The sequence below is a fragment of the Abramis brama genome (assembly GCF_963993115.1).
Source record: "Abramis brama genome assembly, chromosome: 8".
In the NCBI taxonomy this organism is placed as follows: domain Eukaryota; kingdom Metazoa; phylum Chordata; class Actinopteri; order Cypriniformes; family Leuciscidae; genus Abramis; species Abramis brama.
In genome coordinates this window covers 25,466,488-25,754,845 of record NC_139970.1, presented here as the reverse complement: position 1 = coordinate 25,754,845, position 288,358 = coordinate 25,466,488, and the positions used below count along the sequence as shown (strand labels likewise).

General features: G+C 36.9%; 13 protein-coding genes across 27 annotated transcripts; 8 read left to right on the top strand and 5 right to left on the bottom strand.

Annotated features, from left to right (window-relative positions):
• The first annotated feature begins 37,417 nt into the window (after nucleotides 1–37,417).
• On the top strand, nucleotides 37,418–54,290 carry sh3bp4 (SH3-domain binding protein 4). 2 transcript variants are annotated; one of them, XM_084122952.1, is made up of 5 exons: nucleotides 37,418–37,559; nucleotides 40,259–40,419; nucleotides 40,516–42,845; nucleotides 48,717–48,905; nucleotides 51,538–54,290. In XM_084122952.1, the coding sequence occupies exons 2-5, from the start codon at nucleotides 40,308–40,310 to the stop codon at nucleotides 51,760–51,762; spliced, it is 2,856 nt and encodes a 951-aa protein (XP_083979078.1). In that variant the 5' UTR covers nucleotides 37,418–37,559; nucleotides 40,259–40,307; the 3' UTR covers nucleotides 51,763–54,290. The 2 variants fall into 2 exon arrangements, with proteins under 2 accessions (XP_083979078.1, XP_083979079.1); XM_084122953.1 differs by having other exon boundaries at nucleotides 37,491–37,559; nucleotides 40,240–40,419; nucleotides 51,538–53,120.
• A 5,652-nt stretch (nucleotides 54,291–59,942) lies between these two features.
• Nucleotides 59,943–61,521, top strand: arl4cb (ADP-ribosylation factor-like 4Cb). Its single transcript, XM_084121863.1, has one exon. It carries the CDS (start codon nucleotides 60,315–60,317, stop codon nucleotides 60,891–60,893), a length of 579 nt encoding a protein of 192 aa, XP_083977989.1. The 5' UTR covers nucleotides 59,943–60,314; the 3' UTR covers nucleotides 60,894–61,521.
• A 30,722-nt stretch (nucleotides 61,522–92,243) lies between these two features.
• tmem163a (transmembrane protein 163a) lies at nucleotides 92,244–136,243 on the bottom strand. Of its 4 annotated transcripts, none has more exons than XM_084123098.1 (8): nucleotides 136,086–136,243; nucleotides 123,084–123,203; nucleotides 102,934–102,977; nucleotides 102,489–102,580; nucleotides 101,120–101,216; nucleotides 96,876–96,987; nucleotides 96,276–96,417; nucleotides 92,244–96,142 (listed from the first exon to the last, which is right to left on the bottom strand). In XM_084123098.1, exons 2-8 carry the CDS (start codon nucleotides 123,184–123,186, stop codon nucleotides 96,082–96,084), a joined length of 651 nt encoding a protein of 216 aa, XP_083979224.1. In that variant the 5' UTR covers nucleotides 123,187–123,203; nucleotides 136,086–136,243; the 3' UTR covers nucleotides 92,244–96,081. The 4 variants fall into 4 exon arrangements, with proteins under 4 accessions (XP_083979224.1, XP_083979223.1, XP_083979225.1 ...); XM_084123097.1 differs by lacking the exon at nucleotides 136,086–136,243 and adding an exon at nucleotides 126,769–127,141; XM_084123099.1 differs by lacking the exon at nucleotides 136,086–136,243 and adding an exon at nucleotides 135,247–135,330 and having other exon boundaries at nucleotides 94,698–96,142.
• Nucleotides 128,262–133,875, top strand: acmsd (aminocarboxymuconate semialdehyde decarboxylase). Its single transcript, XM_084123096.1, has 11 exons — nucleotides 128,262–128,389; nucleotides 128,772–128,991; nucleotides 129,565–129,609; nucleotides 130,715–130,811; nucleotides 131,052–131,101; nucleotides 131,261–131,497; nucleotides 131,632–131,725; nucleotides 131,864–131,959; nucleotides 132,082–132,254; nucleotides 132,401–132,499; nucleotides 132,704–133,875. Exons 2-11 carry the CDS (start codon nucleotides 128,935–128,937, stop codon nucleotides 132,764–132,766), a joined length of 1,011 nt encoding a protein of 336 aa, XP_083979222.1. The 5' UTR covers nucleotides 128,262–128,389; nucleotides 128,772–128,934; the 3' UTR covers nucleotides 132,767–133,875.
• A 546-nt stretch (nucleotides 136,244–136,789) lies between the features above and the next one.
• ccnt2a (cyclin T2a) lies at nucleotides 136,790–146,270 on the top strand. 3 transcript variants are annotated; one of them, XR_014607466.1, is made up of 10 exons: nucleotides 136,790–136,986; nucleotides 137,599–137,680; nucleotides 138,499–138,627; nucleotides 140,268–140,328; nucleotides 140,711–140,773; nucleotides 140,997–141,412; nucleotides 143,278–143,441; nucleotides 143,535–143,605; nucleotides 143,693–144,773; nucleotides 144,869–146,270. XR_014607466.1 is itself a non-coding variant. In XM_084121956.1 (10 exons), the coding sequence occupies exons 1-10, from the start codon at nucleotides 136,823–136,825 to the stop codon at nucleotides 144,934–144,936; spliced, it is 1,929 nt and encodes a 642-aa protein (XP_083978082.1). In that variant the 5' UTR covers nucleotides 136,796–136,822; the 3' UTR covers nucleotides 144,937–146,270. The 3 variants fall into 3 exon arrangements, 2 of the variants coding, with proteins under 2 accessions (XP_083978081.1, XP_083978082.1); XM_084121956.1 differs by having other exon boundaries at nucleotides 136,796–136,986; nucleotides 140,997–141,042; XM_084121955.1 differs by having other exon boundaries at nucleotides 136,795–136,986; nucleotides 140,997–141,042; nucleotides 143,693–146,270.
• A 146-nt stretch (nucleotides 146,271–146,416) lies between these two features.
• Nucleotides 146,417–155,618, bottom strand: map3k19 (mitogen-activated protein kinase kinase kinase 19). Of its 3 annotated transcripts, XM_084121954.1 has the most exons (10): nucleotides 155,513–155,618; nucleotides 154,517–154,571; nucleotides 153,321–153,399; nucleotides 152,580–152,788; nucleotides 149,845–149,888; nucleotides 147,882–149,762; nucleotides 147,508–147,609; nucleotides 147,193–147,375; nucleotides 146,675–147,090; nucleotides 146,417–146,540 (listed from the first exon to the last, which is right to left on the bottom strand). In XM_084121954.1, exons 1-10 carry the CDS (start codon nucleotides 155,516–155,518, stop codon nucleotides 146,450–146,452), a joined length of 3,066 nt encoding a protein of 1,021 aa, XP_083978080.1. In that variant the 5' UTR covers nucleotides 155,519–155,618; the 3' UTR covers nucleotides 146,417–146,449. The 3 variants fall into 3 exon arrangements, with proteins under 3 accessions (XP_083978080.1, XP_083978078.1, XP_083978079.1); XM_084121952.1 differs by having other exon boundaries at nucleotides 146,675–147,375; XM_084121953.1 differs by lacking the exons at nucleotides 154,517–154,571; nucleotides 155,513–155,618 and having other exon boundaries at nucleotides 146,675–147,375; nucleotides 153,321–153,702.
• Nucleotides 155,619–161,042: 5,424 nt separating this feature from the next.
• kif5c (kinesin family member 5C) lies at nucleotides 161,043–183,292 on the top strand. The gene is made up of 26 exons (XM_084121612.1): nucleotides 161,043–161,503; nucleotides 167,188–167,275; nucleotides 167,382–167,455; nucleotides 168,684–168,788; nucleotides 169,510–169,558; nucleotides 169,646–169,701; nucleotides 169,797–169,884; nucleotides 170,017–170,141; nucleotides 170,618–170,722; nucleotides 170,908–171,056; nucleotides 171,184–171,332; nucleotides 172,457–172,623; nucleotides 172,720–172,788; nucleotides 173,822–174,028; nucleotides 174,128–174,271; nucleotides 176,515–176,703; nucleotides 176,920–177,037; nucleotides 177,173–177,249; nucleotides 177,601–177,710; nucleotides 177,905–178,006; nucleotides 178,932–178,992; nucleotides 179,128–179,199; nucleotides 179,881–179,985; nucleotides 180,065–180,281; nucleotides 180,503–180,666; nucleotides 181,269–183,292. Exons 1-25 carry the CDS (start codon nucleotides 161,378–161,380, stop codon nucleotides 180,652–180,654), a joined length of 2,904 nt encoding a protein of 967 aa, XP_083977738.1. The 5' UTR covers nucleotides 161,043–161,377; the 3' UTR covers nucleotides 180,655–180,666; nucleotides 181,269–183,292.
• Nucleotides 183,293–183,585: 293 nt separating this feature from the next.
• lypd6b (LY6/PLAUR domain containing 6B) lies at nucleotides 183,586–206,688 on the top strand. 6 transcript variants are annotated; one of them, XM_084122749.1, is made up of 8 exons: nucleotides 183,621–183,766; nucleotides 198,368–198,444; nucleotides 202,209–202,304; nucleotides 202,833–202,931; nucleotides 204,352–204,477; nucleotides 205,062–205,160; nucleotides 205,251–205,378; nucleotides 205,497–206,687. In XM_084122749.1, the coding sequence occupies exons 5-8, from the start codon at nucleotides 204,375–204,377 to the stop codon at nucleotides 205,665–205,667; spliced, it is 501 nt and encodes a 166-aa protein (XP_083978875.1). In that variant the 5' UTR covers nucleotides 183,621–183,766; nucleotides 198,368–198,444; nucleotides 202,209–202,304; nucleotides 202,833–202,931; nucleotides 204,352–204,374; the 3' UTR covers nucleotides 205,668–206,687. The 6 variants fall into 6 exon arrangements, with proteins under 6 accessions (XP_083978871.1, XP_083978873.1, XP_083978872.1 ...); XM_084122747.1 differs by lacking the exon at nucleotides 198,368–198,444 and having other exon boundaries at nucleotides 183,593–183,766; nucleotides 205,497–206,688; XM_084122746.1 differs by lacking the exon at nucleotides 202,833–202,931 and having other exon boundaries at nucleotides 183,596–183,766.
• A 7,930-nt stretch (nucleotides 206,689–214,618) lies between these two features.
• On the top strand, nucleotides 214,619–242,592 carry lypd6 (LY6/PLAUR domain containing 6). The gene is made up of 5 exons (XM_084121784.1): nucleotides 214,619–214,855; nucleotides 231,646–231,811; nucleotides 234,818–234,916; nucleotides 236,202–236,332; nucleotides 240,392–242,592. Exons 2-5 carry the CDS (start codon nucleotides 231,694–231,696, stop codon nucleotides 240,563–240,565), a joined length of 522 nt encoding a protein of 173 aa, XP_083977910.1. The 5' UTR covers nucleotides 214,619–214,855; nucleotides 231,646–231,693; the 3' UTR covers nucleotides 240,566–242,592.
• Nucleotides 242,593–250,745: 8,153 nt separating this feature from the next.
• Nucleotides 250,746–255,365, bottom strand: mmadhcb (metabolism of cobalamin associated Db). Of its 2 annotated transcripts, none has more exons than XM_084123465.1 (8): nucleotides 255,238–255,365; nucleotides 254,574–254,612; nucleotides 254,287–254,425; nucleotides 253,852–254,069; nucleotides 252,896–253,004; nucleotides 252,447–252,577; nucleotides 251,514–251,600; nucleotides 250,746–251,431 (listed from the first exon to the last, which is right to left on the bottom strand). In XM_084123465.1, exons 2-8 carry the CDS (start codon nucleotides 254,580–254,582, stop codon nucleotides 251,231–251,233), a joined length of 894 nt encoding a protein of 297 aa, XP_083979591.1. In that variant the 5' UTR covers nucleotides 254,583–254,612; nucleotides 255,238–255,365; the 3' UTR covers nucleotides 250,746–251,230. The 2 variants fall into 2 exon arrangements, with proteins under 2 accessions (XP_083979591.1, XP_083979590.1); XM_084123464.1 differs by lacking the exon at nucleotides 255,238–255,365 and adding an exon at nucleotides 254,977–255,047.
• Nucleotides 255,366–263,662: 8,297 nt separating this feature from the next.
• rnd3b (Rho family GTPase 3b) lies at nucleotides 263,663–268,894 on the top strand. The gene is made up of 5 exons (XM_084122284.1): nucleotides 263,663–264,051; nucleotides 264,201–264,288; nucleotides 266,076–266,185; nucleotides 267,190–267,318; nucleotides 267,731–268,894. Exons 1-5 carry the CDS (start codon nucleotides 263,944–263,946, stop codon nucleotides 267,971–267,973), a joined length of 678 nt encoding a protein of 225 aa, XP_083978410.1. The 5' UTR covers nucleotides 263,663–263,943; the 3' UTR covers nucleotides 267,974–268,894.
• A 4,458-nt stretch (nucleotides 268,895–273,352) lies between these two features.
• Nucleotides 273,353–281,643, bottom strand: cyp27a3 (cytochrome P450 family 27 subfamily A member 3). Its single transcript, XM_084122141.1, has 11 exons — nucleotides 281,305–281,643; nucleotides 280,337–280,527; nucleotides 279,301–279,500; nucleotides 277,783–277,980; nucleotides 276,692–276,855; nucleotides 276,395–276,561; nucleotides 275,979–276,060; nucleotides 275,687–275,890; nucleotides 274,974–275,083; nucleotides 274,231–274,268; nucleotides 273,353–273,969 (listed from the first exon to the last, which is right to left on the bottom strand). Exons 1-11 carry the CDS (start codon nucleotides 281,530–281,532, stop codon nucleotides 273,965–273,967), a joined length of 1,587 nt encoding a protein of 528 aa, XP_083978267.1. The 5' UTR covers nucleotides 281,533–281,643; the 3' UTR covers nucleotides 273,353–273,964.
• Nucleotides 281,644–283,349: 1,706 nt separating this feature from the next.
• Nucleotides 283,350–287,507, bottom strand: eaf2 (ELL associated factor 2). Its single transcript, XM_084121951.1, has 6 exons — nucleotides 287,288–287,507; nucleotides 286,748–286,842; nucleotides 286,520–286,656; nucleotides 286,245–286,408; nucleotides 284,365–284,592; nucleotides 283,350–284,279 (listed from the first exon to the last, which is right to left on the bottom strand). Exons 1-6 carry the CDS (start codon nucleotides 287,388–287,390, stop codon nucleotides 284,230–284,232), a joined length of 777 nt encoding a protein of 258 aa, XP_083978077.1. The 5' UTR covers nucleotides 287,391–287,507; the 3' UTR covers nucleotides 283,350–284,229.
• Between the last annotated feature and the right edge of the window lie 851 nt (nucleotides 287,508–288,358).

Sequence of the window (288,358 nt, the reverse complement as noted above, 5' to 3'; positions counted from 1 at the left end):
CTTCTTCTCTGATGTATTGCACAGTTGGCTCCCATTCCCCAGGAGATTTGTCATAATACCCAGCCAGAGCCGGATTTATTTCCATTTTGTCGGTGGCCTTTTGTCTTGATTCTACACAACATCCCTTCATTAACATAACTGATCCTCACATGGGGCGTTTTCCATACACGACTGAATGTCTTACTCACGAGCAGTTTAAACCAGAAGACAAGTTCGGAGAATGCCTGAGACTATCCAAAATGTCTTGATAGACGATCAGATCAAATTATGTTTAAAACAGTGGTAGAAACAATATGGATAATGATTTAATATTATGCAAAAAATATTGTCTTTCTTCTAATTATGTCTTTAAATGAAACTAATAATGTCAGATTATTGTAATGTGTGCAGTACAAAAACAGACAGAAGTTATTTTCAGTAATCAACCTAATTCTGATACCTAAAAACTAATCGTCTTTGCATCAATAAACTGTATCCTTTATTAATAAGTTGCGACATTATTGCATGGTGGCAAAAAAAAAAAAATGCTGAGAGCCCAGGACAGCTCATAAACATGTGAGTGCCTGCCAAAGACACTAAATATCCACTGACTGCTCTCATATCAGAGGCAGCAGCTAATGTCTCAGCGGTCTAGAGCACAATGTGCAGATGTAAGCAGGTTTCGGTCTTTACTAGCCAAGTGAAGAATCTGACACTTCCATCCCAGAAGAACAGAATCATTAAGTTTAGAACTGTTTAATGGGCAGATTGTACATAGCTCTGTGTTTGTGTTCATTATACTTAAACTTGAGGAAATACGTCTGAATAATTCAATCTGACTGACTGCGTTTTTATAGCATTTTTATCATTTAAGATTGAAAAATGAGGTTTGATATGCAATGTAGATGTTCAATTGGCTGTTGTCATGGGGTTCAGCATTCTCTTTCCATGCAAAGTGAGGAGAAAGATCATGGTCTTTTTCACTGGCGTTATGCTAAAAGGAAATCTGGTATGAAAGGCCATTTCTTTTTAGAGAATCGCTCTTCTCCTTTGCTGGCCGAAGAAATTTACTCAAACCATTTATTATCTATTTTCATGCAAGCTGAACTCTGTTGACCTTTGCAATGATTAAGATGCAAAGGCACATTTTCTGAAAGGAGTTTTCATAAAAATACACTTGCTTAGAGCATATATTTGCAGTAATGTTCATGTAACTCAATTTCCTTGCATATAGTCTTAAAGAAGTTTGCACTGACCTAGTTGCTAAATGTCAGCATGTGACATATACTGTATAGGTTTTACTCAAATATAACATAAAGTACCACAAATAAGGCACTTTCGAATTGGAATTATGCCATGAACCAATGGCATAAAAAATGCATTGCTGGTGTGTAATTAAATATGATTTTAAAATCATATTTAACTATACACACCAGCACAGATGGATGAGTATCATTAATCTTGTTGACAAAATATATTATACTAATTAATACATTTGATTGATAATCATTATATTGTGACTAAATCTAATATAGTCTCTGACTACACTGGCAACACAACAGTCAACAGTACCACAGCAACACCAAACTTCTGAATAAAGGACGCTAATGAAAATGATAGTGATTCTGTGCAGAGAGTCAGAAGTACCTTGGCAGAAGAAGACTGAATACACAGTGAGTCATGGCCAAGCAGGGGGATTAATTATTCACTAGAGCAATGCATCAATGGTTTATTAAATTAAATAATGTCCGATGTTCCAGAGCATTCCAGTAATCACCTCCGTTTCTGATCAATACCTCAACCAACTGCCATTAAAATGATGCTCATTCATTAGAGAAAATAGCCCTTCCTTTGAAGTGCCCTGAAAAAGAGCTGAGTTTTAGCTTAATTGGTAGTATGTTCAAGGGTGTGAGTATTCACTGGATAATACAAGTGCACAGAAATAACTTACAGTACATAACACTAGTTAGATTTCACTTGTTATTGTATAGGCTCAATTATTTTCCAGCTGCGTTAATGGTACAGAAAATCATGAATGCTTAATATAAATTAAGTCAAGAAACCTTTACAGAAATAATTTTTGGCAAACAAAACATTGTGCTAAACATTGAGCTAAACACCTATTATTATTTGAATTATTTTCAGTTTACAACAGCATTACCACTGCTTTTTTGTTGTTTGTTTGTTTGTTTGATCGTTTTTTTACTACTTGTTAGCTATAAGCTAATTTGTAAAAATGCGACCTTGTTGGAATATTGAAGATGTCTGCCATAATGTTATGAAAAGTGCAATCATTTGAAAAACAGCATCGAAAAGGAAGATATATTAGAGAATATAACCAGCAGTTCAGTCCAAATAAAATACAAGGTGACATGTCACAACAAACAAATGCAGGGCAAAAATAATTAATTGGGAAAAAAGAGTACCAAAAGGGAAAGAAATAAAGAAACCTATAAAGTTTTAAAGTTTTCCGTTTTTAAAGTATCACATAATAAAGTACCAGTTCACTACCCAGTATCTTCAACAGCTCCAACAACTGTCGCTTAAGGACACCGTGCCCTTCTCTTCCGTAAGTGTCATCTCCTAAATAAAAGCCCTGACCACCTTCCCACAACACTTTCACTCTTCTGTTTCCGACCACAGAGTTCAATTAACAGAGAATTTCACGATCCTTCGCTTGGCTTGTCAGGCCTGGAGCAGAGTGACTCTGAATGACTTTGAGAGGCCACAGAAGGATCAATAAGTCACAGACACCTTTCTCAACAGAGCTGTCAGGCCTGCTAGACACTTTTAAAGCAACAAAACGTGTTCCAGCGTGTGGAGTGATTAAGCTTGAGCCTATTAATTCAAAGAAAATGAATATATTCTGTGACATTACATTTGTCCTTTTCTGAATATGGATGTCCAACACAGAACTCTTCCAATTTAGAGGATATTCTGAGATATTTGTGGTTCATTGACAGCTAAAGTGTAAACCAACAGACTCAAATTCAAATACATATCATTAAGTGTATAAACACCAAATTGTTGTATTATGTTCAAAATAAATTCTGCCTTCAGTCTAAAAAGCCCATTTGAAATGGCTGGTTTGTCCAAAAAAACATGTACAACTCACTTTCTTCTTTGGAACTCAAAAGAACATAAAAAAAAAAGTTTTTTTTTAGGCCACACAATGAAAGTCAATGGGGTCCAATGCTGTTCTGGACCACACTGAAAAAAATGTCCACTATAACCGTGTGCTGCAAAAGAGAAAGTCTTACAGGTTTGGAACGGCATAAGTAAATGATGACAGACTACTTTTAAGTATAATCGGTTACTCACTACACGCTATTCTCTGCATTTTCACTGTGTCTGTTTTTCCTATTGTTCCTGTCTAAAGCCCACCTCAGTGAGTCATTAATAAACCCAGAGACCGCAGGCTTTGCTCTAGACCTACCACAGCTCAGAGCGGGATATGATGGACATCTTGTCAACAGAATCCATAGATGGATTAGATGAGAAACTGGATAATTGTGGTATGCAGTCTGAGCCCATCTGTTCATGTATAAGATTCATTAAACCTAATTAACTTCCCACATGCTTTGTGAAGGTTTCACATGTAGCTGATTGACGTTGTTCACTTAAGAGATTAAGAGCACTTAAGAGCACACTCGATTCATTTTGTCTTACTGTGTTGGCTGTAAAAAGAAGGGGAAACAACTTCTGTTATAAAAGGTGATTTCACATTAAATACCACGTTATATATTTCTGAGGGTAAGTGTGGTAGAGATTGAGCGTGTTTGATCCTGCTGTAAAGGGAGTCTTGTAACCGGAGGGGGCAAAGAGCCTGGCAATCATCACTAAAACTGCTGAGACTGGACAATAACCAGGGCGCATCAAACATGCAGATACTCACCAGAGGTGTCTACTCCTATTATACGAAAATGACTATGCATTCATAATGATTTTTTACTTTCAATTTAATACATAATGACAAATAAAACCTGTAATTGAAACCTTAGTCATGCATTTATTGTCTTCATTTGTCAAAGAATTCACACAGAATTGAGTTTTTGTTATTTTTTACCAGATCCAGAAGTTTAATGAAGATTTTGATGAGCATTACTTGACCTTGAGTACTTCAGAAAAGCAACGAAAACAGTAAAACTCAAAGGTGCCCCTGCATCAATGTAGAGGTGGTTGAACTCTGAGTTCCTGTAATTAACTTTGTCTTGCTTTGTGAGGTCACCCCACTCAGAGTGACTGTACAATGCAGTGCACGAATTTCACCATTAATTTAGCAATATGTGAACAACACATACTGTTAGGGCTCGAAGTGTCTTGTCTTGGCATATGCACCCCCCTGGGCAAAACAACAGCCCGTTAAGCTGCTCTGTCCTTGTGTATGGAATATAAATGCTTTTTTTCCTGCCCTGAGGCTTCAAGTCACCCTGGGAGAAATTTGTGAATAAGCAAAGGTTATTTAAGAGGGGGTAAAATCACCAGATGTCTCTCTGTCACCGCCATTATCTTGTTTTATTTATTTATTTAAAAATAAACCGGACTCAACAGTAAGGTTTATGATATGCATTTACTATTATTCTTTATTCTTTATTTTCAAGGATAGCCCCTTGAGATGAACCAACTCATTTTCGAGGGGGTCCTTACAGTACAAAGAAACCAACATCATAATAGAAAATCATAATTAAAGTAAATACAACACAGGACTATAACAAACATTTAGATACATTCACATTCACATTCATACACATGCACACTCTAACAATGCTCCCACAAACCTAGTCCCTTCCCTTTTGGCCCATTCCATAATCAAAGACAATCGGTGAACCATCTGCGAAAATGCAAATACAAAATCAAGGTGTAAATATGCTTACAATTACATTTTTACTTGGAATCTAAAATACTCTGTTGGATCAGTGTCCAGTTATATTCACCCACTGTTGTAGTCTACCATTATTGCAACTAAGTTTAAAAATCTTAAAGACAGACACAAGACAGAACTGTTAGATGTTTAAAATAAATAAATAAATAAAAACTCTAGACGAAGCACAGTGAAATAGAAAAGAACGCTGGGTCTAAATGCTAAAGAATATCTTTCAATTTATCTTAAGCAAAAATTAAATCAAATAGCTTAGTAAAAGGTCGGATCACACAGAACCTCGTTTTTGCAGTTAAACTTGAATGATGCAGGTCATTGGAACAAAAAAAGAGAGAGTACTACATCCGCCATGTTTTACTGTCACGTGACCAACTGTTGCGTCGCTTCACTGCCATTAATAAATCCTCTCCTGTGGCCTCATGGGATAGTAAAGTGTCCATTGAATGCGCACTTCAGAATCTCGCCGGAAGTATTAGGTCATCCGGGGTCTTTTCACCTACTTTTTTTCTAATACTATGCATTTGGACATAGTACATGTTGGCCAACTGTTTTTCACATACTATATAATAGGGTTGTATTCGATTTCGGACGTAGCACATGTCACATGCGAGACGCTGATAAAGACACGAGCGCAACGGTCAAACACGTTCATTTAGCACATGTTTACATACAAAAACTATGGAAAAGTAGTGTAGTGGAATGTAAAAATGCATTCTGTGTGAACAGCCCCACATGAAGTTCAACTTTTAAAAAACCCATCTCTAGACCTTGCGCTTTTTCTGTTCTACTGATCTGCGTCTCGCGTTTTTAAATGATATTTTATTATACGTTCGGGAGGAGCACGTTCAGATAATCTAATCAATCAATGTGAGAGGAAGCATCACCTCACCTCAGCCGACTCCCTCCTCCACCCAAATTCCTCACTCTCGATTATTCCTATCCCAGCCAGGGTTGGGGGGAGTAGCCTATGGGTTCAGGCCAAATTCCGAGCTCAGAGCCCTCTCCCCGGACAGCACACCACACCAAATACGCATATTTCATACCCTATCTGATTAGATGTAAGTGCAAATTAGTGAATAGCAAAAATGTGTTCTGTGTGAACTGGCCCTAATTGTCTATATTTGTATGCAGCAGACTGCTAATGGTTGTTCTCTTGTGTCCATTTAAGCGCCGTGAGGTGAGAGTTCTGCTGTGTTCTCTGCTCTGAATGGATGGAAACAGCTGTGATTAAGGTTGGCCCTTGGAAACACTAAACGTAATGGGGCTCCCCGGACCATCTCCCAGCTGCAGCACACATCTGCCTGCTGCCTTGATGACAGGGAACACAGGGAGAAGTTTGGGCAAAACAAAGGCTGAGCTGTCTCTTGTGAGTTCACAGCATGTTCAGTGGTTTTGTTTTCATTTTTTTTTTTTTTTTAATGCTATTTTCTCATGCTGGTGTAAAGTACAGATGTTGTTGGTCACCAAACATCTGTGACAGTGGAAAACAGTATGTTATAAATTACCACAAACAGGAGAACATGCCAAGACACTAAACATTAACTCAATTTATAAAGTTCACACGCATGAAAAAGTTTCAGTGATATCCTTGCTAACGTCAGTACTTCAATAGCAGTAAAGATCTCCTCTAGCAATAAACCATCTTTGAACATCATGACACTTCAAAGGAAGCCATCATACAGATCAGACTAATTCAACAGTATGAGCATCATACAACACTCTGATAATAGCAGCATTAGGATCCATGAGATAGTCCATTAGCAGATGAGAGGGTCTCCAGTGCTATTACTGCTCATTTGCTCAGCACAGTAATACCTCAAATGTCTGTTCAGATCCACAGAAAATGAGATGTAACATTTGAAAGCGTGCCATCAGAAAGACAGCGCTAATGTTATGGTTAATTACCATATTTAGTTCTGCGTAAGAGGAAATGGAGGAAAATGACCTTTAGGAGATGAATCAATCAATTTGTTTACCTGTTGTTAAGCACAGCCACATAGAAATGCAGGGGCATTTGTGATGTCTTCTACGGTGAAAGTAGTGTTTACCCAAAATGGTGGAATATAAAGTAATTAATTCTTCATAATGCAGACCACATAGAGAGGTCAGTGGGGTGCTGCATCCGGATGTCTCATTTGTGTTTGATATTAGCAGACTGAAATGGTTTTGTTTGTCACTTTTTTTTCCCCCTGCAAAATTCTTTCCATTAGGCTAATTTGTTTATCATCATTTATTTTCTATGAGCTACAAAAATCATCTGATGCAGTCTCATAAAAAGTAAAGAAAATACTTACAAATGAACTCGGCTTTTAACCTATAAACAGGCCTGCGGACATTTCCACATTGCCTAATTTAATGACTTTAAATTCGAGAAGTACTGTAGAATTAACACACTTTATTTATTTATATGCCTTATATTTTCAGATAATGCCTAAAAGGGAAAGTGTGTAATTTCTACACTGCTAGCCCTGCCATTAACACTGAAAGCAAACACATCTGAAAAACATTCTCACAAAGTAACACGTCTGAAATCTCATTTCAGTATTCAATATTTTGACAAACAGATGTGAATGATCGCTGTAATACACAGGACTTAAATACTAAAACAAAGAGCAGCAGTTCACTTGAATTCACTTGAATCTGTAACAAACATTTAATTGGCCTCCCCTCACACATATACTCGGCTATATATCTCAAGCCCAAGGACAATGTTCCTGGTTGCACCAAACAAACAGCTAATGCTGGTTCCGAACAGTCCCTCAGGTTTATGCTCTTCTGCTTTTCTTATCTCAACTGATTTTCTTTAAATCAGTTCAGTGGTTTAGTCCATAGAGAGGAGAAAGTGAACAGTTCCAGCAGTGTCACCACTGTGCACCACGCAGCATCTGGACAACAAGTTCCCTCATGATTAAAAGCAACAGCAACCACATGTGCAGAGAGAACAAGGACAAACCTCAACAACTGAGGAGAGAGAATGAGTCATCAGGGTTTTGTTTGGTGAAGTACAGTTTCAAAACTAGATACAAATCTAAAAGCCTTTTTTTTTGCAAAGCACCATTATCTCGGGTAATCTGGAATTATAATGTTTGCTATTATTAGTTTAAGTGATAATGTAATTAAAATACATATTAGTTTTCCTATCCACTGTTTTTGCAGAACTTCCTTTATAATGGCTATAAAATTTTGACAGTCAACTTTCCCGTCAATTTCGTGCGGGTTACAAATTTTCACACGTCAGTTTTCTGCTCTGCTATGCTGTACTTCTGTAGCAGACAAATAGGATACTGTAAGTAGAATCAGTTGTAAATGGTATTCCAGAGCCTTGGAAAGAGATGAATAACTGACAGCGTTTTAAAGCTCTTTAAAGCGGGTCATGACTTCCGTGGTCTTTGCAGGCTGAGAGTCTCCAGCTAATGGATGAAAATAGAGGCAATATTCAAGGTAAATGTTAAAAACCCACTTAGTATGCATTCGCCATGACTTTCAGCAAAACAAAACATTAAAATGTAAGAAGTGAGAGTCATGCTAAAAGTGTGTAAATGTCAGCGAGATTGAGGCGACCAAGAAACGGTCAGTCATGAGCTCGGCAGATCTTGAGCACCCTAAGGAAGTGAAAACACCAAACGTCACTGGTGGAGGAATGTTTGCTACAATCTTTTAGTGGTATCATCAATATTTCCCAGTGGACTGTTGAATACAGTGAATTTAGGGCATGTCTATTATCTGACCTTACATTGAATCAGGTCAGCCGGTTCCAAGCTGTGAAAACCCGCTTCCAGAGCGCGTACTGTTCTTTCCGATTGCCTTATCAACATGTTTGGTTCTGTGCGGCAATAATCTGTGTGTGTGACACAGAAAAAAAAAAAGCAACAATAAATGGTGTTCAAACACAGCTGTGAAAGTTCCAAGTGCCAGAGAGGACAGCTGTTCATGCATCATTTATCCCACTGGCACCTGAACCAGAAACTGCTCTCATCTCTCTCAGAATCACTTTGGGGCCTGTAGAAGTTGCCATGTAGTTTGTGAAATCAGTTTTGGTCTTATACTTCACTCTATATTTTGACATTGGAGGGCTGTTTTAGATCAATTTATGGGTAAAATAGACCATTTTAGCTTGAGGCTGAACCATTGAGTCACTTTGAGTCAGGCAAACAATTCAAGGCAATTTTCTAAAGGTTAAATGTCTAAATGTAAAGACTAGTCTAAAAGAAAGAAAAAAAAGATTGTTTTCACTGTGCAAAAATATTGTATATCTCACTGAGATCACCCTCATGGACCTACAGCCAGTGAGTGATATAGAATAATTGTGCTTTTAGGATTTTTATAGATAGACTGACTGACTGACTGCACAACACAACACAACACAATAATAGAACAACCGGAAGGAGTAACAATAATCTGAAAGGTCACTTGGCACGACTGCATCAAAGTATGTGACGAATATCCATTAATTTGAACACTGGCCATGATAGTGTGTCTTCTGGCTACCTGGTACAATAACACACCTTACACAAGAATGGAAAGTGACAACCGTTCATTATTTGTTCTTTAATTACAAATCACAGCAACAGCGAATAACGATATTTCAAGTGGTCAGGAGAAAGCAAAAACTCATTTAGACTGAGACAAGGAATGAAAAGGAATGAAGGGAAGGGAAGGGAAATATGAAAAATAGCACTTTACACTTATCCACAATTCAATTTCCATTTATTGAGTGAACTATCACTTTAACGAAAAAGTAAATTAATAGTGAACAATGACCAATACATTCACAGCATTTATTAATATTATTTAATGTAAATTTCTACACATACTAATACATTTCAGCACTTCTTTTCATACTTTTTTATGACAACATGTTTCATAACTTACCTAGAAATCTCTCGCTGGTCTTAACACACATACACACACACACACACACACACACACACACATTCTGATCAGATGGAAATGATGTATGACTTCATCTCTCTGTCATTGCAGCATGAAGAAACCCTGCTAGTTTGGAGTGAAATTACACAGACAGTTCATTGCACCATTTCAGTGAGATGGATTGTGCCTCTTGGGCTTAGTTTATTTTGGATGAAGTGTTGTCAGACAAGTGGCCCAATACATTATGAGGCCATCACGTTATGACAACTGCGTTCAGAAGCAGGAACATGCTGATGTGTTGAGACATAACCTGCCCTGCCTATTGATACGCCATTTCTATTTACTCATTAATTTGTTGTTTGTTGTCTACACTTTTGAAGGACTCCATTCTGAATGCATTTTATTCCTCTGATGTTCACCTTACACCAATCAGTCAACAAAGAATATGAGGATAACAAGTCGAATTCTGTCTCCCCATTGTCATCAAATGATGCAGTCAATGCAGTCAGCGAGAGAGAGAGAGAGAGAGAGAGAGAGAGAGAGAGAGAGAGAGAGAGAGAGAGAGAGAGAGAGAGAGAGAGAGAGAGAGAGAGAGAGAGAGAGAGAGAGAGAGAGAGCGAGAGCGAGAGCGAGAGAGAGAGTGTGTGTAGTATATATATATATAGTGGTGGTGTGGCCAAGAACAGGCATGACAGGTAGTGTACAGATGAGAAGATTTATTTCTTCCAAAAATGATATACAGGGGCAGATGTAATGAAAATAATTTCTAAAATAAAGTCCATATAAAAATCAAAGACTTAAGATGGAAGTTAAACTGAAACTAACAAAAATTAGCTTAGAAAATAAATAAACCTCCCCTGTTAACAAAATAACAACAAACCAAAAACCACTAAGGTCAGCAGATTATGACATTACTATGGCTGGGCAAATCTGACTCCCCTCTGATATTCACCACTGCTAGATATACTCCTTTAGCCTCTACCAAACAAAAATAAAGGTAAATATCAAATAAAACTTTCCCCAATTAACAATAATATTTACAACAAAATATCCACTGTATCGTACCTAACATAATACAATCAAATTCTTTAAGCACAATACAAAAACTACTCCAAACAAACAAACCAAAAATGAAACTGAATGAAATGAAATAAAAGATCCCCCTCCGATCGGCTCATGATGGTACAGTCCAACTTCCTCTGGAACAGCATAAGTTTGGAGGCTGAATCCCCACCTCTCCCTTTGTTTGCTGACACATGGAATGCGGCCGTTCACTCCATGGACCAGAGATATCTAGGACTCAGGTAGAGTTAAACAGCAAAGAAGAATCTAAGAAGTGTGCACCCTTCTGTACATTCAAACTTTAATAAACTAAACTTGTTAACATATCCTGTGTTTGTTTCTTATACTAAGGGGATTTAAATAAAGTAACAAACCATGTTAAAATTAAACTTCAAAAAAAACAATTTAAATCATGGTAGAGTTAAATATGTGAGGTCAGCTACGCACCATACGTATGTATGGTATGTATGTGGCGGGTGCGTAGCTGACCTCACATATTTAACTCTACCATGATTTAAATTGGTTATTTTGTTGTGTGTGCACTCAGGATTCCTAATGTGACTGTTTTGAGTTGGACTTCCCTAAGTGACTGCATAAATTTAAAAAGCTGAATGAATGGCACTCGCTTGACAATTAATTGCCAACACTCGAATGTGTTAAAGTAGAAAGTGTGCATCACTTTGATGAGATTTTTAGAAGATGAGATGATGATAGATAAGATATATTGAAAGTGTTGATGATAATCTTGTCTGTCTCTTTGTAGATGAAAGATTTTTACGTGAAAAGCCAAAACAAATCAATTAAAGATCACAAGGAAGGATCTCAAAGTGTGCAGTTTCAAGATTTATATTTCTAAGCACTCACATCCATCTCAAATACTGTTAGTCAAATATACACAACATCAAATTGCCCAAACTCGGAGTAAAATATATAGCCTATACATAAAGACGGCTTCAAAAATGTAAATTGTCATTAACTATTATGAATATTTACTAATTATGTTTGTGCATATTTCTAGACATGTTTTGATGGATGTCTTTTTCATACATTGTCCACTCTAGGTAAGATGTAAAGGAACTTTCTTTATGAACTGTTGAGAAGGCTCCTAAATATCTCTACTTCAGCCCCACACACTATTTCCAGAGCACTTAATCGCACGTCTTTCCTCATACTGTCATTTTGGATGGACAAAGACCACAAAGGAAGCCTAAATGAATTGTGTCAGGATGATTGGATTTGCTCAGTGGACCAAGTGAGAACGGAATGATGATTATCTATTAAATCCAGTTAAATACAAATCCAGGTCATAATAACTATTTTAAATCCCATTGCAAATTACTTTAGTGGTCCTTCAACTGGAACTGTAAATACTGTATTTTTGTCACAAGTTACAATGAAAAATTTAGTGTATGGCCTCATCAGGTTGTGTTGGTCTCATATAATGTTCATGAACAGCTGTCCCAGATGATCGAAAATGCTGAAAACTTTCATTTTAAAACTGAACAAACATCAATATTACACAAACACATACCGTTCAAACATTTGGTGTCAGTAAGATTTAATAATTGTAATACTTTTATTCAGCAAAGATGCATTAAATTGATCAAAATTAATAGCAAGTGTTTTTATTGATGCAAATATATATATTTTTTCTTTTAAAACATGTTTTGTTGAAAGTTCATTATTTTCATTATTATATGTTTATTATTATTATTATTATTATTATTATTATTATTATCAGGGGCGTAGCACAAGATCCCGGGCCCTATGCATAGGCAGTCCTGATGGGCCCCCATGTTCCTCAAAAAAATAAATAATAATAATAATAATATGGCCTCTGCACACATGAATCTGTAGACCTAGATATTTATAGCGTAATAACTATTAACTGTAATGCTTAGAGTAGCCTGATAATTTGTCATGTGTGCACACACATTTCTAGCCTACTTTACTGGTTACTAAGTTTAAGGTAAATGATATTACAATATTTTTTTGCATATAACACTCAACGTAGGCTATATAATTGCTAATTATTGCTAATTTTAGATATTATAGCCTATTAATTTAAAGTTAAACAGGTTTCAGTTTAGGCTATTATAATGGTGTGTTGTATGCAAACAGCATTGTTAGTGTACAGTTTTTTATTTAGCCTTTACCTCAGATTACATGTATAACCAAATTATCATCTGAAAGTGTATGTTCTGCTCTTTCAGTGGGTCGTCTCAGTTCATTTTTAGTACTAACAATCGCGGAGATATTCAAGCAGTTTAGCACTATATATGTCATGTTCTAGATTGTGCTCACCTTTCTTTGAAAATAAGTCAGTTACCATTATTGTTTCCCCTCATTTTGTTTTCTTTCCTTCTAATGTCATTCCTTTAATTTTGGGGGGCCTGATTTGGCTTTCTTTGAGAAAGACATTTCTACAGCAGAAGTTTGCGCTCCTCCCGATGCTCAACTAACTAACATAAAATGCGTGCAGATGGACTAAACCATTTGGCGCATTAGCAAGGGGAAGTTATTCAGCCAATACAGCAACTTTACATTTCATCTGACATTCATTATGAAATTTGGAAATGAAAATATCCAGGTAACATAAAATATATTCCAGACTTTTCAAGGGCCCTCTCTCCCTTTGGGGCCCTGGTAATCAGTACTGGTTTTACCCCCAGTCCGACCCCCTGATTATTATTATTATTTTGGGACACGTGACCTACCGCCAGATTCACAATACTGTGTGAGCATGCCTGTTTCATTTCAACGCCCTAACTCCACTGGCACAGAGGAGAGCGAATGTTTTCAATTAATTCCAATGGAAGTTGAGCTTTAAGCTCGTGTGTGAGCATGAAGCTAATCTTCTAAATGAACTGAAAACTGCTCCGCGCTAGGCTAGTGGAAACGCACCATACAGAAACTGCCTCGCAACGCTCATGTAGCATAATGTGTGAATCCACTATAGAGCATCAGCCTTGCACTTTCACGTTATGATGTTTTATTAACAAAGTTCAGGAGGAGCATGTTCAGATAATTAAACACCTGTGGAGCACATTCAGATAATCAATACATTTAATTAAACACGAGTGGAGCAGATTCAGTTAATCAACCCAATCAACAAGTTAAGAGGTATATAGCAGACTTACCTCCGTTCGTTGACAGTTTAACAGCATCCCTCCACCACACCATCTCCTCACTTCTAGTCCTAACTACTCTTACTACAACCGGGGGAGTACTCTGGGTTCAGGCAAAAATTTCGAGCTCGGAGCCCCCGGACAGCACGGCAAATACACATAATCTTTACTCTGTTTAATTTGATGTGAGTGTGAACTCGTGAAGTAGCCTACTTTGCAAAAAAAGTTGCAGAAAGAGGCAGAGTGTAAACGAGTTTTTACATTTTATTTTCAGTTCAAAACCTCACAAAACCATGTAGCTATAGAGATTTTTCATTTATTTTTCAATTGTCGGTGAGCTCGATGATGTAGACAAACTTGAGTGAGGCTGACCACAGAACAAGGTCTGGTCACTAGTTGGTAGCTGCGATCTCAGCTGGGAAGCCGAGTTTCTTGTCCAAGTCTGCCAGCAGCTTCCAGTCCCGTGCTCTGCCCAGCTGCCCAGTGTCTGGTCTTGTGGTGGTGAGGCTGGCTTGCCCCCCGCCCTCCCGAACAAATGGTGTCGGCTGCCACCGGGATGACGGGAGAGGAAGGGCATTCACACTTGTCCGTCGACTTTCCAGCACTGCTGCAAGATACTTTAGCACCTGGTTGTGCTGCCAGGTATAATGGCCTTGGGTGAGGCTGGTCTTGCATCCCACTAAGATGTGCTTCAGTGTTGCTGGACTTGGACATAGAGGGCACGTGGGGTCTTCGGCATACCACAGGCTTAGGTTTGCGTGGAAAGGCAGGACATCGTAGGCAGCCCTGATGGTAAAACTTGCCCTGAATGCCTCCATCTCCCACAACTCATTCCAGGAGATCTTCCTTTTCTCCACACCTTTCCATGCCATCCACTGCCCTTACTTTGCCTGCACCACAGCTTGGGCGCACCTTCCTGCTTCCTCCTCCCGACGTATCTCCTGGACCACCAACTTGCGTCTCTGAGATATAGAGGCCTTGCTCCACGCTGGTGTACAGGCCCCAAGGCCAAGACCACTCCTCCCCTCCTGCACTCGGCCCACGATGTCCTTGTGTCTGAGTGCTGCCTTTGCCTGCTCAGTTGCTGCCAATGAGTTCCACTTCCTCCTGGTGGCCAGGATGGGGGCAGCTTGGGCTACAAATGGATCACTCGAATCCAGCAGCATCATCTCCAGTCTGACTTTGGCCCACTTATACTCCTCTGTCAGACTGGAAATGGGCAGGTGTAACATCCCTTTGCCGTAGAGCCCAATTCTGCTGAGGCACCTGGGAAGGCCAAGCCACTTCCTTATATATGAGCTGACCAGTCTCTCCAGCTTCTCCACCTTTGAGAGCGGGATTTCATAGAGGGTTAGCGGCCACAGGAGATGTGGAAGTAGTCCATACTGCATGCACCAGAGCTTCAGCTTGCCAGGAAGCATGGTTCTGTCGATGTTCTCCAGGCAGCTGGCTACCTCCTTCCTGGGCTGCTCTACTTGCTCTTTGTCTTTGAGGGAGGCATCGTACCAACGACCTAGGCTCTTCACTGGCTTCTCGGAAACCGTTGGAATGGGTTCCTCGCCAATGTGGAAGCAGTGGTCTGACAGCTTCCCCTTGATAATGGAGATGCTTCTGGACTGGCTTGATCTTCAATGTTTTCCTGGAGCTTTCTTAGTAGCCGCACAGTGCAAACCTTAGTCGTGGTCAGGTCATCCATAAAGGCTCTGAGCGGTGGCAGCCTCAGCCCTGGTCTTATTCGCTGTCCGCCAACCGTCCATCGAGAGGCCGGATGATGTTCTCCATGGCCAGGGTGAAGGCCAGTGGGGAGATGGTGCAGCCGGCCATGTTTTACTTATGAATTATGAATTTATGAATTACTTTTGTGAATAATAATAATAATAATAATAATTGAATGCAAATTTTCACATGAAACACATTTATTTATTCTTAGCGGTTATTGGGTGTCACTCTAGGTGTCAGTGCCAAAAGTTGGGTTGACGTCAGAACCCAACATCATATTGACGTCAACATCCGATGTCATACAGACATTGGACATTGGTTGGAAATGAAAGTTGTAATAATAATAATAATAGTAATAATACACTGAACAAAATTATAAACACAACACTATTGTTTTTGCCCCCATTTTTCATGAGCTGAACTCAAAGATCTAAGACTTTTTCTATGTACACAAAAGGCCTATTTCTCTCAAATATTGTTCACAAATCTGTGTTAGTGAACACTTCTCCTTTGCCGAGATAATCCATCCCTCCTCACAGGTGTGGCATATCAAGATGCTGATTAGACAGCATGATTATTGCACAGGTGTGCCTTAGGCTGGCCACAATAAAAGGCCACTCTAAAATGTGCACATCAAAAAAGGGGAAAAGAAAGATTTGAATAGGCCAAGACATTTTGCAAAATTACATATGTGCTTCCCCCTCCTGAAAAGCACCAGCCGCAACTGATTTGAGTAATGTGTATATCAGTTCAATGATCTATAAAAGGTCATTTGCCCCAGCTCTGGAATATCATCCACTAATGCTGCTCTGAAGCAGATTTTCTCAGTAGTCTGAGTAAATTGGAGATAACTTTGTGCGTAAACACTGTGGTTATGTATGCTGCTCACTGTCCCTCAGTTATTAGCTGTATCCTCCATCTCAGCACTTCTTTGGATGACAGATCTGCCAGGTGGTGTTGTTCTCAGTCTGGACAGGCTTATTTCTGCTGATTTAGATTTCACTGACCTTCAACATTACACACTCACTGACTGAGAGTTAAACAGCTCTGTTTAATTAATAAACCCATATGCCATTATCAAAATATATTATAATTATATTAGATTTCTTTATTATTGTTTTTAAGCAATATACTCGACTGCTTCATAACTATAAAGAATATGATGCTATTGTGCAGGTATGAATATCACATATGTTTCCCTTACTTTCCATGTTGTCAATAACCCCATTAACCATAAATAACATTCAAACATTGTGTCATGCACAAGAAATTAAGTCATATGTCTGGAAATAATTAAACAATAATTAAAAGGCAATAATTAGATCTCAATGTGACCAGACATCTGTGAGAGGAGCTGAGGCATTAAATGTGAAGTTTCCATCTCTCTTCCTTATACCACTGGCTTTCTATCTTGAATAATGTTTTAACACTGCTATGATTGCTATGATGAAATTAGAATAGAATAGAATAGAATAGAATAGAATAGAATAGAATAGAATAGAATAGAATAGAATAGAATAGAATAGAATAGAATAGAATAGAATAGAATAGGCCTTCTTAAAGGCTAATTCCTTTTTTTTAAATCATATCCAAATAATATTATTCACTGGGTTTGTTTGGCACAATTTATGACTGAATATCAACACAATGGTGTGAAAGAGAATTAATTAAAATTAAATACCAAGCATTTTTACAACCCCAATTCCAGAAAAGTTGGGACATTTAGTAAAATACAATAAAATCAAGAATCACATGTTAATTCTCTTTAATTAATCTTTATTCAACAGAAAAAAGTCCAAAGAAAAGAATGTCCAATGTTTTCACTGGCCAAATTAATTGTATTTTGTATATATATATATATATATATATATATATATATATTTTTTTTTTTTTTTTTTTTTTTTTTTTTTTTTTTTTTTTTTTTGATGGTTGCAACATGGTCCAAAAAAGTTGTCCTAACGTTCTTGCAGTGTGTTGTAGCCATCAAAATCTAAATTTGTTTGCATTTCTTTGTATTTTTGTCAGTTAAATAAAGGTTAAAGAGAATTAACAAATCACAGATTCTTGATTTTATTGCATTTTACAACATGTTTCCGGAAATGGGGTTGTAAAAGCAAAAGAATAGTAAACCAATTGCAGCATGGGATTGACTGCGTTAAATTTTTAATGCCAAGAAAGCTGTGAGACAGATTGTTATTAACAGGCCTACTTTAGTTTTAATATTGACAACATACACATTTGAACAAAGACAGTTGCACTTTTGTCATCATAATATTTCCCTCTGTTTTACCCTGTTTCCCCATTAGGCTATATCTTTTCTGCTTTGCCTTGTTTTGGGTAATGTTTGGGTAATAAATGCAGTAGATATGTTTTGCGTGTGATGTAGTGATGTAGAACTAAAGCAGACTGACTGACCCCATGGGCCAAAACAATGGAGATAAAATGGATGGATTAGAAATGGTATCTGAATCTGTCATGGCTTCCTTGGGAATAGACTGAAATGACTCGATTGTCCTCTTCATATAACAGGTCAGACATGGCTTTCCCTGGCTTCATTTTTAGCTGACTTAATTCCAGCAGACACATTTTATCTTTCTGTAGCATTTCTCCCTGTGAGACAGACACATGCACACATGATTTCTGTGGAAGACACTTCTGCCGAAAAATAATGATTCCATTTCACAATATGATCTCATGTAATAAAGTAAGGATGCCACCATAAACATTCAAACAAAAACTTGAAGCCAAATCTAAAAGCCATTTTTGATTTACAATGCTTTGGATGTGTATAACATTAAATCTTATATAAAAAAAAAATATATATATATATATATTTTTGAAATAAGTCTCTTATGCTCACCACGGCTGCATTTGATATATACAGTAAAAAGAATATTGTGAAACATTACAATTTAAAATAACAAACAAAACTAGACACCAGACAATGGTAACATGAGGGCTATTTACACACAAAGACTAATGAATTAACAAGACACACCTGAAAGCAATGAACAATGAACCAATGACATAACAAAACAGAGAACCACATGACTAGAAAAAACAATGAAAACAACACATGAGGAGCAAAGGAAACAAAATCAAAAACATCCATGACAACATGAATAACTTACATTTTTAAATATATTAAAATAGAAAACTGTTATTTTAACATGTAATAATAATATTTTTACAATATGACAGTTTTTACTGGATATTTTTGATCAAATAAATGCAGCCGTGGTGAGCACACGATGTAAAATATCTGACCAACCCAAAATAAGTGCAGTACAGTAGTGTATGTATACTTCTGTCAAGGTTATGGACTCTAATTTTGATGTTCTGTTTTATTTCCCTTTCCCTGTTCTGTTTAGTTTTGGTTTCCTTGGTTTCTGATTATGTCCCTGATTGTTTCTATGGTTACTTATAATTATCTGCTGTGTCTTATTTAGTTCATTGTTATCTCCTGCATAGCCTACTCCCTGTTCAGTTCAGTCATCTGTCGGTTATTGTCTGTATGTAATTGTTTGTTTCCTTGTGTTCTTCTAATGCTTTCCTTAAAGATAAAATATTATCTTTAAAATATTCCTAGTCTGTGCGTGTTGCTTACGACAATTCCTGTCCTCACAAATTTAAACGCCTTGCATGATGTGCATGAATAATCCCCAATTAGCACACTGAGACAACTGATTTTTGTAAAATCTAATTATTTTTCAACAAAATGATGTAGGAATAATTCAAATGTCATCTCAGGTAGAATACAGAATCGTTGTTGCTGCTATGCAGGCCTGTCAACTGGCTATTTATATTAATCTAAATACTTCCTGTTTTATTCAACCATACAATTTAAACACAATAGACAATTAGATCTTACATTACTTAGCAGGATTATGTCAGATATTAAGAACAGAATGGATCTACATGGTGTCAATTGCACACTCTTGGTGTAAACTATCATTTTGAAGGATATATTGCTTGGTGTCTGTGAATACTGACACTTTGGTGTGTTTGATTTTGTCCCAGCAGCTGTCTGGTCTAAAAATAACCCCCATTTGCCCAGTAGAATGAATATGGGGTTTTCATGCATCTGCTGCCTCTCATAACAATTAATCAAGGAGATCATGCCAGAGCTTTAAATTAATTCTCCCTTCCTTGGAGAGTCAGAATGCTTTAACTAATTGTTAGGAAATGTGTGACTGAAAAATAGGCACAGTCCCTGGGTAAAAGCATTCTACACAGAATTCAGCCTGTTACTAATGTGCTGTCTTGCTGGATTTTAAAGAATTACCACCATGTTAAATGAGAAGACCATTAAGAAATAAAACATCCCTTCACAAAGCAAACAAAGCCCTGTGCTACAAAAAGGTTTCATTTTTGTCAATGGAGTACTTAACAGAACGGATTGTAATCTGGCTTTATAAATATGTCCTGAATCATGATCAGGGCAGCACTGCAGACTGGGTATCCTCCAACACAGAGGCCCATTAACATCCATTCTTAAAAAACATCCTTTTTCACCCTTGACTGAAATACAAAAGACCAAATCATGTGATGAGTGCTTGGTGACTATGAGAAAATTATCTATGTTGTCTATTATTTTCCATATTTATGTTTATCTTTTCCAGCATCCTTACAAGCCTACATAGGAAAAGCAGTTTGGAGAATGGGTGGACGGATGAATGGATAGTTTATCAACTACTGTTTTTAATTTAATTTTACTGTAGTTGTCATGATCCTTTGGTTTGCCCTGTGTTGGGGATTAAAGACCAAAGACCGGATGTGATGAATGAAGACCAGAAGTCAGAAGTGCAGTCAGTTTAATAATTTTTTTACTGAAGATAGTTTGCAGTTTCATCAGCAGAAGTCAGCTTCACAAGTCCTTCTCACAAGGACGTCATAGGCCACTCTGCTTAGTGCTTACATTACATTTTCACACCACAATTATACCCTTCACCAAGGGCTCAGTGCTTAGACCACTTCTCTTCTCCATCTACATGACATCACTAGGATATGTGATTCAGAAACATGGCTTTTCCTATCACTGCAACTCTACCTCTCATTCCAGCCTGATGATCTGACAGTAGCCGCTCGCATCTCAGCCTGCCTGACAGACATTTCTGGCTGGATGAAGGACCACCACCTTCACTAAACCTTGTGAAGACAGAGCTGCTTGTGGTCCCGGCCAACCCAACACTACACCACAACTTCTCCATTCAGCTAAGTTTCGTCATCCATAACTCCATCAGTTCCTCCGTCAGCCATGAACCTTGGAGTTGTGATTGATGATCAATTGAACTTCACAGACCACATTGTTAGATCCTGCAGACTTGCCTTATACAACATTAGGAGGATCAGGCCCTTCCTATCAGAGCATGCTACACAACTCCTTGTCCAAGCACTTGTTCTATCCAGACTGGACTATTATAATGCTATCTTGGCAGGTCTTCCAGCTTGCACTATCAAACCTCTGCAAAAGTTGTCTTTAATGAGCCGAAGAGAACACACATCACTCCTCTCCTCACAAAATTGCACAGGTTGCCAGTTGCCGCTCGCATCAAATTCAAGACACTGACGTTTGCCCACAGAACAACCACTGGCTCTGCTCCCTTTTACCTAAACTCATTACTTCAGACTTACGTGCCATCCAGAACTTGTGCTCTGCAAGTGAAAGTCATCTTGTGGTGCCATCTCAAAGAGGCACAAAATCTCTTTATCTGACCTTTTCCTGGAAGAAATATTATGTTTAAGATGTGTGTGACCATCATATGACAGTAAAAGAGCACACACAAACCTTACTCTAATATGGAATTGTATTGGAATGGTAAAGAGTGTTGGTAGGTGACAGGAGGGCCTCCACTCAAGGATAAAATATAATGAACAAGTCTAAGATTGTTCCACATATGGTTGAAATACCATCATTGGCCTATAAAGATAACATCCTGGGAGACAAATCTATAAAGGAGGAAGGATGCCCTTCCTTCACTGTCACACTCTGCAGCCACTCTGTGTGACTGTACGACTGCTGACCTTTTCTTGCAAGAAAATAAACCTCATCAAAGACAATTGGAAATGTTTGTCTCTTATTCAGTGATATAATTTAGTTTGCCACCACAATTTGGCGTTGTCGGCAGGATTCCTTGTATGTGCCTCTTGGACCAGAGAGCGGACGGCGTTTGGCCACCTGGACTGATCAGTTCCAGCCCTACCTCGTAAACTTGAGAGACGAGGGGCCAACTGCCAGGGTCCAGGAGAGACACCACTAGAATCACAAAAATAAATGAAGTGGTGTAAGCTGAGACTGGTAAGAGACAAAGTCTAAATTATAAAAGGTACCAGAGGGGAATTGACTCATGATGGTCAAAGGAACACTGTGGTGACTAGTACGGGGATACTAGTCTAGATTAGTACAGGGATACTAGTCTGGTGGGTTTATTAAATGGATTCATGACATTAGATGTCTAAAGAACTTAAATTTATATGATAAGGATTGAAGGAGCAAGCAGCTATAAGGCTGTCTGTGCGACTTGGGGATTGAGATATGAGTAATATAATATTTTGGTTTCTGCAAAACAGTAGAGATAAGTGGGACCGAGGCAATAATTATAATACTTCTTGTATCTGCATACTAACAATTTGATAAATGAGAAGAAATATAGTAGAGAAGAAATAATGTAATAATGTTATGAAAATAATTTTTTTGATAGACTTTATGGAACTATTTATGAAAACCTGTGCTTTACAAAAAAAGCAAGTAAAGGAAATTATGGGTCGCGGATAATTTCCCTGGACAAGTGTGACTAAAGTTAAACAGAAACTTTGTGAAAACCTCTTAGAATATGTTGAGCGTTTCCATGCAGCTTGTGAAAATGAATGTGCTGCCAATGACAATGATGAAGATTATGATTCGGCTATTGTGATTGAATCCGCCACTGGTGGACTGTAAAAGAATACAGAGAACTTCTTATCAGTGGCTCTGTTTACATTCCTGATTGGGACACACTGCTTCAATGGTGTGCAATAAGTTGGAGCCGTTTGCAAGCTCACAATGACCAAAATGTAGGCAAGGTGTGTGCTAGAGTAGTTGAGGCTGACACACAGCCACCAGATGACAGAGAGTGTTTTACTGTAAATGGCACTCAGAAGGTGAGAAAATGTGAAAGTGACAGACATTTCTGGTGTTAATGTGGGTTTGAAAGTAGATCAGTGTTTAATATAACGATATTAACGTTTCCATCTGAGAAAGAATAAGTGATAAAAACAAGGTCAAAAGATTGAAGTCTTAAGGGATTCCTTTTGAAGGAAAGATCTATAATAATATTTTTATAAGTGAATGGATAAAATTATGTTTATTTGAAAATGCATGTAATTTCTGGCAAAGATGCCTTAAGCTGGGCTAGAATTAAAATATGGTAGATAAAGTCTGATATTAGTTTATGCCTGAATGCCTCAGAGTCTCTCTCATTCAAAGTCAGCTAAAAGCTGTTATCTGAGCCTGTGTCAAGTGATAATAAGCTATTTGTAGTAAAGCACAGTGTTTCAGTTGAAAATCATAGACATGGAGATGTTAAAAGAAATCATGCTACAGGCAGTTCAGATTTTATACATTTAGAGGGCAATTTGTAAATGTTTTAAAAGTAAAACTGAATGACTTTAAAGAAGTCTTTAAAATAATAATACAGACCTTAAATGATAGAAGTGACGTTTTTGAAGTGAAGTTTATTTTAGGACCAGTAACCTCTGTCTAGTCTTAGTCTCCACCATGATACAGGGCTGATGGCTCCAGTTACAGATGTAACAGTACATTGAATGGACGGTTGTGATAACTAAATTCACTGAGTATAATCTCAGCACTGAGATTTTGCTGATTTGGAGATGTTTAATGGATTTTAGTGATTAAACAAGTGTCTGCAACTATGCCAGGGGACAACACCCTGAAGAAAAGGAGATTACAGATAAAAAGCTAATGGGAAGGGGCTTTCAAAAGCCAGCTGAGACCATGAGGTGATTGTCATTATTTGTTGTGTAGACAGTAACAAAACTTAATTTATATGAGGAACATGATGTTGGTTGCCTTATGGGCAAGAAGAAAAATTTATAGAAGTGTTGATATTGAACTAATATGTCTACATCATAGTTTTACTCCTGCAGGTCATTAGACATGGCATAGGATAATGACCAAGACATGGTGATGGCTAAAGATGAAGACTGTTTTTAAAGATTAAAGAGGAAAAATCTTAGAGAAAATCTTAGAACTTCTGTGAGAAAAAAATAGGGAGAAAATCTGGATAACAAAGATTAAGTGAATCCAGCATTTAAACTAAAGATAACCTTAGAAATGTTACTTGAATAACGTATTTTAGATTGTCGTAAGGGTTTTAATTTGAAAGTTCTATATTGTAGGGAATTTAATATTACATTGTGTCTAAGTTAGAGTCTTACGAAGTTGTTGAAAAGATAATTTCTGTGTAAAGTGAGAGAGACTGTTTGAGTGGAGGCAGGGATGCTGCTATGTCTGACTATTATCTGCTAAAGCTTGAACAAAACAAAAGGCCTGAATTGGGCAAGATAGGCAGTGACAACTGAATTTGAAGTGTTAGTCTTAGGGCCGTTTGCATTAATTATTCTGCTTATCTAGTGGCTTTAACTGAAGCCTATAAATTAATGAAGGGAAAATGTGTGATGATTTACACAGATTATCGTAATTCGTTTGCAGTTGCTTATGATTTTGGGGCTGTGGTCAGATGGTCGACCTATCTTTCATGCAGGGTTAATATCAAATTTGCTGGATGCTATTTTGTTGCCTGATCGAATTTCTATTTGTAAATGCGCAGCGCATACTAACAAAAAAGATTTTATTTCAATAGGAAATGGCATGGCAGATGCAGCTGAAAAACTGCTGCCACCGAACCGAAGGAGATTATGTGTAACGTTATCTGAAAGTAACCTTGATTTTTCTGACTCCTTACAGAGCATGCAGTCTTTTAATTAAAGCTACACTGTGTGATATTTTCCCCCATCTAGCGGTGCAATTGTATATGACTACCCAGTGAATAGTTTCTGTTCCTTTCAATTCCGAGGGCGTTTTAACTCCTACGAATTTTGCAGGTATGTCCCTCTTTGGCGAATGTATTTTCAAGATGGAGGCACAACATGGCTGCCGCCATTCGAGTCTGTTTGGAGGAAATTTGGCTGCTGTATTAAAGAAGCGTTTGGTTTAGTGTTGATGGCAACCCTTGTTTACTGAAACGTTTCTTCAACCACTATGATAAATGATGCACGGGTTGGGCCATGCATCAAAAGGGGGGATGATAACTTTTGTTACAAAAAAAAAAAAGGTTTGCTTTGAACATTGTTTGGGAAACCCATTTATGGGAATGGAAGGGGTCATCAACCGAGTGTAAAGAAATGTCTTCTCTCCTATCTAACATTTATGGTTAGGTGAAAGCAGCTCAAGGAAAAGCAGCTGATACACCACTGCATGACATCAAACCAGGAGATTTGTGAAGTTATTAGGGGATTATGAAAATCTGACAGTTCTTGTTCAAATTATAACAATTTTGGTGTAGTAACAAGGCTAATGAGTATTTTACAAAGCTTAGGTTTATGTTCATTTATGTTTTATTTTATGTTCTATTATTTTATTTTTCATGTGGGCTATACTGTGTTGGAAATAGCAAACAGCACTGAGAATGATTTGACAATGGTTAATGATGAAATGAAACAAATCAGAGATGCTGTTATACAGAATAGATAACTTTTAGACATGTTAACTGCTGAGAAAGGAGGAGTGTGTAAAATGTTGGGATACATCATGTTGTTTTTACATTTCAGACTATAATGACAACATAACCAATATTATTGAGAACATGATAATGGCTGTAAAATAACCACTCAGAAGTGATAACTTATTGGTTTGAATGGTTCACCAACCACTGGGGAGGGTTGGAATATTGGATATAACATACAGTGCTGATAGTGATAGGAGTTTTGGTGTTGATGTGCCTGCCATGTGTAATACTATGTTTTTCCAGCTTTAGTGGAGAGAATTGTGAAAAGTACAGTCTCATATCAAATGCTTCGAATGTCTAATTATGAGAATCAATTTGATGATGTATGTCGAAAACCAAAGAAATTTAATGATGATACGACCAGCGGAGGTTACACTGAAAATAATGAATTGAGAATTAATATTCCCATTCTGAACATCTATACTATTTCTTGTTTTTACTGAGGTGACTGAGGGTCTGACTATAGTGTCAGGAGTGCAATAACAGTGTTTATTCATTCAGCCCGGCTTCAGATAAAAATATTTACTTGCTTGCTTACACTAAACGGACTATCCCCCCAAAACCAGCCTGAACTTTCTTCTTTTTAAATCTTCTTTCACAAATTTAAGAGAGTGATCATTTTTATGAAAATCAGGGAATCTGAAATATGAAATCAATCTGAAAAGTATAAATGTGATGTAATGACTTAAAATTGCTGCATTATAGTTATCAATTAATGATAAAAAGGGGGGAATTGTGGAAGAAATGTTTTGTTTAAGATGTGTGTGACCATCATATGACAGTAAAAGAACCTTATTCTAATATGGAATTGTATTGGAATGGTAAAGAGTGTTGGTAGGTGACAGGAGGGCCTCCACTCAAGGATAAAATATAATGAACAAGTCTAAGATTGTTCCACATATGGTTGAAATACCATCATTGGCCTATAAAGATAACATCCTGGGAGTCAAATCTATAAAGGAGGAAGGATGCCCTCCCTTCACTGTCACACTCTGTAGCCACTCTGTGTGACTGTACGACTGCTTACCTTTTCTTGCAAGAAAATAAACCTCATCAAAGACAGTTGGAAATGTTAATGTTATGTCATTTATTCAGTGATATAATTAAATTTTGTTTGCCACCACAGTTCCATCTTTTTCAGCAACACTTGATCCATTAATACTAATTTTAATTTTAATAAAGAGATTAATACTTTCTCTTATATTCTATTTACAAAAATAGAATTTGCGTTAGATTAAACTGGGAAGGGTCATAGCACTTGCATATTGTTGTCCTATTGTTAGTTTAACTGCTTCTATTTTTCTCATTTGTAAGTCGCTTTGGATAAAAGTGTCTGCTAAATGAATAAATGTAAATGTAAAACATGGACATGTATATACCACAGGCTGAAGAGACCCCTGTGACCTCAGCTGTCTTGGTCAGATACAGATATGTGACCCTGGATCACAAAACCAGTCACAAGTCGCACGGGTATATTTGTGGCAGTAGCCAAAAATACATTGTATGGGTCAAAATGATGATTTTTCTTTTATGCCAAAAATCATTAGGATATTAAGTAAGCATCATGTTCCATTAAGATATTTTGTAAATTTGTGAGTGGTTTGTTTTTATTAATAACCACATGTCATGATTTTTTATTTTATTTTAAAAAAATTAAAAATACCATAAGACATATATTTAACACTTCAAAATAACCACTTTTGAAGCAACTTTCAGTTTATTTAATCATTTTAATTATTTATTTATTTATTAAGCACCTCTAAATTATTAAGCTTTTAGTAAATGATATGTTAGTTCAGGCATATTTCACAAATAAATCTCCATATTTGATTTGAATAATTAATGTGCGTCCACTTTGCACATACCTCACAACATTAAATTGCACCAATCTCTATACCTAATTATGTCAAGGATGACCATACTATAAAATGCTTGAGACAAATGAATATGAGACTTGAAAGAAGTGTCATAAATCTCTTACTTTATAGCGTTGGATAAATAAATTAATAAATAACACAGGAGCCTGTTTGAAAAAAGTGATATTTCACCACTTATCTCAATAGGCCTGTACTCTCCTGACAGAAAAGTTCCACACCTTTAGTTCTATACTTCATAAGCAATGACTGCATCCGAGGACATGGCCTCTGACTGCAAGTCCTCCAGGGTTCACAGTTTGTAGCAGAAAATACCTTGTAAATTTGACAAGCTGCACTTTAACGTTAATGCAGCATTGATTTATTTCAAATCCACTCTGCTGGAGTTCAGAGCCAAAAACAGCAGCACTGTCCAAATACATCAACACCGCAAAAAGAGTGTGCAAAAAGGAGATTTTAATTTTCATCGAAAGATATAAGGGGTGGATTGCAGTGCTTGTGTGGGAGGATGTATTGCCGAGCTGAAACAGGAATCATGACTGTCATATTACATTCAACTGTTTAGCCATAAAACTCACTTATGGAACAGCAGGGATATCTTTATATCATTACATGCGCAAATCTCACAAATGCTTCCTGCATGCATTTTGCTGCTAAAGAAAGTGGTTTTACAGTTTCTTGTGCAAAAATGTATGAAGATTCCAGCCCCCTCATTCTTCCGGCACCTGAGTTATGGTGTAAAACAGGTCTGGCGGAGAGCTTTATTACTCAGCTTCTGAAGGCTGCAGATGAGAGCTAAATATCAAGCTGAGATCTCCAGCTCAGAGGAAGCAACATTTACCCAGACGCCCCCAGGGACAGGAATCATTCTGTTTGCTACAGACTCCTCACACAGCGGAGGTCAACGTCTAAAAATAAGGCAGGCTTGAGTTACAGTTGAGTTCAGTTCCGAGGAGAAATTACTGGGATATGGGTAGAAATTATAGGGCTTTATGCAGCTGTGAGACAAACAATAAATGATGAACTGTCAGCTTTGAATACCATTAAGTATCTAAGGGTTTCATTAAAAGCAGGTGATATAAGCAGCTGTTGATATACAGTAAGCATCACTCAACGTGCATCAGTAAAAATCTAGTTTAGCACAATAATAAGCAAACAAGCAAAAAAATTACAATAGCAAAAATACAGGGGTGCTTTATATTTATATAACAACATGCCCTGAACTTATAAAAGTTATGTACTAACAGGTAATGGATACATCTAGGCCTATTTAATATGAAAACTAGACTTATAACTGAGAACCAAGTTATGATAAATAAAAAAAATAAAAAAATCCCAGAACCTGTTAACATTCGTTTCCGTGAACGGTTTGCGCACGTAGCCTACATTTTTCTGAGGTTGTTCATGTGAAAACATGCAGTTAAAGATGTCAGTTTATTAAAAAAAAAATATAAAGAAGACATTACATATATTAATACAATATTGATTAGTTTTAGTAATGTTTACTGTAAATATGATTGTAATTTTAACAGTAAAAGTAAAATTGCGACAGTAAATATTGGTTAGCAGTAAGTTCCTGTACTAGGCCTATACAATGTAATTTTACCGTAAAATACAGTATACAGTAAAACATTTTTTAAGTAAAAAGAACAAATCATATTATAATTTACAGTGAAAAGTCGTAAACTGATATTTCTAGAATTCCCTGTGTGATACTTCACATTTGATGGTTTTTGATAACAAAAAAATAAGAAGCATTCTTCTCCTGTTTTTGTTATCAGTTATGTACATTGGGTTTTATGTTACATCCTATGTTGTTAATTGGATGTTTATGCATTATTTTAGTGTCATGTGATGTGTGTTACCATAATGGTGTTTTGTATTACCCTGCATAATCTGCTAGTATTTACTTCAGCTTGTGAAAAAGCTACTTATGATGAATTTTGATTTGTGTTAGATGGTTGATGTCAATATGTTAAAAGTACAAAAGCAACATGGCCTTGCTAATTCAGCAGAAAAATGCTGTTGGATTTACCAGTTTAAAATGTTTTATTTATTTATTTATTTATTTTTATTACAGTTTGTTCGGTAATTATGTTTACATTTTTACTATATATTTACTGAATTATTCTGGCAACTACAGCTGTCCTTATTTCTGTAAAAACTACAGATTTGTTTTACAGTGTTCTATAATAATGGTTGTATAATCAAAATGATCTTTGTCTTTTTTTTCTTTTCTTTTTTTCTTCATTGAAGTGGAATTGGAACTGCACCACTAAATTATTTAAGTTTGCTTACTTTCTTCAGTATTTCTCTCACTGTAGTATATCCACAAATATCATAAAAAAATTATCACAGACTAGAATTCTGAGAGACATTTAGGTTTTATGTGCAAAGTATGAAGCAGTAGTTTATGCCGTGTTGTTGCCGACGAACTGGCCAAACCGCTGGTGACACCAAGTGAAAGGCGGAGGAAGTGCACTTGAAAAGCATTGTCTTTGCATGTCTTAGGTGTTTCTTTCCCTTTCCCCTCTGTATATGTGAAATGGGACAGCCACTAAGCCTATTCTGCTTTTGAAGTTGCCTTTATACATCCAGCTGCTCACAGAACCCATAGTGTGTAATGATCAATCTCTATGCGTTCCTCACTGAGCGGTTTCTCTATAGCAGTTTGTCCACAGGTGTTTTTTCCAACTAAGCAGGACACTTGATTTATCTAATTAACTGGTCCTAGTGGGCTGAATCAGATGGTGCAGTTTATGGTTGCTGCAAACATCTGAGAACAATAGAACCCCAGAGATGAACGACACTGGAGCAAGTGGGATTAGATTCATTTCTAGCAGCTGGTAAGGAAAATCATTTCCTTTCTAAACCCATAGGAGAGGAGAGGCACATGCAATCTAATCCTGCGAGTATTACTGACACCAGATATACGTTAATGCATCAAGTTAATAAGCTTTATGATTATTAAACCATAGGCAGACCCAACTGGCCCTTCTTCTTGGCTCTAGTTCAACTACAAACAACATCGGATGCTCTGACATACAGTAATATACCCTGACCTGAATGTTAACAGTAAAATGCAATATTAATTTTATCCACCTCACTATGTCATTAGTAATTTCACTACCGTCTCTGTAAATAGCTGATAAATGTCCAGGCAGTAAATATTTAAAATCTTTCTTTCATTACTTTGACAAAATTCTCTTTTCAACCGATGTTATCAGAAAGGGAGCACATTTTTCTGAAGTTATGATTATGTTTTTGTTCCTCTGAATGTCAAGCTTTTTTTCTTTTTTGTCTTTTTTTTCTGTCACAGTTGATGTGCTTTTCAAGATTTTGGTTCAGAATTCCATATAATCGCACAATCGTTGTTGTTCATCAAAAGACTTTCTCTCATAGAGCACTTCTAAAAACACTTGTCAGGGGGTATAAGAACCAAACCCGCATTTGATTTTTGATGGCTTCAGCGATCGCTCATTGAGATCAATAAATTTCTACTTTAGAGAAAGAAAGAAATGTGGCTTGTTTTCATGCTAGACCCAGTGGTTTATCACATCTGTGAAGCTTTTTTATATGCAACCCCCTTTTTGAAAGACTAAGATAGCAATGATTTGAAATTTCATAATTTATATTCAATGAGCATCGATCTGTTTTCTTCTATACTCTGTCTTGCAGGGCAACACCAAGTGCTTGACAAGGTAAGCATGTGAAATAAAGGCTTCACAGAGTGTGTTTCAAATTATCAGAGCAGCTGCACAAAATCAATGCTGTTTAATTATAAATGGGCTCATTAATTGATCTCTTAAAAAGAAGTCTGTTGTCAGCCGAGAGATGTCAGTGCTCAGGACACCTTCAGGTCCCAAACTTTTCAAGTTTTACTGGCTAAATAAACACACCGCGAATTTGTTTGTTAGTTTACATTTTAAATAAATGAATTATTTACAGTAATTAAATTGTTGGTTTACTGTTCTCATTTAAACCTAGCACAAAATCATCCAATTCAGTAACATGAATTGAAACATTTACATAATAATAATAATATCATTATTAACCCATTTGTTGTTTTTGATATTTATCAGTCAACAATAAAAAAAAAGAAAAGCCAAAAATGTGATTTTATTTCAACAATTTCACCTGAAATGCTTGTGTGCCTTTATGGTCTGGTGTTATAACTTGTGTCAGAATGGTTCTGGGTTCTAATCCACCCTTTTTCTTCATTAAAACCAAAGATGTTCATCAGTGATTGTATGTCAAGAGCATGGACACGTCTGTGTGCATTTTCTTTTGTGATTTCACCAGTCTCTGCAACGGCGTTCAGTGATAGATTGAATCGCTCATCTGTGTCAAGTGCATGAGCACCAAGAGAACAACGCTGTCTTCAGCCACTGATAACAGTGGCAATGAACGCTCAGCATGAATTAAAAAACAACACATTCCAGCATCAGATCGCCTCTTATCTTAACAAAAGAACATTATGAATGCTCTGCTAGTTAACTGAAGATGTTTCATTTGAATTAGGTACATTCATGCAGACAAACTGTGGTATAAGGACAATATCACCCCTGGCAAAAAGTGCTGGGGACATCCCACATGTCCCACCCGCAAATTATGCCTATGAGTGTAATGCGTGGGACGTCATTATGTATAGAAGGAAGACGAGTAAAGACACAAGTTAACCTCACAAACAGTCTGTCTCAACTCTGATTCAATTCGACGTGGTTTGTGCGAAGACAAAACAATGGCGACGAGGACAGTTAGTAGATTATAAAATAAAGTTAAATCGGATCGTTAGTTTAAACTCAAAAGATGGATCCTACTACATCAGTACCGGAATTCGACTGCTATTGAACCCGCTATGCTAGGACCAAGCTGGACGAGATGGCTGTCGGCCCTGTTCGCAGATGGAAAAGGACTGCTTTTGGGACAAAATGCAAGTGATGCAACTAAACAACGAACAACAATGCACAACAATTTGTCACACGGCTTAGACAAGCTGCTAAAGACTGTGACTTTGGATTTGACTGAGATAATCAGTTATGTGATGCCGTTTTGAGCAAATGTAGTTATGTCTGCCATGCATGTCAGTCAGCCGGAGAGAGAAACAGGAATTGTGTATCATGTTATGAAAACGGGAAAAATGTGACTGCACAAACGGCTAAATATGTCAGCAGAGGAATTGAGAGAAATTACAATAATCAATATTATGCATTCATGGTGAAAGACTGTGACTCATACAGATATTGGTGGAGTCGATTTAGACATGTTGATTGATTCTGGTGCCACAAGCAACATCATAGACAAAGCTACATGGTACTAAAAAGCAAAAGAATTGTGTGCCACTCATTCAAGTCTGATAAGAAGCTGTATGCTTCTAAAGAGCCCCTGCCCATAAAAGGAGCTTTCATGTGTGAAATAGAATGTGTAAAATGGAGCACCCAGGCCAAATTCACTGTAATCAGAGGAAAAGGAGACAGCTACTAAACTAGGATAATGAAAGTCAGAGTCAACTAGCTGCAATCAGAAACGTGGCAAGCCGAATTCAGGAACCGTATCCAGTTCTGGATCCAGTATCCAGCAAGCAATATCAACATGAAGTTGCATCAGCACTTGCAGGTATTGAGGGAGTGGAGAATATCTCTGACTACATAATTATACATGCCCCAAACCAAGAGACACATGATCAGAGACTGCATGCAGTTTTACGGTGGCTTGTAGAACGTGGGTTGACACTCAACAAGGAAAATACAATACAATATAAACAAGTTAGTGTTTAAGGGAATGCTGCTTTCAGAAAATGGGATCAACAGCTGAAATAGTTTGTGCTGTGGTCGAGGCCAGAGAACCGGAGAACTCATCAGAAGTACAAAGCTTCTTGGGATTAGTGGGATATAGTAGCCTGTTCATTTCACAATTTGCATCAGTCACTGAACCACTAAGGAGACTGACAAAGAAAGATACTCCATTCACATTTGGTCCCGAACAAAGACGGGTGTTTCAAGCTTTAAAGAAGAAGTTAGCTGAAGCCAGAACCCTTGCTTACTTTAACAAGCGAGCACCAACCAAGGTCATTGTGTAGGCATAGGGGCTGTGCTGATTCAAGAACAAAATGGAGAACTGTCCCGTATGTTATATCAGTCGCAGCCTGACTGAATGTGAGCAAAGATATTCCCAGACTGAACACGAAACATTGCCTTTAGTATGGGCATGTGAGAGACTCCATCCATATATATATATATATATATATATATATACGAAGACTTCAGATGCAAAAGCCTCTAAGTGCCATCTGAAATTTTCTTCTAAAATGAGCATTTTTATCAAGCTCATATATTTAGGTTCAGTAAATACACTTTAATGACAATTAATAGGTAATTTTCATTGCCATTAAAGTGAAATAACTGAACATAAACATACAAGCTTGATAAAAAATTATCATTCTAGAAGAAAATTTCAGATGGCACTTAGAGGCTTTTGCATCTGAAGTCTTCATGGGCAAAGATTCCACTTAGTCACGGACCATAAATCAAACCATCTATGGCCTGCGGTCAAAATCATCGAGAGGCGGATGTCCACATTCTCACCAAGCAAAATATATCAGACCCACTTTCACATCTTGTCTGTGGAAAGCATGGAGCTGTTAATGCCACTCCAGGCACACTTACAACAAGAACTAAATCAAAAGATGATGAAGTCAGACAGGCCATACAAACTGGTTGTTTTGATGAATGCAAGTCGTATGCTCACATTTCCAATTAGTTAAATGGGATTGGACAATTCGTTTTGATGGGTACGCACATTGTATTACCACAGTCACTGTCTCCGGGTGAGAGCTTTAAATTTAGCTCATGAAGGACATTTGGGCATAGTAGGCACCAAACAGAACCTTAGTAAAGTGTGATGGCCTGTCATGGATAAGGACGCAGAAAGGCATTTCAGATCATGCTGTGAAAGCCACTTGGTGATGAGACCTGATAAACCAGAGCCACTGAGAATGACACATCTACCCGAAAGCCCTTGGCAAAATCTAGCCAGTGGCATATTAGGTCCTCTGCCAATGGGACGGTCCATACAGCTGGTAGGCCTAGTTGATTATTACAGCCGCTATTATAAGTATGCAATGTTAAAGTCTGCTACGGCTGATAAAGTCATTGACTGTTTGGAGGGAGTTTTCAGGCTTCATGGTTTAGCTTGCACCATCAGATCAGATTGTGTTCCACAGTTTATGTCTGCTCAATTTCAATGATTCTGTGAGACAAATGGTATTCAGCTTGTGAAGATAACGCCAAAACGGGCACAGGCAAACAGCGAGGTGGAGAGGCAGAATGTATCTTGAAATGCATATGGATTGTTCAGGAAGAGGGCTAGACTGGAAACAGGAGCTCTGCAGGTATGTGGCCATATTGACCACAGTTAGTGACCACAACACTACTGGGAAGAGCTCTGCAAAATTGCTTTTCAATAGGAAAATCAGGGGTAAACTGTCAGATTGTACCATGCCATAAAATAACCAGAAGATAAGGGATCATGATACTGAACGAAAAGGTAGAACAAAGCTTTGTGCCTATCACCACCGCGGGTCAAAATATTGACAGCTGGAAGTGAGAGATCAAGAAAAGATAGAAAAAATTGACAACTGCGTACAACCAAGTTCCATCTAGGGAAATTCTGTGACCATTGAAGATTCAGGTGGAACACAATATAAAAGAAACACCACATTTGTGAAGAAATTCTTCAGTAAGAAGAATGCAAATGACAATCCAGTTGAACAGCAAAACCAATCAGAGACAAAACCAGCTAAATCAGGAACAGAGAAAACAGAGCAAACAGTTTCTGACAAAATGCCAACACAGAGTTTGCCAGCAGGTGGTATGATGGCTCCACAAATGAGACCACAGACACAAATCAGACTGCTTTTTATTGTTGTTGAGTGGTCCTGTTGAGGAAATAACATGTGCTGAGATGTTGTTCTATTCATATTTTCACTGTTTTCATAAGATATGTTAAAAAGGTTTAGGTTAAAGGGAAACCTAAACCTTTTTTAGGTTAAAGGGAAATGTAAGAGGAAGTTGTTTATCTAGCAGTAGGGAAAAAACACAAAAGAAAGTCTATATTCTGAGTTATCACTTGTATGCTGGTGACACTTTTAAAAATGTCACACTGAAAATGACAGTTGAATATGTTCAGCTTCTCCGTGTTTCTGTATGACAGCGTGCTACGTGACATCTTTTTATCTTTCTTTTACGCATACGGGTCAGTCCCTATCCCTAACTATACAAAAAATAATTATAATAATCAGATCTGAGCAGTAGCCTAATCGCAGTTGAGCACTAAGGCTCGTAGTGTGAACGTAACCTGATACCCATATGTATGTTAATATCATTAATTAAATTACCCTGCTAATAACCATAATGTAAAAGGCTGTTCAATCACACAACTATGATTTTAAAATAATTTTACAGTTTGCTAACAACAACAAAAGCAAAAACTTCCTATCAGCTGTTTTTGGATGACATCTAGTGGTTGTGCCCTATCTGTGCAACTATAAATTCTTCATAGCTGATAGCTAAGGTACAGATCCACAATCCTGAAGCCTTTAGGTGGGTCTCTGGAAGCAGGACTACACTGCTCTAGTTTTGGTGACTATGGCCCACCATACAGCATATACAGAGATAAACATATCCATAGAAGAAAATCTTGTCTGAGAACAGAAACAACAGTCTCAGCTTTATTGCAAAATAGGGGGGCAAAACACTTTTTCTTTGAGCATCAGTAACTCAGTGGTTGATTGTTGTAGATCTCTCAAACTTTGATACATGGTAGCCACATTTGTCTACTACAAATATAAAACTCACTTGGATGTGTACAATCACAGATTATGTGAGTAATGTCAAATACAACCTACTCCACTTCTGGGGTGAATTATAACACTAGATGGGGATAGCAATGAGAGGTAATTTGCTGAAATAAGATTTGTGCACAAACTGGTTTCACGTAAAAAATAAAATAAAAAAAAAGACGCGCATAAACTGCCACATAAATTCCTTGATGCACAATAAAAAACTTTGCCTTAACAGAACATGGGATAACTGGATCCTCATAAGGGGTTGGTTGTAACATTTTAAATGAACCATTACAACTATCCAAACAGCCATAACATGACTAACTATTTTAGCATGTGGGTTTGAGAGGAAGAGAAACGGCTACTTTAGGTTATAAGTCAAATACAACAATTTGCTAGGCAAAAAAAAAAAAAAAAATGTATCTTGATAAAAATGTTTGTTTCCTGAAAATATTTTGTTGGTCTTAAAATCTACAATGTTGCTGAAAATCACATGCCACTTCTCATGTGAGCTCGAAAGGGAGATGGGAGTGTATAATGACATCACCACAGCTCTTTTCTGACTTGTTAAACTGACATAACATATCTGTGGAAATTAAGATCTACGTTCTCTACGTTCACAAATTTAGGTTAGGTTACATTTGAAATAAGACTACAAGGCACAAACCGCTTTGCTATATGCTACATGTCCACCAGGTGATGCCAGACATGTATTATTTAGACACATTCCCCAAAAGGGTTGAACTTGATGAGCTGATTAGAGGTAATTTCTATGTCGCAACTTTTTTTGTGACTCACAGTTTATTAGAAATGAGGTGGAAATTTATCTAGGGCACTAGGCTACATGAGGCTTTCTTAAAATCAAATCAGATTAATTATCTAATGAGCAAGATTTTCAGTGTAATTTAATCCAAAAAATGGAACTTCATCCTCAAGAGTGAAATAGCCTAAAGCACATAAAACTACAATAAAACATTTACATTTAGGCTACAATATGGAGTAGGCCTAGGCTAATAAGGCATATAGGCTACCTTAGCTCAATAAAACTTGTATCAGTTAGAAAGCTGTATGGCAGTTAAAGTGTAGCCTAAAGGGTTTTAGGTGAAGCCATAGTGCCAAATTCGGACCCCCGCCACCGCCAGGTGTATTAGGCTACCCCTCCAAGTCCCCAGTATAGGTAGGTTTAGGATTAGGTATGGAGGTGGGGTTAGGGTTAGGCAATCAGTTAGCGTCTTAAACAAGGGGGGTAATAATTTGTCAGGGAGTCGAAATTAGGCACAACAGAGGGACTCCTCCTGGCTAATGACGTCACGCAGCTTCTCCACTAAACAGCGAAGCGCTTGGGATTGAGACGCGCGCTCACGACAGCCTCACATAACGGTCCACACACTCAAGAGACTGGACTGCGTCTGCAATAAAGTAAGTAGGCTATAATTCATATACATTGCCTTTATTTCTTCATCGGGGTTTCATAGATTAGTGTTGCATTGCTTTTTCCGTTACAACAAGTTACAACTTTCCTAGCTGAACTTCGGTTTCTGACAACTCAGTTTAAATCGAGTTTATGATTTTTGTTTTCGTCGTGTTAGACACTGAAGTGGATTAAAGTGGATCCCGTGTGAGTGTGTAGGTCTAATTACTGAATGTCCTCGTCCGTTGAGATTTCACAATCCGTCTCAACTTGTCTGAGATACACCCACCAACCGTCTTTTATCTTACATAAAGAATCTGAACTTAGAGTTTAAACTTGCATGTAGTTATAAAAACCTGGAAAATGTCAGAAAAAATTATTTTGCGCCATATCTTTCGCCTGTAACTGTAGCCTATCGGATGCAAATTTGATTAGTAGGCTATTAGAACTCAAACCTTCAGGAATCCTCTCATGTCAAACTAGAAGCTCCTCTTAAATAATATATACTTTCTCTGCAGCATTAATGTTTAATTTAACAGTCTGAACATGATTTTCCACCCATTTCTCCTCAAAAGTTATCTGTAGCCTAGATATTGAGATAAATGGGAACATATTAAACATGGTCCAGACACTGTTTTGAGCTCTGCCTGGAATGTATTGTCAAAAATGTTTTTAATTCATTTAATCTTCACAGGATAAAACATTACAAATTCATGTTTAAATATTGCCCTGTACAAGGCTGGTACGCAGAGGAGAAATAGCCTTTTCGGTGGTTGGACCTATCACAACTTAGGGCTGCTTCCATATCAGTTTTTAAATCTTGAAAACTTATTTGTTTTCTTTCGCTTTTAAATTTAAAATTCTTTTTGTTTTGATTACTTGACTTTGTACACCACTTCGGTCAGTCCTGGAACTGTTTTTAAATGTGCTTTATAAATAATAGAACTAGAACTAGAACTAGCCTAGACTGTTTATTGCAATGTCACCAAAAGCAGTGGCCATGTATGCTTCAAAACTCTGCAGGCTTGTAAAACAAGTTCAGTTTGGAAAAAAAGCCAATGATATAAATGTCCATGACAGTAACAATTAATTCAACAAGCACAGAGATAGTTAAATTGGGTATGACTGGTATGTCCTACCATGTTGACTCGCTAAAATATGTTATATGTGATAAGTTGTACAATGTAAGTTTTAGGAATTGCAGCAGATCTTTATTTCACAGGCATTTCCTCTGTTTTTCTGAAACAAAAGGTGGAACAATCAAACAGTCTTTCACAGAACAGATCCTAAACACACACACACACACACGTTTTCAGGAACATTTTGACCCAATTCTAAAGAAACTAATCTCTAAATAAGCAGTTTACCACAGATACATTTGTAGTCATGTCTCATACAATATGCAACTTAACACAGCTGCTCTCCATTTGCTGATACTTAATTTGCTGCTTATGTTATCTATTTACGAATGGTCTTACTGTATAACATTGCCATTTGAATTTTACAAAACTGTAACCCTCACTGAGTGAATTTGCTTTCACTAACGGTGAGGCTTTATGGAGACCTTCTAGTTTTAAACATATTGAAAAATATTGAGTCCAGCCACATAGTGATTGCTTTGTTGGAGTGATAATCTGAGTGCAAAACAGTTAGTTTCATAATATGTCAGACTGATGTGTGTGAGACATTCCTAGTAGCCTACAGCTGGGCATTTTCTCTAAAGGCGCTTCACTGTGTGTGCTTTCTTCCCCAAGGTGGTAGCCATGGAAACCACTGATGTGTACAGCTGGAGAGCCTTTATAGTTCATGATCAGACTTAAGAGGATGCCGAGTTCCACTCAAACACTATCCTACTTTTGATTACTAAAAGCAAGCGTTGTTTGATCCTAACACTTGCAGATTGCGCACTTAAAGCAGCTCAGATGGAACTTCTATTTTTTTTATGAATAATTCAATCACTTTGCGCAATATTTTAAGCAATCAACATAAGTCATTGCACAAAAATAAAACTAAGTATAATAAAATAAAAAAGGAAAGGATTTCAGGATATAGAAGCAATTGACTGTGTGAACTTTCATAGAGAACAGGGCTTTTTATTCTCAGTTTGTTTTCAGGAGGATGTCATGAATAAGGTAGACATGTCTGGACAAGAACAAATATTTCTGCCTATATTAGCCGTATCTGCAAGACATGTAGTAGCAAAGTGTGGCATCTCTTAGGTTTAGGATAATAAATGGAACAAGGAAATGAAACTAAAATTTCCCATATATATACACACAAGCCTGATAGACCAATATGAAAATAGTTGTAGGATTTTCTCTACAATGACTAATTAAATACATTGAAGAAATCACAGTTAACAGCGTTTTTTTTTTATTTATATATATATATATATATATATATATATATTCTCTTTGTAGATTCATTTTTCTGATTGCACTTCTTAATCAGAAAATAACTGTCAGAAAATAACTGTCACACAATCAATATAAGAAAATCATTGTTCTTTAGAAAATATTTGAGAAATAAAGATTTTTTAAAGAATTCCACATGACATTCTTATGAAATTCTTCATTTTCATGAATTCCTAGTTTATCTCTGGTGGTGTTATTGTGCAAATAACATCAAATTTCCTTAAAGAAAAAATCTCATAATGCATATATATATATATATATTGCTTTGTAACAGATCTCTCAATCTGAAACAGAAACATGGGAAGAAAAACTTGAGACAAGAGGTGGAGTTAGATACTCACCATGGCTGCCCATCGCATTCGATCAGCGAACAACAACACTGTGCTCCCTCGCTGCAGATCTGAGGGCGCACTTATCGATCACAGTGAAGGAGTGTCAGAGGCCACCCTTACAGGTGTCAAAGGTTTCTTTTCTTATTCTTACCTTGAAATCAACGTATTGTTAACTTTTATGTTTAATCTCATGCACCATTTCTTTTTCTTTTTTCCAGCGCCTTCTCCTAGCGCCTTACGACTGGATGTTACCTCATTTGGAGCAGTCAAGGAAGTCATTGCCATTAAGGATTACTGTCCGTCCAGCTTTACCACTCTTAAGTTCTCAAAGGGAGACTGTCTCTATGTTATAGACACATCGGGGGGAGAGTGGTGGTATGCACACAACAGTAAAGAAATGGGATACATCCCAGCAGCCTATGTCCACCCAATCAATTATCGAGACTCCTCGTTCAGTGATAGTGGTATGATTGACAGCCTAGGTGATATTTCTGAGGGAGTGAAAGAAATGGACATCTCAGGGGAGTGGCCGGGGGCCTCTAAAACCACAGAATCTAGAAATGAAAATCCTTTTGTTAATAAACGGATGTCAACTAACCCTTTCCTAAATGGCACGGTGCAAGGCTCCTCTGATCAAAACAGTAAGCATAATTCAGCAAATGCTTTGTGTTTTGATGATCTCTCACTTCCCATCTCTAACACCAGCAGCACTGTTAACATTAATGGCTTTGAAAGTGGGCTCTTTCCCGGCTCAGGGATCGGTCCAAATCTTCGCCGAAACAATTCGTTTTTTAGGGGCAAGCGCTGCTACAGCATGTCAGAGCTGTCTGTCCTACAGTCCTTGTCTGATGGGAATCAAGGTTCCTTGAGTTTTTTTGGTGGCATGAAGTCACCTAAACCTGAGCATTATCAAAGTAGAGAGGATTTCAAAACGGCATGGCTAAATCATCGTAAACTTACGCGATCCTGCCACGACCTGGACTCCATTGGACAAAACCCAGGTTGGGGGCAAACCCAGCCAATAGAGACCAACATTGTTTGCAATCTGGACAGTGCAGGCGGTGCCGTGCAGCTACCAGATTCCAGTATCAGCATACATATCCCTGAGGGCCATATTGCACCTGGTGAGACTCAACAGATATCGCTGAGGGCCATTCTGGACCCACCATTGGAGCTCAACAATGATAGATGTACTACTGTAAGTCCAGTGGTAGAAGTAAAACTCAGTAACATGGAAACCAAGACCCCAGTCACTTTAGAGATGAAGGTGTCTGTTGTAGTGAAGATAGAGAGCCGCAAAACCACAGAGGTGGTGTGCGTAAGAAGCGACTTCAAAGAAGGCCCATATGTCTCGATTCCACATGTATACATGTATGGAGACACAGTTCAATTGACTCTGGACAATTTAGAACCTTGCATGTATGTCTCTGTGGTTGCCCAAGCACAAACTGTGGCCCCATACAACACGGTGTGGGAACATGTCGTAAAAAAGGTCACTCTTGGGGTATACGGGCCGAAACACATCCACCCATCCTTCAAGACAGTGGTGGCCATTTTTGGGCACGACTGCGCCCCGAAGACGTTGCTAGTGAGCGACGTAAAAAAGTACTCACACTCTACTCCACCTGTCGTCCTCCAGCTCTGGGGAAAGCATCAGTTTGTACTAACAAAACCTCAAGACCTTCAAGTTGGCGTGTATTCGAATATGTCTAATTTTGAAGTAAAAGCCAATGAACAGGCAAGAACAGTGAGGGGATTCCAGATCAAACTCGGCAAAGTTGCCCGTCTCGTCTACATGATTGCAGCCCGGGATTCTACTGACATTTTAGATTTTACTTTGCGAATTCAAGTCAAGGATGATAAGGACTGTATCCTGGCCCAGTTTTGCGTTCAGACCCCAACCCCACCACCAAAAACAAGCACAAGCTCCGCTCAAAGGCGCTTCCTAAAGAAAAAGGAAGTGAACAAAATTGTACTGTCTCCTCTTGCAGTGACCACAAAGTACCCAGTGTTTCAGGACAGACTAGTCAAAAACATGAAATTTGCTAAGTTGCTAAAAACTGTTATACGACAGTCCAAAAGCCTGTATTTGCTAGAGTATCTTAAAGGAGATGTGATGGCTCTTTTGAGTGAGGAAAAAATTAAATTTAAAGGACATCTATGGACCAAAGAGTGGTACATCGGATATTACCATGGAAGAATTGGGTTGGTGCATGCAAAAAACATTCTAATCATGGGAAAAGTGAAACCTGTTCATTTCAAAGGGCCTGATCTTATGACTACAGTCCTTTTAGAACAGATCCTGAAGCCCTGCATGTGCCTGACATACATCTACGCATCAGTGCGAACGATATTGATGGAGAACGTGGCGAGTTGGAGAGCATTTGCTGATGCTTTGGGCTACGTCAATCTGCCTCTGGCACATTTCTGTCGGACAGAGCCGGACAGCGAGCCTGAAAAAGTGGCTTGTGTTCTCGAGAAGCTTAAGGAAGACTGCAACGCAGCTGAGGGCAAGGAGAGGAAGTCTTTCCAGAAGGAACTCATGAAGGTAAGCGTTGATATGGATGTAGATCTTTCAGCTAAACTTGAGTGTGTACTGAGAGCACCTTCGTAGAAACTAAACATAATAATTGTATAAAATTATATCAATTATGGTCAAAATAAATAAAAAAAATTATCAATTTATTTTTTCTTTAGTCATACATTAATTTATTATTTATAAGATTAGCAACTGCAAAGAGAATCGGGAGAAGAGTGACGTTTTTGAAAGTTAACAAGTCAAAAGTCTGAAAGTCAACTATGATAGCAATAGATCCAGCCTGAAATCGAAAAATGTCATTAAAAACGACCTCACAGATGTGATTGAAGGATTTATTCTACACTTTTCGGTTTTGCAAATGAATAGATTTGTATTAATTAAACTATGAATAATAGATTATTTCTGTAGTTCATACCAGAGCCAGTCAAATAAATATTTCATAACATACTCGGAGCACTCTTCATATAACTGTGTCAATAAAGCTTGATGTGAAAACTTATGTCAACAGGAACCTGAAGCAGGATGTTTCCTAAGGAAATATCAAGTTGCATTTTAGCTTGTATTACAAACACACTTTTAAATATAAATCTGCTCTATAATGCATCAGTCAATCTGCAGTAATGACCTAAAACAAACCTCTCTATGTCAGTTCACTGAAGACTCTCTAAATAAAAATATTTTAATACATATTTTAATGTCAAATTAAAAAAAGCAATTGTGATTAAATTAAATATATCAATATAAAAACTTGCCTTGCCTACAACAGTCCACCAGTGGCCTTCTCATTAATGCAGTGTTTTGCTCAAATATTTCATTTCATATGAGCTTCAATGAAAATTCCAATGCTTATTCTGACAAGTCTTTACAAAGCAGCACAGAATGAAACCATTTTAATGTTAAATATTCAAGGTCAATGTGTTAAATATCTGTAGGTTGACTTCCTGAAAAGTGTAAACACTGTCAGAAATTACACACTTTTTCCTTTAACGTTTATTTTTGGCTGTGATAATGTATGCAATTTTGTGTGTGTGTGTGTGTGTGTGTGTGTGTGTGTGTGTGTGTGTGTGTGTGTGATTCAATTACTCAAACCAATTTTGAAAAGTCAGAAACACACCAAATCACCTAAAAATAATTTAGCAAAATATGGGTTTAAAACTTTCAACTTATGTGCAACTGTAAAAGTAAACAACCACCCAGATGAAAAAAAGCATATAGTCGAAATGTACAAGACTTAAAAAGATTATCTTCAGTATCTGATATCAACACAGAGACATATCATATAAAGGGCATGCGCAGACACGCTTAAGTTTAGTTAATGCTGGGTCTCACCTGAAATAACAATGAGCTGAAACAGCATCTGCTCAAAACACCACATTTGTAGTGAGATTAAAATGATATTGACAATATACATTGTCACATAGCACACCCCTTTGACAAAGTCAGTTTAAGAGCTTGATATCACTGAAGTGAAGCTAGCAGATACTGTCAGATACATAGAAATGTTCTTCATGTCCTAAAATTAGGAAGGGTCATCTGTGACCATCTCAAACGTGACAACAGACCCGTGAGTGAAAATGCCGGAAGATGTGAACGTGTTGAAGAGTCTTAGTTGTACAGATGTTTCCTTTCTTATTGTTAACATTTACACAGAAGCATCAAATATGGACAGAGAGGCGCCTTAAACTACACAATCCCCCCACACCCACACCTACAAATCTATTGCCAAGATATTGCTAACAGATATGCAACTGTAATTCTCTGCACGTTTTAATAAACTACTTGCATATTCTGAATAGAGAAGACTTTGCATTTTAGAGCAATGAATTCCCTCTTGAATTCCCTCTGGCTTTTTGATTTATGAATAAAATGAGGTCTGCAGTTAATATTACACAAAGAGACTTTACTGTTTTGTTTTACAAAATAAATTACACACAGTCAAATGTGAATTTTGAAACCCATTAGAAATTCCCAAGGGAAGCCGTAGTGAATTAGTCTTTCGGGTTACCTAAAAAAAAAAGGACATTCTGACTGAACAGCTTTATAGAACTTTGCAATTCCATTTTTAATCAGTAAAAGTTCCAGTTGTAAAACTTTTTCCTGGCATATTCTCCAGTCTGGGCTTTATTTAGGGTCAGATGAATTTACAGACATGCTTCAGAAGAACGAGTGAATGTCTCCAAACTTTGAGTCTTTGATTCCCCACGGTCTCCTCCCATTTCCCTTAGCCTATTGTTCCAGCAGAAGAGTGGTTCTGTAAAATGGTCAGAGATTTCTGACAATAGTTTATAAACAGAAAAAAGAAGACAGAACGGTCAGCTTATATAACAGGAAATCAAAAGAGACAGGCAAGAGGAAATATAATGAAGTATGAGTAATATCATAAAATCAGATGTTAAAGAAGATGAATTTAAGAGAGAAACGTACTGAAAGCATTCAAGTAATCGTGTGTTCAGCTGTCTTATTAATGAAAGCTGCATTGTCTAGTGCACATGCAGTGTTAAATCAAGGCTAAGCAAATGTACGAGCATGCTAACTAATTCACGTGTTATGTAATCACGTTTTCACGTGTTGAAAACATCTCGATTTGCTCAGACAGGCTTTGTGTGTAATATAATTAAATTCCTGTAGTAGGTCAACTGGTAGATCATGACGCTAACAATACCGGTCAACTGGATTCCGACTGAACATACTGATTCACTTTTTTTTATAGCTTGATTTCACTCCAAGTCACTTTACTGAGTAAAAATACTCCGATGCGCTACTCAATTCTCAATGTGTGTATTTACAGACTTTTTATAGGTCAAATTAACAACACTTCTTTTGGAACTGTTTACATTTTCCAGAATATTAAACTTTTTCAAAAAGATTAGCCAGCTAGGTTCACTGGGTATACTTTGAATCAATGTATCATCAGTAAGAAAGAATCTGCACACCAAAAAATAAACAAATAAATCATGGAGATAAGAGGCTCAGAGTTCTTATGGGAAAGTCCAATGGACTGAAACATTTTTTACTTTTCTTTTTTTGTGCACCACAAAAGCCTCTTGTCTGCCATTAATTGCTTGTTTATTGTTTTATTATTATTATTATTTTATGTGTGGATTCCAGCATATTAAGAGAAATTTAGGAGAGAACAAGATAACAAAACAATGAAACCAGCTTTGGTATATTTGTGTGCAAAACAGTGAAATTATTAGGAATTAAAATCATTATAAAAACAATTTGCCCTGGATAATTTTCTCAATATATTGTTTAAATGATAACACATATGGATATTCTGTTTTCTAGTTACGTTTACTTGACATTCTTGTCATTTCTGAGGAATTAACATCTGGTTCTGGATTCTGTGACAGTCAAAATCCTGAGCAGCAGATTTTGTTTTACTTTCTGTTACTACTGTGTCTCTGGAGGGTTTACTTAATAAGTTCCTGACTGTGACAGGGGTCAGAGGTGAGACACCTCAGGAAACAGGTGCACATGAAAGGCCTTATCTCTCTTTAGCTAATACACACAATCAATGTGTACAGAGTGTGATACTTTCACACACAATATGCTTTCTATTTCACTTGCATCCAGACAGTGAGTGGCAAATTCACTGCTTGTGCTACAGGAGAGGAGTGAAGATTGTACCGAACACAAAAATGTATCTTCCTTTTAGCACTGACTGAATGTACAAGTCAAAAACATACCGTCCTGTGTGTTTGTAGAACTAACATCTTTGATAAGATGGAAAGCATCCAAGACTCCTGCTATCTCATTGCTCTGTTTGGAACCAAACAGGTCTTCTGGGGCATCAGCGCTGTGTTCCTCCCCCTCTGAGCAGACTTCCTGTCATTCCAAACATTCCAAGACACGGAATTGGAATCAGAGATTAGAGGGTTCAGGGCGTGTAACTTTTAAACACTTGCTGCTGTTGTGAGACCATATTTGAGTGCATGAAGAACACCTGCACTTTTGACAAATGCTGAATTGCATTCACTGATGGCACTAGTAGAAAGACTGATTCTTTTCTATATTGTATAAAAAAGCACTAACAAAGAATAAATGTCACATGGCATCATCACCAGATAACAGTTTTGTAGATCGGTGAATGTCATATATTCAAAAGGCACAGTGGAATATAAGTCCTTATTCAGTTTTTTAAATGTCAGAACAAACTCTAAGGGAGAAAAGAAGGTCACATTAATAAGACAGAACACTTGGCAAAAGAACGGCCGGATATTCCACCCTAACATTTCCCTTGTCCAAGGGGCCCGGAGTCACTCTCATTATATTGTGCTCACAGGAGCATGCACGTCGCTTCCTGCATATCGCCACATTTATCAAAGGACCCCTGGATGATGACTTGAGCTCTTGATTGGTCCAGATCTTCTGAGGCGGTGCTTAGAAAGCCACTAACACTATCTCAGTTTTGTAGTTTGTGTTGCTGTGTACTTTTGGTGAAGGTTACTTATTAGAACAGGCTTTATTTAGCAACAACTAGGGGAAAAAGAAAACACTTTTTTAAATAGCAGATGACATGGTGTGAGATTATGAAAGCAGATAAACAATAGTACACAACTACACAAACTATAAATTTCAGTTTGATTTGAACTATTTTACTGTCTCAAATATTTGCAAATAGATTCAACGTCATTTACAATTTTGGGCATGATATTTTAAGATTGGGGTAATGCATTGTAAGGGATGCACTGGTAATAAAATTATGGCCTTTACTGACCTACCATTATTTTTTATATGTTAAAGCTGATAACCAATAAATGGTCAATGTTAAAATTTGTTAAAATGAAAACTAAAATAAACCATTTTAAATGTTACAATAGTGTTTAGGCATACAATATTAAAATGTACTGTTCCTTTGCTAAAGATTGCATCTAGATGGACAGTTACATTTTGGTTATCATTTACCCTCATGTCGTTCCAAACCAGTATGACTAAAAGAACATATTTTGAAAAAAATATCAATCTTTTTTGGCATGCAGGGAAAGTCAAGGGGTGCAGTTTTGGACCCCACTGACTTTAAAGTCGGCATGAAATCAAATTTGACAAATCTTCTTTTTATATGTAATATTGTAGTGTTTATTATAAATGATTTATCAGTGCACTTCATTATTTTTTTTAAAATTCATGTACCCTTATAATCTTTAATCAAATACATTACCCTTCCCTCCCCCCTCGAAACGACCTCTCTTCTCTTTCGGTCACGTGCCATGGCGAAAGGGTGCGGCCAGAGCTGATGAGGGTGCGGCTATCGAGATGCTCTCGAGGGTGAACTTGACTGATAACAGAGAATGTCTAATAAGGATGATAACTTGACTTGACTCATCTTGGTTCGTGGGAATAATAAAATAAAATAAAAAATCCTTCATGGGAGGGTAACGGTGGGGAGTCCGGTGGAGAGAAATCCTCCACAACTTAATGTAAACTGGCATTCAAATCTGCCTCCATTTTGTATGCAACGCCCAACCTCCAACGATCCAATCAATTCCCAAAGGACGAAATCAAGCCCCGCCCTACATTTTTTTTCTAATTTCAGAAGCCGTTTCACTCGGATATACGTCACAACAAGGAAAAAATGACAATCTCAACTTCCGTTTCATGCCGACTTTAACTGTATAGATAAAAACAGTTCTTCAAAATAACTTATTTTGTGTTCCACAGAAGAAAAAACTCATACAGGTTTAGAACAACATGAGGGTGAATAAATTATGACAGTATATTCATTTTTGAGTGATCCCCCTAACACCTTTATGAAATTATAACTCTAAGCAAGTGATAGACAATTGAAAAAGAATTGCACAATTAAATTTCCATTATATGCCAATATATACCAATAGAGAAAAAAAAAAATTGGTATGCATTTCTGTATCTTTCTTTCAGGCTCTTCTGAAGATGGACTGTCAGGGCCTGGTGGCACGACTGGTCATGGACTTTGTGCTGTTGACCACAGCGGTGGAGGTTGCGGGACGCTGGAGGGAGCTTGCTGAGAGACTGGCTAAAGTGTCCCGGCAGCAGATGGAAGCATATGAAGCTCCACACAGGGACACCAGAGGACAACTGGACAGCGAGGTAAAACAAACTCACAACGCACCCAAACCTGAACATTCTGTCATCATTTACTCACCATCATTTACTTTAGTTAGTGTGTAATGTTGATGTTTGAGCATAAGCAACATCTGCAAAGTTACAACGCTCAAAGTTCAAAGCAAGGAGGATGTTTGCTTTTAAAGAAATAGTTTTTTAAGGACTGATACAAACGGCTGGTAGGGACTACACGACATTCCTAAAATTGACATAAACCCCGCCCCCGGGAACACACAAGCAGTGCTGAGGATAGGAGTTGTTGTAGTACAGCACATGTGTGAGTCTGCATCCGTCTTTTCACCTGCAGTACAGTACGTAACACAAATGCAATAGCATGTCACTCTGTAGGCATCTTACAACAGTTTCCACACGAGCGATTTTATAGATTATCATGACAGAATATGCTAATCAAAGACTTGAAGATAGTTAACTCCACATCAGCAACATAAATTCATCAACTAACCATTCAGAAATGTCCTGTTGCATTCTACATTTTGTCACTTATTCTTGAGTCTCTCCATCATTGTCCGACTCCAGTTTCAACATATAGGCAGAACGGTTTCTGACATTTTAGTGCTTGTCTGTGTGAGGTAATCGGAGCTGTTAATACACACAACTTGAAGCTCCGCCCTCTGTGCCGGTAGCAGCAGCTCATTTGCATTTAAAGGGACACACACGCAACTATGCGTTTTTACTGACCCTGAAAAAGGGACAACTTTTACATGCTGTAAACAATTATCTGTGGGGTATTTTGAGCTAAAACTTCACATACACACTCTGGGGACAACAGATACTTATTTTTCATATTGTAAAAAGGGGCATTATACCACCCTTTTAAGCTTTACATGAGGACGAGTACATTTTTGGGTGAAATATTCTTTTAAAACTGACTGGCTATATATCAACTAAAAGACAAGGCTATACTCCTCCAGGAATTTAACTTAAGAGCATGTTTGATTAATGACAAGTCATGAATGATGATTTTGGAATGTGGAAGCTCTGTTATTCTGTGCTGGTGCTGATAGACTCTCAGCCTCTCAGCCTGCCAAATCACCACCTTGTAAAATGCATATATATTCTTATGAGATTGGATTGTAAAAAAGAGTTTGTTTGCACAGTTTACACAGAAATGCTAAGGACGTGGCTCAGATTGTATAATATTGACATTACAGACAACTGTGCAAACAAAACATAGACATAGATTATGTAAACACAAAGTTAAGAAAAAATAATAATATCTGAAGTACACTGCAACAAGACAGCATTTTTTTTTTACATTGCTTTAACTCATCAAAATAAGTTAAGCAATTTTAACTTTTTTAATTATGCAAGTTATACTAGATTCAACTATTTTTTTTAAGTCGGTTTAATGTAATTTAAGTTGAAATGACTTCCAAGCTGATTGTACTTAAAAAATTAAGGCAGCAACTTTTTTTTTACAGTGTATAGAATGTTGAATATTCTAAATTGTCACAAATGGATAAAGAACAATGTCCTAATGAGATTGGTGCGAGAGACAGTAGCTGATATGAAAAGTATAAAAATCAAGCAGAGCGTCAGTTCTGGCAGGTCACGTTATTCAAGCTCGCATCAGCTGACTCTCAGCTGATCCACGTCTACCATTAGGAATACGACACCCAGCACAGCATTCTTATATAAGCTTCTTCAGTATTATCAGCAGCTGTCGCACTTCTCAGGAGCTAATTACCCTCCTCCATTCCCAGCTCCTCCTCTCGTCCAGTCAGGATTGGCATTCTGATTCCCCTTTGAATAGAACTAAATTCTCGAATTATGTTGTACATTAAGGGTACGTTTACACGACAATGATGTGCTTAAAACGGAGAAGTTTTTCATTTCAGTTTTCCGCGTACAGACAACAACATTGCAAAAACGATTCCCATTCACACGGATCCGCGAAAACGACCAAAAACGCTGTATTCTGCTGCCAGCCCATTAGATGGTGATGAAACACGTAATATGCTTTTGCATGACGTCATCATCTTCAGAGATTCACGTTTTTGCTGTTTACACAGAGACCGTTTTCAAAAACTTGCACTTTGAAACCCTTTGCGTTTTCAGGCACCCAAAACGCCATTGTCATGTAAACGAAGAGCCAAAGCGCATAAAAAGTTTTACGTTTTTAGTTGAAAATAGTGTCGTGTAAACAGCCCCTACATTTTTTTATTAATGATTATCTGCAATACAACCATGTTGGTTCTGTTCTGTTTACCCTAAGGGGGGCTTATCCATGCTAGGCTGCATGGATGCGCAGGGAGTTCTTGCCCAGAACGGAACCATACCACCAATCCAAACTGTATGCTAATTGTCAATCATATTTGACGACAGTGGTCCTGACAGAACTGGGTTTGAGCAGCGATTGCAGGAAACCTGATTAAAGTGTTTGCATCTAGCTCAGAAAAGGAACCAAAATGTTCTACCAACAATTGATGAGATTATGAGCTTCCTCTTACTCTTTGTTTCACTGGCTTGGGGAATTTGCACACATTCACTTTAATGGAGAGTATACAGATTGGGTATAGACCCCTGGATATCATGTGCATGCAGGTTTACATGTCAAATTAAAATGAATATTTACATTTTTTTTCCTCTCACTAAGGCTATGTGGAAACCTGCATATGACTTCCTGGTCACATGGGCAGCCCAGATTGGAGACAGTTACAGGGATGTGATTCAGGAACTTCACACTGGATTGGACAAAATGAAGAACCCCATCACCAAGCGCTGGAGACACATCACTGGCTCCCTCGTCCTTGTCAACTGTCTGGATCTCCTACGGAGCTCCGCCTTTAGCCCCTCCCCTCAAGATGACTGTGCCATATAAGGACTGCCTACACCAACTGGCTTTTACGAGACCCAGATACACCTGATTTCAATTTATATTCCTAAAGGGCCCCTATTATGCTCATTTACAGGTTCAAATTTTGTTTAGGGGTCTAGAAGAAAATTACATGATTAAATGTTCAAAAAACTAATTTTTCTTTTACATTGTTACGGCACCTGTTTTCACCCTCTGTCTGAACGCTCTCTTTTAGTTTAGTTTTTTTAGTTTTTTAGTTTTTTTTAACCAGCCTTCCGGAAAGCCCAGTCTGCTGTGATTGGTCTACCGCTTGGAGCGTGTGTCACAAATATAATGCCCCTTACCATAACCGGTGCGTTTTAGCTTCCGGTGCTGTGTGCAGGCACTGTAAAGACTACTGTAACTACACTATGGCGTCAGTTTTGCTGTATCAGTTCGAGCCTGCGTCTGATAATGACAGTCAAGAACAACAATCTGATCGACCCGAACCACCATTGCAAGCATAACTTGTGCAGGTCGTTTTTTAAAAACCTCTCTTCCATTTCAGATATGATACAACTTTCTCCATTAAGATATTAACTGCATAGTTCAGGAAGGAGTCGTTAAAAAAATGATGAGAACACAACAAAAGTTTGTGGTTATACTGCTGAGAAATAGTGTTTAAATACTGATTCTTTCCATTTTTATGCTTTTGTAAGTCCATGTAATGATGTTTTTCCCTCGCACGCAGTAAAAAAAAAAAAAGATAAACTCCAGTTTACATGCACACACATTTATAATGGGTAATAGGTCCCCCTTAAAGACCCTTTTGTTTGTACAATAAAAAATTGTACATTGGACCAAATGTGTATTTCTGATGTTTTAATACAAAACAAAGGCCTCTATCTCATGGATATGTAAAACTTCAAATGTAAAATAAGATATGATTGTTCAGATTCATGATTTTATACTTGTAAATTTTTTACAAAAGATATGCTTTTACATACTTGTAAATTTAATACTGTAATATAGGGCTGTGCGATTAATTGTAATTGATTTTCAATTTTGGCTTCCAACTATTATGAAAACAACATAATCGAGGTAAAACAATTATTGTGCCGCTGCCACATTCAGTCCAGGGCACCTTCCTTTCCTTCACAGAACACTTTTGTTCCTCCCTAATCAACCCAAACTTAACATCCAAAACAGCCATATCCGCAAGTATTGTAAACTGCAGTCTACTGTTGCTAAACTACGGGAAGTGTTTGATAATAAACTGTGTTATTAAAAGCACAGTATGCCGCTGTTCCCCAAGTGGCTTTCTGTGTGCACAAACAAATATAAAAAAAAATGGGCTTCAGATACGCACCTTAAACGCGTACACACACACACACACACACACACACACAAAAAAAAAAGTCAAAATGCCTTTTTGGAGAGTATTTACGTAAACACAGTGGGTTATGTCTTAAGTAAACGTACAGAGTTGAGGAAGGAAATGTGTGTGTAACAGTATATTGGATTTGTGCATTATCTTTTAAAGTGACAGCAGCCTAATAAACATGCTGCAGTCTGTCATTAATGATAATCAAACAACAAATGATAAAGGCAAATCACACGCTGATCTTGACTGAATAACTTAAGTAGCTTTAATAGGGATTAATCTATATTTAATGTGTACAGCAGTGTCATATCATATGCAGTGTCATTTTACATTTCATAATTATTATTTTTTGTAGAATATTACGTATCTGAATACAACTGTTAGTAGGCTACATCTTTCTGAAAATGTAAAACACTGTTTATTTAATTTGTATTTTCGTTCTGTTGTATTTATTTGTCCGTTTCGTTTGTAATGGTTTCGTTGTTCTTATTGTATTGTTGACTCTTTACTTGTCTTATGTGATTGTTTTGAGGCCTTTTTCTTATATTAGTTAGTAGGCTATTAGTTTTTCCTGAAGTATCGATAATTGTGACATTTCACTAGCCGCGTTTCCACTACCCTTCAAATTGCGCAAATTGATATTGCGAATTGAAAATACGGAATATGTCAATATCACAGAAAAAGTTTACACGCTCGAATGCGGTGGTTTTTGCAGCCAATTCAAAAAAGGAATATTTCGCAAAACTGCAATGATAGGAGTTTTTGCGCATTTACAGGTCACCTGACGTAGATGGTGCGGTATGTTTGGACAGAAGACGAGACAGAGTTCGCAAAAGTTTTGCGTAAATCTGTAATGGAAACGCAGCTACTGATGTTTAAAATTACTCGATCGTGAAATAAGACTTTGATCATATCGCCCAGCAATAATCTTCAGTATTGACCAAAAATAATCGAACAGCCCTGTAACAATTTTTCTCTTTTGTTTTGTGTTCTTTTATAATACTAACTGCATTGTATGCTAAACTGCCTGTTTCACTTTGCTATATTGTTTATGAAGGCCTACTTCAATTTTAAGTAATGTTATAAGGGAAAGTAAATATAAACTTAAACACACATCAGCACATGTAAAAAAAAAAAAGAAAGAAAAAAGCTTCTGATCATCAACTGACAAATAAAAATGTTTACTTACCATTGGTGCGCTGAAGGTGATGAGAACTTTTCCTTTGCAATTTTTTGTGCTGTTATGCCTACTTTATTTCAGCGTGTTTTCCTTTTGTTAATAGTTTCCTCTGATAAACGAAATTAATCTTAAAGGGTTCTGGCTGGAGGCAATCATTTGTACTGCAATTGTAATGTAATTTTCATTTATTCCGCTGAATCTGCTCAAACTGAAATTCACAGCTCACGAAATTTCAACTTTGGTGCGTAGCGGAAGTCGAAACTTTTTCGCCTGAGAGAAGCTTGCGTTCAAGAGGTGAGTATAGCTACGAATTAAATTGTGTGGAGCTAGAAGTATATGTCTAGCTCTAAGTAAAATGTCCCTAATGAGAAAGTTCAAAATTTTCTAACAAAATGACCAGTTATCATTGTTTGATGTCAATGTAGCCAGTAGCCTAGCATATTAGCCTATTTATTATGCGGCCTCTGTATTTCGTTCCAGTCCAATGGACGGTTTATGCTGTCATTCCAAACAGCACATATAGATTTTTAATAATATAGTAGTTTTATTAATTATTTTATCAATGTAAAAAATGATCACTTTGTTCATTCAAAGTTTAAATGCATTAATAAAATAAAATTGTATTAAATGATTTATTTCTTTATTCTGTGGAAAATAAATGCTAGCATCTACACATGATGACTGCTAATCTACATCTCTGTATCCAGTTTGCATATTTTTACCATGCCTTGTACAACATGTCACAGTAGATTTGGTTACACATTTACTGTGCACATTCTGAGAGGATACTGTTCTGATGTAAATTATATTATACATTAACCAGCATCTGACATGCTGAAAATAATGTTTCTTTCGTTTTCGGTCGACCTGTTCTCCAAAGAGCTTATGTGGCATCAAGTTGGCTTGAATAGCCTCATTTGTAAAGGTTAAATGTTTAATGTTAAACTGATATGTCTGTATTTGCAGGTCCTTCATATAATGGCTTTGTGAGCCACAAAGCCATATATATATATATATATATATATTCACTCAAATATATTCATTAAGTGTTAACTTGAACAGCATTCAAAGTTCTTACTTACTGTTCTTACTTCTTACTGTGGCTACTGAGAGTTTTACAAACATCAAGTATTATGTGCAAATTAAAGTCTTATCACTCCAGCATAATTTTTCTCTCTGCTTGACAGGCTCTCCCTAGAGAAATTTTGACAAATGTAAACAGTCATCACTGTGGGTCTAACAAAAATGTGCGTACATCTGCCCATTCAGTAGACACAGGCATGCAGACAGCATAGTTCACGTCACAAGCCTTTCATCTGGGCCCTCTCTCACTCTCTGGGGGGGAACCATGCTTCTGACAAAAATCTGACAGACACACTGTGTGTGTGTGTGTGTGTGTGTGTGTGTGTGTGTGTGTGTGTGTGTGTGTGTGTGTGCGTGCGTGCGTGCGTGCGTGTGTGTGTGTGTGTGTAGCTGGGGTATCAGGGGCCCCGGTGCAGGTTGTTGCTGTGGGCCCCCTTGAAATCGGCTTTCCGGAGCGTTCGGGGTCCCCTCCATTGAAATCGCGGGGCCTAAAGCCGGGGTCCCCTATAATCACCACCTTTTGCCCTGCTTGCGACAGCTCTGTGTGTGTAATGTACATGTAGAATCAACTGTGAAGATTTTATACAGTTGTACCTGCTATTCCAAAAATACAGTCAAGCAAGTTGTCTGTTTTTGAATGTGTCTGCATTTGCTGGGATATGCCATAAATAAACTGTGTTCCTCCTTGGGTCAGTGCGCACTTGAGTTTTTTTTTTTTTTTTCTCCTCGTTTCAGGAAGACAAAGACAAATTACTTTCCTCTGTACATTGCTTCATTTTTCTTTCTCTTTATGCTAATGCTAAAAAAGAATGGTGTTTTGAAATAGTCCATGATTGAATGTTACATCCTGAGTAATTTTCTTACTGCAAATGGGTAATTACAAAATAAGGCCAGTTCTCATTCCCAATAATTTCTCCTACATTTCCATCACATATCTACCATCTAGTGGACAAACAGTTGTAAGCCTAAGGTTTACTCAGTAAAGACAATCTCTTGACACCCAGATTGTTGCCCAGTAAACCGTATCTGAGTTGTGTTCAATGAGCAATAATTGTATGATACCCTAATTAAACTGATGACATTAATGATTATCATATGTAAAATAAACTTTTGTCATTGTTGTGTTGTTGATGCTGGTTCCTTTGGGTTATTAGACACTGGCGGAGCTAGGGGGTGGCCATGTGGCCGCGGCCACCCTTGGTCTAAGCTTGGCCACCCCTTTGACAACTGCTGTTTCTGTCTCTTTTTTTATTGACAAAAAATTCGTTTTTTTAAAACGCTGAACCGTCTCTTTAAGACCACAAAAAACGTGAGACTTTTCAAGACGCACGCTCCAACTTCACCTCAGCGCAAGTCAAACGAGTGCGGGTACCCGATCACACTAAATGCGTCTCTATAGCACGCATTGTGTTTATCGTGCAATTTATACGCCAAAATGAGTTTTTACGTGCATATTATACGCATGGGTAGGATTAGTCGTGTGTGGGGTGCGTGTGCATTACACGCAATAAAGTGCGTATCAAATGCACGCGAAAACTGCGTATCATATGCACGTAAAAACTCATTTTCGCGTATAAATTGCACGATAAACACAATGCGTGCAATAGAGACGCATTTTCATGAGATCAGGCTGAGTGCGGAAATGTGCAAGTGCCGAATGAGCTTCAGCAGAACATCAGACAGTGTGATATGCACATAGTATAGAGTCAATCTTTCTCAACTGGTGGTTTGTAAGACCGTTTTGAGTAAGTCGAATAGAGTGCAGTGTGTGAAAGCTTGTGACACTTCTGTCAGATGCTGAGAAAAGGGCGTTGTCCTTATTCAGTTGGCTGTCTTCGGTAAGATGAGATGTCAGGCCAAATGTCAGTAAAACTAACCAACTTTCCTGTCATACGGCTGACAGCCGTTGTGCTTGCGGTACACACATCACGTGCAAACGCGGCGTGCTGTAGCCGTAGTTCTGTCGTCAATTAACTCATGCAAGAATCAAAAAGGCGATTAAAGCTGTCAAAACTGCATGCATGTATTTGTTATATATGCGTCACATGTGTCTGGATTAAAATATTCTGCTATGTGAGATCACAATATAAGGCACAAAATTTTAATGTTCAAATAAATGTGAGCACTGTGCATTTGTACTAGACGATAGGCATTCATTTTGCGTTAATTTGTAAAGGACAAACAAAAATGGATAATTTTTAAATCCATAAAATAACTAATTTTACATTCTGGCAACATTACATTATGAAAAACATAACATTTTACATTATGTGCTGTTGACTTCCGCCTTGTTCACATTCTTGCACATGGGGATTCAAAAGAGAACTTTTGTTTTCCTTTTTAATTTAGGTATGATAGAACTGTTGCAATTATTTATTTTGACAACTAGAAAGTTAAACTTTTTTTTGACATACTCAGAATTGGTTGAAGAGTTCATATAACATATATCATGATTATATAAAACGCATTGAAGGTTGAATAATCTTTGGACTACAGTATTATCTGCATGTTATCTCATCATGAAGATGCAACAATGTAGAACAAGCTATTGGAGATTTTGAGAACCAGAACCAAGCTAACAGAGCAAGTTGAACTTTAGCTATAGTGTGTGCCCTTTTATTACTATTTAATTAATTTTAATATGAGGTGGTGGGTAATAATAAAAAAATATAAAGTTCACTCAGTATTCCATGATTCCTAATTCACTACTATCTCAATTACAATTAAGTACAAATGAACTTTATTCAGTTTTGTAGGCACTAAAACAGTCCAATACATTAGTCAAATTATTTTTATGATAAAATAATTAAGATTTCTGTGCCACCCCAGACTGGTTGCTGGCCCTTGCCTGGCCACCCCTATGAAAAAATCCTGGCTCCGCCACTGTTATTAGATCTTTCTTAGTAAGTCTGATTAAAATTCTGAAAGTGCTTTTAACTTTTCAGTCTATGATAGTTTGCCAATTCAGTGCTCCTTTTCTTAATAGCCTATTGCACCAATCTGTTGATAAATACTTTGGCCTATGGATTTGTCAACAATTTTAATTACCCGCCTCTTTTCTTAATTTTATGAGGACTGGTTTTAGACAAAATTTTTATTTGATAGCATGCCACAACACTCATCCATGAAAAGTGTTACATCATTGCTTACGTTTTTGGTCTCAGAGGCCACAGCTACAGTGTTACCAAATGCAATGAAGTTTAACAACCAGTCTCTGACCGGTGCACACATAGAGATACACTTTTCTGGGGTCAATTTGAAAGGCTGGGTTTTTACAAAAACCCTGTACCTACTATGAACGGCAGGTGGCGCTACATACCAACAATAACAATATCCGCAATGTAACTTTTATGTAACTGAAATAAGACCGTGAGATAATGCTCGTTTTAGGAAAAGATTTTGGTCAGACGAATTACAAATTGAATCACTTTGAAGAGGTAGTAGGTTATATACTAATGATTTGTTGTGAAATATAGGCCTGAGTAGACGGCATCTTATTTAAATTATTTCAGGGAATGTTGAAATACGTGTCTAAAATGTAGCATTTGTTCCTAATGTGTTTCTGAACAAATCGGTACAACCCTGTTGACGCACCCTGGTTTCGAATGCAATACATCTTCCATGAAAACTAGGTATAACCTGTGTCCTGTGCACATAGCCTACTGCTGAGGAAGGTTGTGTGGAAAACCGTTTTAACATTTAATCCTTAGAACCAACTAGTAGTGAACTATTTTTGTTCCTATAACTTATTTACTTAAATTTTATTACTGGCCATACACTCTTAAAAATGAAGGTTCTTTATTGGCATCGATGGTTCCATGAAGAAACGGAACCTTTCCATTGCACAAAAGGTTCTTTATAGAGTAAGGGTTATTTAGATTAGGCTATTAAAATGTTTTTCCACAATAAGAAGAACATTGTTCTTTTAAGAACTTTTTACTAAAAGGTTCTTTGGGTAACCCAAAATTGTTATTCTATGGCATCGCTGTGAAAAACAACGTGGAACCTTTATTTTTCAGAGTGTATTTTCGAAATCACTAACTAGCCTATTATTCATTAGATATGGACGTAATTAATAATTAATGAGGGACCATTGAATATTGAAAAATAATGTACATTCTGGGTGTGCATTGTTTTTAAATAATTCATTGACCCCCCTCGTCAATTAGCCTATTCCATAATTATTTAAGCACAAAATGTTTTACATGGCAAAATACATTTAGGTTGCAGTTTATAAGTAACATCACACATTTTAAAATGATAGCTAATAAAAATAATAATAATAAAGCAAAAATTAGGCTTTCTTTATGTAGACTCAAATTGTCCATGTAATGTGTTTTAGCCTACTATAAAAACAAAGAAGGCTACCGATTAAATAGACTAAGTCCTATCTAAAAGTCTAATATTTATTAGTGAAAAAGATAGTCATTCGTGGACTACCAAGTGTTTAAAAAAATAATTGCTAGTAACAAAAACGTATACTAATTAGTTTAAAGGAATAAATGGCTTGCCATAAAAGGGGTTTGTTTTTCAGTTTCCACATGAAATGCGGGCGGAGTTTCTCCAGTGTGAGGAGCAGCTGCTGCAGGGCCACTGCTGGCTTTCATTCATTATCATACATTCGCTTGTGTCCATCATCTCGTGAGTAGACACGTTCGTGTTATGTCTAAAACACATTTCTGATCACATTCATTCATCGCTAATGTGGACGACCACCGGCAGAGACTGAACGCCGAGACGTCTGGAGGAATTTGAAGCAGTTTGTGGGGGGAATGTTGATGTGAGCTGTTACTGCGGAGACTCTCCGCTCACAGAGGAGTGTTTACCGAGCACGAGATGATCTCACGCGCACTGCAATGATCACTCCATCACATCCAGTCTGAATTTAGTCGAATCGCTGGTGCCGAGGGTGTCTGCTTTGGTTTTACCCCTGCTAACGAGGAGATCAAAATGGGGAACAGTTTCTCCAATATATCAGCGTTTCAGTCCCTCCATATAGTGATGCTTGGCTTGGATTCCGCAGGGAAAACCACGGTCCTTTACAGACTGAAATTCAACGAGTTTGTCAACACTGTACCCACAATAGGGTTCAACACGGAAAAGATCAAGCTTAGTAATGGCACGGCCAAAGGAATAAGCTGTCATTTTTGGGATGTTGGTGGGCAGGAGAAACTCCGGCCCTTGTGGAAATCTTACAGTAGGTGCACTGATGGCATTATTTATGTGGTGGACTCAGTAGACGTGGATCGACTGGAGGAGGCCAAGACAGAGCTCCATAAAGTGACCAAATTTGCTGAAAACCAAGGAACACCGCTTTTAGTCATAGCTAATAAACAGGATCTGCCGAAATCTCTGTCTGTGGCTGACATAGAGAAGCAGCTCGCGCTCCAGGAGCTCACGCCTGCCACTACATACCACATCCAACCGGCCTGTGCCATCATCGGTGAGGGACTTCACGAAGGCATGGACAAACTGTATGAAATGATAGTCAAACGACGAAAAAGCCTCAAACAGAAAAAGAAGCGATAACTCTGTTAGCCTGAACCTGCCTTTTTTCCATTGCTGATGGCCTGAGTCATTGGGTTTGCCATTACAACATTGCACTGTTGACATTCATCTGAATGGTTGGTTGTTCTCGAGCTGGATTTATGTTGCATGTGATTGTGATGGCGCAGGTGAACCAAAAAAATGGAAATGATTTGTTAAGGGCTGGTCCTGATTAAGCTGCCATTTATTTGCATAGCCTGGTCATCAATTTGAAGGAGTTCTCTGAAGCACTGTGAAAAACGCTGTAACATTTCATGGAATGCTTGATATTTGACTCTTATGGAAGAGAGTGAACTTCTTAGAACATTATCGAGAACTTTAGCTTCAAAATCCCAGAAGGAAATTGGGGTTTGAGGACCTTGTAATTCACAAAATTACTGTAACTTCACAGAGCCTGCAGTGAGTATATGAGACCTCATGAAGATACAGGAACTCTGAAGAACTCAAGTGATGGACAGGGCATTGCCTGCAACACGGTCCACCTCTAAGCACTTTTTTTCTTACCAAGATAGTAGTGTACAACACTGTAGATCAGATATTAGACTGTCAGTGTATTACAGAGTCTAAATGAAACCTGAAGTATTTTTCAATTAAAATGTGTTAAAGCAAACATCTTCTCTCATGTTCTTTATCATGTCGATCTGAGGGTAAAAGGTGAGGTCAGTTCAGATGTATGGATGAATCGCACCTCAGATTTTATGTTGTTCAAAGAAATAGTGATTAGATTGTTTTTTGTACCAATATGTTAGATATTAAATAGCCTATATTCATTGGAAATTTCACTAGTATGAAACTTTTGGGCTTTTTCAGTCTCTTAAAGTGGAGTTATAAGAGCTACCAAGCTGTAGAAACATTTAAAGAAGCCACACTGATAACTTCAATGCAGAAATGATAGCTTAGCCTATTACCTAAACTTATCTATGGACGGCTAAGTTTGAAATCACAATTCCACTCTCAGGACTCTGAGCTTGGAAAATATTTAACTTCATCACACTTGAATTGAACAAAATTCACAAAACTTTTATTGATAGGTGAATTGTTATCCTTCGATATTATATTTGACAGTTTTCTACAAACACACACACACATTGAATTTAATATGTCTTTCACAAATAGTGTGTATTTGGATACCCATGCTCTTTGTTATATTAGCTCAAGAGAATAAGCCCCCTTTCCAGTCATGCCATGCTGACAATGGTGTCTTTCTATCCCATATAACTCTAAGGTTTCATCCCAAGAGGGAAGAGATGGTCAGTCTATACAGAAATCCCATTTAAGAAAACTGGCTGGTCACGTACAGCCACAGTTATACCGAAATACCACGGTCTTACCTAAAAACTCAGGATTAGATTACATTTTAAATAGTCTACTAGTAATTATGCAATAATGTGTGTTTTCTTTTTGAGCGTGGTCTTCACTCATCAAATTTCCCATAAATGCACACTAAATAAACATACAAGTATAATAAAGCATTTTTGTGGTTACACTGTAAAAACGAACTTTTTGGTATAGTAATATATATTAAATTAACCATCATAATTTTTACTTTATAAAATTAAAATTCAATGAGAACTAGAATTTTCTAAGTAAAATTTTAAATATCTACACATTTAATTCATGTAATAAATTAACTGGTTGGAAAGAGTAAATCTTATTATATATTTGCTTGTAATATTTAAACATTTTATAGTCACTTCACATAAACATAGTAATTTTAAGTAAATTTTAATCGAAAAGTATAGCGCGTTTGAATCCGCACATGCGTGTTTGGACAAGACAGTCTAACTGCCACTTTGGGTCAGACGGATTGGTGAGCTGCTGCGTGGCTGCTTTTTGTCGTGTTTGAGGTAAGTTTGTCTTTCTGTTTTACATTTAATAAAACATGGGTCTGTATGGATTTTGATTGATGATTCTTGTTTACGTGACTCAATAAACATTAATGCTCATCTTATAACATGACCTCATATTAGTGTAACGGGTCTGGGTTATCCACAGTACATTAACGTTATAGCTAACCCTTACATTTCACTTCCTAAGTTAACGTTACATTAGTTAACGTATATTTAATCGGAAAAGTTTTCAATAGTTTTATAGATAAAACACTGTTTTTCGTGTAAAAATTTCAAACTGATTGGATACCGTTGTAACTGCTAGTAGCTTGCTAACATGATTAACGTTAGGCCTTAGAATTTTAACCGCTTTCCTGCTGAAGTAGGCCTAACGTTACGTTAAGTTAATGTTATAAGTTACCGTTGACTGTTGTATGGAAAAGTTTGAATTTTCTTACTGAATACGGTGAAGTGGGAGAAAAAAAGAGAGTAAACTTTATAGTTACCTACACAATGTGTGTGGTAACTATACTTAGGTGTATTTAAATGCCTGAAATGCACTATATAATCACACCGGTTTAATCGTACGCATCAAAGGGTTAACATACTAAAAAAGACCATATGGTTTCGATTATGTATGTGTTCATTCTGTTATGATAATGAAGTCACTTTATATTTTTGTTTCTCAAAATAATTATATTTTTTCTTTTTCTAAACTGTATGCAGGAGGACAGCTGCAGTGACATCACTCAGCACATCATTAAAATACTGGTTGTCCATGGTGCTGATGGGGAAAATCCAATCGATGTATCCAGCCTTCTTAAAGGACAAGTTCGGTATTTTACACTTAAAGAGTTAGTTCACCCAAAAATGAAAATTCTGTCAGTAATTACTCACCCTCATGTTGTTCCAACCCCATAAGACATTCGCTCATCTTCGGAACACAAATTAAGATATTTTTGATTAAATCTGAGAGCTGGATCACTCCTCCATAGGCTTCTAAGACACTATAACTTGCTGGCCCAGAAAATGTATTAAAGACATCGTTAATATAGTCCAAGTGACTACAGTGGCTCAATCTTAAGTTTATAAAGCGACAAGAATACTTTTTTCGTCACCACGTATCACACACATGACCAGCGTCGCCCAATAGTGAGCCTACGTGTGACGTACAACACAGACGCACTGCGCTTAAACACTACGTGAAAAGACCCGAGGCCCAGAGAGAAGGAAATGAAAAGTGGAATAAAGTCTTTATTTTTGTTTGTTTTTGCGCACAAAAAGTATTCTCGTCGCTTTATAAACTTAAGATTGAGCCACTGTAGTCACTTGGACTATATTAACGATGTCTTTAATACATTTTCTGGGCCAGCAAGTTATAGTGTCTTAGAAGCCTATGGAGGAGTGATCCAGCACTCAGATTTAATCAAAAATATCTTAATTTGTGTTCCGAAGATGAATGCATAGGTGCACTGGAACAATCCTTCCTAAAACGCATTAAACTTTTGTTTACAAAGACGTGAAACTCACCGAGTGGTCAGGGGTGTTCACTGATGTGCTCACACAAAAATTGCTGTAAAATATGCTTTCCAACAGGTTTTATCATAGTTTTTGTCTAACTCCATTGACTTGTATTGGATGTGCTGTGAGGTACAGTATTACTCCGCCAACGGAAATGTTAATCAGAAACGATCTGAAAACAGGGCTTTATGTGTAAAATATCAAACTCGTCCTTTAAACTCTCCCCAAAAGTTCAAAGATTGAAGATGAAGTTGTATTAAATGCTATGGTATGATAGAACTGTTTAAACTTTCATTTGTTGATGTTTTAATACATTAAAGTTGTAATGGTATTCTTTAAAGTTCACTATTTCAGAGTGCTGTTTTGAATGTTGAATGTTTTGCGTGAATTTTTTTAAAATACATTTTTATGTTTAAAACAAGGGTTACAGTATAATTCTGAAGTTTTACTGAATGCACCTGTGTCAAGAGATGACTGTGAATGTCCATTTTTGTATGAAGAATTTTTTGATGACTGAAAAATAAATAAACTGTTTAATTGTATTTTAATTGTGTGATTTGTGAAAAATATAGAGAAAATGTTAATTTATGTTCATGATTATTTATAAAAAAGAAATTAGCAATGTTTACATAATTGTAGGGAGTATTATAATTTCATAAAACTAAGTAAATGAAAACAAAAAAACTTAAATAAAATCTACTTATTTACTTCATTAAATGGTAAGATTTACTTCATAATTTCATAAAAGCAAGCTTCCTAATTATAAAACAATAAATAAACTTTACTTAATTACTTTAAATAAATATAGCTTCTAAATGAAATGTAAATAGGTAATTTTTACTTAATTTCTTCATGAGCGTTACGTTCAATACTAAGTAGATTTTACTTGATAATGACACGTAAGTTGTACTTGATATTATGGCAGTAAAATTTACTTAAAATATACTTGTGCAAATTGTTACGAGGATTTTATTAAGTAAATCTTACAAGTAGTTTTTTTCAGTGTACAAACTGAAAAAATAAGACATTTTTTTTCCTTTTAAGGGTTTAAGATTTGTCTTGATTTGATAGGCGATATGATAAGAGACTCACTATACATGAAACTTTTATGAAGATCAGGTTTCACATGAGGCTTTTGTGGAGACAGAAGGCAATTCCCTGTGCTCCTCCAAATGGACAGCAGAAGATGATGCCATAATGAGGTCATGAAGGCGATCTTTACATTTTGTCTTGTCTTATGAAGACTATATATTTAACTGTACCATGTTATAGAGCAATAGTTGTTTTACTAGCCCAGTATCCAGCAACAGAATGCATGATGTGGACGTGAGGAATACTGACTCGAAAATATAAAATCTTGAATTTATAATTGTTTACATTCAAGTCAATTCAACACACCTTCGTAAAGATGGACAGGTCAGCAAAAACTCCAGAAATCTCTCTCAATCTTCTGTCAGTAACTGTTTCAGCCGAGATGTCTCACATGATTAAACCGCAGAGGAATTTCCTCTTACAATGATAGAAATGGTGACAAAAATAAGCAACTGTTGAGTCAGAAAAAAAACTTGTTAAAAACTGCAACAGAGCATTTTAATGTTTCCACTCTGCAGTCCTCACATTATTGCATTGCTATTAAAACTAAAACTGTTGACAGAAAAGTTAATTGTTGGTTATGATTTGAGGCAAAAAAAAATTGATAATATGAATGTCAAACTCTGTCCAAATCAGAAGAAACCTAAAGATTGTTTAAGAACATTTAAGATGTTGTGAATGTGTGTATGTTTTAAATTGTGTGTGTTCCTTCTCTTGTGGAACATGCGATGGTCTGTTTTCTCCGCTGCGTTTTGGGCTGTTGGCTTTTATTGTTTTGAAGTCTTACTAGGTTAGTATGTGCATATAAATCCATGAAGCTATTAGGCGGCCCATCTTGGAACCAAATGTTGCCCTCCTGTCAATCAAATGCACACCTCTGGCCTTATATGTGTAAATTGTGCAAGAGACTGAAGGTGCCTGAAAGAAAGATGTGAGATGTGAGTGAGAAATCTACGGAGGAGGGGAAAGCTGTTTACATTTCCCTTGAGAGGGGGATGGGGACTGAGACACATAATGGGTGTGTGTCTGTTTCGGGGGCAAGGGTGGGTGGGTGGATATCTCCAGGTTCCTTGAGGGAATAGCACAACAGAAAGAAGAAACCTTCAGTAAATGGCTGCAAATCAATGCCTGTGACCTCGCTCTCTCAGGAGAGAGAAGTACAGCATGAGACCCACAACCCCCCTCTATGACCATCAGGCTATTCTGCCACAAAACAAGTATCAAAAAGCATTTAGCATTTACATTCCCAATGCATAAACTTGCATGTATGTGCAAATACACTCTAACAGTCTCATAATGACGTTTTACCATGGTTTTTCCTGAATGTAAGTGTAGTGTCAGTAGAGAAAACAGTATCAACAAGTAATCCAAGTAAAACAACAGCAGATTTCAAACCTCTTATTTTGCCTATTAGGCCTACCTGATCCAGCCCTGTGGATTGGACTCTCCCATTGGATCTAGAGTCAGGTCACCCTCCTTTCCCAGCATTCTTGGCTGCACATGCAGACTTTGCTTTGGGCAGTTGTGCTTATTTATGATCAAACAGCTTGATAGAGACATTTATCAGAATATCTGAAGTGAAAAACCTGAGTGCTATGACTCCTCTCATCTTGATCAAAAGTAAAGAGAGTAAAGACATGTATAATGTTACAAAAGTAAATCTCAAATTTCAAGTAAATGCTTTTCTTTTACATCAAAGAATCAGTTGTTTTCAACAAATCAGCAAATCAGCATACAGCAACATAATGATTTATGAAGGATCTTGATGCTAAAGACTAATGATGCTGAAAATTCAGTTTAGGATACAGGAATGAATTACATTTTAAAATATAGGCTATTAAAATTGAAAATATTAATTATGTTAAATTGTAGATTTCCTTTTCTGATTTTACTGTATTTTTGATGATCTAATAAATGCAGCTTTGATGAGCATGAGACTTCTTTCAAAAACTATATATAGGCTACTTGCTATTATGCTTACTGTAGGCTTCAGAGAAAGAGACCTCTGGAACACCCCAGCACAAAATACAGCATAATTACTCTATGAGAAACAAAGTGTGAAAACAATCTAAAACACATTGCACCAGCAGTCATGAGGAGACAAATTAATTAGGTCTTTAATCTAAGGGTGCCTGTCAGACTCAGAATAAACAAACAGGCGTTTGACATCACCAGTCCACTGCACTCATGAGCAGAACTGAACTACTGAAGATCCACACGGCCTTCAGGAAAATAGAGCAATGAAGAAAAGATCCATGATACATGACTTTATTCTTTATTCAGAGAGCTGGAAATTAAATATTAGCTTATACCTTCAGGCATAAAAGGCTTTTGAAAGGTTTCCCTCTCTTAAGCCTTGACTTTGTATCATCGTAACAGAAACCACAAATGGATGTTTGATAAGTGTGAAACAGCAGCTACACCCAACAGACTTTTTGTTCTGGGGAGAAATCTGGGTCACATCTCACACCCACCTCTTCTACTATTTTATGTTTTTAGGTCATTATACAATCATTGAATTGTTTGTGCTTAGAAGGATGTCTAAACTATAACTTTGGGACATTAGAGAATCAGATGATTAAGCTGAAATGATATATTCATTTGATAACATTGCGTATCAAACACTTGTGATAATGACATTGGAAATTGTAAAAGGAAAATTTCAGCTTCAAGCTAAATCGGCATTACTTGTGACATAATGTTGATTACTGCAAAACTAATTTTTGATATGTCTCCCCTTTTCTTTAAAAGAAAAATAGCAAAAATCTGGGTTACTGTGAAGCACTTACAATGGAAGTCAATGGGGCCAATCAGTCAACATTAAAATACTGTAGTATAGCCATAAGATATAGACAATATACTGGTTAATATATATCAGTGTGAAAAAATACACTTTCTAACATTTTCTGTCTACAGCTTTACCCAAAATTTTGATGCTACGATTTTGCCATGAAGTATAATGGCTAAAACCATAAATTGAGCAAAAAAATTATGAAACCAAAAAAAAAAACATCATCATAAACGAACTGATCGCCGGTAGATTTACACTGAATGCAGACATGCAACAGACACTTGTTTTGTGCTGCTACTTTATGCAGATATTTCAATGCCACCTCTACTTTCCTTGAGGACGTGAGACGGCCGCTGAAGTGAAAATTATTTCCGTCTTCAATTCTCAGCGGCCCAAGCTGGGGAAATCCTTTCAGATGGAAATGGAGTGACTTTTTGTTGCCCTGCTCTCTATTGTTCCCTCTTTCTCTTTCTCTGTCCCACCCTATCTGATTCTTGTTCCTCATGTGCCCCTGTTCTAATGAATCAAACTCAGCAACACAATGTTTTACAATGCTTTCCAGAATAGTGTTCATATTTTTGAAGCACACTTGCTGAATATTTCCTACACTGAAACTAAAATAGATGTCTGTATTTCTCAGTTTTTTCTGAACTCATATAGGCTACACAAATGTGTATATATGTTCCTGAATTGAATTGTCATTGTGCAACAAGAACTTCCTGTCTTTTACCTCTCTTTTATTCAACAATATAAACTAATTTATTTATTTTACACAATAACCGTGGAAAGCCCCAGACACATAAGGTCCTGCTTTTCCTTATGTTTACCCTGTTATATTTTACTGTATTGTACTGTTTTAGTTATTAAATGCCTTGCATATAAATAAAATGTCACTAATCACTAACTTCCACTTACTCAAATAATATATTTAGCATATTTCTCTTTAACAGCTAGATCTTTAACAGCATACACTACCGTTCAAAGGTTTGGTGCCATCATTTTTTAAATGTTTTTTGAAAGAAGTATTATGCTCACTAAAGCTGCATTTATTTTATAAAAAAAAAAAAACAAATACAGTAAAAACTGTAATATTGTGGAATATTATAATGTAATCAACTGTTTTCTATTCAAATACATTTTAAAATGTAATGTATTTTTGTCATGAAAAAAATGTCACATGATCCTCAGAAATCATTCTAATGCTGATTTGGTGCTCAAGAAACATTTCTTATTATTATCAATATTAAAACAGTTGTGCTGCTTAATATTTTTGTGCAAACATTTTTTTTTTTTTAAGGATTATTTGATAAATGGAGAGTTGAAATAAAAGCATTGATTTTAATTTATTAACAATGTAAAAGTCTTTAATGACACTTTTGATCAATTTAATGCATCCGTGCTGAATAAAAATATTAATTTATAAAAAAAAAATATATATATCTTAACCCAGACTTTTTAACAGTAAAGTGTATATTTGAATTGCTTGCTTAAAAGGTGTTAAATATTATATAGTCACAGATCATTCAAAATCTCAGGTATAATGTTACTAGTTCATTCATTCTGTCTGTTTTATTGAAATGCAAAGGAAATTGCAAAATTGGTAATGATGACACATACAATAACGTGTTGCAACCAAATTCTCTGTACATGACTGTGTTTGAAATAGGGAAACAGACTTGACCTAACATACACCATTTGACAGACTTGATGTGAGAACATTAGAAAGTTATTTTAGAGGTTGTGCCTCAAGAAGTGTGGGTTATTGTAACATCTCTCTAACACGTCAGCACTACATTTTGCACCGGAAAATCTCTCAACTGAAGGTTTTCTATATATATATATATATATATATATATATATATATATAGCCTATATATAATAATAATAATAATAGCCTATAAATAAGTTCAACTTTGCCAATTTATTCTGGCTCACCTCCAATATGACAGGCAGTCAAACCCCTACTGTGAGGTTCATGCAGCTTCGCAAACACCACTGTTACATTTTTTAAGGTTTTTTTTTTTACGTTTAGGTGGGGCACACCTGTTTGCCTGCCTGTTAAATCTCCTTGACGTGTACAAGATTCTTTCATATATTTAAAATAAAAACCTGTCTTTCTCTGGTTTATAGCTGAGGCTGTATATGGTATCATATTTTGAGTAGACCAGTTTAACATGTTAAACTCACCGCAGCCATTCAGAGCAACATGCCTAGTGATGTACAAAGTGTTCAGTGCCAGTTTTTAACTTCTTCTAGGAACTATAAAATGTGGATTTGGATTGGAGAGGGGGGTGGTCAGAGATCTGCACAAAAATGCCACTTACTTGGGGGTTGTAGGCCAAGCAGCTCTATTTGCTCGGAGGAGGCTTTTTGTGAGAAGTGTCACAGGTCAAAGGTTAAAGTTCTACGACTCCATGCATGGCTGAGTAAACAAACCGGCTTTGGGTGCAGCAGTCACACTAATGCTTGAGAGAAAGATAGAGCCATGGCATTCCGGGGGGACAAAAATAATGATTTGTTAAGCTTAAGCTTTAAAGAAATACAAAAACGAAAGACAAATTAGAGAGTCAGTCAGGGAAAATACATTTATTTTGTAATGAGTGGTTAAAAGGTTTGACATTAAGTTTTAATTTAAGACAGAATAAAAAAACAGTAGTACTGTATATTTTTCTTGGTCTGTTTTCACAACAGAAATGGAATGTATGTTTGCATTCAGCTATATATTTTAAAACTTCAGGGTTCAATACTGACTAAAGGCCAATTCACAGACACTTTTGTCGGATCAGTGTGTAGGAGTCTGTTGGCCTTCTGTCAGAGCTTGTTTTTGCCAACTGAATCAGAATTAGAATGTCTGAGAAGTGACGTGCTATAATCTGGTGACTGTCGGCGTTGGTCTGCAGTGTGAATAAGCATATACCAGCACATACTGGAGATCTACCTTCCTGCCAAGTTCAAACAGATGAGCATCTCAGTCAGCTCCCTAGCTTTCGAGGTTGTGAACCAGTATATCGTGTGCACGAATTCGGGCACTGGTAAGGACAGTAAGGACCCTGGCTCACTACACATTGTGTCACTGATGATGACTCTATTTCAACATCCTCATTGAACAACATCACTACTATTTATGAACAACAGAACTGATATCTTTCTGATGTTATTTTTTATGTTATTTAAAGTGCATTATGATAAATACTTTGCTTACATATGAGCAACATTTCAGCCTTAAATAAATTATAAATGTTAGCTAGATTATGTTCATTACCTGAAAGGTTATAATGGTTTTTATTTTTAAAAACATTGTGTGTCATTATATGAGGCGAGTTGGCTCACTTGATTTATATTTCTCACTTCAGAACTTCCGTTAAGTGAGCAGAGAGCATCAGTGCTCCCTGGTTTCACGGTGCATTGAGAGACTATTTAAGGAGTGAACGTTTCAGTGCACTGGAAGGATTTTGCGATTGAGACAGCCCCCAAAATGGCCGACTCCCTGATCAGTGGTCACCAGGGGGGTAATCAAGCTCTCGAATAGCGTACCACCCCCGGGGGCCGCCATTGGCTAACAAGCCATCACCTGCTGTTAGCATTCCATTGACTCCCATTCATTTTGGCGTCACTTTGACAGCGAATAACTTTACATCTGAGGCGTTTAAAGACTCCATTTGTCCATTGTTTATTTCTAAAGAAACACGACAATGTATAAAAGGCTCCATTACCTTGTATCTTACGTTATGGCCCCATAGAAGCAGTTTTTGTAAAAGTAGGCTAACGATTGCGTCATAACCACGCGACTCTCTGGAAATTACCGTATAGACAGGAGGAGAAGCTCGCAGTCAATCGGGGGGACGTGGAGGCATAAAGTCCGATAAAGTCAAGGGAGAAGCCCATAGAGAGTAATAAAGTTGCTCCTTCTCCTAGCTCATGGACAGCTCACGCTCTCCGTCTCTGCAAGATTCGGAAGGGAATGATTCAGATTTCTCTTGGCACAGCTACTAGAAGACTTACAACGGTCAAACGGGTTGCTCACGTCACATCCACGTCGTCAAGCTCAGTTTGAGTCTGCGCACTACGCTAAGCCATCAGGAAGTGAGTGCTTCTAATTTGCTTCACTTTTCTCCGTTGAAACCTATGGGGTCGCTGTGTCCAGTTTATATACCGTCTATGGTGGTCACTGAACTAGAGCTGATTGAGATTTTGCTCTCTGTCGCCATCTGTGGCTAAAACAGAAAATTGCAGGGTTTTTTGGCTAGCTAAACAAAGATCACTGATAGTATGAAATAGATAGAAAAAAACATATATATATAAAAAATATATCTAAAAGGGGGAAAAAGTATAACTGCCTCCATAGTAGCCAGGAGTTAATTTCTTCGTTTACGGACATGATGTGAACACACAAGAATGAATGATAGAAGCTGAAATTTTCCTGCAAAAACAAACTCAACAACTATAAATATTAATAATTGCTGCAGATTTACCATAGTTACTCGGGTAAGGCAAGAACACAGTTTTAAACACAGTTTATTATCGGTCCTTACCAAGCAGAAATCAAGATGAAATCAGAGAGTGACTATTTATTAGAAAAGAGTAATACAAACGTCATAAATGACCATAAGCATTATAGGCAGAGGTGGACAGTAATAAAGTACATTTACTTGAGTGCTGTACTTAAGTAATTTTTTTGAGTATCTGTACTTTACTTTTTTAGTAGTATTTTTTTCTGGAAACTTTTTACTTATCTTCACTACACTTGAAAGGCAAATATCGTACTTTTTACTCCACTACATTTCTACCCGACTGATGTTGGTTTCTGACGTCAACACGATTTTCATGTTCAACCACAATACAACGTCTGTCCAACATTGGAGACTGACGTCAATCTGGCATTGGATTCTGACATCAACCTGATTTTCATTTTCAGTGTTGGGTTTGGTCTTCTAAATGCGAATTTTGTCATTGTTTTGGAGCACACTGGCTTATAGATAACAGTAAGGCTAACATATTCATAAAAGCCAAAAAACTTTTCATAGAGACTTTAAATAGGGCACTATTTGAGGGAACAGCCATTTGGATGTCCGAAACCATTGTGGATGTTATTGAGTGCACTTATTCAATCTCACATTCAATCCCACTACTGGAACTTTGTTCTAGAAATAAATTTGATATTGATATAAAGGGTATGGGGACGATTTCAGACACAATATCTGATTAATGTGAATATTAGTATTATTATTAGTCTTCTCGACTGTAGATGTCATCCTTTTTTTTTTTCTTTTTTTTTTACCTTGTAGGATGTTACAACGGCGTCCCTATTATAGTCACTGCTTTTTCTCCTACAAAAGTGCTGACTCCATGCTTGATAGTGTGTGGGCTGAACTGCTGAGCACAGTGTCCTTCTGAGAAGAGCTTGTGTTAGACTAACACTATCTGCTCACAGTTCTGTCTCCCTTTTCTTAACAGGCGCGATGCAAAAGATTTTAAAACCTGTTCACTATCACACCAAATAAATGTAAATCCCAGTAAACAGGGACTGTTCTCAGAACTTTGGCTAACATTCTGGCAAGGTTCTCTCATATGAACAAACATTTTCCCAGTAACTTTAACAGAACAGTAACTTAAAACTTTAACAGTAACTTAAACTTTTTTTTAAACTGGACGTTTTGAATGTTTAGTGTACATTCAGTAATGCCATTTTCATAACTTAACAAGAACATTAGCAAAATGTTCTTAGAACATTTTTTTTTTTTTTTTTTTTTTTTTTTTTGCATTAGCTGACTGATGCTTATACTATGATCCATAATATATATATATATATATATATATATATGTGGGCGTTTCTTCAACTAGGGGCACTTTTAGGCTTGTGAAGTTGAATAAAAAAAACTTGTTCAAAAATCACGTAACACAGTCTCATAAGTTTAAATAATTTGTCTAGTTTTAAGGTCTATAAGAGGACAAACTTAGATTACAAGAGAAATTGTTAATATTTTACATTTTTTCCGACCTGCAATGAACAAATGTCATTTCCACCACATCTCTATATACAGCTGTTATTTAAAAACAGAATAACTTATGCCACTCAAGAATTGTCTAAGATAATTTTTGTAACTAGTTTTATCAGTTTTTCCACAATGTACAATAATTATACATTTGTCAATGAGATAAATTAACTGCCCTAAGGACCAAATGGTGAACTGTACACCTGTCACACTCTGAAATTTAATATTGGTTTGGGCAAGAGCTTATTAGAAAATAAATAACTTGAATTTTTATATTAAGTAGAGCATGATCTCGTAAATTGTGGATACATTTTTAATGTGTGATGAGAACTTTTTAAATGTTTTTAAAAAATGTGTGTGGTGATGGAAATGACAGGGTGGTGGTGGAAATGACAATGAATTAACGTGAATGTAGAGAAACAGTAATATTTAGAGAAATATTTATTTGAAAAACTCTTAAACTCATCACACTCAGTAAACTCAATTCACAAAGTCAATCTACTCTTGCGATCTATATCAATTGTACTTTGTAATCATAAATGTCATTTCCACCACATGCTGTCATTTCCACCACAGAGGGCAGTGTGGTGGAAATGACATTTCTCTAGTTTTTTGTGAAAAAAATGGAAGATAGCTTCACTGATCAGCTTTGAATTAATACTCAGCATTTCACGCATGCAAAATAATCTTATTTAACTTTTTTTTTTTTTTACTTTTTAAAAACACCCTTGAAGGTACAGCATGTTTCCACCACATGCTGTCATTTCCACCACAGAGGGCAGTGTGGTGGAAATGACTGTGGTGGAAATGACATTTCTGTAGTTTTTTGTGAAAAAATGGAAGATAGCTTCACTGATTAGCTTTGAATTAATACTTAGCATTTCATGTATGTAAAATACTCTTATTTAACTTAAAATTTTTAACTTTTTAAAAACACCCTTGAAGGTACAGCATGTTTGGAAATGATGTAGAATACATATATTAACTGATCAAGCAATATTTACCTTGATTTTTCTTATTTTGTTCTTGATGAAAATTTAAAATTGCCTCCATGTCCAACATGTGCTCTGATGTCTCTGAACATTTCCATAGAAACCACCTAAACAATCTTTCACACAAACTTTTTAAAGGGACATTACAGTGTTGTGGTGGAAATGACACCAATACTGTGTGACAGCTATATTTTGTATAAAAAGTAATATTGATGGTGGTCTCACATTAAATACTATAATGTATTTTAATGATTTTACTAGTGCTTAATTTAGGTATATTAATAGTTACCAGATAAGTCATACTTTTAAACTGTATTTTCATTGTTGAAGTTAAAAAGTCTGGGTGTGCGACAAGGATAAAACAGTGATTTTGACACCTATTAGGAGGTTGAAAAGTATGAAAAAATCATAATAGAAAGGTTGTAAAAAGTTTTTAAGTAGGTTTTATTGTTAGTTTGAAAAAGAAAGAGGATTTTGTCCAAAATTGTATGTATTTTTAAAAATATGACCAAAGTACATAAAAGTGCCCATAGTCTAAGAATCACCCATATATATATAGGCTATATATATATATATATATATATATATATATATATATATATATATATATATAGCAATTAACTAATTGATGATGATGATGATGATGATGATGATGATGATGATGATGATGATGATTATTCCTGGTTAAAACTTAAACACGACTGGTTTGGTGACCAGTCCTAGACTGGCATTGAGCCATAAAGCATCACATCTCCATAAACTCAGTTATAATAAATACATGATTAATGACTGCGCTGGATCAGTCTCATTATCTCTTCCACATGACCCCACAGCATGGTGACAACTGAGTGAAAAGCAGAGCAAGGCATTTTGATACAGAAACCTTTGATTGTTTTAAAGGGGATGGGAGATGTTGTAAGTATAAAGATGATCTGATGATTTCTTCATCCACTAGAACATAAGAACACTATCTGTGGAAATTGTATCCTCCACATAACTCTCACCTCTTTCTTTGTAACACCATTCAAAATAAATGATCAGCTCATTGCACCTACAGGATGTGCTAACATTTCTCAATATGAGTGACTTGCGTGTGAAGGTGTGAAGTCAGCACTCACACCTTTAAAAGCTGCTCCTGGCTACGAATTCTTAGCTGAAACATACTGTTTACATACAAATACTACAAATGTTTTTTAAAGACTTAAATGCTAACCAATGCTGCATTTATCACCGATGCTTTGTGCTGGCAAAACTGGATTTTCAGCATTATTACTCCAGTCTTCAGTGTCACATGATCCTTCTAAAATGATCATTTACTTAAGAAACATTTCTTATTATCAATGTTGAAAACAGTTGTGTTGCTTAATATTTTGTGGAAGCTGTGTGATAAAAATAAAATAAATCAGGATTCAGAAAGTTTAAAAGCATTTATTTGAAATGGAACATTTTTTAACATTATGAATGTTGACTAATGCATCCTTGCTGAATAAAAGTATTAATTTCAATCTTACTGACCCCAAACTTTTAAACGGTATAAATGATTATTTAAAAAAATAATCAGTTTTCAAATATGTGTCCCATGCAAGTGATTGATCCATGAGTGGCACTCATTCATATTGCCCAACATGATTCCCATCTACTGAAATGTGAGAGAGAGGCAGAAGGATCTCGTAATGACATTCAGCTTTGTTTATGATCAGCCCACTTTCACAAGAGTGAGAGGGAATCAAGAGGTTGACATGGCAACCGGTCCATCTGGTCACACTCCAGCTGTCTTGAGAGAATCGTAGGGTTTCAGTGGGGGAAACTATTCACAAGAACGCCTTGAATGCGAAACTCTGTACTTCCTCTGAAGCCACAGATAACACTTTGTCCATGTACAACTTTAGAAAAAAAATCTATTTCACTGTAATCTTGTTACAAAAATAACTTTGTATTACAAACTAAATAACAGCTTACAATAAATAACATTTCCATTGTCTTTCATGTGACTCAATGGCTTCTTTGGACATCTTTGTGTGATGTCAACATTAAATTCCTATTTGAATCTTTCAGGCTCGCTTCATACAGAACTTTTTTTGTATAATACAACACCATATGCTTCTGTTAACACTGACTACTTTCTTCTCCAAAAATGTTTGCTACCGTTGTCTGCCATGCTTCTGGTGACTATCCTGCCAGGAAAGGTCTTCTGTGGTCAACATCTGCCATGCCATCTTGCTTCCATGAGCACATGCAGATTATATCTTTACAGGGATCTATTGGCTCTCTTGTGGTTTCCCCTGTTTTTGTTGGTCACAGTCTGCAGTTGGTCCTCTGCTTCAAGCTGGACAGATTGCATTTTTTCACTGTAAAGATTAACAATGTATCATTCTGCATCAAAGATTATGTTTCAGACCAATAAAGACACAGTTTATACAACATCACAATCATATAGCAGACTGACAATTTACAGTGTGTTAAGATCCAAACATGTTAGAACAAGCATATTTTACATACATTGTACCTTTGACCTTGAATGAACAATATTTTTGTAGGTGGTTCATTTAAATAACGAATTTGGCTCAAAAACAATGATTTCTAAAGGCTTTTCCAACATTTGAGCATTGAACATCATTTGTTATATTTAGCTGTGACAGAATTGTGGGTGGGAATGTGATTCATTTGGCACCATAAATGCCATTAGTCAAATGCTGACCATTCATCCACACTTTTTGATGACTCTGAAATCTATTTAGCAAATTCTGTGGAAAATCGTGAGAGCGCTATAGGCGGCTAGCATTGCTAAATCAATAGCATGAGTCACTGGTTCATCACTGGAGCAAGTATTGTGACTCATCTTTGTACTTTAAAGATTTGGACATGTAAGTGTTAAATTGTTTAACAGTGAATTTATACATATTCAGACAGATGATATACAAAAATGAATGAAAATTAATATTATGGAAGAACATTTAAATTCAATGCATGATCAAATGGCTGAAAAACATTTATCCAGCATCATAAATCTAAATCTAAAGCTGCTGACTAAGTAGCCTACTGAAGCCTTAAATTTAAGTTACCTTTACTGGCCCTTACGGGCAAACATTCCTCATGGAGGAAGAGACCAAGTCATTCATTGTTCCTACGAAAGCAGGTAGAATGGTCTTTCTTTGCACTACAAAAACAAGAAGAGTAGCCAGAGACTCCTTGTACAAAGGTTGATTCATGGCTGAGACATTATTAGTCAGTAATAGAAGAACAACTTCACCCTGATGAAAGCTGGGAGGTGGTGGGGGTGGAAGCAATGAGGAAGACGGGACATTATGCCAGGTAATGCAACAGGAACTCATCTTTATGTCCTTTTTATAAAGTCTCACAACTGTAGTATAGTAGAAAGCTTGTATGAACAACCTAATAACTTGAAGACTGAAGAGTTATGTAATATTTTTGTCCTTATAATGATAGGGAGCACTTGTAATGACTAAGCTAGGAAAAATCAGGAAATGCTCATCCTATAAACTAAAATCTACACCATTACTCCTGAAAAAAAAAACACATTAGACATCGGAGAAACATTATCTTGCTACATTAGATTAAATGATGGGCAGTTTTGGGAACTACAACAAAGAGTTCTTTGTTCTTCTCTTTGTTCTCTTCTTTTTTTCAACCACTCCCTCTAAGGAAGCAATTCCCACACATGGACAGCCTAACTGAGACTACAGCCTCGGTCTTTGTGGGACAGGAGGGTCAGAGGTGGTCATAAAGGGGTCCCCAGCTGGAGAACGTAAATCCAGACAAGCTTTGACTGCCAGTCTTCATGGGCTGCTTGGTTAATTAGCTTTTCTCTGTTTTGGTTTGCATTGGGCTACATTTTCTCAATGAAACGGCACTAAATATAGCTTAAATTGCAGGCTATATAGAGCACATTACATACTTTAACCACATGAAATATTATTTGTGGGGTATTGTGTCCTCAGTATACAGAGATAGGGAGAGCACTCAGACATGTCTGTGCTTGCTCATGTAGTGTTTGTGTTCTGAGTCAAACATTATCCAGTCTGAACAAGCACTCTGGGTGTTTCTCAATTACAGGGTGTAGCAATAATAAGAGCTTGACTTTCACGAACACATGTGTTGTTTACATTCGACAAACAAACCTGCAAGGTAAACACACCTGCAGTTGGCATTTCATTTATAGCAAAAAACAGTAACTAAGCGCATTATCGGGATTTATGATGTCCGTTATCTTGCCGGTGTGATCTCTGAAAAGATAACAGCTTATCAACCATTTTAAATCAGATAACAGCTTATCAACTAACAAGAATGTTTATTTTACAGTTATTTTCAATGTAATTTTAAGTTACAGAAATGAGGTTTGCTAATAAGATATATAGTCAACATAAATGGATAACTGATTGTTACACATAAGAGGGACAGAAAAATTAAGATTTTTGTTAGGGAACATGTTTATATACAAAGGATTCACAGATTGAGGGTAAAACTGAACAATTAACAGAAAAGTGTCAAAAACCAAACATTTAACTGTTGAACATTTGTGCTTGGCTCATTGCTTTAACTAAAACAACATTCGGATGCATATTATGTAATTTTGTCAAGTGACACCACATTTATTTGCATTAAAGTATTTTTTCTTGACAAAAAAAAAAAAATCATTAAACTTAGAGAGACAAAGTTGATGTGTAGCAGCATTGACTGTGAACGGAGTCACTCTGAGATGCTGGAAGAAACACGTAAACCTGCACGCATGTGAATAATCAAAGCATCGTGCTTCACTCTGAAACTCGCAGCACATACATTTATTTAATCAAATCAAATAAAAAAAATAAAAAAAAAATAAAAAATATTAGATGGAAACTTGCCTATTGTAACATTGCACTGCTTCTACTACACCATTATTGCTGTCTTTAGAAATATGTATGCATATTTATTAGAAATCGCAACGTCTTCTTTTGTTAAAAATATGTATTCATTAAAAAATATGGCTTTATATTTTAAATATGTAGTCAGATTTACATGAAAGATAAGTATAGGGATTTGTAAATCACATGTTTATGAGAATGTGGTTTATGAGATCACGTTGCAGCAGGAGATCCAACCATAATCACATCAACCCCGCAGCTTCTCTTTTACTGCAAACCGCTCTAAAGCAAAGGATGAAAGACAATGTCTGATTTACCACAACCTGCTGACTATCCAAAAATAGCAGGTATATTTACAGATAAGCTTATCTGATAAACCTGAAAAGCCCAACATTGCATTTTAAAGTCAACAATGTTTTGAAGGAGATGGAAAAGATTACAGACAAACTTTAAAGTTAAACTGAGTAATACTAACTAATAGATCCACACAAGCTGTTCTACAAATCCCCAGCAGAGTTGATAAACTATTATTTGACCTCTTTGTATTCCTCCATTCCAGATATGTTATTGTTAGCTTGAACTCATAGAACTTAAATTCTCATGAGTGAACTGAACAGAAAACATGGTTATATGGAAGGCATGGCTGGACTGGCCATTGGGAGTACCGGGCATTTTCCCGGTGGGCCGACGTGCTTTTTGGGCCGATACATCATACTTTTACATAATTATTTTTTTTATTTTTTTTTACGGCCCATAAAATTTGTACATCGGCGGCCCATTCGTTTGGTTTCGTTTTGCTTAATTGGCGGCGCTGGGTTTGTGCGGTGTAATGCATTGGTCCAAAAAAGTCAGTGTTTTTTTTCTGACAGACCAGCCCATGAAACACGTAGATCAGCGGCCCATTGGTTCTTTTCTTGATTGACACTGGGCTGGCCCAATCACAACTTTAAACGAGTGAGCGAGCGCGCAGCAGCGTCAGTGTGTATCTGTCAAAATAGTCAGCGAGATGGAGAAGAAACGCAAGGAATGTGCAGAGAAATAGCGTGAAAAAATAGAACCAGGCCCTTAAAGCAGACGCTTTATGTGTCAAAATATATGTTTTCTGACCTTCATCAGCTCCTGTGGCAGATGATGATAGTGAGGAGGATCAGGAGAGAGATGAGAAAGTGTAGAGCCTGCGGTAAGCAGAACTACTTTCAAAACACTTAGGCTATGTCATGAGTGTAGGAAGGAACCCATAACCGAGTTACAGATCATTTCCACATCTGCATAGTTGACGATTACCGCAATTCACTAGAAATCTAATGAGAGGCGTTTGTAAACCATGTTTTCCGCCAAAATAAAAGCTTGATGCAGTTTGCGTCAAAATAAAAGATCATGTGCTTATCTCTTTCAAGTATAGAAATTGGTACAAAACTAATTATGAAAGTTTCCTTTATTTTTTAGTGCATTTGTTTTACAAAATATGGCAATTACTGTCATTGGATTAATATTATTAACTATTATTATGTAGTAGGTGTAATGTAAATAGACACTGTAACTAAAAGTTTGAATTTTTCTTTGTTTAATTTGCACACTGAATATGGGTTGGAGCTTTTAATTTTGAACTCTCAAAGTGCACCAGATTGATGAATTTAACATTAAAATGCACACAATTTTCTCACGGGGGGGCATGCCCCCGAACCCCCCTAGAAGGACCGAGGTCCACCCACCACAGTTTTACCAAAAATCCGGTAAGAAACACTTGTATTGCTATGCCAATGCAGATTATAGCTTGTTTTAGGATTCACCACTGTGAAGTATAGTTCGACTGTATTAATAAATGTCAAATTTTTACTTATTTCATGTGTTAAAGGGTTAGTTCACCCAAAAATGAAAATTATGTCATTAATTACTCACCCTCATGTCACTCCAAACCCGTAAGACCTCCGTTTCTCTTCTGAAGACATCTTAAGATATTTTAGATTTATTCCGAGAGCTTTCTGTTCCTCCATTGTAAGTCAATGGACGTGTCACTGTTCACGTCCATAAAGGTAATAAAGACATCATCAAAGTAGTCCATTTGACATCAGTGGGTTATTTAGAATGTTTTGAAGCATCGAAAATACATTTTGGTCCAAAATTAACAAAAACTACGACTTTATTCAACATTGTATTCTCTTCCGGTCTGTTTTCCATCCGTGTTCACGAGTCCACATTGACGCTCCATCCGTGTTCACGAGTCCACATTGACGCTGCTGACGTAAGACGCTGCTGACGTGTTATCTGGTGCGTCAATGTGGACCTATGATGTGGACTCGTGAACGCGGATGGAAAACAGACCGGAAGAGAATACGTTGAATAAAGTCGTAGTTTTTGTTAATTTTGGACCAAAATGTATTTTCGATGCTTCAAAACATTCTAAATAACCCACTGATGTCAAATGGACTACTTTGATGATGTCTTTATTACCTTTATGGACGTGAACATTGACACGTCCATTGACTTACAATGGAGGAACAGAAAGCTCTCGGAATAAATCTAAAATATCTTAAGATGTCTTCAGAAGAGAAACTGAGGTCTTACGGGTTTGGAGTGACATGAGGGTGAGTCATTAATGACATAATTTTCATTTTTGGGTGAACTAACCCTTTAACTCTCACTCGTTCCTATACTCACTCATTACATGGCATTAGTGGTTTTAATGAATAGGAGCTGGTATGCATATAATTAAGGGCGTGCAAAGATGGATGGTGTTTATGATCATATAGTGGGCCGGTCTGGGCCAAAATGCCCGGGCTGATTTTTTGTCCCAGTCCAGCCCTGATGGAAAGATGGTGCCAACTGGTTGGTCTAATATAAATATGAAAACGTTTGCAGAGCTAATCCTTTCTAGTCAATTATTTTCTCTGTCAATAGCACCATTGACGTAGTTATTTCAATGGCATGTCGTAACACACATAAGTGTGTTGTGTAATTATTGCGTATAATCTAGGCACAAATCCAGACCTACCACTCCTGTTCTCTGTTCATTCATTATGTTCAAGGAATTATGTCTGTTGAGGTCAGACTGGAATCTTTAGGTGTTTGCCATAGATTTAATAGCTTGAATCTCTTTTGTTTGTAAACAGTGCTTTGGAAACCAAACACTCTAAGGTCCATTCACAAAGAATGCGTTTTTGTATTCCACAGCGCTGCTTTTCCATAGTTTTTTATGTAAACGTGCTAGACTGGCGTGTTTCACCATTGCCCTCGCATCTTGCCTCTTTCAGCGTCTTGCTCTGAAACATTTACTCAATGATAAATTTTACACATTAAAGTGCCCTTATTATGGATTTTTGAAAATGACCTTTCATGTAGTGTGTAACATAACTCTAAGTTTTAAATCTGAAATTGCACCGTATATAAAATTACTGTCTTTCAAAAGTAAGAGTCGACTATGAGTCAATGAAATTAATCGTTTTTCAAATGAGCCAAAAGCCATTTCGTTGTGACGTCAAGACGAAACATTAGCATATTGCCCGCCCACTTATTGCGCTCGCAGACACCAGGGAAAACTTGAACCTCAAATACTGCTGCTGATTCCTGTGGATACTGGATAGAATCATGTCGAGAAGACGCTGTGCTCTATAATGTGAAGGTAAAGCCAGTTTTTTCCCACTGCCCAAGGACGAGCATGTGAAGAATCAGTGGTAAAAATTAATCTTTACCACGATATCACAGCAGTATAATCCTAAACTTTTGCTGTGTTCCCTTTATTTTACTGACGACTGCTTCTCAAATCTCGGAGTTCAATGCAGGATTCGTAAACCTCTTGCTCTTGAAAGATGGTGTTCAAAATACTTTGTTTTGAGTTTTATATTGTGTAGGTCTCCTGCTAACTGGTTAACTCACATTATTACTGTCTTACTGAAATACTTCTGCTAATCAGTTGTGGGCCACTATTACCTAAAACTGTGTCTATTAATGCAGATTGTCTGTCATTCTCACTACTTTGAGGAAAGATTAAGCATGGAGCAAGATTTGTTTTACCAACGTTTATGTTTCATCAGTCATTCACGCTTGAGCTCGGCTAATGTATGCACTGTTATTGATACAGTTTCCACACGTTCACCGCAATAAATTAGAAACATACTCTGTAAATAAATAAGTAACTTATAAGTAAAATAATCGGTTTGTTGATGGACATGCACTTGTTAATGCTGATGGTGAGGAATTACAGTTGCAACATCTCATAATGTACCTCAAACTGAGTAGCGTATCACTGAGAAACGTCCTGCTCAAGCCATCCTTGCGATGGAGGTTCGGGTTGAATAACTAGTTTTCCAATGTCTCATCATCGGACTCACGCTCGGATTGATATGATAAAATCTACGTCATTGTTCGTTACTGTGTTTCGTTTACAGTGTAGGAACTTAGGAAGCCTCAGGACAAGCTAGCAGAGCTGACGTTGTTATGGTAATGGGCGTTTTTGTTTTTGACGCGCGCTGTACGTGGTAAACCAATCATAACAGACTGAGCTGTCTGGCCAATCAGAGCAGAGCAGCTTGCGGAAAGGAGGGATTTAGAGAGACTGATTCATCTGACGAGTCGTTTGAGAATCATTGAAAATGTGGTGATGTGCAAATGTATGATAAAATTAAACCTGTTGTAGGAGACTCCAAAACAACATTAGGAAACTTTAAAATAGCATAATAGGGGCACTTTAACATTCCCAGAGGTGCTGTGTGCGTACGGTGAGGTCTGTAGACCTATGTTCATGACCACCCCATCTCTCGTGCCTTTATTCCAGTTCGAATTAATCATTCGCAAAGAATCAAAAGATTCAATGACCACCTTGTCACCACAGACTGGTGGAACATTATACCCTGCAGAATGAGTCATTGAAAAATCCCTGCCACTGGAACTAATGTTGAATAATAGAATATCCATCTTATTTTGAAAAGCAGATGTAAGCTATTTTCTGTGAATGTGCAAGACTTCCGATTCATTAGCAGCTATGTAAATAACTAGAAGAATATCAGAGTGAAGTGAACGGTAAAACTATTTCGACTATGTGTTTATAATTATGACAATATATTAAAATAATATGGTAGGAAATTCTAGTTTGCATAACTTTGCAATATCAAGCAGAATAACAAGCTGTTTTGTACAGCTAAAAATAACCGGAAGCAGATGACATCAGAAGCCAGGCACATTCAATTGACTAATTATGTTAAAAAATAAGGTTGCAAATAAGGTGAAAAGGGCTCTGAGTAGGTTCTTCCATTAAAAAAGTAATTGCTTCATAAAAATGATGTTTTACATATTATGAATGTGTTCCGTATGAATGTGACACTTTTATTTGCGTCATTTCACTGCCATTCACAACTCCTCTCCCATGGCCTCATGGGATAGTAAAGTGTCCATTAGATGCATTCAGAATCTTGTCAGATGTATTAGGTCATCCCTTTTGGCAACTGTTTTATAAATACAGTGAATTCAGACATTCTATTCTTTTTACATACTGTATAGTGTATAGTATGGAAGTATGCATATTCGGATGCAACTGATGTTTTTTTTATGTTGTTTTTTTAACATCAGTAGTGGTTTCCCCTGCTTTCAGGTTAATTTATTTGTCAGTAAAGTTGAACAGAAATCTCCAAAAACAATTCTGATAATTCTGAAAAAAGCTTTTAATATCTTCTAGTCAAATAATTTCACAAGTTTATATATGTGAATGTTCCCTATGGTAAATTGAGTCCATCTGCCAACATGTTGCAGACGTCTCCATCCACCACTCATTGGAATTTATTAGATGCCTGTTTTCACCCTCCCCCTCCATATGTCAAGCTTATGGCTGTTGTCATGGCAACAGACCCCCCCTCCCCATTGGCTGATACAGACATTGCATAAGCAGCAAATCCTGAGGTCTCAATCAGTCAGTGTCAGTTTGTGTGTGCTGATGGAAACATTTGTGGGGTTTTTTTTGTTTTTTTTTCATGTGTTTGACCCACTGTATACATTCAAATGTATAAATCTGGTACAGTGCAACATCAGTTTCCATTAGTGTTGATCCTCTGGGCCTTTGAAGCAATACAATGCTGTCTTTTGTCTGGGGTCTAGCCCCATGATACCTGACTTTCATCAAGGAAACTGCATCATTTGATTGTTTGGTGGAAGATGGACAAGTTGACCTACTTCTGACAAAGTACACAACACCTAATAACAGAGCATGTGGCTGCAAAGAATCTATGCATGTCACTATGGTAAAACAGAAACACAAATGCTTACTGAATATTCTTCCAAAACACAAGAAGCTGTGAAGACCTGCAAATGTAATGTACAATCATATTGACCAATTAAATATTATTTTTCACTCTATGGCCTAGTTTCACAGACAGGGCTTAGATTAAGCCAGGATTATGGCCTTAGTTCAATTAGGACATTTAAGTAGCTGTTATAAACATCCAAAACATTAGGCTACTGGTGTGGTCTTGAGAGAAAAAAAATTATGTCAGTGCAAGTTGCTTTCCGTTAAAACAGCTCAAACATGCATTTTAGTCAGGGACTAGCTTAAGCCTTGCCTGTGAAACAGGGGGAATATTTATTATAATCAAATAATCTGACAAGTTTCAGAACTGTTGGGTCGGGTTCAACATCAGTCGGGTTCTGACGTCAACCCGATTTTCATTTCCAACCAAAATGCAACCCCTGCAACCAAAATCCTCCCCTGACTGACGTTACTACTTTCTACTCAAGGACCTTGACAGAATTGTAGTGGAGTAAAAAGTACGATGTTTGTCTTTCAAATGTAGTGAAGTTAAAGTAAAAAGTTTCCACCAAAAATAATACTCAAGTAAAGTACAGAGTTGTAATTCATAAAAGACCCTGCATTTAGAAGTTAACACTCATGTGGCTCTCTGGCCATGGAGGCCAAACCAAGGCCAGAGAAGATGAAGGTCTGCAGCTGTGAGCTGTAGCTCACATGATCGTGTGTTGTGGTATGCTCACATCACCTCTGGAATGCTGTTCCATTCAGTGAACAAAGCTTCACCCCTGCTTTCAGGTTCATCCACCTCAGAGGGGAGGAGAGTATTGAACATGTTCTGAGTTACTGGAGCACCCTGACCAGCCTGGGAACATGTTGGACTGAGAAATGTGAACTGCCTTCTCATTAGTCAGATCCTAAGGCATGTACTGTAAAAAAGATTTAATGCATTTAACACACCCGCCCCGAACTTACGTAGGTCATCTTACATATGTACAGTTGGTGACGAACATCCCACCTAACAAAAATATGCTCTTTGAATGTTTTTCTAACATTCCTGTCAAGTTATGAAAACGTTATTATTGAATGTTTTTTAAACGTTCAAAATGGCCAGATTTTTTATGTATTAATAAAGTTTTTTTTTTCTTAGTTTATGTGAAAATGTTATGAAAACGTTATTTCTGAAAGTTTTCTGAACGTTAAAACATTCGGGGTTTTTTTACGTATTAAGAACGTTTTTCTAGTGAACGTATTTATATTTAATGAGTCTAACATAAAATCTTTAAATAGTGTCATCTATGAAATTTATTTAAAGCTGTAGTCCATAACTTTTTTTGTGTTAAAAAATGTATAAAAAATTATATAATGAGCGAGAACATCATGAATCCATTTTCCAAACAATACATTTTGTTTGTGTCTTATCCTAAAGAGTCTTATTAGTAGTCTTATTCACTACGGTACACCTATAATAAGTGTTCTAACAAGCAATCTGATTGGTTCAAAGCACGTTTTATGGGTAATCGCTTGAGTGCCTGGTTACAAATAAGACAAAATCACTTTATTATATGTTGTTTGATTTTTTAGTTACCTTACATAGTAGCATAGCATACAGCTATCCGATAATGTAGCAAGCCGAATCCTATTCCACAAGACCCTTACTATACCAATCCTTTTAAGAGATAGAGAGATCTTTCTGATTTATATGTGTAACTGATTTACCTGGATATTGGATATATGGATGAAAGAAAAAGACAAACACCAGTGAATATTGTTCAGTGATATAATAATATATATAATAATAAATTAAAAAAGCCTTGGCATGTCAAATTAAATTATATTTTGCTTGTATCAAAATAAAACATTCAACAACTTGAGATTTGAAATATTAGTACAATACAATTCAATACAATAGCTGTCTGTCTTTCTGTAAAGCTGTGTGTACCTACTGTGAAAAGCGCTATACAAATACATGTATTACTTGATGGCATGAAAACTGCTATACCTGCTTAAAATGTTTTTACAAACTGCATTCTACAAAAAGCTACCACATAGAGCTAAAACAGCTCACGTTAGCTACAACAAGGTATTGCGAGAACAGCTTTAGATCAGGCTCATCTCTTCGCTGGGACTCATCTCTTCACCACACCTGCTACAATGTTCTTCTGCAAGACACATGCAGTTCTGTTTATTAAACGCTAGAGCGCCAAAAGTTACGGACTGCAGCTTTAAGTTTGATCAACTCAAGTTAGATTTAGGAAAGAGGAGCGCCTTCTGTGCATTCACTCAAAAAAATATTGTCTTGTTCAGTTTAAGTAATTATAATGAGCTAAAGTAACACGATTTTTTAACATTTTGTCACAACTTAAATTAATTGTCTTCAATTAACCTAATCTATTTAACTGCATAGTTACTAGAAATGTTTACCTTGGATATTATGCAATTTGCATGACTACAAAATAAGTCCTCGCATTTTTTACTTATGCAGTTCATTGTCTTCTCAGGTGTGAACCACAGCATTATTCATGATCATTCACGCCCCCATGCATAATTGCCTTTCCAAACAAAACGTGTCTTACAAAGTTTAAATCAATGTATTGTTTTATGTGAATGATTAGGCAGGATGATTTTCAGATCATTTTGAAGCAAAAACTCCAGGCGACAACATCCATTAGTCAAAAGTCTTGTGGACACATATTTAGTATGTGTTTTGTAGCCTTATTTCAGAAACTTTAATTTTTATTTTTTTCAATAACCATGCATAAACATTATATACCTGTGCCATTAATATGTTTATAAGCAACTGAAAAAAGCACAAATATCAGGGCATGTCAAAACATCTCAAGGACCCCAAAAACACCTTAGACCCCAGAAGGTTAAAACTGAAGTATACTTAATTAATTTGTGTGAAAACTATTTTGTTTTGACATAATTAACTGGGCAGTGGATCTGTATTTTCCAGCATGCTTTGCAAGGGACTGCATTAGAGTAAATTTAGGGATTAAAGTGTTTTTGTATGTGTTTTTCAGTAAAGGGAAAGATGTTGTTAGTTAATGTTAGTGTTTAATGCCCAGTTATGTTCAGGCTGTGGGCAATATGTGATCTATGCTAATGTCAGGAGTGACACCAGTCTTTTCTTATTTGTTCATTATATACATTGTGTATAATGATGAATGAAACAATTGATTTTCCAATTAAATGTTTTAATTTAAGTTTGACAAGCATAAAAAGTAATTCTATAAATATATCAGTTTCATTTAAACTCAGATTGATCAAATTGAGTTGGACCAATTTATTTTTTATTTTTAAAATTGAGTTGGACTGTCTTAAAAAAAAAATGAGATGGGCCAATTCATTTTTTATTAATTTTGGCCAATTTAATTGAGTTGATCCAACTTAATTTATCTAAATTGATCCAATTTATTTAAGTTGGTCCAACTCACTTTTTTTAAGTTGGACAAACCCAATTCACAAATATTGATCTAATAACGTTTTCTCTAAATGTTATGAACATTCATCAAGTAAAAGCAACATCATAAGGATGTTGCATGAATGTTGTACTTTTTATGAAAATAGTTCTGAGAATGTTATTTTAAGAACGTTTTTTTCTTTTTACGTTTTAAAAAATTCAAGATTTTGGCTCATATTGAAGAGCAATATCAATATATTATAGTCACAATATTATGTTTTTTGTTTTTTTTTGTCACAGACATTAAAAATGTCTATCTATCTATCTATCTATCTATCTATCTATCTATCTATCTAAACTTTAGATTCTAAAGTAAGTGTATACGTGTCTTTGACATGTGAGAGTGATGGAATCTGCTAGTCCAACTCGATTTTGCATATATAGACCCAGAGTCCAAAAACAACACTGAACAGCTGTAACCGTCATCTCAAACATGTCAGTCTGGGATTTACACTTGAGGCGGGTCTTGTGGGGGTGGAATGGATCAGGAGATTCCAAACATTCCCTCTGGCTTTGGGGCAACATTTGAAAGCTCGACTCCTCTCTGAACACAACTTCCAATTGCCCATGAGATTCGGCTGTTGTGGACTGTCTGTCACCATGGCTCCAAGCTTGAGTTTGACTCTACGCCTGCATCCAGTGTGAAATCTGTTCATTCAGCACAGTCTGACACAGATTTCAGTGTCTCACAGTCAAGAATTTCTTGTGGAAGTGCTCTGAAATCCAAGAGTCTTATGGTAGTTTCCACAAGTTCTGATTATTAGATAAAGCTGAAATTACACAGATTCTGTAATTAAAGCATTACTAAGAAATGAAAGCTTTAGCGTAAGTTCTGCCGGGAAGACTCAATACTTACACACGTCTGAGTTCGCAGATGCTGACGCTTTCATTCACCTCCATCCTCCCCACCACCACCAGGATGGTCCCTTCCCATACCTCCCAGGGGGTCGGCTGCGCCCCTGCCTTCGTCTTCAGGCAGGAAATGCAGATTCCGTCCCCTCGGATTACGAGCTACGGACGGGGCCTACGCCAAATAACTTTATATCATAATATTTGCTTGCTGGGCTGTTAATAAATGTATACTTGTAACGGTATTTTGCCTCCCGAGTCTTTCTGGTAGAACTGCTTATAGGCCTACATGTGACTGACATAAACAACAGATCCACCAGTGAAGTATTATTGATAGATGTAATGTTAAGCAACTTAATGTAGTTACAGTGCAAACTTACATGAACAGTCAAGCTTTTGTAAACATCCCTGCTTCACCTGACTATCTTTCACCATCAAAAATGTACCATGGTATTACCATTGTTTTCCTGCAGAGGTCACATGTGAGAAACAAATCTGTCATCTTTCTAGTTCTGCCTCCTACTGGTTGTATGAAGTATTACACACATTCACTTCACCAGCACGTATAATACAACTTAAAAGATGCCTACTAAACATCAAATCGCCACAAACAAGTCCTTATTTACAAAACCTACAATGTGTAGGTACTTCTTACTTCATTCAAAATAGAGTTGTGCAATTACCTGTGCCATTTGTAATTGGTAAGCTAGGCCTACATGTAGCTTTTGTTTAAGTGAAAGAACAACGTTTATAACAACGTTTTATTTTTTTGGAAATCTTTAAGATATGTTTGTCTGTATAAAATCTGGTCAGAAAACCGGACACAAATAAGAGTTGTGTGTTGTGTCCTGACTCCTGTTGAATTGTCATGTAGGCTATGTAACTACGTGTTAACATCTCCCCATCTAGTGGTCATAAATGAAAAGTGCAAAACACCTCATACTGAAATAAATCAAGACTGCATTCATAGAAAGAGAGAAATAAACATTTCAGCATTGATTGCGTTGTTGTGATAGGGGAAACACGGGCTTGTCACTTTCTTTTTTACTCCAGTTTACTCCATTTTATTTCAGCAAATATAGCCTACATTAAAACAGTAATATTGTGAAATATTATCAGGCTACAATTTATAAGAACGGCTTTCTATTTTAAAATTTAATTTATTGCTGTGATGTCATCATGTCAAAGCTGAATTTTCAGCATCATTACACCAGTCTTCAGTGTCACATGATCATTCAGAAATCATTCTAATATGATGATTTCAAAAGTTTGGGCAAAGAATACTTCACAGGAAAGCTGCCACAGGACCAAGAAAAACAAAACAACAACAAAGGCCTATTAAAACAGTTATTTTAAATTGTAATAATATTTCACAATTATAGGCCTTCTGTTTTCACTGTATATTTGGTCATACAAATGCAGCTTGGTGAGGAAAAAACACTTTCAAAAACATAAAAAAATCTTAATTATTCAAAAAGTTTGACTGGTAATCTGTATGTATACTGTAACTTTAAGCATGTCTTTGCTTCATCATACGTGTCTATAAGATTGAATTCATGAAGGTTTTCCATACAGGCTACACATTAACGTTTTTGAAAGCACAACAGTTAGCCTACTACTCTGAGTTTGAGTCGATTTGTCATGTAGCCTATTTGTAACGAGTGACATTAATCAGTAGTACACAATCCAAAAACTGAATACACAAAATCTGGTTGGTAAGTTTTTATTTTTGTACAACATAATAGGTCAAGCTATTTCACATCTTCTCCAGAAATATAGATCAGTATTACTATTGGAATAAATACATTCAGAACCTCTCATCTATGTGCAGACATTATAAATGTGTTGTGTGTGCGTTTGCTTGTGCATGCGTGTGCTTGTGTGTCAGTGTGAGTTTGTGCAGCATTTTGTGGGTGTGTGGTGTTTTTTCATGCAAAGCGTTGCAGTATTAACTGAGCAGTGAGCCTATTGCTTAAGACTAAACTACAGCATTAGTACAAAGAAGGCCTCAGCCAAACTAAAACAGGGTCTAGCTGTCAGTTTGTCTTTGGAATATAGACTGATTTATGATTTGAACAACCATCACAACCTATACTAAGCAAATGTAATAATTGATGCATTGTGTGACCCTGATGATATTTATAGTGATGCACAAGCGACTACAGCCACTGAAGTCTATGAACAGACAGCGCTGTTCTCCTATATGTGTCAGCTGATGGTACGTTACAGCCTAACACATGCTTAGATTTACAAACTAGCACAATATACCTGATGAGAATGAACGAATAAAGCAAATGACTCATAATAAACGGCCTGCCTATTCTGGCAGTTGTGACCTGACATCTGAATATTATAAATACTCAATACCAAATTTTGTAAACATAATACAGCATTAATTTGGCACATTGAAAAATCGGTTACCATGGGCAGTTTATACACATATACAGTCAAGTCAGTACAGTTTATATAGGATTATGGAGAAGAAAAAAATTCAAGTTGTAACACAAGGATTTCCATCGATACGTATATGGAATGAGCATAATGCTATTGCATTATGGCACAAACATGCCACTTGAGTAAAAATCAGTAATAAATAAAAACAATAACTTTGTCATGATGATAAAAAGAACACAAATATGAGACGTTCTGCTTTAAAGTTTCCCTCTTCAGATGAGATCACATTGAGCAGTACACAAAAGGCTTTTGGAGTCTGTGCTTCAGTTATTTGTTGACTCGTGATTGTCTGGTAATATTGGTACGATACATCAGTTAGGTGTGCAGTAGGTGAGCTGTGAACCGAACCAACCGATCAGTCATTTACATTCAGTTACATTTACATCCCAACTATATGAGACAAAAAAATTATAAAAGCAAAAAAATGCTGATGCTCAATATTAATTAAGTAAAAGTCAAAACATCTCCCACAGAAGCTCATTTGCTTAAACATGTCAAATACTTTGTTCATCTGTAACATGAATTTGAGTTACTTGGGATGGTCAGTGACAAACTGCATTGTAACATTAGATTTAAAAAAAACAAAAACAATTGCTGTGCTTAGAAAGCAGGTCATGTAAAATGTGTGAATGAAAAAAATGATGTTAATTCAGATTAGTGGGCATTTTTATATTTGCTGATGTGTTTATATATGAATAAAATAAAAAGACTTTAAAATACACTAACATTCAAATAGTTGAGGTTTGATAAACGTTTTTATGGTTTTGAAAGAAGTCTCTTATGCTCACCAAGGCTGCATTTGTTTGATCAAACTACAATAAAAACAGTAATGTTGTGAAATTTTATTGCAAGTTAAAATAACTTTTTTATATATTTAAATACGTTTAAAAATATCACTTATACGTGTGATCACTCCAGTCTTCAGAGTGACATGATCCTTCAGAAATCATTCTAATGCAGATTTGCTGCTCAAGAAACATTTCTTATCAATGTTGTAAACAGTTATGCTGTTTGTACAGAATTTTTTTGTAACATTATAACAGTCTTTACTGTCACTGTTGATTAATTTAATGCATTCTTGCTGAATAAAAATGTAGCCTACTAAAAATTGTTACTGAGCCCAAACTTTTGAATGGTATTGTAGTAGATCACACATAACAAACATTTGTATTTATGCTTCAGTCTCTGTGGAGAAAAAATAAATGAAAGGTGAAAACCCATTATATTATACATTAGTATTGTCAAACAGTGCAGTAAGAAACTAAAATGTGCTTTGTTTTTCCAATGATTTGCTCTCCATTGCAGAATAAGCCCTCCCTCACAAACCCTCCATAATTCAACAATCATTCATTCTGTCTACCGGAGTCCAAATCAATCATTTCTACATCAGACGATACTTCAGGCCATTCTAATCTAATTCTGTCTTGGCAAAAAAGGAACATCTGATGAATTCTATTGTAAGTGGCAAACAGACACAGCAGTGCAAGCCAAGAAAATCACTGGTTAAACTTAGTGTGAATCGTCACACAGCAAAGGTCAGATTAATTGATTTAATTATAATGAGAGAAGTGTTGCTAAATACATGAACGAAGATTTTTTTTTGCACTGAATTGCAAAGCACGCAATATCAAGCGAAAAAGTTACAGTAAGACAAGTAGATTGATTTAGGAATATTTTTGTAATTTAGTCTGTCTTTTTTATTGTTTTTAGCGGTAGAAATGGTTCAACGGTCAGGATGTTCAAGCTGCTACAACCTTGACTGTTGACTCATAAGGATTCGATGTCTGTGAAAGATCACTAATGCATTGTGACTTTTCCTGTTAACATTGAAGCTATTTTTTCCAATATCAATATTTCATATAATTATCTTGCTGACCCTGAACTGTGGTTCTGAGAGGTTTTTAGCCTACAGTATATTTGTGCGTACCATTGGAAATTCCTGTGTGCTTTCTTCACTGAAATGTGTTTTACCTCTACACTGGAAATGTGGCTGATCTCTAGCCTGAGATGTTATTTACAAAAGTGTACAGTAAAATATAAACACACCTAACAAAGTGTGACTCATAATTAAATAGTTTCGGGGTAACAGGTGGGATGATGAGATGTAACAGAAAGATGACATCTAAAACGGAGCTAAAATGCATTATAAGAGTTGCGTGGTTTCAAATACACATTCACAATTTTTAGTATAAATGAATATTTTTCCTTCATAATTTAAAAACTAATGGTTATAGAAAGAAACGAAGAACATAAAATGTGACATAAAAGAATTTCATGGATGTGATCAAAGCATGATGATACTATAAATGCTGATCTCTGTTTAAAACCAAGTGTGTCCTGAAACCAACCAAGTGAAAACCAAGTGTGCAAGTCCTGAAAAGTGAAGCCAAAGCATTTCGATCGCCCCCTGGTGGCTGGCTGCAGTATAGGTCTTAATCTAACCTAATCTAATGGGACGCAAACCAAATTTAAAAATCCAATTACATTTAAAATATGTTTTTTTTTGCAAAGATGGTCTCTGTCATTTTAGAAAGTTGTCATCACGCAGACGTATGTCCAAGTGTTTGTTTTCCCAATAAGTTTGATTTTAGTTCGTTTTTGAAATCAGGGTGTACCATTGCGATTGAGTCTGCGGGAGTGGGAGTGTTGGCGGGACCTTGATGCCGCGGCTCCACCTCAGGATCACTAGATCCTGCGCAGACTCGGGCACCGAACGACGTAATCGGCAACGACCATTACTGGGATATTTTGGCTTCATTTTTCTACTGTGGAAGGAAGCGGAGACACGCTGTCCTTTTGTTTTTTACAGTCTATATTTAAAACCAATGACTATCCAGGATGATATCTTGGAGTGCCTGGAGTGCACATTGACCAGCTCGTTGTCCTCCCTCTTTCCTTCTTAAATGTTGTGCTGAGTGAAAGAGGACATCAGGAGCTGGTCGGAGTGATGGCTCTACAAGTACGTGATGCTGAAATGGCTGCCAGCAGACTTTATTCCTGGATGTATTTGAGTATTGTGTGTGTTGAGAGAGCAGCAGGAGCAGAGAGGAATGGATGGATCCATACAATGCCTTTTTCTCTCTGAACCAGCTTTACTCAAAGCGCTCATAGTTTCGAGTTTGTCTTACTCGTGGTACCATGTCAATCAACAGCCTGCAGGAGAAAGGAACAATGGAAATATCCTCATTAGAGACATTATAGTGTGGATGACTAATGTCTTAAAGTTATGGAGAAAACTATCGGTATGTTCTGTATATAAATAGATGATCGCAATAAATACACTTACTTTACTCCATAAGCTAGAATGATGAGTCCAATCAGGACCCCAATGGTCCCATCGAGGTACCAAATGTTGGGATAATGCCTAAACACCTCAGCACTAATGAGGATGGAAAAGCCCATGACACCTCCAACCATGGAATTGAAGCCTTCAGAAAAAAATAGAAAGAAGAAACAATTTATGTTATTATGAATGTTATCTTCATGACACATTCATATAAAAAAATAAGCAAATTAGAAATGTTACCTTGCCAACTAACCAAAATAAATAAGTTTATGTACTAAAATTATTAATACTAAAACTGAAATAAAAATAAAGTTAACCATAATCGAATAAAAATGACAAAAACGCATAACAAAATGACTAAAACTTAAAAGAAAATGAAATCTGAAAATATAAAACTAAAAGCTAATCAGTTCAAAGTAGTGTAATTGTATATAAATAACGTTGATAGACACTGGGCTATTTACTATGTTCATAGACAGAGACAAGGAGGCACCATGAGCTAATAACCTGACATGATATGTGTGTGTGTGTGTGTGTGTGTGTGTGTGTGTGTGTGTGTGTGTGTGTGTGTGTGTGTGTGTGTGTGTGTGTGTGTCGTACCATCAGTGATTAGGGCTCTGCTGGTCAAAACCCTTCCCAGCATGAACTTGGCAACTGCAAGAATGGTACACATGAAGCCACTGACGATGGAAACGCTGAACAGGAAGTCATCCTGGCAGAGAGACAGACAGTAAAAGAGACAGAAAAAAAGAAGTGTTCACAGTAGAAATGATACAGGGTCCATTATGGCTGAATTATGAACTGAAAGTGAATGCACAGGCAATGCCAATATGGAGATGTTAAAACTAGAACTCTTAAAGGCCAGTGGAATAAAAGTATAACAATATAAATGGGTCTTTCAGTTGTGCATCTGTAACATGGGGCTCTTGAGGCGACGTAGAGATGAAGTGCAGTTCGTTTTAAGCACAAGCGAAAAGTAGCCAACTTAATATTTAATAAGGAATTGAAAAAGCATGACATGACAAGGATTAGACTGGACTACATACCATGAAGACTCACAAAAACTGATTTAAACATGAAGGCTATAATTACACAAAGCTAAACCAGAATATATATATATATGTGTGTATGTGTATATGTAGATTACAGACATTAGGTGAAGATCTCCAAACCCATTAACTCTTACGGAACAAGAATATATGGGAATATACTGCAAAATGTAATGCGATATATTATTTAGTACATTTCCATTTATGGGAAACTAGTGCTTATATTTTTCAATATTCTGCAATATACGCATTGACCATGTACAGTGTGGCTTTATATTAATACATATAAAATATTTATAAATGAAGACAAAAATAGCATTACATGTAATATTCAAGTTTTATTTTATTTTATTATTCAAGTTGTAATTACTATATTTTAAAAGGAATGGCTATGCACTCCTCAGCACAGTGATAGTCTCTTGACTAATTACTTTAATGTAAGCAGGTGTGTTTGTGCTTTTGTTAACTAGCTTGAAAATATAAAACATTTATAATGTAAATAATTCAAAAAATATAAGAAATATATTACATTATATATTTCTCTATGTGTGTTTATGTTGCATGAGTAACTATATCTGCAATATATTACACATGCACCATATCTGATCACACATATATATGATAATACTATATATTAGATTATTTATTTACTATATATTAGATTATTAAGATTATTAATGAATATAAAATTACATACATTATGATATATTAGTAAATATATTGTCACATATTTTTCAATATGAAAAGCAGCAATTCCTTATGTATTATTCAATATACTGTAAAAACAATCTTTATTTTTTTTTAAATATACTGTTAAACCATTTAATATATTGATCATTCATACAGTATATGGGAAATATATTTTCTTTTCATAAGGGAAAGCATCAAGAAAAAGGAAAACAAAAGGTAAAAATAGCTATAATAAATAATAAAATGTCTCTTATCAGTCCTTGGGACATTTTCAGGTGCAATGCCTGAAGTATCGTCTGAATTACAGCTGTTTTTGTCTCTCTTGTTTTTTCTCTTTTCTCTCCAAAGTAAGAATGTCAGCTTTCCACCCACACAACATGCAGAAGCACTTCTCCTACATTTCTAATATGACAGTTTGTTCAAAGACCTTCATCTCTGAGTAACAGCTGAGAGACAATGAATGTGTTTAAATTCAGACTTTCATATTTTAAGCTGTAGACCGGCTAGTTAAGACTGGCAATTTGGATGAACTGGACCACACAGATTTCAATAAGGCCACCTCAGAGATTCAGTGTGATGGCTATTTGCCAGTGAAGGGTGCCGACATGGAGAGGCCAAGTCTATCGAATTTGAGAAAGTAGCTGAGGGCTGATAGCATGAAAAAAGGACGGCACATTTAAGAAGGTGGAAGCTCATTTCCGAATCATCCATCCTAATGCAATGAGAGAACCAAAAGAAAAGATGGCTTAAGGCCAGCACAAATCCATCACTAAAGCTGCAGCGGTGATGTTTCATTAGCACTTATGGGGCAAAGGCTTGAAAGCTCAGCTTTTCAGGGAAGAGGTGGCATTCACACATTCAGTAGTGACTTTATGACAATTTTAGCATGTTATTGAATATGGCAATGCTAATGTATTTGGTCTGCAGGACTACCCTACAGCAAACCCCTGAACCACACAATTTAAAGTCCTCATGAAATCAAAATTGACACACATTACTGGTCTTGAGGTGAACAATTAATCTGTGCAAAATTAATACTCATTTAATAAAAATAGTTTGTCATGGTAATCTTTAATCAAAATCTGAAAAGTTACTTCCGGTCCTGAATTTTCCAAAAAAACGTTAGTTTGACGACTTGGGTTGAAAACGCTTAACCACTCCCCTCCAACCGTTAAGGTCCTTGCACACTGAGTCCGAAATTCTCATCTGAAATTTTTGCATGTTTTTTTTTTTTTTTGCATGCAAATATGACCTCACGTTGTGTTAATCACGTTTACACACTGCCTCCAAAACTTTCGTCCGTCATTAAAAAATTCGGATCGGGTTAGATTTTCTGCGTTTTCAGCATCCATAGCAATTGAGAGGTGTTTTGACAATTCAGAGCCACAGAATGACGAATACGAAAAAACGTATACGAAAATTTCGGACTCAGTGTGCAAGGACCTTTAGTCTGCTATGAGCGAGAAATGGAGAAGAGGTGCAATAAAATAAAACCCTGCCCTCTATTCAATATTCCGTTTCACTTGGAAATATGACAACACTGAAGTAAAATCAGTTGTTACTTCCGGTTCACAGAGAATTTAAATGTTGAGTAAGCAATTTCATTGGCTCCAGATTCAGCAAAGGCCAATCAGCTTGTACCATGCGGTAATAATGTGGTCGCTTGCAGATTGCATGTAAAACACCTATCAGCCTGCGCCATCTAGAGTTTCATGATTGAACTACACACACACACGCACACATACACATCAATATAAATAATCTACTATTATTATTATTTGTACATTCTTACATTACTAAAGTCTACAATTTGATCAAACTAGAACTGATGTAGCCATTTAAATAAGTGCAATGGCAATGACAAATTATTATCTTTTTTACTAGACATAATGGAAATTGTCTATGTTAGTAAGTTAGAATTTACATTCAGTGGAAGCACTGTTATTTTACTATTATTGGCTTTCATTTATTTTATTTCAGTTTTATTTTTTGTAATTTTAGAACTTAAACTTATTTTATTTGAGTTAGGTGCCCGCATTCCTAATCTTTATTAAAAAATTTCAAGTTTAAGTTTTTCATCAAATATTTATACTTTTATTTTTTTAGATTTATTTTAATTAGCAAAAATGTAGATAACAATAGCAACCTTGGGTGTAAGTCACTCATTCCACTCCAGATTTGATTTACTGCCAGCCAGGAAATTGGCAACATTTGTCCTCTAAAAATAGACGCATTTAATATGATTTTTCACACATTACAGATTCATCAAGTAAACTGCAGAGGACAGTGATAAAACTTTATCTTGACCCTCATGCTGTGCTGCTGGAGTGAACCATAACAGATCCCTTATACCTATTATTCTTGTCGTCTCTGTCTATGTCTGACACCAGATTACTGCCGTTTCCTCACACTCATTAGCATTTCATAGTCTGGGAAGATGAAAAGGGTGGGAACTGCAATTTCCCAGCCAGAGAAATAAACACTGAGTGAAAATACTCATTTGCATTTAGATTTTCTTTGATAAGAGAGGGGATAGCTTTAGGCCATCAATGGACAACAGTGATTGACTGTCATTAAAAATGAATAGTTTTTAGCTTCAAGCAGTATAGACATTTTTTTCACTCAACATCATTTCATAATTTTTTCTCCCTCCCTTACATGTTTCCTAATTCAACATAAACAGAGAGTATTTTGTGATGCAGAGATAAGTAGAAAAGTCTCTAGACCTGGACATTAATTAAAATTTTGTTGGTAGAAGATCAAGAAAATCTTGTTCAGTAATGTCACATTAGGATGTATCAGTGCTCAGAGATTTATCAGTGGTGTAAAAGAGATGAAAATAGGGATAGAGATAAACTCACAATACCATTAATCACCACCTCTGAAATTATTATCCCACAACTCTTTGGAATGGTGCCAGTCTTTGATTAATTAACGGACAAAGACCCGTGTTAGCTGTGACTGCTGGGAAAAGTCACATCTGACCTTTGAGATGAAATAATGGCCCTGTCCCAAATGTCACATTTCATATGCCCTTTCGGTCTTGTGGACGTACAATGGCTCCTGCGTGCGCATATAAATATGACACCCTGGCACTGAACTCACCACTTCAGGAAGAAGTTTGGTGGCCAGATCATGGATGGCCTTCCCCAAAATACACATAGACGACAAGATGAAAATCACTCCCAGGATCACACATGCTCTGTGGATGGAGAAAAGCAGAAAAGATATGTCGATAAAATTATTCAATTAATCAAATTTTATTATTTTATATGTTTTGAGTATATAACTGATATGATGCATAAAATGTCTATATTAAGAATAATATTTAGAATTTAACTGTTCACCAGTCAGTAAGATTGTTTTTAAAGAAATTATTTAGCAAAGATACATTAAATTGATCAAAAGTGACAGTATAGAAATAAGGTTGCAAAACATTCTGTTTCAAATAAATGTTGTGCTTTTGAACTTTCTATTTATCAAAGAATCCTGCAAAAAAATGTGTCACAGTTTTCACAAAAATATTAAGCAGCACAACTGTTTTCAACATTGATAATAAGAAGAAATGTTAGTTAAGCGCCAAATCAGCATTTTAGAATGATTTCTGAAGGGTCATGTGACACTGAAGATTGGAGTAATGATGCTGAAAATTCAGCTTTGCCATCATAGATAACAGTTAGATAATATATCTAATTGATAAGTTATATAACAGTTCTTTTAAATTGTAATAACATCTCACAATACAGCTTTGGTGAGCAAAAGAGACTTCTTTCAGAAACATAAAATCTTATTGTTTGAACGGCAGTATATATTAAACCTATTCGTTGTATATATGTGTAGCTAATGTTGGTTCAAGGTTGAAGCAAAAACATTGACTTTTTGTGATTTTTGTAATAAACCTATAGAACCTAATCCATTCTGAAAAATATGAAAACTGTCCACAATGCATGTTCATATTCCCTGTGTGACAAGCGGCAACTGGTACACCTACAGAGACCTGCAATTCTTCTCTAGTATTGCGATATAAATCTCCCACTCTGACACATCGACCAGAAAAATGAGATTCACAAGCTCTGAACAGACCTAGGATGAAACCAGCAGCATACACCTTTATCAACATAATACGTCTCAAATTGAGACAGTCAAGGTGAAAGCCAGAAACAAGGCAGATCACTCAACAGACTTGACAAGCAATCATGTTCAGACTTCAAAAATATTGCATTGAATGTTGGTAGAATTGAATCTAAGGACATTGTGTTTTAAGATGTTCCACCACAATTCTAAATGTACTAGCTTTGCAAGGAACAGCCCTGCCAGTGAATTGCTGACTTATATTGTAATATGTTTGGAATATATTTTATGAATGTTGGTCACAGAGGAAGTATTATTTAATTTTTTTTTGTTATTTGCTGCAGGTCTTCTGTACCATGCAGTGCCCTACATACCACAGACAGCTCATCTTTTGTTTACTTACATGTATTCTCTATGGGCAGAGTGCACTGCTGCAGCGTTGCTATAGCGCCACAGCACTATAATGGAGGAAAGAACATCTAACGTCGCATCAAACTGAAAAACAACAGTGATTCTTCAGTGCTATAGAAATGATGCTCAAAGCATCTCACTATGTCACAAACTGAAATCCAGTGATATATTTAGTCTTATAAAACATTCCCAGAGCTGCCTTTAGCACAAGCATGTTAACACTATTTAATAATATTTACACATAGAATGGTAACTGAACATTATATACCACAAGACAATAACACACACTTCCAGACATCTTTGCCTAAATAATAAAATGTAATTCATTCCTGCATTGACATTGATGTAACTCTAATATGATCCCCTGAGATGTAGGAGTAATTATTTTTGATGGCAAATATATGCATATATGCAATAACACTGAAAATTATACTTACAGCAAATCCAAAAGCTGATGCACTGTGTCTCATGAAGGATACAGCTATGGGAAGAACAAAAGAACAGAGAAGAAGAAGAGAGAAAGATATATCTGTAAATCAAACCATAAAGATTACACAGTACATTTTAACTAGTGTAAAGGAGCTGATGTTGTTTCTGAACTTTAGCTTATTCTGAACTCATTTTTGGCAACACCACATTAAAATTAAAAAGTAGCATGGTAGGCTATTACTTACCATTACATGGAATTATCCATTCTATTCAATTTAGTAACAATTTGGTAAATAATTTTAAGGCGATTACACGTTACTACATGTACTTACTAGTAATAACAGTAAATGATGCATAATTACAAGTAACTAACACTAAACCAAACCCTAACCTTTTATTTGAGTTAAGTACAATCTACGTCATCTTAAAATAGAGTGTAACACAATTTAGTTCTATTCTATACCATGGTACCACCACAGTATTTTTTTGTAAAGGAAAATAATGAGTCCCACAAAAAGTATATCACTCAAAAATAAATAAATAGATAAATAAATAAATAAATAATGGTAACATAATGGCAACAAAATTGTATTTTACAGTGTATTTGTTACATGTTATGTATAGTTACTATAGTAATAACTCTAAACCATGCATAATTACATGCAATTAACCCTAAACCAAATCTTAAACCTATAGTAAGTACAAGTAGTTAATTCATATTTCTCCGTACTTAAATGTATAATTACACTGTAACAAGGACACCTTAAAATAAAGTGTAACCTAAATAATAATAAAATAGTAATACAACATAACATCATAATATAATATAATATAATATAATATAATATAATATAATATAATATAATATAATATAATATAATATAATATAATATAATATAATATAATAAGCTAGAATACAACAGACAAATTGCTTTTGGAAAGGCTGGTGAGGGGATTGTTAGTTTACTTTTGTGTAACATCAGTAAATTTTACAAAAAGGGAAAATGCCTTCTGTACATGTTCAGCTCTGAGCCCAAACTGACGGCTCATTCGCAGTACAGATCTGTTGTACAGTGTCTGCTGTTGTTATCAGTTGAAAGTGTTCTTGTAAAATCCCTTGTTAGATTTATCGGTATAATAATGCAGAGCCAAGTCATCCCACTATTTGCATCTATTAAAATGCGAATGGAAAAAGGCTGCCCGCTGTGTTTTGACTTTTTTGACAAAGCTCTCTGACTGCAGAGATGTGAGGCTCTCCATTTTATCAACCGTGAGCTTGCATTTGAGAGGCTCTATTTGCTGCCCCCCTCTTGAGTGAAGAACTCTCACTGTTCTATTGATCTCTAACTTTGAAGACAGACTCGACCACCACGTGTCATAGCAACAGAGGGGCTGCTCACCGCATGATATCTTACACTAACCTTGAAACAAAACAACAATTCTGCTCAGATCTGTTGTTATGTATGGTATGGAAAACATGTAGAGATTTTTGGTTCATTAAAACAACTGATAAAAACAACTGGGGACTTTTTCAGAGCCCATAACAGATGTTGATGTAGTCAGTGTATTATAATATATAATATCCAACACCAACAACATCAGAGTGGTGGCATTGTGGTCAGTACATGAGACCGGGTCGCTCACCACTCAATAGTTTGGCCCAGATATATGCTCCCATCCCATTCTTTCTCTTCCTTTCCTAACTCTCGATCAATAAAAATGTGGCAGAAGCAAGAAAAAACACTCTTAAAAATAGAGGTTATTTATTGGCATCTACTGGTTCAATGAAGAACCATAACAATCCATGAAACCTTTCCATTCCACAGTGGAAATGTTTTGGTGGAGTGGAGTTCTTTACACTAGGGAAAAAATGGTTCCTTTAAGAACTGTTCATTGAAAGGATGTTTGGGGAAGCAAAAATGGTTGGATACATGGCATCGCTGTAAACCCCCTTCACCCTCCCCCCTTTTGGAACCTTTATTTATATGAATGTAGTTGTACAGCAAAACTACAAGCTTTAAGTAGCTTTAGATTCCTTGAATTTTTGCATTTAGCTGATCAGCAAAGGGCCCAAAACTATGGCTGAAGTGTCATAATACTAGAAAGAACAACAAGCTTACAAGCTTAATTCCAAACATGTGCAATTGTTTGCTGTTGGCATCTGTGAAATTGCCAATATGAGCAGACAAAAAAAGTACAGGATCTGGAAAAGATATAACATACACATTCTTACTGGCCTATTTGCATATGAAATATTCCCCCAAAACTGAGCACATAAGCAGGAATGTGATGATCAAAGAACCCAGTGAGTGTAGTAGTTGCAGCAGAAGAAATATGCCTGAGGAAGTAGGTCAAAATAAGTGTAAATGTCTCTAGTACTGCATTACATCAATAATAGTATTAGTATTAACAAGAGAGAAAAAAAAAATCACAGAATTATGTCTTTTTTTGCTGATGAGTAGGTGTTCAGGTGTCATTAAAGGACAAATCCAGTGAAAAATGAACCTGGGGTTAATTAACACATGGTTACCGAGTCGATCGTTCCCTGCGATGCGTTTTCATGAAAATCGAATGTAAAGAGTTTTATCTTTAAAAACAGATTAGCTCATAACAGTAGTATATGGGGCACAGAGTAAGTAAAAGTAAATCGCTAGTTAATACCACTAACAAGGCTCAAAATAGCCTCACACTAACACGGTAGCATAATGAGGGTCCCTACATGCAAACCGAAGCATTGAGAACTTTGTAAGTGTACAGACAGTTTAATAAGAAGAGACTTTATAAAGACAGTACATTACGCGTTTACATGCAGGAGCCATCTTGGAAAACAGTCTCGACTAATCGAGCCACGAACGCCGTGCTACGTTAGATTTCACAAACGTAATTCCTATCAACAAGCTCACTTAGCACGGCGTTCGTGGCTCGATTAGTCGAGAGGCTATTTTGAGCCTTGTTAGTGGTATTAACTAGCGATTTACTTTTACTTACTCTGTGCCCCATATACTTGTGTTATGAGCTAATCTGTTTTTAAAGATAAAACTCTTTACATTCGATTTTCATGAAAACGCATCGCAGGGAACGATCGACTCGGTAACCATGTGTTAATTAACCCCAGGTTCATTTTTCACTGGATTTGTCCTTTAAGCCCAAAGTATACTTTGTTTTTTATGTGTACGCTAGCTTATGCGCACAGTCAAACGCCTAGCCTATCAAAGTATACTCCATTTGATAGCATGCACGCACACAGGCGCCGACACATGCGCTCTAGAAAGTTTCATCTTTGTCCAGTGTCTGCACTATTTTTCTCCAGAAGTTATGACCGATAAATATGTCTTTGCATTCTTTTAAACTGAAGTTGCAGCAATCTCATAACCCCCTCACACAAGCACTTGTCAATGCTGGCGTCTGTTGTTGCAGTATTTTGTTCTGTTTCTATAGTTTCGTTTTCTACTGTGAAACAATAGTCCAGGCCAGTGTTTCCACCTTGTGGAACTGATTAGTGCAAAACTAATTCAATGCGCATTGGCATTAAAAAAAAAATCCAGTGGCACATGTTATTCTGGTGATGAAATTTGCGTCACATTCACTGTAAGAGGACCCTCACGTGTGCATAAAAATTGAAGTATACTCTGGCCTTTATACATTTGTTTAGCGTATCTTATAAAGGTTTGTCCAGATCTTAGACAAATGCAGGTTTGACTTAAGATTCTAAGTCAGAACACAAAACGAAAACTCCCTGTAGGGGGTTTGCTAACAAGATACAAGACATCTATTAACAGGAGAAACGCTGTAGAGGATGAGACAGAGGAGAGAGAGGGAGATGGCTGGCACATCTCTGATTTGCACTCAATCACTATTTCACATTCAATCTCTTCCAGACTCAGGTGTATATGCTCCAAAGTCCCTTTCAAGGAAACTCAGTTCACTCAGAGGCCATATTTACAACGCCTCCGGGCAGCTATTTCAGGCATGCAAGACCAACTCCAGTTTACTTGAACGGAGAACATCAAAATCTCCAAAAATGCTTGCCAAACTCACATTTAAATAACATATTTAAAATCAGCAAAGATTAGTCAGTTGATTTGAGAGTTCAGCTAAAAAATTTAATTCTGTCATCACTTACCTTCATGTAACAACAAACCTGTATGACTTTCTTTCTATCATGGAACACAAAATGTGAATTTTTGGAAAAAATCCTGGCCACTCTTTTCAAAAGTGGTCCATACAACGTGATGTTAAAATGTCTTCTGAGGTCATATAATAACTTTGTATGGGAAAAAAAAATTCAGTAAATTCAATTCATTCAGTCAGTCACATCATTCTTTTGAATCTTTTCAAAGAAAAGGTTGATCCAAGTCAACCTTTGAGGAACTAGATGGCAGGTAAGTCCATATTGAAAGAAGAAAGAAAAAAAAGATTATGCAACAAATCTTATCTGGTTTCAGTCTTCTATAACGTGTGGCTGTAGTAAAGCGCACGATGAAGGAGATATCAACAAAAACAGTCTTTAATGAATAAATCCAAAAAAACGTAACACACAGGTCACTTGGAAAATGGAATAGCACAACCACTTCAACATAAACGAGACTGAGGGGCAAAACGTTTTATGCGTTTTGGCCGTTCATTTACATGACAACAGCGTCAAATGTTTGCTTGAAAATGCAAACGTTTGAAAACGGGTTTCAAAGTTGTTGAAAATGATAGGCTACCGATAACGTCTCCGTGTAAACTACAAAAACACGACTCTGTGAAAATGGTGATGAAATGCACGTGTATTACGTGTTTAGGCATGCGCGTAAAAGAATGCATATGTGCGCAAGCACATAGTTTTTCTTTACAAAGTGACATCACTACTGCATGAATAATACAGTGTTTTGTGTTTTTAGTCATTTTCGCGGATCCGCGTCAACGGGGATTGTTTTGATAATGTTGTACATCTGTACAAAGAAAAAACCTTTATGTTTTTTTGTACATCGTTGTCAAGTAAACAAGTAAACCATGAACTGAGGAAACTAATGGCTTAAATGCACAGAGTAATTAACCGAACTAAGAACAGGAGTGGAACTAATGATTAACCATGGAAACAGACTAGCAGAATGAACTCAAGCAAACCATAACAGGGAACAGAATAAAAGCTAAACCAAAACACAATGAATATACTCCTGACAACAGAATGGCAATGAGATTTTAAATGTCCTTCTTTAATGAACGAGGAATGGTGGGAGAACCCCTCTCTCAGTGCTCCGGGCTGATAATGGCCACCACTCCTGCTTTTCATCACACTAATCCCCGTCTCAGAGGACCGGAGCTGACTGAGGATGTCATTCCTCTTGTAAGACTGTGTGCTATGAATTTCAAATGAAGGCAGAGACGTCAGTGAAACAGAAAGTAGGATTTCCTGCGTTTCTGATCAGATTTCAAAAGGCAGAACTGTTTAAAAGCTGTCACTATTAGCAAATATATTGCTAATAGCTTCATTGTTTACTGTAGTTTGTGACTTAAGATGTCACAGGTAATCGTGTGATTCCCTTTTTAATTATTTATTTGTGGTGCAGCGCAGCTAATTTGTCGTGAAGGGGATTTTCTGAGTGGAAATCCAGTACATTTCTAACAGACTGGATAAATCAATAGCCAGTGTCTCACTAATTCGACTGTAATCTATTTGAAAGCAATTTTAGGAGCGCCAGAGAAAGCGTCACTTTGAAAGAATCAATGGACTTAAAGGAATATCAATATAGAACATGCTCCACTTTGAGTCAGGATAGTGACTGAGCCATCCCACACAGCCTACCTGAATAATCAACATTTACCTCAGTCTGGTAATTTCTGCAAAGAACATAATTACCAATTCCAATGCAAATGAATCCAAATTCCTCGACCTCATGTAGCAGCCACGTTCGGGGACACTGGCTATCACAACAATGCTCTTCCTCAGCTCTGAAGCAATATGTTGTCTTTAATAATTCACAACCTACAGTGCTGGACAATTTGCCACATGCAGAGTGGAGCTTACTGCACTCCCACGATTCACCGGCACTGACATCAAATTAAGAGAATTTGATTTGAAAAACGGTGGAGTTTAGGCTTTATATGAAACATGATCATTATGGTGCCTTAAAAGGCCTTAAAAGCGAGTTTAAGTCATGCGCTCTGTGGGTGAGACTAGCATTGAAGTGTAAAGTGTACACTGAGGGTCTAACATCTTGCTATTATTTGAATTATGTTTCTTATAACCTGATTTCTGGAAACTCTCTTACCACAAACAAAAATAACCAACCAATCACAGATCTCCACTCTCTTATTAGAAAGAAAAAAGTACTAATTGAATCAAAGGGGAAAACAGCATTTGCAAACACATTTGCAGTATTAGCAATATTGTTCAAGAAGGATTAAGGGACTTTGCACATTCATAAAGTAAGCTGTAATCTTCAGTAGAATGGTTGTACTGCTAAGACCTTTAGTCAAAGGACAAATAAACAGAGCGAATATAGTGAAGCAGTATGTCAGTGACTTATTGCCCCAGTGACTTGACTGTGTATATTTAGTTTAGTGTTCATCTGGGAGCTGGAGGAAAAGTGTGACTTTAAACACAGTAAGAATTTACACTGTGCCTTACACACATTCATTTAGCATCAAACATGAAAAAAAAATTCAAGTGTATCTGTCTGCATTTCACAAAACTACAAACCACTGCACTTTAGCTTGCCAAATTTGAATTTTACATGACACTTTAGATTTGCTTCAAGTCATTAATCAATGGGAATAATTATGAACTGATATATGTTAATCTCAAAATAATTTAATCTCAATTAATAATTATAATGTTATTAAATAAAATGTTTTTAAATAAAAACAAAAGCTTTAGTTAATTGTTTTTCCATTGCATATAAAACTCTTGACAATATTAAGATTGATATTATTAGATTAACATTTAAATAATTTTGTGTAATAGTATAAAATGTGACATTTCGATGAAAATGCTACTTTTTCTATGATTACTGATTATTGGTTATTTGAACAAGTTGGAGATAAATCTCTTTTAAACCTTTTATCAAGAAAGTATTCCCCTTATTCTCAGCATTATTCACAGACTCCAGGTATTCCCTCTTGTGGGACCCGCCACACGCCCGACCCGACTCCTCTGTGGTACCGCATCCAGGCTCCAGAGCCCTAATCTAGGTTGATTTATTGAGGTCACACTCACAGCACATGCAGCTCACGTCTGAGCTCGGCTTCCAGGAGCCCCTTGAGACCTGAGACTCCCAGCCAATATGGCCGGTCGAGCAGATTTGCTTGGCTGCCGTTTATTAACACCGCACCTGCTTTCTGCTGCAGAACGCTATGAAATGTATACTGATATAGGCTTATATATGCCAGACTGAGGGTGTTTCTAAGGAAATTTTATGGCTTGTATGTGTGTTTCAAGGCATTTAGATTTAATGCCGTGTGTGTGAATCATGTGACAGGATTGGCATGTCCACAGACATATCTGATCCCCAGTCAGTTGTCACACTCACGTAAACACACCGATAGACAGTGTGTGACTGACTGCATAACTGAATGAATTCTGCAGGACTGAAAAGAATAATCAACGTCACTTAATACACACAGTAAATATTAATTATAATAGAAGTTAAATATTTTTGGAAAAAAGAAAGATGAAAATATTGTTTAATTGCTAAATGCTTGACAGTTGAAGCGTGTCTGAAATAAGAATGAACAAATGAATTTAATGGTCACTGCTGCTAACTGAGAGATACTGAGAGAGCAGACAAAACATCTAACTGTACTGAAATCATTTTTGCAATTACATTTTTGGATGGCAGACAACTGATACACTCTTAGACACTAATGGTTTCTGATTAAAGTTTCAGTCTCCGGATGTCAAAAACAAGATTCGTATAACTACCTTGTTTAAACAGGTGTCACATAACGTGTAGGACAAAGCTCATGGAGACGAGGAATACTTATAAATAACATTTAACAACCAAACTCTCAGGGGAACCACCAAACACTCACACTTACATTGACGATAACAGACAAATACTGAAGGAGAACACAAGGTATAAATACAGGGACTAACAAGATAACTAATGAGGTGATTGACAATGCACAGGTGATAGACATGACTAATTAGAACAATCATGGAACACTAGGAAACAGGACTGAACCAAAAACACAATGAAGGGGGGAAACACAGATCATGTAACAATAGGATCTGCTTGTTGGTATAATGACTTCATATTACTCGAAAGCTTCTATGGTGTATTTTAAAAAGCAGCCTATTAGACTATGGCACAGTGGAAACTATAACTATATTGGTAGATGAATATTTAATGACTAAAAGTACTTTTTTTTTTTTTTTTTTAAACAGTGAAACATTTTAACGTAATTCTTTATAGTGAATTTTAAGGGCTTTAGGGCTCTACACTGAAGTGTGTAATAAACCAAAAAACATCAAATACAATTGTAAAAATTGCAGATTACATGAACATGTCTGCATTTGGTCAACCAAACTAATGTAATTGGTTGAGTAAATCTGAAAGGAATGCTAAAACGAGTAAAGTTGACAACGCACTTTTCTAGGGAATCATTTTATAATTAGCTTACCAATATATTAAAGACAGAAAAAAAGTATTTTAACATTGAAGGTTGAAAGCTGACCTGATGAGCTGACATGCTTTAGGAGCACCTGCTCAGCACGTGAATGTGCTGTAGGCTACATGAACACATGTCTGAGGCCATGACAACAGGCTTCCAGAGGAGCAGCTGTTCCTGTCCATATTTTAACATTAGCAGTACAGGAGTTCAGGTGAAATAGACTGTGATGTCCTAGTGTTAAATATGGTGTCCTTTCATGCATTCCTAAATCATGTACGTATTTAGTTATATTTAACCACTTTTTTTTAGGGCAACAAGGTTTTTTTTATAGGCTACTATAATAAAAAAAAAAAAACAGTTTTTCAGCTGCATACATTTCTATGTGAAGCATTACTTGAAACAAAATTATTGAAGCTCAGTCTAGGCTTACTAAACTGTACTAGCCAGAGGGAATTCAGGACCATGGACAGCAGGAGTCCACTAGGTGATGTTTCCTACCTTTGAGCTAGACAATGAGAACACATAGACCGGACAAATATACAGCAGGAATATACAGTGAGGAAAATAAGTATTTGAACACCCTGCTATTTTGCAAGTTCTCCCACTTGGAAATCATGGAGGGGTCTGAAATTGTCGTCGTAGGTGCATGTCCACTGTGAGAGACATAATCTAAAAAAAAAAATCCAGAAATCACAATATATGATATAACTATTTATTTGTATGATACAGCTGCAAATAAGTATTTGAACACCTGTCTATCAGCTAGAATTCTGACCCTCAAAGACCTGTTAGTCTGCCTTTAAAATGTCCACCTCCACTCCATTTATTATCCTAAATTAGATGCACCTGTTTGAGGTCGTTAGCTGCATAAAGACACCTGTCCAACCCATACAATCAGTAAGAATCCAACTACTAACATGGCCAAGACCAAAGAGCTGTCCAAAGACACTAGAGACAAAATTGTACACCTCCACAAGGCTGGAAAGGGCTACGGGGAAATTGCCAAGCAGCTTGGTGAAAAAAGGTCCACTGTTGGAGCAATCATTAGAAAATGGAAGAAGCTAAACATGACTGTCAATCTCCCTCGGACTGGGGCTCCATGCAAGATCTCACCTCGTGGGGTCTCAATGATCCTAAGAAAGGTGAGAAATCAGCCCAGAACTACACGGGAGGAGCTGGTCAATGACCTGAAAAGAGCTGGGACCACCGTTTCCAAGGTTACTGTTGGTAATACACTAAGACATAATGGTTTGAAATCATGCATGGCACCGAAGGTTCCCCTGCTTAAACCAGCACATGTCAAGGCCCGTCTTAAGTTTGCCAATGACCATTTGGATGATCCAGAGGAGTCATGGGAGAAAGTCATGTGGTCAGATGAGACCAAAATAGAACTTTTTGGTCATAATTCCACTAAACGTGTTTGGAGGAAGAATAATGGTGAGTACCATCCCAAGAACACCATCCCTACTGTGAAGCATGGGGGTGGTAGCATCATGCTTTGGGGGGGTTTTTCTGCACATGGGACAGGGCGACTGCACTGTATTAAGGAGAGGATGACCGGGGCCATGTATTGCGAGATTTTGGGGAACAACCTCCTTCCCTCAGTTAGAGCATTGAAGATGGGTCGAGGCTGGGTCTTCCAACATGACAATGACCCGAAGCACACAGCCAGGATAACCAAGGAGTGGCTCTGTAAGAAGCATATCAAGGTTCTGGCGTGGCCTAGCCAGTCTCCAGACCTAAACCCAATAGAGAATCTTTGGAGGGAGCTCAAACTCCGTGTTTCTCAGCGACAGCCCAGAAACCTGACTGATCTAGAGAAGATCTGTGTGGAGGAGTGGGCCAAAATCCCTCCTGCAGTGTGTGCAAACCTGGTGAAAAACTACAGGAAACGTTTGACCTCTGTAATTGCAAACAAAGGCTACTGTACCAAATATTAACATTGATTTTCTCAGGTGTTCAAATACTTATTTGAGTGGGAGCACTAAGTGGGAGAACTTGCAAAATAGCAGGGTGTTCAAATACTTCTTTTCCTCACTGTATATGCGCTGATTGATGGAACTGAATGCTGACAATACCAGTAATACCGTCGGTGGAAAAAGAGCTATTTCATCACGGCTCATTTTCGCAAGAAGAAAAGCCCACGGTGGTGATTCTTGTCGAAACTAAGGCAGAAAAGAAAAAAGCTTTTAGCACAAGTTTAGTTTTGCTAACGAAGGGCTAAAACGTTTTTCTCAAACAAAATGTCCAAACTCTCCACATTCACATGAAAACCCACGTTGGTGACTCTTATAGAAGGAAAAGGCATAAAAGAAAAGTTTTTAGCTCCAGTTCAGCACAACTAACAGACTTTTTCATGAGAAATATCTGAACATAAGTTCTCGCCCCTGTCCTATGCCATGTGGGTGTTTATGGTATACTCACGAGCACTGTCCGGTGTGTTTGGAATTGTGTTTGGCGCTAGGCTAGATCTCTCCAACCAGTGCAATGTGTGCGCTGTTGACAGCACTATCGTTCCACACTCGAGCGACATGCAGTGTGTTTCGCCAGGGCAGTGGCCAAACACTCCTGTCTTCGGGTGCAGATCCAAATGCAGTGATCGCTGTTTTTGGAGGCCACGGAGAATTTGTTCACGACAGAGTTCCTCTAGCTACCCTGAGTCTGAGCGAAACTTTGACTTTAGGGGGATGATTGGATGCGGACGAGGAATGCTCTGACGATTTCATTTTTTTTCAAGCAGGACAGATCACGGCTTCCCCGAGGTGGTGGGTGGAAGTAAAGTGATGGCCCTTGCATGGATCAGAATTTGAGAGCGACAACAAAGTTTGTCGGTTGATTGGCCTGCTCTCGTGTGTTAATTTGTCGAAACAATCCAAATGCATTAGAACCGTTAACCTCACAGTCGGGCCATATGCTGACAGAGGAGGAAAATGCACTGATATGCAATATACAACGATGCTTGCAAATAGACGCCGGGGTTCCCTAGGTAATGCCTAGGGATCCATGCTGTCTGTCTCGATCGGTGGCGAGCATGAGCACTATCACCGTGGCTTCTTCGCACGATTCCAATGGGCCTATTGGCTGCGGTTTCTTCCACGCCCCTCTCTGTTATGGTGGAGTAATTGCAACTTTGTTGTCTGAGAGGGCTTTTCCAGTACTTAGAGGGGAAATGAATGTTCTCCTCAGCAAAGAGGCAATTCAGGTGGTGCCACAAGGGAAGAAGTTTTTCAGCCGTTACTTCATCCTTCCAAAAAAAGAGGGGCAGCCGCCCTATCGTGGCTTTGCGGCTGTTGAACAAACACTTTAAGGTATTACAAGTTCAAACATGCTTGCAGTATGCCACCTGTTATGCCCTCTGCATCATCGGGGTTGGCATACATCAGTGGATTTGCCTGATGCATATTGCCACAATCCACCCGGGGCACAAACATTTTTCAGAGGTATCTGTCGAAGGGATTGCCCACAAGTTTTAGGCCCCTATAGCGCCACACATATCTGAAAGATGTGCAGAAGAGGTGTCGGCTCTGCTGTGTCATCAGAGCTTAAGAGCTTTCACAGCTATCAGGCTCAGTGTCAACATTAATGACACAGACAACAGCAGGAATATTAGGCTGCTGTCACTTTAAGACCGAATGCACAGACGGAATATACTGACACACATCCGGTTTCACTTATGACATAACCGAAAGTATACTTGTCCATGTGTCCGTTCAAGCGCAAGTAAACGCGAAAGAGAAATCAATTAGTGTGTGTGAGGCTGTGCGCACAGATAACAGCACGTGAGTCCCGATTTTCGCCTCTTTTTCCACGTTTAAAATCGTTTGAATGTGTAAATTGGCAAGACAAAACACGTCCAAATGATAAACTTTCACTCTATGATGGTTAAACTTAGCAGTTAATCTGCGAATCACATGCATGCTGAACTGTGGGGCCTGGTCTGTACGGATGACAGATCAACTGCGATTGATCGCACTGCACCCGTAATAATTAATGAACACACTTATCATCATGATTGATGATCCTACTCCAGTAAGTAAACGTGTCCCTGTCCCCAAAAATGTTGCCACTTAAAAGCGCTTCCCTCCACGTTTTCTGGTGCGCATCATTTATTTTTACCACACCTGCGCACCAGTTATGTGCACCCCTGGAAAGGAGGTAAAACACCTCTGAACCCCGCACAGTCGGAGCTGGACTGAACAAAGGGAATGATGCATTCGACTGTATCTATATGCTGTGGGCCCTGCCCACGTCGTCATGCGTCATCGGCCTTTCAGGCGTGAATAAAGGTGTCTTCAGCAGATGGTGCAAGAGTGCGATATCCCATAGTCATGTGTTGTACCTCGTTTCCCTCCTTCTGGGAACAGTATTTATATGCATAACTCAACGTTATTGCTGTAGTGCATGTGCACAAGTAAAACAACTCTAAAAAAAAAAAAGCATCATAACAGCAGGCAGAGAAATTAATTAAAAAGCCAAGATATTATAAACATTTCCCAAATGGACCACCAGTCTCTGGATTCCATCATCATTCAATAGACATTGACATTCTCTAGGGAAAGAAGTTCCCATGTGTCTCCAGCAATGATTTGCCATTCCGTCCAAATGATTAAATAAAAATGTTTTTTAACATAATTAAATAAATGAACAAATCGAACAAACAAATATGTATAGCAATTTTTGTAAATAAATTCAGGAGACAAATTATATTTGTGAGACAAATAGACACAAAGGAGGAAAGGAAGGAAGAAAGAAAAAGCTTCCCGAGTCATTCAGGTACAGTTTTACAGTGACTAATGATCTGTCCCATAAACACCAGCAGCATATCTGCTATCAGGAGACTGGTTCCATTATCAGAAAACAATTTTGTGATGCTGGTCCCGCCTAAATGGACTGGAAGGAGAACTCAACACCGAGACTTAATGTGTTTAGACAGGTTCCTAATGGAGCAGAATGGCAGACATCTGCAGTGCTCTGCTCGGGTTACAGGGCTACAAATGTATCTCATTTAGCCAACCCTTTCTTGATGCTTTAAGCAGGTCCTGCAGAGGGACAATACCATTATATACTCAGCTTACAACATCGGGGATGACAAAACCAGGACAAAACAATAAATCATCATCATCATCTTGTGTTTCATCATTATTATCAACATGGTCACAATAGTTTCAGGCAGCACAAGATGTTGATAAGGTGAGAAGAACATTCAGTACGTGCAGAAAATGGGGTGTGACTTTAGGTGAAATGTGTTGCTGCACTGAAAATGTCACCAGCCACGGTCCTTTTAAAGGTAATGTCACATCTCATTGATGATTCACAAGTGAAGAGGAGTGTCTAATGATTTACAAAGAACTGGGCTTATATGTGAGGAACTGAAGAGTCCAACATGGATAGCATTAAAGTACTCGCAATGTATCTGAGGTGAAAACGTTCTCCTGAATGCTTGGTTGAATTTGATATACAGTAAGATGCCTGTCAGCAGGACAGGAATAAAGACAGACAGCTGGGAATAAAGTTCAACTGCAGTGAATAAATCTTCTCTGTCTTGTGGCACCGTGTGCTTGTATAATCCATTATACTGTGAAACTAATAGCTGTAGTGCATGTCAGGACGAGGCTGATGAAGACAGCAGTGTAAAGATACAGCACTCAATCAAGACCCAACAAGCTCTTATTGAAGTTGTTCTAATGGGCGGTATTATATTTCACACACACACTATTTTCATAACCCATAATTAACTCTGACCAGCGCTGTATGTATCCGGAGAACTTGGACTCAGCTGGCTAAATGACAGTTCAATTAAACAATCCCATTTGTAATGTAAAGTTATCATATTATTTGATCTCTGTAGGTAACAACATTGAAATGGAATAAGACACTGCACCTCATGTTGAAAAGCACGGTGATACAGCACAACACATTAGTTCATTAAAAAGGCTGAAATTGCAAGCTAATGACTCACCATTATCTTTTCTCACATTCAGTATTATTTTGGTACCAAGCAGCATGGGTTCACATTGGAAGGGCTTAATTAAAATGAAACTGTCTAGTTATTATTCCACATATCATGACTTATACTAGAATACTGAATTCCCATGAGTGCCACATTGATCCTGTGACACCAATGTTTAATGTCTAATTTTTTACTATAAACCCAGTTTAGGTGTCAATTCAAGGTGACACATATCATTATAATACATCTGAATATATGTTTGCTGCTTAACCTAGACATTTATATTAATACAAATTTATTCATAAGAATAGCAACCTTGTGTGTTGTTATTTTTCCCAGGGAACCCAAAATTAAAAAAAATTAAAGAATTTTTAGAAGACTTGGAATTTACCGTAAGAATTGTATAGACTGCTTTTTTGATATTATGATGCATTTATGGTGTATTTATTTATTTTTTATTTTTTGTCCTTATATCTTTGCTTATAACGATGCTTTAAAAATGTCTATTTCAATAGAAGCAAAATACTAGTTTGTAACAACATTGATTTTGAGTGATCTATTCCTTTAAAAATTGCTTTCTGTTTTTACAGCTAATGTAATGTGTGAATGTAGTGAGCTACTGCAATATGAGGAAGGTGACACTGAAAGAACAAGAGAGACGATAATTTGCATAAAAGGCAAATATTCTCTGAGCTCATTTGGCATTCAGCCAGTGAATACATTCATATTTAAATTATTTACTAGATACTGCTAAATGTTGCTATGCCCTTAACAATTGCTAAATGCTAATAGTTTTCTAAAACACAAAGATTGTATTTCATCACCAGCATAATAACAACACTAACCCTTCATTAAGCTTCACCCACCTTTATTTACTTTCACTAACTCGTATCAAGCTTTTCAGCAAGCACTTGTTCCACTCTCTGCATTGTTCGTGAATTAACTCAGGAATCAATCAGTAAGGATTACCCAAGCTTATTGCTTTAGGACAGTAATAACATAAGAGAATAATAAGAATGATAATAAATTATAAAAAAAATATTAAAAAATCTTAAGGCTTTTTTAAGATCGATTTTTTTAATCAAACCTCTCAAGCAACAAGACAACATCTCTAGTAAATGTTGTCAAATATTTAATATTATAGAAATCATATAAAAGTGACATTGAATATAAGAGGGAAAAAATCTAGAGTTAGAAAATCATGTCCACCAGGATGGACCAACGAGTCACTGCTGGAGAGAGATACCAAACCATTACTACATGACAATGACTGATGAAGCAGGACAAAATATCAAGCTCTGTTGATGACGGTGCGTTAAATTGAAAAAAAGTAATTAGGTGGTGGAACTAATAAGACATGGAATTATAGGTAAATCTGGCTTAACATTGAAATAACATCCATCTTATGGAACTAAAGCTACCTGGCCAATTCTGTAGGCAGAAGCGTTTCATTGACGACGCAAATCTTTTACAAAGCATCTGATCAAAACAACTGCGCAAATATTAAAAAACGCACATCTCTAAAGGGGTGACATCTGCTGCAGGTTGATCATTTCTATCTAAGTTCCAATGAAAAGCATTGTTTAGCTTTAATCATTTTTATATGTCAAATATACAGACAAGTAAAGGCTGGCAGACATGTTATCAATGTATTTTCCTGCTAGTCAATTCAGCTTAACTACTGAACAAGACTAAAGTAGAGACTAGTTTCCTTTTGGGAAACAATATATATAATTACTCTGAATCTAAAATAAGTACAAAGGAAGACTTAAATCTTTTTCACAGAAATACTGCCCTAGATAAGAGTTTTTCCAGCTCTCATTAAAATAAATGAGAACAAATTAGACATTTAAGCAGAACAAGGGGCTTTATGTTTCTGTAGTGTAGATGTTTTTAACTTAAAGGATCAATTAAAACAGTCATGAAAAGTAATGACCTTTGAAAAGTCAAAAAGTCATTTCAAATAGTGTTAATTACAGAGGACGTGTAATTGATGATTTAAGAGAAACTTTTCTTTTACCTAATCCTTTCCTTAAAAGGTTTACCCAAAAATTAAAACCTGTCATCATTTACTCGCCCTCCCACTCTCTTTGGGATGTTCATAAGAGAAGTTGCAATATGAAATTGTTTAATGTTTTAATGAATTATTGATCCAATTCACTAAAACATTTAGAATGATTTCTTTACAAATCAGACAGATCCAGTTCTCAAGGTCAATTCATTAACACAATGATCCACAACGGTCAATACGGCTCACTAGACTAGAAGATTTTCAGTGAATAACAACTTTGAAATTTCAGTCTGTTCATCACACAAAGCTATTGTATGGTTTCAGAAGACCTTGAATATAGTGGACATCTTTGGTATTTGATTATATGATATTATTACATAATACTTGTATGTTTAATGGGTTATTTCCTTTTCTTTCTAGTGATAAAGTATGTTCACAAGCTGTTTAATTCATAATATTTGATCAAAATTAATTAATTAATTAAAATGAAATCTATAAAATGATCCCATGTTGGGTACCCCTAAAAGGTTCAATCTAATAAAAAACCCTTAAGGTACTTTATAGAACCTATACGGAAGAAAATACATGAGGGTGAGTAAATGACACAATTTTTTATTTCTGAATTGACTATCACTTTACCATTTGCTTTACCATTCCACTAGAGGATATCCTGACTAGCACTGAATGTAAAGTTAGTAGAGCGAGCCAACAGTTCCTGCTGTGAGCCACAATAAATCTCTGAGCTTTCAAATAAGATGCATTGCCTGAACATAGGTTTTATAATTCCCCATGACTGAGTTAAGATATTCAGCATATCATATGATTTCCCAATTCACTTGCATGAAATATCTGGAAAAATTGATGTATTCAGGCCAAACCGCAAAAACAAAGCTGGGTGTTCTTCTCCTGAGAATCCAAAGGCGGTCACAAGCCCCACACCACTGGCATCACAAGAGTCATGATGTCTGTTCAGTGAAGAACGATTTTTTACAGTGAGACAGAGTGTGACTGTGCGATATAAGAGTGACAGTAGTGACTTCTGCCACAAGCCATATTATTATGTCTTACAAAACACAGAGGACAAGTTAAACATGCTGTTTCAGCATGAGAAATTCAGACTGCACGTGATCAGATGAGCCATGGGTTTTGCGCAAATTAAGGCTACGGAGGCAGAAAAAATCAACTGGTACAAACTGTAGACACAGTCGATATTGAATTTAAAACAGCTTTTGGAGCTTTTGGAAAGTTCACAGTCTCCGACAACACAGTGACTATTGTCATGTTAAATGTCCAACAACCATACGCTTTATCACTATGGGCAACTCGTGATACAGACTGTCTGCTTGGTATGGGCCAAATGCCAACTTCCTCTTCTCCGTTAAACATCATATTATGAAATAAAGATTACAATATAGACAGGGATAACATAATGGTGTCAGTAGGGTGTCATGTGTGTCTGTTTGTAAGGTGTAGGTGAATGTAGATGACTGCATTACAAAGCGTATACATTACAAAAGCCATATATGGGGATGAGAAATTGCTTTTCTCTTCATTTCAGGGCCGTAGCATTAATCTTCATTTCCCTGAGCTCATGTCTTCTGACAATTGTTCCTTTTAAATTAAATTTGACCTAAGCTTTTCACAAGACTTCAGACAAAGGCAAAAATGGCAAGAAAGAATGAACTAAGATGGTTAGGTAGAATGAGGAAGAGACCTTGGCAGAAACCAAGACTCAGATGGGGGAGTCATCGTCATCTGGCAAGCAAACCCTGAAACATCCTGTCAACCTTTTACATTTCTTCTTCGCTTCCTCTTTGTGCATGTGCTTTATCTCCATACACGCTATATTGTGTTTCTAAAAGCATTGCATGAATATGATGTATAAAGCACATTCATTCTAATGATAAAATGCATGGAAAATACATCCTAGTGCTCTCTAAATCAAGGGTGTGAAGACAGAAAAAGCATCAAAGAAACAAGGTTGCTTGTAAATCTTCAGACTGTATAGATGTCTGAATTATGTTACACCTCCTTTAAAATGAGCATGTTGCCTCAATCATATGAGCAGTTAAGAGGCTAATGTCAAGAAATGCCAAGGGGCCCCAAATATGTTAAACCCACTGAGACGGACCTAAATTACAAAGGCAGCTAGTGTGTGTTAAATAGTATACATGATATTATAATTAAATCATTAAAGGGTTAGTTCACCCAAAAAGGAAAATTATGTCATAATTTACTCACCCTTATGGTGTTCCGAACCTGTATGAGTTTCTTTCCCCTGATGTTGAACTAAAAAGCAGATACATTGAACAATGTTGGTAACCAGAAAGTTGAAGGTAGCCATTGATATCCATAGTAGGAAAAATAAGTACTATGGAAGTCAATGGCTACAGTCAACTACCAACATTCTTCCAAATATCTTCTGTTTTGTTCAACAGAGACAATAAAAATCATACAGGTTTGGAACACCATGAGTAAATGATGACAGAATTTTCATTTTTGAGTGAACTAACCCTTTAATAATTAAATAAAGCATTAATTATTAAAGGCTTTCATTGCACTAAATCCCCCAAACAAATGGGGTTTTTTTTGTATTCATAAAAATATTAGTTTTTTTTTAATCGAATATCAGAATATGAGAAACCTTTTCAATATTTTCACATTTTTAATTTTTAATGTTTCATAATAAATAGTTTCAAAGCAGCATAAAGTCAACTGCAAGACCGCTGATTAGCTGGCAAAACAGTCTATATTGGCAAAATAAAATTTGTTCATACATTTGATACAGTTCTGAATAATTTATGGTGAATTTAATAAGGTAGGTTTACCAGAAACTTTGTGTGCTGTATCAATACAGTTGCTCAGTTACTTTATTTTATATTATAGAATTGTTTTAGTATTTACTATTTTATATTATTTATTTGTTTGTTTGTTTACTTCAGATATAAAAAAAAATATATATATATATATATAGATGTAACTCTGTGTCTGTTTTCTACCTAACCAGAAAAATAGAAATTAATGTTTAGCACTATGACAAACACTTAAAACACACATCCCAACTACTAAGCCTAAAGGATTTAAGAACTATAACTCAGCAATGCCAAAAATGTGCAGTTGGCAAATTCTATCCTCAACTAGCTGCCCATCCTGATGGATGCCACTGCCAGTTCAAGCTAGTCTGACATAGCCAGGGCTTTGACTCAACAGCATAAGGTCCGGTCCACATTGCAGCTTATTTTGGCCAAAAACGGCCCACTTAGACAGGAGGATTTTCATGTACTCCTCCGTTTAGGGCCAGGTTTATCTGAAATTTATCACACCACAATTTTTTTAATAAGAATTTTGGGCCATAACTGCGAACAGCTGTACAGAAAATGTGTAATCAGAGTAATCATAATTCCGTCAGCCAATCAGCCTGGAACTTGCCAGACTGAGGAAGTAGTATCTTCCAGTATTGTGTGAAATATGCATCAGACAGTCGGTGAACAGACTGTGGGCGGTCTGTGGGCGATTAAGACTAGTTCTAACCAAAACTAGCCGAACATCCTGAAGACTGCCTGCCACAGCCAGGAAAAGCATCACCATGAACTTACTGAAAGCGGCCACAGCCAGGATGAGCGTCACCACAATGGAGATCCAGGACACCCACAGAGCTTTCTTCCTGTAACTCTGAGCTTCATGAGGCTTCAGGCGCATGCTGCTCTCCAAGAGACCTGTCAAAAAAGTAAATAAAACACTGGTTAAAGGCCATTATACAATTACATTAAGTGCTCTATAGGGAAGCAAACAACAGGGGCTGATTATTTACTCACTGGACCATGACAGGCGTTGAGAGGGAGAGGGTAGAGACATATTAAAGAGCAGAAATGAATCTGCACTGTGGGGCAATGACTCTGTGTTTAATTAGCAGAGCAAAATGGTTTCAACAACATTTAGATACCACTAATAAATTCAGTTTATCATGTATCAAGTCACAAATGATACGACTTTAATTGCTGTTTGCTAGCAGCCCTGCGAGATCTTTAGCTACTGGAAGATGAGACAGCGAGCGATGAAAGCCTGTTTCCACCTCTGAGTAAAATATGAAAAGGTACTTATGACCTCATATTTTGCTTATTTGATCAAAACTACAGTAAAAATAGTATAATATTTGTATGATTGTATGACTAATATGATGATTTGCTGCTCAAGAATCATTTATTCTTTTATTGTCAAAAACAGTTGTGCATTTTTTGGTGAATAAGGAAGTTTATCTTTTGTAAAATCTTTTGTAATATACAGTAGTTTCTATATGCCTATAGTCCCAGACTTAAATGAATGTTTGCACTGTTTTAACTGAAAGCAACTTTTTTTGTCTCAAGTTGCACACCAGTAATGCTTTTTTTCCCTAAGGCATGTTTATAAAAGCTACTTAAATGCCCTAATTGAACTAAGGCCTAATCCTGGCCAAATCCTGGCGAAATCAATTGTCTGTGAAACCGGGCCTTCATGTCTTTACTCTCACTTTTGATCAATTTACTGCATCTTTGATGAATGAAATTATTAATATCTTTAAAAAACAACACAAACTTCTGAACGGTAATGTAACTTTTATATCTCTCAATATGACTTTGTGAGATAAAGTCACACTGTGAAACATAAAGTCACAATTAAGAGAAAGAAAGTGACATTATTTCTTAATTTTTAAACTCACAATTACCTTTTTTCTTTTTTTTTTTTGCTCCAAGGCAGAAACAGACTTCCACAAACAACAGCATACCTTACAAGCTGATAGTTAAATGTTTAGCTGAGATACTCCACAGTATGTGCGAGACAATACATCTGTGTCCCTCAACAGAGTCTTTATCAGGTCATTATTAGAGATATATACAACACCACAGGTCACAAATTTAATCCGTGAGTGTAATTATGAATAAGACTAAGTGAACAGAAGCCGCAGAACCTGTTGACTGTCTATTGTTAAGCGTCCAAGCAATGTTTATATTGTGCTGTGTTTGCCAAAGAGGTAAAACTCAAATATGCCTTTGTCATCTGTTCAAAATGAATGGCAGCTATGTCATCGTGACAGTGGGAGGCTGTGTGTATCTTCCCCCATGTACACCGAACTGATCTGTCAGGCCTGTGGAAGTCACATGCTGAGGGTAATGAGCACAGAGTCAATAGGTGGTCAGTCAGTGTGATTGTAAAAGCTGAAAAACAGAGCTGGGGAATGTGGCCGCTCACATGATTTATTTCATCAGTAAGGATCGGGAGCATGTGTTGCACTCACACAAATGTAACCCATAAGTTCCAAACTATTTCATTTCCAAAGTTTGTCCAGATCTATTACCACACAAACCTTTACACACAGTACATTTGTTCAGTTTGTACTTTCCCATGCAAACTCTAGACTAGGCACATAAAATGAGTGGAAACTCAATGTAAAGGGCCTGCCCCCACTCCATCCCTCTGCTAATCATGTGGAAGCAGGACATCCACATGACCCAGCAATTCTTCCATGCTTAATAGGGTTTACATGAAAGAGAGAGAAACATTCCTCTCAATGGCTTAAAGGACATCGACTAAAAGATTTGCTTTTTGTTAAACTTTTAGGAAAATCTCTAAGTGGAATTAAGCCATTTCAGAATTTTATGATGTAACTTAGAAAAACAGGATATGCTTCCCTTAACAACATGCATAATTTCTGACAACTGGGCTTCATGTTCAGATTCAATGAATAAATATGAAGAAACTGTTTTAATACAACTGTGACCCCATTGTATGTAACTGCAGTTAAGTAGAAATGTTTTTAATATTTTCTTCAAAAGTATAAGACAGTAGTGCCAACAATTCTGAATGCCAACTGGCACGGTGGCTTGAAGTCTATACTTGCTTTATGTGCGTGAAGAATTTCTGAAGGCAGCCAATGCAAGCTCTATCCTAAAGCTGTCCATCCTGATGGCTGCCACTGCCAGTTCAAGTAACTGCAAGTCATGAGCAAACAGATATTTGACTAAATGACAAAAGCTCGGTCTGCATTGCAGCTTAGACAGGAAGAGAGTGTTCGAGCGGCATGTAAAGTGAACAACCGCAGGTTGTTGTATTATGAAATATGAAATAGATCACCAAAATAGTAGACCAGCATGAATTCCCTATAGAGTCCATCCATGAATTCCATCCCCATCAGTCTTTTTCTTAGACTTCTTAGATTTTCTAAGACTTCTTCTAATGCCCTCACAATTTCACCAGTGGAGAACTGAAGGGTCTTATGCATAATTCAGTGGCTCAAACTGATTGCACAGGGGGGGTGCTACAGCATACAGCAACACTCAGATCCTGCAGGTGCAGAGTATGCTGCTTAAGAGTGGAAGTGCTGATATGAGATAAGATGCACCCCTGTCTGAACATCTCCATTGAGGTGTGAGTCAGCTGTAGATTTGGTCTGAGCAGAAGTAGAAACAAAGTTTCCAGTCTTTAGCCTATAGCAGGACCATAATGGCCAGGTCATAAACTATAACATTTGTTCCACCCAAATCATGAAAAAGTGGTTTGAGTCTGTAGCAATAACATGCAGGTTAACAAAAGCACCTCATTAGTCCACTGCTAAAGTCAACTAATTCTAGTCTAGAATTCTAGAAACTGCTAAAAGAAAACTAGAATGGAGATTTAATACAAAAAAATACAAATATAATTAATTCATTCATTTGAATCACCTTGAATTTTATGTTTTGACCCAAACAACCATTCAAATTATATAACCACTTTACTGTCAAAACGCACAAAAATGAAGTTACAAAACAGGTGTGAGGACATCAAATAAACTTCACATAAAGTGCTAAATGACACATTCTGTTGTAAATGTCAAATTTCGAATTGCAATAACTTAAAATCGCATTGCTGCTCCATTGAAATTCAGAACATGTCCATCTATTCATTTAAAAGCTATTTAGTTTAAATATATGTTGTTAAACTATAGCCTATCCAACTCTTGAACGTGCAAACCCAGAAAAGATGTTTAATCTCGTGTCCGTTTTTTAACTTATAGGCTAGGCTACTGTGAATTATTTTTTTATTTTTTTTTTATTTTTTTTTGTGCTCACCTGAATTATTAATAGCTTCAAGAGCGCCTGCGTGCTGCTTTTGACCGCAACCTTTGCGAGCCTCCTTAGTCTTATTCACATCACATCCCAAATAGATTAGCCTATACTTTAAAGAATACCATTGTCTTTTTTAAATACATTTCTGAAACAACTCTGCAAAAGTACAGCCTGATCTGTTAGAGAGATTATGTGTGTTTACCTTGTCCCTCAACGCTATCTGTGATTTTCATCTCCTGGTCCCGGTCCATATTGAAAGGATCGCCCTGGCTCCCTCTTTTGGGTAGGTTCGGATCCTGGGCAGCGGCGCATTGTCCGTTTCGCACAGCCGACGGGTCCACAATAGTCGGATTGGGAACAGGGCATGGATCAGAAGTCGTACTGTCTGTCATGTTTGTTAGCTTTTTTGAAATCAGATGAAGCCCTCAATAAATGATCTCACGTCGAACTGCGACGCGCAGCCATCCAGTGGGAGCATTAAGGGTAACGGAGCAGAGATGCGGAGATAAACGCAATCTGCCCAGCATCAGCAACGGACCCCCACCCCACCCTCCCACCGAGAACAACTCCAATCCGAGCGCAAGAACTGCAGCCACCCAACTGTCATTTGACATGGGGATAGTTTGGTTAAGATGCTGCCTCGCTCTCTAGATTCAACATTGACTTTTCTTATTTTGCACGTCATCTGATCGTAGTTGTATACAGTTCAGTTAGTTCCTCCTTCGATTGACACAGATTTGAGAAGCGTTTTTTAAAACAAATTATTGTTTTATACAAAGTCAGTTGCTGCCACACATCCATGATAATGAAAAACTTCATATAATCTTGTCTTTTTTAAGTTTTGTTATTCTATTCATTCAAGTCTGGAATGTTTGTTTGTACTAGTTGTGTTTGTAGGCTAAGAAATCACACAAGCACTTGTTTTAAATGTGATTCAATCTGATATTTAGTAGCCTAGGCAATTGCTTTATGTCTACATATAAGAGACCATTTAATTTGAATTATTAAAAAAATATTCTGATAGAATATTCTGTCATTATTTACTCACTCCTATGTTGTTCCAAACCTATGAGTTGCTTTCTTCTGGTGAACACAAAAGAAGATAACCAGACAGTTGACGGAACCCATTGACTTCCATAGTAGGCTATATATTTTTTTTTTCTCCTACTATGGAAGTCAATGGTTGCCTGGCTTCAACTGTCTGGTTATCAACGAACATTCTTCAAAATATCTTCTTTTGTGTTCAACAGAATAAATACGTTAATACGGGTTTGGAACCTGGGTGAGTAAATAAAAAAAAAGAATAGTAGGCTATAGGCCTGGTAGAAAAGAATTAGTAAAAAATCATTTAAACTTAAGTTTCGGACAAAAATAGCTGGTCACATTGCCGTTGTTTGGCATGTTTTTGCGAGATCCACGCGATCTGGAATTTCGCGTCTGTGTGTTTCGCGTCCGATTTTCCCCATGCCGTTTTCAATTTCGTGTTGTCGGATTTGCCAAGGTCACCAACAGAAATCTGTTTGGTTTGAAAGTGACTTTTGTGTGAGCTGTGCGTCATACATCTCTACACTATTGACAATGGACATTTTTCCCGCGAACGAATAAAGAATGTTAAAGCGCCCGGATGTGCACGTAACCAAAGGTCGCAAATAGTGGACCTGAGCAACATTACTATAACTTTCCCTCCCTGCCCACCTTTTTTACAGACTCTTGGCCCAAACCTCTCAGGATGTCCTCGCTGCAGTTTGTAGAGCGAACATGTACTGGATTAAATCCAATACGTAGTGGATGCGGGATTTTCTTCTTCTTCTTCCCTAAAACAGGTAAAGGCGCTGTTTTTTCAACAGCAAGAATACGAGATAAATGCCAGCCCAGTCGCTTCTGCCGTACTACCTCCAGTAACCGCTAGAGGACACTGTTGTGCAGGATGTAAAGTTATTAGATAAAACAATATTTCCTAAATTTTTCAAAACAGACATGAAATTGTTATTGCAGACAGCAGCCTCTTCTTATAAATGTTTAAACCTTATTTTTAATGTTTGTTAATTTGTCTTAACCTTTTTTATTTTATGTAAAAGTTTGCCATATATTGCATAAGTTACAAACATGAATTTGTTCAGACAATAAATAACATGTATATACAGGTACAGTATGTATTCACAAGTTATAAAAAGCTAATGGTGCTGGTTGGTGTCTCTCTTCCAGGGGTTTTCATTGGGCCATTTCAAAAGACTGGACTCGGGGGTGGGAATGTTTGTTTTCTGCTTCACACACTGCTGAACATTCACAAATGCACGAGGAGTGAACATTCAGTTTGCAAGCCTGTCAAAACTTCTGACTTAAGAATTGAGCTCTTAATGTCAGCAGAATGAAGATCGATATTCATAATCATATTTTACCAAAGGAATGGCCCGACCTGAAACAGGTAGGTTGCGTAAGGTGTGAAAGTTATCTTTAGTTATGGGTCATAATGGGTTAACCAGGATTAAGTGGCTTATAACATATTTGTCATTTTTTCAATTATTTCACTTGCCAGTTGCCTTGCGTCTTTAGACAAGCCTCTATATTGCCCCTGTTGGATTTTGATATGTTTCGGTCAGCTGTACATTAAAGTTTATTTAATATAGGCCTAAAGTGTGCCTGTCCAAATATAAAGGACATCTGCTTTTCAATTTTTAGATTATATGTTAATGTTAAAAATGTTTTTTTCAATACTAAAAGTGACACGACAAGACACGGCCACAGATTTACTCATAATATGTATGCATCTGTTAAACATTAATGCAAGGGTTTGATCACTAACCCTGACCTTTATTGCTTGTTTATCTGGCCGAGCTAAGAAAGAATTCTATTAATCATTTCTCATGTCTTAACAAGCAAATTAAAGCCAAGTTTATTTATTTATTCAATCATTTATTGCCATAGCAAAAGTGTAATATTTTTATAGCATAAAATTACATTATAAAATTATTCAAAATTGACATTTCATGTTTCACAGAGGTATGGATATGATGGATTCATTCAACTCCACCATCACTGCAAAGTAAGTTTAAAATCTGCACTGGAACATGAAACAAAATGTTTTCCTGCACTGATGATAGTGGAAGAACACCAGCTGGATGGAAAAGGTTCTGCATGCTTGGCCATAGATCCAGCTGGCATGAGCTCTTCCTGAGAGAAAGTGTGAGAGTATGTTACGACCCCCATGAGGAATGAGTGGGCAGCAGAGACGGATCTGATCCTCCACTCAGAGCAGGAGGATGTTAAAACTTCTGCCAGCCTCATACCTGCAGGCCTTTAGAGTAATTGGATTGTTCTGTACTGCGTTTCTGCTGGTGTCTCTGGTGGTTTCTGGTCGACTCAGACTTATTCTGTTCTACGTTGCAGTAGGAAGAACTATTTTAAAACTGAATAAACAGACATAATGGGGAAAAAATGCTCATTAAGCAGTCCAGTTTTTTTGCTTGAATTCCTTATCAGGCAATACTGCTTTTCTTTTTAAACCTTTTCTTTAAAAAAATACGTATTTTTTTAGATTATCAGTCAGGTGTGTGTGTGTGTGTGTGTGTGTGTGTGTGTGTGTGTGTGTGTGTGGAAAAAGAGGACATCAGGCCTTCCCTGGGCTCCCTGTAAGAGCAGCTGTAGAGCTCCACATGGGGTTTAGCTTCAGTAAAGTAGCAGAATAAAACCCGATCATCTTGAGCACAACAATGCGGCTTCTGCACATAAACACACACATAGACTTTAATAAATCTTACCATTTCAACTGTGCCTTATAAACTAATAAACATACAACAATATAGAGTGAATGACTGCAATAATGATAATAAAACAAAAATAAAACTTTTGAAATTAACATGTATTTGGTTGAATGAATGACACTTCATATTCAAAGAAAATCCATATTCTTTGATCTGCAAATAAACATTGATTCCTGATGTAAAATGTGCTTGTGCTTGAAACTTTGCACCTCCTCTCATTCCAAAGTCCTTTGCATTGTATTACTGTGTGAATTTGACTTTGCTCTCCACTGCCACCAAGTGGCTGAAAATACTAACTGTCATGTAGCAATGTGTCAGAAATTCACAGAAATGTCAGATGCGGAAAATTTCTTCATAAAAGAAACACCATGGGTTATTGTGTACCAGGGAGAAGCTAAAATGATGAAGGATGGAACATTGTTCAGAGTGATCCAGGAGAACTGCTGGGATGCAGATGCTCGGATTCTGGATATGGACAAACATGGTAAAGAGTGAAGCAGTGTTCAACTTCGGTTCTATCTATCTATCTATCTATCTATCTATCTATCTATCTATCTATCTATCTATCTGTCTGTCTGTCTGTCTGTCTGTCTGTCTGTGCGTGTGTGTGTAGAAATATATTTTAATTCTTATTCACGTTTATTTCTACTTTATCTACAGAACAGTTCAACTTTAGTTCATTGTTTTATTTATTACAGAGATTTGTTTTATTTATTTTTTTCAGGAGTGACAGTACAGGCCCTATCCACTGTGCCTGTGATGTTCAGCTACTGGGTAAGAATCAGTGTAAAAATTAACCAAACACTCGGCTTCAATTACACTTTTCTCTTAGATTACATAAAATCCCATATTTACCTATTTTACAGTACTACTATAAATTCTTTTTGATGCTTGTCGATTATTTCAGTCCAATGTTCCTCTGCATTTCTTAAGGCCAAACCCCATGACACACTAGACCTGTGTGGGATTCTGAACGATGATCTGGCTGCCACAGTGAAGCGATACCCAAAGCGTTTTGTTGGGCTGGGCACTCTGCCCATGCAGGCCCCTGATCTAGCTGTACAAGAGATGAGACGGTGTGTGAAACAGCTAGGCTTTCCTGGAGTGCAAATTGGCTCCCATATAAACACATGGGACCTCAATGCCCCAGAGCTATATCCTGTCTATGCTGTAAGTGCATTTGCCTTTAGTAGAACATGCCACATTCACACTAAAGTATTTGGTGTCTTTTTTTGTCAAGTAGTCATTCAGTTGTGTCTCAGTGTGTGTAGGGCATTTTAAAAGTATTTTGCACCTTACAACAGGCCGCTGAGGAACTCAACTGCTCGATATTTGTGCATCCGTGGGACATGCAGACAGATGGCAGAATGGCAAAATACTGGCTGCCTTGGTTAGTTGGTGGGTTCGATTGAGTGTCTTGACATGGGGCATTCTACGTTTTTTATATTTACTGTAATAGCAGATTGTGATCATTTTTATTGAAGACTAGTATATATCCCAGTCATTGTTTGACCCCACTTGATTTCTTTCTGACAGGCATGCCAGCAGAAACTACAATGGCAGTTTGTTCCATGATTTTTGGAGGTGTTTTTGAAAGATTTCCCAAACTTAAGGTCTGCTTTGCTCACGGAGGTAAAAATATTCATGCTATGTTTGGATAATCATGATTTTTATGTACAATGATAACCTTGAGCTATAAAGACAGGTGTGTTTTTTGTGGGATGTGGTGTTATAGTTCATACTTTGTGTTCCAGGTGGTGCTTTTCCATACACCATTGGCCGAATTGAGCATGGCTTTAATGTGCGCCCTGATCTTTGTGCCGTCGACAACAAAATCAACCCACGCAAATACATAGGATCTTTCTACACTGACTCTCTAGTGCATGACCCACTTTCACTGAAGTTACTCATGGAAGTCATAGGAAAGGTAGTCATTTTAATTCTTATACCAGCAGTAATGCTAAATCCGCCAGCAACCACCATACTGTTGAGTTACAACAATGGGCTAAGTGAAGTTAGTGAACTCTTTTATGTGCTATTTTAGTTTTTAATAAAGGTTTCTGCTTTTTGCAGGATAAAGTGATGTTAGGAACAGATTACCCATTTCCACTGGGGGAACTGGAGCCAGGCGCATTGATTGAATCCATGGATGAGTTTGATAGTTTGCTAAAGGTATAAGAAACTTCTATCTATCTATCTGGACACACTAGGTTTTATTTCAAATTTCAAATACATTGATCTTCTATGTTGCTGCTAAAATATTCAGTTTGGGTAATAATACTGTGATGAAGTTAAAAAATATTAAGTGCATGTAGCATACTAATATCCAAGTGCTTGTCATTTTACAGCTTATCTTTATTTCACTCTTTTGTTTAGGATAAACTGCTTGCTGGGAATGCTCTGGAATTTTTAGGACTGTCAAGAAAACAGTTTGAGTGACTGATCAGTTGTATTGATGTCTATCAGAACAGAAGTGATTAGACCAAAGAGCTGGAAAATGAGAATTAAACCATAGGTAGAGTTTGGGAGTGCAAATGATTTTGTCTGAGCTATGAAAAATTTCTCATTTTATTTGTCTTATCACGTTAGTGTAGAATGAGTAAAGCTGTTTGTTGTTAGGATGACAGTTTTTAAAGTTAAAATTTTAAGCTGAATAAATTTGTTAGGCTGGTCTTCCTCAGTGTCTAACAGCGCACATCAATGTCAAAGTGATAAAGATGGCCAATCAAATCAAAGAAGGCGGGTCTGTCTTACTGTCACAACGCAACAAGAGTTGCTGGAAAGACATAGACATACGAATAAGAATGAATGTGTGCACATTTTAAAATAAAATATTTTCAAATAGTTTAAATTGATTACTTAACGAATTAGACCTAGAACTTTTACCATTCTTGCTTATTTATTCCCTTAAATCCCCTTAATCCTTTAATTCCATTATTTTAGGCCTATTATTATTTATTAAATAATAAATCCCCCAGCACAAAAGTGAAACTCCACATAAAATTTTACTTGATTTGCTTTATTTTTTATTGATTTGTGTTTAGGCTATGACACCCTTCTGTCTTTTTTATGTTTACAGATTCTAGTCTTGAGAATACATTTACAGTATAGGATGTATATAGCCTACATAGTACAGTTCTCTAGAAAAATATAGTTTCTTGTTTTCTTTCCTTGATCAAAACTGATGAGTTGATTCTCAGTGAAATTGTCAAACTCCTCACAACTTAACATTCTTTCATCGTGTGAGCCATTACATGCAAAATAATTCATTCAGTGATAGTAATCTGTCAGATATGTTATATTCCAAAAATATTTATAACATAATGTTTGTAATGTTTGCTAAATTGGCAAATGGCCTGCCGTTGCAATAAAATGGAATCACAATCTTCTCAACCAACCAAGTTTGTATATATGGAGTTTGCTGACAGGACAAAATATTGTGATAGTGAGTTGTGATATTCCAGCCAACAGTTGTAACAATTGCAATTACAGTTTACAGATTGTTGAAATTGTTTAAAAAAGTGTGCCAAAGAGATTAAGAAAAACTGATACTGTGTGTGGCACATTATAATTACAACACCGACTACGCCACCCTGAATTTCACCCAGGGAAATAATGGTCCAATAAGGACACACAGGTTCATTACCACGAGGATAGAGCAGAGACGTGAATATAGAAAGACAACAATACTTTATTATAACTAAACACACAATTCAGTACACGAGGGGTTAATATGGCTTCAAAATCAAAACTAAAGGAAGATAACAAAAATCGATCAAAGATAACATGTCAGATGGCAAGGAGAAATAACAAACCTACCCAATTCCACTTCACTACAAACACTTCAAACGTACAGTAATGTACTCCCTTCACCACAAGCACACGTGCATTCAAGTGACAGGGAATTCAAAATAATCAAATCACTCAGTGAACAAGGGTACCCATTAACTTGGACCTAGAGTGGTCAGCACTCCTTCTCAGCCAGTCCAACAAAGTTAACAAAAATCGACGTCAAATTGTCACAAATCAATAAACAAGAAAAAAAAAGAGAAATACAAGCAAATTATCATAAATTAAATCAATAAACAAGAGAAAAAGAAAAATACAAAGTTGATCAACAAAATACAAAGCAAAAAATAAATCAAACAAGAGGAAAAAGAAAAATACAAATACAAAGTTGATCAACAAAATAAAAAATAAAAAAGTAACAGATGCAAATCACATTACACCTGGTCCATTAACAATATACACACACACAAAAGATGCATTTAAGATCACGCAAACTCACAACCATTAATACTTCTCACGCGAACACACTCGCACATACACACACGCTTCCAATAATAACCGAACGCACTCAAACAACTCATTCACACAACAATCCAATTATACCATACAAACCCCAAAAACACACAAACACAGTCTTCCAGTTGAAACAGTGCGGAGGTGGCCAAACGGCCACACAGATTAATACTCGGGTCTCACAATCTCCCGGCGTCAAGTTCACTTGATGTGGGCTGGTCAAGCAGGCGCAAATGAGGCGAGGCAAGACGGAACGTCGCGACAACGCGCAACAAGAGTAGGTTACTCAAGACAACGAAGATAAAGACCAAAAAAGGAAGGGGAAGCCAGGTCACGGTCCCAATCAGCTCGCTGTAATCATGCCGACATTACCAGCTCTTGGCCTCTTCAACTAAAACAGAGGAGGATGTAAACAATGTCACGATATAAACAATGTCTTTTCGCGGATATTCCCCCATTAAATCAATAGTTTACCCACCTGATTATTAGCAAATCAGCCCTCCCAACGTCAAACCACGAAGGATAAACACAGCCCGGGATGCATACTAAAACAAACAGAACGCATACAGCCAACAGCTCACCCCAAATTAAATATTCCTCTATCTATGGTAACGTACCCAAATGATATGCGGCTCAGCTCAAGGATCCCCATACGGGAACAGCTCGAAAAAGACGGTGTCAAAGTTTGCAGCAGTCTACACAATTCCCAACCACGCAGAAACCTTCCTTATACACACACTCACGCACCTATAGCGCACCTGGATCTAATTAGGTGATTACCATTCAGTTAGTACTCAGGTTGTTTCTAAAATTAATTAGGCAGCTATGCCTGCTACAAAATGCAAAAGGATGATACCAGTGGCGTAGGCAGAAATTGTATTTTGGGCGGGCCAGTGAAAAAGTGAGTGGGCCTATAGTTTTTCCTAGAAAAAAAATTACTTAAATAATAATTAAGCCTTAGAGAGTAGAAAAAAGAATAGACAAACTGCAAAAACAGTTACACCTTTATTTTGCAATATTCGGCATAGGCAATAACAAAACACTGTCTAATCATCATGTTCAACCATTGGTTGCTGATTAAAGGAAATGACCATATTTGGATCCGACAGCATTGTACAGGAGAGAGAGAGAGAGAGAGAGAGAGAGAGCTTTTCAACGGTGTTTGGCAGGTGCAGACAGCGATCGCGGAGCAGCATATTGATTTAGAACGCCAACTTTTGTTGAATTTAGGAGAAATCTACAGACGCAAATAGACAAAATGTAGTAAAATAAAGACCTAAATGTGTATTTTGGACTTTTTTTCACCACAAGTCTGAAAGAAGGCATTGAAGACAAATAGCCCAAAATCTCAAAATTGACCAGTGAAAAAAAAACCCCGATGTTTTTGCCTGCCGTGTCTTGCCTTAAATCACTTCACGGGCAAAAATTAAGGAAATTAGTTAAACAACAGGCCTACCTTTGTTGTTTTCATTCTACAAAACAAGACGCAAGTGCCTGGGTTTAGTGTTGAAAACAGAAATGATCTCATCATAGTCCAAACAGTCACAGAGTTCTTTTTCAAATAACTTTTTGGCTAAAAAGCAGCTAGCTGGCTAAAGGCCGCCAGAGCCCGCCGCCCAGAGTGTCTTCCTGTCGGAACCCCTAGCAACCATAGCAACCAATTACGTTCTGGAGAGAGGCTTTCTACAACTTGCTTCAACAGTTCCATTTTATTCGGAAAACAAATTGAACACACACACACCAGTCAACAATAAATCAAGTTTATATTAATATATTTTCTTAAATACATTTGAATAATAAAAATAAACTAAAAATGTATTTTGATCAAACTTGCCTGGGCGGGCCAGTGAGTAATGTGGGCGGGCCAGTGCCGCCCTGGCCCATTACTGGCTACGCGCCTGGATGATACCATTTAAAAAGGGAGTCTGGTGTTTGCTTTGAATAAATATCTAAAAAGGCTTTTGATAAAACATTTTTGTCTTTCAAAGTATTTCTTTAACCAGCCAGTTTGTGTACACCTATGAGTCATGACATCATCATTCTTCATATTATAAAATATATAACTATATAACTATTAATGACGTTGCTGTGCCTAATAAACTACAGTTCCCAGCAGCAACGCTTTCTGAGACGTACGTCAAGGACGTGACGTATGTGAAAATACGTGACGCTCGCTCTCTGTTCGTTTGCTGGATGGTAATGGCGGCGTGCCGGGGATCATCGTCCAAATGGTTTTTCACCCGGGAGCAGCTCGAAACCACCCCGTCCCGTCGCTGCGGAGTGGAGCCAGACAGAGAGCTGTCCTATCGACAGCAAGCCGCGAATCTTATTCAGGACATGGGCCAGAGACTAAATGTGTATCCTTCATACGCGTTGTTCAACAGCAAGGCCCATTTGTGTCTCTCGCTGCGACTGTTTGTTTTACTTTCACACCTGTAATATCTGTCATTTCAGGCTATCGTGAATATATGTAATAGTTGTGACCTCGGCTGAAATGATTAACGTTAGAGATTGTCAGTTTATCCTCGTTATGTTCGCAGCTCGCGAAAATGTCTTGCGCAGGTTGTTGCTAATTAATGTTAATGTTCTACAAATAACTGACGTACAATTTTGTATATTTACATGTTGGCCAGTTTGCTATAACTACGTCTGTCTAATCGTAACATGATAATAAGCTAGTTGTAACTCGATTTGTGTTTATGTTCTAGTTGCTAATGCGCGCGACAGCACGCATCTCACGCGTATGGCAATGGCACGCGAGCAGGCCGGTTACCGTAAATATTAAAGCCGCTCTGCACTACTAACGTTAAACCTGTCAAAATATGAACTATGTGATTGTTTCGGTGTTTGTTAAAAATATATATATTGGCTTTGCGACCACCTTGTATCGATACGAAACACGAATACGTAGTTGTAAGTAAATGGCTGAAGTTACATAATCCTACGTTTTCCTTAACCCTAAAAATCAGTTCTCAACTCACAATAAATACTGCCATTGTTTACATGCACAGATTTTATATGTACCACTCTTTCACCAAATTCCACAGAAATGTAAGTGTTTCCATCCACACTGCCTGCATCCATTGCATGTAGCCTTTTTAACCATTTGAATATTCATTAGCTTCTGTGTTTCATTTCATCTGGAGTGTAAGAATGTTTCCACAGTGCTGGCATTGCAACTGTTAATGCAGATTTTAAAATTGAACATGTGAGAGACACTGGTAATATCTGGTCTACCCAGCTGTGATGACATTTTTTTATCGTTCTTGAAGGATTAGTGCACCCTAAAATGAACATTTTGTCATCAGTCACTCACACTCATGTTGATCATGTCGGTCCAAATCCGTAAGTCTTTCATTCATCTTTAAAACACAAATAAAGATCATTATAATGAAACCTGTTGAGATTTCTGTCCCTCCATTGAGTCCATTCATCTAAAACATGCGAGCACCAGCCTCATTGGTTGCAAACATGTTTGAGCTTCCGTTTACCATATTTGATGTGCTTTATGTGCGTTGATCAGTGTTTTTATGAATAAAAGCCTAATTAAATCGGTTCATATAAAGCATTTGTGTTTCTTCAGAAAACTAATCCGCTCGATTCATATGGATTTCTTTTACAATATCTTTATGAACTTTTTAAAGCATCTACATTTTGAGTGAATGGACTTTTAATGGTGAGACTGAAATCTCTCAGGTTTTATTAAAAGTGTCTTCATTTGGGTTTTGAAATTAACAAAAGTTTTATAGGCTTGGAATAAAATGAGGGTGAGTAATTGATGATATCATTTTCATTTTAGGGGGAAATAACCCTTTAAAGTAGACTTGCATCTTTCAACGTGACCATGTAATCTTTTCTTTCCTCTACAGACCATCTCCCCAACAACTTTATTTCTGGCTGCAAAAGTTGAAGAGCAACCACGGAAACTCGAACATGTCATTAAAGTAGCGCATGCGTGTTTAAACCCACAAGAGCCTCCACTGGATACAAAGAGTAATGTAAGTAGTGGGTAATATTATTGATTTTATTTCCTCCACCTTTTCATCATACTGAATAATTTCCGGTTCACTTGCCTCCATAAGAGTGTTTAGATTCTGTCGCTACAGAATCAGGCGTCTCACTAGTCAACTCTAAACAACTCGACTTTGATCATGGGTTTCTCATCTGCCAAATTATTATCCACATTATTAAGGCAAACAACAAATTATATTAGTTTTAGCAGTCAAAAATAAAATGTAAACAAAAATATCTTCTTTATGTTATATAGAACATATATACTTCTTTATATTAAGATAAAGTAAGTGTTAAAGAAACTCTTGAACTTAAATACAATGTTACAAAATGTGTGCAATGTAAAAGTGTAAACGTAGAACAATCAAGGCAAACTTTGAGGTAGATCAACATCTTTAAAAAGTAGGGGTGTAATGGTTCACAAAATTCTCGGTTCGGTTTTATAGGACACAGTGGTTTCACGGTTCGGTATGTTTTCAATACAGCAAAAAGAAAGAAATGCCAGAGAAATTTCCTTGATTAAATAAATAAATAAAAAATGTATTAAAAGAAAAAATATTTTTAAATAAGTGTGAGTTTTTATCTTGAAACTTTTAGTTTTACAAATGGGGGTAATCTTTGAAGGATAAACAAATAATGTTTCATCACTAAAAATAACATTTAAATATTATAATATTTGAGTTTTGGAGTGCTGGAAAAAGATGTATGATGTGCTTGAAAGCATTTTACTATTCCTGCCAAACTTTCATGGTTACAGTTAGTGTTACTACATTAAATCCATGGTGAATGTTGCTGATCTGTGGACTTAAAGCCTGTAACTAGTTCATTCATGGCACAATGTTTCTCCTGGTTTCCATGCCAGCTCTGTTTGATTCTAGAGATCAATAGAGAATAGAGATCTACGGTTAATAACGGAGAAATTTGAATGCTTGTGGTGGTCGCGCGACTACGGGCGATGCGCGCATTTTAATGAAAATATCGAGCGCTATATCGTTACCGACAATGGTGTACTGTCGATAAATACTGATACCGTTTTATCGCCCAGCCCTACTTTTATATGAGTTTGGTAAGCACACATAAATAGACCACATCAAATATGGTCAAGAGAAGCCCAAACGTGTTTGCTTGATGCATGATAATTAATGAGGTTTGGTCTTGCCTGTCATGCAAGCACTTTTGAGCTTTCTTTTGACCATATTTACAAGCTTGGAGCGACATAGGGTAAATTATGACACAATTAAAATTTTTGGGTGAACTATACCTTTAACTACTCTAACTAGCCATTTAAGGAGGACAAATGCCTCTGATATTTCTCTATGTTCCCATTCATGTGAAACTCACAGACTCCCTTTGATTCTCCAGCAGTGATGTAAATGAGGCTTACAACTGAAAATGGACTAGTGAGACACTGACATTAGACATCCAGTGTGTCAGTGCTAGGACATAAATCTCCCTTGAATGAGGAAAATATTGTCTTGAGGGTCTTAATTTATAAAAAGTGTTAAATTGTGCGGCAAAAAATTAGTGTTGCCTGTAATTGGAAGAGTGCAGAGAATTCTGTTTATTGGATGAAGATACAGAAAGACACATTACAAGCCTCATGTAATGATTGTCTATTGAACTTCAGGCATACCTCCAGCAAGCTCAAGAGCTGGTGATACTTGAAACCATAGTGCTGCAGACTTTAGGTAAGTCTATGGAAGGAGGTTCCTTTGAACTGAATATTAGAGTGAACATAGAGGCTTGCTGACAGTGGTTCACCTTTGAAAAAAAGTTTGAATTTTAAAAAAAGCATTTCCACTCAGTTTTTGACTGAAAAGTGGTATCATCATGGCTAAATTTAAAGACAGAATGATGATCTTAAGCTTTGTTTCAATGAAGTCAAATTGATTTTCAGTTAATCTTGGATCTTCTGATTCTGATTATTTTGCAACAGGACACATGGGTATCAATGATTCTGCATTGTTTTAAAGGCTTTGTTCTAAATAATGCATGATTCTTTCATGATCCACAGGTGTTGAAAATTGTGTGATTCAGTTAGGAATTAAATTCATGTGCTTTATATTGCAGGCTTTGAAATAACAATTGAACATCCACACACTGATGTTGTGAAATGTTCCCAGCTAGTCCGAGGTATAGACTTTACTTCATATGCTCTCTGCAAACACCATTAGAAATAAAACAGTGCTGACTTAATCTATTAATCTGAACTATTGGCTTTTGAACTATGGTTAAGCATGCAGTTCATGGAGAGGTAAACCTCACTGATTTGAGTGTAATTAGGTCTCATTTTTACTTGCATATAGAGTTTTACTCACTCTTTTGCCTTTCTCTTTCTCTCTGTTTACTTTCACAGCAAGCAAGGATCTGGCACAGACTTCCTATTTCATGGCTACCAACAGGTTGTTATCCAGAACCTCATTTGTTGCACTGTGACTGCACACTATAGCTTCCTTTACTGCAGGTTACCCTACCAGTGTCCAACACCCTCCTTGCACCGGTGGCTACTGGGACGCCCCCCCTCTCAAACATGCCCTCAGATCGGGGTGGGGAGGGGGTCCGGCGGCACCGGCCCCGGTTGCAGTGCGGTGTATTGTACGAGGGATCATTGTTGGCACAGAGGGGTTGAATGCACAATGTGAAGTGTAGTGGTGCTCTTGAACCTCACGTTTGCTCGGTTACAGAAGTGCATTTGTCTAAAAAAGACACTTTGGTAGCCTGAATAGCAGCTAAAGATTACACAGATGTAAACATTACATAGAAGTTCTCACGGTAAGTACCCAGACCCCTTTGTTTTTTTCTTATGATTTTGTTATTCTCAAAGTGATAATTAAACCATGTTTTGGTCTTTCGTATTCAAACTATTTAGAAGTATTTTTTATTTTATTTTTTGTCATTCAATGCCTGAATTGATTTGTGAGATAAAGACATCTGTTGTGCTTCCATTGTGATGTACCTGTTTTAACGCAAGCAAACCCATTAAGGACCTGTTTGAATTTGTAAATTGAAATAATTGTTTCAGTGGCTATGTATTTGTATACACCCTATAATCTGTAAAAAAAATTGTCTATATTAGGTGTGTAACACAAGGTCCTTAAAGGGTGTAGTCTTCCTTGTAATTTAATCAAATTTGATTTTGTGTGTGTTCCCCCTCATTGTTTATTTATTGTCTTCATTAAGTTAGGTTAGTTGTCATTAGTATTTTCCCATTTTTTGCAAAGGGATACTGCAGCACTATATGCGATGTCTGAACATGGGACTAGAGCAGCATATGCTTAACACGTGGTTTGCATATAAAAGGGACAATCTCAAACAAGAGCATGTTACCCAAAGGACGAGGACTTTAACTGAATTGATAAATCAGCCCCAGTTTCATATGGCCAATGACAGTTGATGGATGATCCGATCATTTTTATTCCCTTGTGTGTTTTTCCTTCAATTTTTTATTCTGTTAAGATAAAAGTAGAGGCTGTATTGTTTTTATCACAGATAGCTAATGCATTTTATGAATGTTGCAGTCATAATTTGTTTGTCTTTGTTGCATTAGGATTTAAAAGCTCCTCTCACCCCATGTCCAAACATTGATTCTGTTCTGTAGCACAAGGTTACCATCCAGCTTTGACTGAGGCTTCAGTTTATTGTTATTCATTTTCAAAAGACAGTAAAACACATTTTTTTGAAAAGATTGTTAGCATATTGGTTGAGAAATGTACGATTCTTCATGGCTTCTTTAGGGACTATTGATGCAGTTTTTCTTCTGGCATCAGTATAGCAGAAAAAGTGACTAGGCAAATTCACAGAGATTAAAGAATAAGCACTTAATGAGGCCAAACAGCTTTATGCCTTTCATTACACGGGTTTACATTTCTTATGGTAAATATGGATGGTAACCATATGCTTGTTTGCTTCACTGTTCCCTACAATTCTGTTGACTGCAGGCCTTTTCACCTGTTATTGAATGTACTGTTTTATGTCAGTAGTATCAAGTTTACCCTTGATTATGAGTAACAAACCTATTATTTTTTTGCTAGCACAGTTTTAATTCCTCAATAGAATTTATTTTATGGAATCTTTTTTAGACTTTTTACTGCTATTCTAAACTTCAAATGTAGGTATGCTACAATCGATCAACTGCTGATCAGAATTGGCTGACTGCAGTCTGACAGTAGGCCTTGTAGACATTTCCTCATAAGCCTTTCTGTGTATTCTTGTATGGATATGTTGAGTAAGCCTACTTGTTTTTGTTTTTTCAACTTACAATCAGTATTGGATGTAAAACAAATCTTGATCAGAGCATCCCTACTCATGTTGTCTTTTGCCATTCAGATTGTACTTTTTTGTAGGGCACAAAATATGAACAGTAGATTTGGAGAAAAAATGCTTTTATTTTAATGTCTAAATTGTAAAATGTGATTAAATTGCATGCCGCTATATCAAGTAGTTTCCGAACTGTGCAAGCAAATTTTGGAAGTATGTTGCTCAGAATTGGGGAACATCTTAGTGCCTATAATGCTTTCTTAACCTTAATAATACTTTCTAGATGTTCAACATTGCATTCCATCTCTTCAGCAATTGATCATTTTGTGCTCTTTCTTTGTTGTCTTTTTTTCTTCCTCCATGACGTGCTGCTCTTGCAGTCTGCACCTCACCACCTTCTGCTTGCAGTACAAGCCCACAGTCATCGCCTGTGTTTGCATTCACCTGGCTTGCAAGTGGTCCAACTGGGAGATCCCCGTTTCCACTGATGGAAAGCACTGGTGGGAGTATGTGGACAACTTAGTTACACTTGAACTTCTTGATGGTAAATGGACATTCCCCTAAATTTCCACACAAGGCTCATTTTGTCCTATTTGTAAGTCACCCATCATTTATAGTCATTTGAATTTTGTTGTAGAACTGACCCACGAGTTTCTGCAGATACTGGAGAAGACACCTAGCAGGTTAAAGAGGATTCGTAACTGGAGGGTGAGCAGTTAGACTAAATCATCCATTTGGTGTCTTTACATTGTTATATGTGGTTAAATTACACACAGTTGCTATATTTATTTCTAGGCTACACAAGCAGCTAAGAAGCCCAAATCAGATGGTCAGGGCTCAGATAGCAGCTCTTTAGCGGGACCCTCGTTAACACAGGACCTGTCCTTGATGGATGCCCTTCCTGGGGTCTCTACAAATACAGCATTCTCCAAAGCCTCCACGTCTTTCCCAGTGACCCTGCCAGGCAACTCAAGCAGCAGTCTTTCTCTTGATTCTATTGCCAGCATGCAGGGAACCTCTTATACTTACACCGCCCCCAGTGACTGGCCTCAGGACCAAGTACGCTCAGACCTGTATTCTGTCAAACAACTTCCTCCACACACATCTATGCACCCACATCGGCCTGACAAAAGTACAGAGATCAACCCTGCCAAACATGAACACAAGGCCAGTGGTGGTGCCAAGCACCAGGCAACAACCTATCCTCCACCTGCAGCACCCACACAGAAAATGTCTCTGGACAAGTACAGGGAAAAACACGCTGCTGAACTGGCGGTGCAGAAACGCAGGCAAGAGCAGCAGAGTGTGGAGACTGAGGTCTATGTTGCTCCAACACAGACAGATTACCGCAAACATTTACCCCAACTGTCTCACGGGCAGCAGGGAGCAGGAGTCACCACTGCCTCGCCCCTGAAGATGAAACTGCCTGTCCCTGGGCAGGACAAGCTCCTGGACAAACGCGAGAAAGGCAGCTCTTTAAAACTACGTCTTCCAGTCCCCTCCCAAACCGAGAAAGGCGGATCAAGTAAGGAGGAGCTAAAAATGAAAATAAAGGTGTCCTCTGAGCGGCACAGCTCCTCAGACGAGGGTGCTGCAAAGAGCAAACATTCCAGCCCGCTTGTGAGCAAGGAGAAACACAGAGACCACTCAGCCCATCGTCACCATCACAAACACGGCCACTCGCACACACACACACATAGCGGCAATGGCAGGAGCGTCCTCGAGGCACCCGCAGCTAGTTCGGCCCTTAGGAGCCCATTAGGTCCTGTTGCCGATGGTTCGAGCTCAGCTTCCAGTTCCTCACGCAAGAGGGTGAACCCCGACGCCAGCCACAATCACCACTCCAAAAAGAACAAAAGCTCCAAAGGCGGTGCAGGTAGTTCCTCTCATTGTTCATCTGTTCAGCTGTGTGTGTCATCTCACAACTCTGTTCTTAACCTTCCCTTCCCCCCTCCCCCTGTCACATACCAGGTGGGCTACGGACATCTCAACACCCTAGTGAAACTGGACAGGAAACCAGTGGAGAGCCATGGCCCTGAGGGCGTCGGTCTAGCTAATGGCCAACACACAGACTACAAAGATACTTTTGACATGCTTGATTCGCTGTTTAGTGCCCATGGAATGGACTCTTGAACTGATTGGAAAAGAGGATAAAATATAAAAGAAAAATCAAGCATAGATTTCTTTAAGAAGAAGAGAAAAAACAGGAATGTGAAGAGTAAGAGAAAGAAAATAAAAATGCTTCCCGATCTTCTGGCAGTTCGGTTAAGTCTAGCCATCTCTGTGTAACTGCTGCTTTTTTCTCAGTATACCCTCATGAACAGTCAGTATGAATGCTTAAGCCAGTATGTGAAATTCAGGGCCATTATAGTTTAAAAAAAATCTTTACGTGATAAAAATAAGTAATGAAAGTTTTGCTACAGTGAACATTTATAAGACTGAAAGCAGCCTCTAAAACGACTGACGCTCCTCTCATTTGTTAGTTAGAAGGAATGCAGAATCAAGATTTAAGTTCCATAGTACCTTGAATGTTTTTTTGTTACCTTCCCCTCATCTGATTCCCTCTATATGAGCTGCATGTTTAAAATGAAAGGGACGAGTTGTTTACAGAATGTGGAGAAAAATTTACATACATTCTTGTATGTTAAAAGCTGTACCATAACTTCTCAGGTTTGGAGCTGCTTGTAAAATGTGTGTATATATATATATATATATATATATATATATATAAATATATGGGGGGGATTTTGTGACTCAGTGTTAGAATCTATCGTTGGCATTTCTAGCACAGCCTTCCAGTGATGTTTGGACTGGTGTTCCATGTTCCAGAAGAGGGTGAACTAGCAGGCAATCTACACCCTGCCAATTACCTGGCATGTTGTCAGAGGCCATGCAATTTGTACCTTTTTTGACCTTCAAGATGACCTTAAGCTGGATGCCAAAGGTTGTGCCTCAAAAAGTGTAGTTCTATGAAGTTTACATAACCTTCGCTGTGAAGTGCATTTTTATATATTTCTTGGCTTGAAGCAGTAGCCTATTTGTGCAACTCTGTAAGTCAATAACAAATTACAAGAAACAGGTGGGTAAAAAGAGATTGATTTCATTATCACAGTGCTGACCCAAAGAGATATGGGCTTTCACAGGCCCTCAACATTATTTCTGAATACGGATGAATGGTTTTGATCTTTTGATTTAGTTTTTTTTTCGGTGTGAGGCTATTGGTAAACGAGGCCAGCATTGTACAAACCATCATTTTACTTTTGATCACTGAATTGCAGTTGGATAAGGCAAGTGCAAACCCTGGCACCCCCCCTCCCTCCCCCTCCCCAATTTTATTTAGATTTAATAAATTACATGGTTTCCACTACCTTAACCTCAGTCTTTGATCATTTGTGTTAAAAGCTTATTGCCACTTTAGTCAAATGACTATTTACAGTTCTTTAATGTGTTTTAGTAAATTATATTGTCCCCATGTCAAATGTTGGGTCACATGGTCAATTTGCTTTGTATCATTGTTTTAAAAATGTACTTTTTGATTTGGTGAATAAGTTTTCAGTTCACTGGTCTATTGCAGGTTTGGCTGTGATGAGAGATGAATGGATGTCTTAACAGTTCCTCTGCTGACGGTCGTTGCCTTGGATCTCTGCAAACAGAAACAATTTCCCACTGTTACAAAGCACACAAGAAATGTGTGGAAAACATAGGCTGAATATATACAGTGGATTTAAAAACTTCACAAAAAGAACCAGAGCAAATATTTCTAAAAGAGCAATGTACCTGGTTAGGCAAGCCTGGACAAAGTGCTTTGCTTGTGTAGAGTAGTCATCAGACAGAGAAGGCATTAAGCCCTTTCTAGCTCCAATGTAAAAAAGGGCTGCCATCTTGTTCATGTGTGCAAGGGGTGGTTTTCCTGTGGCCATTTCGAACACAGTGCAGCCAATGCTCCAGATGTCTGATTTCCGTCCATGACCTGTCTCACTTATCACCTCTGGTGCCATCCAGTATGGAGTACCATGCACAGACTTCAAAAGGTCACTCTTACTTCCATTTGAAGTCTGAAGACAGCTAAGACGACGAGCACAACCAAAGTCGATTAACTTGATCACTCCGGTGGGCATAAGCATGATGTTGTTCCCCTTCAGATCCCTATGGATGACCCTGTTGGCATGAAGATAGGCAACACCTTCCAGAATCTGTTGAGTGTATAGAACAAAGACCTTCTCTGGCAATGGTCCAAACCGGCTCAGGATATTTGAGATGGAGCCACCTGGAACATACTCCATGAATATGCTTACAGTATTCTCACAGAGAGCTGTTCCCAAGAAACCAATTATGTTAGTGTGATGAAGGTTCTTAAGAAGCTCCACTTCTCTCTCCAGGCGATCATACTCTTTTTCTGCCATCTCTGAAGTTGAAGCATCCAGTGCCACTTGTTTTACTGCAATCAGCTGACCTTGACTGGTTAGCCCACAATACACCTATAAATTAAGATATAGAACAAAATGAGAAACATAAAACCTTTATATCAGATTGTGCTTGGAGAACATTTTGAAAATTTTATTTTAAATCTAAAAATGGTGCTTTGAAATGTTTATCATTTAAACACCTACTGTCCCATAAGCTCCTTTACCCAGAACCTCTCCTTTTGTCCATGTAATAGCTTCATGTGAGCAAGATCCGAGAGTGTTGTGTAGTTCACCTGAGGAAACACCCTGATGGATGAAAGAAACTCAAGTTGATGAGCCATAGAATATTGACTTAAGGAATGGGGTAGTCATCCCTGCTTTTGGAGAGCTATCATCCTGCAGAGTTTAACCCCAATAAAATGCACCCACACCAGCAAATCAAGGTGTTCAGGGTTACTGGAAATTGCAGGCAGGTGTATTGAAGCGGGTTAGAGCTGAAGTCAGCAGGAAAGTAGCTCTCCAGGAGCATTGCTGGCTACCCTGACTCTATGTACAAGTGAAATATGTTAGAATGTTACCTCATTTAGAAATGTCTTAAATTTTGAAGGCAAGTTATGTTTAAACTCTGTGCCATCTCCATTTTCAGTCTTGAGTGTTTCAACATCTCTTTTCTCAAGTGAGATCAACTCCTCTACCAAAGACCGCAGCAGGTCATCAGTGAGAGGTCCATCACTGGCCTCATCTAAAAACCTCTGGTGCACAGGTGATACCGTTCCGTCACTTGTCCATGTATTGATCAGTGGCTGCGTGGGCAATCTGTTCACACATATTTCAGGTTCACTTTTAACACCTGCATCCATTAGAGTCTGTTCTTGATGTATTATGTCCTTAATGAGATTTGTTTTGTGCACAGTGTTGGAAAGTACTTCTTCAATCACTGACAGTATGGAGGTACATTGTCTTTCTACACCTGAAATTTCCCTCCCGTCACCAGTAATGATGGGCATTTCAGATTTCTTCTGGACAGTTCCACAAGTAGAAGTTATAATGACATGGCATTTATTCTCTGAAGGAGGAGGGTGTTTCTTCATCCCTTTGGTAACATTATCCCTCCGCTTGAGATGCCTGCACTTAGCTCGACTGGATCTCTCAGATTGTGCTTGTTTCCTTCGATTAACCTCCACTGTTTTTTGGCCCCTCGGTTTTCCATTTATCTGTCTTTTAACTTGAAGCGCTGTATGAACCTGTTTTGCTTTCTCCGCAGAACAATCTACTCTGAGATTTTCATAAATTGGAGTTGCAAACATTTCATAGATTGCTGGACCTTCATCTCCCTGACTGATCTTCAGAAACATGTCATTGTAAGTGACATAATCGACAGCAGATCTTGCTCGCTGTGCTACTCCTGATGCAGGCTTTTTGGATGCTCTTGCACTTCTCGGATCTCTGTGAATTTGCTTTTGACTGTTATTGTTTACTTTCTTGTCATCACTTGACCTCATGTGCTGAAAAGGTTCAGAGATCCTTCTTGTTGTTGGGCCTTCATCTGCTGTTTTTTTGCGAGCTATTGTAGGTGCTCTTGGCAAATATTTGTTAGTAGTCTCTCCTGCAGTTACTAGGCTTGTGGGTTTACTTTCTCTAAGTTGCAGCTTTGATTGAATTGGTGAATGTATCCTGTTCCTTGTACTTTTAACAGTACTTTGATTTCTGTGTGCCAGAACATTGAATGACTGGTTTGTCTGAATAGATGTTTTGCCTTTCCTGTCATTTCCTTTAGTTGTCTTAACTGGTTTGTTCTTTTCATCTGTAGTTTGTTCTACTTCAGTAATATCCACAGTGGTAAAGTGCTTTTCATCTGCGATAAAACAGGATTCTCTGACTAAAGGTTGTATTTCCCTGACTATGCTTTTGTGTCCTTCAGAAACAGAGCAGCAGTCCAAAGTTGGACACTTTTTGTGAAGATCCTTTGAGTTTTCAATTGTTTTGGAAGACTTGGAAGATCTCGTATTAGCCTCGATCTCCCTAACAGTCAATGATTTGATAGTTGTATAGCCTTTATTGTTGTCTGAAATTATACTGTTTTTATCTTTTGTGGTATTGCTAATTACAGAACTGACTAAATCCTGAAAATCCAAATAGGTCCCTAATTCCAAATTCAGTGACTTCTCTAATCCCACATGTGTATTGTGTGCATCTTGAGGCACAGTCTCATCCTCCTCTTGGCTACTACTGCTGCAGGAGTTGCTCTCTTCACTGCCTGATATGGTGCCTCTGGATCTTCGGGAAGACTGGCTAGAGATCCTTTCCAATCTTCGTCCAGATTGTGATGAGATGGGCAAGATGCTGCTTTGTTTTAAGATCAGTGGGTGCTTGAGACTTGAACGTGCAGAAACATCTTTGTATCTATTGTCCAGAGGAGTGAGATGTTTGGGTGTCCTTGAACATAGAGTAGGTGGCGTCTGGTAATCACATCACATTCTATTAAAGCCAAGATTTTTTCACTTTTATTATTTGTATTTATTTTTATAAGATTTCCCTCACCTTTTGCCTGGTATTGTCATCCCCTGTGTCAACAGCTCTAAGCCCTGTAGTTAATTAAGAAGTTTTAGAAGTTTTATTATATGCTTTCCCTTCATGTGACAACCTTCTAAACAGTATTTTTCATTCATGGCAATAAAATTTGCACACAGACACAACTTCAAAGTATAGTTGCCTTCAGCCCCATTAACTAAGCAAGTACATGTCCTCATTTTTGGTCACACACCAACCACAAGGTAGGCAACATACATTTTGTTTGAAAAATACTTCTTGAACATCTTGTAAGCCTCCCCCTTATAGATCATAAAGTATTAGTGCAGACGAGGAGTAGTTTCAGAGCAGCTCAGTGGTAATGTCCATAACATTACCCCAGCACTAGCATGCTATAATTCTACTCCTCATCTACACCAATACTGTCGCCTGACGAAAAAATTCCCTCACTCATTCTTCTCAGGCTATCTTTGCAGCTGATCAAGATTCTGGGGTCTGCTGAAATCAGGGGTTGAAAATGCACAGCAGCTGGATCATTCCGTCACAAAGTCTGAAGGATGTTTTGCAAAAGATGGGCTGCCCCAGAACCACAAAGACTACAAACCAGTTGCTCTCACTTATGATGAAAATTATGGAGAGGCTGTTTTTCATGCTTTACCTACTCCTACCTGGATGAAGGTATCTCTGTCAGGATTCTGTTCTCTGAGATTGTGACTTCTCCAGCTTCTTTCAATTCATTCTGTTTTTCTAACTGTAGGACAATCTCCAGGCAATACAAGTAAATGTCTCCTGGACTACCCTAATAATACAGAAATGACTAACACTGGCACTACTTCCCTTCTTGTTCACCATGTACGCAGTGCAATTCTAGTTTGTGCTATCTGCAGATGTTCTTTGGAAACTCCTCCAGTCTTATCAGCAATATAGAGAGCAATGTAGAATTTCTTGAGCAATGGGAAAGCAGTGAAACTATGTAACATTCAAGGTAATCTGGACTGTTTGGGGAGCTACACCAGGGCTCTATTGATTCTGGCTATGAACACATCTCCATTGTGAACTCCATAGTGCTCCATGATCTGTAGCTACCTTCTGGATTGCATGCAGTTTTACTAAAGGCAGACACTGGCAAAATTATCAGTTTACTGCTCAAATCATCACTGCTCAGACATTCTACGACCTACCAACAAATGCTGATTGAAAATGCACAGTCAATGAGAACAAACTGCAACAGACGCCGACAGGAGTAACCGACTAAATTTGATGAATGTGTCTGTTGGTGTTGGTTGACATCTGTCGGTGCTGTGTATAGCTTGTTTGCACATGACATTGTCACTGCGTTGCTGTGGCATTAAATGCAGATGGAGGGCAGGAAGCGATTTTCTACATAGGAAGCACTATCGCAAACTCAAAATGCCTGTTTTGCATTGTTTATGGTTTCTCAAACCGAGAAACCACAAGGAGCTTTTATCGTTTACTTAACTTTTATCGTTTTTTAACTTTAAAAGTTGTCACCTTTTAATGCCGTTTTTCATTTGCTGATACTGAAATTAATATGGATACCTGCTTACCTTTTGTTTTGTTATTGACTTGGTTAAATATTCACAATCTTCATGGTATCGTTTGAAAGGAAGAGAAGCTATTTTATTCCATTGCATTATCATTTGATGTTTTCACTGAAGTTCTGTAGAATTCCATTCACAGTGTTGATCTGTGAAAAATGTCATGCGCTGCTGCTTATAAATGTGTTCAACAAGCTGACAGAAGTCGATCCATTTCTTTGTTGGAAAGGTGAAATGTAACTGAAGTTTAATTGCTGTCATTATAAAAATTAACTTTCTCGTATGGCCACGGAGGATAATCGGAGAGGGTTACATTCATTTCAACCAAAGACAACCAAAATCAAATCCACAGAAGCTTGTGAACCGTTTTGAAGTGGCTGCGTGCAAGTTAATTCACAAGCCGAGTTGACAGTAACACTCGCAAATGTAATGTTAATCATTAAACCAAACAAAATACAAAACTTTCAAAAACACTATCCGGCGTCTTCCCGTCACCTCCTCAACCTGCTTCCTTTAGTGTTTTTAAAGGTGGAAAAAAGCACATTACATTGTTCAGTTTTCTCCCGGAGCAATGATATGAGTACCACTGGCAATTCTCGATTCAGCGTGGATGACCTACAATGGCGACTTTTTTCACAATCACGACAGAAAATCAAAATACTGCCCTAAACTCACTAGCAGAAAGGCAACGCTATATAAACAAATCAGACCCAGAATTCAAAACAGCGTGACGGCAGCTTCACATTCTTTATACCAATTGCCTTGATGACAGACAAGTCTTTCAATTCAGTAGAAAAATTGCTCCTCTTCATAACATAAGGATCACGTCCAACATACGTTGTGACTTTGTTTATATCTTTCTTAACCAGCACAGTACGGACTTTCATCCATCTTATCTATTCTGCTTTTCACTTACTGCCCTCCATCTGAATTTCGCTCGTCATCAGAATCACATGACTGCAAACAAGCTATTAGCCTTAACTCATGGACCAACTTACATTTCAGCTGATGCATGTAAGTACAGTTTTAATGTTTTACTGTGCTTGTTTTTTCCAATGTAATCTGTCAAACTGCATTCCAGGAAGTGCATTTATGCATTATGTATGTGTCTTTCTGTATTTATCTGCTTCTGTAATTTTTTAATACAAGATTTTTTTTTTTTCGCAATCAACAACTGTCTATACTTACTGTTATGAATGTTAGCCCGTGCTTTCAGCAGCACACTTGCATCAAGAAGAGGGTTCATCAGCATTGGTGCAGATTTGCTGAGCTGAGTGGCATGAGCAGCAGGGAGAACGGGTATTGAGGAGGAAGTCAAACTGAGTGAAGGATGCAAGGGCCTTATTTTGCCCCAGTCTTTTCTACTGTTCCATAGGCTGGGTAAGGATGAAGTCCGACTGAGTGAAAAATTTACATTAGTTTGTTCATATGTTTCAAAGCATTTAAAAATTAGCTATATCCTCTTTAGAAATGTGCTGAATGATTCTGAAAAGTAAGGGCAGAGCTAAATCTGCACACCCCCACCACCACCACCCTCTCTCTATCTTGTTCTCTCTCTCTCTCTCTCTCTCTCTCTCTCTCTCTCTCTCTCTCTCTCTCTCTCTCTCTCTCTCTCTCTCTCTTTCTCTCTGTGGATAATGGCACACCCTGGAACCATAGTCTTATGTTGATGACGGTATGATCCTGTAACCGTACTCCTCTGTACGGTCTTTGTGTAGAAATGACAGGGAGCCACTGAACGGACATGGGGTTTCATGCAGGCAGATTGTTTGTGAGGGTAGTTTGTTTGTGCAGTTTATGTATACACAGCTGCTGGTGTTGGTGTTTTAAGTCTGATTTGTTGATTTATGATTGGCTCTCTTGTTTATCTGAATGCTAATTTAGTTTGAGGAAGTGATGAATGAATGTGTATGCAGTCAGATGGCTAACCTGCTTCGTTTCCTCTCATCTTTGTCTTGTCTGATGTCCATCTTTGGCTCCATACAGTCCTCAAAGCAAATCCTGTTATCTGCAGAGACATCCAAATACACGAAAAGGGTCATGTGAAACATTCCCTATGGTTATACTGCAGAGCTAGTATAAAAACTCACAAAAAAGTAGATCCACTATCCACAGGCAACAATAAAACCAATACAAATTCATTCAAATTAAATCCACCAACATTTTAAGATCTATATATCATCGTACATGAATATTATTAAATTAAATGTTTGTCAAAATGTCCCTAGAAGCATTAATCCTTTTACCATATACACACAGACATCACTTTTCATGTAGTTATCAGAAAACTATTATACACACACACACACACACACACACACACACATATATATATATATATATATATATATATATATATATATATATATATATATATATATATATATATATATATATATATATATATATATATATATATATATATATATATATATACATGCATGCATGCATACATACATACATACATACAATAAGAATAGTTTGGAATAATGGCTACAGAAAATTTAGCTTTGACATCACAGGAACAAATTACATTTTAAATATATTAAATTGAAAACAGCTATTTAAAATTGTAATACGTTTCCTAATATTACTGTGTATACTGTATTTTGGACCAAATAAATGCAACCTTGTGAGCACTTCTGTCAAAATCATTTAAAACATCTTACTGACCCCAAACTGTGTGTGTGTGTGTGTTTGTATACAAAAAATTACCTTTCATAAAGTCTGTCCTCTCTAAAGTAGCCCAAGCCTCACTGAAACCAAATGTTTTACAGTTCCTCTGAGTCTTACATAATCCTTATCTGCGAGTGTCAGAGGTTCTCTGCTGATGACTCTGTGTAGTCTGAGTCATTTGAAACAGAGGAGCCCAAAAAGCAGAGTCAGACACACCCCTCCCATTGTCATGGATTCTCTGAGGGATGGGCTGAGTCTGAGGCTGCGTGTGTGAGTGTGTGTTTCAGGGTGGTGGTTGCTGCCAAAGGGGGTGTTCAAAAGCCTGGTGAACACAGAGAATCACTGTCCTTCTGGATGATTCAGCAGGTGTACAGTACCTCAGACATTCTGTATTCTGTCTTCTAGGATGAGCATAATTAATGTTTCTTAAGTCTATTCTAGCAACTCACCTTGGTGGATGTCTGCATTGTTCTTTTGTGCAATGATAATCTCAACTGATTCTTTCTGCAAAAAATTAAAGTCGGCATTAAACAAAAGTTGCAATAGTCTTTTCTTTCCTATTCTGATGTATGTCTGAGTGAAACGGCTTCTTTAACAAGAATTCAATTTTGTCTATCGGGAATTGATTGGATCGTTGTATCGTCGTGGTTTTCTGCTGTGATCTTATGTGAGTGACAGGTTGTCCCGCCCTCAAGCCGAAAAACATCATCAGGGAAGAGATATCATTGCAGGAGGGGAAGTTATTTTAGATTGTTTTTAAAGCAGAAGGCTCTGTGAATTATTTTGAATATATTGCATGTTCAAATATTCATATAACAAAATATTCTGGGGGCCATGAAAGTTTTGTGAAAATGATAAAAAATGCTGGTGGTGACTGGCAGGAAAAGAGTTAGTTTAGGCACATGAATAAAAAAAAAAAAAAGCATGGATAAATGATTTATAATAAATACAGCAATATTTTATAAAATTAGAATTGTCAATTTTGATTTCATGGTGACTTTAAAGTTCAGTAAAGTAAAGGTTTTCAATGACACAGCTGGTATGCAGCAAGAAACAAAACTGCATAAAAGCTGTGAGGTTGACTGTCCGATACAATAACCTCTCACAGAATCACACATGACTAATGCACCTGTTGACTACTGACCATCTGGAGGTGGTCCGTTCAATCAACTAACAAACACCATCATTAGCCAGCTGTGATGCCTGTGACCAAGGCTCAGCCGAATGGAACGCCATGAAGGGCTTAATTAAAACATTTCAGAGCAAATAAACTACATTTAATTGGTTTTGCCTTTACAGTCCCACTGAGACACATTTATTGTTTTATGAAGTTTAAGCTGTAATTACATTTGTCCGCTTTTATCCACACAGGCCACATGGATTTCTGTGGGAGACACTGCCAGTATTCACTGCATTAATGAGTAAGTCGTGTTAAAGCACCTGACCTTCATCTTATCTGAAACTGGTGTGCAACAGCCACGTGTAGGAGGGCAGCTGGAGTGTACAGCAGGACTCGTTGACCAATAAGACACGTCCAGACACGTGAATATTGTATCTCCAAAATACAATACAAACACTAAAATGAGTAAACGCATTGAGAACATAAACAGGTTTCTAAATAATTGCACTACAAATAAATAAAAATAACACTGTATAAGCAAAATGCTCATGAATAAAACAGTAATTTGAGAACATTAGTGCATGTATTACATTAGTTATAGTTGGCATTGCTGGGACCCTTATATTCACATGCTTGAAAGAACTTCAGTAAAACATTGATAGGACTATTATGCACCATGTAGATCTCTTCCACAATTCATGAAAAGAAAAGTGTTAAAGCATGCAGCGTTTTACCTGTTTGCATTGAAGACTCTATTATTCTAAAGAGATCTTCCATCTTGGTGCTCTTGATCTGAGAGACGTACCACAGAGCAGTGTGACCTCTCCCATCAAGGATCCTTGTGTCACTGGAAATCAGAACATGTGGATCATTGGTGATTTTTCATGAGAGAGGCCTACGAAATCAAATACCTTACCTATGTATTTGATTTTTATATATGACAGATCCAAGAAGTAAAATTAACTGTAAAATTAAATAAAATTGAAATTGGATTCCTTACACCTGAAGAGACACAAGTTCTTTCACCACTTCCACGGGTTGATAGTCCCACGGCATCTCCAGTCCTTCAAACAGATCCACATCCCTTACAGCCAGCATCAGTGGGGTCAGACCATCTCTGTTCTGTTTATTTAAGTCCATCAAGTCTGTCCGGGCCTCCAACACATAAACAATATAAGACTCGTTTGTTGTAATTCCTTCCAGCCATTGCTTGAGGTGAGTGTAAATATATCTCGTGACAGATGGCCAATACTGATCCATCAGAGATCTCCCTGTGGAGTCTGGCCTGCTTTGTCTGAACCTAGGGTTGATATCACATTTCAAACAGTCAAATGGCAAGTGTAAGTTAAAGTCTGAGCTGCTCACCACCAGGTCCTGTAGACAGTAGAGATCTCCCCACCAGGCTGCTAGTGAGAGCTGCCTCTGGTGCGGTACATCTCTCATCATAGCCATCAACAGCTCCCCCTGGAGTGCTGGTTGACTAACATGAAGAGTTGTCTGGTTGCTATGGTTACACAGTGTAGCATCAGCTCCTCTTTCCAGAAGGAAATGCATCACCTGTGTTCAGAATGTATGCATGTAGTTTTGAGCAATGCACATATGTTGGTGGTGATATTAAGACCAACATCACGATTGCAAGTGTAATATTACAACAATTAAATAAACAATAAGTTAATATTGAGTAAACTACATTTTTGACACAGCATTAGTGGTTACTTTAATATTTTTGTTCCACTAGTGAAAATCATGTTGCCATTGCGCTGTGTATGAGTCAGTAATTTTGAACTAATTGGTTGAGTAAATGATTCAATGACACACTCATAAACACTTGGCTATTCGAAATTGCCCCCATTGCACCATTACCTACATTATTCCACTAATATAGCCCACTAAATGAGTGAATGAAAACGAGCGATTGATAATTGAAAACTTTTTATTCGTTTTGGCCTTTCATTTACACGACAACAGCTTTTTGGAGGCCAAACGATTGAAAACGATACCAATATCGTCTGTGTAAACTACAAAAACGCGAGTTTGTGAAAAAAGTGACGTCATACACATGCTTATTACGTGTTCAGTAGCTGTGTAGTGTTTTTTTACAAAGTGACATCACCAACTACTGCCCTGGCATGCATAATACAGCATTTTTAGTCATTTTCACGGATCCACGTGAATGGGGATCGCTCTGAAAACGGCGTCTGTACGCGAAAAACGCAAAGAAAAACTTTTGAGTTTTTTAGTAGGCTACATTGTTGTCGTGTAAACGTACCATGAGTGCAGTGGAAGTGCTCTTCTGGCAAGATGTGGGAATTCATTCACCTTGACTCTCACAGTTCATGGGTATGCTCTAGCGCAGCGGTCGACAACCTTATACTGAAGTCAAAGAGTACTTCTATACTCTTTGCTGAAGTGCGCAGTTTGAGCACCCCTGGTCACACGAATGGTTTGTCGAATCTGCGCACCAGCACAGGTTAAAATCTCACACTTTAATAGTTATATCACCTAACTTAATTAAAAAAAGCCTGTGTGACTATGATGAATAGTTACCTCAAAAATGTACATCTGAATGCAAATTCGAGGGACTTTTATTTAACTAAATGAAATAGGCCCACATAGCTATTTAGCTATTGTCGCATTCCAGTGATTATCCCTTATAGGTTGCTGACCCCTGGTTGTACACTCGTTATTGAGGTACATTATGAGAGTGCACTCGATAACTTCCAATTGTTTTGAACACTGCTACATGGCTGTCCCCTCAAATAAATACAGGTATAGAGTAGAGGGTGAAATCATACAGTCTTTTTTCATTCCTGAATGAACGTTTAGAATGAATTGATTGAGTGAATTATTCACTCAGTCAATGAATATTTGGTGTAACGATGTAACCTGCAGAAAGAGTCACTGCAAAATCCTCATAACCAATGCACAGACACAAACAAAAGGAACCATACAAATAATTCAGTGCCCCAATGATGCTGGACTGTATTAGTATCTTTAAAACTAATTGTGTAATCTTTAATACAGCTATTAAATAAAGAAAACAGGAAGTAGTAGAAAGGCTACTAAGTGAAATATAATGTCCATTATATTACAATCAATGCAATACACCCTATTACACTACAATAGATTTACTACACAGAAGTCAGCTATAGTTTCTGCCAAGTTTTCATCATATCACACTAATGTCTCACCCTAGTAAGACCCCTCCTGCAGGCACTGATAAGGGGAGTGCAACCTTGTGGATCATGAGGCAGGTCAATTTCTTCCCAGGAGTAGATCCCCTGCTCCAGCCCCAGAGCCACAGCCTCAAGCTCTTCCTTCAACAGCTGCTCCACAAAGCTGCTGCTTTCATGTTTATTCATGCTCTAGTGTTCTGGCAGACGCACAAACACAGAAATTAGCTGCAGTTCTGGTGCACTCGCTGTAATGAATACCTTCCTCAGTATTCACAACATGTGCAATACTATTTTAAGTATTTTTGAACCTATACAATACATTCCAAATAGTTTTTTTTCTTGCTTACTTAATAACACCCCAACGCAGCTCATAACTGACTAATAAACAAAAATGAATTTTCATGTATTTATGCATAAGAAAAAGAGAAGCTCTTGTGAGCCTAAAAGAACAATTTATAATGCATAAAGTTATGCATCATAGAACTTCCCAAGACAAATTATTTTATGTTAAATTAGTACTTATTAAATAAAAAAATGTCTTGTTGTTGCTTAGGTACATTAAAACCAGCAAGACTCACCAGTGTCACTCATCCGTGCCTCTCTAGATTGAAATGTTTGAGTTAAATGAAGTTAAATTAGTTCCAATGTTTACGTCCTTGCGTTTTAAGGGTCAGTCCTTTGTCTTCATTGCGTCTTTGCCTGAAGCAGATTTGAGTTTACAGCCTGTTGTCAAGGAGACTCTGCCAAGGAGAGCTTTGGCATGAAAACAATGAACTCACCGTGAGACCTTTGTTTTGGTTTCTAAGGGGAAGTGTGCATTTTGTATTTGTATTTCATAATTCTTAAAGACATATTGTATTATTCCAATATTTTACACCTGTTCCAAAAAACCGTAGGCTATTTCCCAGTCAGCTCTTGTAGCCTATTTGCCTGTGTGTTAAGCAGAAGCTGTCCTAGGAATCATTCTGGGGAGATACAGTTGCACTGATTGACCTTCACTGAGACCAACAGCCTTTATAGGCAGAATTACACCGCTCTTTAATTCTACTGCATTAAAGGATCATATACTGTGATCCACTTCACTGATCATGATCTAACTGAATCGTTGCTATACCTTTTACAGTACTTACTGGAACACCATCACATTTTAGATTTAGTGGGAACATTTTTAGGTTTAACATTAAGTATCAAACATCACATAACATACAAGACTTGAACAGCCACACAGAACCCAACGACCTCTAGTGGTCACTGCGGATGATTTCTCAATTTCACACACTATTATTGAATGCAAAAAAAAAAAAAAAATGTATATATATTTTTATCATTCCAGCAGGAAATACTTGTTTGGATAATTGATTTTTCCACTTATATGCATTTTTTTTTGGATCGGTCGATGTATATTGTTTTTACTGTTGCATTGTTTGGCTTGCTTGTTTTGTTTACATGTGTCATGGGTGGTTGCAGGAAGGCAGAAGAAGATGAAGAATACAATCCCAATACTAAGTTTAATGAGGATAATACAAATAATAATCAGACAGGCAAGGCAACACGCACTAAATGTAACGTAGACCGAGCACTGAAGGACTGTGAGGGAAGAACTTCAGTAGTGACTCAAACAAGATAGTTAATGACGTGCACCTTAACAGAATGAACTAATAACAGTAACTATAGAAACAAAGGATTGTCTGGAAAATCAAATAAAGGAACCACTGATCTATATAATGACTAGTCTATAATGAAGTCATTCTATATAGATCAGTGAAAGGAACACATGATGTGAATGAAAACAAACTAAAAGTCCATGATAACAAAGACAAAATGAACATAACTGTGACAACATGTAATGTTACTTTTTTTAATGATTGATGAACGAATCAGATAATACAGATATAAACAAAAGTTTCTTGAACACTTAAATACAGCAACAATGGATGACAGCAAAATAGAACAAAAAAGAAAAAAGAAATAGGAGGTAAATAATATATAAATACAATAATACACAATTCAATGTGAGGCAGTAGATCAAGTTATTTAACATACAGTTTTGACACTTTTTTGTTGTTAGCCTAATTGTTGTTAGTGTCATAATTGGGTAATTAAAGTCACAAAGGAAATTATTTAATTGGGGTTGCTAAAGAACATGTACATTTATGAATAAAATATTTTGCCAATAAAATAATTACATTTCCTATGTATTCTATATTATGATTACAGTGAGTTAAATAACAGATTATGTCACACAATGTTACATCAAAGTCCAATTTTGATTTTGAGGCAAGGAATTTTGAAAGATCAGACCAAAAGGGGACATTTAAAGAAAATATGATCAACTGACTCAGAACTGAATTTACAGAAATTACAATTCAAGTGAACATTACCAAATGCAGATGTGATTTCCTTGGTTATGTTACGGTATTTAAAAAAAACAACAAAAAAAACAACTTGTGATGATGCATAAATGAGTGTAGCTATAATTTATATGATAATTCCCCTGCTCTTGACTTCTTTATTTTTGGCACTTTTTAATTAGCAAAAGAGTACTAGCACTTTTAACGAACTCTCCCTGTCGCTGTTGCAGTCACGGGCAGCTCTGCTGAGAGGCGCTGTTGGACAGCAGAAGCGCGCGTGGAAGGAGCGGCTCGCCGCGGCGTCAGTCAGAGCGCGTGGAGCCGCAGGAGGTGGAACTGTCCAGTGCTGATGCTCTTCCAACGACCAAGGTGCACTCGACTTCAGCTACTTACAGCCGACGACAACAACACTGTTGTTAAGCGATTATATGATATGTTACGCGATATTTAAAACGGTGTCCAGGAGTTTTATCTGAGATTGTTTTCAGTTTCAACGCTTCTTTCGCTTGGCCAATAGGAAGGGACCGTACGGGCTGAACGGCTGGCAAGCATCGAGACATTTTGATTGTTTGATTGATGCATTCCTCTGCAGACTGTTGGGTGGACGACTAGATCTGCTGACCGGAGAGAAAGTTTCGTTAGATAAAATCGGTATCATACACGATGGTGGATGCAGCTGAATGTTGTGTGAAGGTGATGTGCCGATTCAGGCCACTTAACGAATCGGAAATCACCAGAGGTGACAAATACATACCGAAATTCAAAGGAGAAGACACTGTGGTGATATCGGTAAGATGTCAGTCTACAGATGTTATTAATGCGGACAGAAAGTCCCTATTTCTTTTTCTCACGATTTCATTTTCTTTATTTGTGCAGGAGATAGCTATGTGATGTAACTTTAGATAAATATAGCCTATCACTCTATTGTGACTCATTTGTGTGATCATTTCATATCTGTCTGGGTGAATCATCCGATGGCTCTTATATTTCAAAAGGTAAGTCCTGAATTCAGGACTAATTTTTTTTAGACAGTCAAAAATTTCATTTGAAAAGCAAACTCTTTTTTTAAATTGTTGCATTTAAGTTATTTATACAGTGCTTTATAAGCATTATAGCATCGGACATGCTTTCTTTTGTTTTACTTTAGCAAAATTGTTTTAGTACGAAAACATACAGTATGAAACACAAAACAAACATTTGAAAGGTAATGTACAAAAATGTCAAATATTATTAACAAATATAACAAATAATATATTTAATAAATTGCACATTATATAAAATACCACGTGGCAATTTGCCAAAAAAACATTGTCCAGAGATCACAATTCATCTTTTCAATTTCAATCTATCTTCATTAGTTAACTCGTCTGAATGTACTTTAAATTACAATTCACTCAATAGATGTAACAGTGTGAAATTTTAGTTTATAGGACAGAACTCAAAAAAAAAATATTCTCACACTCATTGTTTTCATGTCTCACCACAATAACTTTGTTTACTTTGATATCATGATTTTCTTAATGGCCACCAGATGTGACAGGTTTTTGTAATAACAATTTAGAATGGCAAGTTGTTTGTTGATTAAACTTATTGCATTCTACTTTGTTTTGAATGGAGAGGTAGAGTGCTTGTCAGCCATGTGCAATGCTTTTTCACTATAGGACTTGGAAGTATTTGTGGTTTCTTTGGAAGATGATTATTATGGGTCAGAGCCTAGCTTCATTTATTTTTTAATAACACAATATGGTAGTGATTAAATTAAAGAGCAATTGATATGGAATGCAGAGTCCGAAGGACTGTGTTTGTGTGGGTGTGTGACATGCTATAAATAAGCTGGAGTGTCGACGCAGTAAGATACTGATGGTTTTTATGTTTTACAGTAAACCTCCAGAAATCCCTTGTGCAAACACAATAGCCCATATTATCCGACCCATTGAAATGGTAATCAGCATTACCATGCCTAATCTGCACAGAAAATCGAGCGTAGCAGGTATTAGACTTCTGCTTCTGATGTAAATTCTCTTTAATGGTGCCCTGCAGACTATGCACAGCCTGATGGTCCTAATGCCAGACTTTCAGCTTTAGGATACAAGTGTGGTTTTGAATGGAGATCTGGTTAATATATGTACATTTATTACTGTCAACGTTTAACTACCTGCATCTCATTAGTGACTGTTGTTTAGTCGTGAACCTGTCTGTGTGGTGTCACAGAAAGTCTAATCTTAGCTTTAACGCAACAGATTGTAAACGGTCAATAAAATCAAATTCATTTGTGGGGGAAGGGTGAATTTCACACCTCCTCCCCCAACAGTTCGGATGAACTGGAAATAAAAAGAACTATCTATCTATCTATCTATCTATCTATCTATCTATCTATCTATCTCTTGATGAACTGGAAATAAAAATTAATTTATGAAACTAATTCTGCTAAATAACTTTATATGATGCAAAAGAAAATTTGGTCAATAAAAGTCTTAAATATGTGAAATGAAATCGAAAAATTACATTTTTAATCCACCTCTGAATTATTGATTAAAATGTATTGATATAATATGGACTTAAAATGTGAAGAATAATTGAGTATTTATAATAATTAGTTATCGATGGCGTAATATTATTATTATTTGTTACTAAAATGTATTGTTTTTAACTCACTAATTCATAAAAAAATTCAGCAACTTTGCAACTATTTTGAAGAAAATAATTTATCTTACAGTATAATTATTTCTTTAAATATGTATTAATTATTTAAAATAAACAAAAGAAAGTAAAGAGATTGCATGGTTTGTGTTTGCGTATAAACTCTTTAAATGACTGTCCACCACAAAACAATTGCAGGGAGATTTATAGGACAGTTTGTGACAGTGAGAAATCACGAATCATTTGCAGCATGTCAGTATCAGGCTGGATTTGATGTTTTTGCATTATGAGGGTTGTCTGGTCAGCTGTGTTTAATGTGGGTGGAAACATCTTATCATATGTGCAAGGCCACAAAGAGGCCCAGGGCTCCTGAGTAATTTACGTTGCCGTAGTGACAGAGGTGCCATTTGAGGGGCCAGGGCTGGCAGGGAACGTTTAGGATGATTTAGTTGAATATTTAAGCAAGTCCACTGAGGATTGGGACAATCTTATTTGTCACGCACATAGTCACATTCATGTTGCTTGTATAAATCCTTCTAGTTGCCTGTATTTCTATTTCTCTTTTATATTTTGACATCACCACCCTTACATTTACTGCATTATTAGATTTATTTGTGATGCACATCATTTATTTGAATACTGCATAGTCTGCTATTTCTATTCTACAAACCCATCTGAAATGGACAGGAAAAGATGCATTATCCTTTCAAGCATTTGTTCATGATATAGGTTTTTGATTGAAGCTGGTAAAACCCTGAGCACTCTTGGAAAAGCCTTGATGGTCCCTAGATAGTGTGCATAAATTATTGACTTAAAGAATGCATTGTCCTGAACACATGTGCTTTTATATACAGTCTGTGTTTGTTTTTATAAAGGATAGATATAGTGTTCAGATATGGCACATATGAAAGTCAAATGCAAGATTTAGCGTACATGTCCTTTCTGCAGAGTTTCATCTGAGATATTTGCTATTCACTAAATATAAAATACTTTTAAAACCACACCTGCCTTTTGATAGCAGTTTTCTGGAAATTATTTTTTATTACAATTATTCTGTATTACAAAGAGGAATTAAATTAGCATAAGAGTATTTGTCTCAGAAAAGATTGCCTATGTGCTGAAAGAAAGGAGAGAGATGGAAGGAAGAGATGATTGTATAGCAGTCATTTTATTCTCCTCCACTATTGGCCAGGAGACAGGTGCTGACTGTCAGCCAATCAGTGCTTTTCTTTCTGAGTGGGATGTAGTTTCCGTGGTGACGGTCTGGGTTTGAGCAACAGTCTCAGTGGGGATTCTTGACCCCTACCTGCTTAATCAAACAGACAGACAGAGAAATCATGTGTCTGTGTGAACGCTTCAGAACTGGTGTCTGCATGTGATGTCTTAGATAATCAACAGGGTAAATGCATGCCAGGGATATTTCATTTCATCTGTTTTAGGTCAGCTGGACCGTATGTTAGATTTATTGATGTTTTAGTAAGGCATAGCGCTCTCTCTCTCTCTCTCTCTCTCTCTCTCTCTCTCTCTCTCTCTCTCTCTCTCTCTCTCTCTCTTCCCATATGAGAGTGTATTTGTGTGCATATGGGCGGAGGAGGATGTGGAAAAACTGCTGTCAGCGGTACATGAGCTCCCCATGATATCTGTGTGCATATGTAAAAATAACACAGTCACACTTTAATATTAGGGGGTCTTAAATGTGTTAGGTACTTAAATGTTAGGTACAGTGTGTTTATTGTGTTCATGTTGTATTGCAAAACGCTGCTATTGAGGTGTGATACTGGTAAGGTTAGGACAGGTTTGGTGGTGTGGTTAGGTTTAAGGGTGGGTTCAAGTCTGAGGGAAGAGTCAACAGTGCAATTACAGATGTTAATTACAGCTGTAATTACAAGCAGGTATTTTTGTACAATGTAATATGTGCTCAGTGAATGCAATGGATCAAATGATTAATTTAAATGTTAGTAGTTAAAGACACTTAATATAAAGTGGGACTCAGAATGCTAAAAATATATCTTGGTTAGCTAATTTTGCACTATATGTACAGTACAATTATTTTTTATATTACTTATTTATACATAAGTTTAACCATAATGGTTAGACAAAAAAAGATAGATTATCAAAAAAAAAAATGCACAAAAACATATGGAAAAAAGAATGGCAGAGGAGAAAGAATGTATGTACTACAATTCGAACAGGTAACTTTTGGGTCACACTTATGATTAGGGTCCAATTCTCACTATGAATTTGACTTTTGCCTCAAGAAACTCATAATTACTGCTTATTAATAGTTAGTGAGGTAGTTGTTGCGTTTAGGTATTGGGTAGGAATTATGATTGGGGATATAGATATAGAAGGTCATGCAGAATAAGGCATTAATATGTGCTTTATAAGTACTAATAAACAGCCAATATCCTAGTTATGCATGCTAATAAGCAACTAGTTAATAGTGAGAATTGAACGCTGAACTAAAGTGTTACCAGCTTTTGTAGTAATGAATAGTTGCAAACACATTTCCAACACTTTCCATTTTTCTAGCTTAGCATTATTAAAGGTGCTCTAAGCGATGTCACGCGTTTTTTAGGCTGAATTTTTTTTTTGCCACATACAGCAAACCTCTCCTCACTATCCGCTAGCTGCCTGTCCCCTGAACACACTGTAAAAAAATGCGGTCTCTGTAGACAGCCCAGGCTCCACAAACGGCAACAAAAACAAACTGGGCCAGCCTGGACCACGAAACATAACAAACAGTGTTCCAGCCAATAACCGACAATAATGATTTGGGGGTGGGGGGTGGGGGTTGGGGGGGTTAGTGCGCGTGCACATGAAGGGGGGTGTGGGGAGTGGTGGAGAGAGAAGCATGAAGAGGGAAGTTAGCTAAAGGAGAGATGTCCTAGACAACGACTAACATTAGAATTATATTCTCTTGAATTTTGATATGGCCGACACACGACCAAAGAGACGACGTTCCGATGAACAAATAGCAAAAAAGAGGGAAAAGGAGAATGCTAGCTAGCCTCCGTTTTGTTTAACAGAAATTTGAACATCAACAAGCTGTGACGTCACCCAACATCGCTTAGAGCACCTTTAACTTAGTTTACATAATTATGAAAAATATTCCACTGCAGATAGTTCTTTCTTTGGATAATTATTTCTTATTGCACAGCAGTTTCAAAGTCTCCAGATCTTCTTACCAACAGGTTCAGAATCAAAACAAAAGAGAGGGATTTGTTGGGGCTCAATAAGATTGACTGGCAGTTGGGGGATGGGCTGTATTCATCACAAGGTCCTTCTTATTTTCTCTTTAACAGTGTATACCACTGAAATCCTCTGGGGAACTTCATAAATAGCCATTAGTAGAATCTGTGCAGCGTCAGCAAAAGAAAGAGGCTGACTGACCTCTCGATTCAATAATACGATAATGCATAAATTAATATTATATATAATGAAATCAAACTTATTTATCTGCATTTGACTAAAATAATAGAAACTTAATTGAGAAACTTTGCAATTTAAGTCTTAAACATCCAGCTTTTATCATTAGCCATCTAATAGAGTTATTATTCGTAAACTGTGTGAATGTAATAGCCCTATTTTCTATTCAAACCATCGTTCCTCCATACTGTGTGTTATGAAACATTTTGTAGCAATTGTCATATCAGCAAAAAAGGGGGTCTGATTTACTCCACATTCACAAACACATACAGTACATTTAATCTACATGTTTGATATCTTTAAAACACAATATTAAAGATATTTTCTCTCAGAGATACCTTTTGAACCTTTTTACTTGTTCCTGTCCATTACTTGCATCTTGACTAATCTGTTTGTCTTTTTAGGGCAAGCCTTATATCTTTGACCGAGTCCTTCCTCCGAACACGTCACAAGAACAAGTATATGATGCCTGTGCCAAACAGATTGTTAAAGGTTGTAAATGCGTATAGTTGCATGAACAAGTTTGAAATGTTAAATTATACAGACCTGGAAAGAAATGAAAATGTTTGAAAGTTGAAACATGAATCTTGCATTTCAGATGTGCTGGATGGCTATAATGGGACTATCTTTGCTTATGGCCAAACCGCATCAGGGAAGACTCACACTATGGAGGTAAGGCAGAAATAATATATCATATAACGATTGGTATCAAGTTCACACATTTCTAATTTTTCAATAATAAAGTAACCTTTCAGCACATGTACGATGAGAAAGTGTCACTATGCTCAGTCACAAAATGCTCTAGATTGATGAATATCTCTCAGCATCTTTCATGAAATGACTGAAATGCCAAACTGCTGCAACAGCGGCAAAATGCCATTTAACTGAAGGTGTTGCCTTGGAAACAGCCTGTGCCTTCAGCAAATGTTTTGAATATAAAGTCAATAAATTCAGTTATGTGAAAAATGTTTCTGAAAATGAATCACTTTGTAACCACTGAAAGGTGCAAATTAGCATGCCAAACAGGATGACCTCATACATCCCTCAGAGGGAATACTGATATCCTTATTTAAAAATCACATTGCACACTTATAGACCTTCTGCACCAGTGAAACAAACACGCAGCCACCTTTAGAATATTGTGTTTGAACTTCCATTTTTGCGGTAGCTCTGTACAGTATATACCTATGGCATCGCTGTCGAAGAGTAATTAGCTGGTGAAGTGGATTTACTAACGAAAGTTATCATGAGCATTGTAATGTTTGAAGCGGATGACAAATGTCAGTAGACCGGGAAGAAGATGTTCAAACGAGCAGTTCATTCATAAATCCGTAAGATCTTACCTTCATGCTGTGGAAAATGGAAATACAAATCGGAAGACAGAACACAACGGGCGCAGCGCTGAAAAGGGGCGGGGCTACATAACTTCTACAGAGGGTATGCATTGACATCACTTTCCCACCGGAACACGCCCCCTCAACCGGACTGAGTGGCAAAAGAGCTGCTGCGTGACTGGATTAAATAGGGGAAACTACGAAAATGCGATTAAAACGAACGATTATATGTTTAAACTAAAGGTTGGACTCGATATATTGTGTTCCTTACAACTTTCCAAAGATCCAATGATCCATGGATATTGACATGCAGTCAGGAATCGTGTTTCCTGACATTTATATGTGCCTGATTTCGATGCCGGGGAAATACATGAAGCAAATTTGACTGTGAACACTTTATACAAATACAAAGGTAGATTGATGCGCATACCCTCTATAGTAAAGTAGATGGAGAAGGAAATTCTTCAATGCAGTGCTTCGTTCTTTCATAAGTTACACTAGCTGGCAGAAATAAGTGCCATCTTGTCAAATATTTGCTCTGATTGTCCTCTACAACATGCACACAGGGACAGCTCCACAACCCCCAGCTGATGGGCATCATCCCTCGCATTTCCCAGGACATCTTTGACCACATCTACTCTATGGATGAGAACCTGGAGTTCCATATCAAGGTAAGGACCCTTTCCACAGACTGTGATGACGCGGTTCTATGGTTATTAACATTGTTTATTATATTTTCATTTGTAAAAAAAATTTATGTACAGTTATAAGACTATACTATGTTGTATTACTTTGGCATTACATTTCAGAAATGTAGTTAGCGCTGCTGTGTGAGTGTTTCTAACACAACGGCTGAGGGAGTGATGGCAAATGAGTGACTGTCTCTATATTTTTTTCCTCTTTGAAAAAGTCATAGAAACGCTATCATGGATTTTATCATTTGCTATTGGATCAAATGGGACTGCAGAAATTGAAATTTCCATTTACCATTATAGAAGTTTACCCAACTATGATGACTTCTGCTTCTGAGAACCCCTGAAATACGGAAAGGGTCCATTAGGGAGCTGAAATTATTCAACATTAAGTCTGCTTGTGTATGTTCATATGTGAAACCATCAACTATTAAATAGTTTTTAATAAAATGCACATATTAATGATTAGAAAAATATATATTTAGCTTAGTTGTTTAGAAAAAATATATAATAGTGGAATGTATCTCTGACATAAAGTGATATACAGTATATTCAGTTATAGGGTATGTTAATAAAGTATTGGACTGTTGTTTGATATCATTTCCATTAATGTAGAACTGAATCATTAGTTTCAAAGTACGAAGCCACTTTTTAAATTTTAATATTTACAAAATAATTAACAGCCACCCCTTTATCACAGGTCTCTTATTTTGAAATCTACCTGGACAAAATCAGAGACTTGCTTGATGGTGAGATAAAAACAATCACATTCTTTTAAAAATAATATTAATGTTTTTTCATGGTGTAAATTAATTTTTTGTTGTCTAATCCTAAAGTTTCCAAAACCAACCTGGCTGTACATGAGGATAAGAACAGGGTGCCCTTTGTCAAGGTAGGACAGATGCACAATACAGTGTTTTTCAGTCACAGGCGTGAAGCGAACATTTCCTTGATGTGTTGTGTCTTTTGATGCTGTTCTGTTGCCAGGGTTGCACAGAGCGTTTTGTGTCCAGTCCAGAGGATGTCATGGATGTGATCGACGAGGGTAAATCCAATCGTCATGTGGCTGTCACAAGTGAGTGACTATTTAACCTTATTTACCTGAATATAATACATCAAATTCTGAATCAAACATAACTAATATACACTGTTATCTTGACCTTGTTACACTTTTTTTACCCTAACACATGGTCCTCTGATGTTACAGACATGAATGAGCACAGCTCCCGCAGTCACAGCATTTTCCTCATTAATATTAAGCAGGAGAATGTGGAGACAGAGAAGAAATTGTGTGGAAAACTCTACCTGGTGGATCTTGCAGGAAGTGAAAAGGCATGTTTTTATTGATTTATTTTTTCTTTCTGTTTTTGCCTTTGTTTTTGTTTGGCAAAATCTAGTATCTCTAGCTGTATCTAGGAAAGTGGTTTTGCATAGGTTGTAATTTTTACATTAAAGGTGCAAAAGTTCTGATATTATTTATCTTTGTTTCATTTTTTACATCATAATAACCAGCTGTTTTAACTAGGATGTGTAGACATTTTATGTCCACTGTAAAAATAATAATAATGAAGAATAGTAAATATTCCTTAATCACTTTGTCATGATGTTTTTTATAAATTATTATTATATACATTTATTTCCAGCTTTTAAATTAGAGTAGGAATCTCATATTTTCAATATTATCTCAGTCTTAGAATTATAATTCAAAAATCCTGACAGAGTCATAATACCTACAAATAGGTTTGAGAACGATATAATATCTCCATACTCTCTCTGTGTGTGTCTCTCTCTCTCCCACACACACACAGGTCAGTAAAACTGGAGCAGAAGGATCTGTGTTGGACGAGGCTAAAAATATCAATAAGTCTCTCTCTGCTCTGGGGAACGTCATCTCAGCCCTGGCCGAAGGAACCGTAAGTGCTCAACCGGTCTCATCTACCCAGACGCTTTCTTTTTTTCCCCTTCCTCTTCCTCTCTTTTCTCTGAAATGCTATTTGTGTACATCGTGTGTACATAATCTAGGCCATGTATACACCTCTCACAGTACAAAGCAATATTATAATATTATTTATGTCTTGCCTTATCTTTCTCATTACAGAAAACCCATGTGCCCTACAGAGATAGTAAAATGACCAGGATCCTTCAGGACTCTTTGGGTGGGAACTGCAGAACAACCATTGTCATCTGTTGCTCTCCTTCTGTATTTAATGAGGCTGAGACCAAATCCACTCTCATGTTCGGCCAGAGGTGAAGCCATTTTATGCCCTATAATATTTATCCTAAAATTAAGAAAGTCTGAAATTCAGTGCTGCGGTAAATATGAAACAAACATGCACATATACAAATAATTTCCACTGGACTCTCTTTCACGTAGGGCCAAAACCATCAAAAACACAGTTTCTGTTAACATGGAGCTCACAGCTGAGGAATGGAAGAAGAAATATGAGAAAGAGAAAGAGAAGACCAGAGGTCTGAAAATCATCATCCAGCGGCTAGAAAATGAGCTCAAACGATGGCGAAAAGGTAAATAGAGAAATCGGAGAACGCACACAGCCACTGCAAATGATAAAACATCACTTTGCTGTTACAGACTGACAAATATTTAACTGATTAGAAAGATATTTTTATTCAGTTTAATGTTTAATAGTTTTATTATTATATTTTATTGTTAATTAAGACAATGAGAAATGTCCTATCATTTCATTGGAATGATGTTTGACATTTGAAGCAGTTTATTTGAAAATAATGCAATGGTTGAGAAGATGCGTATCATTTGGTTTTCTGCAGAGGCCAGTCGATTTTTGATGTAATTGTCTTAACAAAAGCTTTGTTTTTTTCCGATTTGAGTTCTGAAATGGACCCCACAATGAGGGGAGCCAGTTATTTCTTCCTGCTCTGTTTGCTTAAGACTTATTAAGGTCATTGTTTTTGAGTAAAATAATGATGTTTCCAAAGAGGATAGTATATGTTCAATAGTATATGTTAATATATTGTTATATTGATGAGAGCTTGACACAAATTGGCTTTCATGTAAACCATGTGTGTACTGATGACAAACATCCACAATAATTGACAATGATAAATACCAATTATCACTAATTACTCAGATTGTGGAAGGGTAAACACGTAATGACTCTAAACAGAAGGCCTGTCATTAAGTGAATGTATGTTTGCTACAAAGCACTAATGTATATTGCTAAATATATTCACTTTCCTTTAGTATTTTCAGTTACATATTCATCCTCAGACCTCAGTCCAAAGCTTTCTTTCTCCTTCTCTGAATCCTGAGATGGTTTTGTCATTCTCTCACTATGTCTCACTTTCTCTCTCATGCATCCCCATGAATAGGTTTTTCTTCTCTCTGTCAGTGTTATCAGCTCCCCTCCACCTCTACTGCCCAATAAAACACACAGATTCTGAGTTCAAGATTTCTCTCCCATCTCAGACTTATAAAGCCCAGAGAATGAATGTGGCTCTGACTCTTTGTGCAGCTGTTTTTTCATTTACGTCCATCAGTGTTTTTTATCATCAGGTCTGCGGGACTGTTTCCTGAAAGCCTTGTTCATTTTATTAGTTAAGGAACCAGAGCCTGTTTTTATTTTATTTTATTAATTTAATTTTGACATATTTCACTCCTTTATCTTCAGGTGAGAGTGTACCTGTTAATGAACAGCACAGCAGTAAAGAATCGAAGAATTCTGAAGCCGCTCCCGTAATCGACACTTCGGCTCCGCCTCCTGAGCCTCTTCCTGATTCAGAGAAAACCCGATATGAGGAGCTGATCAATGACCTATATCAGCAGCTAGACGACAAGGTGATAAATACCTCTCACACGCTGTTAGAAATGTGCATCAGGAAGTGCAAGCCTCACAATTCAGCCCTTCCTCTCTCTTTCCCTCTTTCACCACAGGATGATGAGATCAACCAGCACAGTCAGCTGGCAGAGAACCTGAAGCAGCAGATGGTGGATCAGGATGAGGTGAGTCCGGCTCAATATAGAGATGAACACTCATGCCCTCTACAATTTATGATGTCACACATGTCTTCCCATGATGCCTTGCCTGCAATGGGTCTGAAGGAACCATGGAACAGCTTTACTTATTTAAATGTTTATCAAAACAAGTGCTTGAGGTAATTATTAGTTGAAAATATATCATCTCACTGTCTATACTTAGAAATTCCCGTCCGGTACAAAGAGCAGCTCCTAATTATTCAGGTGGAAATAAATGTTGTTCCCATGGAAACAGTTCTGCAGCATCTCTGTTGGGGTTTTCTCCTCTTTTGAAACATTTGGACATATCTTTGTATTCCCATATTTCCGCTTCTGTATCAGTTTTGCTGATGATAATGAAATCTTACTGAACAGCATAGCAGTGACCTCACATGTTCTTCTAATGAACTGTCAACTGATACCTTTTACTTCCATGTGAGGAAATAATTACATTTTTCAACATGATAGTTTTGCTATCACTGATTATGTACCATTCAAAAGTTTGGGGTCAGTCTATTGGAATCTATTCTGCTCACCAATGCTGCATTTATTTGATCAAATACAGTAAAACATTAATATTATAAAACATAACTGTTCTATATTTGAACATATTTTAAATGTAATGTATTCCTGTGATGGCAAAGATGAATTTTCAGCATCATTACTCCAGTCTTCAGTCACATGATCCTTCAAAAATCATTCTAATATGCAGATTTAGTGCTCAAGAAACATTTCTTATTATTATCAATGTTGAAAAAGTTGTGCTGCTTAATATTTTTGTGGAAACTGTGATACATTTTTTCAGGATTCTATAATGACTATTACTTTACTGAAATCGTAAAGATGTTGGATTGTTACAAATGTTTCTGTCACCTTTGATCAGTTTAATGCATCCTTGTTGAATAAAAGTATTAATTAAGACTTACTTTTTTAATGGTAGTGTATATATTAATGACATCCACAAAGAAGCAGGAATTCGACAGTCCTCTGACTCTGACTTCCTCATTCTGCATCCACACAGTTAATGGCATCCACACGGCGTGACTATGAGAAGATCCAGGAAGATCTGAGCCGTTTGCAGCATGAGAACGAGGCAGCAAAAGGGGAGGTGAAGGAGGTGCTCCAGGCCTTAGAGGAGCTAGCGGTGAATTACGACCAGAAAAGCCATGAGGTGGAGGAGAGAGGCAAGACAAACCAGCAGATCTCAGAGGAGCTTGTGCAAAAGAGCGTAAGTACAATGAAGAGAAGGGAAAGAGAGAAAATAAATATCACGAAAAGCTCATGTAACTGAAGAATTCATTGATTTTATGCTGTTATTGTCTTCTAGGCCGCACTGATTAGTGTGGAGAGGGATCTGTCTGCCCTGCAGGAACTCAGTGGACATCACAAGAAGAGATCAGCAGAGATCCTCAGTCTACTGCTCCGGGACCTCAATGAGATTGGAAGTGTTATTGCCTTGAATGACCACAAGGTAAGAATACACTCCTTCATAAAGAAAGTTGAACTGCACAACACAAAAGCCCAAGAATAATGGGCTTATTTACTTACAAAAAATATATATTTTTATTCATATTTTAATTTTTTATTATTATTATTATTATTATTGTTTTTTTTTACTTTTTTTTGTATTCTGAGTGCATTATACTTCCTTTTTTATATCATTTGTAAATTACACCTCAATTTTCATCATCGTCAAGCAGGGACGTCGTTAGGCCTATTTTAGGGGGGCTGAAGCTACCCCAAAATGTTCCTAAGCCCCCCTAAATGATAATAAGAACAACAATAACAATTCGATTTATCAATAACCGTATCCTCATTCATATTTAGACGCAACAAATGATATATATCCAGCTACAAAAAATTGCCGAAAAGTCGGAAGTTGGAGAGCTGCCAACTCTTACGCATTCACCGTGAGACTCGCGCAATTGACACTTTTCACACGCTCTCACGCCACACATCCATTTTCTCACGCACAGAAAAATCGCGAAGCAAAGAGAACACGGAGACCAACAGACTAGACAGAGCAGGTTACTTTATGATATAAAAGAATCTTAACTCTCAGATTCTGTCAATTTTATTACGAAATTCAAACAATAAATACCGTTTTGGCGCTTGTAAATGTGACGTGACAGATCCCTAGCGCACGTGAACCAATCATCTCTAATAGTACAAAAACACGAACACTGTGGAAAGATACAGTAGTACGCTACAACTTACCGAAATGTATATTCCTCATAGGCCTACATAATATCGATCAATCAGTGTTTTTTATCAGCGTGAAGAGGTCAAGCTGGAGAACAATATGTTACATTTACCTCAGGAAAGCCATTTAATGAACATAATATAGGAAATAGCACGTAGCCTAGCTGGCAAGAAAAAAAGTATTTTGCTAAATATGTGTTCTATATTACATAGGCCTATTTATTATATTTTTACTTATATCATTAAATAAAGTTGTTATTATAATAAAAAACATTATATTTAATTTGAGTTATTTTTAACCTTAAATAATACTACCATCTGATAGGGCTGTCTATGTTTACAACATTAGGTGAGTTGTTTTTTTCTTGAGAATAATTAACGCCTGTCTCGAGTAGCCTACCTAATATTTATCCAAATGAGTCAATATTAAATCAAATCACAATAATTTAATTGAATTGAAATAATAAAAAAGTGTAGCTTACCAGAAATTGTACCATGCACCATAACATTAACATATCATTTTACACTTGAACCTTAAACCTGAAATGTGCACTTTTTGTGACAGCAACATTTTTGATCAAAGATGTGGCTTAACTTCAGAATTTGAACTAAAATCAGTATTCTTATGATTGCTCTGAACATTTCTGACTAAGTTCAACAAACATTAAATTACTTATTCATAAACTTAAAAAAAATAATTAATAAAAATTGAGACTAGGGTAACAGGGTTGAAAATGGTAACGGGGTTGAAGAGACAAATACAGCGACATATATACATGGTTGTTTTTTTACTCAAATTCACTGTAAGATTTTCTATAAACGCAAGTTACAAATACCCTGGGGGCTAAGCCCCCCCTGTCCTCCAAACCTAGTGACGTCCCTGTCGTCAAGAATACACACCTCACTAAAACATACAGTACAACAAACACATGTGAATATGTGGATATTTACAAAAAGCATTTATTATGATTTTTTATGTTTCTGAAAGAAGTCTCATGCTCACCAAGGCTGCATTTATTTGAACGATATAAAAAAAATACCATTATATTTTTTTGAGATTACTTGATGAATAGAAAGTTCAAAAGAACAGCATTGATTTGAAATTAAAAAATTTTCTTACTCTGCGTCTTAATGTTCATTGTCCATCCATACTATCCATCCTAAACAGTATGTGAGATTAAAATAAGTGTGTTCCAAAGCATAGTATGTTAAAAAGAGCATGCCAGAAGTCCCCGGATGGTCTACTGTTTGTGGTGGATTTTCGAAGTGTAGATCCGTACACACTCTAAAGGCTAATATTGCCCACAACCCATTGCGCTTTGAAGGAGGAACTACAAACACAAGTAAAAAAGTGTTAAAAAACTACAAAACATTGCGGATATGCGCGACTGACGGTGAGAGGTTCAGATAAAGGTTTAAGTGTCTTTTCATGACAAAGCTAATTCAAATAACAAATGAATGGAAACAGACTGAAATCTATGCCGCTTGTTTGGTTTCTCTCTCTTTATTAAGATGACAGAGATGAACGGAGGAATGGAGGAGGAATTCACCATGGCACGGCTCTACATCAGTAAGATGAAGTCAGAAGTGAAGTCTCTGGTCAACCGCAGTAAACAGCTTGAGAGCACACAGACCGACACTGTGCGCAAAATGCAGGCCAACGAGAAGGAGCTCGCTTCCTGCCAGCTCCTGATCTCTCAGGTACGCACGGCTCCATCTAGTGGGGGTTCTAGATCAGAACCCTGTATATGTAATTCCTCCCTTTGAACTTTTATCTTGTATAATGTCCCTTTGGATGAACTCATTACAAAGTTTTAAAGGATACATTATTATTGCTTTAATTGTATGTGTATACGTTTAATTGGTATGTAGGCTATGTGTCATTTCTGAGTGTGTGCTTGCTTTTAATGCACTTAGCATCAGGCAAAGATCAAATCCCTCACAGACTACATGCAGAACATGGAACAGAAGAAGAGACAGCTGGAGGAAAGCCACGACTCACTATCGGAGGAGCTCGCTAAACTCCACGCACAGGGTCTGTGTGTAGTTAATACTAAACAATGCATTGTTTTACAAAGTAAAATTGTTTCATTTAGATCCAGAAAAAGCACTTGTGCCTTTGACAGTGATTTCACTGTATGTTTAAAATAATCTTTTTTTTGTCATACAGAAATGATGCATGAGGTTTCAGTCCTGGATAAGGAAAAGGAACACATGAGCAGGATGCAGGACGCTGAGGAGATGAAGGTGATGTACAAAAACACATTTGTCAGATAGACTTAGGCGCCTAAAATCGCACCATTGTTTGTCAGGCTCAAACAAGCAGAGCAGTGTCATTTAGGAACCAAACAATGAATGGGATAGGATAGAAGAAAGTATTGAAGGATATTTTAAGCTATATAGATACTATTTAGCTATATAGAAAAGGCCAATTTTGATGCATAGAATAAGAAAATATTTTATTATTGAAATTATCATTGTTAAATGAATAACACTCTACACAAAATTGCCCTAGAAGATTCACATAGACAGTGCCATATAAGTGCCATTTACATTCATATGAGCAGAAATATGTATATTCTCTGTATCTGCGTGTAGCAAGCCCTAGAACAGCAGATGGAAAGTCACAGAGAGGCTCATCAGAAGCAGCTCTCGCGTCTGCGAGATGAAATTGAAGAGAAACAGAGGATCTTGGATGAGTTTAAGGAGTAAGAACTTAATCTCACTTTATTTTCTGACTACTCGTGGTCACTTCAATAGTTGAATATTATTAATATTAAAATACTTTTTGTGAAAAAAGCTTTTTTTCAATTCATATTATTGTGACTGGCATTGGTCTAACACTCATCAAAAATTGAAAATTGCTCAGATTATTCAGTAATATCCTGTTATCTGATGTCAGTGTGAACCAGGCTCTTCAACTTGAAAAGAAGCAGCTCCTGTCTGACTATGAAAAGCTCAAACTGGAGGAACTGAAGAAGGACGAGAGACTGCAGAAGCTTGTGTGAGTCAACTGCTCATATTGTTTAGGAGAGATTAAAGGTGCAGTAAGCGGAATCAACCCAAACAAACACACCCCTCCCTTCCTTGATCCGCCCCCAAAATTAGTTGTTTGTTGTTAGTCACCAGCAGCACACACTCAAAACTGTTACTCGCATATGGAGCAGAAACAACGCAACCTCTGTATCCGTTTTCAGGCCTTCCGGCTTAGGTCTTGTTGTGGTTTCTCTCTTTTGTAAAAAATCACTTCTCAGAGATCGTTGATGCCATAATTTTTTTACTTTATTTTAGGACAAAGCCGAGCATCTTCTTCAAAAGACAGCTCCACATTTTTGCCCCATTCACAAATATATACCATACATCCTTTTCCAAAAATGGTAACACACACTATAGATATTCTTAGGTAAAGGTTTTTCACCATGTGACACACTAGAATAGAATTGTCTGCTGTGAGTAACATTCCAGGCTTTCTGCAGGCTTTAGAAAGTCAAACCAAAGATAATAATAATAGTGTACAAACATATAGCTATATTATATTAAATTACTTATTTTCTAAATAATAAAATCTTCTACAGTCTCTTCATGCTGGAAAGCTTTTCTAATATTAATTTGGGTCCTAAAGCTCTTGCCTGGTCATAACCCTTATTTTCCCAGTGATAGTCCTCTGACCTTTTCTCTTTTGTAATGTCTCTCAGCCATCTCTCTTTCTACAGTCTTTCTTCCTGATTGGCTGCAAGTTTGTTGTGCTGCTCGGTGTGATCCACTTTCAACAGAATTCCTCAGAAATTGCTTACTGCACCTTTAACCAATCTCTGAGCAGTTAAAATGACAAATACTTCAGTGTATGTTTGTCAGGCATTTGTAGCTCTGTGCAATTTAGAAAAGATGCATTTTATTCAAATTTGTCATCACTTTTGTTTTTGTTTTAGCATGCTGAATGAGAAGAGAGAGCAAGTCAAAGAAGATCTCAAAGGTCTGGAAGAGACTGTGGTAAGATTTAAATACCCAGCATTCCCTGAGTTTGTCTCTCCAGTCCAAGTAGTTCACTTTGAACACGCATAGCTGTTTTTCTTATATGGAGTAGTTATTTTAGATCACCGTTCATGCTGTTCTCTCTTCCACAAGGTCAAAGAGCTCCAGACTCTCCAAAACCTGCGTAAGCTGTTCATCCAGGACATCAATAGTCGCATTGGACGAGTGAGTATCCAAACTATTCAATCCAAATATTGTTCCCTTCATTTATGAATTTTCTTTTTTCATCTTGACTTTGTGATAGTATTCTCTGACCAACAGCTGCAACTAGACAATATCAAGGAAAAACATGAAGGCAAAATCATTGTTTTTTTATGCACTGGCCAATTTTGAGATTTTGCTTCCAAAACATGTTATTTCAGACTTATCCAAAATACATTTAATAAAAACAAATGTTTACACAATACATATCTTTAAATTATTTTTTCTCATGCATTGAGCCAGAAATCGCCATCCAATTACATACAACAAACTTTGCACTTTAATTTCTGTGATTTACAATGATTTGTACAACATTTTATTCTTCAAAACATGGTGAAAATAAGTTGTTTTTGATAATTGGAGTGATCCAAAAAAGTCAACAAAATAAAAAAAGAATTCTAAACTTGACTGTCAAAAGTTCAGTTTTTTGTTCAAGAAATGTATCTATGCTAATGACTCACTGAAACATAACCTCTCAGAAAAATTGCAATACAAAACCATTTTCTTAATGTACTGTGATTAAATCAACTTGGGAAGTATGGTGATATCTACAGTATTAGTTACAATTTTTGCCCAATTTACCTGTGGTTCAAATGAATAAAGTGTAACTGGCCACTGTATCAAAAAACACTTTTTTTTTTGTAGAGTATGGAGTTGGACGCTGATGAATCTGGGGGAAGTCTGGCACAAAAACAGAAAATAATTTTCCTGGAGAACAACCTGGAACAGCTCACTAAAGTCCACAAGCAGGTATATTGAACTTTAATATAATATAATTAGTAGTTCTGTATATAGTTATCTATATTCTTTAATTTCTATGTGTCTGTAGCTGGTACGTGATAATGCAGACTTAAGATGTGAGCTGCCCAAACTGGAGAAACGCCTGCGTGCAACTGCTGAGCGTGTGAAGATCCTGGAGTCTGCTCTGAGAGAGGCCAAAGAAAGTGCCATGAGAGACCGTAAGAAGTACCAGCTGGAGGTGGACCGCATCAAGGAGGTCATCCAAGCCAAGAATCAGGCCAGGAGGAACCACACCGCACAGATCGGTCAGACCCAAGATTTCAATGTTGCATTATATCCAGTAGAGAGCGCCACATACTCAATAGTACCACAATGTGTCCTGTTACATGATGACCAAATACTCTCATGCATTGCTGTATATGTCTCTCATATATTATGAAGTAAATTCATTCACTTTACTTGAGATTTTCTGTAAGTTAAAAGTATTTTAAACGCATCTAATTTTGAACCACACTGTTTCTTGTAGCTAAGCCTATTCGTGCTGGACATCATCACCCAGTGGCTTCTGCCACATCGGGCCACAGTGTCAGAGGAGGCGTCCCAAGCCCACGACGACACCACCAACACCAGCAGCAGCACCAGCAGCAGCTGCTGCAGTACCATCACAGGAACAAGTGAAAAACACACCACGTATGTTTGTTTTAAACAGTCTTTTGTTGCTTTTCCTGCTACAACAATATGTTTTGCTTCATTTCAGTTATGGAGTCATGTCATGTTCCTTCAGATGAATGTTTTCTCTTCTTAATTTGACTTTGGCACAAGCTGGTGTGATTCTGCTTGGCTTAATGTTGAAATGAATGGGTCGGTGCAGAAAAATGCTGCTAATTAGGTTTCAGCAGCATGTGATGCATCTGGGAAGTGCTAGTGACTAGTTGGAAAGTTGTGGTGTAACATTAGTTACTGTGCCAACTGTTTGACTAAGATGGAGCGACATGGATATAATAGCTACAAAAGATCTGCGCCCGAATGCTTGGGAAAGTCAGTGAACAGTGGACAGACTCTAGTGCCATCTGGCATTCACTGAAATGTTGTCAGAGTTTATGCATCTATTTCAGGGTAGGCCACTTTTTTTTTACCTATAGTCATGAAGATAACTTTCTTCATGTTCTGAGTGGCAAGAAAAGCTGTTTGTTGGCAATATAATGTTTAGGGTGCTGAAATGTTTACTTTTATATTTTTCCTGACAGAATTCCTTGCAACATGGTGTGTCTAACTTTTCACACTTCCAACAGGGGACAAAAAAAGACCAGTTGGATACCTGTCTGCACATCTTTTCATTCCGGCAACAAGACGTCTTTTTCCAATGCAGTCTTTTCTATTCGCTGAGGGGGGAAAACAGCTACTGTCATCTTTTACAAAGACTTTTCAAGTTTACTTACTGTCCTTACCATGACCTCCACGCATTCATCCTGTTTAAGTCAACTCCGTTTATTCATCAGCCCTGAATGGAGATCTGTGGACTCATCAATGAATAAACAAACCCAGACCCACACACTAAGACAAAAGGATATTGTCTTTTGAACAGATATAAAGTGCTATTTCATTGTGACTTTTTCTCTTTTCTTTGGCTATTTTCTGCCCGCTTCAGTCTTCAGTGTGGGAATTACATTCTGATTTAGTAATTCAGCTCATCTTTTATCACAGATGCCAGGATAGTTTCCGTAGTAGGAAGACTTGAAAGATGAAAAGCTGTCACAAAAATCAGCATTGGAAGTTTTTACAACCTCAGGAGTGACAGAGCCTGTGCGGTTCTTTTAATTGGCACTAATTCTTTCAGTCTTAATGGCCATTGAGAACATGCAGTGACATGACTGGAATGTAGTTTAGGAACACACACGTTGCTTCAAGCTTAATTCGGCATGATTTATAATAACTGATATTAATGGATGTTAATTTTTATATTTAATTTATTTTTGTATACATTAAGTATTGGAATTGAGTTTATTTTATTTGCATAATTGTCTTTTTTAGATTATTTTCATTTCCTCACATTAGAGCCAGGTCATTATGTGTACATGTTTTTATACAGATATCGGTGCTTTGAACATATTCTTTACTGTAATTTATACCGTAAGGTGCTCTGGAGCAAACAACAACTGTAAAATATCAGTAGTAATACCACATTAGTGGTAAAACCAGGAATCATTTGAAGATATCTTTGTTGTTGTAGGTAATATTATTGTTACTTAAACTGACCTGTTTTAAAGGGCATGAAATGCAATCATTTAAAGAAAGCCAAAGTCAGAGACAAAAGAGCTTCACATATGAAAAGATCAGATGCGTTTAAGAAAATGTGGAGAGATTTTACAGCTGATTTTTAATTAGATATTTATGTGCTCAATTATACTGCATAATTTAATTTTGTTTATTTTTATATAATTTTATCATTATTTATTGATATCATTAAAATATGATGAAGGATTTTTAAAAAAACCTCCTTGAGAGATATCAGAGATATCACAAATATTGTTTCAACGAATATTAAACCATGTAAACTATGCTATCATGCCATAGCTATTTACAATCATTTGCTAATATAAAACGTTGCCTACTGTCCGGTGTTAATTGTCTCTGGTAAGATTTTGAGTCTGTGTGCGCAGCTTGGTTTCTTATCACTTGTAATCACCAGTACATGAAAATGTAAATCTTGTTCAGTTTACTGTAAAGGCTGACCAACTCGATAATAAGTGTTGTGAGCACTTTATTGCACTCTCTTGTAGGATTGTGTAACTGACAAATTAAAAACACAAATACATTCACAGAAATTCATCTTAGGTTCCATATGTGTATTTCCCCTGGCAAATGAACTTTGCTTGTCATTGAAATAATTAGTTTTTCCTCTTTAGAAGATCTACTAATGTAAAGTATTCAAAGCCCATAACTTAACAAGGTCTAGTGTTTTTGTATGTCCTTGGATGTTGTTTTTCCATGTAGCTCTATGGTGGTGAGTTACTGTAATGCACACAGTGACCTCTTAAAATCGTGTTTGTCTTCAGGTTCTTGTTCATAAGTGTTTCTGAAAAGTGCTATGAACTTTACCTCAGCAGTGTATGGAGCATCTGAAAATGAGATCAGAGGACAATGAATGAACTTCAGTTGCTTTGAAGGAAGTGCCACAACATGGATATGAAATGGTTGCTAATGTTTGTTCCAAGATATCAAGCTTAAACTTATGGATAACATAACAGGGTTTCAGCTACACTGACACTCATTTATCAGATATTGATGTGGAATCAATAAAAGGTTACTAAATGTATCTTTCATCAGTTTTGTATTTTTCTCTTGGCAAACAATTTTACTTTTATAGCTATAGTTTGTGAAACATACTTTTTATATCACTATAAAAAAAATATTTTGTTTACAAATGAGTTTTAAAAATAAAACCCACTTGGACCAATTTAACGAATCATTTAGATTGTGAACCACTGCAACTGATTTATTAAAAGATTCGACGCAAAAGAAGATGAGGAATCCTGACGTCGGCAACCAGTCGACCAATCAGAGACTTTGTTTGAGAGCGCCGGTCCGAAGCGAATGGGCGTTCTAGTCGTTCCGCGTTTCAGTGGTGTGTCTGCTGCAGTGCTGCTGGGGAGAGAATTCACTCAACGGAAAGGTTGCTTCGAGCTCTGCTTTGAAGTTGGACAGTTAAACTCTGCGACAAACAAACGCTCGAGGTCTTCTCTGTCTTCACCAAACCCATGAACGGAACGCCACACAGACCGCCAATACAGTTAGTGTGACTTCTTATTTACGTTTAGATACTTTAAGTGTCAGCTAAATCTTTTTCCCAATCCTTTAACCTTCGTTCACTGAGAATAAACTTAAATTTGAGTTCCCTGTCTTCATTCCACTGAATATAACTGTTAGTATTTAGACACACCATTAAATATTGTGTGCAAAAAGTAATTGAACATTTCATGATGCTTAGCCTATATGTTGCCACTGTATGGGGTAAGTTGTCACAATAGGAATCCGCCGTTTATTTGCAGTAATAAAAAATATTACAATATGAATTGCTATCTTAAAAATGTCATCTTCCACAACATGCCTGTATTTAAAAAGTATGTAGACTAGTTAATGGATTGAACTTTTCAATTATGAAGCAAATTAATAAAACAAAAAATGTATTCAAAGGGAATATTTAAAACAATTGTTTAGGCCAATGGTAATTTATGAATTTGTATTAGATTACAACATAAACAACACACGTGATATACCCAAACTGAGCTTTATAAAAAATAATCTTGTCCTTTAAAGGACATTATGTATTACATTATTAAATCATTATAAAAATGACTGGAATTTTAGTTTGAGTGACAGAATAAGCAAAAATTGTCCTTATTGATAGTTTTTAGTCACTGTGACCACCATTCATGAGCATTGCTTGAGAAAACCACAATTTGTGACTTGTGACTTAAAGGGTTAGTTCACCCAAAAATGAAAATGATGTAATTAATTACTCTCCCTCATGTCGTTCCAAACCCGTAAGACCTTCGTTCATCTTCGGAACACAAATGAAGATATTTTTATGAAATCTGAGAGCTTTCTGTCCCTCCATTGACAGCAACGTCATTGCAACTTTCAAGGCCCAGAAAGGTAATTAAAAAATAGTTAAAATAGTCCATGTGACTTAAGTGGTTCAACCTTAATATTATGAAGCGATGAGAATCCTTTTTGTGCGCAATATTTTTTTTAAATAATGATTTATTCAACAATCTCTTCTCTTCCATGTCATTCTCCTACGCTGATGACATAGTGTAAACAGTGAAGCGCTTCTGGGTTCTACGTCAGAACGTCGGCTCACTATTGGCTGACGCTGGTAATGTCTGTGATGCGTGTGATGCTAGCCTACGTTCTGACGTAGAACCCAGAAGCGCTTATGGTAAGCCATTTTAACATTTAAAAGCTAATTTTGACTATCCGGAATTAACATTGTAGATATCAACAATGTCTTTCTGACTAGTCGTAATTACATTTTGGATAGTTGGAATTGTCATTCAAGATATCTGTAACGTAATTGTGACTAGTCGAATCGACAGATAGAGATATCTGTAATTCAGTTTTAACTAGGCAAAACTGAATTACAGATATCTGCAATGACGTCATTGAAAATGACATTCAACTCGTCACACATCTTAAATGACATGATTTGCAGATATCTGTAATTCAGTTTTGACTAGGCAGAATGAAAGTTAAAGATATCTCAAACGTCATTATGACTAGTGCAAATTATTGTGCATGACATTGCTCTATTTTAGATATCCATTTCCCCTCCCCGCCATATTCAAAGAAGTGGGTTCATTTCCTTATTTCTATGAATGGAAGAAGAAAGAAGCAGTCATGGTGTTGGCTGTAATCGAAAAAAACACCAGAAAATTATTTTTATATACAAAAAAAATACTATACTATGCAATACTATGTTTATGATCATGCTTAAAAGGTTATTGTTGCCGTAAGATTTATGCGTGAAAGAGATTCACACTAATTCACTTTAATAAAGATGCTGACATGCATGCTATTCTTGCCATGGAAGTACAATAACATTAACTTCCTTAGATGAGAAAAAAGTTCTTCAGATTAGTTCTTATTTTTTATTTTATTTTTTCAGTTTGAAACAGTATCTAACAGCATTAAAAAGATAAAAAATGTTAAAAGGGGAGATAGAAAATGTTAAGGTTGAACCACTGTTAATAGTCACATGGACTATTTTAACTATGTCTTTACCACATTTCTGGGCCTTGAAAGTTGCAATGACGTTGCTGTCAATGTGTTCCGTAGATGAATGAAGGTCTTACGGGTTTGGAACGACATGAGGGTGAATAATTAATGACAGAATTTTCATTTTTGGGTGAACTAACCCTTTAAAACCTTACATAAACCAACTGTAAGAACTAGTTGCATAAACATTAGCCGCAATTTAAGACTGTGTCTTAAGAACTATAGCCACTAGGGCTAATCAGTCTTACTTTTCAGATTCAAATTAGACCAGTTTACCTTTTTATGTAATTGACTTAAATAAAATTATGACCCATCTTGAAGAAAAAAGATGTCTAACTTGTAAGACCAGTGGTGAGGCACCTGTTCTGGAAGCAGTTGGTGCGTAACTGTGTAGTGGTTACACAGCTGTTGTGTGGCTGTTCACAAAACAGAATCAATAATATAGCCTATATCTTTAATATACCTCAGGACAAATATGCTCTACCTCATTTAGATATTACAGAAGGTCCAACTTGTTTTTGTGATCAGTGGCTCTCATGTTGCCCTCTGCATATCTTCCTCCATTTGTAATTTGTCATGGGGTTGAGGAGTGATCGAGAGCCCCTCCTCTCTTCTTACCTCGGCTGTCACTCATCTCTGCTCTCATGTAGAACTGGAGGACACTAGCAGATCACAGGCAGGATTGTTCTCTTTGATGTGGCCCTCAGCTCCTCTAGATATCATTGAGGCTCCGTCTCTGGCTACGAGAAAGCTTCCATTAGTCTGTCAGTGAAAGCTCAGTCGTACCCGGGGATCAGATTCTGCTGTCAGCTGCCATGTATCAGTGCAATCGAGAGTCAGACTGTCATTAAGAGTGTGTTGAGGAGCCCACAAGATAGAGATGAGCTGGTCACGTCCTGCCATTCAAACCTTGGTGTGCTGTACGCCTCACTAAACCCAACGACTGAAGGGTTCTCCCTCACCCATTTAAACTTTGTAAAAACTCTGTGTCATTTAGCTGTTTTTAATACATTTTGGTGTTACTTTGTGTAGACTGGAAAAAGCAGTAATATAGTTTCCTTATGTCTTGAATACCTTGAATATTGTAATATTATTTATATACTCTTATAGTATTTATTAATATTTCGAATTGGCTTTTTATTTTTATATTATTTATTTGCATTAAAAATTTCATTCAATTGTTTGTTTCTGCATGCTAGTCACGTCGATCTCATGACTTTGGCAAAAGCTTTTAAGTATTTATAAACCATGCAGGAAGAAATTTGCCCCACGAAATTCATTCCTTTTAATGAGGCCTATTTCTTCATTTTGTTATCAGGACTGTTGTACTATCCCAAGTCCCGACATCATCCACCCAGCAAAAGATTATTATAATTCAGAAATGGAAAAACTTGCTCATCGCAGAAGAGGAATATTAGACTTATGTACGTTAATTCATTTTTATTTTTGTATTTTAAAAAATTTGCTTGATGTCATTGACCGCAATTATAATTTAAAGAGATTCAGTGTAATTGTAAGCATAGTCTTCTTGCAGCAATAATACAATGTGATCATTGTCTCTAATTGTTGGTCAATACTTAGCTTAGGACGTTCTGCATAAAACTGTTTAGATCAAAGCCACATGACTCGGCTGTTTTGGTCCTGATTCAAACCTTTGCAATTACTGTGGAATTTCAAGAGTGGCCATAACACACCAATTACGTTTTTATCACTTGCTTAGAGAGTAAGAGCCTTGTTTGCTTGCCCTCTTTGATTCAGAAGGACCGTTGTTGCTGTGGACAGATGAAGGGAGACAGATGGCACGAGGGCTTGGTGGTTTTGGAGGTTGCAGCTGCTGTTGACTGACCTAAACAGCATTGTGCTCGATGCCGAAACTTCTTGTGTTCTTTTCATGTTTGCACAGCATTTCAACTTCCAAATCCTTCATGTTTATAATCAGGAGGAAGATGTATCCCTTTTTGTTTTGGATTCTCATGTTTTTCCTCATTTTTGAGCAGGTTTGTTCCTTTATGAATGACGCGAGGAGATCTTTTTGCTTAATAGGTGTTTGTACTTTAAACACAGGGTTGTTTTACTCGCTGAAGTGCTGCTTACGATAGCTAAGAGCTCAGCTATTTCACTGCACTCTATCATTAGAGTGAGTCATGAGTATCAGCTCTTTACAGATAACTTGAGAGGGAGCTCAGAGCTCACAAGTTGGTCTTCATCAAACCACAATGTACATTCCTATCTTGACTGGTATCACATGACTCTAGTTATGTCATGTTCAACTCAAGGAATGATGTAAAGATGCCGTTTCAGTTCATGGCAAGGTTCTGACTTGTATTTTTTTGTCCCAGTTTTTAAAAACTACCTCGACAGGCTCTGCCTCACTGTGGGCATGTTTAGACCAATGCGTTCAGGTTTAAAGAGGCCGTTTGTAGTAGTTGCTATTTTGCAGAATGATTAGATCCTGAAGATACCAAAAAGTAGAAACGTGAAGTCGTGTCCCCCTCTAGAATGACTGGGGATGGTCAAGCGTGGAGATAAGCCTGACCTGAGGCCCTGTGTGTCAGAACTATCACAATGTCACCAAGTAAACTGACTGGGGAGGGTCACCTGTCCTTGCCCTCAAGGTCATGGAAACAATAGAGGTCCCCAGGGTCATCGATAAGAGACGCATACTCTTTTATCTCCAAAAGTGAGAGGAAGCATTACTAGAGTATCTAGAATCCACTCTTTATATAGTTGAAGAATAGGTCCTCCCGTACATCTTGGCGTCTTGGTGGTTCACGTCATAATAAAAAGGATCAGGTATCCTCAGGAAATCATGCCTATTCAAATTTAGAGGGCAAGGTTTTTTGAGCCAGATATATTTTGAATGCAACTTACAAGAAATTAAATTACTTGTATATTGTGTACATTACAACTTTGTGGCTGCAATTCCCATTTTCAAATGTGTGAATTTGGTCCATCCATTGTAGTATTTGGGGACTGTAAGATTTTTTTAAATGAATATGTTTAGCAAGGATGCATTAAATTGATCAAAAGTAACAGTAAAGACATTTTTAATGTTACAAAAGATCTCTGTTTCAAATGCTGTTCTTTTAAACTTTATTCATCAAAGAATTCTGAAGAAAAAATGTATCACGGTTTCCACAAAAAAAGCAGCATAACTGTTTTTAACAATAAGATATTTTTCTTGAGCAGCAAATCAGCATATTAGAATGATTTCTGAAGGATCATGTGACACTGAAGACTGGAGTAATGATGCTGAAAATCCAGCTTTGCCATCACAGGAATAAATTACATTTTAAAATATATTAAAATAGAAAACATTTTTTTTTAATTGTTATAATATTTCACAATATTACTGTTTTTACTCTATATTTGATCAAATAAATGCAGCCTAAGAGATTTCTTTGAAAAACATTTTGTAGTTTGAGCACAAATTGTCATTTATAACAGGATCTGGCTTAAAGCAAACAATCTGCAGGGCAGCCCACATAATGCAGTTGTATTTATTTCCACCTTTTCCTCATTCACTTTAGGTAAACTGCGCATGACCTCTGCAGTATTATGGCACAGGCTGCATTCCATCTCAGTGCTTTCTTCAATAAGAGCACTGTAATCCTCATTAGATCCTGAGAATGCAGGGAGACTCTCTCACACAGAATAAATGTCCAGGCATCTCTATTCAGTTACCTTGGCCACAGTCCCAGGTGAGACAGCTAAAGGCTCTATTTAATCTTAACTTGAAGAGAGCACTTTGGAAAAGAACCCAATCTCTCATCATCTCAGGAGATTAGATCCGCACACCCACGAATCAGATGCGTCGAAAGCAGTGGCCAGAGTAATAGGCACTTAGGTCTGAGCTTCTGATCCCTGTGTGTCTTTAGATGAAGCACTCTGACCAGTTAATTAAACATGAATAGAAATGTTCTGGAAGAGTAATGAGAAGCTTCTGACAAAATTAAATGAAAATTGAAATGTAAATTATTGTTACTCATTTACATCCAATTAATAGTTCTTCTGTTGAATTTAACTTCTCAGATTATAAATAAATTTCACAACGTTTGAAGATAGAGTTGTTGTGTAGGTTTATGATAGCAAATGCAAAAAGAAGTACATTCATTTCTTAGTGATTGCATTCAAGGAAAGTGAAGTGTTATCTGTTTCTTTGCTAATCTCCTGGTTGCTAACAATTGCCAACTATTCAATCATGATAACCATACACATGTACCTGCAACATTTTTTTAAGATATGGAGACTAAGAACATACGTGTTACATCCTTGTGCTTGCAAGTTTTGTTTACAGTCTATTTTGTGAGTTTAAAATGTACTATTGTGTGGAGGCTTGGCCCACTGCTTTCTGAAACTGATAGCCTACTGTGTGTATCAGTTTGTGTGTTGTGATGTGAATAGATAAGGGACCCATCACATTGTGCAGCTCATAGACTCATCTACTTTTGATCACTCTAGGAGTTTAGGCTACATAGGCTGTCAGTAGATGCTGTCTTCTGTATGGTCAACTTGAGTTGTGACTATTTCAGCAGCTTCATTTTTCTCGAATGTCTTTGGCATTACTTCTGCTCCTGTTCCCCCTTTTGTTTAATCATTAAATGGGTCATGAACTGCATTATTTTATTATACTATTTTTCCTGGGGTGCACTTATAATGTTAGTATGATTTTTACATAAAAACATTGTCATAATTTAGAAATAAAAGGCATTTTTCCTAACGCCCACTGCTGTGATTGGCTAATATTAGTACATGTGGAACTCTCTCAAAAACCTTTAGCACATTTTTACTATTACAGCTCTCAAGGTTAACTAATTATGAAAAGTGTTGATTATAGCATTATATATAGTTTGTGGCATGAAAGGTTGCAGTGATGTGCATGTAACCGATTGTAGACATGTTGAGTGCATGAATGCAGTGATCTTGCAACTCGATTGACACAGTAAAAACTTTTTTCTCAGTTAAGTGTGTTGCGCCATTCCTTTTGGATCTAGTATAGAAGTCACAGCATCGTTTTTTAATTCCAGTCTTTCTTCAAATCCAGCGTCAGAAGGAAGGTTATGCAGCTACTGTGTTTTTCCAAAACCTGGCACTACACAACATTTTGCACTCTTCAAAGGCATGTTTATCGGGGCTACAGTGGTAACGATGTAGATGTAGGTGTTGATCTTCTTCTGATGAGGCAGTCTTTCACCTATCTATGACGTCATAAATAGGCACATTCCAAAACAAGTTGTTTTCTGAGCTTGGTTTCAATAAAAGCTGTTTTTGGACTAACAAGGAAGTTTTCAGTTCTGAAACTTACAGGATATTCTTATAGTATGATGACCTCTTATATGTCAAAAGCTCAAGGAAAATTTGATTTCCCAATTCATGACCCCTTTAAGTCACTTGTAAATAGGCACAATCACCATGTACAGCAACTCCTTTAACATCAAGACCTCTATGGTAGAACCTGAGCTTATATTACTGGGCTGTTTGAAATCCTCATTTGTTTTACAGTTTATGTTTGTGCCATTTTGTGCCATAAACCCTAGACTAGGGGTTTAAAACTTTTACAAACCCATGGACCTCAAGACTAACAGACACTTTTTCAAGACTCTTTATTGACTGACACCACATGTTGAGATAAATAGGGAGGAAGTGCAGATCACTGTTTGCTTTGGTCAATCTCACTAACCCTCAACAACATATTATTTCTGGCTCTGAGGTGCTTGTGAATAGCTTTTATCAAGTATTTTCAGACAAATTGAAGTCTTTCACTGAATCCATTGCAAAAGACACCCCTGATGTAAGCAACTCGTGTTCATTTGATGTCAGCTGACTCGGCTCACTCACCAAACTCTCTCTCTCTCTCTCTCTGCTTTTCACTCTTACTATTTTTGATGCCATAAGTGACCTAATTGTGAAGTCTAATTCCACATCTTGCCAGCTTGATCCTACACCTACTGTTTTGCTTAAGATGTGTGTTCCAGAGGTTGCACATATGAAAAACTGTAGTTTAGCATCTGCCATTGTTCCAGCAGAATTAAAAATGGCTGTGGTGACCCCCATTCTTAAGAAATCGGGCCTTGACCATCTAAACATGAATTGTTACAGGCCAATCTCAAATTTACCATTTTTAAGTAAAATACTTGAAAAAGTTGTGGCTTCACAATTGAGATCTTACTTAGATGTTAATGGACTTTTTGAACCTTTTCAGTCAGGATTTCACCCATCTTATACCACTGAAACTGCTCTTCTTCGTGTGGTAAATGACATTCTTCTGTCCATGGATTCAGGGTTAATAAACATCTTGATGCTTCTCGGTCTAAGCTCTGCATTTGACACGGTCTGCCATGAAATACTTATCTCTCGCCTTTCTAGGGCTGTAGTACTCGAGTCCGGTCTTGGACTCGAGTCCGGACTTGAGACCGCTTTTCTATGGTCTCGGACTTGTCTCGGACTCGCTGGTATTCGGACTCGGACTTGTCTCGGTCTCGGCCACTGGTCTTGCCAAATATGGCTTTTGGTCTCGACCGAGTCCAGGTGTCTTTATTATGTTCCCAGTAATCACACATACGTCGCCGCGATATTAAAACAAAATATTATTGGAGGGAAAGTGAAACACTGGCCACCTAACAACTATGGGCATTTCGGCTCTTTTTCGTGAGCCGGTTCGTTTCACTCAGCTCAATGAAAAGAGCCGGCTCTTTTGACTCATAAACGGCTCTATAAAAAATAAATGTTTAAATAAACTCGCTGAAAGTCCACCGCTAGTGCAACGTGAATATTCACATTTTTAATTGTCCATAACACCCCGAAAACTAGCCTGCTTGCCATGCACATCTAATTAATGGGCAAAGTTTTCCGACTTTTTTTCTTACCTTTCTTTCTTTGCCTATTCCACGAGTGGTAGGCTAAAATATTATTTTTCGTCACGTCATCCGCCCGATCCGCGGTTTATCTGCATCTCTAATGTGTGTGTGTCTGTGAGTTGGCTCGGCCCTCCCTCATGCAGTTTAATTGGTTGACATCGCGTGTATGATTGACAGGAACAGAATGTAAGGCTGATCAGACAGTCGAAACGAATGTGTGTGCTCCTTTAGGCCTATATAATTATTATTTTTTTGAATTAGTCAATTATTTTAAATAAAATTAAAATTATTCATTATTTCATTATTACATGATTTAATTTCTATAGGCTAGCCTATATTTTTTTAGCAGACTGCTTTTTTTTTTTCCTGTCCTGGACTCGGTCTTGACTCGGACTCGAACCTTTTTGGACTCGGTCTTGACTCGGACTCGAACCTCTTTGGACTCGGTCTTGACTTGGACTCGACTAGTCCTGGTCTTGGACTTGTCTTGGACTCGACAAAGGTGGTCTTGACTACAGCCCTACGCCTTTCTGCTATCGGCATCACTGGTTCAGCTCTTTCCTGGCTCATTTCCTACATCAGTGACAGGTGGTTATATCACTATACAAGGAAATAAATCTGCCACTGCTCCACGGTGTGTTCCTCAGGGTGTTCCTCAAGGTTCAATTCTTGGTCCACTATTGTTCATCATTTATTGAATAACCACTTGGTGACATCATACGCATACATGGACTTCAATTTCATTGATATGCTGATGACATTCAAATTTACCTTACCACTCTGATAGGCCAACTTTTTTTTTTTTTCATTTTCGTAATATTGCAGGTCTTCGATCTTCTCTCACTCTAGCTGATGCTGAAATCTTAATGCATGCGTTAATCACATCACGTCTGGATTATTGCAATGCTCTATTTCTTGGTATGTCCAAAAACTTATTGCAAGATTACAGTATGTTCAAAACTCAGCAGCAAGAGTTCTCACCTCCACCAGGCTTCTGCTCACATTACTCCTCTACTCCTGCATGATCTTCACTGGCTACCCATGGCATCACGTATTCACTTTAAGATATTACTTCTAACATTTAAGGCATTAAATGGTCTTGCTCATCCATATCGGTCAGATCTACTCCACCCCTGCTGCCCTGCCCAGCCCCTTAGATCATCTGAACTTGATCTTTTGTCCATTCCTCGTTTTTGGTTGTCCACTGAAAGGTCATTTAGTGTTAATGCTCCTAAATTATGGAATTCACTTCCCCTTACACTTCGTAATATATATCAACTTTGTCTACTTTCAAGACTCAGCTGAAAACATATCTATTTAATATATTTTGGATAATGTGGCTATATGTGGTTTTATGTGTTTGCCATGTGTATGTGGGTGTGCTAATGTATTGTAATGTACAATGTAAAACGACCTTGAGCTACGGAAAGGCTCTATATGAATAAAACGTATTATTATTTTTCTTCTTCAGAGGCATTGTGTGCGCTCTGCAAACATGATGGTTATCTAGACTAAATGTGAGCAGGCATTTACTCATTTCACTTGCACAAACGGATTCAGTATTCCTCAAAGTTAATAAAAACCATGAAATGCAAACTCAGAATATTACACAAACCTGCAATACACAAACCTGTTAACACAAATACACTTTACATTTAATCTCACTTTATTAACCAACGTCTTTGCCGCTGACCTTTGATGATCCAATTCAACCATACACACAAAAATGATTAGATAAACATTACATGTGTTTCATTTTTTTAATTCAACTTCTTTGTTCTTCTCTCCAGAATGGCAGCACAGCTCTATACTGTACAAATGTGAATTTGTATTTGCGTAAATTTGCTTATTAATTTCACTTTTGGTGTGACATTTGCCAAAAATAGAACTTTTGTTTTAAACAAACAAACAAACAAGCAAGCCAAGCTCAGGTGAGAAAAAAGTAACGCAAAAGTAGCATATCATATTACTTTCCATAAAAAAGTAACTAATTGCTAACTAATACTAAATGAGAAATAAAACTAATACTTTTTTTATGGAGTAACGCAATATTGTAAAGCATTACTTTTAAAAGTAACTTTCCCCAACACTGGGTGTAACATAAAGAAGTGTTTAGAAGAGAATAAGTTGAATACATTAACATTTTCTTTAACTGTGATTGTTAAAAGTGTGATTGTTATTCCTCATGTTGTTCCAAATCCATAAGAAGTTAATTTTCAGAACACAAATGAAGATATTTTTATATTCTCTCATCATATTTTCTCCATCCATTAAAATTTTATAATTAACATTTTCAAGCTTCAAAAAGTTTCTAAAGAGATTGTAAAAGTAATCCATTTGAATCGAGCTGTTGTATCAAGTTTTCTGAAGAGACATGATTGCATGATGAACAAATTATTCACATATAAATAGTGATCTACACAAATAAATAGAGCACATTAAATATGATAAACAGAAGCTCAAACATCCTTGCCTGATGCACAAGAACCAATGAGGTTTGTTGTCATGCGTGAAGCAAGCATGTTGATCATAATTGATGTGCTCAATATATGTGCATTCATAAATTTCCTTTATGTTCTGCTGTAAAAACTCACCGATAACTGCAATAATTTTATAAAATGATTGCAGATTTTTTTTAAAGCTTTGTTATTTTTAGGGTCAATCAATATCCTGAGAGCCAAGCCTGAATATTAGAGAATGCAATTTGGACTGGCTTTGAAACAGCTCTTCTTTTTCAAGGTTAATCATGAGCAAAACCTAAAGTAATGATGCCATCATTTGGCTCCAGAACGCCAAATCAATTGCAGAACATCACAGCACTCCAATCATGATACGAATGCTGGAGTTTTCCAGATCTCGTCGAGTTAGATATCAGTTCAGAGTCATATGCTTCACCTGCTGTTAGCGATACCTGAGCCCACATTTCTCCCAGGGCCCCATTCAGCCCTTGCTGTGGCCTCAGAGGCAAATGGACAAACTCATCTCCATTTCCCAGCCCAGTGAAGCACACAAAGGAAGCCCTTGTTGCGGGGCTCTGATCTCTCTGAACCTGCAGGCCAGAGAACAGGAAGGCTTCTGAGAGTCTGCAGGAGGACGAGGGGAGCGAAAGAGCGTATGTGCTGTAATCAGTTGGCCAATTAAACAGACCCTGGTCTCTCACCCCCATGTAATGAGAGAGGCTGACACTCAAGGGTTCCTTTCTCAACATATGAACCTTGGGAAGGAATACTTCTGCTTCGGTACGCATGCACAGATAAGCTACACATGCTTGTTAAGCTGGTTACCATAAAATTGATTTGAAAGCGAGGATTAAAAAAGTATGCTAAATTTTGAAGAAGATGGCACTTCTAAAATCTTGAACAATGGTCTAAAAGCTTTTGGGACAGAAGACCAATTTACGACTCAGTTCATAATGGACTTTTGAATATAAGCTTTTAGAAAGACCCTCCTTCGGTAATTTGAACTATTTGGGTTGACAAATGATGGACTAGGTCTTCTAGAATTATTTGAGACTCCATATGCACGTTCTTGGAATTTCTTAAAGGCTTTCTAAGCTGCTTTTAGGTGTTACGTACCAAAAAGTAATCAATACATGGGACAGGGCCCACAAAGAAATCACAAGTGAAATATAAGACATGTAATTTTACCTGGGTGGCTGTTGAGCCCTTAAAATGACTATGGAAGGAGACGTTCAGTTTCCCTCTCTGAAACCCTTTTCTCGGTTCAGTGCAGATGCCAAACGGTGTGGGTCACTCCAGTGATCATTTACAGAAAAGGTGTTTTCTGTGTTGCCGTTCCAATATGCACTAAAATTCAAAAGTTTAGGGTCAGTAAGATTTTTTTAATTTGATTTTTTTAAGAAATTACATTTATTCAGCAAGGACATATTAAATTAACTAAGTTAAAATTAATGTGACGTTAAAGACTTTCACATTGTTACAAAATGTTTCAATTTCAAATAAATGAAATAGAACTTTCTATTCATCAAAGAATCCTGGAAAAAAAAATATTCACAGTTTCCTCAGAAATATTAAGCTACACAACTGTTTTCAACTTATTTCTGAAGGATCATGTGACACTGGAGACTAGAGTAATGATGCTGAAAATTCAGCTTTGCCATCAAAGGAATACATTACATTTTAAAATATATTAAAATAAAAAATGGCTGTTTTAAATTGTAATAATATTTCACAATTTAATTATTGTTATTACATACAATATTATTTACATATTGTTTTTATTGCATTTTTGATCAGTGAGCATTTCAAAAACATTAAATGTTTACATTTTGTTGACCCCAAACCATTAAATGTTAGTTTATAAACTGTCAGAGACCATACGCTTTGAATTTGTTTATATAAAAAATATGTCTTGAAAATATATACTTTCATTTTATGGTAATTTGCCACCTTTTACAAATGTATACAATTTATCAATTAAAATATTTTTGGAGGCAAAAAATAATGGATTGTTATTTTCGTATAGTTTTCATTTTGTGGATTCATTAATTGTTTTACTGTTTATATTTTGCTGGAAAGCCTAGGTTGTTTAATTACTGTCTAAAAGTATCTTTTTCCCCTAGGCAAGCATCAGTAGAAATGTTCAATGGCTTTTTGTCAATATATTATATGTCAATATATGAGCCTAAACAGAATTTGACTTTAAAAATTTAAACTAAAATCTTCACTAAATGTTTGACAACTAGTCCCAGTCTTCCCTACTGTTCTCAGTTCAGCTGAAATGCCTTGACACAAGTGAAAATGATCCACTGCAAGCTGCTTTTTTATCCTAACTCACCGTGACCCTCGTCTTCACATAGGCTACACATAAATACACACCTCAGGGATTTTCCACACAAATCTCACTTAGGCACGACTAGACCTGATCGGGTAACAGAAAGGCATTATACTGAATTTATTACTGTACGTCACCTCCGTTATCCACATGACATAGCCTGAAGGATATAATGGAATCTTTATATGGCAGTTTTATATAATAATGAACAATTGCCAGTCTGATGTTAGTCTGTGAATGGAAAAGATTATGTAAGTCAGTAACAGATTTACAGAATGAACAGATTTAAGCTTTTTATAGCCTACATCCTTCCCTGATGACTCATTCGATAAGTAAACAATAAATTATCATGATCTGCTCATTTTCTTCCTTCTCAGTTCTAATTATTTTAGAAGACCCTTTATTTGTTTTGTTGAATTGTAGTTGTGAGATAGATTTATTGTTACTTAAGAATATTTTCAAAGATTTAAAAATTTCACACAATACAATACAGTAAGTAACCTTCAAATATTAATTAAATTCCATGAAGCACATATAGTTTGTAAGCCTGTAATTCCATAAGAGTACTAAAAGCCCCTATTTTCAGTTGTATATTGTCCTCAGGGCTTTTGTGTTTTACAACCTACATGTCTGTGTGCTGACTTGGTCAGCATTGATAAATGAGCTGGAAAGACACCCATCTCAAATGAGCAATAAAAGGAGTCACACAAAGCCCCCCTGAGTTTATATCCTTGACCTGGTGTGTTTATGACGGCCTGTCTTCCTGTGAAGGTGGACTCACATACCTAACCAGTCAGTGACAAATCTGTAAGACAAAGGAGATATAAATGTGGTGAGATTGTGTAGGAAAATTCCTGGACTCTTTCAGTTCAACGAGGAAATGTAGACGCTTGTTCAGTAATCAGCCCCTGGATGTGTTTTATTTGTGCGGTTACTTCACAATTTTGTCCTTTTTTTATCAGCTGTTTCTTAAGGACGAAAGTGGTTTAAGAGAGGATGTTTTTTTTACCCTTTTAAGGATCTCAACAGGAAATCTCAGGTAACATTTGAATGTTTGTATTGTTGTGTCACTGTTGCTATGCTGTGGTGATTCATGTTTTGGTAAATACGCACACACTTGAGTGTGGCGCACTTGAAATCCTGCCAGTGTTACTGTGTACTGTGCAACATGGAGGTCTGATAAATTTTGCTTTGATGTCACTTTCTACCCATATGCCAACAGAAATTTGATTCCTCAAATCTTTCATTTGATGAAAGTGTCTTGGAACCAGGGCGTTTAGGTCTTTAGAGCTTATTTTTCTAATTCATGCTAAGCTTTCAGTGCTGACATTTTTCAAGAGACATGACATGTGGGTTTAAGTGTTTTTCACTCGAATGGTCAGGATCTGGGTCGTACCTATGCAGGTGCTTCCAAGTCAACTGTGGGAATGTTTTCTTCTGGTTCTCTTCATGTTCAGACAAATTGTTTTTAAATTGCTAGACTTAGGATCACATACACAAGAAGGTTGTTGAGGAGCATTAAATCATGCCATTCGTTAAACGAAAAGCTACTAAATGATTTCTGAGATGGTACATCTGAAGATTGGCCTTTCAGATTAGATTTCATCTTGACATGAAGTGTACTTTTGGCCTCTTTTTTTCCTCCCCAGAGCACATTTCTTCACATTCCTCTTTTTCTCAACTGTAACCTCAAAGAAGCAAAAATAGAGCATAATATAATGAAATGGATCCACTGGCCCTCAGGCCATCAGAAAAGGCCCTCCGGCTTTTGAGAAAGGCGGGACCATCACATATAGTCATGTGTTCAGTTTTTCTGTGTCAAAAGACGATCTGCCGGTTTCAAAACAAAGTAGTAAATCTATCAACAATGTCCTCCAGTAAAATTGCTGACAGAGCAATATACTATGCCTGGACATATCTTGTTTTAGTATTAATGTTAGTGGTCATGCAATAATTGAAGCTCCTTTGATTATGAACTCAGTCTGACTTTAACCTGACCTAACGAACAAAGGATAAAACATTAATTTATATTTTATCCTTTGTTCGTTGACTGTAAGCATATGACTGTAAGCAAGTCTTAAGAGTTATGGAGTCTGTTTCTCTGAAAAGCCTTGATCACAACCTCTGAAAATGATTTATTTATCATCACCAGCCACTGGTAGTTTTACTATTATCGGGCCTGTTTACACCCGGTAGCCTATTAAGCATTTTCGTCAATCCGATCACAAGTGGACGACGCTAAATACACGTGTAAACGGGGTCTAAAATGTTTTGAGCTTGTCCACTTTCGACCACTTCCAGAGGTAGTCGAAAACGCATTCGACCTGATTGCTTTCATAGTGTAGATGCTCATATGATCGAATGTGTTTGAACAGCCACAAAAGACCGCCTACTCTCCACCTACTGACTTAACGCATGAACATAATGGGAAGCACGTTAGCGAGACTTGTTGTTCGGTTCTCTTGGTTCTTTTGGTCTTGACCAAAAAAGATAATGATACATTTAGTCCTAGTTCGTTTAGCGTTCACACCGTCATTTTTTAACACCGAACGTAAAGATACAAAAATAATAATAATTGGCGGGGATTTTTTTTGGCTTTTTCTTTTTAATGATTTTTTAATGAGAATGTGTCTCATTTGTGATCCGATCGACCAAACCGCCAGTCTTAATACCAGGTGTAAACAGGGCTTTGTCTCATTCAGTATTTTAAGATAATATACATCTCCATTCAAAGCTAATTATTTACTTTATAAATATTATTACATATTTTCTGGCTCATGAAAAATAGTGAATTTACTAGTTCTAAGACTAACTGAACAAAGACCCTGAAGTCAGGACAATTTGTCCCTGATTCGTTCCTTCAAATCCTGTTGAGCCTCTTTTTTTCAAAATCGTCACTGTGGAAGACAGTTTCCCTGGAGGCGAGACAGTGGGTAGTTTGCGTTCTCCACCTAAATGTGTTTTAAAGAGCTTTTCATTTTTTTTTACACGCATGATAGAAAGAATGCCATGACAAAAAGCGCCAAATCTTCACTAAAAGACATAAAAACTTTTCATTTCCAAAAGGCAGTTGTGAAATATTAAAGAATGTGTTTGAGACTGTCACAAGTGTTTTATTTGGATATTCAAAGGATGATCCACCATTAATTTGAGGAATTTTTAAAAGCTTTGGTTAGTCTGGGAACATGTAATTCTAACCCTGTCAGCACATCAGGCTTATATAAAGCTCAAAGGATGCACTAAAACTCACTGTGTTGTGATATTTACACAAGACTTGAAGATTTCACAGCTGTATATTTACTGTGACAGCCGTGAGGGACAGCTAGAACTCAAGATATCAAATGAGCAATACTGTATCATATTTCATTGATATTTCACGTGCAGCTATTTTATGGGGACTGGCAGACAGCCATAATATATTTTACAAAGAAAAGTGTATCTGATTTTACTGGTCATACTTCCTTTTTATTCAGCATATTGCACGAGAGAATCAGTGGTGACATATGAAGCCTCCTATATCTTGAGTTACTGTGGTATAGATGTGATTTGTTCACTCTCAGCTGTCTTTTCCTCATTTCCCTGGCCAATGCAGCTCTTCATAGAGGAATACCACATACTGCTAACTTTTGGTGCTGCTATCAGTTATATAGGCTAGGTCAGATTGTAGATTCACTTACAGTATGTTGCAAACATAATTTGATTGGGATGCATTACATATTACTTTTTTTTTTTTTTGCAACTTAAAACTCTATATAATTCAATCAAAGTATGTTACAGTAGGTAAATCCCCCTTGAGGTTTAAAAATAGTTTAAAAAATCATTTATGAGAATAATGAGAATGTGCTCATTTTCACGTATTAGCAGTCCTGGATTAAATGCAAACATTTATCTTCCCCACCCAACCCTGTGCATGACATAAGGTTTAAACATGGTGATGCTTGTATAGTTTCCGAAATAAACAGCTTTATTCATGATATGATAAATGACTGCCTGTCTAAGTAGGCGGCGTATAATACAAGTACAAAAGTTTGGGACGCATTAAATTAATCAAAAGTGACATTAAAACATTTATAATGTTACAAAAGATGTCTCTTAAATAAAAGCTGTTCTTTGTTGAAGTTTCTATATTCATTAAACAGTCTTTGAAAAAAGCATCACAGTTTTCACAAAAATATAAAGCAGCACATCTATTTTAAACATTGATAATAATAATACATGTTTCTTGAGCACCAAATCAGCATGTTAGAATGATTTCTGAAGAATCATGTTTTCTGAAAATTCAGCTTTGCCATCACAGGAATAAATTACTTTTTTAAATATATTAAAATAAAAAAGGTAATTTAATATTTCAGAATATTACTGTTTTACTGTATTTTTCATCAAATAAATGCAGCTTTGGTGTGCATAAGAACCCCCCCAAGGCCATAAAGCTCCTAATATCTTTAGTGATATTAGTATTGATCTGTGCATTCACTCATGTAGTGTATTGAGGAAAGTATAGTTAATCTAACTCTCGTGTCGTGTTTTTCGTTGTGGCTCTTGGTCTTCCAGAGGTTATGAGGATCGGGTGTGTGCTAAGTCCGTTTGTGTGAATGCTAATTACATGGGCTAGACTGGCTTGACACTACACTGTTGACTTCACACAATGGCTACAGGCCCCGCCCCCACAATGCACCTGCTGTCCAATCAGAAGCGGGGGTTGTCAGGAGGTTGGGGTCGGTGGTCTCTTTTCTGTTGTTGTGTGTGAGAGAGCTGAAATGGAAAATGACTTCTAAGCTTTCTCTTTCCTTTTCCTTTTGAAAGTCTCAGTCAGGACAGCAGTATCCGCACAATGACTCAGGGAATCTGTCTGCCTGCCATGTAACGTTGTGTATAAGCTTTCCACTTTACAGACAAAAGGTAAGCTTTTGTTTCTTGTCTTTTAAATTTCATGTTTTGTGTGACTTAAGTGTATTTTGCTTGCATTATATTTGTATTATGTACAAGTCCTGGCCTTTAAATTTGGATTAATTAACAAGTGTTTTAGTTAGCATCAGTCACTGTAAATTATAAATATTAATCAGCAGTTAGTCTCTCACAAATGTTTTTTAGAAGAAGTCACTATGTTAAAAGTTGTGATTATTCAGGGATCTTCACAGATCACTGAAGCAATCAACAGGCCTCTGAGGTTCTTGAACCAGTCAGACAGCACTGCACTCCAGAGCTCATTTACATCACGTTCACTTCAAGACATTTACTTTCGAAGAATGAGTTTAAATATCAAAGCAGACAACAGTTTTGATCTAAAACACTAGCATGTTTCAGAAAGCAATCTTTGGCTAATGAGTGTGTGTTTGTGTGGGTTTATAGTCGGCATAAATATGCCAACATAAAGATGCATGCAAATGTCCATTTTACGCTCTTCATTCTTAATGAACTGCTTTTAAGTCCCTACATGTCCGGTGGCTGGTCTATGACCTAAGAGCATGTCCGTCAGGAGCTGAAAGGCTTCAGACCGCAGGTCCCGTTGTGTGTTTTAACCTCTGGGTCAGTATAGCTGATTGCTGTTGTGCTGTCAGTCATTATATATGTGTGATCTCTCTTTACTCTGCTAGAGACCCTCAGGAGTAGATTGTCACTGCCACAAGATTAATGACACTCATCTGTTTGCTTTAAACCCATATGCTGTCTAAAGATGAAATAGAGCCTGTGGATTTCTGTGTACTAAGATGTGTGATTTAATGCGGAGAACTTAAATCATGTTAAATACAACATTTCTATTTAATTTCACAGACTAAAATGCAAGTTTGAGCTGTCTGAAAGCAACTTGCACTGACATATCTTAAAATATGTCAGTACCATTGTTTTGTCTCAAGATGCACACCAGTAATTTTTTTAAGGTACATTTAGAAAAGCTACTTAAATGTGCTAATTTTACTAAAGCCTAATCCTGGTTTAATCTAAGCCCTGTCTGTGAAACCAGGCTTTTATATTCCAGATTGTAATTCTATTTAAAGAATTTGTTAACCACATGTTTCACAGATTAAGTGTCATGTTAATTCAGAATGGAAATAAGTTACTTGTGAAAACACTAGTCTAATGTCCGTCGCAGAGTGAAATTGTCAATGCTACGTAACTAAACACTGATGGAAACAAGCGCTAGAGCATGTTAATGTCCTCAGAGAATGTGTTCAGCCTTAATGATTAACCTCTGAGGTCAATGTGTCTTACTGCTTCTTAAAATGCCAGGGGCAGGTGCAAGACATTTCAAAAATGTGGGCGACATTAGACTTAAGTCCCTAGTCATCAGTTATAAGGCCTTACGCTGGATTTTGGATGGTAAAAAAAAAAATGTAGGTACTTGCAACTGAAGTACCAGAGGGCTTTATGCAAATGGATATTAGTGACTCTGGTGCATTCACTAAACTGAATAATGCATGAAATAAATGCAGTTTGGATGATTAGAATTCATAGGTTGTAGTTCTCCAGAATATGAGCCTTTGCTATAATCAATGGACTAATGTGTTAAACCATCCATCACCTACAATTCTGTCCTGTTGGTCAGGCATTTGTGCTTTGTCATTATTCTGTTAAAAGAAATTATGATTATTATGAATGAATAGGTAGGTTATCTTATAGTTGTAGTAGGCATCAATCTTAGATCTTTTTATAGATTACTTTTTGAACAAAACAAGATGATTGTAGATGATCAATCTACATGCATAATCTGAATAAAATAATTTCAGTGTTCTTTTTATGCTCATCATATTCCAGTCAAAATTCATTGGCCTCTAACCATGGAGATATGGTTTCTGTTTATCATGCTTAAGCTCTAGAAGCTAATGTGTATTTGCCCCATATATGCTAATAGTTATAATATTGAGGTGCTTAACAAAATATAAATGAGGACAATTACGGGAAGTCAAAAGTTCAGAGACTTTACCATATCTTTTACCTTTTATTTTAGGTGTCACTATCAGTGTTTTAAACATGGCAGCAGGTCTGGCTTTAGTCACTGTTCTTGTTCAGCTTCTTGTTGATTTGGTGGCAAGTGACAACATTGACTTCTACAATCTCATGCCTGCTGTAGAAGGTGAGTGTGTCTGTTCAAAAGTTTGGGATGAGTAAGATTTTTTTTAAAGAAATTAACAAGGACATATTAAATATATCAAGTGACAGTAAAGACATTTATAATATTTTGCTTTTCTTTTGAACTTCTATTCATCAAGGAACCCTGGAAAAAGTATCACAGTTTCCACAAAATTATTAAGCAGCACAACTGTTTTTAACATTGATAATATTAAGAAATGTTTCTTAAGCAGCAAATCAGCATATTAGAATGATTTCTGAAGGATCATGTGAGTAATGGTGCTGAAAATTCAGCTTTGCCATCACAAGAATAAATTACATATTAAAATAGAAAACTGTTATCTTGAATCAGTTAACTATTGTGATTAATATTTCACAATATTACTGTTTTACTGTATTTTTGATGCAGCCTTGGTGACCATAAGAGACTTCTTTCAAAAACATAAAAAAATCTTACCAACCCCAAACATTAACCAGTGACGTGTTAAGCAATAATGTAATCATGTTTGTTGACATGAATGTTATCATATGATGAAGCATTACCATAACTGACGTTATAGCAATAACGCAGTGTTCATGTCTGTACAGCCACCCCGTATCCCAAGAGTTTCAAGTGCTTCACCTGTGAACAGGCCTCAGACAACTACAGCTGTAACCGCTGGGCAGAAGATGTGTGGTGCCCTCAGGGTGAGTTTACAAAACACAAACCCACCGCTCTCAGACCTTGTCTCTAGATAAAGATTATAAATTCCTGATATCCCGTTCCTTCATTTATAGATACCCAGTACTGTATGACAATACATCACTTCTACCATCATGGGAAGACAAAGTTTGTTACCAAAAGATGTGCAGTCCATGAAGAATGCCAGTTAGCCGGCTGTAGACATCACAAAAATACACACCATGTGAGTATCCACTTATCCACTCTTCATTGTACTGAATACATGGCAACATAGTACATACATACAGTAATCTCTTGTACAAAAATTGTATTCACTTATAAAATGTGATTCTGTGTTGCAGGAGTGTGTATCTTGCTGTGAAGGGATGGTTTGTAACGTAGAGCTGCCGACCAATCACAGTAATGCAGTGTTTTCTCCGAGACAAACCCACCGCTCGGCAGCACACACTTTCAGGACCTGGGATACTGTGATCCTGCTGATCCCGGCTCTCACTGGACTGTTACCGTTGTGATCCTCAGTCATGAGAACTTGTTTGATGATGAACAACACTACAAGTGAATGAGGCCCAGGAGACGTCATCCACACTGGAACATTAATACAGTTAGATGGATGTTTTCATTAAGGTCACAGTAATATCATGCTGGATAAAGCTATCTGTTGGCATTCCCATCCATCTCAATGGCAGGATGTTGCAGGACTCCCTGGAAGAACATGATTTGAAATATGCCGTCCTTGTTCATGTGCTCACTGATGAGCTCATGATTGATCTGTGACTCATCAGCCTGGAGTGGCACCACAAGAAGAAGATGAGCACTTGTGACTTATTTGGAGTCCATTTTTATGCTTTTAGACTCCCTTCAAAAACAGTTGGACATTGATAAATCTATTGTAATATAATTAAATATTTGTGACTTATATGTTGCTCGTAAACATTTTTATTCTGTCAGAAAACACAAATACATTTGAATGTCCATCAGTAAATGCATTTTGCAGCCATATGTTGTAGTTACCGCATCAACCAGTAGGGGTTAACTAACTGGAAAGTGCTAACCAGCAAAACCTAACTCTTTAATGGATTCAGTGAGAAGACAGCCAGTTGTCGGACCGAATAACAGACGGCTATTAGCAAAGTAGCATTTAGCAGCTAAAGCAGTGGATTTCACTTATGCTGCCTCACTGGATTTGTATTGAGCAAATTGAGGCTCACACCGAGCATTGGATGTCTCAATGTGGGATGGTCCTGTGGCTCCGTTCCCAGATTCTGTCACAATGGCCAAGCACAGCAATGAGAGGACGCTGGATGTGCTGTTCTAGTTTTCTAAACAATGCAAATGTCTCTAAAAGAGATTTTGATTACTGCATAAATTTGGCAAAGCTTTGAGAACATGCACCTGCATCACATACAGTAAAAGCACTAATTAATTAAGTATATTTTGGGTTATTCTGATTTTACTATTGCAAACTCTGTCATAATTTTTCTCAGCTTTTTTTGTCCCAAAAACCTTAAAGAAATAAAAATTCGACCTTATTTAACTAATGTTCAGTTATTATGCTACTGACCTTTCCCTTACACTTTTCTCGAAATGCTTGATCTTATTGTGAATGATTCATGTTTCAATTTTATTTTTTAATCAAAATGTCATAACTCGATCTTCCAGTGAAATGTCAGGCTTCTCTCTGGTGACATAGATTCTCCAAACCGTAATTCTCCAAACATTTAGTCCACTTAAACCTTTTCTTACGATCGACTGCAAGCTCACATTCAGATCTGCCACCATTCAGTCAACAACCATTAGATAGAACCAAGTCCTGCTGTACATTTCTTTTTTCAATAATGGAGGATAAATTTGTTGCGACTTCTGTTTATTTAATTTGGACTACAAACGAGATGAAATATACAGTAAACATATATTTATTTATATTAAGAAATGAATACAAACTAGAGCTGGAGACTTGTAACCAATTTATTGTTTCTGTAAAACCTTACCGTGAGACCGTGTTGCTTTCCATGACGGTCAGTTATGATAAATAGTCTTGTTTGCTTTCACTGGATTGATTGAGTGTGTAAACAGCTACTCATTTCTTTAATCTATAACATACCGCTGTGCTTTTTGTATGAGAGCAGCAGGGCTACGTTTTTAAAATTCCTTAAACGGTGATCTGAGAACAGTTCTGTCTTTTCACATGAGACGGCCCAGGTTTCAATTTGGAGGAGCGAGCTGAACCTCGAACAGTACAAAAGAGCAACCCCCCCCCCAAGAGCTCTGAGAACAATAAAAACATTCCCAAGAGGATCTCAGTGTGGGACACAAAGCCGTGGACCATTAATATCATTGCTGTCCGGAATAATGAGGGGTTTTCATTCTCCAAACCAAACATGACATATGGCTCTTCCTCTAAACTGGTTGCAGAGGAAATGAGATTTGGTTTCTGTGTAGCTGCTTCACTGACTTATGAAGTTAAAGTGTGCGAGTGTGTGTGTGTGTGTGTTCCTGCTCTGCTGACTGTCTCGCTGTGTGTGCTGTTTGCTCTGGCTGCTGACTGTCTTTGTTCTGGTTTTATTAGGCGTAGAGTTGGAGTCTGTCACTTTCAGGCTTTGAAGAGTCGTTGATCTCCCATTGAGAAAAACAGTGTCAGTGCTGCTGCTCTCATCTGCACCGCCTGTGTCTTTAGTATTCAGAGCTCAATCTGTGAAAACAAGGCGGCGCAGAACTCATGGCTCTTATCCATCCAGATGCATTACTGTGAGCATGTTAGCCAACCGAAAGACTTCATGATTAAGTGAAAATATATTAGCATAGCATGCTTTATTATCCAGTGGTTTATTGGAAATCTTTTCAAAATCAAGCATGCAAATTATGATGTAATTGTTCAAATGTCAACACAAAAAGTTATGATTTTTTGAAAGATGTAATATGAGTAAAAAATATTTTAAGTGATTAAGAAGTATTTAAAATGTTATAATGCAATATTTTAGGTCATTAAGCCAATAAGCAAGTTTTTAACCTACTTTGATTATGTTAACTCCTTTAAACAGATTTTCTTGCTTCCAAAATTCAAACATTTTTAAATCATGCTGGAGAACATGATCATCCGGTTTTTAGAATACTATATAAATAAATAAAGATAGATAGATAGATAGATAGATAGATAGATAGATAGATAGATAGATAGATAGATAGATAGATATTCACTCAATTTTGGTGCTGATCATTGCATAACATTGTATTTCCTATATTTTGTCACTAGATTTTAAAGGAAGACATTTAGAACTCATTGGAAAGTCCCCTCATACATTCTTATTAATCAAAAAAAAAATTGAAGTGATTTGATTAATGAATTACTGGATTATCCAGTGATGCGTATGGTCATAAGAGTGACTGTAAAGTTTTACGTCATAAAAATAGTACAAAAACATTCATTTACTGAATGGCATTTCATACGCTCAAACAATGAACAACCTTCATTCCTGCTCTGCTTATGGTGGCGCCACGTAAATTTGTGTTCCATTGAAGTCTGGCGATTGATGATGTCTCCTCAAAGGCGTCTTCAATAATCGTGTTCTTAGTTAAGGAAGTCGACTCGTGATTGGCAGCAGTGTGCACATGATCTTGAGAAAACGAAATAAAAGCAATCAATAAAACCTTATCTTAAGATAAGAACATAGAGCTTTTATAATCATTGTACTTTTTTTTAATACAAAGTGTATTTGGCATTGTATTTTCTGAAAGGGTTTGGCATAAATCTGGAAGTATAGCTCTGATATTGCAAGTATCCGGCCATTACCACTTGGCAGCTGCTCTACGTCTTTAGTTGTTGAGAATGAAATAAAAAAAAAGAAATGAAAAGGCTTTCTCTACTTGCAAGAACTCTTGATAAACCAGAAAGTTCCATTGAACGCAAATTCCCTCATTGGACAACCCTTCTGTGGTAATCCCAAAACAACACTGGCTGCATTTGATCATTGGATCGGACCTGTCCTGTAATCCGAACGAGTCAGCCGGCTGTATTGTCCTCTTGTGTATATGCTGTGTGACGGCCAGCGGAGCTTAACATTCCACTGAAGGGGCAGAGATCACTGCACTAATTGGCAGCCGACAGTGTTTCCAGAGAGATTTTGTTCTCCATGAGGATCTGACCTCTCAGAAACCTGGTTGAACCAGACCTCAGACGGCCCTATGTATACCCTCGGTGTCACTTAGTCATGGGAGGATAAAAATACCAATGGCCGAGAAGTTATTTTGATGGAATGCAGAGCAGTGGCCCTCGGAGTTTATTGCTTGCAACCTTTTAAATGAACACTAAGAATACAGGGAATTAGCACAGGTGTTTATTCATTTATAAAGTGTACATTCTTAAACTGATTGTAAACATGCAATCAGTTGTATAACATGTAAGAAAGAAGAAGAAAAAGACAACAAACAATTGCTTTCTTCCAAAATTTAGGGAGTTGCTTGCAGAGGCGGCATTTTTGGTCATCAAAGGCATATTCCCGATTTTAAGATTATTACAAAAGGTAGGCAACTTCAATAAATTGTCTTCTAAAAGTGTTGTGACATTTAGATGCCTAGCAAATTTCAATAGGAATCCTAGCGATCTGCAGATTTTGCAATGATTAAGTTGGTCATGCAAGTTGACAGTGTTGACCAGCAGAAAGCTGTTTGGTTTGAAAGCGACTTCTGTGTGAGTGGTGCTTCATACATCACCACACTGTTGACAACAGACAATGGGCTTTTTTGCCCAAATAATTGGTTGAAATTTTGCCTAATGTGACTGCACCTATAAGACACCTAGCGTTAGCCATATTATTGTATAAGCATGCATTATCCTTTATGAAGAAGTCAATTTCAGAATGCATTAAGTTGAGTTCAGTGAAAAAAATAACTTCAAGATGGCGGACAGAATGAGACTAACCAACATTATAAACGATAACAAAATGTGTGCAAAAACTGAAAGATTCTAACCTCTGACAATGCTGACGTGCAGCTGACAAAAGAGGACAGGTGTAGGACTCTGTGATCTTTAAGCACATGTGAAGAGCAGTTTCTGTAAAGTCTGAAGACTTGCTGAGATCTAACACCCCCTGCATTGCCAACAAACCTTTCAACATGAAGAAAAAATAACTTAGGGCTGATGGAAAGTACATACTTTGCCCCTTTTGACCCTCACCAAACATTTAAAGACCAGGAATAGAATTTGAATGCAGATTGTTTCTGCGTGACATAATGGAATTTTAGCGTATTTAGTCTCAAATTAATTTTTGAGGGGGGAAAAAGGACAGCTTAAGCCTAAGAACCTAAAATTCAGCTAAATGTGTCATTGTCCCTCCCACATTCAATGTGTTAAAGACTTATAGTTATAATTTAAATTTAATTTATAGTAATACAGTTTTAAATTTTGGTTCTCCAAAATTCCAGAAATGAAACCTCTTTGGTTCTCGTGGTCAAGCAAGCACATTTGAGGTCCGTTATTTGATGTGCTCTATGTGCATTGATCAATGTTTATATATGAATAAAAGCCTAAATTAAATCTGTTCATCATATAAAGCATATATATTTCTCTTCAGAAGACTTGGATTAAACCACAAAATACATATGGAATACTTTAACAATCTGTTTATTTACTTTCTAAAGCTTGAAAATGGTAATTACTGTACAAAGACTTTCCATTGATGACCAAAAAGAGAGAATATTAAAAAATATCTTCATTTTTGTTTGCAGACAAATGAAAGTCTAGACTGGAATTACATGAGGCTGAGTAAATGATGACAGAATTTTCAGTTTTGGGTGAACTAACCATTTTAACTGAAATTACAATGTAATGAATGAGTAAATGACCCCAGAACAACAAAAATCACCTAAAGCGAATGTCAGAGATATGACTGTAGATGAAAGCAGAGGGAAGAGAAGTGGCAAATGTTAGAAGTAGGAATGCAGAATTGCTACCAGCATTTCATGGCTAATCCTCTTTTGCAGATGGGCATTTGTCTCATTCGGTAGAAATGACTGATGTGTTGAGGAAGGATGGTTGCTCCTTGAAGGGACCAGCGTGAATGATTGAAACATGCCGGAGGCACTAATGCCTTCACCACCGTCCCAATAGTACACATCATCAAAGCCCATCCGTTCATTCAGTTTGAGATGATTATGCGCCTCTCGCATGCCAACCAACTCAACTAGATGTCTGGTGACAGGTAAGAGGACATACCAGGTGTGTTATTCCCCTCTGGAGGTAAATAGCATTAGCTATGATGAGTAATAGTAATGACTTGTCAGCTCTTCAATGTGTTTTTGACTTGGCACATGGGACAATGCTGAATTTAGATTTTAAAGTAGAATAAATCCTGAATTGGAATCATCTCCATCACAAACCTCAACACAAATTCCTAATATTGTTCCTAAGAGAGCGTTCAGGGCTATAATGACTGCCGGTGTTGGTTTGCAGCTGTACAGCCCGAGGCACAAATGACAATGGCTGTTTAATCTGTTTGTTACCTTCTCCAGTGTGTTTATGGCAGCTCTATTTTCAGACGAGCTTGAGGAATGTAGAAGTTCTAGAGCGGATCCTAGATTTATTTACAGTGTGTGGTCTTTCTAAAGAGAGTATTAGCATAATACAGCTTCAAATCTGTTCCCTAGAGCAGTGGTTCTCAATTCCAGTCCTCGTGACCCACTGCTCTGCACATTTTGTATGTCTCCCTTATTTAACACACCTGAACCAGATCATCAGCTCTTTAGGAGAGACTCCATGAACTGAACTGAGTGTGTCAGATAAGAGAGACATACAAAATGTGCAGAGCAGTGGGTCACGAGGACTGGAATTGAGAACCACTGCCCTAGAGCAGGGCCTCACTTAATACCACACGTTCATTTTGTTACCGCTTTAAATTTTCACAGCCGCCGTAAAGCGATTATAGACACTTCTGTCTAAACAAGAAAAGGTCAGACTTTTCATGCAATGTGCATTACAGAACGTGTTCCTCGTTCATTTAAATTATATTTTTGTCAATATATATATATACATGTTATGATGCCAAAAGCGTACAAGTAACTGAGATCCAACTATTTGCCTTCCCTGTTTCTCCAGTGTCTTTGTGAACTCCTCTTTCTCTGCTATTCACTGTTCATTTCAACCTGTAGTAAAATTATCCTTATCTCGTGGCTCTGCATACCAGCGAGACGCTGCACCTCCATTACATGAAATCTGACCCTACAGGAGGAGGTTGTAATTATGGCTGAACTGCTGATTTTAGATTTAAACTTCAAGCGGAATCCAGTCATGCGCAAAATTTGTACATAGTGCTGATGCTCTTTTCTCCATCATGTCAGGCTGCTCCAGTGATATATCTGACATGCTGTGTGGACACTATCTCAGCCTCCCCTGTCAGAAAGGAAATTCATGTATGGAGATGTATGTTACTTTTGCAGAAGCATAAGTATACTAAGCAAACTTTGAACATCCATTTCTGACTACTATCTGTTTTAATTTGGGTCTGTCTATTTAGCTAACTAGATTTTTGTATAGTGTCCTATGGTACTTCCATTCAAAATGAGAGATGTATAGTGAGTAAACTATATGAAAACACTGTATTTACATGGCTGATCTCAGCTCATGGTCTACTCCTGCCATCAATCTCTCTGCACTTCCCTAAAACGACAGAGGCTTCCCTCACTGCAGTCGAAATCCGCTCACTACAAATCAAACTCTCATCCTGTGCAAAGGTTCTTGGCTTTGAAGTTGATCTTTAGACACAGGCTTTTAAGTAGCTATATGATGGATTTATTCACACTTTATGTTAATGTATTTAGGGCCCCATAGATTTTCCAAGGGACGTCAGTTGTCTTCAAAACACCCAATCTTTAATTTCATATTTAATCATCAATATTTTGCACACAGAAAATGAGAGCCAATTGCTGACAAATCCTTTACCTATTTAATTTATTGATATTATTATTTATTTATATTATTTAAAATAAAAATATTCAAAGATATTTAAAATGATAATTTCATTTATTATCAATTCTTGTAACAGCTTGTCTTGCTGCATGCATGCCACACATGTCACATTTCATCAGGCTTTCTGTCTTTGAGTTGGTAATTGTTGCCCTTGGGGAAACATTTTGGATTTTTGTGGCATGATATTACAACCGATTCATGACATCAGTGAATAATATTTGGAGGTTTAGCACACAGTTAGTTAATAACAAGTTAAGCAAGGCACATTTACTGCGAGAATACTTGATATAGTGTGTGAGGTTGACTCTTTTAATCAAAGTGATCACTGTGCACAAATTACAGAGACAGTCCTCTTGAAGCTACCTGCAGGGTTTAGGGCCTTGCTCAAAGGCACAACGGTGACGACAGGGGGGTCTGTGATGCTCCCTGGTTTACGGTCAACCCCCCCACCCCCTAAGCCCCATAGAGTCCTCACCTACTTGAACACCAAACACAAAGTCCTTCAGACCTGATCTGGTTGGTATATGCTTACTGAAATTGTTAAGCAGGTAAAAAAAAAGGTAGGTATATTCTTTTTGCTTTGAATATACATCATAATGGCTGTAAATGTGAATTATCTGGTCACAGATCTGTTATCTTCCTAGATTTAGGTTACTTTAGTTTTTGCTCTAAAAGGCTTTCTTGGTTTTTGTTTCTCCCACAACACTAAATAGCAACAAACCAACAAGTAATATATTTTCAACTGTCACATACTTTAAGACCCACCATAAAGTCCCTTGAAGGAAGGCTTTTAGCTCTGTACTGTACCCTTGAGATTAATCAAATTGTTTCAGGTAAAAAATTAATTACATATACATTCAATGTATATATGTTACCGGCAAAGTGTGAAATCCCGGTATTGTATAGAATGCCTAGGCAATGTATAGAATTCCTGATGTTTTTTGCAAAAAATACATTACCTAATTCTATACATTACCTAGGCATTCTATAGAATGCCGGATTACAGACTTTGCCGGTAACATAGGCTATGTATATATATATATTTCTGCCGTGATAGCCTATATGAATGCTAGATTATAACCATTTATTAGTCTGTTTTGTCAAAAATTAAGCTATTTGGTGGTTGTGGTACATTGAGAGGAAGTGTTTGATTTGACATTTACTGTTTTAATCACCAGCAGAGGGCCAACTAAAAAGATTCTGTTTCAAAAGCTAGTGAACTGACAATGTATACAGCATTTTTGGCCATCATAAATGCACACAGCGTTTTTAGCACGAGATGCGATTGAAGTCAATTCACGCGCCCATTATGCACAAAAATACTTTTAAAACAGAACCATCGATTGAACGTTTTTCTGATAGTCAAATGTGGATTTACACTAAAGTAAAATAAAAATATATTGATACAGTGGACATGGGCTTATAACCAATCAGCAATACCAGACATTTTAGTAATGGCTTCAGGCAGCGTGAATAAAACTCAGTAGCTACAGTGTGTGTGTGTGTGTGTGTGTGTGTGTGGATCCATCGGGACGCGCCTCCTCTCGACCTCTGATAGGTGCAGCCGAGCGTCTCATCCGCCTTTTAGGAACCTTTGAGTTCACAGAGATTCAGCTCGGACGTGTCATGAGTACAGACAACTGAAAGGACACTATTGATATACATGACTTTCTTCGAATCTTGCCATACGAGGATAATTCTGCCGTGATAAAAGTTTGACTACGGTCGTTTGAATCATTTTCGGTAAGTAGCCCGCAACCTTTTCATTTGACCTGCTGCGATTGGATTAATGACAGAGCACACCCAAATGACCTGTTTTCATCCCTATAAGAGTGCTTTTTACATTTTTTTGGTGTGAAATGCTTTTAATTTACTGTACCTCTCTGATCCAAACCACATACGAAAGATAGTAAACATTAGTAAATAACAGCCGCAGACTGTTTGACAGCGTTGCGTCAAAACCAGAACGCTTGCATTATAATCAGTAGTAGCCTGAAACGCACTCACGAGCTAAACGCTTCCATTGGTCACAGTAAAGAAGATTTTGGCTACACAATGTTAGGAATTTCAACGGGAGAGAAGAATGTAAAAAAAAAAAGGCTAGTTATAGGCTACTTATTTATGAATTGTAAGTTACCTTACCATAAACGACAAAATCATTCATTTTAAAATGTGTAATTTTACTGTAAAAAATGTTTTAGAAGTAAAAATGCATGGATATTAAAAAGGCAATGTTTTTATTTTAAAATATGCTTTTTATTAGTTAGTTTTAATTAGTTTATTATTTATGGGGGATGAGACATTCCCATGATTCCCTTCACATTTCTTTAGATTTTATTTAAGAAGTTAGTTTCTTCTTATGTAATCATTTATATACATTATATTGTAGAGTTTATGTTGCGTTTTAGGTTATTTAGTTCACGTTTATTGCATTATTTTAGTGTTGTATGATAGCCTGATGTTTTTGTCTTTGTGTGGGTAACCAACACTGCTATGTATTCATATTACTATTGACTACTGTTGCTGAAGAGGCATTTTGATTAACTGTAAATGATCATGTGGCCTTTTATTATATTATCTTTCTGTGTTATTATCAGTACATTTTACATGCACAGACAGACTAGCTAAATATGTTTGTGTATTTGCATTATATAGTTTAGTGAACAAATAGGAACTATAAATTATAGGTTACAGTCAGCAAAATACTATGGCATAATTCTTGTATATCATCACTGTATTTTTTACAGTAAAGTTCTGGCTTTTTATTATCTAAAGTTTACCGTTTAAATAAATGTTTTTGACATAATGCTGAATAATAGTGTAAATATGGTGTTAACCTTAGCCTAAACTAGTAAGGTGTGCAAAAGTAAGACAATGCCTTTTTACATTGACATACAAATTAATCTCTGTAAATTACACTGTGCATGTCTTAAACACAGTGCTGGCCAAATAAGCGAGTTATCTTCCATGCCCGTTAAATGTGTGTATTTTGACATTCTGTCAAATGCTATGGCGACCTGTCATGCACTGCATTCATGAAAGGTCAGGAATTATCCTCCCTGCCCACGCTCTTCAGTGTCGTGCATTTGTATTATATTATATGGAACTAATCAGGATTAAAGCACTTTTGCATCCACTAGTATGAATGCATGCACAGCAATGGATCTATTATATTTCATATTAAAATATGCAGCAGGTGCATGGATACAGCAGTGCATGTGCAGTGATTTTCTGAATTTGATATGATCCCTGCCTTGATAGAGCTTTGTGTGCTGCTTTGTGTTTGCCGTGCTTGTAGGAGTGGTTCATTCATGTATAGATACATTGGTTCTTCCCATTTGTTTTCTGTAGATCTTAATGTAGCTTTTTATTGGATATGCAATATGTAGGTCACTGTAATCCTTGGTATTAGCATACAGTATGTAATGTAAAAATGTTTTTTGGCTTAGAGCCAATGACTAATGCTGACTGACTAGGCAAATCACGTCTTCTCATTCCAATGACCTTTTTATGACAATGTAGCCCCGACTGCTGTTTTTCTCTTTATGAGGAAGATGCTTAATCTCACTCAGCTGTAATGCACCTGCGTTGTGGTGGAGAAGACAAATTACTCCATGCTCATTTCCACAGTCAGTTTTTTTTTTTTTTTCAGTGCAAAAGATTTGTGTGAACCGCATTTTATCTGTAGTCTGCGTAGGGGGTGTGCGAGTACAGACTCAACACAGGCAGCCAAGGACACGAGAGGAAGGCACAGTGCGAAATATTCTCACTTAGCAGTGAGAGGAAATCCATTGGGTTACTTATGAGCCGAGCTTCCTTTGATATCAGATAGGAGAAAACATTTCCACTGAAGTGGAATGCGCTTTCTCGGGAAAGCCCTGATGACATCACAGCGACTGAGACCATTTCAGACAATGCAAAGTAAAAAAAAAAAAAAAAAAAAAAAGCAAAGTGAAAGAAAATAGACTCGTACCGTCATTTTCTTCATTCATATATATATATATATATATATATATATATATACAGTGCTATGCATAAGTTTAGACACCCATGCTAAAGTTGACTAAAAAGAGGAATAAAAAATCATCTTTTGGAAATTGAACTTAATGCCTTAATTAAAAAAAAAAATAGGAAAAATCCAACCTTTAAGGACACCAATTTTCTTTGTGAATGAATAATGTATCGTAAATAAATAAATGTTCTTCCTTAAAATACAGGGTGCATAAGTCTGGACACCCCTATGTTAAATTCCCATAGAGGCAGGCAGATTTTTATTTTTAAAGGCCAGTTACTTCATGGGTCCAGGATACTATGCATCCTGATAAAGTTCCCTTGGCCTTTGGAATTAAAATAGCACCACATCATCACATAGCCTTCACCATACCTAGAGATTGGCATGGTTTTATTTCAGTTAGCCTAATAGCTGGTTTGATTTGCATTGAGAGATGATCTTATGGAAAGTACTCCATGCCAATCTCTAGGTATGGTGAAGGCTATGTGATTTGTTTTGGCTATGTTTTATTCCTCTTTTTAGTCAACTTTAGCATGGGTGTCTAAACTTATGCATAGCACTGTATATATATATATATATATATCATGGGAATGCTTTGCAGTAATATTCTGTACATTAGCATTTGTTGATGCATAGGTAACATGAACTAATCAACGATATTTATAGCATTTATTAATCTATAGGTGTAAATGTTTATTTAATCACATTTATTATTGTTGTTCATACTACTACTACTACTACTAATAATACTAATAATTATTATTATTTATATTATTATGTATAATTTAATTATTTTTAATGTATCATTTATATAATATATATCATTGATAGCTAATATTGATAGTTAATATTATATCGTAATGCTTGAAATAATATTAACATTTATAATTTAAATACATGTAGTATGTTTGTTGATAACTTAACCAAGATTGACATATGATATAAAAGGATTGTAAATTGTTAATGTTACGACCCTGGTAATATTTACCCAGGGTAATATTTACACTATTTACAATAAAGTGAAAAAGGCGGCATACTTGCCAGCTCAGTAGAATAAAACAAAGTAAAAGATTGAACAGAAGTGTTTAAGTAATAAAACATAAAGAATAAAGAATTAAATTGACTATTGCATAAAGTTAATGTATATAACCTTAAAGTGTTCCCAATATTGGTTCAAATTCATATAGTACATTTGTAAAGCAAATTTCAGTGTTAAATGAAACTAAAGCCCATAGTCTCGTCCAGTCTGGGGCAAAGGAAATGCATTGTCTCCTGCAAACATGCATAGGAAGAATGGAATTATACAGTGATGTGTGTCTAAAGCCCATCTGTAGACTGTCTGATTTTGTGGTGGGGCTGCAGTCTTGGTTGAAGGGACACGGTCAGAACAATGAATTCAAGAAGAAAATGTTTAAGAGATGAAAGGGTCCTCACCAGCGTGAAAAATGCATTTGTCTAAGTTTTGAAAATCGTAGTGCCCACGCACAAGACTAATCGTCCATTAGGCCTCTATTGGGTTCACTTTATCTGAGTTGGGTCAGATATGTAGGCTTATATGTTATTTGCTCTTCATCTAAACTGAAGAGATTTGCATCATGAGCTGTTTGCGTAAAACAAAGTGGTTAATATTAGTAAATGTGAGATACAGAATGTAGTTGTAGTAGATTTTGTTCAAACTTGATTTTATTTTCAGCAAAGAGCAAGAATTTTTTATGATTAATTAAAAGTGCTACCTAATAAAAAATCAAGACTTTACTGAAACATTTACAGCGCCATAGTGACTGACCCAGTCAGGGCAACAAGCGCTTATATAGAGTCGTTGTTTGCTAAATAGTCATTATACCGAGTCATTGTCGCAAAATACAATATTATTATTATTATACTTGCCCTTGTCATTTCCACTGTAACCTCACAATAAAAAATATATTTCGTTTTTTGTTGTTGTTGTTTTGACATACAGTATCTGTATGGGTCAATATATAATTTATATGTTTTAAAAATGCTTTATAATAAAATATTTAAAATATATAATGTAATTATATTATAAATAAATGTAATAAAAATTGAGCCCTGCTAATACCTCTGCTTTGTTTGTGTGATGGAGGAATAGCATTTGATGGATTAGCTTCACCTGACAACGGCTTTGAGTGAATACTTACCCTTGAAGAAACTTGTGACAGGAAGGCCCGCATATTTACATATCCTCTGACCCCATGAAACAGTTGAACACCTCTATGAGCACATGTTAGAGCTGGGGCAGGTGTTTCTCCAGATGGGCCAGCCAAGAAACCGAAAGGTGTTATTTAAGACCTTCTAATGACAAGGGCATGTAGGCATTTAGAGTTATATGGGTCATTATTGCTGACGTATGATGAGGGTCATTATCTGACGTTATGACGCTGGCTGGAGGAATGTCACGGGAACGTTAGATCTTGTCGCTCGATTTATCTTTTTGTTTATTCTGTGGTACTTTTAGAAAAGTTAAAAACATGCTATATTATTGGTTTGCATTCAGTCTTGATGTTTTTTTCTTTAAATAACACTGTAATACCCATAATGTAAACTGTCATGGAACATGCCACCTTTTTGCCATTGCGTGACCATCAGTGGTTTATAAAGCATCCCGTGTCGTAGTGGGGGAGGGGGTTCAGTGCTCCATGTGCAGATCAGACTCTCCATTACCCAGAGTGCCTTCTCAATGGGGACGGTGAGGCAGAAGACAGAGCAATGGCTTCATCTGACCCCTTTGTTTCCCCTCACCATGTCGAGGAACTTGACAAAGGCTGATGGTCTTTGGATAATGACACTTCTCGTTGGACTGAGCACATAACAAACGCTGTGCATCGGAGCGTATGAGAGGATCCCTCAACGCTGTGCATTACTTATGCTCTTTTTGAATTATTTAGCAAAGTTTGTTTTGCGTTAACTGCATGAGTGACCAGGCAAAGATCACTGTCACTGGGTCAGTGCTAGTCCGCCTGAGGCATCCAGCGCTCTTAATGCGTCTGTTATTTTTGCACGTTACGCCCCATTATTCCATTATTTTCATTATTTTTTGGCACGTTTGCTTTACAACATGATATACTATGTATTTTTTTTCTATATGTACATGTTTCAATATGGAGAGGATTTTGCTCAGATAGGCATGTGTAAATCTGTGTGAATGGTGTTAGGAAGCTTTTGGCAGATTTAGATGCTAATTAGCTGCTCTCGCACCCCATATGAATGCTTTACTGAACAGATGTATCCGATTTGTCTTACGGGGGCCTTTTTGCACCCTGGAGTGAAACTGCTGCATCCTTTGTCAGTGTATAAAAATGTATATGGAGTCTGTTAATATACCCTGAACCAGAGGATTTGAAAGGTTTATTCACTTCAGCCACTGTGTAGTTCAGTATCAATGTAATAATATATATTATATAATAAAATTAAGCATTTTATTCAGCATTTCATTCATTGATTATTCTGCAACGACTTTAACAGTATTTCAATTTTCTTTTCTTTTTTTTTTTTAAATATCTATTCATCAAAAAATCCTGAAAAACTTATTAAGCAGCACAAGTTTTCAACATTGATAATGGTTAGAAATTTTTCATTAGCAGCAAATCAAAATTTCACAACATAATTGTTTTGCTGTATTTTTTTATTTATCTATTTATTTATTTTTTATCAAATAAATACAGGGTATTTCATAAGGGTCCATGAGGGTTCATGAGGGTTCATGAGGGTTTCATGAAGGTTCTTACATAAACATTAAAAAATATTACCGACCCCAAAACTTTGAAGAATTTTTTAAAAAAATATATGCTTATGTTTATTTTCAGCAACCTATAGATAAAATAAATGTAAGTTCCCATACAAAGACATGATTTTAGATTTAGACAGGAAAGGATATTTTTTTACTTCCTCACAAAGTAATTGTAGTTCTTTTTCTTAGGGAATCTTACATCCCTGAGGACTGTATATGTTGAATGAGTTTCAACAAACCCTTGTTTGTGATTTTGAAGAAATGTACAGTGTTACAAGTCTCCTCTCTATCCGTTATGCAGAACCTGATTTCACCAACTGCAACATGTTCCTGGATCAACAACTTTGTTCATCCTGGAACAACATTCCAATCAACCAATCAGATTTGAAGAACATGTTTACAATTGTTGTCAAGTTTAGCCTTACAATCAGGGTTAGGTGCTCCTACATCAGTGTTATTCACCTATTTCCCTCTGATTTTAGGGATAACTTATGGGTAGGGTTAGGTTTAGGGTTAGGGATACGTTAAGGATTACAATTTCAGACTGGAATGTTGTTCCAAGAGGATCAACAAAATATGTTAACCCAGGAATGCGTCTAACTCTGCGAAATCAGGTGCGTCCGTGATTTTTTGTAAAAAAGCCATAAAATCCACATGCCTGGACTGCTCTTTTTGCCATTCTGCTTTGAACCCCATATGTATGCAGTCAATCTTGATGTTGTCTAGTGTGGTCCGTGTCTCCCTCAGCATCAGCAGCAGATACAGTACTTCAGAAGCCTCCAGAGGCTTTTCATTTCCTTTGATGTTTTTCATTCCATGAGAATGCTTGAATGGATTCTTCAGGATAATTCACATTGCATATCCTGCGCTTTTAACCTGCTTGCTTTTTGACCGGACAGTTGGATTGTTTTCTGAAAGAAAAAAAATATGTTGATTTGTATATGCTGTATATTTAATTGAAATTCTTTGATATTACGGAATTACAATCTGAAAGTTGAGGTGAAATAGGTTCCACATTTGGGTGGTCTGTGAGAGACTAAGATTGACGCAAATGTCCTTATTGCTGTTCCTTGTTGTCCCACTTTCATTGCTTTAAATCCCCATACCTAATTGTAGAGGATTTTCAATGGCATGTTTTTGATGAACTGCCGTCTTAAACGTTTCGTGTTTACAAAATTATATTAAGTGGGAATTTTTTTTCTTTACAGCTGGAGGCTTTCCATAAGTTGGCTGTTTGGTGGATTTTCTTGTTTTTATTGAAATGATGACGAGATATTTTATTCACAACCATATCATTCTAACATTTAGACCTTGAACAGACATAGTGCTCTTATGTTTAGGCAATTTATGCTAACAATGATGTTCTTTGGCATGGTATGTTGACAGGATCACAAGCTCCTCCGGTGTCAGGTGATCTTCAAATATACCCACGATGTCTGAACTGCAGATGTTTATATGTAAATATGAACAAAAGCCTCATAGTTCAGAGAGAGTGAGGGGTGTGTTTTCCCCCATCTGATTGAACTCAGTCACACTCTGTCCGTGATCACCGAGTGTAAATGTCTTGTTGGGAGAATGTGAGGTTTTGCCATCTGAGCCCCAAAGACAAAAGAGGGAGCAAATCCTTTCATGAACATTCCTAATTAGCCCTCTTTGCCGCCTTATCCTGTTATGGTTATGCTGGCCCAAAGTTCAAGGGAATCAAACTTACCCTATGCCCCACCCACTTAGTGTTCTACAGCTGCCACACAGATATTTTATCCCTCCTCGGCTTGACCCACCCCACATGTAAGACATTTTGTATGGTAGGACAGATACAATAGAGCTCAAGTCTTTCCCATATAGTTTGAAGAAGTGGGGTCACCAAACAAGAGGGAGAGAAGAGATGCTATTGCAGAGGTCATTATGATCTAACTTAATCAGTGAAACCCAATTCTACTGGAGTATATGTAATCAGCATAAAATTATCCCTCTAATGTTTTTTTACTGCATGTTTCTGTGTTGTTGGTTGTATTGCATGTATGAGCTTTTTAAATATTAATAAGCATTTTGTTTAACCCTCTGAGGTCTGAGCTGTTTTCTGGGCCCTGGAGGTGTTCTGACATGCTCTGACATTTCTGGTTATTTCTGTTACTTGTGACATTTTCATGGCTAAAGTCTAATTACACTGTATTCAGCACAAACTCTGCTACAATAATATATCAGCAGCATGTATGTAAAAGTTTGTAGTTTTGAGATAATGACATTTATGCGTGGTTTTTGAAAATACAAAAAAAAATTCTCACTGAAATAAGGCCATGAAACCCATACTGATTATTTCTTCACAAGACTTTTGAAAATTGTATGACGTAGCCTAGAATATTTGCTGCAAAACTATGTGAAAATCACCCTGACTGCTCATTCAGATAAGACAATATATTGATTTAAAAATTTTACGACGTGTTTTGTGTGAAAAAGCCTTATGCGAGAGCTCATTAATATGTAAGCTTTTCTCACCTGAGAAAGACAAAGAACCTCCCCTAACGGCCCTATTAGGAGCTATCAGGCCCCTATCATTCTGAGCAACCTTGCACAATACTGTAAATGAGGAGATTTAAAAAATAATGGCTTTTAAATTGTTTGGATTTATTTACAACACAACATAATCCAAAGATACACAACAAATGCCAAAAAAGCACTTCAAAGACAGAGACCTTTGTGCCATTCCTAAAAACATTGTACATACCTTTCATTTCCAAGATTTTCACTTTACCATGTTCACGTACTGAGACTCATGTGAATGTTGAAGTCCTCAGTGGCATCTGGGACCTGAAAAAAAAAAAAGTGAACATACTGATATCAAGAGAAAGGCCTGCACGATTTTGGAAATAAATATTAGATTTTTCTGGTTAAAATTGCTTTTTAAAATTCCTTTTTAAAATTCACAGAATACACACACACACACACACGTTTCCAACGATATATAATATAATGAACACCAGGTTTGTTGTGCCTTGTAGGCATAAGGTATATGCGCAGTGCGGATAAAATAATAATAACAATAAATAACCTATAGCAGCCTATAAATCTTCCAAAAGAAGCTAGAGAAAAATATATTGATTATCATGTTACTTCAAATGTTTCCATCCGTTATGATGATATGAAATGAGATAATAATAAAAACATGAAGCCGTTTGGTGCGTTTTGCTTTCATCCAAAATATGATACATTCAAACGCGATCGCTTGCAAAATATGATACATTCAAACGCGATCGCTTGCAAAATATGATACATTCAAACGCGATCACTCTCAAATATAAAACATTATGGTTACCATAAACATATCTATGTTTGAGCAGATATCCACAAACACAGTAAACACGGGTCTAAATATTATAATATTCCCCATATATCTAGCAACAGTTCAGCTGCAACGTGACATTTATGCAACAATAACAAACTAGGCTATGTAAGAATTTCTTACCTTATCTTTCTTGTCTTCAAATCGCGTTCTTCTTCTTCTGAGGTAGCCTAAATCCAATGTAAGGTCAGGCACGTCTTTCAAACTCGACGAAAAGTGAAGTGAAGTGTTTTGTTGTTGAGGTAACGAGCGCGTTCGCGTTCCATGTGGAGATTTGCATGTGAATATCTTTTGCGCGAGTAGGCGTGGCCAAATTAACTGTAATGAGCAAGCGTTTGAGAAGCTGGACATCTTGATGGTTTTATACAAATTACTTAAACAGAGAATATTTGTTTTCGTTTTGAATCCGATCATTTAAAAGTACACACTTAAATGTTTATAAAGGTATATGGCTCATAAATGTGTGACAAGTATTCGCTGAGTTTTGTTTCAGTTTATAGACGTGCTCAAGAAAAAAAAGTTCACCGCGACGGAGAGGCAGAAAGCACACCCTGTTTATTTTCTTTATTTTACAAAAGCACAATGTTTTGATTTGATTGTAAGTGGACACATACAAAAGGAGAAATATCACAGATTCTTTTTTTATATTTCTTTTTTCTGTATGACCATAAATGATGGAGTAATTTAAGTTTATAGTGCTACAATGTGGAGAAAATCCGGCAAAACGCGTCGGCGCGTTTGTCGACCTCAGAGGGTTTTAAAAAAAATAATTATAAAAAATGATGTCAAACTACTTAATTTTTTTAGGAGAATTTATATTTATACATATTTTTTGAGGAGAATATATATATATATATATATATATATATATATATATATATATATATATATATATATATATATATATAGTTTTTTCAAGAATTTTATTCAATGAGGCTTGTTGTTTTTTTTTCCTCTTGATTGTTACATCAGGACAGTTGTTTTATGACCCTAACATTTTGACCTTATTTTGACCCAAAAAAATATTAAAGCAAGCAATCAATCAAAATATCAATATTTTCCCTCCAAATGTTTTCATGTAGCATATGGCGCATTATCATTAATATTGTTCCAACAGAGCTCATTTAAGGCAGATAATCTTTTCTGCGTTATCTGGGGCATTTGAAGTTTATTTTTCATTGTGTTATTCTGAGCTACATGACTGATTCCTTGGATCTTTGAATGTGTCAAGAGTCTGAAGAGGGGATTAAAAATTATGCAGCTGAATCGGACCACTTCAAACGAATAGTGCCGGATTAGTGTGTGTGTGCATGTAGGATTTCAATTAGCTGGTCTGTGATTCTGATCCAATGTGACTCCTTTAGTTTTGACCGGGTGCACTATAGGGCAGAGGTATTGCTCGGTGCCATTTGACTTGTGACAACATGCAGGGCTCTGTTGGGATTGCATTGTGCCCTCTCTCAAATGAGCATCTGCATTATTGCCCATTCTTGCTGTATTTAGGCTTTCCAAGGAATTTTGCTATACGGTTTTGAAGGTGTTGTGCTATATTTTTGTTTAATTCTATTCATGGAATAGAAGAGAATTGTGTGCTATTGTCCTACAGTAAGTAATAATAACCTCTTTTTTATGTTTTGTACAGTTTCTAGTATAATGTTTTACTTCGAAATGCTGACATTCGGGTGTTTGTGACAGACTGGAAAAGAGCCACAACTTGCAGCTTTCTTGCCACTCTTCTCTTTTAAGTTCTCAAACCTGTGCAAAATCTGGTCTAACAAGTTTTGGAAGTCACAGGAGAGGATTTGCATTTCTTTCCCTCCATTAATGGGAGCGACTGCCATTCACAGGCCAATTCACAACCCAGAATATCATGTTTCTGACCTGAGTTAGTCTTTTTCACCTGGCAGTGGCTCAGGCAGGAACTCCAGGGCCCTTGACCTGCGGGGAGACTCCTCTCCATGCTGTCTCTTTCCTCCACCCTGCTGGGTCTGAGTCAGCCAGTGACCTGCAGGAATGAGATGACATGAGTGTGACTGGATGTATCACGCTGTACAGAGGAAGGCAGGCTTTCAGAGTTCCCGCAGTCATTCTTACATGGTGTATCACAGGTGCAAAAAAACTCAAATCAGCACTGTTTTGTATTAAAAAAAGCTGTGTAACACATGCAGTCAAATGGCTAATGCTTCTTTCTTTCTTTCTTTCTTTCTTTCTTATAAGGGGAGGGGGAGGGGGAGGGGTGTTTTTCAGTACAAACTCAAACATTTCTTATAAAATTATTCCAAGACCGAATGATCTAACTATACTATCTACATTAGTATAGATTATACTATAGTATACACTTTTTTACTACTACCGGTATACATTACTGTGCAAAAGTTTGAGGTCAGTGAGATTTTGTTTAAAATAATTTTTATTCAGCTAGAATGCATTAAAATGATCCAAAATGAGAGTGAGGATATTTATAATGTTACTAATTATTTTTGTTTAAAATAAATGCTGTTCTTTTAACCTTTCATCAAGGAAAACTAAAAAGTGTATGCATTTCCACAAAAATTATAAGCAGCACAACTGTTTTCAACATTTATGTAACATATTTATGTTATGTTTCTTGAGCAGCAAATTAGCATATTAGAATGATTTCTGAAGGATCATGTGACACTGATGAAAATTCAGCTTTGCCATAAATTTAATTTTAAAATATCTTGATATATACAAGTTTTTATTGTATATCTTGGTGATAATAGACTTAAATAATAAAAATATATATATATCTTACCAACCCCAAACCTTTGAATGGTATGGCAAAAAATGTGACCCTGGATCAGAAAACCAGCCACAAGTCGCACGGGTATATTTGTGGCAATTGCCAACATTGTATGGGTCAAAATGATCGATTTTTCTTTTTTGCCAAGAATCATTAGAATATTAAGTAAAGATCATGTTCCATGAAGATATTTGGTAAATTCCCTACCGTAAATATATAAAACATTTATTTTTGTGAGTGAATGCAGCACAATAGCGAACATAAACGGACAACTTTAAAGGTGATTTTCTCAATGTTTTGATTTTTTTCAACCCTCAGATTCCAGATGTTCAAATAGTTGTATCTCAGCCAAATATTATCCTATCATAACAAACCATACATCAATTGAACGCTTATTTGTTCAGCTTTCAGTTGATGTATGAATCTCAATTTCAAAAAAATGACCCATGTGACTGGTTTTGTTGTCCAGGGTCACAAATGTTTAGACAATGTCTATTTTTATTTATTTTTAGCAGAAACATCTGAGACAAAGATAATAATTAATACAAAGTTAATGCGACTGAAAATTGATACTTAAACTGTTCCCTGCTGGTGAAATGACCTGCCTAACTTCTTTAGTCTTTGGCCATTTATTAAATTGCTACATGTACTGTGCTAAACTAACAGACTTGTCACAGCACTTGCATATTGTGGCCCTGTTGTTGGTTTGATTGCTTCCATTGTTTTCTAAATTATTAAATGTACAGTAAATGAAAATGAAGTATAACAGAGAAGTATAGTAAATTAATGTAGTACATCAGTGTACATATGTGATGTGGTAATAGCATACATAATGCACATGGATATTGTAGAGACAGAAATTGAAGACACAGTTGATGTGCAATGTTATTGAAAGAGCATAAAGATGTTTAAATGCGCCAGTGGTTTTATATGGACACATAGTCATCCCTCCTTAACTTGCCTCAAACACTTTTGCATTACAAGGCTCAGAGACTGCATAAAAGCAGTACAGAACTACAATCAAGCGAGTGCAAAAGGTTGTTTTGCTTCGGAGCCAGGTTCATGTTGTGCTAAAGTGTTTACTCTCCAGTTATGCTTTATTGCATCCTGATCCTCATCGACACTCTCCAAACAACAGAATAGTCTGCTTAAACAAACCGACAACCGCAGTTTCCATTTTCCAGAGCGACTTGCAGGCGTTTAGGCTTTGATGACAGGTATTGCTCATGGCAGGCACCTGGCACAGCTTTAGAGGAGATTGGGCACCGAAGTTCAACCTGAGGCACTTCCTGATTGGTCTGGAAGGTTTCCTTTGAATGTCACAGTAATTATTATGTGCCTTGTTTGGAAAGTATTTAAATTAAAAATTTCCCTTGTTTGACTGGCATGAGTTACACTCGTCATTATTATGATTAGTATGTCAACACTTCAAGTGAAATTATTAATATAATTATAAAGAAAAGGTCTGCTGGCATTAGTTTCAATATTTATTTTATGCTCACCAAGGCTGCATTGTTTTGAACAAAAAAATACAGTAAAAACAGTTATACTGTGAAATATTATCACAGTTTAAAATAACTATTTTCTATTGTAATATATTTTAAAATGTAATTTATTCCTGTGATGGCTAAGCTGAATTTTCAGCATCATTACTCCAGTGTTCAGTGTCACGTGATCCTTCAGAAATCATTCTAACATGCTGATTTGCTGTTCAAGAAACATATTATTACATCAATCTTGAAAACAGTTTTGCTGCTTAATATTTTGGTTGAAATCATGATTTGTTTTCTTTCAGGATGCTTTGATAAATAGAAAGTTCACAAGACGGTATGTGTATTAGCATATAGTTGTTATGTCTCTGTATTTCACTATTTTTGAAGATCTCTTATCACCCATGTTCTCATATTGTGGCCTGGACAGCTGGTGTTTGATGGTCTTGGACATTAGACTCTCCAATGACAGATAAAGCTGAATAAGATGTGTCAGTGTGAGGACACCTGTGTTGAAACTGAATCCATGTTTTCTTATCAGTAGGATGTATTTTTGTTACTCAAGACGTTGCTTACTTAACTCATTCCCTCTTCATGTCAGTCTCATACAAAGGCTGATTTTATCTAAGCTGAGCTTCTATCTGAACTCATTTCACTGCAAGTAATCTAGTTTAAGAATTAGGCTTAATCACACTATTTGACTGTGAGTTGGCCACAATATACTTGACAATATACTTTCTACTGAAGATAGAAAATCATACAAAACAACGTGTGGGCAAATAAATGATGACAGAATTTCCATTTTTGGGTGAACTATCCCTTTAATGTTTTCTCTTGTAGAAACTATGATGGCAGAAATATACGTCATTAACTAAATAACTTAATTCATCATAACACCTGGCTCTTTCACTGTAGAACTCTCCGGTTTTCTCTGTATCTGTTCAGCATCCACGTGAAACACATGTACTGTACACGGGTTCAATTCTTACTAATATAATGCTGAAAGCCCAAGGGGAAAATCTAATTCATTACCTCCAGACTTAACGTATTATAGAGGTCAGCGCATTTATCAAAGGTGTGTCAAAACATACTTAAATTGTTTGTTGACATTCCCAGTCGAGCAACAGCTTGTGGGACCAATCAGCTAAAAAGGAAAACTGATATGTACTTCTGTGCTCCTTTTCAATGGCACCTTAGACCTTCAGTTGAGAAAAGGATTGCTTTGAGGAAACCTGATGCTCTGTAACACGGCTGTGCTGTGCCACTCTACATTGTCTGAGAGGTCAGGAGCTACACAGCAACAGGAGCTCAGGGTCGCCCGGTGTCGGGCTATTTAATCATTTTTCTGAGAGTAGCATGGCTAACACATTAACAGGAGGAATAGAAATCTATTTTACATCCTCAGACGGGAAAGCCATTATAATCCTATTGGACATGTATAACTTTAAGGGCTCTTATTGTCTTTGAATTGATAAAAATATATATATTTTTAAATTGACCATTATTATTATTTTAGATTTTTCATTTTGTTTTTCAGTTCTAGTGTGATTGGTTCTCACGCATCTGCTTTCACAGAGATGTGCTGGGATTATTGCTCATGTTTAAATGGGAACTGTTTGCTATGAGATCTAATAAGATCTACAGAAAGAACAAAAAGGTGGTGATACTATGAAGATGTGATTTTTTTCCTTCCAGGTTAAGATTGGTATGTGAATGAAGTGATGGAGAAGAACAAATACACAATACTGCAGTACTTAACCATCTCAAAATTTTAAGTGGATGCTTGTTGCCATCATTAAATAATAAAAGTATTAGCAAAAATAAAGCAAATATCTAATAAAGGAAGCACTCTGATTCTCTGTCATACCTGATGACTGAAATATCCTCAAACTCATATACTTTAAAGGGGAAATGCAGCAAAAATGGTATACATTTCAACCAGTCTTTTTGTAAAAGGTTTAATACAGTCTGAAGGTTGCTCTGTTATATTTATTAGCTCTCTCTGCTCTCTCTTATTATGAGTCAGCTTTTTGTAGAGGGGAATTCAATTTGAGAGTTGTAAACAAAGTAAGAGCAATTGATTCACCAAAATGAATGGATTGATTTCTGGCTGGCCCTCCATCTGACTCGCTGAAGAAAGAACACAAAGCGGTTTAGTCAAGCACTTCTGAAAAATGTGTAATCTGCCCCAGCTTTCGTTTCAGTAATGTAAACCGCAGAGCTCTGTGTTTAAGCCATGTGCTTTTCTCCAGGCTGATTTTAGTCTTTCAGGGGGATTTTTTGTATATCGCGTCAAAAAAAAAGCACAGATCCTTCTCATTTTTCAACCTTTGTTATGCTTTTTAATTGGGTTTAGTACAAAGTAAATGTGCATGGTAAAAAATAAAAATTTACTTTTATTCTTTTTTATAAAGAAAAAAACAGTAACACTTTAGTTTAGGGTCCAATTCTCACTATTAACTTACTTATTAGCATGCATATTACTAAGACATTGACTTATTAGTACTTATAAAGCACATATTGATCTGCATGAACATATTCTACAGCCCTTAACGACTTACTAACTATTAATAAGCCATAATTAGGAGTTTGAGGCAAAAGTCGTAGTTAAAGTTAAAGGGCTACTAATTTAATTTAATAGTTAATAGAATTTGACCCTAATATAAAGTGTGACCGGAAAAAAACATAAATTTTTAGTTCAATGGCCATTATTTTGTTAATAGAATATTATCGACAACAAAAAAAGCCACATGAAGCACATTTTGTTCCATTAAATTTGATCCTGTTTCGTGGACTGTAAATATATAAGTATCCATTTTATGGTGTTCGTCAAAGATGTTGCATTGTGAGCATGGCATTCAGTAATTGAAAACAATAGATGAGTGTTTGTTCTGCTGCCAACAACCAAAGCAAACAGCTAAGAGGGCCACTATCGCTGAGGGTCAGGACATTGGCAGACTGCTGACATTGTCACTGATATAATGAAGCACTTGCTGGAATAACAAGCATGCCTCTTTGTGTCCGGTGTTTTGGAGAGGGATAACACTGCTTTGAACTGCTTTAATCCTATAGAGTTCCCTTCTTTCTTCATATGTTTCTTTAATCCCTTGTTAAACTTAATTTATTTGGCGCCTAATATTTAAGTTGTTTTGTGTGACCATGGCTGTGTTGTTTAACAGGTGCCGTGTTGGATCTGGGTACCTGCTCATGTGAGTTTTCCTCCAGCTATGGAACCCTGGCCTATCATGGCCTGGGGCTTAATGCTGACCGCCATCACCGGCTGGATCAAAGCGGTTCAATCTAGGGAATTCACAGAAAAAGACATTGTTTTTCTCCATCCCTCAAGTAAGTATTTCTTCTTTAGCCTTCTTTCCTCTTAGATCCTGCCAAAGCTTTGAAAATGAAACTGATATAATCCTTGAGTTCCTGGGTCATCTCATCTGGAAGAACAAAAGGTTCAGACATCAGTTGTCAATCCTGGCTTCTATAGATCTTTTAAGGGCTGGTATGGAGCTGTTAGACCTTCAGGCTCTGAATGCAAATTCATTCCAAATATGGGGTTCTAGATTTTATACTGTGACCTAATTGGCCTTCCAGGCTGTATCAGTGGTTGAGCAGCGGGCCAGTGACGCGTAGCTAAACTCAGCGTCTCAGCTGACACACCAGCTGTGTTAAGACCCCCCACCCTAAAACTCATAGATTGCCCACTAGGCCTGCTGATGTGAAATCAATTGTTAAGAGCATGTGGCAATGGCCGAGGCGTTATAGGTCAGTGTAGCCTTTTCTGCCTGATACCTTTTCTCCTTTAATCCCTGTTTGATTTGCATCTTGAAATTCTTTATGGGGAAATGGCTTTTACATTTGTCAAATATATTGGTAACCTTTTCTGATAACATTCTTTATGTCATCAACAAACAAAATTACATTATATAATTTTTAACAATATCGTTTGTTAATATACATTCAAACACATACTTGCACTATAGTTTGGGGGTCGGTAAGATTTGTTTTATGTTTTTGAAAGAAATCTCTTATCCTCACCATGGCAGCATTTATTTGATCAAAAATACAGTAATATTATGTAATATTAGTGCATTTGTGACCCTGGATCACAAAACCAGTCAAGTCGCACAGGTATATTTGTGGCAATAGCCAACAATACATTGTATGGGTCAAAATTATAGATTTTTCTTTTATGCCAAAACATGTTGCATTACATGTTGTTCCATGACTTACCATAAAAGTTTTGATCACTTGTAACCAATACTAACCATGTTTTTGATATGTAAATATCTTAGTGAGTTGGTAACATATGGCAAGTACAATTATCCATAATGAAAGAGAGTAGATGTTGGTCTCAGTTCTGTTGAGAGAATTAATCTGTGAAATCCCAAACTCTTTCATCACAGTGAGCAGGACCTCCCAAAATCCCTTTAGCTGTGTGGTGGCTCTCCGGTGTACAGCTGGAGATATCCGTATCTGCTCAATGGCCCAGCGGGGATTGAGTGTGTGTGCGTGAGCTTAAAACAAATCAGTTCTTATGAGATCTCAAAATAGTTTGTGCACCACCACCGTATGTGTGACCTTCTGATATCCGGCTGTTGCACATTGATGTAGAGGATTTACTGTGATGATGGAGCTGATTTTGTTTCATCACTCCAGATGGCAAGTGTGGATTCAGAAAACAAAACACACTCCACGCATTTAGCATACTTAGCACTACTTCACAATGAGTGTGTTTACATGTGCAACAAATTGTTGGTGGCTATCAAAAATCAGCTCATTATAAAAACTCAAAGCATGTTTACATTGGATTATATTACAAATTGTTTTGTTTTCTCCTTTTTTGACATCAAATATGAAACAGATATCCACACAAGACATGCACATTGAATTGGAAAGGAAGGAAAGAAAGAAAATGTATAATGTTGACAGACACACAAGGGTCGTAAATGTGCCTCAGACTTCATATTTTGCTGTTGTATTAACTCATATGTTTCTCTCATCTCTTTAAGTCTGTGCTATAAATATATAAGAGATGTTACAGTCAGTTGTATCAATGTAATTAGTGACCACTTTCTCATAAGGAGGCTCACAGGAATCTGGTGGGGTTAACAGTAAAATCTGCAGGTCATAAATTAACTTCTAACTAAGTTCTGTTTGAGCTATTTAGAGACTTCAGACGTAATAACATATTGGGTTGTTTGGATGAATGAATGGCCTGTTTAAAATGGTCACTTGATCAGATTCTTGAAGCATTTGCTGGGTGAGGTCAAGAAGTGTTTTTCTCTTTAAAACTTTAAAACAAAAACGAGGCTGATGTTTATATTCTGTGTGAGCCGCGTAATCTGATTGTGGAGCTTCAGGAAGAGAAAAAGCACACTGTTTTCACAAGGACTTTTTTCATCTAAGGATTAACAGCAAAGAGCATTTGAAAAGATTCTGTCTCAGTCTTTCACAAGTGGTTCTATTGATTAGGAAATTGATACAGGTAGCCTACATAATTACATGCAGTTTATTTAAAAATGAAATGAGTGTCTGGCATGTTATCTATTCTGTTAACACTGTGTGTAAATCATAATGTCAGATAAAAATGACTAAAAATAAATAGGAGAAACCTTTTTTTTTTTACTGTTTGCTTTTTTTTGGGGGAAAAATAAAATCGATTACCATTCAGAGCTAGTCTGAGGGGAAAGCATGGTGGCATGATGACAACACAATCATTTATTTCTATTTGACCACATTTATAACATGCTTCGAATATAACAGATGAATATGCAGATGAAAGAGAGAGAAAAGGTTTTTTTTGTTGTTGTTGTTGTTATCCTTACATAATTGTTCTATTGAACTTTCTATTCATCAAAGAATCCTGAAAAAAAATATATCATGGTTTCCTCAGAAATACTACTGTTTTCAACATTGATAATAATAAGGAATTTTTCTTGTGCACCAAATCAGCATATTAGAATGATATCTGAAGGATCAAATTCAGCTTTTCCATCACAAAAACAAATTACATTTTGAAATATATTAAAATACAAAACAACTATTTTAAATTGTAGTAATATTTCAGTTTTTACTGTCTTATTAAAAAATATTTAAAAACATAAAATATTTCCTCCTGACCCCAAACTTTTGAACGGTAGTATAAATATAAGATTGTATTGGCAGATAAGATGTTATATGTATATACAATATCATATCATACAATATAATATTTATACCCGTCCTTTTGTTCAACATAATAATAATCATCTAATCAGTTTCACCAACAGATTTGCAATCACTAAATGATGATCTAAATCATTCCATTTACATTGATTATTATTCTTTTGTCCTTTGTTTTCCCAGCAACTCCATATCCAGGAGGATTTAAATGTTTTACCTGTGAAGATGCACTTGACAACTATGAATGCAATCGCTGGGCTCCAGATCTCTACTGTCCACGAGGTGCAACATCTCCATAACCTCTCTCTCTTATTACAGAGCAGTTTGAAGCAGGGTGCCTATTAAAACTAAAGTACAGTATTTATGTCGTTCTGCAAAACAAGGCGCAATTTATAATTAATCCAATTTATATACAAAGGAGGCATGTTTGGGCTGAAAAGAATGACATTGACTTCATTTAAATGGTGACAGCGCAGTGCTATTTAATTGCGCTTTGCTAAAAAAAAACCTAATTTGGTGTTCCCGGTTAAAAACAACCAATCTTTTACATTGCTTGTAAATTTTTCATTATGCTATATTATCACCTTAAAGATTAATTTTCTTTCACTTACCACAGGTTTTGTATGTCTTTTTGGAGCTGATTGATGGTAGGCCTCATTGATCTGAGCTTATTCACCTCAGTTTATGAGTGAAAATAGTTCAATAAAGCTTATTCAACTAAAAAAACAGGTGCATAAGCTCAGATCAATGAGGCCTAGCGGCCTACGATCAATCAGTTCATAAAAGAAATGCAAAACCTTTGCTAATTGAAAGGAAACAAGATTAGAATCCAATACTTGTCCCATAACAGGAGATTTATAAGCTATTTTTTGAGGGTTGGTCATTTTTGACTGGGAACACAAGTGTAACCAGGTGGAAAATAACCCCAAAAAAGAACAAAAGTGAGCAAAGTCAGTAAGTTGCAGTCTAATGCGATAACAATAACTAGCATTTTTTGGGAAAAGAAGATCCTCTCTGGGTCAAAATGCAATACAACACGAGGGTTAAGTGCATTTAGCGAATGCTTAGTGAATAAGTGAATAAGATGCAGGTTCAGTATTTTTCAGGCTCTGCTTTGCCTATGAGTTGTTTAAGATATATATTCAGTACATGCTTTTGCCATGAATAGCCTCCCATATAAGGAGGCTGGTGCTGTGTTGGGTCTGATTTACAGCACTGTGTTAATGACTCAAGAGCTGTAACCCCTTACAGACACTCATTCCTTCAGTAAGCACATGCTGCTACAGATCATCTGCAGTTTTGCAGGGAATGTATACATTTCCTGGAATGCTCAGATATGGTTGTGTTGTGTGTTTCCATGAAGTTCTTGTGCAATATTTTGTTATTTCATGGGCACTTATTAAAGATCGTCTGAGGGCAAGTGCTGCAATATCCATAGAAAAATCCCTGGAGGAATATTGCTTTTCTACTGGAATCTGACTCCATTGGTCAAATCCTAATGTTGTCTTATGTGATGTATACAGTGTGCCCTAGAGAAAACTAAGTGAAGTTTCTTTGTAACTTTTAGAGAGCAGATATTGCTACACACGTCATAAGATGAACTGGGATGGAAACACAGTGTCGGTGCAAAAGCGTTGCGTGGCGCTGGAAGACTGTCTTGAAACGGGGTGCTCGGACATGGACCATGAAGGAAACAGGGTGAGAACAACTAAATACAACTCACATATCAAGTAACTTGCATCCAGTTTGTGTCATGCTCGTCCTACTGAAATCCATCTCATCTCACTTTACACAGTCCACTTGAAGTGATCTTAAACATGTTGAGTGGACAATAAACATTTCTGCTGCTTATAGGATATGGCTCAGTCAGCAACACTAAACTCTGCTCTTTAGTTAATCCATTTATCCTTTCAAGTGATTTCACTGCAGATGAGATAAAGTTGTGAGTTATGCTGCCGTCTCTCAGTAATCCTTCTCTGAGTAATCCTTGCTGAAAGGTGCGCCTGGTCACTCCCTGAACTCTTTGTAACTTACCTTTTACCTCCAGCACAGGACAGGAGTTATGCAGAGGGCAGGGGGCAGATGTGAGAAGGCCAGATTGAGAGATAAATGCGGTGTAAAGATGCCACAGCAACACTAAAAGAGAAAATTTAGAAGTTGAAGGTTCATTCTAAGGTTAAAAAACAGATTACCTAGAAAGAAAAAAAAAAACAGTTCAGATAAACACAAATACATTCTGGCCTAATCCCAATCTATGAAACTTCGGCACTTAATTAAGCCCTAAACAATTTAAAGTTGGCATGAAACGGAAGTTAAGATAATCTTTTCTTCCCTGTGGTGACGTATATCCGAATGAAACAGTTAACTCAAACAATTATGTAAGGCGGGACTTGATTTTGTCTATGGGGAATTGAGTTGGATGGTTGTTGTTTGCACAGATAAGTCATTTATAATAAATACAGCAATATTCCATAAAATTTTTTAGTTTTTTATTTTATGTTGACTTTAACACAAACTTTCTGTTCTGTGCTGTTCATTGTAAGCCTTGTATACAAAAATTTTTTTTTTAAAAGTGACTCATGCTGGCAAAATGAGGCTGATTACAATCTACAGGCAAAACAAGTGAAAAAATGTCACTTTTGGTAGAATTTGAGATTTTCACAAAAAGGAGTTCATTAAGCCCTAGTCTAGCGATCTCAATGCTCCAAATAGAAATTAAACATCTAAAAGTATTTTATTTTGTACTTTATTTGTGCGTTTTCTGAGAGGAGTACCTTTCCTTTGTCCATGAAAAAAAAAAATTCTCTGCTCACTTCTCGACGACTGGCGCTTCCCCTCTGCACAAGTTTGGTATCGTTTTAAAGCGCGGCATTCTGACATTGAGAATATTCATAGCGAATTCACGATGGCATGAGTCTGAACTAATGATAATTTTTAAACTCGTGCTAATATAAACAAAAGAAAACATCTGATGTCTAACATTATATTAGATCAGTGCAGTACAGTAGGTCTAATATAGCCTATAGGCTGTCTGTCTCATTAATGTTAATCAAACAATTGTGGTATCATGGGAAATAAAAGTTGAATATATATATATATATATATATATTTTCCTATAGATATGGGTATTGACTTTGTGCCAAATGTGCTTGTATTACCAGGGATTTTAAGGTATGGTTGCTTACTAGGTGATTTTGTTTTGGAAATTTCTGAAAAATTCAACTTGATTTTTCTCAAAATTGACTTTGCTGATTCTACTTCAAACAGGTGTAGCTCATAATTTTTTTGTCTGATTCCAACAAATCATTATTTTTGAAGGCTTTTTAATAAAAAATGTAAAAATAACAATTACTCATTTTTGAAAATTTGCTCATTGCGACTCATTTTGCCAGCACGGGTCACAAATTAAGATTAAAGTTTGATTAAAGTTCTCCAATTGACTCGTATTGATAGAATGGTCAGCATTCAGAATGTTGCCAAAAGCAGTTACATACATCATCATAATATGTACTGGTCTTCTTTCTTATGTCTATTTGCATATTGAACTGTGATTGGTGCTGTTAATCTTCTACAACTGTTTTTAGGGCAGCTTCCCACTGCTCTTTTTTTAAGATTCTGTGTTAATGTCAGTTTTAAAACAGTGGGACCGATCAGTAGAAGCCGGGGGGGGGGCAGGATAAGCATCATAAGTGTGTGTTTATAGTAGCATTATCAACTAAATTTCAGAGGAAATGCTTATACTGTCTGGCACAAGACATGAGGAAGAAACAATATATATTGTGGCCACAAATTAAGAATTTGTTTCCACAAGTTATTGGACTTGTTTTGTTCAAATTTGTGGCCACATTGAACTAATTTGTCCCCTTGATTTAATTTACTTAAATTGTGGCAACATTAACCCTTTCATGCATGAATTATGATAACCTCAGTCAGGATTGATGTGTTTTTATTGCTCTTAGGGCATGAAAAACAAGAATTGATTTTTATTTTATTTTTTTACAAATTTTTCAAAGAGATCTTCAGATGTCCACTTGAGTGGACAGCATGCGGTTATGGTTTAAACTTAAGATATACTATATTAAATATAAGACAATAATCAAACAGATAAAGTATGTGAATTTAACAAACTAATCAATACAATTATATCAAATCATGTGAAAACTATAAAATATATAGAAAAAATATAAATGCAAAATATTGCAAAGGCTTCATACAACTTCATACAAGTTGCACTTCGCGTATCTTTGATATCAGAACATGAGGACGTGATTCCATCCGAATTTTCTACAGTCTGTCAAGGTACAACTGTGGAAACCACTCAGATGCTCCCTCCAGTGCACCAGAGTATGGAGATTTACCCTTATTAGCTGATAATTCTGATTATGTTCAAGATGGACATGCACATTTCTATCATAGCCCTCCTCTGAGAAAACCTAGCAATACGTTTTTTCAATCTCATCTGAAATGATCAGTGTTGGGGGTAACGCACTACAAGTAACATGCATAACGCATTCAGATTACTTTTTTGATGTTACAAGTAATGTGTTACAAGTAACATGCATTACCTAATCAGATTACTTTTTGATCTAACAAGTAATTAACTACAAGTAATGTGCATTACCTAATCAGATTACTTTTTGATGTTATGAGTAAAGAAACGCATTACAATAATGCACATTACATAATCAATTACTTTTTGATGTTATGAGTAAGGAAACGCATTACTAGTAACATGCATTACGTAATCAGATTACTTTTTGATGTTATGAGTAAAGAAACGCATTACAAGTAACATGCATTACGTTATCAGATTACTTTTTGATGTTATGAGTAAAAAAAAGCATTACAATAACGTGCATTACGAAATCAGATTACTTTTTGATCTAACAAGTAAAGTAATGCATTACAAGTGTCATACATTATGTAATCACATGACTTTTTCCGATGTCAATGAAAATTACATTCTAATAATACAAGTACATTTATTTACAGTAAAAAAAAGTCACTGCAGATTAAGTTTTAAATTTCAAAAACAATATTCACATTGTAATTATGAATTGTAGCTGAAATATAGCAATTGATGCATGACGTCCACTACAGTGGACATGTGATTAATCAAGTTTTCTCTCAATCTAAAATCAAAACTTGGAAAATTTTACTGTGATATGACTCATTAGATATTGCTTGATGCTGCAATATTTTTTTTTTACCTACAAGAGTCTCATAGGATAGAAGGAACCTGACTGACCCTTGGCCATCTTGGTTTGGAGGGGGAAAAAATCGAAACAAAACGGCTTGCCACTTGGTTGCAATTTATAGGATGATGCACCAGGGTCCAATGAAGAGGTTGATGTGCAACTTTGCCATAAAAACCCATGCAAATTCAAGAAAATGCTTTTTTAATAGCTGTCCACTGTAGTGACCACTATGCGTGAAAGGGTTAAGTTTTGGGAATGAATTCTTAATTTTTCCACAAGTCATGCTCAGTAGCTTTATAGGCAAGGTGATTGCTTTATTGCTTTTGTTTTATTTTATATAAAAAACAGTAACTCATGAATCTGCAGTTCAGCATTTTCTGTGTTTGTTTATTTTTGTTATTTTGTAGAAGCGTGCCTCGAAAACCTTTCATACTGCGCTGTGCTTTTTGACTATTCATCAGTGCTGTCTTGCATTTCAAGCACTGGCATTACTTCAGAAAGTGTAAATCTCTCTCATTTTTTTTCTTCAACTGTTTATTGTTTGGTTTTCTCTTTGCAGGAGTGTACAGCCTGTTGCGAGGGGAACATCTGTAACATGTCTCTCCCTCGAAACGAGACTAATGCCATCTTTGCCACCACTTCTCCCATTAACGAGAGCATGCAACCAGCACAGAGTCCCACGCTGCTGCTTTCTGTCTGTATCGTCAGCCTGATGCTCCACAGTATTAACTGAGAGTAGAATGAACCTTTATGGCAATAACTAAACCATTGGCATGTGCCAGTCAGCTGTGGGCTTTACCTTCTTCAAAATGAAGTGTTAGTTGTTGGACTTCTTCTTTCCTATGAATACATTTTTGTGAATCCTATACTAATATTCTCTATAAAAATATAAAAAAAGTTTTTCATGATGTACAGTACTGGTCAAAAGTTTGGAAACATTACTATTTTTAATATCATCAAGCCTGCTTTTATTTGATCAAAAATACAGAAAAAAACTGTAATATTGTGAAATAATATTACAATTTAAAATAATGGTTTTAAAGAATTATATTCTTTATAATTTAATTTATTTCTGTGATGCAAAGCTGAATTTTTTTATCAGCCATTACTCCAGTCTTTAGTGTCACATGATCCTTCAGAAATCATTCTAATATGCTGATTTGTTGTCAATGTTGGAAACAGTTGTGCTGCTTAATATTTTTTTATAGCCTGCGCTGTTCTTTTTAACTTTTCATTCATCAATGAATCCTGAAAAAATATCTCAGGTTTAAAAAAATATTAAGCAGCACAACTGTTTCAGCATTACTAATAAATGATCATATGACACTGAAGACTGGAGTAATGGCTGATGAAAATTCAGCTTTACATCACAGAAATAAATTACATTTTAAAGTATATTAAAATACAAAACCATTATTTTAAATTATAATATTGTTTCACAATATTACTCACAATATTACTGTTGTTTCTGTTCTGCATTTCTTTTTGATCAAATAAATGCAGGCTTGGTGAGCATAAGAGACTTCTTTCAAAAACATTAAAAAAAAATAATGTTTCCAAACTTTTGACCGGTACTGTACATGGGAAGAGGATATTTATAGCAAAACTGACACAAACCTGCACATTTTTTGTCTTGAATTAATAAGTTGTGTTTTATACATTTGTATAGATATATTTATTTTTTTATCCATTTTTGTAGGATGTTGAACTGTGTGCTGTTGGCTGTAGGTATGAGCATAACTTTAGGGGTCAAGGGTTCATGAATTTTCCACCCACCCCTCTTTCATCATTTTGTCATCACGGAAAAGGGCTTGAAACCTATAGAAAAAAAGTTCAACATGTCATCCAGCAACTTTGTCAATCCTATAAAAAGAACATTTTGTTTTGCACTGTGTATTTGTGTCATAATGCAACATGTATTCGTAAGCACTTGTGTACAGATTGTCATGTGAAAGTGTTGTGACTAGCATTGAACCTCCATATAGCCTACAGTGAAAGGCTTTATTATTATTATTATATACATACATGTTCCTATACATTCGTCGGTCCATTGTTGTGTACTTTAATATTTCCTAATCATGATTCCTGGCTGACTGTGCGATCAGCTAAAAATGTTGAGTCTGCGGCGACAGTGTTATTTGTTCAGGCTTTATGATTTGTTTAGGTGATCTGCCTGGCTGTAAATGAAGCTATTTCCTGTTTCTTCTCTGTCTTTTGTCAAGTTATGAAAAGTATTGTAACATTCACTAAAATCAATTTGTTCACTTCAGTACTATATATAAAGGGCATGGTGATCACAGAAGGGCTCAAACCATTTACTCAGGTAATTATGGAGCAGTTAGTGCCAGATTAGTAATGCACAAAACACCTTTAACCTGAGTGGACCCAGCTTAACTATCTGAAGGTCATGTGCTTTAAACATGTCTCTGAATGTGCTGATATAAATCAGCTGAAATTTATAACATTGTGTATAAAAAGGTCTTTCGTCAGTTTCTACTCTCATCTTAACTATAATACAAAAATACAGATTTGTAATAGGGTTGCATGAACTTTTTATACTTACAAAATTGTGAATGCTGCATGCCATCGTGTGCCAAGGCTTGTTATAAATGTAGATATTTTTTTCTACACTGGTTTGTAATATCCCTGTATATTCTTGTGTACATAATTTTAGATGTGTTTTTAAATCACGCCTTTGGAGTACATTTGTAACACTTCTGTGGTATCTTGTGTTGTAATGTATTAAATTCAGAACGTTTACTGATGTTTTGTTTACTGTTAATACAAATAATATTCTAAAAATTAAGTTTGCTTCGGCTAAATTACGGACAGCATAATTCAACATGAAAATCAAATGAGTTTGTGAATGTTCTCTTCAAATGAGGCTTACTGGCTATTCACACAAAATATATTTCTGGTTCGTTCCATTTTCCACTCAACCCTTTACTGTTGATTTTCCACTCTTTCTACTTTCTAAATCTGGCACATTTTTCCCCGTTTAATTTCATGCCTATGGTCAACAATTTTACATTTATAACTGCTAACAGGGCTAAACTATATCAGGATGATGCAGGTGTACGAACTGCAAACATCAAAAAACAAATCCCAAATCCTTAAAAACAGGACAAAAAAAATTCTTAAAAACACATTTACTTAAAGAAAATCAGGTTTTTAATGTTGTTTATATGTCTATGTTGTGTTTTTAATATGCTTTAAGACAAGCCATGTGCAAAGTCATAAATCAACACCATTGCTGAATATTTCCTCCTTAAAACGCCACTGAACCAAAGACTGTCTCAAAAACGCGGTTTGAAATCGCTGGTGTTTCTTGCGTCACAAACTAACTTGTAAACAATCAGGTAAACATGCTGGAGATGCTAAACGAGAACAATGGTTTGTGTATCATTAGCAGCAAATTATTAGCTGTTTGATAACATAGTCAAGCAAAAGGCTAATCATATTAATTACCGTTATGTGTCCGACGTTGTAAGAGCGATACCATTAAGCAGCGTTTACTACAGTAACTTGAGCGAAAGTTTACCGAGTGTGTCTCTGAGCTGGCGTGAGTGAGTGGAGGCGGGGCTAATAGTTCTACTCCTTGATTCTGATTGGTTGAGTCGCGCTCAACAAACATACACTGACCGCATTAGGGCCTGTTCACATATCGCGTCTTTTGCGCGCGCAAGTTCGTTATTTCAAATGTAGGCGCGCGGTATGCGCGCTCATAATGGAAGCGACGCGGTCGCGGTGCGACGCGCTCGTTTTTTCCAAGCGCGTCCGCGCCGCATCGAGATAAAAACATCTCAACTTTTCAGAATGCCGCAAGCGCACCGCAGGTCACGTGACAAGAACCACGCTTAGCAACGACAGACGCCTCCGGAGCGCAACCACCCGAGCGCTTGCGGCATTCTGAAAAAGTTGAGATGTTTTTATCTCGATGCGGCGCGGACGCGCTTGGAAAAAACGAGCGCGTCGCACCGCGACCGCGTCGCTTCCATTATGAGCGCGCAAACCGCGCGTCTACATTTGAAATAACGAACTTGAGCGCGCAAAAGAAGCGATATGTGAACAGGCCCTTACATTAGTATTACTGCGCAACTGCCGTTTGTGATTCTTTGTTGCTTAACAACCTCTTTGGAACTACATTGCTTAGTTGGCGGAGGAATAAATGTGTTATAACGTTATATTTTTTTGTTGCTGGTGTTTATTTTATGAATAAAATTAATATTAAAATTAATATTTTTATGGAGTAACCGTTTTATAAAAGCAATAAGCCCCTTGAAGCCATGTTTTACAGTGGATTTAGAACAGCTAAGGGGGTTTTAGGCACTCTGCTTCGCATCCATATCCATGGTTCCACTAAACTAAATGAAGCAAGGGTGTATAGTTACATTCAAGCTAAGGCATGAAGAATTTTTGTAAAAAAAAAAAAAAAAAATTAGACTACATGGTATTTTGTAAATATAGTTGATATTAAAGTTGGTAATATTTTTTAAGAATAAATTACCACATTGTATTTGCTTTATTCCTAAAACATGAAAAGCTTTGTGCTTTTTAAGAGCCCATTGTCCGTAGAGTAGCCTACAAACATATTTGTAGCATTAACTGGTTCCAATGGTTTATATTACTCAAATTTCAACTTAATTTATCTAGACAGATTTAGGTCTCATTTTATTGGGTCTTCAGATTTATGGTAGCAGAGAAGAGGAAACACAACTCTCATTAAGCCCAATGCCAGAGGTCAAAGGTGAACACCCAGTGACCCTTTGGTCACTTCTTGTTTCACAAATGGACTACAGGTTAAAAATGAAGTTGGCTTTGCTCATAGTGGCATTTAGTAACTGCTGTTGTGACAGTAGAAAAATAAATCTAATTTATAAGAGAAAATGTTTGTACAAAGTACAGCAGAGCAGCTGAAGGGTCTCAAATAAAGGAATTAAAAAAAAAAAAAATAGGAATTTTGACAAACATTCAGATAAGTTCCAAAGTCAAAAACAAAAGCTCCCTTCATCTTCTTGCTTTAGTAATCCAGTTTCTCGGCTCATTCCCTGCCGATACAAGTCAAATTTCCGCTCTAGAGCTGACTTTCCAGATGAGCAGGAACATGTTTTTAATGATCAAGAGCTGTTGCAGGCTGGGTTTCAAGTACCTGGTCTGAAGTCCAAAGAATGACCCTCATTGTTGGAGGGCATGGCAGCATATCCTGTTCAGTACGGCCATGCTGAGATTTTAATTACTCTGCCGTGGAGCTTTGGGATAGATTGAGCAGCAATGGAAACAAACGCAGCCCTTCTTTACTGTGGGAAAATGCCAAGTGTCTGCGTTCAGCATGACTGAGCCATGCATAAAATATATACAGTGAGGAAAATTATAAATAAAAAGTATTTGAACACCCTGCTATTTTGCAAGTTTTCCCACTTGGAAATCATGGAGGGGTCTGAAATTGTCATCGTAGGTGCATGTCCACTGTGAGAGACATAATCTAAAAAAAAAAAAATCCAGAAATCACAATGTATGATTTTTTAACTATTTATTTGTATGATACATCTGCAAATAAGTATTTGAACACCTGTCTATCAGCTAGAATTCTGACCCTCAAAGACCTGTTAGTCTGCCTTTAAAATGTCCACCTCCACTCCATTTATTATCCTAAATTAGATGCACCTGTTTGAGGTCGTTAGCTGCATAAAGACACCTGTCCACCCCATACAATCAGTAAGAATCCAACTACTAACATGGCCAAGACCAAAGAGCTGTCCAAAGACACTAGAGACAAAATTGTACACCTCCACAAGGCTGGAAAGGGCTACGGGGAAATTGCCAAGCAGCTTGGTGAAAAAAGGTCCACTGTTGGAGCAATCATTAGAAAATGGAAGAAGCTAAACATGACTGTCAATCTCCCTCGGACTGGGGCTCCACCTCGTGGGGTCTCAATGATCCTAAGAAAGGTGAGAAATCAGCCCAGAACTACACGGGACGAGCTGGTTAATGACCTGAAAAGAGCTGGGACCACCGTTTCCAAGGTTACTGTTGGTAATACACTAAGACGTCATGGTTTGAAATCATGCATGGCACGAAGGTTCCCCTGCTTAAACCAGCACATGTCAAGGCCCGTCTTAAGTTTGCCAATGACCATTTGGATGATCCAGAGGAGTCATGGGAGAAAGTCATGTGGTCAGATGAGACCAAAATAGAACTTTTTGGTCATAATTCCACTAAACGTGTTTGGAGGAAGAAGAATGATGAGTACCATCCCAAGAACACCATCCCTACTGTGAAGCATGGGGGTGGTAGCATCATGCTTTGGGGGTGTTTTTCTGCACATGGGACAGGGCGACTGCACTGTATTAAGGAGAGGATGACCGGGGCCATGTATTGCGAGATTTTGGGGAACAATCTCCTTCCCTCAGTTAGAGCATTGAAGATGGGTCGAGGCTGGGTCTTCCAACATGACAATGACCCGAAGCACACAGCCAGGATAACCAAGGAGTGGCTCTGTAAGAAGCATATCAAGGTTCTGGCGTGGCCTAGCCAGTCTCCAGACCTAAACCCAATAGAGAATCTTTGGAGGGAGCTCAAACTCCGTGTTTCTCAGTGACAGCCCAGAAACCTGACTGATCTAGAGAAGATCTGTGTGGAGGAGTGGGCCAAAATCCCTCCTGCAGTGTGTGCAAACCTGGTGAAAAACTACAGGAAACGTTTGACCTCTGTAATTGCAAACAAAGGCTACTGTACCAAATATTAACATTGATTTTCTCAGGTGTTCAAATACTTATTTGCAGCTGTATCATACAAATAAATAGTTAAAAAATCATACATTGTGATTTCTGGATTTTTTTTTTTAGATTATGTCTCTCACAGTGGACATGCACCTACGATGACAATTTCAGACCCCTCCATGATTTCTAAGTGGGAGAACTTGCAAAATAGCAGGGTGTTCAAATACTTATTTTCCTCACTGTAGGTTTAATATTGCACAAGATAAAACTTGTATCTTTAGTAGGACTTCTGCTCATAACAATAATTACAGATATTAAATGTATGTAATCAGACTTTCATGTATTCACTTTTCTTTTCTTTTTTTACTGTGACTGAATAAATCATGTATACTGGACAAAATGTAACTGCTTTTTAAGTGTGTGAATATGCTCAGTTTCCAGGACAGGGTGGAGACAACAACAGATAGTGATGTAAGTGTGAAATCTGTCTTCAGAGGAAGATGGAGACAGTGGGAAATTGTCACAGGACAGACTGGAAGTCTGCTGGAGTGTGATGGGAAGACTTGAGGAAGGACTGGACTGGACTGAGAGAAGTGCACCATCACAGCTTCAGCATTATGATGACTGAATTACACCATGATGGCAGATCCTGGGGGAATGAAGGCTCAGGATACACCAAAATATGAATGATGAATCCTAAAAATAGCATCTGATGTTCTGAAATTTAAGCAAAAACCTGAATTTGAACAGCAATGCAGGCAGTAAAAAGAATGAGCAGGACAAAAACAAAACAACAGATCTAAATATTACAGAATATTGAAATTATAATTACCGGATTATTTGCTTTTAAAAAAAGGTAAAATTGCATTAGCATGTGAGCCATATGAGTAAAAAAAAAAGTTGATTCTGAAGATCCAGGTCTTATGTGTCTATATCTGCAGCTCTCACTCATTCTGTCTGAGTTTTCTAATTCAAGCTACTCAATTCTAACTCTAATCTGAGTCTAATTCAATGAAATTCCAGCAGAGAAACCCTAAAAGGATTACCAGTCAGAACACAGAGCTGAATGAACAAGCACACAGATCACATTGTGTCCGGTATTACACCGGCTGCTGTTCGGTTCATGATCACCATGAGTCCAAATACACAGACTCTGAGCTTTTGCAGCAGTCAACAGAACTTGATCCTGGCAACACAAAAAGAAACATGGCATCACAACAGAAGTTAAAAACACAAATCTAAAGGGTTTCCTATTAGGTCAACTTGAATGACCACCAGAAATTCTGTCCTTAATTTAACTAAATTAAGTCAAATACCTTCAATTTTTTTTTTGCCCAGTGCAGAGAAAAATCATAAACAGAGAGCATGACGGTTTGGTTCTCCGCATTGCCTGGCCAATGTAAATCTTAGCTGCTCTCTGAAAAACAGGAAAGTGTTGGCAGATAACGAGTGGGAACGTTCCATTGTCAGAACAGACCTCTGACACCAGGTTTTCCTTTCTCTGCAGACCTGGCGTTGCCTGTCACTATACTAACAGGAGACAGAAGTGCACCCCAATCTCACATTGTTTTTCATTTATGCAGATAGTCAATTTCTTGTGTGTTTTCAGCTCTTGTGTCTGACTTCTTTGCTTTGAATCAATTTGAATTGTCATTTGTCTCAATAAATATAGGCCTAGGTATATTCTTAATCATTCCAGTAGACATTCCTACGTCCATCAATCTGACAACTATTATTATTATTATTTATTTATGTAATCACGAATGTATGTAGGCTGATTATTTACCAAAAATCCATGTCAACATTTCTTAAAAATCATTAAAAGTCATAAAAAAATTAAATTAAATAAAACATTAATACAAAAATGTTCTTAGAGGACGTGGGGTTGTGAGGGTGGGGATTTGTTTGAATAATTCATTTCTCATGATCAACAAGATGGCTGTCTGACCTAGATATCTAACCCCGATTAAAAATGTATGATTCTGTCATTCTCATGTGATTTGAATTATTCCACCATTGCAAATGCTTTAGTCAAAAATAAAGTTTATAGATACATATTTCATATTCATGCCACAAAAACATAATTATTTGGGATAGGTTACATTTAGGCTACATGACAACAACGTAGGCTACTAAAAATAGAAAAGTTTTTCCTTTACAGACAACAACGTTGTCAAAACGATCCCCATTCACACGGATCAACGAAAACAATTAAAATGCTGTATTATGCATGCCAGGCCAGTAGTTGGCGATATCACTTTGAAAAGAAACATTTCACATTTTCAGAAACAATCACTAAAAAGCTTTTAACAAGAAACAGCGCCTATTGAGTACGTACGTCACCGTTTTCACAAATTCGCATTTTTGTAGTTTGTACACGGATATGATAATGGTATTGTTTAAAAAAAAACTTGCACTTTGAAACCTTGGGCCCCCAAAACGCGGTTGTTGTGTAAATAAACGGCCAAAACGCATATTAAAAAATCTGTTTTTAGATGAAAACAGTGTTGTACACAGCTCCTTATTCTACCCTGCTTTAAAAAAAAAATCTAATAAAAGTGTGCATGTAGCTTATTAGGTTTTTTCACATGAAAATTCTTTATGACTTGTTACTCAACAATTGCCTGAAGACTAGTTACATAAAGGTAATTTATAAATTTAGGCTAAACACTGTGTTTCTTCAGGATAATAAAAGGACCAGATGACATTATAATCATATTGTTGATGAGTTATCCAGTAAACAGTTAGTGAACTTTCCAATGAACAAAGGGTAGGAACCAAGTTTTAGCAGGACAATTACATCTAATTGATAGCCATGTCAATCCATCAGACATGGGGTGATGATGACTGCTGTTCTTAAAATCACACACACACAGTCTGTCTTTGATCAGCCGCACACTTTGATTTCACCACACATCATGACAGGTTTTTTTTGTGTTAATTACCTTTAATGAAATCTTCAGATACTGGTTACAGAAGAAGCAAACCATAATAATGATTCAATGCACTCGGCATAAAATTATTTGCTTTTTAATTTTCTACAAAGGACTGAAAACGATGTAAGCAAATGACCATATCTGATATAATAATGCAAAATATTAAGATAAATAAAATAATAGGTGAAGTAACATTTGCATTTTAATTATAGAATAAATGAAATCGTTACACTTAAATCTATGAGCATATATTACCATGAAAGTAGGCTATTTATATAATCCTTATGTTATCCACATGATTTAAACACAATTCACCGACACACGTGCTAATGGAGACTGAAGAGCTATCTAAATAATGGTATCATGTCAGAGTTTAAAGAAGAATGATTATAGTCCATCTGTTGTGCTTCTGAATGAAACCGAATGACACCATTGAGACACTGAGCTCAGCAGCTGCTGGCTATGATCGCTTCAAGCAAATCAATTATCAATAGCCAACATCTACATTTCTACTTATATTTACACTGCACATACTCTACAGTTCAAAAGTTCGGGGTCAGTGTGCTTCTTTTTTTTCAGGATGCATTCAATTGATCAAAAGTGACAGTAAAGCCATTTATAGTGTTACAAAGGATTTGTATCTTTGTCTCCTCAAAAATATTAAGCAGCACAACTGTTTTCAACATTGATAATTATAAGAAATGTGTCTTAAACACCAAATTATCATATTAGAATGATTTCTGAAGGATCATATGACACTGAAGACATTTAGAGAGAACATTTTAAATTTTAATATCACAAACATTATTTTACAAATATTTTTGTTTTTCTTTCAAAAACAATTTAAAATCTGACCAACCCTAGTGTATATATATATATATATATATTAATTATTATTATTGTTGTCATTACATTACTTTTTCTTTTAATGTTTGCAAATTAATTTTCAACAATGTTTTGGGCTCTGATGTTTTGGGCTCCATAATATACATTAATAAATTAATGACTTGACCTCTGTACACACCGTTGTTTTTGACTGAATACAGTAATTTAATGGTTCTGCTGAGTGTTTAGAGTCTAAACTAAGCCAGTTATGAAAACCACCTGATTTTTAAGAACCAATAATTCATGTACAAATGTATGAACATTGGTCAAATAAAAATCAATTCAGTCATTCCAATTATCAGTCTAACTGTAGTTATATTTACTTAAAAGGCATCAAAATAACACAAAAATATGCCAACATTATAGCCAGTGATACTCCTTATTTATTATTATTTATTGTGCCTGTCATGGCGCTATGACTAAAGCTTACAATACTGAATTAAACGGATTACTCTTGATCACTACCCAAACCTTTTATGTATAATTTATGACACAAAATTAACCACCATCAACAACAAATGTACAATTACCAAATGCAGATTCAGAATGAGCAATGGTGAAGAAACAATTTCAGCTCTACAACTGTTACATTTCAGTTCCTTTAAGGTCTGTATTACAAGAAAGGCAGCATAGAGAGAGAGAGAGAGAGAGATGTTAGACATTTGACACAGAACTTCCCTCTGTAAAACAAATATCCAAAAATAAAAATGACACCAAAACTGCTCTTTGTTCTACAAAAATAAATACACATTTCCAGCAGCAGTCATTGGGAAACTTCATTAAGTGCTTTAAGGGATGCAAGTGTGTTTTTGATATTGATAGTGTTCACATGGCGATACACACAGCATCTTTAACTAATTAACTTTCGTCTCCTTGTAGCTTCTTCATGATCTGGCTGTTGGGCGGCGCTGTGGTGAAAAGTGTGCCCACAAAAGCGTGCGTCCCCCACATTCCGTGCCGAATCACTTTACAACAGCCCAGGTCTTCAATCTGAAAACCTAAATGCCGATACCTTTCATCTGTTTCAAAGAGCGAGTTGTTTGTGTACGGTCCAAAGAACTGAGGACAGAGAAGATTAAGAACATTTAAACAGCAGCTTGTGGATTGTATCAAAAGTTCTGTACACGTTTATATGACTTACTGCAAGTCCAGATGACGGGTCTATGAAATCGGCCCAGAATCCTTCTGTTCGGAGAGCATTACATATCTCCGTGGCACCTGCAATAAACTGCATAGAACACAATTATCAACACTGATTCAACTCTAATGAATTGCTTTAACCATGGAGCTTCCATTCAGTTTAGCTTACATGGTTTTGGCACACGTTCAGTTCTAAATCTTTCCTTTGAACAAAGCTGCTCATAAACAATCAACGGCATGAAAATAATACAGTCCCTGCAGCATTCCTACAGCATGGCCCCACAGTGATGTGAACCAGACAATAACAGTAAATAACACAGCCTGCCAAAGCTCTCACTCTCATTCACACATGTTCTGAAGAACTTTTTTGTACTAAAGCCAAATAACTTTGCTCAAGGACAATACAAAGTCACAGAGAGGGGCTAAAATATGATAACTGAATCATGAGCAACTCTGATATGAAGTGACAGCACCTTCAGTTAGGCATTATGTGTGTACAGTAATAATATAATATTATATATGATATATAATGTAAATATTATAATATTAATATATAATATAATAATCAAATACATATCATATACTAATTTCGTTAATATATTATTTTAATATATATAACTTCAAGTATATGACAAAATATCTATCTGTATATACAGTATAGATTTATCTATAGATAGACAGATAAATAGGTAGACTATCTATCTATCTATCTGACTATCTATCTATCTATCTATCTATCTATCTATCTATCTATCTATCTATCTATCTATCTATCTATCTATCTATCTATCTATCTATCTATCGCAATGTTGAGTGCTTGATATCTCTGGCACATCTCTTTAGGATGTTGAAATATGCATCTTGTTAATTGCAAATAACATGATTTATGCACTTATATATATGTTAATCATATCAAGCAACTAGATCAACTCACTTTAGCCAGCAGCTCTTCCCTTTCTTTGTCCACTTGCTCAGTCCAGGCCGTCATGTCGTTCTGTGTCCTCTGAGTCACAGTGACCACTATCAAGCCAGTTGACGGTGCCTCAGGGAACATGGACTCAAAATCTGAATTAGATAATAAATAGGGTACACGCATATAAATAAACATTAACCACACGAAAGCGACACATTACAGTACTAAGTAATAAATATCTGTACAGTAATTACATACACAGTTACATTTTGAGATTTAGAACAACCACAAAATTCAGTGCCTAAAATACATATGGAAATGCTACCCTCTTGTGGTCATTTTACATTTACACCATTCAAACCGAGACCACCCCTACTGCCAACAAACCTCATCAGAAAGTCACAGCGCAATATAACAGGTCCATGCTAAATCTGATGAATTCAAATACTCTAAAACAGCAGCATACTGACCTTTCTTTAACAATTCAGGGCAAGACTGAATGGCACACTCCACACTGGAATTATCAAAAAACTGCTCTGCTTTATCTACGTTCTGTGCTGAAGAAGTCTGGTCAATTTCCTAAAAAACAAAACAAATACATGTATATGTACATATATATATACACACAGTATTGTATTCTCTCTCTCTCTCTTTGTATAAATAAAAGTTTGAAAAGTTTGGTGTCAAGATCTTTTTAAAGAAAATAATACTTTTATTTAGCAAAGATGCATCAAATTGATCAAAAGTGACAGTAAAGACTTTTATATTACAAACAAAATCAATTATATTTCAAATAAATGCTGTTCTTTTGAACTTTCTATTCATCAAAGAAACCTAAAAAAAAAAAGTAAGTTTCCTAAAAAAATATTGAGCAGCACAGCTGTTTTCAGCATTGATAATAAGAAATGTTTCTTGAGCAGCAAATCATCATTTTAGAATGATTTCAGAAGGATCGTGTGACACTGAACACTGGAGTAATGATGCTGAAAATTCAGCTTTCAATCACAGGAATAAATTTCATTTCAGAAAATATTCAAAAGATAATATAGTTATTTTAAATTGTAGTAAGATTTCACAATTTACAGTATTTTGATCAAATACATGCATCCTTGGTGAGCAGGAAAGACTTTCAAAAATGTTTACAGACCCTAAACTTTTGAACGATATAAAACCTAACATAATATTTTACATTATATTAACATTATGAGGTAACATTTAGATAACCCTTATTATAAGCAATAGCAAAATAATAACTTTATTAATGATAGTGAACTCTTTTGTTTTTCAAATTCATGTTGTTAATTATGATCTTTAACCATTAATGCATTAAGCATTAACTTCACAACCATTAATAATGTTATTTTTACTAGTTATTTGTTTATTCTGTCATTCCAAATACAAATCTTTTTTCCTGAAAGCATCATACATGTAGCTCATTGATGAAATGGGCCAGGATGAAGTTGTGCCTCTCGCTGCTGGACTGAGCAGTGAGCAAGTCCGGCATCACACTGTGGATCGGTGTGCTCCTCTGCTCCGCTGGACCCTCCAAATGACAGTCAAAGCCCACGTTACCCGGCAACTGGAAGCGCTTATCCTGAGGCCCAAACGGGCCCATGTTCTCATCCGGCCACACTGTCCTGGGTGCTATTCACAGGAAATAACCAACACAAACCATTAGAAAACACCCTTTAAAAGTTACATTACACCAATCTAATGATACAACAGCAAATGTTGTTATTTAATCTGTATGTTAAATATTTTGTAATTACGGTAAGTCTACCTGAAAAGGCAATTACTAAATTCTGTTTTATTGGAGGACAACTGCTTTTTAAATATTCTAGAGAGGAATACACTCATTTACCAATGTTAGGGGTTGTGTTGTTCAAGTGTGGCTCATCTGAGCCGGATGCCCCAGAGAAAGTTCTGGCTCCAACAACACGATGAACTAGAACGTGAAGCCCTGGCAGGTACGTCACCAGCCGAGCTCTGCTGCAGAGCACCTGAGAAAACACAGCAAGCAGTTATGTAGCGCTTATAAACATCTCTACCATAGGAGAACAATGACAAACATGTAGTCATGATGTTAGATTTTGTTGTGTTTACTTGGATCCACCTTGCAATGACTAGGGTTTACAGTAGTACACTTACACTGGTCATCCTGTTGGGCTTCTCTTGTTTACAGTTCACCTGTGGGTGGGGAAAAAATAATATAGTCACATAACAATACTTATTAAAATAAAACACACACACACACACACACACACAACAAATGTAGCTCTTCATTAGGTACCTGACAAAACAATAATTATTTTGAGCTGGATAAAACATGGATGAGAGCAGTGGGTCCAAGACCTCATAATTTACAGAAGATCTGTAACGTTACAGCCCAGTAAAGAAACGGATCATTTTGTTAAAATCACCCGGAGTTGCAATATTTCCTCTTATAACTAAGAACTAAACAATACTAATCTGCAATATGTAATAAACCAGCTGCTGTCTGTTGTGCAACTTACAGAGAGGTCATAAAGGAGAAATAAATAATACAACGTACCACTATAAAAAAACCTAACATTTTCGGCCTTCAACCAATTCTCACAAATGTAACAGATGAACTATAAGTAAACAGTTAATGACACATTTGTTATTTACTCATGTCTCATTAGCCCATTGGCTAAAACTTTGTTGAAAAGTTCAATTTAATAACAATCACTCCAATAAAAATAAAACATATCCTGTGTTCTGTATTATTTGGTACTCTCTTTGTAGATGCGCAATAACAATATTCAAAGTAAGCAAATTTATACGTTCTTACCTGAATTGTGTATGATGTATGTTAGCTGTTAGCAAGCTAACAGCTACTCTGGTTTAACCTTATGATTACGTAACAACGGAAGCGTGTGAAGGACAAACACAAGAGTGTCCCTGAAATTTCTTACAGCTCCACTAGATGACGTCCGCAGAACATAATAGAAAATGTTTCTCTTGCTCGTTCTTGAGACTCCGACTTGGGTTCTATTCAAGCATATAACAGACATTTTTAACTACTGTATTTAGCCTAGTTCACACTCTCCAACAATATGCTAATTAATAAAAAATAAAGTAGGCTATTTCACCTCTTTAAACTATAGGCCTACATAATTTAATTATTTTGCTCTTGGGTTGCTTTAATAGAATGAAACCGGAAAAGCTTGTTGCCATTGACTTGTTTCCATTGACATTGTTGACTCACAAACATGTCTGGCAGGATAAAAGCACACAACAAAAACACAGGAAAGATATGGCTTAGAAAAAAAAACTCTTTCACAATCCCTTTCACACAGAGATTCCGGAAAATACACGGATAATGTTTGATTTTGGTTCATTCACATAGGTTGTAGAGAGGCCTGTGCGTCATCACTACGACACACCTCTTACGGCATTGGTCCTGGCTTTTGTTCAAAAGAGCGCGTTCCGGGACTGATCCCGGCAATGCTACTAGGTCCCCATCCCGGCATCGATCCAGTGATTGGGACGTGTTTGCGTTAACACAGAAGACGCTAGATAGCAATTTTACGGCAATGTCCCGGGATCAACGTGCTGTGTGAAAGGGGCTATAAAAGGGAAGTCTTTCATTAGGATCCTTGAGTAAAAAAATAATGAAATAGCTAATTATAACTTATTAGGTGTTTGAATTTGTTTTACTGAGAGGGGAAAGCATTGCAGTGTGATAAACTTGGAGGTGTAACTAAGAGGAACTATATGGCAAGCCGTTTTGACTTTTATTCATTGGATATGAATTTGTGATCAACAATTCAATTTTCACTAGTTAAATGTCACCATATCATTTAGATTCAATTGTTGATTTAGATTTAGATTCAATTGTTGATATCAAAAAAATAGTTTTCTTATAGTTGAAATTCCAGTTTCACATATCAGAAATGCAAAAAATCATAAAAAATCATTTTTATATATATATCAATGAATAATTACATAGGCTACTAGTAGAAAATATATTCCTGATATCATGAAGTCAATTTTCACTAGTTGTAATGTTACTTCTTGATATCTGTAAATGTGTTTCAACAGGTTACATTTGTTATGTATCAATAATTAGGAGAGTAATTTCAGATATCTAAAATGGCTTTCTTACAAGTAACAATCACATTCATGATATCAGAAATTAACATTGTCACTGGTGACAATCAAATGATTGATGTCAAAAATGAACATAGCAGTTCAGTTGTTGATATTAAGAATAGACATTTGCACTAGTAACCACGTAATTATTGCTAGCAAAATTTTCACTAGCAAGATTTGTATTTCTGATAATGTGAAATTGGAATTTCAGCTAGTAAGAAATCAATTCTTGATATCAACAACTGAATTTGAATGGCAGCCTATATGGTGACATTTAACTACTGAAAATAACAATTATCAAGAATTATAGTTTTTAGTTGAAATTTAATTCTGATATCAAGAATTCAATGATGATGTCATTGTTCAAGAATGAACAATTTCACTAGTGGAAATGTAATTCCTGGCATCCAAAGTTGCCTTTTTTTTTTTTTTTTTTGTAGAAATCGAATTCCTGATATCAATAATTCGCATTTTAACTATAGATAAAATTGAATTGTTGAAATCAAGAATTAATATCCAGGGAATGAATAAAAGTCAAAATGGCTTGCCATTCTACTGTGAATATGCTTCGGTGCTGTTCTGGTGATGGAATCACCTTCGCATTAAATAAAAGCATCAATGTTAGCCTATAATAATTTATGTTATTTTCTGCCTTGCACCAGAACGGGTAACAAACCTTATTAATTTCAGCCATGAAGAAAACTTGGCATTTGAAAACCAAACAAATTTATATAGATTTTTCCATTTCTTCCAAGCGTGTAAGACCAGCCAGAGAATGTGATTTATATAGTCTATTAAAAATTGTCTTGGCATTTCTTCCTTTATTCTGCTAAAGCCAGCTTAAAATACATGAAAGCATGGCTTTTCTGCAGTACAGCATGCTTTCAAAGTACACACTAAATGACAATAAGAAAACAGTGATTTATTGCACTGTATTTTTAGCAAATGTAAATTGCACCAAATGCTTTTGACTTTAATAAAAGCCAAATACATTAAAGAATCCTCAAAGGCTTAATAATGTATTGGTCTGTTAAAGATTGTTCATCCTAAACAAACAACAACGGAATAATGAGAAGATACTGACAGACAAATGTATTTGTACCCAAGTTCACTCTACATAAGTAAAACCCAAATAATCAGCACATTTGAAGCACTGCATTACATGAGTTTATGATTAGTTTTACAATATGAAAAATATAATGCAAATACAAGCATAATAGTGTCCCACTGGGTATTTCGTTCTGTCCTTTTTTTTTTTTTTTTTGGCCTATTTTTTCCTACATTATGGGTCAGGTGTGATATGCACCAATACTAAAAACAGCAACAGAGCCCATTTCTGTAAAGGACGGAAGGCTTTTGTCAGGGCCTATTAAGGCTTTCACTGCCTCGCATGCTCTTCTGAAACTCGGAGGACATTCCAGGTCACCCTGAAGCAGTGAATTGCATTACCAGGCGCTGTTTGTCAGTCCTATGTGGCAACTCAATATCTAAAAGCTGTACCAAAGCCAAAGGGTTTCTCCTCAACAAAGACACAGTTAAAAACTGCAGCACTGTACTTACTCAAATGAAGTGTAATGGAATTAAATAGCTTCAGGTTTTCCCCTAATGTTCTTTTAGTGGCACTAGCCACTTGGCTGCCTTATTTTTCTCATGATAAAAAAAAGATGAAAAGACAAAAGATGTCCTAGATGTCTTGTTCTTTCAATGTCAAATGTGTGTACTGATGAAATGCTGTAAATGAACATTAACCTTAAATAAATCAAATGTATTAGTTCATGATACCTAAAGCTTGTTAGGAATTGTTCCTTATTGTTAAGCAGTTTCTGTTAGATATCAAGTGAGAAATAGACAGACCATTCTGCACAGTGGCAGGATTTCCTGTGATCATCCTTTTCTTATAAGTGCTTTGGCTAGGCCCCTCAATTCCAATGAAGACTATTCTTATCTTCATGCACAGTCCAGTAACACTAGAGTACTAGAGAACTGTTTGAGTTCAACTTTTTTGCATCAGTTTGGGGAGTTGGAGGGCTTTTCAATTCCAGCATGACAATGGGTCTCATTCACAAATAACTGTGTGGATTAATCATACTTACAGTACGCACAGGAAAACTTCTAATGAAAAATATGCTGCCTTATAAGATGAGGCAGCAAGACGTGTTTAGTGGAACTGCGCATTTCATTATGGATCAGCCAATAGAGGTAAACGTATAACTGATAATGATAATGTAAAGTTATTTAATGTCATTTCATTACTCACTGGATGGATTTTAGTTGTGTTTTGTAGACACCAAGTAATCATCCAAGTTGCCGTTCCCCAAGAATGTGTAACTGAAGGACTGGAATGCCTGAGAGATTCCAGAATGATGCCACTGCAGGATTACCAAACACATTCAGCCGTTCAGACATTTGCTCTTTTTACGGAGGAAAAAGAGTCAGATAGTAGGAAAGACAGAGGCAACAGGCATAAATAATGAGAAATTGTTTCTCTCTGGGGTTTCAAAGACAAAACATCCTGACTTACGACAAGCCACCACATGCTTTGGTTTCCCATATAGCACCAGATGAACCGGTCGAAACAGAGATACATGTTTTCTGTGCATTGCAACACATATATGTACTAGCCAGAGGCACAAACCATTTACTAGAACATGAAAAAGTTGCTTGTTGTGGTGTAATTTTAGTTGATATGACTTGTTCACTCACTTGATATGTGAGACAGATCAGAATATTTTCAGTGTTTCTGTTTAACCCCCTGGCCTTATTATTATAACTAATGGTGACAGTACCTTGAGGAAAATTCGATACTTTGTCAGTGAGATTAAATACATTTTTGAAAATGCATTATGTGTGTGTGTGTGTGTGTGTGTCACAGCATGTTTTAACATTCATTCTCTATAGTCTTTGATAATTGTAAGATATTTAAGTCCCCTTGCATGCAAAACGAAAAAGTATGTACCAAGCCTAACACATTTTACACTTACATGAACTATTACGTTGTTTAGTACTGGAAGTGTATATATATATATTTTTTTGGTCATGTTTTATCTTGCCTGTAGCACAAACCTGGGACAGCCACTGGTGCACCCTAAAAGAAAAAAGAATGATGACCCTGGGTTTGCCACAAACTTTCAATCACTCATATGCTCTCATGAAATTGACACAATATAAATATACCCCCTCCTTCTAGACTGTCCTTGCATTTAGTATGCTGTAGTTATTTTAGTTTGTTTCATGTCTCGGTTGTGGGAACAGCAGATTCTGGCAAATTGCCTCCACCTCAGAGTCTTTCCCTCCTTATGGTTCAATCTAAAATCAGTGAGCTTTTTTATCAGGTGAAGAGCTGCCTTGTAACAGAAGAGGCCCATGACTGATGTTTAACTTTCACATTCCACAGACTCACACAGTTTGTTATTCTATATTCTGGTGGTCCAGCGGGGGTTGGTGAATAACGTTTTCGAAAATTGTGTTATCAGATCCATATGTTTCCACACACAACGAGTGACCGCCACCTCTCAAATTGTTGAGTTCTGCGTATGCACATGTGGTCTTTCTGCTCACTCAGCACAAAGCTACACTGAAGCCAATAGGGTTTCTAGGGACAGAAAAGGAAATGACACAAACATGCGCGGTGATGGTGAGAGACATGAATTAGTATTAGTAAAGACGTGATTAGTACATTTGAAAAGTGCAAACCCTGCTGAAAAATCCAGTATTAACCAGCATGAATTCCATGTTTAGAGCTGGTATAGTGCTATGGACCATCATATGAAGTTCTCAAGCAAAACTGAGCTGGTCAATCAGCACTCCTGTTTCCCATGCTGGTGTTGACCAGCAACCGGCATCCCATGCAAAACAAACCGTATGCTGGTGACCAGCAATGCTGGATTTTTTAGGGAAAATCAGCATCACTTAAGTGTTTCCATATGTGATCAGTATTCTTAAAAGCTTTTCTATCATGATTTGTAAATGATCCGGAGACAGTTCTTGTTTGACTGTGAAGATGTGGTATTCATTCAGTCATGGAGCAGCTTCTTGCTCTGGCTGTCCTCCAATTCTGAGAACATTCCTGCTCTGGGTTGTGCTCTTAAACTGCTGCTGACACAGGAGGGCGTTCACTAATATTTTCAGCATATATAAATAATAATGAAAACATTTAATCAATTTTTTTTTTGCAGTATATCAGATTACACAACATTTGATTAAATTATTACTGAAATATTTTGTTTACAAAATGAACAGTATATACCAATGTCTGCACATTACTCTGTTAAAAGGACATATGGTTTCATTAATACTGCTTATGATGATCATGTTTTACACCCTCACAGAGCGAAAAGCAAAACATATGATTCATGTGATTTTTGTGTTGAGACACAGGCATGTGGAGCCAGCAATGTTGCGAAACTGTTGGGAAAAGAGGAAAAACCAACCACAGGACATTCTTTTCACATTTCATCAAAAACTAGCCCTCCCTATAAGGTTGAAAAGTCCCTTCATGGCTGTTTTCTCTTAAAATATCTTGTATATTGACCTCACAGTGAGTGCTCTTCGGGACAAATGGCACTGTCTTTAGGAAGACTCAAGAACATAAGATCAGGACATTCAACCCATTTTAAACTTATAGTGCATTGTTGCAAAGCTGGACTGAGGATTTTGTTATTACATAAAATCCACATGTAAACGCATATGACTGCGATTTACCATATTAACTGTTGTAAAAGGACTTAAATTCCTCCTCATGGTCATTTTTTCTATCTTGTATCCTTACAGTCTGCTCCCTGAATCACGCTTTCAATGATATTTGAGCGTTTTCTCAGGCACTATATCTATAGATATCTTGATTGACTAGGGTTAATTCAGGCAAAATTGGACACATTTTGTTAAATAATCTAGAAAAGTATTAAAGTGTCTACTCGTATTTGTGTTATGTCAGGTCTCTTTTATCGTTTTATGTAATGAGTCAAAATGAGTGGGTTCAAAATGGGCCAATGAGTGCGAAATCATTATGAACTAGGCTATAGGTCCTATTTTCTTTTCTTTTTTTTAACCTGCATCATCCCATAATTTGGTTAGTAAAAATAAAGACAGTTACTGAGATTTTAGTGTTGAGTCATAATAAATTATGATTTCATTTGAATTTAGAAAGTTAATCAGAGAAATAATGCAAAGAAGTCTTATTTGTAAAGAAAAAAAAAATCATTTTTTTAATGAAATTGCATTAGGGGAGAGTGGGGTGAGTTGTGCCAGTTTTTACTCAAAGTGACTTTAAAGTGAGGCCATGGCAGTAATGCCTTCAACTTAAGGATGTACATATATTTCAGGATGTGGTGCATCCCTGAGAACAATAACTTTGGATCTGAAATAAATTGTTTCCGAAATATAGCTCTTGGGAAAAAAGTGGTCTCATGGCACAACTTGCCCCTGGTGCGGGGGAAGTTGTGCCTTTGGGGGAATACATTGGGGGTAAATTGTGCCAGTGATTTCTGAAGTAAAACAGAACATTTTAATGTTATGAACCGTAATGCTATATGAAAGCAAGATAAATTCAATACAAAATGACTAATTTAAGGTTTATTTAGATATTGTCACCCTGGAATACCATAGCATGTGTTTTTCCTACTATGGTCAATTGCATAGGGATTTTGTATTGAACATAACTCTGGATCACAGTGTCATAGAGACAAGGGGGTGGGCTCATTTTACTCAGACGACCAATCAGTCTCTCAGGATCATTGTGAAGCTATCAAACTACGCCCTAGCAACCATTTAGAGCACCATAGCAACACAATATATGATATTTGTGAATCATTTCAGGCAAAAAGGCTTTGGCAATAGATGCCTGTTGACATAGCGCTGTCTGTCAATTATGTAACATATAAGAATAAAGTGACTAGGCTAATTTCTAAACATCCTATTGTGACATAGGCCACTTAAAAACGGAATAAAACTTCTTTTTAATAACATAGTGCAAACTCAAAACTGAAATCAGTGTTAGCTAAATTAAACAAATAGCAGGCAGGCCTAAGTCAAACAATGATGAGGCATGCCCATCTCCTCACTTCTCAAGATTATCCCCTGTGAGTATGTAGGTCTAGGTGGTCTGGAACTGGCACAACTTAACCCAGGCCCTTTGGCACAAATCACCCCAGACCTACAAGTTTGAAAAACTAGCATGATCCAGCAGTTAAGAGCTAACATCATGCTAACTGTATGGACTCATTGTGTAGCCTACTAAAGCACTAAAACGTGTGAAATGTTTTCAAACTTGTCTATAATTGTTCAGACACTACAATCAGAAAACCTTAATCATAGAAATTTTACTTTGAAAGGGAAAAAACAGTTTTTTGCACTAAAATGTGCTTAACTCTCATGCCATGTGTCTCTCTTCTTTGGAGGACGAGTAAAAGTGATTGCTTTTCAAAATTATGTGGTCACATGACCAATTTCTTCTATGGTTTTCCAGAAACAAGGGTGGAACTACTTCCCCCCTGGCACAAATCACCCCACTCTCCCCTACAGATAGCCTACTTTTAGGTTGCATGATCAAAAGTAGCATTATTATATATACAATTTCTATTTCTATTTTAATTTCTTTATTTTCATCAAATAATCCTGAATAAAATGTAGGCCTATCACAGTTTCCACTAAACTATTAAGCAGCACAACTGTTTTCAATATTGACAATAATAAGGAATGTTTCTTGAACACTAAATCAGCATATTAGAATGATTTCTGAAGGATCATGTGACAACGAAGACTGGAGAAATGGCTGCAGAAATGATTTAGACAGGAATACATTAGACTTTAAAATATATTACAATAGATAATAGTTCACAATAGCCAACTGTTTTTACTTTATTTTTGTTCGAATAAGTGCAGCCTTTGTGAGCAACAAACGGCAGTGTTAGTTAAAACAGTTTCATGTTACAACCAGACTGTTAAATTGATCACATCACAGTCCTGGGATTTGACTACATCTGCGTTTCTTTAGGCTTTTGTCATAGCTCTGCAGAAAATCCTGTTTCCTTAGCAGCATTTGTCTCTTTGAGCGTTGGAGCGCGCGGCGCGTCCTCGCGCGCTGGAATGCGAGCTGATGCTCGGGGCGGTCTCGCGCTGCGCTCATCACACAAGTATGTGGATGTTTCACAGACTCCAAAGCGAAACGGTTCGAGCGGTTTATTCCTCAGCGCTGCGAGCAGAGGATGCACCTCTCGCCTTCAGCTTTACAAATAACTCATCTTTATCACAACCCGAGGAGCACCGAAGACAACTTAAACACTTTGCACAGAGAACTGGAATCTTTCTCTCTTACTGTAACATCATGGACAGACTGCAGTCTCGAGGTCACCCGGTTGATGTTCAGCGACGGTGAATGAAGATGAGGTTCAGTTAACGATAGTCCATGATGGATCACCATCACGATATGAAATGTAAAATAGTTGTGGTCGGGGACACTCAGTGTGGGAAGACGTCTTTGTTAAATGTGTTTGCCAAAGACTCGTTTCCAGAGGTTTGTAGAGAAAACTCGCCAATAAATATTAATGTTAATTTGATCTTTAATGTCATTTGTGTCATGAGTGTAACATTTATTGAACGTTTTAGCCATGAGTTGGTCATTTTGTTTGGTTAAATATTAAACTTTGGATCTTTCTCTTGCAGAACTATGTTCCTACAGTGTTTGAGAACTACACAGCCAGTTTTGAGGTGGACACATTGAGAGTTGAGCTCAGTCTTTGGGATACTTCAGGTAAGAGAAGGAAAATCAATTTGATGTTGTTTTTATCCAAGCCTCGATCCACACACATGCACATAGCCTATGAATTTATTGGTCTTCATAGAAGCTGTAATGCAGTTTTTGAGATTTTGGGCGTTGTGGGATATGATGATATGACACCCTCTATTTTTGGTGGACTGGAGACTGGACGAGGACCACAGATATTCTTGTCAGACTGATGTATGATTCATCACTTATGATATAATTCATTAATAAACAATTTGAATATGTGATGATGAGGTTGAAGAAGAAAAGTGAGTGCTATGAGCACTTTTATATTTTATTAATGAACACTTTTAGGGTTTGGTTTTGGATTTGGTTCAGGTTTTTCTTATCAAAAACAACGTTTGATATCTTGGGTTATCTATGTAGTCCAGTTTAAAAGCTCTTCATGTTGCACTGCCTGCATATTAGATTGATTCTCTCTTAAAAGCCCTGGTTTTCTGAAGAAATGAAAAATAAAAAGTGGTGTGGAGCTTAAAAAGGTTCTTCAATGGAATCAAGCTGTAAAACTGTGTTTGGTTTTAAGTGTAAGCTTTATTTTTGCCCATGATGTTCTCACAGCAGACTCACTCTTGTCTCCCACACTTCTAGAATGACTCAGATGAATGTTGTTAATGTTAGGTAATACTATCACAAAATAAACTACACATATGTGGTATAGCATAGTTTGTTTGCAAATAATGCTTTCTTTAAACAGTTGTATATATATATTTATCAAATCTGAACTGACAGTTATCATCTTTTCCTTCCTCATGTTTTTTTGCGAGCAACCCATGACTCGCCATGAACAGACATTTCAAAATGAGACCTTTAAATATTTCAGTAATGATGGCTAATGATGATCTGAGGTTTGAACTCATTTCAAGCTCTACAAACTTTCTAGAACAGATTCAACACTTACCTCCCAGAATAGCACTGTAACCTAATTTGCTGGTCTTGAAACATGGATACAGTACATGTGCTGTGTTCCTATGTAGAGGGACAGTGACTTGCACAGGGACCCCCATAGAAAACCAACCAGTATCAGTCCAACCAGTTCAGAATGTCCTAAGAAGACTTTACTCACAGCGACACTGAATAAATAAATGGATAGAGAATTATTCGCTTTTGACTTTTGATTATTTGAATTGAATTATATACTTTTTTACTGTTCAATGACAGTAGTAATATAGTGTTTGTAGTTTATGGGGACGTTGTTCTTCAAACTGGATGCTATAAATGAAGATATATAAAAGAAAAGATTACTCCTAAATTATGTTTTTCTAGGACAGATGTGCATGGTTTCTGACACTGCATTGTAAAGAGAGAAAAACATAAATTAAAACAAAAATGAGAAATGTTGTCTTTGGCAACTAGCTGAAAATTACTAAAACTGAAATAAAAATAAATTAAAGCTAAATAAAAATATTTTAATTTAACTAACAGAAGTGACAAAACATAACATTACTAAAACTACAAATACTATAATAGTATATACATCATACTAAAATAACACTGATTTGTATACTGTTGAACTTTGAAAGACTGTGATATAAATAACATGTCATTGCGATACATATGGAATAAATCTAATAGCAACATACCATCTTAAAACAATTCAGTTGCATAAATATCATGCTAACGTGCTGTGTTCATTGTTTAACTTACCAGCTTTTCCATTGCACTGTCAGGTTATTGTTCAGATTATTACTTATTCATTTATGTTATAATAAGTAATAATTTATTTATTAGTACAGTGTTTTGGTGTCTATTTGCAGGGTCTCCGTACTATGACAACGTGCGCCCCCTCTCTTATCCGGACGCCGATGCAGTTCTCATCTGTTTTGATATCGGTCGACCAGAGACTCTGGAGAATGTGCTAAGGAAGGTACGCTGATTTTCAAGACATTTGTTCATCGGTGCGGATGGTTTATAAACTGTTGTAGCTCTCCTGAACTGTTTTTCTGGGATATTCTCACAAGCCCTGTCTTTGTGGTGATGAGAACAAAAGTCCAGACATCTGAGACAAGAGTCCAATGAATGAGAGAGGGAATGTGTGGGAGGGCTTTGATCCTTTGACTATCACATGAGGGGGAGAACGACAACCAATAAGAGTTGTTTACGTTGGGCCTCGGAATCATAGAGCCTTTGTGCCGCAGAATGCCTTGTAACCTCTGATGTCATTGGGAGACAAGAGGTTTTAAGAGAGCAAGAATTAGCCACCCGTTTTGGGGCTTCATTGGTGTTCCCACTGACTCTCTCTGAGCGAGGTGGTCTGTGCAACTCTACACTGATGTCATCGGGTGATTCTAGGTGAACTACTAGAGAACATTACGCTCTAGACAAATGGCCATTTCACTAGAAGTAGGGATGACACTTAAAACAAAAGTGTTTTAATAACTGGGTCATGAAGATCATGCAATCACAGATTTGTAGACATCCTGGGATAACAAAATCGCTGGAGGGTTTATAAACAATGTGGAAAGGAATTTGTGGTGCTCTCATTTTCAAAATAAACAGCCGAATCATATTAGACAGATAAAAGATTACTTAAAATTAATAATATTATATTCTTGTCTAATTTTAGGTTTTGTTTTCTTCGTTTTTCTAATCTTAGTTTTTGTAGTTTTACGGATATTATGATAATAGTTATATAAATCATATTACAATAAATATTAAAATATTTCATATATTTTTCATTTTTTATTCTAGTCATTTTGTTATGTGCTTTTATTAGTATTTATTTATTTCAGTTTTAGTACTTTTAGTACTTCAACTTATTTTATTTAAGTTAGTTGCCAACATTTCTGATTTTCGTTTAGGTTTTTCATTTAATATTTATATGATTTATGTTTGTCGAAAGTCTAACACCATGTTTTTTAAACCCTTTAGTGGAAAGGGGAAATTGAGGAGTTCTGTCCCAATACTAAAGTACTTTTGGTTGGATGTAAGTCAGACCTACGTGCAGATCTGGCCACATTTGTGCAGCTGTCCAATGACATTCCTTCATCTTATGACCAGGTGAGTTTTAAAAAAAAATTATAGCTATAATCAAAATAGAACAAATGAAAATTAGCATTCAATTTCAAAAGCTTGTACTACAAATAATGCAATTACGTATCTTCAACCAAAGACCCCTAGGTGGTGGATAGTGAAACATGTTGCATTTTTAACCTGGGCTATATAACAAAATGCATACAGTTTCATATTAATGTATTTACAGACTTTGTTATGATGCTTAATCAGCTTGCAAAACCACTAAAATAATCATTATTGAGGCCCATATTACACTTGAAACATTGACAATGATACATTTGGCTAAACTTTAGCTTAAACTTTATATTGTAATTTTACCCCTGAATTAGATGATCAGAAATTATTTTAGCATTAAACTGTCTATCAGCTTTAATTTTGGACTTCTTGTGGCTTTTAGGGTTCAAACATGGCCAAGCAGATCTCGGCCCCTTACATCGAGTGCTCAGCGCAGCAGTCTGAGAACAGCGTGAGGGACATTTTTCACATAGCCACACTGGCCTGCATCAGTAAAAGCAACAAGAATGTGAAACGCATGAAGTCCAGCAGAGCCACCAAGAGGAGCTCGCACGTATCTAGGCCTGAGCTGGGATCAGTGTCATGTCTACACAAGACCAAGACAAAAACCTGTACAGTCATGTGATTTCAAAAGCCATTTCATCTGCATGCATTCATTCTCTTATCGGGATTCCTTCTAGAAGTCCATTTGGGAATTAACTGAAGGGAGTTATTTTGCACTTCACTACTATTCACAATATGTACCGGTGAGCTGAGTGAGCGACACGTATTAATGATGATGCATTCTATTCTCCCCTATTTAAAAGCACCTCAGAACATTTTAGCCATCATAATAAACCTAAAGCAGGGAAAACATCTGTTCCTATACTGCCAGATGAGCACTTATGACTTTGTAGAAGCCGTCCAAAGAAGAATTTCCTCTGGATTTTGTTGTGTCATACTTCAGTGCAATGATCCCCAGTTTATGCACGTAACTAACTTGTTGGATTAACATGTGGTCAGTGCTGCTAACCTCAGCACTGTCCTATTAGATCTGACATCACCAAAAAGTGTCAAATAATGTCACAGATATACATTGTAAGTAGTTTTTTCTATATGAGATATTAATGAGGCAATAAATTAAGCATACCTGCCGCAAGCAGTTGTGTCAGTGACAATTTATGTCATATGCAAACACATTCCAAATACTATTTAAAAAGCTTAAAAACTTTTAGTTTACAAAACTTATGGATCTTATCCCAAAACAGCCTCATACACAAATGATACACTATTTACACTAAAATAAATAAATAAAAAGTGTCTGTATGAATTTTTTGACTTTTTAACATTTTAAAATGTTATAAAAAAGGTTTGTAACGGCATTTATGTAAATTAATCCACAATTTCCTATAAAGCATTCTATATTATTTCCATTATCTTTACTTATTTTTGTGACCAAAAGCAAGTTTATAATGTATTTACTGATATATGTATCAATGGTTCATTTAAATCACAATTGTGAAATAAATAACGCGCTGTGATTTATTTATTTAAATGTAAGATACCCAAAAGGTCCATTGTCTGGCAAAATGAGTGATTCCTACACTATTCTAGCGCATTCAGTTTGGTCCAACACTACCATCTGCTGGGCATAATTGAAAATTCTGGTAAATTGGAAAAAACATAAAAAATACTGTATGCTAAAAATATATATATATATTAATATATAAAAATATATATTTTATTTTTTTAAGTAGCCTATACTGGAATCTATCCCTCACATGTATCCAGTTGAGAATGCAGATTAAGGAGTCAAACTGTAAATCCTCTAGAATAATTTTAGCAAGGAGGGGGAATGCAACCGAATGCAATGCTTGTTCAGAGCTTGCAAAATTAGCTTTATGATAAATTTATTTTTATGTTGGGATAGAAAAAAGGAAAACATGTTAAAAATCATAATCATAGAATTCAAACTCACACATTCCTTTTGAACTCTCTTCCAGATGGTTTTCATGCCGTTAACTTTATCAGCTCTTAGACGTGCACTGTGAAGATCTAGTGTCAGACTGAACATGAAAATCTAGTTTTACTTGTCATGATAAAAGTGGAGCAGGAAATGACAAATAGGAAGGAATGTTTCAGTTAAGGGCATCAGTGGAGTCTCCTTTCATATCTAAACAGACTAAAGGTTGGCCCAAACTTTTCAAAATGATTTCAAAATGTAAGATACCACAAGCATGACGGTAAGTTTAAGATGTGCCTGGCCTCGCCTGAAATGTATGCGAGAGTAGGTGGCTGCAGTGAGGGGAGGAGTGAAAAAAGTGCAAGCAAGCTGGACAAGTTCTCTCTTATCGTAGTGGATCAGACACCTACAAGGCGGATACCTCAAACCTCAACTACCTCAAAGGCGGATCTCGCGGGATTCACGCACATGTACGGTGTTGCTAATAAACTAGATGAATTTAAGTTATTGCTTTTATATGAAGATGAATATGATCAAAAAGACACCATACTTGTTATTTAATTCCAGACGTGTTTATCATTTTTGCTTTAATACAGACATGTTTTTAAATATTTTTTGAAATATGAAAACAATCACATCCATAGAGAGATATCACTGTCAAACAGATTAGGAAGATTCACACATAATTTATACACATAAAAAAAATTATATAAGAGTTTTAAAATCAAACATTTTAAAAGAGAACAATACATCACAGTTGTTTAAACCAATGAACATTAAGCTGTGTCGTCAGCAAGTCGTTTTCCATCGTGCTTGTGATCAGCGCAGTCGGTGGAGAGCAACTGTGTTTAACTGCAGAATCCGACACGTCCGCCTCACCGTTGCGAGGGTTTTTTGTTCCCTATCAGTCGCTCACATTCAACATAACGTCGATGTGACGACGTAATTGGGATCACTTCAGGGAGCCCTATTAACTTCGAGTGTCTACAGACCGAGCCAATGACCGTTGGCGTAGGTGAATGGCGTCATGTGTCACGTGCCCGCAGAGCGGGCAAACAGGAAGCGAGCGCACGCACACATTGTCTTTCACTTTGGAACCGAGAGGTTGTTACTTCAGTGCTGCAAGAAGAGACTCTGTATCGGTGGGCGTTCCTTGAGTTTTTTAACTTATTATAGCCGCGGCTACCCCTGGGTGCCTCAGCGTGGGAAGAGTTTTTATTTTCTCTTTTTTACTTTCAACTAAAAGAGCCTTAAACACAAGCCTTACCCTGCGTCCTTTTCAGGATGTCATTTCGCTTGTGCGTTTCTGGGTGCGGTCGTTCCCTGGCGCCAGCAGATGGCCACAATAGTTGCCTCTCATGTTTGGGCATTCAGCATGCTGAGGCAGCTTTTGTGAATAGTTCATGTTCCCATTGCGGGAATATTACTATGGCCGCGTTAAGATCGAGACTCGCTTACCTCAAGGGAGGTGCAGTCCCCTTGCCTATGCCCCGATCTAGTGTCTATTCTGCACTGGCACACAGCTGGCAGCAGGGTCTACGCAAATATGCGTTTCCCCCAGTGAGCCTTCTTGCACAGACCCTGGGCAAAGTCAGGGAGGAAGAGGAGCAGGTCTTGCTCGTTGCGCCGTATTCGCCCAACCGGACCTGGTTCCCAGAACTAGTGCTCCTCGCGACAGCCCCTCTCTGGCCCATTCCTTTGAGGGAGGACCTGCTCTCTCAGAGACGGGGCACCCAATGGCACCCGCATCCAGACCTCTGGAAAATCCATGTCTGGTCCCTGGACGGGATGTGGAGGTTCTAGGTGACCTACCTCAAGCGGTAGTTGACACCATCACTTCCGCTAGAGCCCCCTCTATGAGGCGCCTCTATGCGTTGAAGTGGAACCCGTTCGTTGAGTGGTGTTCTTCTCATGAGGAGAACCCCCGAACTTGCTCGATCAGAGCTGTGCTTTCCATCCTGCAAGATGGGTTGGAGCGAAGTCTGTCTCCCTCCACCCTTAAAGTAATGTTGCCATTATCGCCGCACATCACGATGCAGTTGAAGGTAAGTTGCTGGGAAAGCCAGGATCCTGAGGGGGGCAAGGAGACTAAATCCACGTCGCCCGCTCTCTATACCCTCTTGGCATTTGTCTCTGGTCCTTTCAGCACTTCAGAGACCACCCTTTGAGCCCTTGCAATCAGCTAGAGTTAAATATTCTGTCCTGTAAGACAGTACTCCTGGTTGCATTGGCCTTCATCAAGAGGGTAGGGGACCTGCATGCATTTTTAGTCGACGAATCGTGCCTAGAATTTGGCCCGGCTAACTCTCACGTGATCCTGAGACCACGACCCGGATAAGTCTGAGACCACTCCCTTCCGGGACCAGGTAGTGAACCTGGAAGCGCTGCCTTCGGAGGAGGCAGACCCAGCCCTGGCTTTTCTCTGTCCCGTTCGCGCTTTGCGTCTGTACGTGGACAGAACGCAAAGCCTCAGGACCTCAGATCAGTTCTTCAACTGTTACGGAGGCTAGCAGAAGGGAAAGGCTGTCTCCAAGCAGTGGATTGCCCAGTGGATAGTGGATGCCATCGCCTTGGCTTACGAAGCCCATATGCGTATTCTTCCACAATCAGCTCCTTGTGTCTTTCCCTTGGCAGAGTCTGCTCTGCCATCACTGTCTGGTGTTGCCTCCCCCTTCTTAGGCTGGAGCCACCCCAGTGACATTCCATATGTTGCACTGCCCCTAACCGGCCTGTCCATATGGGTATTCTCCACGTTACCTTCCTTTGGGCAGGATATGGCTTCCGCAGCGTCCCTCTCCCCCGGAAAGGCACGCTTTCCCAGTGTTATCCGAGAGTTCCACTGTGTGGGGTATAACGGAACAGCAGTTTGAACTCCTCTATGCAGGCTTTCCGCCCCAGCCAGTTGGGGGTCTGTGAGTCTTGCATAGAGTGCTGGATGTGGCAGCAACCATAGCGTTTTCCATGGGATCCCAATTACGTCGTCACGTCGACGTTACGTCGAACGTGAGCGACTGATAGGGAACATCTCGGTTACTAATGTAACCCTCGTTCCCTGAAGGAGGGAACGGGAGACGTAACGTCCCGTCGCCACCGTTGCTGACCATCGTTGCTGACCATCGTTGTACAGCCGTCACAATCTCGGCTCCTAAGCGAAAAATAATGTGTGCGTGCGCCCGCTTCCTGTTTATACCCGCGTTGCGGGGGAGGGGCGTGTGACGCGATTCACGCACGCCAACGGTAATTGGCTCGTTCTGTAGACACTTGAAGTTGATAGGGCTCCCTGAAGTGATCACAATTATGAGGGAACGAGGGTTACATTAGTAACCGAGGCGATATAGGCTACGTCAGCATGACATCAGAGCAAGGCGGACCACACCGGTGATAACCGGTAATCGTTTCTGCGCATATTTTGCTCATCTTAAACGAGCATATTTCTAACCGGCATGCATCTCGCATTGATCACCGGTGATCAGTTTACATTACATTTACATTTAGTCATTTAGCAGACGCTTTTATCCAAAGCGACTTACAAATTAGGACTAAATTAAGCGGGTCATCATGAAGAGGCAAAAACAACGCAAGAAGTGCTCAAAATACGAAGTTCAGGCATTATTCAGAGTAGCATAAGCCCGATAAGCAAGGTTTTAAAGGGAAAGGGAAGTTTTTTTTTTTTTTTTTTTTTTTTATGAGGTTATGTGCTCACGGAAGAGATGGGTTTTCAGTTGTCTTTTGAATGTTGTCAGGGATTCTGCATTCCGGATGAGGGTCAGTTCTGCGCAGATTTTGCTCTTCTCAAACGAGCCTATTCAGTTTAGCGTCTCCTTTCATATCTAAACAGACTTTTTTAAATTTGATCATATTTTCAAAATGTAAGATACCACAAACATGATGGTAAAAAAAAAATCATACTGTAGATGTAAAAGTTTTGAACACGGGAAATCTCGCAAATCTCTCGCAATCAAACGTGACTCTACAGTAGCCTAAACAAACACGGCAAACGACGGGTAAGAAGAAATGGCAATAATTGTTACAATTTCGGTTGAAGCAGAGGCAGAAGCAAGATCTAAGTGCAGCAGTAATATTTAATAAATAGTCTCAAACTAAACAAAATAAACTCAGAACAAAAACCAGAACAACCTACACTTGCAACGTAAAATAACTGACAAAGAACAAGACAGAACACAGTGTATAAATAGACAGAACAAAAGAGACAAATTAACAAGACACACCTGAACTGAACTAACTAATCAATAAGTAACTATGGAAACAAACAGGCAGGGCGGAGGAAGACTAAACTGAACTAATAGACAGAACACAGACAAAGACAGAAATCAGAACAGACTGACAATGTAACATAAATAGTGTTAGTACTGCTTTTTACATAAAATTCACTGAAAAAAGAAAAAGGTTTGGATGAAGCCATGTTATTCTTCCGTCAGCTTGCTTTCTTATATCGGTTAGTTCCACGTGACAATCCACAGTGTGTGTGCGCGTTTGTCCTCAGGGTTTCCACACACAACAGGATTTCAGATTTAATAATAATAATAATTCATTACATTTATATAGCGCTTTTCTCTGCACTCAAAGCGCTTTACATAGAAGGGGGGAATCTCCTCAACCACCACCATCGATTTGACATCGATGCAGCCCCGACGTTCTTCTGAGCAGATTCAATCACCCTTACCACATCACACTACACAAGAAGGGCTCGTTGCATCCTGCTCTGGACATCCAACCCCACCCACATCCAAGTGTGACGTCAGAAGCCACGCCCGTGTCCAATACGTCCCCGTTCTGCCCCTGGAAACCTGATTGTTGTATGCAGGTTTCCGATTGAAAGGGTTTTTAGGCGTAAGGGTAGGATTTGAGTGGTTGTCAGGAAAGGTAGATTTTAGGTGGGTTTCAGTATGTAGGTTCCAGATTAAAAGGGTTTTTTAAGCGCAATGATAGGTTTTGAGTGGGTTTCAGACAGTGCGGTCTGTCATAAAAACAGAAATATAAGAAGAAATATAAGAAGTAAATGAAAAAGAATTAGGTATGAGGGTTAAGTCTTTTCAATGCTTTTTCCTGTTTCAAAGTTAATGAGGAGGAAGCACTTGGATTGTCAGAAGGTAAGAATTGGGCTCAAAATCGCCCCGATTATCTTGTAGTGTGTGGAGGCCTTAACAGTGAGAGAAGGATTTCATGCAAACAGTGGACAGGGGTTGCAACATGTGTTTAATATGAATATTATTCTTACCAGTAAAGACAAATGTAATTCAAAATTATATGTTAAACTGTGATATTCTTTTCCTCTAAAATTATAAAAATATAATTGCAAAAATTAAGGTGTTCACAAAAAACAAAACAATTTGACATTATTTGTAAAGGATCTAAAAAACTTACATTTGACAAAATAATCCACATACAATTCTATTTAAACAAAACTATTTATACAATGTAATGTCAAAAATTATATTATATTTACAGTATATAAGTATTTATAACAGTAAAAGTAAGTCTTTGTTTATTATAAATAAAAAGGCAACAGTAAAGCCGTTAAATTTAGTCAGCACTACGTATTGTAGTTACATTTCATATCAAATTTGTAAACATCATCATCTAGAAGCACACTGCTTTGATAAGTGCACAGTTCTTTATATAGAAGCATTTTGCATTGACTGGTTCCTCTTGCTCTTTTTACCTGTCAATAAACTGAAGGTCCATAGATGTGGCAGGGACCAGCAGAGTTCGTGTGATTGGCTTCACTGTCTTTCCTGAAGGGTCTGGGCGCACTTCATAATGTTTAATTAACTGCAAAAACAATTTAATAAATAAATAAAACCATACTGAACATTGACAGTTCACTGAAGTTTAGAGAAGTCTTAGTTACTCATTGACAAGCAGAATTATCTCTGTAATAGCAGAGAAGGTTGAATCAAAGGTGAAGGACTGCAGACTAGTCAAAGATCTAAAACTAACACACAATATGATCAGCTAAACTGGGACAATCATTGGTGATAAGGATGGGTTAAAAATTCACGGAATGACCTAAAACTGCATTTCTTTGTTTTTCTGGGTAATGGCAAAAATGTGAATATGAGCAAGAAGGTGACTGGCTGCACACTGAATTCAGTACAGACTACAGAAGTCTATCAAAACATTTTTTTTTATTTTTCTGGATTGCATAATGCAAAAAGTGCAAAGTGAATTAAAAACAAATGAACAGGAGCAAACGTTTCAGCACATTCCTATCTTCAGTACTCCACATTATTCCAAAAATGTGAATATGCCATCAAATTGAATCATCTGATGGCGAGGTTAAACAGAACATGTTTCTACTAATATAATAACACAAACATCTGCACAGCTATGGAAGGGTGCAGACAGTGACTGTGCTTACACATATGCTCTTACCCGGGACAAAAGGAGGTACATCTCCAGTTCAGCCACTCTGCGGCCCAGGCAGGCGCGAATGCCGAAGCCAAACGGCACAGACCCAAAGGGGTGCTGGTTTAACTGCTTCTGCCCCCGGATCCATCGCTGGGGGAGAAACGCAGAAGGATTGGGGAACACCTTCTCATCATAGGACACCGCAAAGTGGCAGAGGTGGAACAGAGTCTGGAAAACACAGAATACACAGCGCTGATTAGTTTGGACGTCCATTTACAGGTGTGTTTATGGAATGGAGGTTTGTAGTTCAGCTTACATTTTTAGGGAACAGATGGTCACCAACCACTATTTCACTTTCAGCGACAACACGAGCATTTCCAGGAACCACTGGATATAACCTGAGAATGTCAGAGAACATGTTTTGAAGGTAATTTAGCAGGCTAACACAACACCTGAAATCGCATACTGTATAGTAGGTACTACATCAGGTTTGACTTGCTTCGAAAACGTTAAAAAAGTAAGTTCTATATAGTATGAATGTGTGTAGTATGAATGAAATTTGGATGTACTACATTCGGCATGAGGTCATTATCATGTTGACTCACTGACATTCACAAAATCACAAAGGGTCTGTTTTCTCTCTGACGCTGAACTAGCATATTAGACAGCTCTTTTTGCTCTTATTAAATATGTTTCTGACAGTATTATGGAGAGATACGGTATATGCTGTACCGAAGAGTCTCTTTAACGATGGCCTTTAGCAATGGCATCCTGATGATGTCATCACTGCAGGGCACCTTGTCCCCCGGGCAGACGCTGATCACCTCCTCATGCAGCTTCTGCTGGATCTCTGGCTCCCGTGCCAAGTGATACAGCGCCCAGGAAATAGTGTTTGAAGTCTAAATTGAGCACACATTGAAAACTTTCAATTGAAAACACTTTACAAATACTAGTGACACTATTTTCTTTCATTTTAAATCAAATGTTGCAAAACAGTGCATTGCCTCTGTAAAGAGTGAAGACACTTACAGTGTCGACTCCAGCCAGCAGAAGCTCTGTAATGCTTCCCAAAACCTCCGTGAAGGACATCTGTTCACTGGTCAGGAGGTGTGTGAGATACTCACCCTCCACTGGCTGTCCAAGTTTCACCATTTCCTCAATCTCTGTCATCTTCTTCTGCACCAGTTCATCCGCTGTGCAAAAAAACAGCATATTTAAGGATGACTTCCATGCTGACAACTCATTACTATAGTTTGAATATAGGTGCTCTACTACACCACCATTCAAAAGTTTGGAGTTGGTAAGATTTGTTAATGTTTTTGAAAGAAGTCTCTTATTCTCATCAAGGCTGCTTTTATTGGATCTGTAAAAATACAGTCAAACAAGAATACTGTGAAATATTATTATTATTTAAAATAACTGGTACTCTATTTTAATATAATTTAAAATGTAATTTATTCCTGTGATGGCAAAGCTGAATTTTCAGCCTCATTACTCCAGTCTTCAGTGTCACATGATCCTTCAGAAATTCGAATATGCTGACTTTGCTGCTCAAAAAACATTTCTTATTATTATCAATGTTGAAATAGTTGTGCTGCTTAATGTTTTAGTGGAAACAGTGATACATTTTTTTCAGGATTCTTTCAGGAATAGAACAGCATTTATTTGTAATATAAATCTTTTGTAACATTATAAATATCTTTACTGTCATTATTGATTAGTTTAATTCATCACTAAATAATAGTATTAATTTACCTTTTTTTTATCGGTAACACTTTATTTTACAGTGTCATTGTTACATGTTACATGTAGTTACTATAATAACTATAAATTATGCATAATTACATGCAAATAACCCTAAAACAAACCAAACCCTAATCCTGACCTTATAGTAAGTACATGTAGTCAATTAATATTACTCAGTACTTAAATGTATAATTACACTGTAAGAAGGACACCTTAAAATGAAGTGTAACCAAAAAATCTTACCAACCTCAAACTTTTGAACAGTAGTGTATATATAAACATGGCAATACAAAAACTTTTATTATTAATAATAATTGTATTAATTTTACTATTTTTTAAACAGGACAATAATAAAAAAGTTTTAAAAAACTAACCAACTTTGAACAAATGGTCCCAAACAGCCACAAAATGCTTCCAAAAAGGCATGTAGGGCCAGATAGATTTGGGAAACAGGATCACGATGGGTGAAAGACGGAACATCTCCCCCACAGAGAAGATAAACTTCTGTGTTTCTTCAGGAACCACATCATTAAGACACCCCATACGAGTTTCAAATAACACTGAGCAAATTCCTGATGAGAAAGAGAATAACAATATTACTGTGATGGACACAGTGCATGTTACCAAATATATATCAAATATAACAAAGTACAACAAAACAATGAATCTAAAACTCAGAGGTGGACAGTAACAACGTACATTTACTTGAGTATTTTTTTTTCTGGAAACTTTTTACTTTAACTTCACTACATTTGAAAGGCAAATATTGTACTTTTTACTCCACTACATTTCTGTCAAGGTCCTTGAGTAGAAAGTAGTAATGTCAGTCAGGGGATGATTTTGGTTGCAGGGGTTCCATTTTGGTTGGAAATGAAAGTCGGGTTGACGTCAGAACCCTGCATCTGATTGACATCAGAACCCGACGTCAGATTGACGTTGGATATTGATTGAAAATAAAAGTTGGGTTGACGTCAGAACCCGACTGATGTTGGTTTCTGACGTCAACGCGATTTTCATTTTCAACCACAACACAACGTCTGTCCAACGTTGGAGATTAATGTCAATCTGGCGTTGGATTCTGACATCAACCTGATTTTCATTTTCAACGTTGGGTTTGGTCTTCTAAATGCGAATGTTGTCATTGTTTTGGAACACACTGGCTTATAGATAACAGTAAGGCTAACATATTCATACTAAAAGTCCAAAAACTTTAAATAAGGCACTATTTGAGGGAACAGCCATTTGGGTGTCTGAAACCATTGTGGACGTTATTGAGTGCACTTATTCAATCTCACATTCACTCCCACTACTGGATCTGTGTTCTAGAAATAAATTTGATATTGATATGAGGGTAGCTAGGCAGGCATAGATTCAGAGGCATAAGGTACTGTACGTGTTACATACAACAATGCAACAATAATAAAACAATGCATTGACATTTACTTTGTACTTCTGATACTTAAGCACTTTTAAAAACGAGTACTTCTGTACTTTTACTTAAATAAAAATCGGTCTTTACAACTTTTACTTGTAACAGAGTAATATTTGACAAGTAGTATCTGTACTTTAACTCAAGTAAGGAAGTTGTGTACTTTATCCACCTCTGCAATACTAGTAGGCTATTTGAGTTTATCTGTAAGCCCAAGATATTTGAGAGCACAATTGCTTTCCAGGTCTTCTTTTGACATTGATCTATTTGAAAGGAAGAGAAATTAAGATAAAGTCTGCTGCACATGACTAGAAGCTATGGTAACCAGTGGCCTTTGTTATCTCATGTGTGGCATTGACCCTTTGTACTCACATGATTCACTCCTGTAAATCAGCAATTCATTTAAATTCATGTCTTTATGGCACACCCTAATTATCTTGACCTTGAAATTACCCAGTATTACCTTCAAAAGCGAACTTGTACAATTCTCCTGCCAAGTCATACACCATAACGTCATTGCCTTTTGTTGTCTTAAGCTTAGCCACCTTCTCAATAAAGTCGTTCACCACGCTGTTAATGGCATTAGTGTAGGAGGACACGTGTTTGGGCTTCAGCATGCGAGGATTTAGTATGCTTCTGATGCGCTGCCACTCCGCTCCCATTCTGTAACAGGACAACACATATATTATGAGTAGTACTGCCATTTCTGTAAGCATAATGACTGTCACACATGATCATTTGCAATGATATAGTATTTTATATTTAAAATAAGTTCAGAACATTGAGTATGAGGTAATTTTGATCAAATTCATGCAGTGTCCTCATGGTCATTCTATGATTGACTTCTGAACAGTGAAAGATACACTCTTAAAAATAAAGATCACAAAAGCAGGTTTTCGCAGCAATGCCATAGAAGAACCATTTTGGGTTCCCTAAAGAATCTTTCAGTGAACAGTTCTTAAAAGAACCATTAGTTTCTTAGCGTAAAGAGCATTTTATACTATAAAGAACCTTGTGTAAAATGGAAAGGTTACATGGATGTTCATTTTCAAACTTTTTAAGAGTGTAGCCCTCTATTTTTGCTTTAGGTTTGGTGGATAGGGTTCCTCAAAACCAGTTTTCCCACTTACACTTGCATCTATTGATTGCTTCTGTTGTCCTCCTTTACAGAGGAGTTTCACTATACTTTAATTGTTCAATGTAAGATCTCAAAAACAATTCCCTATTTTCCTCAGGGTTATGAAGCATAAAAATTACAAGAACTTTACTGTCTGACGCACAGTGCCCTCAGAAATGTTTCCATTTTGTACATCAACTGCAAGCTGCTATTCAATACATGTTTAGACATGCACAATCTATTTGTGGCTTCATAACATCTGCAGGTGTCTTTTTGTGTATACTTTTGCAGCATAGCTCACATCTTTATGGCTTTACATTATCTTTGCAATGAATGCATAAGTGACAGATGAATGCTTGTGCCAGTCTCCAGTGATACTCACTCTGTGAGGGGTCCATAGGCATGATTCCGGAGTTTCCGGTAGCCTCTCCAGTGGGGCATGTCAGTGCGGATGGGATGACGACCCTCTTGCCGCAAAACCTGTTCTATGAGGTCTGCACTGGCCACATTAACAATAACCAATGGTCCATATTTGGACTTCCAGAGTGGGCCGTAGATTTTGCTGTGCTCTATCTGCATTAATTACAAATTTTAAAGTAAATAAACAAAAAAGATTCAGTAAAACATTTTAACCTCACACGACCAACATGAAACAAAATTCTTATAAATTCTTAAAAGTTTCTTATCATCATTTGTTTTCATGTTTATATAGGCCTAAAAATAGAGAGAGTGGAGAGCCAGTCAGGAGTGGCATAAAGTCGCCCAACAGCAATGTGACAGACTGATAGGGAGCATGCCAAAGACGCATGAAAGCTGAGACTGGAAGTCAGGGTTATTCCACCAAATATTGGTTTCTGAACTCTTCCCAAGTTAAAACTTCTGTTGGTTAAAAATTAATACAGAATTGTTTTCTTTGCATTATTCGAGGTCTGAAAACATGGCAACTTTTTTTCTTTATTTTGACCAGCTATCAAATGACTTTATTTGAAATTTGGAAGAAATGTTGTCAGTGGTTTGCAGTGGTCTCTTAATTTTTTTCAGAGCTGTATATATATATATAATTTTTTTTTCAGAGCTGTATATATATATATATATATATATATATATATATACAGCTCTGAAAAAAAATACACACACACACACACGCACAGTACTGTGCAAAAGTCTTAGGCACGTTAGTATATGACCGTGTTTTGGAAAAAAACATTTATATCATAATGTGATAGCTATTGACATTTTCATGGAAAGTACCATCTCATTCATTAAAAAGCAAACATGACGATTTTGAGTTTAAACTAATATATCAGTGCAACACTAAACCCAGTAGACTACGTTTTTATGAATCTTTACCTGCATTTGATGTGTCGTTTGAAAATAACCTTTTCCAAAAAGCCAGTATAATGATGTCAGAAAGCTAGGACCATCCAAGTCGTCCATGGTTTTTTGTTTATCACCACCTATCAGTGTACTGGTTGTCCGAGTCCCAACGTTGAGGAATATCGATGACAAGCATTTTATCCCACTGCTGTCCTGCTTACATAAAAATAATCCAGTTCTAAGAAAGGAATTGGAAAACATATTTAATCTCGCAGTCCACAACACAGAGGATGTACAAGAGTCCTGCTACAGCAATGGTCTGCCCTGTAATGGCAGTCTGTGCCAGAAGCAGCTATTCTTCCCCTGCGCATGAACTTGAGTAAACTCGCTAGTCATCGTCGTGATTCTGTAAAAGCCGCCAGTGTCAGTCTTACCTCCAAGGCAACCATTGTTTCCGACAAAATACTGTTGCTACTTAATAAACAACGATGTAAGAAGCTTGCTGAGTGTTACTGTAATTTCAAGCGAATGTATAGTATCCTATACCTTTCCAAAGCTTGCAGTTGGTAAGAGTTTTTAATGATTTTGAAAGATAAGTGTCTCTTATGCTCACAACACAAAGGCTACATTTATATAATCAAAATGACAGTAAATCAGTAATATTGCAAAATAATATAATTAAAAATGTAAATAACAGCTTTCTATTTTATTGTTTACATTTTTATCTATTCCTGTGATGGCAAAGCTGAAAAGTTACAATGTAAAAGTTTTACTGTCACTTTTAATCAATTGAACGCATCCTTGCTTAATACAAGTATCAAGTATTACAACTTCGACTATCAATTTGTCACCATGGTCAGACTGGATATCTTAGGCTACTGTGTTGACAAAAACAAACAAATGAAAACATTGTTCATATGTTAGGCAAGCAATAAACATTCTTGTTGTTGCTACAAAAAGACCTTTTAATGCAAGTCAATATATCTAAAAATCCCGGACAATTTCTTTGCAAATCAAATGATGGTTGGCACTGAAAATGAAAGTACAAAAGATAAACTCGTAGCAAATGAAACGTGGAAATAATTTACCTGGTTTTATAAATGTTCTAATGAAAATCTGACAATGTAAAAAAAAAAGAAAAAAAAGAAGCTATATGGGAATCTTTATATTTTGATGGTAGTGACAACTACTATCAAGTAGCCATGGTTTTATTGAAGTAGTAATAATAAATGTGGCAAATGTAGGTATTTAGAAACTTGTTTCCCTGCCAAATTGAAAATTAGTAAGTTCATGTTTATATACATCCTTCCCTCGGGTCATTTTTTAAAATTTTATTTTTGACCCCCTTAGGAATGAATGGAATGCTTCAGTACACAAAGAACAACCTAAAAATGCTCAAAATTCAAGAAAAATGACTTTAGCACCCAGCGGAACAGCTGATTTGCTCCAAATAGAGCTATAATGCCATCTAGTGGCAAGAGTCATGAAATATCATGTTATAATATTTTTTTTCCACAAGAAGTCGGCAAAGACACCCAATGTAAGATATTTTGAGCTGAATTAAAAGGGCATGAAATTAAGAGTTATTTTGAAGTGAAGTTGAAAGAATGTGAGGAATGTGCTTAAATTGCTATTTATTTATTTATCAAATCTATTAATTTAAAGGTAAATAAAATGTAAAATAAATCTCCCAAAAAATTGCATAAAAAAATTGAAAAAATATTATCAAAATGAAATAAAATAAGCTTTCTGAACAAAAATGGCTTCGGGTCATTTTGACCCGTGAGGGAAAGATGTGTTACAAAGTGCGAGGGAAGGAGAGACGGTTGAATGCACACACACAAAAAACGAAATATTTCCATAGTAGAAGATGATCTTTGCTTCAGAAATAAACCAATGCCTGTTTTTAAAGTCTGTGCCTCTAAAAAGTCTATCAAAAAATACATAAAATTATTGCATAATGTTCAAAAAGATGTACTGCATATTGAAACCCTCAGCATAATTGAAGTAATTATTTGAAGTAGTTATTCTTGCATGAAGCTACTGTAGGTTAAAACTTTGAAAATGATCAACAAATAAACATTGCAAAACAAGTCTTTATTTGTCTATACACAATTTGAATGATCAAACACCTCCCACAGAACAACATTTACCACATCAGTCAACCTTACTATAGTAGAATACATAGGATGGCACGTCATATTTTGCAATTAGTGCTCAAGAAGGGCTGGATAAAGACATCCTTTAAGAGTGAAGAGTGTTGCTTTTGGGCCTGCCAGAGGCGTACAGTAAGACACACACGACACATAGGCTTCTACATCTAAATGGAGATTACATCTTAAGGAATCCAAGCAGGAATTTAAAACAATGGGTAAACTTCAATGCAAGAGAATGGGATGGATATTCAAAATACACCTTATGTACAAGGCACAGTTTGTTATGAACAAATGTCTCTGAATCATCAAAGAAAAAAATTCAAGTATTGCAGGTCGGGTAATGTGTAAATATCTGAGATTGCTGAGACTGAGCTTGGCACATTAATGCACTCATGCTCCTTAAGATTCCTAATAATATTCTGCCGATTCACATGTGCTTGAGAATGTTAAGCTTCAAAAAATATATATATTATAACATGTCCATGGTGATCTTTCTAAACAGTTATCTCAGAAATAGATATATTCTATAACCTTTGAGGAAGCAACTATAGGACATTCCTATAAAACTAACATCTATGCAGTAGCATTCTTAACAAAATAAATACTTTTTCTTAATTTACTAATAAAGCAAACCCCCCAGCTTTGTGTCCAATGACAGCTTGTGCTGATGCAAGTATTACTAAGAAACTAGGGGAAAGAAAAGATTTCATAACTAAAAAGTTGATAGGGATAGTGATAACAGATACTGTACTTCCTGAAAACATGACTCTTTCAGCATCAGATGTCCAACAAGTCTTTGCAATCAGTCATCGTCACTTTCACTCCCAGACTCACTCAACTGGAGATCGTTTTCTGGAATAAATCAAACATTAGCATATTAGACACACAAAAGATAACGCCAGACCAACTAAAATCCCCCAGCAGCCCTGAAACTCACTGAGCGTGTTGATGAAATGCCCGCTGCTCTCTTCCACGCGGCTTTGAGATGTGTTGAGGGCAGAGGTGCTCTGTGGGGGGGCTGGGGGCGCATTATGCGGAGGGCGACTCTCGTCCTCGGAGTCGCTGCTGGAACTGTCCCCACTACTGGATGAGGAGGAACTGTGGGAATCTGAGGAGCTGTCTCCACTGCTCATCTGCTCCATGTCACGCGCCTCGGCCATGAGCTCTGCACAAACACATGAAAACTAGAAGGATTCACAAAAGAATTCAAGTACTATTCAAGAATTATTTTACACTAGCATTTACACTGAAAGTTTAGGGTCTGCTTTGAACATATTTGAAAATATTACAATTTGTCATTACTATTTAAAATGACTGTTTCTAATATAGCCGGGTACACAACGTGCGATTACAATTCCTAGGCCAAAAGTTTGACATGTTCACCGACAGCAGAGTAATAATGACCAAGATCCAACAAAATTTTGGCAGTGTCAGAAGATTTGACGCACAGTCCTGTAGTGTGGCTTCTACTACGACTACAGGCAAATTAAAAACCAATAGTAGCGCAGAACCAGATGACGCAATTAGTGAGACAACAACACATCTTTTACCCCCGTTTTCTTTTCTAAGAAAAGCCACGATCAAAATTAACGCTAGAGATTGTTTTTGTTTGCTAGCCACAATTTTTATCCCGCATGTAAATGCAGCTCACAGTCACCGAATGGGTCACGGATTGATGATGTAAATCCCAGGACAGTCTTGTAAAACCCTGCACCCGGCTTATCTTAATTTTAAGAGTAAATTATTCCGATGATGGCAAAGCTGAATTTTCAGCATTATTACATGAAATCATTCTAATATGCTGATTTTCTGTTCAAGAAACATTTCTTATTATCATCAATGTAAAAAACAGTTGTGCTGCATAATATTTTTGTGGAAATCATAATACAATTTGCCAGTTTGATTAAAGGTGCTCTAAGCGATGTTGGGTGACGTCAATTCTTGTTGACGTTCGTCAAACAAAACGGAGGCTAGCTCGACCCTCCCTCCTCCTCATCCCGTCCCCTCCCCCTCCCTTCCGTGCTTCCTGAAAAACCAAACTGGATTTACCCACCTGTCCAGGAAAAACAGAGCCACCTGAATTTCAGATTGGAAGCCCTTCTGCCGGCGGAGTTTTCGCCACCGTTTGAACGCTTTTGCGCCACCGTTCGCTCGTTCCTTCTCCTTTTCCCTATTCTTTGTTATTTGTTCATCGGAACGTCGTCTCTTTGGTCGTGTGTCGGCCATATCAAAATTCTCAAGAATATACATTTTTAACGTTAGTCGTTGTCTAGGACATCTCTCCTCTAGCTAACTTCCCTCTTCATGCTTCTCTCTCCTCCACTCCCCACACCCCCCTTCATGTGCACGCGCACTAACCCCCCCAACCCCCAGCCCCAAATCATTCTTGTTGGTTATTGGCTGGAACATTGTTTGTTATGTTTCGTGATCCAGGCTGGGCCAGTTTGTTTTTGTTGCCATTTGTGGAGCTTGGGCTGTCTACAGAGTTTTATTACAGTGTGTTCGGGGGACAGGCAGCTAGCGAATAGTGAGGAGATGTTTGCTGTATGTGACAAAAAAAAATGTCGGCCTAAAAAACGCGTGACATCGCTTAGAGCTCCTTTAATAGAAAATTTAAAAGAGCAGCTTGCTGAATAATAGTGTTAATTGCATTTATTTAAAAAAATCTTAATTACCCCAAACTTTTCAACGGTAGTGTATTTTTTTTAATGTTTTTGGTTCATCAAGCTGGTGTCCTGCTAATTGTACTAACTGAACTAGTCAAAAACCTTGTTTGCTACTCTTTCCTTCCAGCTTTTAGCAAGACACACACATTACCTCGCTCAATATCATCCATGGGAGATGATGGAGACATTTTCTCCTTAGGAGGAGAGCTCTTGGTGCTGGAGGGAGCCTTGCTTCCACTGCCTGTCTTCATCTGCTGACTGAGCCTGCTGGTTTGCTGCTCCAGCCGTGACTGAACCTTACTGCTTCCTTCAGCCCTGTAAAGAAAGCAGGATTTAACAGTTTATTTACTTAATACAAGCTTTAAAGAAATATATCATGAAATAAATTATAAATCCATATGAATTGGGACACAAAAGCTATATTACCTGGTCTTCTTGACCGCAATGTTACTGCTGAGTTTCTCCAGACGATACTCTCCTGTGTCATGGTTAACAATGAGAATACATTCTTTCATATAAGGCCTTTTGGAACCTTTAAACACAGTAACAGGTGCTGTGGATCCCTATGAAGGTTGAGGGGTGAGAAAAAGATTCAGCTGAATTATCTGTGCTACATAAAATAACTGTTTTGTAGAATAAGGTTATCAAACCTACCTCCAAGTTCGGTAGTGTGATTGTAACTTGCTCTCCTTTGCCCACTTCCAGATCCCCCTCACATGTTGTGTCTATGGAGGCTGGTTTAAAATCATCTATGAACAGGAAGAAAACATTCATATTTCATAATCAGATGAGCAATTGCTGACTTAAGTAGTGTAGTACTACTCTAGAACCTACAGAGGGCGCACGTGTCCTATTATAATATATAGTCATTAATTCCTCGTGAATTTAATGTTTCATTTTAAACCACAGTTCGTTTAGGATGTTTCAATTATAAGCACAAAGACAGATGCTTTTTTTTAATCATTTCCAAACAACATTACAAATCTGATCTTTATCCAGCCATATGTTTATCCAGCAAGGTGGAAAAGCACATAGCTGCCTTCTCATATGCCTGTCCGTTTTGTTTAAAAACAACGCATGGTTTCAGTATCAACGTACAAAACAGCTCCTTTTCTTTTTCAAAATATGTTTTATATTAATGAGTGTATATGAATATTCTAATATACAGATAATAATGTAAAAGATACCACTTACATCGTACCGTGTGGAATGCACTTTTAGGTTGTTTCTCAAAGGTTTCGCCTAGTTTGAGAACATGCTCTTGATTGTCAAAGTTTGAATATGCTGTTCCATTCATTCTAATCACAATGTTCAACCATATATTAGCAGTTTTCAACTTTCTACTTGATTCGATACCATCTACGGCAGAAATAGACACCTCACTTCTGGACCCGTTGCTTGCGCTTACTACACTGTGATTGGCTGCGTTTGTGCTCTTGGTTACGCCTCATTGGAGCTTAACATCAATGTAATTGGTTAAGAAAACTGTCAGTCAACGCTTACGCAACGTCAGACGGAAGTATCCTTTTGTACCCCACCGCATGGTGCCCTCTAGTGCTTTATAAGAAAATTGTCTTTTTTTGTCTCACAGATTCAGAACAGAAAATTTGCAATAGTAACAAAAAAGATTTTTATGAATAAGTATGACATATTGAACCGTAGTTTAAGTCCAAAATAAATATTTTAACGTATGTTACCATATTATATATAATATAAACATATAATACATTTCTAATGACATGAATTATTTTGCATTAGCCTATATTAAATAATAATTATGACTGCAGAATAGACTTCCCTTTGATCATGCAGCATAAAGGTGCGATTACGTCATTTACGTGCTTTAATATTTTGTTATTTTATTTCCGTTTTACACAGAATATGGGGTCGTAGTTTATTTGGAGGTCGACACTAGTCGGTTCTTTTCCCAGTAGCGTCTGTAGAATCGGCAGAATTTTACACAGAATTCTACAAAGAGATCTCTAGGGAAAATTACTTACTCGCGCGTAATGTAAGTATGAGCATCCATTGAACTGGCATTGGACCTGGATATTAATGAGTCGGTTGTGAATATGACTCAAAGCACAGCGTTTATTTTAATAACAGCGCAAGCTAGATGAACGGACTGTCGCGTTTTCACTTAATATTTTTGAGCGAGTTTTTTTAATCCAACAAGCATCCTTGAGTTTAGGGTGCCATTTATAAGGTTACGCAAAGTAAGTTACCCACTAAAGTCCATGATTTCTGAATAGCCTACTGAAATCA

Excerpts from the sequence above, each read along its gene's own strand:
- cyp27a3 (XM_084122141.1), bottom strand. The coding sequence starts at position 281,532 with ATGTTTTCCAATTCCTTTCTTAGAACTGGATTATTTTTATGTAAGCAG. Across the intron at positions 280,528-281,304 it reads AAACGACACATCAAATGCAG|ATAGAGCACAGCAAAATCTA; the intron begins GTAAAGATTCAT and ends TAATTAATGCAG. Across the intron at positions 276,856-277,782 it reads GGACCATTTGTTCAAAGTTG|CGGATGAACTGGTGCAGAAG; the intron begins GTTAGTTTTTTA and ends TTTTTTGCACAG.
- arl4cb (XM_084121863.1), top strand. The coding sequence starts at position 60,315 with ATGGGGAACAGTTTCTCCAATATATCAGCGTTTCAGTCCCTCCATATA.
- lypd6b (XM_084122747.1), top strand. The coding sequence starts at position 204,375 with ATGGCAGCAGGTCTGGCTTTAGTCACTGTTCTTGTTCAGCTTCTTGTT. Across the intron at positions 204,478-205,061 it reads TCTCATGCCTGCTGTAGAAG|CCACCCCGTATCCCAAGAGT; the intron begins GTGAGTGTGTCT and ends ATGTCTGTACAG. Across the intron at positions 205,161-205,250 it reads AGATGTGTGGTGCCCTCAGG|ATACCCAGTACTGTATGACA; the intron begins GTGAGTTTACAA and ends CTTCATTTATAG.
- lypd6 (XM_084121784.1), top strand. The coding sequence starts at position 231,694 with ATGGAACCCTGGCCTATCATGGCCTGGGGCTTAATGCTGACCGCCATC. Across the intron at positions 234,917-236,201 it reads AGATCTCTACTGTCCACGAG|AGAGCAGATATTGCTACACA; the intron begins GTGCAACATCTC and ends TGTAACTTTTAG. Across the intron at positions 236,333-240,391 it reads TGGACCATGAAGGAAACAGG|GAGTGTACAGCCTGTTGCGA; the intron begins GTGAGAACAACT and ends TTCTCTTTGCAG.
- rnd3b (XM_084122284.1), top strand. The coding sequence starts at position 263,944 with ATGATGGATCACCATCACGATATGAAATGTAAAATAGTTGTGGTCGGG. Across the intron at positions 266,186-267,189 it reads TGGAGAATGTGCTAAGGAAG|TGGAAAGGGGAAATTGAGGA; the intron begins GTACGCTGATTT and ends TAAACCCTTTAG. Across the intron at positions 267,319-267,730 it reads TTCCTTCATCTTATGACCAG|GGTTCAAACATGGCCAAGCA; the intron begins GTGAGTTTTAAA and ends TGTGGCTTTTAG.
- tmem163a (XM_084123097.1), bottom strand. The coding sequence starts at position 126,958 with ATGACAGACAGTACGACTTCTGATCCATGCCCTGTTCCCAATCCGACT. Across the intron at positions 101,217-102,488 it reads TCTGCCCATAGAGAATACAT|AGCATGTGTGATCCTGGGAG; the intron begins GTAAGTAAACAA and ends CTCCATCCACAG. Across the intron at positions 96,143-96,275 it reads ATTCTAGCTTATGGAGTAAA|GCTGTTGATTGACATGGTAC; the intron begins GTAAGTGTATTT and ends TTTCTCCTGCAG.
- kif5c (XM_084121612.1), top strand. The coding sequence starts at position 161,378 with ATGGTGGATGCAGCTGAATGTTGTGTGAAGGTGATGTGCCGATTCAGG. Across the intron at positions 172,624-172,719 it reads ATCAGCAGCTAGACGACAAG|GATGATGAGATCAACCAGCA; the intron begins GTGATAAATACC and ends CTTTCACCACAG. Across the intron at positions 178,993-179,127 it reads AAGGTCTGGAAGAGACTGTG|GTCAAAGAGCTCCAGACTCT; the intron begins GTAAGATTTAAA and ends CTCTTCCACAAG.
- mmadhcb (XM_084123464.1), bottom strand. The coding sequence starts at position 254,997 with ATGTTAGGTTTTTTTATAGTG. Across the intron at positions 254,426-254,573 it reads AGCCCAACAGGATGACCAGT|GTGCTCTGCAGCAGAGCTCG; the intron begins GTAAGTGTACTA and ends GTGTTTTCTCAG. Across the intron at positions 252,578-252,895 it reads CCCTGAATTGTTAAAGAAAG|ATTTTGAGTCCATGTTCCCT; the intron begins GTCAGTATGCTG and ends TATCTAATTCAG.
- ccnt2a (XM_084121955.1), top strand. The coding sequence starts at position 136,823 with ATGGTAATGGCGGCGTGCCGGGGATCATCGTCCAAATGGTTTTTCACC. Across the intron at positions 141,043-143,277 it reads TATTTCATGGCTACCAACAG|TCTGCACCTCACCACCTTCT; the intron begins GTTGTTATCCAG and ends CTGCTCTTGCAG. Across the intron at positions 143,442-143,534 it reads TACACTTGAACTTCTTGATG|AACTGACCCACGAGTTTCTG; the intron begins GTAAATGGACAT and ends ATTTTGTTGTAG.
- map3k19 (XM_084121952.1), bottom strand. Across the intron at positions 149,763-149,844 it reads ATGACAATACCAGGCAAAAG|ACGCCACCTACTCTATGTTC; the intron begins GTGAGGGAAATC and ends TGTGATTACCAG. Across the intron at positions 147,376-147,507 it reads GTAAAGGAGCTTATGGGACA|GTGTATTGTGGGCTAACCAG; the intron begins GTAGGTGTTTAA and ends CTTAATTTATAG.
- acmsd (XM_084123096.1), top strand. The coding sequence starts at position 128,935 with ATGAAGATCGATATTCATAATCATATTTTACCAAAGGAATGGCCCGAC. Across the intron at positions 131,102-131,260 it reads CTGTGATGTTCAGCTACTGG|GCCAAACCCCATGACACACT; the intron begins GTAAGAATCAGT and ends GCATTTCTTAAG. Across the intron at positions 131,726-131,863 it reads CTGGCTGCCTTGGTTAGTTG|GCATGCCAGCAGAAACTACA; the intron begins GTGGGTTCGATT and ends TCTTTCTGACAG.
- sh3bp4 (XM_084122952.1), top strand. The coding sequence starts at position 40,308 with ATGGCTGCCCATCGCATTCGATCAGCGAACAACAACACTGTGCTCCCT. Across the intron at positions 40,420-40,515 it reads GTCAGAGGCCACCCTTACAG|CGCCTTCTCCTAGCGCCTTA; the intron begins GTGTCAAAGGTT and ends TCTTTTTTCCAG. Across the intron at positions 42,846-48,716 it reads TCCAGAAGGAACTCATGAAG|GCTCTTCTGAAGATGGACTG; the intron begins GTAAGCGTTGAT and ends TCTTTCTTTCAG.
- eaf2 (XM_084121951.1), bottom strand. The coding sequence starts at position 287,390 with ATGAATGGAACAGCATATTCAAACTTTGACAATCAAGAGCATGTTCTC. Across the intron at positions 286,657-286,747 it reads TCACACTACCGAACTTGGAG|GGATCCACAGCACCTGTTAC; the intron begins GTAGGTTTGATA and ends CAACCTTCATAG. Across the intron at positions 284,593-286,244 it reads CATGGATGATATTGAGCGAG|AGCTCATGGCCGAGGCGCGT; the intron begins GTAATGTGTGTG and ends GTGTTTGTGCAG.